General features: G+C 40.2%; 7 protein-coding genes and 2 long non-coding RNA genes across 12 annotated transcripts; 6 read left to right on the forward strand and 3 right to left on the reverse strand.

The window, feature by feature from the left end:
- The first annotated feature begins 13,916 nt into the window (after window positions 1–13,916).
- On the forward strand, window positions 13,917–21,514 carry hepacam2 (HEPACAM family member 2). The gene is made up of 9 exons (XM_020090534.2): window positions 13,917–14,182; window positions 16,245–16,604; window positions 16,691–16,978; window positions 18,311–18,610; window positions 19,385–19,510; window positions 20,090–20,111; window positions 20,213–20,247; window positions 20,446–20,519; window positions 20,627–21,514. Exons 1-9 carry the CDS (start codon window positions 14,125–14,127, stop codon window positions 20,726–20,728), a joined length of 1,365 nt encoding a protein of 454 aa, XP_019946093.1. The 5' UTR covers window positions 13,917–14,124; the 3' UTR covers window positions 20,729–21,514.
- A 2,196-nt stretch (window positions 21,515–23,710) lies between these two features.
- On the forward strand, window positions 23,711–115,688 carry vps50 (VPS50 EARP/GARPII complex subunit). Of its 2 annotated transcripts, XM_069516229.1 has the most exons (29): window positions 23,711–23,891; window positions 24,265–24,333; window positions 32,973–33,095; window positions 33,931–34,002; window positions 41,392–41,445; window positions 47,542–47,612; window positions 48,661–48,778; window positions 49,538–49,573; window positions 49,921–50,003; window positions 56,539–56,581; window positions 57,786–57,884; window positions 60,031–60,171; window positions 66,637–66,769; window positions 75,178–75,275; window positions 75,400–75,494; window positions 75,825–75,923; window positions 78,036–78,126; window positions 79,430–79,615; window positions 82,043–82,161; window positions 83,724–83,830; window positions 84,944–85,065; window positions 87,565–87,642; window positions 88,131–88,211; window positions 102,516–102,664; window positions 104,575–104,671; window positions 105,295–105,453; window positions 108,048–108,169; window positions 113,652–113,841; window positions 113,961–115,688. In XM_069516229.1, exons 1-29 carry the CDS (start codon window positions 23,859–23,861, stop codon window positions 114,078–114,080), a joined length of 2,988 nt encoding a protein of 995 aa, XP_069372330.1. In that variant the 5' UTR covers window positions 23,711–23,858; the 3' UTR covers window positions 114,081–115,688. The 2 variants fall into 2 exon arrangements, with proteins under 2 accessions (XP_069372330.1, XP_019946419.1); XM_020090860.2 differs by lacking the exon at window positions 87,565–87,642.
- Window positions 115,689–123,484: 7,796 nt separating this feature from the next.
- Window positions 123,485–185,057, forward strand: LOC138405827 (uncharacterized). The gene is made up of 2 exons (XR_011239496.1): window positions 123,485–124,038; window positions 182,758–185,057. It is a non-coding gene; the product is annotated as an uncharacterized lncRNA (long non-coding RNA).
- On the reverse strand, window positions 132,637–179,345 carry calcr (calcitonin receptor). 3 transcript variants are annotated; one of them, XM_069515776.1, is made up of 23 exons: window positions 178,812–179,345; window positions 178,598–178,711; window positions 155,357–155,422; window positions 152,658–152,805; window positions 152,251–152,358; window positions 150,299–150,387; window positions 150,028–150,187; window positions 149,797–149,916; window positions 149,580–149,692; window positions 149,083–149,155; window positions 148,835–148,945; window positions 148,606–148,718; window positions 148,078–148,243; window positions 147,873–147,983; window positions 147,532–147,644; window positions 146,027–146,118; window positions 143,598–143,724; window positions 139,173–139,326; window positions 138,275–138,335; window positions 138,052–138,118; window positions 137,747–137,965; window positions 137,227–137,268; window positions 132,637–133,802 (listed from the first exon to the last, which is right to left on the reverse strand). In XM_069515776.1, exons 3-23 carry the CDS (start codon window positions 155,399–155,401, stop codon window positions 133,581–133,583), a joined length of 2,454 nt encoding a protein of 817 aa, XP_069371877.1. In that variant the 5' UTR covers window positions 155,402–155,422; window positions 178,598–178,711; window positions 178,812–179,345; the 3' UTR covers window positions 132,637–133,580. The 3 variants fall into 3 exon arrangements, with proteins under 3 accessions (XP_069371877.1, XP_069371879.1, XP_069371878.1); XM_069515778.1 differs by having other exon boundaries at window positions 152,658–152,800; window positions 178,598–179,344; XM_069515777.1 differs by having other exon boundaries at window positions 149,806–149,916; window positions 178,598–179,342.
- Window positions 185,058–185,725: 668 nt separating the features above from the next.
- Window positions 185,726–188,047, reverse strand: tfpi2 (tissue factor pathway inhibitor 2). The gene is made up of 5 exons (XM_020090927.2): window positions 187,889–188,047; window positions 187,504–187,674; window positions 187,134–187,313; window positions 186,656–186,829; window positions 185,726–186,257 (listed from the first exon to the last, which is right to left on the reverse strand). The coding sequence occupies exons 1-5, from the start codon at window positions 187,959–187,961 to the stop codon at window positions 186,178–186,180; spliced, it is 678 nt and encodes a 225-aa protein (XP_019946486.2). The 5' UTR covers window positions 187,962–188,047; the 3' UTR covers window positions 185,726–186,177.
- A 1,308-nt stretch (window positions 188,048–189,355) lies between these two features.
- Window positions 189,356–190,221, forward strand: gngt1 (guanine nucleotide binding protein (G protein), gamma transducing activity polypeptide 1). The gene is made up of 3 exons (XM_020090928.2): window positions 189,356–189,418; window positions 189,534–189,632; window positions 189,838–190,221. Exons 2-3 carry the CDS (start codon window positions 189,537–189,539, stop codon window positions 189,961–189,963), a joined length of 222 nt encoding a protein of 73 aa, XP_019946487.1. The 5' UTR covers window positions 189,356–189,418; window positions 189,534–189,536; the 3' UTR covers window positions 189,964–190,221.
- An 863-nt stretch (window positions 190,222–191,084) lies between these two features.
- On the forward strand, window positions 191,085–210,172 carry LOC109631880 (probable acyl-CoA dehydrogenase 6). Its single transcript, XM_020090914.2, has 9 exons — window positions 191,085–191,313; window positions 197,406–197,526; window positions 203,697–203,826; window positions 204,891–204,997; window positions 205,365–205,532; window positions 206,189–206,362; window positions 207,464–207,625; window positions 208,669–208,819; window positions 209,702–210,172. Exons 1-9 carry the CDS (start codon window positions 191,122–191,124, stop codon window positions 209,790–209,792), a joined length of 1,296 nt encoding a protein of 431 aa, XP_019946473.1. The 5' UTR covers window positions 191,085–191,121; the 3' UTR covers window positions 209,793–210,172.
- bet1 (Bet1 golgi vesicular membrane trafficking protein) lies at window positions 210,124–212,282 on the reverse strand. Its single transcript, XM_020090915.2, has 4 exons — window positions 212,089–212,282; window positions 211,812–211,918; window positions 211,675–211,731; window positions 210,124–210,903 (listed from the first exon to the last, which is right to left on the reverse strand). Exons 1-4 carry the CDS (start codon window positions 212,105–212,107, stop codon window positions 210,748–210,750), a joined length of 339 nt encoding a protein of 112 aa, XP_019946474.1. The 5' UTR covers window positions 212,108–212,282; the 3' UTR covers window positions 210,124–210,747.
- Window positions 212,283–235,291: 23,009 nt separating this feature from the next.
- On the forward strand, window positions 235,292–236,056 carry LOC138405857 (uncharacterized). The gene is made up of 3 exons (XR_011239529.1): window positions 235,292–235,428; window positions 235,693–235,791; window positions 235,923–236,056. It is a non-coding gene; the product is annotated as an uncharacterized lncRNA (long non-coding RNA).
- The last annotated feature ends 15,361 nt before the right edge of the window (window positions 236,057–251,417 follow it).

Raw genomic sequence — 251,417 nt, forward strand, 5'->3', positions numbered from 1 at the left:
CAAGGCCCCGGTGGCTTGATCTGTGGCCGGAGCGAGGACTCCTCTGCTCGGGTGGTCGTTTGCCAAAGCTCCCCCTGCCCCACAACCAGGCCCGATGGCCATGTGGTCCATACTGGATAGCACTCTTTTTCAAATTCAGCATATATGTTTCTATAAGTCTGCAAAGCATCATCATCTACAGAGTATAAAACAATTTATTACACATATAGGCTTAAACTACAATAAATACAATTGTGATAATAATAATCTATGAACAACTATAATAATGAGAAAATGTATTAGAAACATAATCATTCTAAAAAATAATTGCCAAATCTCCATTTTCAATTATTTCTATAGAACCTATGAACAAATTAAACTATCCTACAGGTTGTCATGAAAAGGAATTTATAATCAATAACTAAACACATAATTTAAAATGTTTAAAACCTCAAATCATTTCATTAACAAATCATAACACTCACTTTAGTAATTTATATATGTTTTATTTTGTTGTATTTATGTGTCTAAACTCTAACTTATTAGATATTATAAATGTAAAGGTGAAAATATTTCAAGCAATATCTTCTGTCTGAGAAGTTCTTTAAACTCCATCATAAAGTTTCACTTTCTTTTTCCTTCCATGCCGGACACGGTTTTGGACATGACAAGACTTGATGTTAGATTATCCCAATGAATAGCCAATTACAGGCGTGTAACCGAGGCCCATTCTCCTAACCTCATTGAAGGGAGCGTATTAGAAATGCACAGAAGATCAGAGGAAGGACCTTCCCCCGGTGCCATCATTTACATGCAAACCTGTCTCGCATGCCATTCGAGAATCCACTGATTTCCATTGAAAAGGTAAAACTAAGGGGGGATAATAACATGGAAGTATGTCTGCCCAACTTTATAGGCAACCTCACATTTAAAAATCTATTTGCATGACAAAACACACAATGCAGACAATGTGCCCAAGACCAATTACAGTAAATGTGGGCATTTACATCTTTTCGTCATCATTGTTCATGTGAAATCAGTTCTGAGAGCCATTGCCCAGATTGAATGCATTAGCATGCATACTTGTGATTTAGCCGGAGAACAAACCAATTAGATCCTGTGTGTGCAGTATAGAAATTAAAGAGAGAGAGACACACACACATCTCAAAACTTCAGAAAAACACACATTCTGAAAGTTTGTGGCTGTTCAGTATAACCCCCAGCAATAGTCACTGATCAGTTAATACCTGACATGCAGGCTTTCTTCAGGTTTCAGCAGCATGTGTTGGTCTTGTGTTTACCTTGAAGGGGCTCATGCAGGGGAATCATTTTCAGAAAAGATGCAGGAACAGGATGGTCCAATTATGAACATCCTGTTCTGGGACTACTATGGTCAGAACACAATTTAATGTTTAATCTTGTGTTTAACTTTAGTTCTTGAAGTTTTCTATATGAGAATTATGGGAGCAAAAGTACCCTGTACTGACAACACCCAGGCAAAGGTGGACAATAAACTATCCTCACTTATTTTAAAGGACTTATCTTTTATATGGTAAAACACAGAATGTTTGTTTTCATTATTGTTATAATGATAATTATAATTGTCTATCTCTTTAATTATACATTAGTTTGCATCTTTATCGAGAAGCCGTCACTGCGAACAATAACTTGTTTGTCTTGATTTTCATACTTCTTGTTTCGAAATATGACTTTTGTTACAACATTATCAGGATATTTCTATTTTGCTGTAGAATTTTCATATTTCTGCTACTTAGTATCTGACACTCATTGTGGTTGTTTTTACAAGTTAATGCTAAATTATATTTGTGATATTAAAATGTCAAAATGCTACATTACAATGCTCTATTAAGTCCTGCTTTCAAAATCCCACTTAAGTGAAACTACAAACAATTTACTTTAATAGTTAGGAATATTTTGAACACTGATGATGCATGGATATGTTGGTAGCATTTTACTGTTATTGTTGCTTAGAGTTCGCTTTTATTTTGTGGATTAATCTAGTGGTTTTCCAAACTGTGTGTGTGGCAGACATGCGCCAAAGTCCGCACATTTTCTTAAAATAATCCAGAAGGTCTTTGTGTGAGAACGCAAATGTCCAAGTCAGTTGCTATGGACATTTTCCAGTATGTAAGACCCCATGTGAGAGTACAGGAGGAAAATGTTCAAAAAATTCCCAGCAAGCCAGTGGGCATGTCGATGGAGTTTCTAAAATGGTATGGACGCAAAACCGAAAGAATACGACTATCTCATGACGAAAAAGAGGAGCTGTACATGTAGGAGATGTAGACAAAGACGTCCACTTGGAAACACAATGTTCCGTAAATGTTCCTGTTGTTATTAATGTGTGTGGCCCGAACAATCTCCTGCTGCGGTCTTCATGTATCAAAGACTAACTGCGGAAAATGCCCGGAGCCAACAAGTGTCTGGAAACTGCTTTAAAACCAAATCAGCAAGCTGAAAGATGCTAAAACGCTCCACAGACCTTAGAGAAATCTTTGGTTGGCTGAATAGTCTCTGTGGGCTGTTCACTATGAACGAACCCTTCCATGTTACACAGTTATTTGACCCATTGTTAATATAAAAATAGAGATAAGTGCAACTTCAATTCTTTTGAATCGAGTGACATTTATATAAAAGAAGGTTTTATTAGTTCCTCGTCAATCATATACCAGACAGGGAAGTGAGTCACAATCAAACAAAATCAAGGTGTTTGATCAACCATGTTCAAAATGTCCCTATGAACTCAGCATTACTCACAATGCTCTTAAATTTGTGGGCAATGTTAGTGTGGCATTTACAACATGTGAGTCAAGACGCACTGCTGCTTTTTAATCGTCCCCAAAAAGGCCAGTTCAGTCTTTAACTCCGAGCTGTGAAAGAAATGATGTTTGCGTTTCTTTGTGTGTTTGCCTCTATGCTTGTGTGTGTTTTTGTGTGTGTGTGTTTGTGTGAGTGTTTGCGCGTGGCAGCTGCTGATCAGCTCGGCCAAAAGAGAACTGCAGCCCTCCCAAGAGGGAAGAGAGAGGCCAACAAGGGACAGGTGACTCCCAGAGTTACCCAGATCTCGTTACACCCACCCACACCCACACCCATACAACCAAACACACACACACACACACACACACACACACAGACATTTACAGAGAGAGAGGGAAAGATTGATTGTGGGCCTGTCATGTCCCACCTTAATAGAGGGGGATGTCCGCACCACAAAGCCCAGGGTACAGTTGTAATAAGCAGAAGTCTGTAGGCACACAGCTGTCACACCTGGGGAGGGAATCTGATAGGATGTGTGATATTGGATTCCTTTATAACCTCTCACACCCATTGTCAGAAATTACAAGCATCACTTAGACCGCCGTTTTTGTGAGTCAGACCTTATCCACCCCATCAGCAGCTTAATATTTAAGCAGTATTTTGTGAAAAAATCCCAGCAATGCCAGCAGACAAACCGAGCCTGTTCTGTCTCCCTTACTTGATTTCCCCCCGTCCTTTTTCTTGTCAAGCCAGACTGAAGTCCGTAGTGTGTGGTGTGAGCAAAGCCCCTTCTCTCCTCTTCCCTTGTCCTCCTCTCCTCCCCGGCACCGGCCCCCAGACACAAGCCTCTTTCTGTTAGGGCATCGCCATGACAACCAAGCCACTAACTTGAGGAGGCGACATAAAAACCTGCTCTTTTTTAAGGGGACACAGGAACACCTGCCACCTCCGCCTGATGGGGAGGGCCGGCACTGGACGCATAGCCACGTGCGGACACACACTTACATACAAATTCATGTGGTCAGGAATACACACACACACACACACACACACACACACACACACACACACACACACACACACACACACACACACACACACACACACACACACACACAGTCTCTTTTCCTCCATCCACACAAACATAAACAGAGGATCAGTGTAACATTCAAATGAGACCGCTAGCCAACATCTGCTCCCCTCTACAAGCTCATTTATCTTCCAGTAACATCTCAGGTTTTATGGTAACTCTCTTAAGACATGATCCGAAAAAAAAAACAATATGAGAAGTTTGTGGAAAAAAAGAATCCATGATTGATGAGGTTCATGTTTACAGTCTAAGAAAAATATGTCCTGGTTTTAACATGTCAGACTTTGTGAGATTGTCTTCTTTTACACCAGTGGCTATACTAGGAAGTAAGGAGATTAACGGACCAGAATGCACCTGCTCTTCTGACTCACCGGCTTATCCTTATTTTGACCATTTGTGATCGGAGCTCACTTCCTCGCTCTAGTTGCAAATGAACACGACTGTCATTTGTGTTTGTGAACACAAACTTATGTTGTTTTTATCAAGTCTAAGTTAACACATGTGTCCAATGACAATGTTTGTGTCGTTGTGTCAGCAAGAAAGAACAAGAAAGCTAGAAGAGGAAGGACTGAATGAATGAATGTGGTCAGCTATGAGGAAAGATGTTACCAATTTAAGAGAAGTGTCAGTCATTATGTGGTGATCAGTGTTCATATTGTGGCGGTGAAGACAAACAAATTGATGTATGGACTCTGAGAAGCATAAATATGTGTTTAAAGGGATAGTTCACCCAAAAATGTAAATTCACTCATTATCTACTCACCACTATGCTGATGGAGAGGTGGGTGAAGCTTTTGAGTCAACAAAACACTTTTGGAGTTTCTGGGGTAAACAATGTTGCAGCCAAATCCAATACATTTGAAATAACTGGTGACTCCTTCAAATGTACAACAAACTACAGAAAAATCCCTCCATACTGCTCCTGTGGTGTCAACTAAATGTCCCTGAGCCCCGACATTCAAATTCGATTTAAAACTGTCATTTACGGCATGTTTTTATCCAAAATGTCCTCTGATACCCTCCTCTGGAGCAGCATACGCATGTGGATCACAGCAGACCTTTAGGCTAAAACACAGTGTAAATGCACTCTTTTGATTCAAATGTCAGGGCTTATGGACACATGGGTGACACCACAGGAGGAATTAGCATCACGCCTGATGATAATTGAGATGTTGCTTGAAACAGCATAGGCAACATGTCAGTGTGACTCTGTGGCTTCTGTCCGGATCAAAAAGGTGTTGTCAACATGACCTAATTAACCTCAAGGGCAATAGCTTCATGTCAGTTAGTTAGTTAAGAACAACCGCAACATGCAGTTCGACAAAAGGAAACAATGTTGAAACAGATCAAGCTAATGTCATCTAACTGAAGGCAGATGGATGAAACTGAATCAATAGCAATTTAAAGCTCCTGCAGCCCCTTAAAAGGCCCCAATCAACAAGTGTCAGTTTGGGGTCACCCGGCAGGCCAAAGCCGCCAGCGTCCTCCTGCTGCAAGCGGAATATTCTGGAGAGACTGCCGAGTGAACCTCTGGTGCCTGGCTGCTGTTCATTAAGAGTATTAATGATTAACTGAGAGTGCTATTGTCCCCTCAGGCCCAGCTGTCCCTCCTCCTCCGTTGATCCACTCTGATGCCTCTGGGCCACTAAACTGGCTCCATTCATGTGCTAAAGTGACAGCTGCTCCTCACATTCCTCAGAAAATTAACTGCAGACGCCGGAAAAACAAGCTGGGAGCAAGTAAATAATATTTGACAGATTTCTTTTTGTCTTGTCCTTTAAAGGGGATGGCTCGGCGATTATAAGAGTGGATCGGAAGGATTATTGCGAGCCTAGTGAAAGAAGCGGAAGATAGTGTGTGCTGCATTGGCACTTGTGGTCATTCAAGGGATTTGAAGAATAAAGCAACTTTATTTAAGAAATTAAGATTAAACATGCAGTCAGTTTTATGGCCGGATATAACTGAATTAAAACGCTGTGACCTATTCATCTTTTTCCAAGGATCTAATTATCATTATTAAAAGGGGTGTTATTATTTTATTGTTCCTGACTGTAATTAAGAAATGAAGCTTGGTGTATTTGACCTAGAAAGGACTTTGGCCCTTCAAACGGGCCGCTGGTTAGGTTTAGGTTTGACTTCCTGTGAGGACTATTTATAGTTGTATTGGAGAAACATGTAGTACCTTAGAATTTCATTGCCAGGTTAATAAAGTGCAGTCTGAGCGTCTGTGCAGACAAAAGGCATTTGTTATTGTCTGTGATGCAACACTGGTGCTTACATGCAACCTGTTGCATTGAAAACCAGATCATGTATTGCAACACTGCGCTGCATCAGCTATTTAAATCTATGTGATCCTGAAAGTGAACAGTTTTATTGTGCTGTAACACAGTAATAGTGGCTGTTTTATCTTTTTCCAGAGTCACATGGACTTTTAATTGGACCTTGAAAGGCACCGCTGGTGTTTGTCTGGCATGTGCGCCTCTCGTATTGTGAAGAATTGTTATTGTTTCACCTGGCAACAATTTTACCATCTTGCCTGTAATCAGCTGAGTGGTCACAGATACAGAAAGTATCTGCGGTGGGAGTGCGGGGCTGTGTTACTGAGGGCATGTGGTCTTACCATCCCGTTTCTTGTATTTGAGTCTGTGGAGACAGGTGGGATCTAATTACTGGTAACATGATGGTTGTTTTTTTGTTTTTTTTCCATGTTGCTTTCAATTACAGACCTTGTATGTCTTTGTTTATGCTTTTTATAAAGGTAAACATATACTTTACATTCCAGCTTGTGCTTCCTTGCATGTGTGCTGCACACGGGTGGGCAAACCCACTTTACCACACAAAACAACAGCACTGGAGTTACTAATAGGGTAAGACATGTAATAATTAGGTTTTTGTTATTATCATGTTGTGGTTAGCACTGTCGCCTCATAGCTAGAAGGTACTCGGTTTGTATCTTGGTTCAGTTGTGTTCTTTTTGTGTGGAATATGCATGTGCTCAGGCTTCCAGTCCAAAGGCATGCAGACTGTGGTTGGGATAAATGGAGACGCTAAATTGACTGTAGGTGTAAATGTGAGTGTGTTTTGGCCCGTGATGGACTGGTGACCTGTTCACGTTGTACCCCGCCTGTGGGCAAATGTCAGCTGGGATTGGCTCCAGCTCCCTTATAAGCCTCATACATCGAAACAAATTTTCCTCTCGTCACATCACACACCTCTGAAGTGTTTTATGACTGATGTACCATGGGAAACTTCAGGCAGCAGTTTTTATGAGGTTTCAAAAACTGCCAGACCACTGACACACACTGCTAACGGGTTCAGTATATACCTTTTTCAGTTTGACTTACAGTAGTCTGTGCATGAACTGCCAGCACCTCAGCATCAAACGCAGTTACGTTAGGAAATGTGGTCAACCCACTGTGACAGTAGATCATGATATTTGCATAGAAACAAGACAAATTTAGGATAAACTGCTGCTTCGAAAACCCCTGACAGTTAAAACAAAAGCTGAACATTATGGTCTTCACAAAGTTAGTGATTCATTTATCACAAGAAGTCGTTGGACATAAGGGGAAATACATTATATTTCTAATTCTGTGTGATGCTATTAAAAGCCAGTTAACTTAGATGACTGGAAACAGGGGGAAACCCAGTTAACAGATAAACATGTCATAATTTGTTTCTTGAAATCAGTGTAGATGTGACAATTTTTAATTCAGTGGGTGACTGTGATTTCATGACCCAGATCAGGAACTATTGACAGTTCATTTTTAGCATACAGGTATCAATTTTCTCGTCTAACCTCAGAGCGAGGGGAAAAGTCAAACTATTCCTTTAACACAATGTAAATGAGTCAATGAAAGGGTGACATAAAAAGGACCAGTAATCATAACGAAAGTGAAATATTGGTTTTCTAATTTTGAAAGTTCTAGTTACTGATAAAGGATGTCCTTGTTAATTGTTCCCCTAACTGACCCTTTGTTGGGGATGTTTTTGTCACATATTTGAGAAGAAAAAATGACTGTTAAAAAAAATAACAGAAAAATGATGTAACATTTTTTTTCTATCTAAAGTAAGAGTAAATGCAAAACAGTAAATTACTTTTATTGAAATGTATATTTATATATATGTCAATAAATAATAAATAAAAATGTAAATTGAATTAACATTCAAGACCATTAAGCAATTACATTGAATTCTGTGTAAAAATACAAAAAATACAATCGTATTGCTGAATGTATGTATTTGTTTTTGTATCTGTATTTAAAAAACGTCATTTTTATATGTTTATTCATTTATTTACAGTACATCTCTCTGATCATTGTTGTGAGCTGACCCAAGCTTTGTTGGTTGGTCTCAGAATAACCAGAATTCTGCTGTTAGTAGGTTTCTGTTAAAAATGTGCAAGCAAAATGACTTTTTCGTTGATGTTTTAAAGTATTCAAATATCTGTGGTGTTGATGTGGTTGTTTGGTGTAACCAGTGACATGTTTGGGCATGAAAAAGGGCTTTTCTGCATCTGTGTACACTCCACAGGAGTTTGAAAACACCCAACACAGTGTAAGCTCCTTACACCCTCTCACGTTGTGGACACAGGAGCACAACTTTCTCTTTATGGATTCAAAACAACACAGGCCTGCATGGCTTGTTTTACTTCACACCTTTCGCTGATTACATCACCACTGTGGGTGGTTATGGGGAGAACTTTTTAAAACACCTTCAAACAAAGGAGTGCCTCTGTTTAAAATACTGGGAGTGTGATAGGCCCCATCCAGCTGTTCAACTGCCCCTATCAATACATCTCTCTCTTATGGCAGGGTCTATGTAATCTCATACTCAACAATGTGCCGGTAGGAAACATTTCACTGTGATACCTCTGGGGAGAGAGCGAGGGAGAGACCAGATGCTGGCCATCGCAGCAGGGGTGCTAGTCATGCGTTACCTTAAATATTTTTGATAAATGGCAGGGGGAGTCACTGAGTTGGTACACACTGGCAAACGCTGGTTTGTGTCGAGTGACGATAAACATCACAACCATCTATGTACAATCCAACAGGAAGGAGGGGGAATGATGTGGTGTGCCAGAGGTGCGTGTGTGCGTGCATGTGTGTGTGTGTGTACATATATGTGTTTAGGACTTAAAGACACAACTGTGTTTTCATGAAATGAGAGGCATGTTGGATGCTCGTGTCTGACATCAAGTCGTAAAATGTCACCTTTCTCTTTCTGATAACTGGAGGCTGTTCTCGAGGACAGTGAAGCTGGTCATCCAAGGTCAGTATCCACCCTTTTACCTCAGATTGGTGAAGGCAATGCGTTGTTTCCCTCGCTGTCCTGTGCTTTTATGACCATGTGAAGCAGAGAGGACAAGCACAACCTGAGCAAAGGGAGTACTGACTTTCAGCCTGGAACCATGGTCTGTCTTTACAGCCAACAGTTTACTGCTGGGGAGAACATAGAGGTGGCTGTGTCCATTCAACGCTGTTTGCATGCACGTGCACCCAACCACACAAACACACACACACACCAGTTTGGTTTGTGGCATGTGCGATGCAAACACATATTTTTCATAGGTGTGTGCGGGGTAAAATGCCACCTCAGAATTAATTAAGGAGTCATTGCCGCAAAGGAAAAACTATGCACTTTCTTTTTTTCTGGTTTGCTCGTGAGACTTTCTGGAGCAGACATTTCTCATTTGTTAAGTCTAGTTTTGAATATGAGAAATGTCTCAAACATAAAATGCATCTGTGGTGAGTGAGAATATCTGATTTTTAATCTCTCTCAGGAACTTTAGACTGCTGAACAGGAAACAAGATAATATATCTCTGTGTGTGTATGGGTGTCAACTATGTAAACTGGAGGAAAGTTTTTATCAGTGCTACACCTGCCATTGACAGACGCCATGTCACATGTGCTGCAGTGAATGTACACTCTCTGTGTGTGTTAAGTAAGTATGTGCTCAATCACATCCACAGCGTTTCTTTTGAATTAAGAAAGCAATTACTCAAATGAGGTAACGCTATGACATTAAGGGGAAAAAAGTTGCAAACAAGACAGCATTTGAAAAAACGCAGGAGCTCTGTTCCTTCAGATTTGCATTAAGCTCTGTGCTGCGGGTGTGTTGGGGTTTTTGGAGCACACAGAGCTGAGTCTTTGACTGGAAGCAGAAGACGACCGGCAGCAGGATTTGACATCGGCCTATTTCCTGTCTTTGACTGTGGGTCACATGGTGAGTGCGTGGGCGCAAGATAGTGGAATGCGTTAAAGGGGTGAGGCTCTTGCCACCAGACACATGTACACACACACACACATGTACACACACACACACACACACACACACACACACACACACACACACACAAAAACACAAACACACAACTGTTCTTGCAACTGGTTACATGCTGCACCATAGGAAGAAGTACAAATGTGCAGAGCATGTAGAAGCATGTTTACATGTTTACTTTGGGAAACACATAGACAGAGGTCAGGCGTGTTTAATGCAGCACACACACACACACACACACACACTTTCCCACACTGTTATGACTGCTGGGTGGAGAGAGCTGAGGCACTGACTCAACCTCCACACTCTGGGTCAGACACTCACATTTATGAAGTCAAGGTGCTACTTAGGCAACTAAAGTCAGATCCATACAGAGATACACGGGTTCAACAGTGCAGCCGTAAAAGAAAAACTGACGCTCACATGCAAGCATGAGAGGAAAACATGCATCTGCATACACCCACACACATGTGCGAGCACACACACTGTGCAACAGCATGTGTGTCCAACATTCTATGTTTCCCACTGTTATAAATCTTTGTGTGTGAATGAAACTTTTTCGCCCAATCAAATCAGTCACAGGCCAGGCAGAGGTCCCCACCCCTTTGCTTCCTCTCTGCTCTGCTTAACCTCACTTAATCTCTCTCTCTCTCTCTCTCTCCCTTTCTCTTGTTCTCTCTCTCAGCTACAGGATAACATTTCTATGTATGAGGCCGAAAATTTCAAGTCATCATTCAAGGTTTGACATCCTCTTATCAACAATTTCAAAGGATCAGCGTTATACACGCCCTCTTCTCCTTTTGGTTGCACAGTCGTTGATTGTGTGTGTGAGAGTGTGAGCGCTGGTTAAGCCTGTGAATTATACTTTACCATGACCTGAACTGCTTTTCTCTATTGGTGAGATTCTCTGATGCCATTCATGAGCTCATCCTGTCCTCCTTGAGCATCCTCCAAGAGGCCCTTCAACAAAGCTACATGTCTTTTTTTAACCACAGCAACTATGTGCTGAAAAAGGAATATATATGGGAGCCTACAGTATATCACAGTAGGCCACTCACACCCTATGTGGCCCCACTGTAACGACTGTGCCAGACGTACACACACGCACATGCACACACGTGTGCCAATAGTGTGGCCTTGATGTGGGCTGGTGTGCTGTGTCTGCTTTGAGTGTCTGCAGCTGGAGGCCAAGGCTGCTGGAAGAGACGAAGAATGAAAGAGGCGAAAAGGAAAGGTCAAAAAAAGAAAAGAAGAGGACACAAAGACAAGGGAAAGACAGATATACGTTTTGGGGAGGAAGGGAAAGTGATCCTAAATGAGAGAAAGCAGTGAGGAGGAGTTCATCAAACTGAACTTCATGGAAAAGCAAAGAGAATGAGATAATATGTGATGACAATGAGGCGGAGGAGCAGGAGGCAGCAGGAGGTATAAAGACTCCAGAGGGGCTGAGTTGTGGCGAAATATGGCAACAGTCGTAGACTCGGCTGGGAGGCTGAATATGGAAAATGTGACATGTTTAAGCACAGCAAGAGGGCCCCCATTTGAGGTTGTGTGTGTGTGAGGGTGTGTGGGTGTGTCACTCAGCTGCTGTGTCCTGGTTTTGGAACGTCAGTCCAACAAAGAAAGGCCATACCATGCCGTACCGTGCTGCACCAAAACTAATTGGACCAGACAAGCTCAATAATATCCGCTCGATTTCAGGAAGTTCCCATTGGTTGTGAGGGGAGGATTCACAGACCCCAAACCTCTGTCTGAGCAGAATTGTGAAGGAATGAGATGTATGACCTCTGTCTAGGTGTGTAGCAAAGTAAACAGGTAAACATGCTTCTACATGCGCTGCACATTTGTACGTCTTCAACTCAAAAGGTCGGGAGGTAATTCAAAACTTCCACACCCGGTAATTAGGTAACATTGTTGTGTCTCAATAAATTCTTGCTTTGAATGGAAATACATAACACTGCACAACCTCACTGTAAACTGCATTGTAACACGACATGAAAGAATGATAGAGAATCACTAAATAATTTATAGAATGATTAAATGTAACCACAATGTACAACAGGGAAATTGTTCAACACTTTTAACAGGTCATGTCTAGTAGAGTGAAACAAAGTCAACTTATTACATTTACCATGGGATGCATGAATGGGTGGTTCAATGGTTAGCACTGGGTTTTCTCAGTTCTGGCTTCCATGACCCACAGGTTTAGTGTGTGTGCTGATGTTTGTATTTTGGCCGGCAGCTGGGATTGGCTCCAACCCCCCCGTGATTGATTCTGATGGAGGATTACAAGGTAAATAAAATACATAAATAAAGAAAAGTCCAAAATATGTTGTTTTTACATCTACCTATTTTTTGTCTCTTGTTTTGAAATACTCCATAGTTATACCACCTCAGGCCTCTTAAAGCTGTTTAAATGAGATACACACAACCTTTTTGTGTGTATCTCATTTTTCAGTTTAAATGGTTTTGAGCAAAGCAGTCTGGGAACTAGAGCCACAGAGGTGCAGCGGCCGACTTTGTCTAATAGATGATACACTCGCCCCATCTAATGGTGAAATAAGAAACCTGCAGGTTCAATGGAGAAAGCTGGACTTCATAAAGTTAAGAAGGAGCAAATACAAATAGCAGTTCAGTACAAGTACATGAAACAATATATGTACATCACAGCTTTTTGAGATTCATTTGTCACAAGAGGATCATGTTTTTGTTTCCCACAACACGACCAAATGACTCTGTATCAAATGCTCTCTGTCATGTGTTCTGACCAACAAACACTGTGTTGATGCGATACAAAACCCATTAAACATTGTTCTCGGGTTCTCTCAGTAAATAGCCACCCCCCCTCCCATGATGGAGGGAATGCTTGACAGCAGAGAAAATAATCACTTTATTTAATGGTGCCATCACCAAACTAGGCACTCATTTACACAGCCTACAATGGCCTAATTCATTCCCTCTGCAGTCCAGAGCTTCACCACATCCTTTTCAGAGGATGACCACGCAAGGACAAAAAACTCTTTTGCACTGAGGGTCATTGGTTGGTGTTTGAGTGTTTGACATGTGACTATTTTGCGAGTGTTGTCTTCTATAAAATGATCAGGACGGATGCTGCCCATCATCTTGTGCACTCAGAAACAAAAAAGCTCAGTCTCTTCTCGGAAAAGGAATTGAAAAATCTTCTCCACAGATTTATGTCTAAGAATAAACCCCACGCTGCCTGTGGCACAGACAAGTGTTCGTCAGGGTGTATTAAATACTTATTTTTCCATCCTTTTTTCAGATCCACAATGTCTCCTCGAGGGTGGAAAAACAATATAAAAATGACCTGATTGTCTCCTACTGAAAGGTCAATGTGTGTCAGTGTCACAACAGCATTCCTCACCCCGGTATCAGTCCCTTTGTCCTTGCTCATCAAACCATCACAGACAGAATAACTAATTACAAACCATCTTGCCCCCTGAAAACTCTGTAACTTAACCAAACTGCATGCCGTTAGCTGTTAAAGCTTTTTGTGCGTCTGCTCAGCCTTTGTTTCGCTGCCTGAGGGACCGAAGCAGCAGACAGCTGGTGAGGGATGATGTAAAGAGACTGTTTCCATTCTGCTCTCCGCTATCCTTTTACAGTTTTATATTTATGTCTCAGTTTCTCTTTGACAGGGCGAACCCTCAGCCTCAGGGTGGCTCTCAGTGTGTGTGTGGGTGAGTGTGTGTGAGAGAGAGAGAGGACCACACAGTGCTCTCTCTCTTTGCCAGGTGGACCTCTTCTTCCTCCTGGTGTCACATGGGAGGGGCCTCTGTGCATGCAGGCTATAAGCTAAGTCCTCTTATTTCCCTGGCAAATGTCACCACAACCAGTCATATTTCTCTCCTCCTCCTCCTCCTCCTCCTCCTCCTCCTCCTCGTTCTCTTCCACTCCTCTCCACCTTCCTCCATCCCTCCCTCACTCCCTGGCTGCCTGTCACAAGTCCCACATATCCCCCAGAGGATAAGATGCCATGGAGGCCCCAGGAGGAACGGCACTCTATGTCTTCTCTGTGCTGCTCATCCTAACAGGTGAGGCGTCGTGCTGCTGGGACGTTGCTGCTTGAGTTGTCAGTGTTGTGTTGATGCAGTTACTGTGGTTGCTGTGTTTGCAGGGTTGACAGGGGCTCTGCTTCAACTTACAGGGGCCGTTTGAGAAAGTTTTTTTGTTGGTTTGCAGTGAGAAAATGTTCAGTGATACCGTGTGAAATTATTTGTCTTTAAAACTTTCAGGTCAGGTTGCAAAATGTGTAAAACACACACATAGATTAAATGGCATTGACATTTATTTAAAAAAGTTAAACTTGCCTTTTTGGATTTTGAAATAATTTAGGCAAAAATCTACGATGAAGGACCTTTCAATGTGAAGTCTTCATTAGAGTCTGTCTTGGTAAATACCGTCATCATCACCATGTGACTTTATAGAATTAGCATTTCTGTTATTGTTGTGTGGAGACATATATAGGGAAGAGGTCATTGGAAAAGAGAAGTGACCTGGGCCGCCGCTCTGTGACTCAGTGATAACAGATACACCAGCTTCTCTCACATGATCAAACAGGAAAGTCCCTCAAACACGGACCCCCCACTCCCCCCTCACCCCCCGCTGCCTTGATGTTTGTATGATCAAACCTTCCTTGAGGAGCGTTACTTGTCTTATCTGAAGGAGGTCAGATGATGGTGGTGCTCGGACACACACCAGGTGACTTTATTTAGTATCCAAACAGCTTGGATGTGTATGAGGGTGATATGAGGCAGGTGCTTGTGGGTCTCAGCATTGTGTGTGTATCCTCTCATCTCAAAGACCATTGTCACAGTAGTCTTAATTGTTTGGGGAAAACAGTGGAGGAGCGGGCTCGGCACACTCCCTCCCATTCTTCTTTTTCACCGGATCTCAGCTGTTGTAAACACAGGCACACTCCTGCTAGGGACACACACACACACACACACACACACACACACACACACACACACGCACACACACACACACACACACACACACACACACACACACACACACACACACACACACACACACACAAGCAAACACACACAGAAACTGGCCCACAGGCCTGTGAGAGCGGAACGTGCCGTGGGGGCGTCTGCACTCCAATGACTCCATGCATTGGAGAGAGAAAACTAAATCCAGTTTTCTGAGTTTGCCCCCAGTTATTTACAATCATAAAAGCAAATGAACACTGTTTCATCACTAATTTCCATTCACTTCTTCAACGCTGAAACACAGAAGGAGAGGACACATAGTCAGGAAGAAGGCAAAGAGAAAGGGGAAGTTACAAGAGAACAAAAAGTGAGAGGCTTTAGTGAGTTGGTTTCACAGTATCACTGCCTACACACAGGCTGCTGCTTCACTCAGCTTGGCGTCCAAAAGCACAGTCAGCTAATTCACCTCACACTTAAACTTGAAAATGAAATTATTGTCAGATACATGACATAACTAAGTGGAATATTAACAATATTTGCATTCAAGGGCATGGGAAAGATGACTGTGGAAAAGAAAACACAAAAAATGTCAAACATATTGGCAAAACAGTATTTAATTTGTTCCCTGTTTTGTTTTCAGTCTGTTACCAGTGAACAAACTACCCCGGCAACCACCAGACACAACTTAAAACAAACAGCGAGGTGCAATAGATCAGCAGATATGTGGTATCTTCAAAGACAAGGTTTTGTTTTGTGACTATTTGGAAAGAGAGAGACAGGCCTCATCTTGCCTGACAACAATAACACCCTGCAGTGAACTGAGTCAATATTAACTCATCACAGTTTCAGGATATACAGAAGTTCATAGGATTATACAGTCAAAGCAGACCTGGGCTCACTCTCACTCCATCCCATCAGTAGCACTATGCTTTTCCAATATATATTATGTTATGAATGACATTGTAAACATATGCAAGAGAAGTTTAAGTTTATAGCAAAGTCTCTAACAAAATGTCATAAGTCATACATTCATACATTTCTCAAACAACTTTAATTTCTTTGTTAAGTTGCACCTGATATTGTCTTTATAAATGTATTCCTAAATCAAGCCTATCGCCTGTTACAATTGCATCCCACATCTTCTCCATCATGACAGAGGTCAGCTCTGACTTCATCTACGTTCCGTCACTCGTCCATCATGGCATCGAAGGGAGGTCCCTGCTTCTGTCTGTGGAGACTCGTTTTCCGTTGGAAAATGCTGAGGTCCAGGGAACATGGTTCCACACCAGGCCCAGTGGCTCCAGGACCATGCTAGTGACGTTTACCAAAGAGGCCGCGATCCCTAACATGATGTACCGCAACCACCTCCTCTTCAAAGTGCCCAATGCCTCTTTGCTGATCCAGAAATTAAACCAGGACGACGAAGGGGATTATCATCTGAGTCTCAACATAGAATTTCACAACAAGACAGGACTGGTCATCAAGGAGGAGAGAACTGTGCATGTGACTGTGGATGGTGAGTGTTTAAACGACCCTCAGATCTGATCTGTCCTGTCATGATGACATTTCTAAATTGACCAACATTTTTTGTTTATATCTCAGTCCCTGTGTCCAGTCCAGTCATTGAGAAGAATCCAAACTATGCAGTCATTGAGGACAAGGCCAACGTAACCTGGACCTGCTCTGTTGAGAGAGGAACAAGAGTTGTGTTCCAGTGGCTGAGGGACAACATCCCGCTGGTCCACAGTGACAGATACCATTTCTCCCAGAACAACTCTACATTGTTAATAAGTCCTGTGAGGAAGGAGGACAGGGGAACTTACCGCTGTGTGGCCAGCAACCCAGTCAGCCATGGTCGACGCAGCAGGGGCCTGGAACTCATTGTTTACTGTGAGTAGATATTTTCATCTATATTCTCCTTCCTTCTCTGCTTCTCCTTCTTTTTCTGTGCAATGTGTTTCATGATATAGAGTAAAGAGACAGATATCTGTGGACATCTCACAGCCATCAATGTGAAGAAACAATAAAGAAAAGATATGCATTTCTTTTTGGATTTTACCTCATTTATTTTTAAATTCTGTAAAATATCAAGCCTCAATTATCTTTCTTTGTCATAATGGTTTGATAACATATTGGGAATGAGTCGCTTTTCTAGGTTGTATGTAAATTTCAGACTGGCAACTGAAAACACATGGCCGTCAGAGGATCATATTTGCATAGGAGCAGACTTATCTCACAGAGATCCTCTGTTCTCCTGTGGAGTGAAATTAGAAATACACTGGTCAACTCTAGTTTTGTGAGTTTGAGCTTGAACCTAACCTAATGATTCTTTCCCAGGCTTTTTAGCAAGTGTATTCAAACAGTGGGTGTGTCAACATTGTTACTTGGCACTGATAACTCCACTTCTACATTCAGGACTGTCATAATTTCTATTTGCACACTGGTATTCAGTAGCATCCTGCAGCAAGTAAGGATGCACCACTAACAGTTCAAATACCTTCTTTGTATTTAATTCTGGTCAGTTTCTGTCCCAGTCAGTCTTAATTAATGTTGATGTACGTATGACATTGTCTTATTAATTTTCTAAATGTCTACTTCCAGTCTATAACATTTCATGTACAAAGTGACTAATGCCAAAAAAAAATGTACTTAGTGCTTATGAAAACGTCTTGTATAGAAGAGAAACAAGAAGCCCTATATGATTACAATTTACTCTAAGTATGATATTTGGAATTGAGCGTTTTATAGAGTGCCATAGGAAGTATTTTTCAGTCTGGTTCCCCAAAACAAAAAGCCAATGTGATTTAGGACACAAAAGATATAGCACCACTCTGCTGTTGTTGAGCATGACCAGCAGAAGGTCATATGTCAAATTTAACAGGGGATGCACAGAGGACAAAAATCTTACAGACATCTGAAATGTAGCATCTTTACCCATCGATCATCTGAACAAACACTTCAAGACCTCTCTACCAGAGCTATTTTGTGGGTTCAGTACCTTGTTCAAGGACAACCCAACTCTAATTCAGGGGAGTATGTGCAGCTCTAAAACCTGAGAATTTTAAAAGTTCTTTTCTCTGACCCTTAGCCCAAGTATCCCATCATGAATTAGAATGAGACAATTTGTATTAAAGTCCTTTGTATAATAAAGCACCATCTCAGCAGCCAACTGTCATGTTTCTCTGAACCTACTGTCTACCCCCTATCCCCCAACCCCTGCAGATGGCCCCTACAATCTGGAGGTGAACTCGGGCCAAGGCCTGCGGACAGGGGAGGTGTTCACCATCAACCCAGGAGAGCTGGCCTTCTTCGAATGCCAGGCAGATTCCAACCCACCCAACAGCTATGTCTGGATCTCCAAGAGCCGCAACTCAACCAAGGTCATCACAGAGGGCCCGCGGCTGGAGGTGCTCTCCCACAGATTGGCCCAGGCTGAAGAGTACATGTGCCGTGCATTCAACAATGTGACACAGAAGCAGGACGAGGCCCAGTTCACCCTGTTGGTGGCCAGCTTAGGAACAGGTGGGTTGAGGGTGGAACATTGCATGAAGGAGCAGAGCGTGGGCAGGTAATGGGAATCCTCTGAGATAAACACTCTGTAAACAGAGTGTCGTGGCAACAGCAGGAGAGGTTAATGAGCAATGAGAGAGATATCTTGACGATGACAAACTGCCCAGCTTCAAACAACGAGATGAAATATTGTATTTGAGGCTGTCTCTGCGTAACAGGTGACAAGTGACAGCAGGTTAGGGATATATCATATTATTCCTGTTGCCAGGTTCTAGTGCCTGCAGCCTGTATTAAAGTTCAGTGGCTGGGAAAGTAAACAGAGGCTGACAGCTGTTGTATTTGTTGACAAAGTTTTATAGCAAGTGGACTTTCTGTGTGCCGAACACGACATCGATATGTTGTCGTGGTGATACTGAGAAAGGCTCAATGATGGCTGCTGCTGATACGGGCCATGATTGAAAATACTGTTTATTGAGTAAACACAAGTCATGACAGCCTTCATTTTTATTGACATCAGAATTGCTAATTCATTTAACCAAGGCATCCTCTAGCATGCTGACAGTGACAATGGTAATCTTTATCTAGGTGATATTTTGGTTCTTCCAAAATTTAATAAGCCCTATACACCTACACAGTTGGATTTGATGGGAATGTATTTAGTTTTGGACAAGTTGACATTTTGACCTAATAATGAAAAGTCAGGGAATCACCTAGCATATTGGAATTTATCCTTTATTTAGCTTGGCTCAAATGAATGTTAATATCGGTGTTTTGTGTTTATTACAGGAAAAGAGAAACACACCCAGGACGGCAGTCATGTATCTCCTCTGGCCGTCATTACTGTCTGCTCTTTGTTCACGATTGGCTGTTTGCTGCTGTTCTTCCTCAGGAGAACCTGCAATCCTAAGAGAGGCAAGATAATGTGTTTGTGTTTTTCTAGCAGTGCCAGGCTTGATAAGCAACTAATAAACAGGCATAAAGTTTGACTCACTCATTTCTGTGGAAATGTTTGAAGCAGAAAGTTCATGTCAGGTCCCCTCTGGAATCAACCCTCAGTCTTCTGCGAAATGCAGTCTTGCCATTTGGATTTAGCCATACTTCATCGTATCTTAAGCTGATTTTATTTGCGGAGAATTTGCCATTTTAATGATAGTGATCACCCCACAGGCAAATGTTCCACCAAGTTCTCCCACTGACACAATTTGAAAGGACGCTGTCACTGCACTATGGCTTTAGAGCCGCCTAAGATGATTGTGATTGGTTTAAAGAAATTCAAACAAGCCAGAGCATTTTTTTTGCTATGTGTCAAAATAATAACCAGACATTTCTCCGGTGCCGACATGACACTGTTGCGATAACCCATAGCAAACTGAAGGTAGCCTGGACAAAGTAACTGCTACATTTGAATTTGAATTGAGTTATAGTAAAATTTGAAACGTTTTTTTCTATATTTGTGAATAATTTCTTTCTTCTCTCTCTTCTTTACAACAGTGCTAATGAGCATCTACAACAGGTAAGAGCCTGAAATATGAAATGAATACACAGTGTGTCATTTATCCACATACATACACATAAGTTTTACTTAACTGTGTTTTTTCCCTTCTTTTTTGGCAGACCGATGTCGGAGCAGAAAAAACCTCATCGTTCAGGTAAGCTGCTGCTTGTTAACAGATGTTTCCACCTGCTTTCAAGGATATCCACACTATACTTATATCATCTTTACATACACATCCTCTGTACATGTGAAGCATTATCACAGGGAATGATGGATGAATAGAGCTGTGAAAATGGAAATAATTCCCAAATGACCCAACTGTTGTCTTATATTAAAACCTGGGTATCAACAGGTCACGAGGATGCAACAGAAGACTTTGGCATCTATGAGTTTGTCTCCATACCTGGGAAAATTGAGTCTACACAGGTATTAAACATGTTTCACATCAATATGGATTCACAGGTGACACAGCAAACCTCTTTTTGTTTAAATACGTTTGTGTTACAAAATGTTCCTATGCAACTGTCCTCCAGGTGTCATGCAGATCTCTGGCCCGCCTCGAGTCAGTCCAGGACATGCACACCACCATCTACGATGTGATCAGACACGTCCCCGAAACCCCGACAGTCTGTTGAAGTAACCTCTGGCAAGAGAGTTGAGATGTAACTTACAGTAATTTCCCTAAAAAGACTCTTAGCTTTATTTCATTAAGTGTCTGTTATCAAAGACTGATTCGCTGGTTATGTAGCCCACTTGTTTGCACAAGGGATGAAGAAAACAAGGGTGAGTAACCTGATCGTGCACTGTTATTGTCCAGAGTTTGGAACAGATGTAAAATAAAATGTGATCATTGTTGTGAGTTCAAAATGTACGAATGACTTATTTTTAATGTGAAACGTTAACTGGTGTTGAATGTGTTCTTTTTCCATTCTATAATGTAGATCACATCATACCATGCAAATGTGATAGCACTTCACATTATTTTGAAAATTCAAGGTAAATAACTCCCACACTATTTAAAACCAATGTTTAATTTTAGATACTGATGTTAACTTTATATGTTTCTAATTCAACATTTCCCCCAAAGAGAATCTATTGTATGAGAAGTGTTATAATTAATGGATTTTCTTGTATCAAATATATCTTGGTTAAATGTGCTGTATATATTGTACATGGTCTACACTGCAGATTCTTTATACATATTATTCTATCTCTATGTTTTTGCTGAAATCTATTTATTCCTATAGAAACTCTTTAACTTAATTTCATCAAATGTAGCATTTTTCTGCTCGACATGGAAACACTGTAATGAAATGCTGAAACAAAGAAAATTCTTAAATTAATTCTTAAATTATTGTACAGTTTGTATTCTGCATTCACGCATCTGTTTTGTACTTTATTAAAGACATAACTGTTTACTATTCTGGTTCACTTTGTTGCCTACAGTCAGTTGAAGACAATTTCTGCAATTATACTTCCTTTTTTCCTTCTTCATTGGATGGCAGCGGCACTCGTGGACTTAAAATGAACAGTCGCTCTATCACAGATCTTGGCTGAAGCTGGAAAAGATTCTCAGTTTCTCTGTCTCTTCACAGTCAGTCTTTGATGGACGTCCTGGCTGTGATGTCTCAAAATTTTCACAAGTGTACGAGTTGTACTTGTTGTCTTGAAATTGATGCAGAGAGCTCGTTTATCTCAGCCTGGCTGGGCCGTACTGGTTGCTGTGTGTACCTGGCGAGATCTGGAGACAGGCAGCAACAGACGGATGGTTCACCATGTGGCAGAGGACCTCCACCTGCTCCCGCTGACACCTTGTCACGAGCAGATACAATCGTGTGTGTGGGTGTGTGTGTGGGTGTGTGTGCGTGTGAGGAAGGAGGAGGGAAGCTAGAGATGCAGACGAGCACAGAAAGAACCAGACACAAAGAAGATAGAGGTCAATATATCTTTATCTGCAGTTTATAAAAGGTATTTGAGAAAGCAGCAGTTAGGTCTCTGTTATTCTGTCTCACCTTGAACAGTGGATCACTCAGAAGCACTTGCCTGCTTTCTGATAAAATTCAGCTTATTACCAAAACATTGAGTTGCCCTCATTATGTCACCCCAATGCTATGGGCTTCTAAAAAAATTAACAAATGCAGCAACTCAAATGTATCAAAATTCAAAGTCTTCTTGATTTATGTATATTGGTCATTGGTGAGTTTTGAAGATTTTTCACTATTAAATTAAATTCTCTACACGGAGACATGAGTTATTTGATATATTGTCACATATGTCACATTTTTACTTCTTCACTGATTTACGAAAATCAATTCTGCTTATCATGATTCTCCCCAGCTTAACAACACAGTTGATTGAATCTAATTATAGCTCACGAACTGACCAACCAAGTGCTCTGTGTCTCTGTGGAGGCATCTCCGGGTAGTGGCTGCCATCTGTTCCGTCTCAGTGTATGCTTTAAGGGAGAGGCTCAGCACTGTGGATGATATGCCTGACAAACAACAGTGGAGTAAACTCACCTGAGGAGACTGACCTCACCTTCATTTGACTTGGAAATAGCCTGAGGCTTCATTAACTAGGAAATAGCTCAACACAGCTCCTGCCGTCTGTCTGTCTGCTGGCTGCCTGTTTTTAACCAGGCGCTGCTCAGTGTAACACCTCAGGGAGCAATTATAGAGCAGGCTGAAAGGCTCTGCATGTGTTTTTTTTAACCACATCGATTTGTACCTGTTAGGGACAGTTTACAATTAAGAGCAAGTTCTATTTGCTTGGCAGACATGTGGCATCAAGTGCTGGATGGCGTGACACAATTACTCCTGGTAACAAGACATATTCTGGTTTGTTTAACAATGCAGCAAAACAAAATATAATAATACAAAGTTATTTAGTGCTGATGGCATACTGCTTGTATACAGACAGCTATTAGCGATAGAAGACATATTCAAAGAAGCAGCAATACTGCAATCTAAAAGTACTCCATCAAAGGCTTAAAAGGCTAGAAAAGTATAGCCAACAGTAGTATAATAAGCAAAATGTACTTTAAGTATCAAAATTAAAACTATGCTGAAAAATGGCTACCATCATTGTTATATTATTTCATATAATAAAATATAGTAATGGATTATTAATATTATTTCATTATCAAGTACTCAGGGCTTTAGGGTTTGTCTGGAAGAGATAAAGCTCATTTGAATTAATTAATGTAGGAAATTTAACCTATATTCCTGTATCATGTTGTATAAGAAGATTATATGTTTTTAAAATGCTTAAGTGCATTAATTAAAAAAATCTTATGCATTACATTCCACCACTGGTGAAGCTTTGTAATTTCTCATAGGCAAAATAACCATTGCTGCCTAGTATTCTATTCTATTCTATTTCCTTTTATGATGTTAAATTACCACCATCCAGTGGTGTATTATAGAAATACATGTACAGTGTATTTTACTCTACCTTTAAATATATATTCTTTATTGTTTACAACACACAAACACACATTTTATTTATCTTATTTCATGTCAACAAGTTCCAGTATTTTCAACTGCGATATTCTGTCAGTCGATCATGCCACAGGCCAATAAACATTACAAACTACATTTCCCAAGATGCTCTGGCTTTCTTTTTCCTGGTCCCTGCCGTGCCGGTCACATGACAGTTCAACTATGGCTTCCCCCCTCGCAGTGATGGAGGCTCGTCGGTAACAACAACACAAACCTCAGGCTCTTCTCCCCGTGTATCGGTCCGCTGAGCCTGGCTGGAGTCACGATGCAGAAGATCAAGTCCCTCATGGCCCGGCAGGTGAGCAGAGGAGCCGGACACAGGCGGAGCCGCCGGGCCTCTGACAGCTGCGGCTAAGCTAAGCTAATTTGACAGCTCGTTCTTGTGGCAGCCAAACTACTAGAAACACAGACAGCACCAGTCGAGCTCACTTGAAGAACACACGTGTTCACCAGCACACACACACACACACACACACACGCACACACAGTTACACACACTCACAGTTGTACGAGTTTAGCATTACACAAACCCCACAACAGTGGAGACAGAGGACGGGGAGGGAGGTTCAGTAATGGTGGAGAGAGCTTATCACCTGCCTGTCTGTTCCACTGTGTGCTGTGTGACAGGTAATAACAAGTGAATACGTTAACAGTGAGTTTTATTTTGACAGGGCCTGAAGAGCCCCCAGGAGAGCATGGCTGACCTCAGTCCTGTGGAGAACCTGAGGATCCCCAGCAAGGTAAACTCCATGACATCTGTCCCTGTCATTCTGATGCCCTTTACATTTATGCTGCACACTCTATAAAACTAACCCCTGATGTGTGATTGCTACCTGCCCTATATTCATCTGGATCATTGTGTGGCTAGGTCCGAGTAACTTCAATGCTTCCTGTTTACAGTTCTGTCACGTTGTTGTTCTTTTATTCTTCTCAGTGTCAAGTGAAATTTGGACCGTTTGTAAATGTGCTTTTCAGCTGCCATGTTATACGCAGCACATTTGTTGGGTTTAGTAACTGTTTTAAATAGAATAGAACACAAGAGAAAAACAGTGCAAAATTATTCAAAAGATATATTTGCAATTTCACAGAATTGATATTGCACTTAAAATTATGTGAATAAATGTCAGTGCATCGTATAAATTGGTAGTTTAGCGTCTGATTTTTGATGCTCCTGTTCTGTCAACCAGGGGGCAGTGAACATTTTGGACCAAGAAGGGTCTTTTGTTATTTTCCTGGCCCTGCAGAGGCACTGTGAGCTGGAGATGTCTTCGCACACCACACTGTAATGCAGTATGCTAGAACATGAGTGGTAGAAGCCCCCCCCCCCCCCCCCAGTTCTACAGAACTTCACAGTGCAAATCATTCGGTTGAATGTGTCGTCATGGCCTCACAGCTGAAGCAGACTCATTGTGTATGTTTTCATCCATCATGCATCGTGTTACATTTGCTTCTTGCAGATTTGCTACATCACAGCCACAGGTTTTCCTACACAGTCAGTGTGAAGGCTCCTCTTTATATTACTTAAGAACTCCCTCCACATCAATCCCAGCACCAACCGTGTGAAACGTGGTCTGCAGTAACAGTATTCAGACATTTTTGCATGGTGGCATTTGGAAAGCGTGATCAGTCATGTTTAGTCACAGGAAGCATTTGTCATTACACACTTGTGCAAATTCAATTTGTCGAGAGCGAACAGAGTGAAGCAGCAGGGTGGGTCTATATAACGTATATACTCACTTACTTACACCTCAATGCACAGCTGACTGCTCCCCTTGCCTTGACTTTGCTTCATAGTGATGACCTTCTGTTAATGCGGCTGCGTAGAATTTGAATGGTGACCAGCTCTGTTTATTCACAGTGCAGGCGGATTCAACCAGACATTTAACTTCTTTGTGTCCAAAGATCTCTCTCTTTTATTAAACACTTACACTGTCTTTCCTTAAAATTCAATTTTAAGAATTTTCTTCATGACATTTTCTGCTTGGCATTATGTTTTCCCCCCTTGTTATAGATAGGGTGTTTTTCTTTAATTTTCACTAATTTCCTAGAGAATAATTCATGGAGCTTGATGGGAAAAAAATCTGGATTCATTTAATTTAAGGGAGTTGAATTCTTCTATTGGTGTTGCAAAAGATAGATTTTTGAATTTTCTAATTGTTTATTTCAAAAGAGCAGAAGCAGTGTGTGTTTACCACAAAAAACTCATATATTACAATGATTTTTTTCTGTCAGAACTGGACCTCGGTATTATGAGGTCATTTAACAGCAAGTCAGACCTTTTGGGTGTTAATATATAATAACTTGATCATTTGCGGTCATTGGATCGTATTGGTGTCATAAGTTCTAGAAAGCTTTGCTGCTGCTGTACTTGTTGTTGCAGAAAAACCACACAGTGACACAGATCAAGCTCAGTTAAGATAAGCAGCCATTTACCCTAGAAGTGTAATTAGAGCCTGAGTGGGAGCAGATGGGAGCGCCTCAGGAAAGATTTGTTTCTTTTCACATGATGCATGTCTCCCCCCCCTGGCTCTGGGATTGATATCAGTCAATGTGGCCAAACTTGAAATGCAGTAATCAAACACCCTTTTGTGTTTTAGGCCGTTGTTCATTCTGAGCGTATGGCCCTCAAGAAGGACTGTGCATCTAAACATGTATATGCTCTGTTTAGTTTCTGTGATATGAGGCAGCGTGGTACAGCGAGACAGAAAAACTGGGCAAGAGTTTGTATAAATGTGATGGTTACATTCACTTTCCTCTTCTTTCTCTCTCCTGTGTGCACTGCAAACATGTGCTTATTATGTGTTCAATCCAAACACACGCTTTATTATTTGATGATATTATGCTTTGACTTTATTTACATTGCCGCTGGACGTTTCAGCTTTCAGGAAATGAGATAGGACCCTCTCAGACTGGGCTTTATATATAATACTGTACCTCAATTTTGTATTTATACAATATTTCGAACAAAATAAGAAGTAACCCTTAGACATGAGCAAATTTATGTATACATTTGTTTTACCTATATTTTCATATACTTTATATAGAGATATATAATCAGCTACATTTATGACCTACAGTTTCACAAAACACTTGTGATCGTAATCTCTCAGGACGGATTTAATACCAGATCTAAACACGGACTAAAGGCTTAAAGGTATCACTGGAGCTGGCTCACATCTTAGTTCTTGAGTCTAGCATGAGTTAATCATACTGGATGGTTGCATAGAGCTCGGTGTCCATGGTAGCACACAGCAGAGGAAGCTGCTGCTCTACAAAAACAGGGGGGGGATTAATGATGCAGTAGGACACTCTACTAGTTTAACTCTACCACAGAATATCAGACAAAGAAAAGCGGGCAGCCCATTCGTTAACCCAATGAAGTTGCTGTGGAATGACATCAAGAATGTGTGTTGCTCACACCAGACATCCTGAGAGAATGTCTGTTGGAAGAATAGCTCCTCCTGAACATCATGCATGTTGGACATGCAGCTCCTGCATTAGTTTGTTTCAGGTTACAGCAGAGGGGTACTCCTGGTACTTACTTTTTCCATCAGCACTGTCTGTGTTTAATAGGTGTGTTCATGAAAGATTACAATATGTGTGTTATTAGCTTAAATAGATCATGATTATGTTCACATGCACACTAATATTCTGATATTAACCCAATTAAGACAATCGTCTGAATAAGATGCTGCCATGTAAACAATTCTGAGTAACGTTACCTGAATAAGGTCAGACTCTAAATAAGTGATAATCAAATTAAAACGTGGAGTTTTATGTTGACATGTCTGTATCGCATTATAACAACCTGTTGGAGTTGTACAGCAGACATTGACCTCATAATCAGACTATGCCTCGTGATTATGAATGAAATGTTCTATTAGCAGTTCATGCAAAGAGAAATAATGTCTTATTCAGTATAAGGTGAATAGTCATATTATTGGTATCTCTGGAAATATAGTCTGTGTCTGTCTTTCCTTGTGACTTGGAGCAGATCACATTAATTTAATCATATTCATCCAAAGGAATCACATACTTCATCTTGCCACTGTTTTACCAAACCGCACAAAGTCCTCTCAGTGAGAAGTCATGTTGACCACTGTCTGCAATCCTGCACGACTGAACACAATGCCCTCTGATGGAGAATGAGATCAAGATTCTTGACTGCATCCATGTATTATTATGATACTTGATATAATCAGTATCGGCTGGAGCCATTTATGTGTTTCCAAGCAGTTTAGCATTGATCACATCGTTTTTCATCCCCCAGGAGCAACATGACGGCAACATCTGGCTCACTGCAGGGGGGGCACTGATGCGGAGGATGATTGATAAATGATGCCGTCAAGTCATTGTTACCCAAGTGTATGAGAGAGTGGGAGTATTTGGTAAATGAAGAGTTTTGCTTTCATAGCTTTCTATTAGAGGCCACATGACCATCACAGCTTTCCATAATTATGGAGATGTAGCCAGCTAGAGGAGCTGGGGGCATGCTAGGAACATGTTGTCTCACAGTGTAACAGTCGCTGATGATGCATGTGAGAATGCAATTGTCTGAGTCAGTCGCTCCGGACACTCCCTGTAACTTTTCCTGCCATCCCCCGAGTGAGGGTCGTAGAGGCAACTTTTCCCACAGATCTGACTCTTTGTTGTGTAATTACAGAGGATAATGAAATTCTGATGACTGGTGCAAAATGCTTCAAGCTGTTTTTTTGATGCATTGCTGCTGCTGAAGTAGAACATTAGATTTCGTTGCTTCCAACGATTTCAGGTTTTGTGTACGTCTGCATAAAGAAGTCAGATTCTTGGCTTTAGCCACACTTTACGCTCTGGGGAAATAATCGCCTCCTAGAACATCCGATCCCCCTGTTCACCTGCTGCTGTGTCCTCGATGTCCTCTACATATTTACATGTTAAACAGGACAATGAGCTGGGGACTTTCATTTAAATAAAACATTGACTTTATTCAAGATTTTAATGTGATAATGTTCCCAGGATTGTGGTTAAAAAGGGAGATAAAATAAATTATTTATGTTTGTATTTAGCTCCAAAAGACTAAAGCTATTTTTGACCACTTTGATATTTTTATGCCTTAAGGTAATCTCTCTGCCTTCTTGAGAAGGTATAAGCTGCTTTGTGGGTTCACACTAAAAACAAACAAACCAGCAAACCTTTTTTCTGCTGTTCCAATCCTGTCTGTTCAAGGAGTCTGTTTTGAGGATTTTCTTTTGTCGGTGTTATGGTGCATTATCTCCCTGAACCTCCTCAACACTCTGCAGCCTGGATTTCCATCATTTACTGTCTCACATTTTGTGGTGAAGCAACTTTTAACAGTTGAGTTTATGAAATATTTTAAACTGACTCTCAGGGAGGTTCTGAAGATGTATCAGCTGTTTTAGCCACAAGTAGAGCTGAAATGATGAGTTGACTAACGAATGAGGTGATTGACAGTAAAATAATCTCAACGTCCAAAATGAATGAATTGTTTCAGGTCAGTTCGAATCCCGGGTTTGAATCCCAGGTTTGAATCCTTTCTGTATGGAGTTTCTCCTTGTGTTTGCATGGATATTCTTCGGGAATTCTGATTTCCTCCAACTGTCCACACATGGGGATTGATGTTAGGTTAATTAGAGACTGGTGGTATTGATTAACTGGTATTGATGATGAAAGGACGGATGGATGGATTAGTTTGTTAATGTCATACTTAAAGCTAAATTAAAACATGGTTTGGTTCTGACTTCTTAAAAATTTGAATTCACAATTTATCTGTAACATGTCGCTGTCTTAACAACCTGCTACATAATGTTGTATCTGTTACATCTGGAACATTTTCAGTTCTTCAAATCTTGCTGCAGGTTCATGCAGTTACCATTTCTCACCAGCGGGGGTCACCATCAGCTTACTCATTACACTCTATTTTTTTATCTCAGAGTTAAAGTCCTCTCTTCACTAACCACATTCATTTACTCGTGCAGATTGCATTGCCTCATCGAAGTTGTACTATTCTCTAGTTCCTCCAGTGGGCAGATAGATGCTGAGGCTAAAGCTAGGAGAGGGGGGCATGTTTGATAACCTGACAGGAGCTTTCATGGTGGGGGTGTCTTGAAGGGGAACATGGCTCAGTTTGACGCTTCACATGTGTTACGGCCTGAGGGTTTGTTTCTGAGAGAGGCTGTTGTATAAATGTGCTTCCAATGACGTGATTATACGCTCATTACAAAATAACGGGAATACTATTAGAGCCGAATAAAAAGTATAAGAGTCGTTAATGTTATCCGTTAACCTGTGAGGTGACAGCACTGTTGCGGCCTCTTGGCTGTCATTTTTACTTAATGTCCCAGAGGACAGCTGTGTAAAAACCCTGTTCGGGAGCATATGAGGGTAAACACTTGGTTAGCATACATATTCAGCTCTGATTGCAATGAGGAGCGTTTTTGATTTGCTCATCTAATGAATGATTCCTTAGTGGGAATAATTGGCCCTCGTCTCGCCCTCCACATCCCATCATCTTTTTTTCTCCCAGGATTTTCCATGAACCTCCTCCTGCTGTGTACTCAGGTTTTTGTTTTATCAGCGTCCCACCTTTTTATTCAACCCCGTGCTTGATTTTCCACATTCATTGACCACTCCAGACGAATATATCTGCTTTGATTTTCAGATAAAGGTTTTTAAACACCCGGCAGTGGAAATAGATGCAAATAGATTTCTAACTTCTGCAACCAGATGAGAATATCATTAATTTGTGGAAGAGGGGTAGAGTTGGGGAGGGGGGTGAAGGGTTTGTTTTTCCCTCATCCTTCAAAGTAAAATTGGATCAAAGCCTTACAGCAGCTGATGTTGGGTTTCACGTGTGGGGCACAGGGGCGTCTGTTGCTTTCCGTTTTTGCTTTTGGCTTCGTCTCCTTTCCAGTGGCTGGCAGGGAAGGGAATCATTTTCCCAAGGTGGCCTCTCAATGAGTCACTCACTTAAAGATGTTTAGACTTCTTCACGTCACTGCAGGTAGGCGAGGGAGGTAGAGGAAAGAGAGAGAGAGAAAGAGACGGTAGCACAGGAGAGGTGAGCTGCTTAAACCGCACTGGAGTGGCTTCATGGGAGAGACTCTTCATTGTCTTTTCTTTCCCTCGCTCCTCTGTCTTTTTCTTCCTGCGTTAACTTTTGCTACCAATGACTCATCCGCCTCCCCCTCCCTCCCCCTTCTCCTCCCTTTTCGCTTTGCCTCTCATTTGAGCTGATTTCCCACCCACCCTTTTGATGCCAGAGCGTGATCTCCTTCCTCCTACCTCTACCCCCTCCTTTTCGATCTCACACGCTCACCCACACATTTCCCCCCCCCCCCCACGGCTCCTGCTCCCTCCTTTACCTGATTTAACATGGCAAAAAAAATCACACACGCACTCACCTGAAGGGTTGTGCACTGCAGATTCACGCACCTGCAAACTCACATTTTTTTTAACACATTTAACGCTTTATTTTCATCATCTCAATCGCAGGGTGTACATTTTAAATGTGGCATAAAAGGGGGATTCTGTTTGTGTAATTGAATTAAATGAGGCTCGATGCTACAGCAAACATTAGTATTACTCACAGCGGCGTTGCCTCGTATAAATGTCACTCAATAAGACGCTCAGCCACAAGATTTGGTTGCATGGATCGCTCACTCGGTCGCCTCGCTGCACGCCTCATGCTGATAATAGCTGGGAGGATATTTGTGCCTAGGCAGGTGTGTAAGGTTTTTTTGATCAGCGCCTGCTATCGTATGATGTCTGTAAGATGATGTGTGGAGATGCTCTTGAAAGATTTCTATGTGGATGCATATAGGGATGTATAGATTGCATTTATCCACATTTATCCTCGTTCCTAAGCTTATGGTCTATTTTTAGCGCCATGATGATTCATTATGGTGAAACCTCAATGTATTAATCCCACAAAAGTTAGACTCAGCAGTAACTTGAATAAAGCATTTTCAGTGAGAGCATGAAGTGGGACCACTGAGCATAAAATAGTTTTTTATGTCATATAAATATAGTATTTAACTATGATTTTTTTAGGGTGTTTTAGCCATACTGGCAATGTGGTTCTCATGAAGTCATATTTTATATTTGTCCAAATCTTTGCATGCTAATATGCTAAGCTAAGATAGTTAACGTGGTAGACTTCACTTGATCAGCTTCAGCATGTAGTTGTGAGCATCTTAGAAGGCTGATTTTGGTGTTTAGTTCAAGTACAACCTCAGATAGCTCACCAAGCGGCTACCACCGTAGCCATTTGTTTGTAAACTCAATTAAAGCCTTGAGTTTGGCACTTTGGTCTGCTCCACCTTGGTTTTTTTCAAACCAGAAGCAACCATTTTTGGGGGCTGAATCCTGAGGGATCGAGGACAGTGCACATAGTCCTGCGACCTGCACCCTCTCGACGGCTGCAGCTGTATCAGTGTCCCTATGCACACTGTGCTTCATCTTCTACTCTACAAATGGGACCATCATCTATGAAATGAATATCATATAAGAATTGTTTTGAAACAGACATTTTTTGCAACCAGTGGAGACGCCCTCTACTGTTTATTTTAGAGAACACAGGGTTCAGACACTTCTGCATTGGTTTCATTTTCCAGATCAGCAGTCTACATCCAATTTTTATTACAGTCTATGCTCATTTGCATTTTCTAATATTTTGCAGCAGCTAGAATATAAATTTCACACCAATATGATGTGGGAGGGTAGATTTAGTGCACCATATGCAGCTTTAACCTTGAACTTGCTCCTTGCTTGTTGTATGCTGCTAACACAATCACCACTTTCTTATTCACCTGTGACTGTATCTGCGCTCATTAACGCAGCATGGGGGGGATGTGGAATTAAAACCTTTTATCTAAGAGACTCACTCCAGCACTAAACCTTGATGGATGCACAGCATGTTAATCAATGAGGCATTAATGTTTCTCAGAGAAGCTTTGAAGGGGGAATCCCAGGTTGAATTCTTTTGGTCATTCCTATTTTCTCCCTCTGAAGGCTGCGTGTTATCCCCCATGAAACAGGCTGCAATCTTCTCCCCAAACCCCACGATTAATGCTTTCTCCTCCACTTCTTTCCCACGACACTTCTCTTCTTGCACTTTGTTCTCCAACTCATTTATTCTGTTCTATCCTCACCTTCCCTCTCTCCTTTGCTTTTAAACTCCTCTATACCCCTTTTTTCTCTATTTCTTAATGTTCTTTCCCCTCACATCCCTTCTTCTTTTCTGTTTTCTTTTTCTTTCTCCTGTTTCTCTCTTTCTCTGTTTTTATGTATTTTTCCTTGATGTTTCATTTGAAGTTTGTTGTTTTCATTAGCTGGAATGGAAAGTGATTTAATTCTCTCTTTTTTCCCCACCCTCTTTCAGGAGGAGTTGCGGGAGTTGAGGGAACAGTCCATCGACCCCCAGGCGGAGCAGGAGATCATCAACAGCATTGAGGAGGTCTACTTCTCCAACGACTCCTTTGACATGGTGCAGCATGAACTGGAGGTCAGATACTTGAATGAGCAAGCATTATTATTGCGTTATTGACTGAACTAGCACCACTTGCTTGTCAAATGATGACTCAATACCAATGTTAACACGCCCCTCGGAGAAATAATAATAATTCCCGCAAACACCACATTTCAGTAATTCGGATAACGACAATATTGCATTTATAATGTGAATAAATGTGGATTCCTGTGCTCTGAAGCCCATCTGACTGGCAGAGTTAAAGCTCTTTCTCACCTGAACTGCTGCCTCTTACGCTTCTGCTGAGCCGCATGCACACTGTTGACGTCCTGATTGATGGATTGTATCCGCTCCACAGAAGAAGGGTGTGAAATCTCATTAGATTTATCTTGGTTTTGCTACACCATCTGAAATGAGACTCTCAGTCAAGGGGAAAGTAATTACCTATCATCCTTTGGGCCGTGGATTTGTAATATCTTCTTTTTTCGAGCACAGTTTGTTGGCTGTTTACTAAATAATAACCTCCACCTTCTCGGCTAATATGACTTAAGATGTAGCTTTGTATTTACTGAGCAAACAGAAAGAGAAAAATTAAGATACTGACGAAGAATTGCTCTCTTAAGATAAAGGAAATCCCTGCTGTGGCCCTGAGCACTTTAACTGGGATGCTGGTGTAGTTCTACTTTACTGTCTGACACACACCCAGTCGGGGCATTTACTATGCTCAGCGGTAGGCATGCAAGTACGAGTGTCTTGCAGACTGTATCTGAATGTGTCTGCCGAGGTCTCTGTGTTTTCACCTGTGTAGGTGGATGCATCGTAAACAAAAAAATAAGTTTGTGTGTTTTTATCTGTGTGTGTGTGATTATAGAAACTCCCACCTGAGCTGAACCTGCAGGATCTGGAGGAGTATCGAGACAAGCTGAAGAGACAACAGGCAGCAGTACGTACCTCTCTCTATCCCACACACACACCAATACACACTGTGGTGTGAGACACGGTCAGGGTACTTTGACTTTGACTTAGATGTGAAAGGATTAGATAATGTGTTGTGGAGATTTACCTGCTGACATGTAAGCTGTTATAATTTCATCTACAACATTTTTCATTCAATTAATTCATGTTCTTGTGGGCCAAAACACCTTCTGCTGTTGACACAGAGTATGAGAATGTGCAGTATTTTATTGCTCATCGAATGTGATTGAAATTCAAGTAAAATTTCAAAATACCCATGTTAGTTTGAAAGTTGGACACAAAACTAAAATAACTAATTGATAATTCTATCAGGATGAGCGAGTCATATCTGGATAGAAATAACTTAAGATCCAAAGTTTGTTCCTTGACCTTGGTAACCGCAGTTGATGAAACAATTTATCCTTAAGTAGATTTTTAGCGGAAAATGAAAGAACTGCCTCAAACTTACTCAAACTGGCTTAAAGTATGGACATAAATCCAAAAAATAATACAGAAAAAGCCCTCTTTCATTTGGATAAAAGCTTTGTTTCATTATCTTATAGCAAAATATCACAGACCCTCCAATTTTCTAGGCAGCCCAAATATCCTGTATGTTGACAACTATGATGATCGTACATGCCATTGAAAGCCCTATACAGGAGTTAAGTTTTAAAAGCAGTTTTAAAGCAGACTCTTGTGACGTCAGTGAATCACAATCACACAATAACTAAACTGATCCACACAGAGAAATTACGTTGTTATAATTGCTCAACACTCAACTAGGAAAGATGAAGCAATAAAGTAAGAGTAAAAACCAACCCCGCCAAAGCTAGTGCCCTATCTCTCATGTCAAAGCATGCTTGATATTCTAGAGTGTGGTGGCCCTCCATATTCTAATTTCTCCTGACACAGTCTTTCATAATGAACCAAAAAATATTTTCCACTTCTCATCCTAACGAAGGCGATCTCTCTGGTGCTTTAGTCCATTTCTGCATTATATATTTGTATGCAGGGCTATTTGCAGAGTCCATGAATTTGTTACTGTTCGCACAGACGGTTATACCTCTACTATTAGGTGCAGTTGTGTGTGTACCTGCAACTGGTATGCAATGCACTTCTCTCTCTTTAACCCAAGAACTTGTGGTCTGTGTACCTCTCACTCAGAATCTGTTGAGAAATGGATACATTTGCAAAAAGTAAGGTGGAATCATAGTACGGACAAAAATGGAAATGTGCAAAGAACTTTGACAGTAACTTAGCAGTACTCTGCAATGTGCCAAAATAAAGTGAATGAAAGTGTAATGTGGGTCAACAGTGACTTATCAGCAGCTCAGCAGTAGAAAACAGATGGAGATGTGCGTGAAGGGGAGGAATTTTATAGCCGAATGGCCACAGGAAGGAAGGACCTCCCGTGGCGTTTGGCGGAGCACTTAGTCTTTCTGATTCTCGCCCTGAACATGCTCCTCTGGACAAACAGAACACCAGGGTTGGGAGTTGTTCTTCATGATGAAGAGGAGTTGTGACAACATCCTCCTCTCTGTGATTCTTTTCCTGTGGCCACAGCAGGACCATTTCCACAGTGGCCATCATTCCGTGGTCAGTCAGATACTCGCTGTTTCAAACTGGAGAGCCAGCCTGCCAACAATTTCTATTTTTAGAAACCATCTCATTCCCCCCTCTGCTCCCTCAATCCCCAAAGTCCAGTGAAGATTTTGCCCCACTTACCCTTCCTGACAGGCCTCTGTACTTTCACATACCTGCTTGTCTCCATCACTCCCTCCCCTCGAGTTTTATGTATTTTTGTATTTTGCCACATCTCCGTCCTCCACACCTCCTCTTATCCCTCTTCTCTTTCTATAAATGCTCCTCGTCCTACACATCCCTTCATTTAAATGTTTGGCAGTTTCCCAAAGAGCCGTCTGCTGGGTTGAAAAGGAGACCTGCAATTTGTGTGAAGCCTAAGAGCACACAAATGTAGTCTCGCACATCCCCTCTCTCCGTCTCTCTCTTCTGCTTCTTCTCTCTCTGGCTGTGAGCCTGCAGGCACATCCTGGGAATAGCCATTTTAATGTTTTTTCTCATCATGTTTATCAAAGCAAACCTTCAATCTTAAATCTACACGAGCAAACCGTCTACCTGTCTACCTCATTGCCCTGAGGCTTTTGTTTAAAAGCCTTATACTCTGGTGATGTGTTTGTATTTATTTATTTATTTTTTTGGTTTCTTGTTTCTTGTTCTGTGCTGGCAGCAGTGGTGACCATAGGAATTATGTTTTCAAGTTGTCTGTTGGGCCGTCCATCTGTTCCATTCTTGTGAACGCCATATCTCTTTGTACAAACGTTGGAGTAAAGGATGAGCTGCTTGGCTTGTGCAGGTTAAAGGTCAAGGTCACTATGACCTCATAAAAAAAAATGTGTTGGCTTCTTGACTGTGATATTTTAATACCACCTTGAGAGATTTTCTTCATATTTGTCAGAAACGTTCATATTATTATTATTATTCATCAGTAAATATACTAATAAACAGCACAGCTTAAAGATATACTGTACTCATTTGATAATGTACCAAAAAAAAAATCCTTCGCTAATCTTTCCATCTTTTTATCAGATTGTAATGTTGTACATGATGAATGTGTACATGTTGTGGGTCACCGAACTGGTGCCGATTTCCTGCTGCTACTGATGTAAGGTCCGTCTCTCCAGGTGGGCAATAAAACAAACCCAACTCACACACACACACACACACACACACACACACACACACACACTACAAAGACACATAGTCCCCCTTCTGTGAAACAGAGCGTAGCCCTTTGAAGAGGCGATAATAGTGCTCTCACTTCCTCACCATGATGCTTTCTCCTGGCAAATGTCGTGACACTATTAAATAAGGTATAAAGCAACTCAGTGCAGGAGTGTGTGTGGCTGTGTGTCCTCGCTGAGGCTTGCTGATGTTTGATGAATGCATAAACGATGCTGTACTGCATGTACTTATTCCCTTGTTTACCTCTTTATTTCACTGCTGTGTGGAGGTTTATTTGCGTTTGTGAGCTGTTGCATTCATTAAAGTGATATTGAATATCCTGCTTTGTTTTTCCTTCCCCTCCTCTGTTCCTGAGTCATCTGCTGCCCAGAGTAGCCCAGGCTTTCTGCGGTAGAGGGGAAAGAGAACAACTATCCTGTTTCTCCGCCACAGTGTCCGAGCTTAATTGGCGTCTCAGACACACGCCTGGCAGAGGCTCGTCTCAGGACTAATTGCCTTTTTCGGCCCGTATGAGAAGAAAAAAGTCCGAATTCAGAGACACTTTGGTTGTGTGTGGTTTCCATAACACACAAATGCTAGGATGCCTTAATTAATATGAACACACATGCTTGTATATTAAACCTCTGGTTGCATTTATCTGTTGTCATTAACATTAACATTCAACCCATGAATCCTAATTATAATTTTAACTTAAAAACATGACGAACAATGTACCGACACATGAACATATACATATGTATTTTTTATCGAGAGCGCTTCTTCAATTGACTTTCTATGTATGAACGTAGGATGCAGAGATTCCTGGGGGAGTGATATTAATAACCTGGATGAACATATTCAATTTTTAATGGAACTTGAAAGCTTTGACTATCCCTCCTGCAGCAGTAATGAAGTTTTTTTAAAGTTAACTGTGCTTATGCAACCTTTGCCTAAGCCTGGCTCGGCTGCCAAATTCCTCTCAGGCTGGAGCGACGTCCCACTGTGCAGGGAGAAGTTTAACGTTGTGTATGTGAGCGAAATTCAAACATGAGAGGTTGCATCGCTTTATGACGCAATGACAGATGCAAACAGCTTCAAAGCCAGTGCATAGAGGTGTTCTGAGAAGCAGAGGACTGCCCCAAAACCCCATGTGGTGCTCAATATGACAGAATGTGACACCACAACACCAAACATTTGAAATCTTTTTTTGTTTTTGTTTCCTTTTGTCAATTTGAATTTTCCTCTCCTCCAGTGCAGACAAATTGTCCTTACAAGTGCATTACACTACTGCTTTGGGTTATGTGTAACTTGGGGAAACCCAGGAAACTCACTGTTGACTTTACTCTGTCTCAGTCCCAACTAACCTTCTCGTTCATTTTTTTGAGCTGCTTGATACATTTTACTGCTTCAACCCCAATTAACTAATTGAGCTAATTTAGCTCTAATGGCCTCGTACATCTCGGTGAACACTTGCATAAAATAGTGAACATGTTCTCGTTCAGACACATTGATTAAAAACCTAATGTAAGCAGTGTATCTTTAGTGTTCTGTCTTTTTGCTAATGAGTGAATGCGACGTAGACTGTACAAACATGTTCCGTCTGTCAGCATTCATTATCCACTCTGATGGATAATATTTGTGAGCCTCAGTGTGTAGTCGGCATCTGTCTTCTCCTGTGACTCCCCTCATGTTTGCTCATCTTTTTCACTCTTTGATGGCACATTTTTGTGTCCCCATACAGAAAAAAAATCACTTTTTGTCTTTCCGTCACTAGTTTTATTCCATCTGCTATAGTCGCTAGACTGACCATCGAGATTCCTCCCAATGGACTCTTTGCTCTGTGGCTTGCTTGTGCATCCTTTTTTTGTTTTGTCTTGAGTAGCCCACAGATGTATCTTTGGGCCACTTTGATTATTCACCGGCCTGGGTGGTCTGGGTGAGAAAGTCCAGGGCCATTTTTTTTGTCCCAGTTCGTCCTTGCCATCTGCTAAATAATACATGCACTGTGCTTGGTTTGCAACCCAGTTACTGCCAAATTTGCCTCTATTTGTGTTTGTGAGGGTGATCTTAGAACAAAGCTGCTTTCAGATATGCACTGAACTCAGGACATTTTCCCGAAGTTTTCCAGAGGGGCTGTATGGGATAATGCAAATGTCTGAGTCAGATGCTCTGGAACTTTATTCCCCTTGTAAAAATGGTTTTCATGACATACTAAGACTCTTACACTCCTTGAAAAGTTTATTGTTTTGTGCTAAGATCAGTGGATTTCCATTATGTGGCTCAGTGGGTCAGTCTCTGTATTTCTTTAACGTGACTTCTTATTGTTTTTCTGTTTCTCCACCATTCACTTGTCAAATTTCTTTCACTTCTTCCATGTACTGAATATTTTTTCACCGTGACCATCTAACTCACGTTTGGATTTTAAAAAAACACTCAGGTACTAACACCCTGTGGAATGAGCAGCTTCAACTGAGCTGCATTTGCCATCTGTTCAGGTCTCCAGTTGGCTGCCATGCATACGCAACACATTTTCGAAATGTCATCCCCCTGCTCTTAGTCTCATCTGCTGCATAGTAGCAAATATAAACGCCTCCTCACTGCTTGGAATAAACTTGTTCTTAACATAAAACTGTACTTGGTGAATGTATGTGTTGGTGTAAATAGTTGCACTGTAAACATGAAAGAAAAGCGGTTGCTCATTGAGTCAGAGAAAGATAGTAACTGGAGTATTTGTCCTTTGTCATGATAATGAGCATCTCATTCATAACAAGCTCTTTTGTTTGTCGTGAGATGCAAATGTTTTCCTCTTGAACTTTCATTCTTGACTTTGACATTGAAATCAATATGTTTTTTTGTAAGTGATGGAATACAGGAGTTATAGATTTTAGCTTTGAGCATAAATAAGGATTTCATTTATTGTTATTAAACATATCTATGTGTAACACTGGGGACCCTCGAAAACTTGAAAGTTTTTCAATAGCAGTTTTGTGATGAGCTTTGACAACTTTGAGAAAACATGACTGCTGTATTATCTGTCTGAACCTGACCGAGTTTGCCGAGCTCGCACCAAACTAAACAGGCATTCTATTTTCCCTGATTACGGGCACGTGCAGCATAACAAATCAAGTAGCTAGCCCAGCCAACATGACAGAATCTGACCCAAACCTGAATATCATGTCAACATTTTTGGCAGAACCCAGCCCGACTCATCAGGTCTGGTATCCTGTGTGTTTAGTGGTCATTGCTGCCCTAATGAAAAATGCCATCATTAACTTAACCATGGGAAGTGTAGTAGGATCCAGTCATAGACTGTAAATAAAAATGACATGGCTGCTCCCTAAAAGTGAAGCCAAAGTGTCTTAATGCCCCCCTGGTGGCTGGCTGCAGAATAAATCATAAACCCCCGCATCCGATTGGTCGAATGCATGCATCAGTGGGACCACGCTACCATGGCTCTATTCCCTGATCATTAAACTTTGGCTGCCATCTGTGCAAAATGGCAGCCTAGGTATTTTGACTTAAAATCTGTAGTGGGAGTCTGTCTTTATTTACAGTCTGATGATCCCATCCTTTTGGAGCTTTATACACCCTACACTACTTCTTAAATTAGTTTTACTGTGATATCTAGATTTGAAAGTGAACTGTTGAGGTTGTTACTGAAAAAGCACTCACAAAAAATAGTCAGACAGATCGCTCACAATCCCTTTACTTTTCGAAACGTGTTGACCTTGTTTATAAATGGCCCTTCAGTGAGGCTCAGGCTATGGTTCATTCAATCTCAACAATAACAACCAACAGAACAGAGAACTTTCAGACAGAAGCAGAGTGAAGCTGTTGAGAATGAAATGAAATGAAATGAAACTGAGTGAGACATTGTCTGAAAAGGCTTTGGTTATATCTTGCCTTAGATACAGACATCAGCGATTGCTATTCTTGCTCCATCCTCAATAGCAAGATTAAACTGCCCAAACAGTTTTTGTTGGCTGACATTTGGGAAGATCATCAAAATGTCTTTTCACTCTTTTTGTGTCTCTGTGCTGGCGACAGCTGTGGCCAGAGCCATTATGAGTTGTCTGCCTGCCTGTCTTTCGAATGTGATATCTCAGGACTGCCTTCTGGGGATTTCTTCACATTTGGAGCAAATGTTCATTTGGACTAACAAATTTGATTTTGGCGGTCAAAGGTCAAGGTCACAATGACCTCACGTTCATCCCATTCTTGTGAGCGTGACGTATCAAGGACCTCTACGGGGGAATTTTATTACATCTGGCACAAACATTAACTAGGACTCCAGAATGAACTCGCTGTGACTTCACTAAACACGTTTGTGCACAATTTCACACATCTAAAAGAGTGGAATGGAAGTCATGACTTTTTCAATGCAAAAGGTCAAAGGTCAACTTCCCTGTGACATCACAATGTTCAACAAATAGCCATTACTCAGGAACAGAAAGAATGATTGTGACCATATTTCACATTTGCTACTGAATTGATGACATTAGGTGACAACCTTGTCTGGATGGGCATGGATGTAAACTGCAACTTGACTTTCTAGTGTAGGCATGCAACTGCACCCAGTAATTTTAGTTTTGGCTTTTGTACTCAAGTGTCACTCTTCATCTCTTTCTCTCTGCAGGTTTCTAAAAAGGTTGCAGATCTCATTCTGGAGAAACAGCCTTCTTATGTCAAGGTAAGCTTTCCCAGTCAATTCACGATCAGATGATTTTGCGTATATACACATTTCATTGTATTATTGGACATCAGGCTTTCTTGATTGATATCAATGTTTCAGTGGATGTGATGAGTCAGTCGCCAGCTGTCAACCAGATTAGGTAGAATTTTCGTAACCATGGCAATATGAAATTTGACTCCCCCCGTGGATAAGAAACTGGGACAGTATTCTAGTTTTTTATTCAGAACATGATCAGGTTGTGAATTCAAACTAATTCCATAAAATCCTTTGATCAGCAAGTGCTGTTGCAATGAACTGAAATGAACCACCGTTTTATTAAGTTAATAACTTTATATTAAATAAGCCATTATTCAGCAACTTTCTTGTCAGTTCAAGCTTTATTAAAGTAGTTTGATGAACACTGCCACACAGAAAGGGAAGGAATCTACTCAAGCCGTTTTCAGACATGAGGGGTAAAATCCAGAGAATTGTCAACAGAGTTTACCCGTAGTCTGCCTTTCACACATGAACAACGAAACTGGTGGTTTTCTGCACAGAAGCATTCACGTAGGCAACAAATCCTCTGCATTATTCAGACAAGAGGTGGAGCAGCCAGGTGCAGCAGACAGAGGCAAGAAGTGATGTATTAACTCCACTGCGTGGATCACGTGATCATGTTTACAGCACCCGGAAGTGTTAAAGCTAGATATCAAAGATGTGTGTGTACCAAAGTGTATGTATTGGTTGTGTGTATAGGAATTGAGTGAAGGACCAAGTCTTTTGATTTATTTAAATTTGCATTCAGACCTCACTCGTCCTATCAGATACATGACTGTTGGAGTTTAGCAGAGTGCATTCAATTTTGAATTTAGTCATTAAAGCTTTGATCCTGGCAGACGACCGGCAGCTTTTAACACATTTACCATGTTGTGAAATTGCAGTGATATTACTGCAAATGTTGAATCATCCGAAGGTCAGTCTATGAATAGTGAATTGATCATTATTTCTATGACCCTCCCCTGTGACTCTGCACTTACAAATGACAGCAGGAGCTAATTGGATTCCAAGGGCAATTCCACTGACACATCTCAGCCCACATTCAGGCCAGTGTTTCCCATACATGTGCCCAATGGCGGTGGGAGGAGAGGAGAGCTCTGTTAAATCTATTTAGTTCTATTGTTATATTTAATGTTAAAGACGTTTCATATCCATGTCAATTCACACGCCTTCGAGAAAAGTGTATGAATGATTAAAAGTACAACAATTATAGCAACAAGCAGTGAGAACATGTCAAAAATGAAAGAAACAATGTTAATCATAACTTTCACACACTAGTGTTACAGCATTTACACTCATTTGATTGGAATATGCAAGGAAACTAAAAATATGAAAAAATATGGAAGATCCATCTTGATAAAAAGATGGTTGGTATTCCACATGCACCGTTCTTCTTTTTCCTGGAGACTGGCCCCACCATGCACAGAGGCCACCATGCGCTGTCAATCTCAAAGACATCCGATTGCCTCCAGAGACATTAACAATATATATATTCTTTGGATTTGATTCCCTTAAAGGAACATTGTAAATGTTAAGTTTATTTTTCATTGAATATGTGATACAATACAAGTGTTATCTGGAAAAAGGACTGTAAGTGATTGATAATCTCTAGAATGAATGACTGCTATCTAGCTGCTATTTGATATATTATATAATTACATTAATATAGTTTTATTCAACATTTGTCAATAATTTTAGGCACATATATGAAAGCAGCTTTTATTACAATCAATACAAATCTTCAAACACATCATATCCAAGCTTGGCAGACATTCCCCTGCTCCTCATCGTGCACAAATGTACTCATGCCTCAAGAGCCCTTCTGGTGCCATCAGATTCATAAACACCTCCTGGCAGTATCGCTTTGTGAGAGAACAAAAGGCGTTTGCTCTCACGTGAATAAAAACGCATTTTTGATTCCACATTTGATGCTACCACTGTCCTGGGGAAACTCTGCAATCATCCCCTGCGGAGTTCAGAGGGCACATTTATGTCACAATGAGAAGGAAGAGTTTTATTACTTAATTTGCCATCATTCAGAAAAGATTCACGGACTAAAAGAAGCCAACAATGCACTTAGTGCTTGCCCCTTGATTTGCAGATTTATTATATACACATATACAACCTAGTTAGTTTCTGTCCTTTAAACATGAAAGCCACTGAATACCGTACATGTTTCAACTCTTTACCTGCCTCTTTATAAGGTGTTTCATTCATTTGTTTTCCGCCTGCTACACCTCTCTGTATCTCCTCTTTGTGAAACATATTTTCACAGACAAACCTGCCACAGAGACTAGGAGCCACAGGGCACAATGCCACTCCCCCCCCCAGTGCTCAGTACTGTGTACAACACGTCAGGGGACACAAATTGTGCAGACACATAGACTCTGCGTTAGCACTTGGAAGTGAGGGTCCGCTAAGTGTCTGATGTGATTCGTAGCTCCGCTGTGACAAACCTTTCCTCTGTTGGCACCTGCGTCTACCCACTAGTGACACATGGCCACTGCTTGTGTCTTGTCTATGATCTGGTTTCCTCATGTGGGGGTTACATAGAGGTTATTAAGATTTATTCATTTAAAACTGCTGATTCCTAATGAACAGTTTGTATTCTTTAGCTTTCTTTTTATCTGCTTCTAAATTGTGTTTTTTAACACATGCACAGTTGTTTTCTGTGAGTTCAAGGTGTTAACCTACCCTAAGACACAGGTAATAGGTTATTTAAAATAAATGCCCTCTGTTATTTCCACAGTTAAAAATAGACAGTTTGGAACAAAGTGACCCTTAGACTTGTCAGGAGAGAGGGAGATTGCCTTGCGGGAGAGACCAACTTGTAATGCATTAGCACCAGCTAGCCCTGACCAGGTCACTCAGAAGAATGGATTTGGACTGGTATTCAATTATACCAACTGGAAACACTTATTCGTCACTGTAACACCCGGCAATTTTGTTTTCTTTCCTCAGTTAGCTACTTTAAGAGAAATTAGTAATTTGTCCAACATTGGTGGTAATTCCTGCCAATTACATGGCGGTCTGAAGGCTCTTTCATCGCTACACGACAACACAGACATCAATAACTGATCAGGCATACCCATTTTTTTGTTGTGTTTCCTTATGCAGGTCAATTATTGATGTAAACTGAGAAAATTGTGAGAGAGAATCTTAATTACGTCCAAAGTTCCATTGAACTCTGTCTTCATTCACCTCACTCCGTAAAAGCAACTAGGGCAAAACCCCAACCGAAGCATCCTTAGGATGTGTAGGCAGGAGGGTGAACAAGGAGCCAGTGCATAATCAATGTGCTGGAGGGTCACAAGAAGGACCTCTTATAAAAATTTAAATAGAAAAGCTTGGAAAAGGATTTTCCTTTGGGACTGAACCTCTCCTCCTCCTTGACCTTCACTTCCCACACCACAGCTGTATATGTGGACATAGTAGGAGTGGGGTTGTATAATTTAATTGTGTGTGAGTAAGTTCCCCTTTTTTGGATGTGTACAGTACATAAATACCTACTGTGCGTGAATATCTGTTTGCTCAGCATTTCTTAACTTCGTCCCACATCCCTCTCATTCCTGCTGTTTAACCTCTTTTTTTTCCACTAAACTCTGACTGACCAACTGCACCACTGTGCACAGTTACTGTATCTGCTCTTTCGTCCGTCAGGTTAAGTGTAGCCTGTAGACAGAGCTGTGGTTTAACAACAAATTGGAGCCTCAGGCTACAAACTGAGCTCTCAGCATGTTGAGCATGTGTGAGTCTCTGTTTTAATACCTGTGACCAAGTGTGTGTGTGTTCAGGTCGTCTTTGTCTTGATTTGCTGAGTGGATTTGTGCTCAAAATAGAATGCACAAAGTATTTTCATATGAATCATGGGCTAAGTGCACAACTGCTGTGCACAGTATTACTAGTGCATTGATAATGAGTGGCATACATGTATTTAGAGTGCAATGCAAGCTGTGTGTTTGTCTCGTAAAGTGAAAGATTAATTTCTGTTTCACTACCCTCACCGCTGGGTAACTATTGGAACAACCACATGCTGGGTTAATCTAACACAGCAAGATGAGTTGCTTGTTTAATCAAGTCCAATGTGTTAAATATTTTACACACATGTTGGTTCATATCAACTTGAATGTCATTTTACTTAAAGGTCCAGTGTGTAAGATTTAGGTGAAAGGGAACTATTGGCAGACATTTAATAATTCTCATGATGTTTTCACTAGTTCATTTCATCTAAATTGTATGAATTGTAGTTATCTTTACCCCAGAAAAGGCCCTTTATATTCAAATACTTTATATTTACATCGAGGGGACCCTCTCCACAGTGGCCGCCATGTTTTTTACATTAGTCCAGACTGAACAAACTAAACACCTTTTAAATTTTTATGACAGTTAAAGGCTACCACAGTGCACTTCTTGACTCTTTCATTTTTTATTAACTTATTAAACCGGCCTGTACCACGACTGTTAAGTTCATTCAACTTTGACTTTTCATCACTATCTTGATACTGATGGAGTCAGGAGGAGACGCCATAGAGGTTTACAGTTGTAAATGGTGCAGAAGTTAAAGACATGGCTGCACTGTTCCCAGCATGTGAATCAGTATCCTGGGCGTAGTCTCTAAATTATTCCTCAGCTGGACTTGGTGAGTCATCTCAGATCCAGATCGTTCCTGCTCCTTAGTGAGCAGGAGCATTTTCTGATGACACATTTAAATGCATGTCTGAGTGCACAAAGGCCAACGTGATACCCTCATGTATTAAGAAACTGTTCTGGCCACGATATATCATTTATTATTCAAGAAACCCTCTGGCTTTCACAAATGTAGTGACTTTGCAGATGATTGCTTATTGATGTTTGCATCGTGTTTGATTAGTAAAGGCAACAGTTTGTTATACCAAGTCCATGTTTTCCTTGAGAATTTCAAAAGTTAAACTAGACTAGCCTTCAGTAGAGTGCATACTTTCACAAGGGCCCAACAGCCCAGCCAACATGAACAATCCCAAATGGAACCTCAATATCATTCTAATATTTATGCTCCGTCGAGTATTCACACTTTATTTGCAATTAGTGTCATGGTAATGTTTGTTCGCCCCCCTCACAGAAAAGTATGACTCTCGTGGTACATGTCCCCTCAGAGAAAATCCTGTCTCTCGAAAAGACCTTGTCAAGTTCTTCTTCAACTCTCAGGATCATGAGGACACATAAGTTTGAATGGGACCATTACATTCGTACCAACAGCAGAAGTGCCACTTTGAAGCTGTGAACACTTTAGCACTGTTGAAAATTCCTCAGACTATAATTTGTTGGTAAAAGCTTGTTTTGTCTGACAGTAAACAGTTTTTTATTTCTACACAGGAGTGGTACAACATAAAAAAAAAAAAAAGATCGAACAACAACAACATCTCTCACCTCAGGCATGACATCTGGCAGATCAAGAAAATAAAAATGCAAAAGCGGATGAGGAAAATCGAAAGTATAACGGCGATCTAGTTTGCCCTTGATCCTACTTTGGCCGCGCTTGTTCTCTGCAGAGGTCATTGACGTGGCTTTTATAACCGAATCTGGAGAGCAGAGCGCTCATTGATCCTTTTCTAAACGTCAGCACTCTGAAGAAAGGAAGGCTCCGTCTGATTTTCTGTTTGTAAAGTCATTCACTTGAACTGAATTAAGTTTTGTCGCTGACAATACATGCCCCACCGTAACAGCATCATCTATAATATCTATCTTCATATTGCTCACAGCAGGATGCATCTGAAAGAAGAGTGCAGTGCTATGTGTGTAAGCAAGCATTGCTCTTCATGTCTGTGCATGTGTGGTGATGATTTGCTCGGCAGATGGCTTTATTTGAAACATATCTCACTGACGGGCCTGTAAATGAATCAGAGCAACAATATCAAAGTGTTCTACGATTATAAGAACAGCGTTTATTGTAAATACAGTTTTTCTGAAGTTTTTGCATTTAATAAGTACAATCTCAAACAATGATTTTGAAATGTTTACGTGTTTTTAAACAGTATGTTGTGTTTTCATTTTTAAAACTGTCCTGGTCCTTGTTAACAGGAGCTGGAGAGAGTAACCTCATTACAGACCAACCTGCAGCTGGCAGCAGTCATTTGCACTAACGCAAGGAGGTAATGGCGCTCTATTACACTCACTAAAAGAAATGGCTCTTCAAATAGCCCATTCAAAAAACATCTGCATACTCATACAACTTAGGTAACTGTCCCTTTTCCCTCATATATTCTCATTCTTTTGTCACACATGACAAGTGATTCGCTCTTGTCTTCCCTTGAAATGTATGTTACTTCTGTGTTTTTTAGTCTTGTTATTTACTTGTGGGTTATGAGAGAATTTCTCTTTGTGTTACTCAAAATTTTATGTGTTATCATTGCACTGTGTATTGTTCGGGTAGTGACCTTAGACTGTATACAAAGTTGGACGACATGACAGCTCCCCTAAAGTGAAGCCAAAGTGTCTTGATCGCCCCCTTGCCTCCTCCATGTTAGTGAATAGGACATGGGCCAAACAAACAAATCAAAGTACAAAAGATGGTTTCTGTCATTTCAAGTAAATCCTGTCACTCTGATGTTTCTTTAAGTGTTCCTTATTTGATAGGTTAGTCATTTGATGCTATTCAAAGATGGTAAAACCATATGATTTACATCTGAGAATGACTCGCAATTCACAGAGCATATGTATCTGCGGGACCTCAATACTGCAGTTCCATTCCCTGATACCTACTACATAGACTGTGGCTTCAAGTCACATCATATGTGGAAGATGGCAGCGTTCATATCTGCCTTACTTTGGGTTGATTTCTGGATAAAAAGAGGAAGTGGAGACATATTGTCCATCTTTATATACATCTGTGGTCATGGCAGAATCCTCTATATTGTAGTATTGTTTATCTCTATTACTTTTGTACATTTGTGACCAGTTTAAAGCTCCATGTGTTTTCCTCTGGTGTTACCACTACATTAATAACGAAGAGGATTGCTGTAAAAACACAAAGGTCTCGTAATTGTTTGAATACATTTATAGATATACAGCACCATTCCCTACATAGTACAAAGCACTGCTGGTTCACTATTTTCCCTATACTGCACTTTTACATATCAGCAAACTTAGCACTGTCAATTGATGCTTTATTGTTTCTGTACTATACCATTTTGTGTGTAGACAACTGAGCGTCTCGAAGGAAGGATTCACAGAGGCCAGCCTGGGTCTACTGGCCAATCAGAGAAGACGACAACTGCTGACAGGCTTGCTCAAGTCTCTGAGGACCATCAAGACCCTGGTAAAATTTGCACATCTCACAGTGTTCACATGCAATGCAACATATGTTGTAATGTACTGAATAGTGCTGCAAATGTTTTTTGGTCCTAGGACCCATCCGTCTGCTTACATATCCTATCAGTAATAACATGCTTTTTTAGTGGGCACAGCCCTGCATTGATTATGTCCACATTTGAATTAGTACCTGGCAACAAAGCTGCCACACTCTGCACAGATAGTTCCAGCATCCAGTGTTGTGTATGTTTAATGAAACTCAAATCTGCTTTAGCGGGATAAAACTCTACATCCTACTTTGAATTAATTGTGTAAAACTCAGCTTCTTAAGCTCATTAACATACCTTTCTGTAGTAAATGTCAGTCATTTTTTGTTACAGTTGATGAATGCTCATGTGTCCTTTCTGACCTGCAACATAAATCATGTCCACTGTCGTCGAGGAAGGTTTTTAATTTCCCTTGTTTGGGAACCTAAATCAGCTATTGTGAGACTCAACCCTGAGCTGTAGCTGATGAACTGTCATTAACACTGTGTAACATGTTAGTAAATCAATGTAATTCCTAATCATCATCATCACAACTCTTCCTCAGGACTATTTAGGTTTAAATCAAACATGCTGTTGAAAAAAAAACATGTACACTAAAACTGCACTAGTTGGCAGAGACATAGAACGGCAGGGAAGTAATTCTAGTTTTAAAATATTTAGGCCTGTTAGGGATTTTATGCTGCACTCATGTCTTCTTCTTGTCATTCTTCTCCTCACAGCAAAGAACAGATGTAAGACTCAGCGAGATGCTAGAGGTATTGTAATCCCTTCTATACACACCCGCAGGCACGCAAGCACTTACAGATGTTTATCATTGACTTGAAAGGTTAAAACTCAGTATGCAATCCACATGGAAAGCCAAACCCACACAAACACTAGGTGCTCCGACAAATACAGATGTATGGTGAAGGTCAGCTTTAGCAGACTGAATGGATCTGACCACCACTGTGTGATCTTTGATGATCTGCTGTAAAAACCCTTTTAAAGAAGATTATTTTATTGATTATTGTATGGTATGTGTATATATTGTACTGGACATTAAAGCTTGTGGGTTTTTTTTCACATATAAACAATAAATGACCTCACGTCTCTGTTTCTATAGGAGGAAGACTACCCAGGTGCAATCCAGCTCTGTCTGGAATGTCAGAAAGCTGCCAGCACCTTTAAACACTACAGCTGCATCAGGTACAGAAATAATATATATATAGAGAGAGATATTTAGTTGTATCCAAATGAAAATAGCATGGACTTAATTTATTTATGGCTGGATGAAACATTTTCTGATCTACCTGATCGTTATGAATCTAAATATGACTTAAATATCTTTCTGAATTTAATGTCAACTCTTGAAAACTAGGAAATCACTCCCCTTCAAATCATGACCCAATGTTTTCTTTAAAATGCAGATCGGTCTTTTTTTCTCACAATGTTGAAAGTTAATAAACTCTAATTAAAGGGGCTTTTTACTTCCTTTTACTTGGCTCATTGTCATTGCCCTCTGGTAATTCGATTGCATTGACTGTGACGCCAGAGCAGTTTTCTTAAGTTTTTACTATCTGGCTTTCAGCCCAATGAAAAGTCTCTAAGCAGGACATTCTCAGTGAATATACACACACTGCTACCTCTGTATCTTGAGGAGTTTGAGGCAGACATGTTTTTATATTTTGAATGCAGCGGGTTTTAAGCATATTGCTTATTTCTTCTGTTGAGGTCTTTCAGTTCTTGAGTAGTTGTTGCATTGAATGGTATCAGCTGATAAGATAGAGAGAGACAGGCAGAAAGCTGGAACCATTAGGAAAATAAGAAGATCTTTTTAGTCTCCCCACATGACTGTCATAACAAACCTCTTCCCCTCTCTCCTCCACTTTTTTACGGCTCTGATCTGACAGAAATAATGAGGTTGTGTTGGACATTTACTGTGTTTAAGCGTGTTTGTAAAATGTCTCTCCTGAACTCGCTAGAAAATATGGTGAATGCCAGATGGAGAATTGTCTCAATCCTTTTGATTTCTTGTGTAATTGTGCTCAATTTGTGGCAGTAGGTGGGCGCCTCACTGCTGCTTTCTCGTGTATTGATTACAGATAGATCAGTGCTACACGTCATCATTGGATTCTTCCCTCCTACTGTTACACCTTTTCACACACCCAGAAAAAGAATGGAACAAAAAATGTGTGGGGACTAACTTTGCTAAAGCAACACTATATAAATTTTACTAAACAATCGCACCCTCTGGAGCCACATGAGGTGATTCATTCTGTTGGGCTCAGTGGTTTTTCCTGTACAGAAAAAGCCAATGTGTTGATCAGAGCTCTGCCTAGAGCTGAACTTAAACACAACTGAACAGTGGATATTCTTGATATTCCGTTCGTTTTTCTCACTGAATATTGGAGATAAATACTAGTATTTAAGTCTTTTTAATTGCTCTACAGTTAAGTATTACTCTTGAGTTTGCTGGGCCTGATTCTGGCAATTTAACCCACTCAGCAAAGTTACGTAGATCAAGGGCAGACGTTCAGAGTGAGGAGTGGAAAAGAAAGCGGCTCCATTTCTCCTTATTCCAAGTCAGTGAACCATCAAACTAATTTTGAAGCTGCTAATATAAGGTAAAAATGTGCATAGTGTTGCTTTAACACACCCATGTCACAGAAACACATCATACACACTCAAAGTTATTACAAGCTCCAACATTTCTTTTTCCTTTTTGTTTCAAATCAGTTTCTTTCTTTAAAACCACTAAAAACCCATCTCACTTTATGGTATCCAGCCATGCAGACATGTCAACACTTCCTGGGGTGCTAGTGTCAACAGTAACAACAACATTCACTTACCACATTGTATTGACAGTGGAGCAGAAGACACTGGGTTTTTGCTTCGATGATGCCATTTAAGACACAGAGTGACTGGTGTGAAATTGTAACCAATAAGACAATGTTATGCACAGAGGATTGTTGTGGTGCGGAAAATTGCTCCAACTGTTCCCTCCAATCTGCAGCTGCTGTGTATTTGTGTGAACACCACTTTGTTCTCACAGTGTCATTAATTCACCATTAATTCATTGAAATGAATCATGTTCTATATCCATGATGATGAGACTCTGTGGAATGTGTTTGGGTGGAGGTGTGTAGAATAAACCTGTATTTGCCAACAATGGTAACACCCTCTGCAGGTAGCATATCCGTGTGGGAATGTCATAAAAACATGTTTTTCAAATCAGCATTGTCACTGTATTCAATGCAGTTTGGATGTGTGATCAAATGTGTGTGTGATTGTCATCCACGCCCTTTCTTTCTTTTGTAATATGCATGTAGTATAGTTTTAAACATTGGTGCCCTGATCACACCTTGCACACTGTGCTCTCTGTAGTGTTTGCAGCGCTGCCCTCTATAAGGAGCTACTTTTCAGTCTGCTGCACTTTGATTTAACCTTGTAGTTGTGCTTTTGCATGTAGCTGAATGCACTTATTGGAAGCTTTGTTTCATATCCACCTTTTCTTTGTCACTGGCCCCAACCTTTAAAAGTCAGTGTTTCCTCAACAAGGCGCTTATACAGCCTCACGCCTGTCGTAGGCCAGTTTCATCGGGCGGTCCACAGGGTCTGCTTTTAGGCAGGTTAGGACCCCTGCATGTGAGCGCAGTGTTAGAAACTGTTAGCTCTGCTGTGGCCTTAAAACAATGAAGTGTAATCTACCTTAGAGCACCTCTGTCCTAATGTGACCCACGCAATAATTATCATGACAAGTGGGATTTCTTGCTCATGCACATTTGTCTTAAAACTTCATTCCTACATGTATGGCAGCCATGTCATTCCATTGTTTGTTGAATTTGGAATATGAAAGAAATGTCTTCTGTCTTAAGGTGGAACTGTTAAACAGAGGAAAGGATCTTTAAGTCTCTTACTACCAGAATACAGCCAGTATCATACACAGCACTTGGGACAACATGTTTGTTTACATTCATGTCACCTGTGATTGGTCGAGGAGCAACGTGTTGTATGTCATGGTACTTAGCCACAGCCCAGCAAAAATATGAGTCTGTAGTCGCCTCATCTAACAAAGAGTTCATCTTGACAGGCACAAATGTCTCGTAGTTCTAGCCCATCATTGTAATATTCAGACTTGCCGATAGTGAAATTAGCTGAGTTTTTTTGAGCTGATTGTTTTCACATCTGGTGTAAATCTCAATGGAGTTGGCATCAAGCAGGCAACAGATGTGCATTGTCATTTGAAACTGACTCAAGGTCTTTGGGCTGTATCCAAGTTCTACATGGAGACTCATCCAGAAAACAAACAAATAAAATTATGTTTATTTATAATATTTTATTCATTTTGTCAATACTGATTTTAGAGTCACTGCCCAGGCCAACATGGCATCCTCAGGTCTAAACTTGCACCCACCCAACTTTTCTAGAGATGCCAGAGATCTATGTCACATTCTGCACTTGAGGAAAACAACAAAAAGAATGAATTTCCATCCACTGTTGAGAACATTTTTTCACAGTCTAATTCCTGCTCACTTCCCCCCGCTTACTCACTTGCATAATTTGCTGTTGACCCTCCTAACTACATTTCATTCTTTGAAGCCCTTCCCCTGCAACTTTGTTGCCTCTCTGCCTTGTAACATGGCTACAGCAAAAATTGTCTTCTTACAAAATCTTTGCATCCGGCTGACCCTTGAAGCGAACCCCACATTGATTCTTTAGCGAGTCAGCAAGTCACTGCTGGGAGACTCGCCTCCGGGTGGACACCTATTGCCTGTGATAATTGAAAATGCGATGCAAAATAACCTCCGCAATTTCCACCTAACTCTATTTCAATCCTCTTGTTCCCTGCGGAGAACAGATTGTTAATTAGGTTTTCCTCCTCATCTGTTATTTATGCATTCTATCTGATCATGGAAGAGTGTCTGTGCGGGGAGCTGCTGCAGCTGTACTCACACTGGAGTTCGGACAGTGTCTTTAGGTAATATATACAGCACGTGGACACAATAGCAGCAGGTCACCTGGGGTATTGGCTTTGACTTGACCTCTTCACATTCAAGGATATTAGATATGCTTGTGCTTGTAGTTTTCAACTTTGGAAAGGCTTTTGTTTTTCCCTGCTTCTAGTCTAAGCAGAATTAACCCGACTGCTGCCCGTTCACATGTAACCTACAGACGTTAGAGTTGTGTCAGTCATCTCATCGACTGTACTTCTTGGCAAGAAAACAGATAAACATATTTCACTATTACCCAAAGTGTTCCAGGTTCGGCCCTGTGCTGTTGGGAGTCTGCCATGTGGTGATAGTGATAGGTTTCTGTTCTGGGAAACTGTGGTTGGTCCACTTTGCTCTCAGGTGTGTTCGTCTCTGAGCACCGGGTTTGTGGGATGATATTTTCCCTCTAATGTGCTTTTCCAAAACTGTTCAGTTTGTGGTTTTGCCTCCTTTTACTTCACCACTCTGCTGTGTGGGAGTTCACTAGAACATTCTGTGATGAACAGGGCATTTATCCTGTTGGCCTCTGCTCCTCGGCAGTATCTCCACGGTCTGGCTGCAAGAACTATGAGCCTTTGTTCGGCCCTCTCCTGGGCCTTGCATATGGACATAGAGATGTGTTTCTGAGGAAGCCAGGATCTGACATTGATCATTTCACATCTCTGTAGTCGAGCCAGCCCTCTCACTTCGATGTGTTTTCTTTGTCTTGGCTAGTGGTCATAGTTTCCATTCAGGATACTGGCAGTGACGTGCTGTACTGATCCTGTAGCAGGGAGTTTCGGGTGTTATCATTGCTACGGCAAATACCAGCTTATTCAAATTCAATTCAACTAAGGAACATGGAACATGTGTGTTTTGTATCACCTTGATTCCAGTGTTCTGGTTTTGTCTCTAGAGACATTACATGACAGCAACAACAAAAAAAAAATCTCAAATAAGGTTTCTGCTTTTATCATTTTTCATCAAATTGAAAGCCGAGGCTGATTAGCGATTGGTCAGGTGCGTGTATCGGCAGGACTCCACCATCACTGTGGAGTCAGCATCACTATTTTAATCGTCATTATTGTTTTAATGACAGTGTTTGGATATTTTGCCTTTATTGACTGGACAGAACAAGCGTGGAATGGGGAGGAAGAATGGGGGACGACACGCAGCAAAGTGGCGGGTCGCGAACCCACGGCCACTGCAGGAGGACTCGAGCTTCTGTATGTGGGGCGCCCACGTGCTTCATTGGAGGAAGAGGATTTGCGTCTGCTGTGTTAATAGACTTTATAGTCTATGGCGGAAACTAGCAACTGTTCACTGGTGCCTGTGTTGATTCCTTTGCTTTACTTCGTGTCACACTCATAAACACTCAGGCACGTGCAGGCAGATACAAGAAGGGTGAGAGCGCATCGAGTTTGGAGATGGCGTGCTCATTTTGTTACCTGCTTTCCAAATGACCTGTGGGACTCAATCTTCAGTCTCCTCTTCTTTTCCTCCCTCCTCCTCCTCCTCCGCACACTCTGTCCCCAACTGCAGCAAAAAAGATGCTTAATTAGCAATTCGTTAAGGACACTCTCTCCCTTGGGCGACATGCAGTCTCACAAGGCACAACATAAGAGCAGGCTGACCTGAAAAAGACCCCCAGAAACTGTGGGACAGGGGATGATTATGAATGGGTGCAGTGCAGGGGGAGTAACAGGGGAATAGAATCGGAGTCTTGGGATGAGCCGAGCAGTCGTGATTTCTGCTGCTGCTTCTCAGCTCCGGAGTTGAAAGCATTTTCCCAGGATGAGGCAGAATCTGAGGACGCCTTGAGGATGCGTAGGCGTTTTGTGTCTTGACTATCGTTGTACAGACACGCATACGCACGTTCACACTAACACCATTTATACACTGGATTCCACGGCAAATAGAACAAAAGCTCGAGACAAAAAATGCTTGTCTTCTCAGAGACATTGTCAGGAAACATGCATCTTATTTTTCATCTAATGTTGCCTTGTTTGTATGATGAAGCAGAATGGTGTGTGTTATCGTCTGGTTAATATTAAACCCCCTTAATAGCTGGGGGTATCCCGGTATTGACTGGTATTGACGATGATATAGAAATAATTTAATACTTATATGATATAAATCATTTTCTGCACATATGAGAACATTGTTTAAACAATTTAGCAATTTTGTATAAATTATGTTTCTGCTGTGATATATCAAATGTCTGGTTCACACTCGCAACATAAAAGTGTTTAAGTATTGTTGAGTTTTATGTATAATTCATTTTCCAACAAAGAGACAAAACACAAAACTATAAAAGTTTAAGATGAATTCGACTGACAGCAATATTGTTTTTTTCCCAAATGTCTTTTTGTGATGATCTTTTTGGCCACAAGTTGATGAAAATCTCACCTTCTGACAGGCCCTCATTCATATTAAACTACTTTCTTCCATTTTATTCTTTTCTTTAAATTATTATGTCATGTATTTTTTCCGGTAAAGTCTTGGATGCAGATTTTTAAATTGGAATATTGTCAATATTTAATATAATTACATATTTTGATAGCTGTTATTTAAACAAAAGAAACTTTATGTATCTGCTTGAACTTCTGTAACATGTGGGAGATTTTTTGAGATGTTATTGACATGTAATAAAAGATCATAGGACACATGATCAAAACTTGAATTGGTAATGAAAATAATTAAAGTTGATCACACATTCTGGTCCTGAGCTGAGTAACTAATCCTTAATTATGAACTTTTTCTCCCCACAGTGAATTGAATTCCAAACTACAAGACACCCTGGAGCAAATAGAGGTCTGTGCTACTCTCTAATTTCATTATCTGTGAGGGATATCATTTAAGAGACTTTTAGCAGTGAGTAATATTTTGCTCTAACATTGTTATTTTCCAGAAGCCCTCATCTCAAAGAAGCAATTTATGCTTCATTCTGACATTTTGATAGTTTGGCTTTCTCATTGTGGGTCTGCCAAATATTGACACATTCAGAAAGTCATTATTGCGAGCACAGTAAATTATATCTGTTTCATCTCTAGCTGTGCTCCAATACTTGCGTGTGATAAATGGTATGCAAAGCAATTTTCTCTGCACGGCTGCTGCGGTGCTTGAGTAGATTAATTACTTACAGTTTTGTAGGCGTGCACGTCCGTACACATTCGTAGCCTTGCACCAAGGTGGTTGTTTGTTTACCTGCCGGCTTATGTCAAACTGCTGTCTATTGGCAACACTGTTTACTTTTAACACACACAAACAGATAAATATAAACTGCCAAAGATCAACTGCAATATTCTGATATTAGCCTGATTGGGACAGTAGTCTGAATAAGACACTTACAGCATTATCTGTCTACTTTAACCCTAAAAGGTCATACTTGGAATAATCAATAATCAAATTAAAACGTGGAATATTCTGACCTTAGTTGCATGTATTTGTCTTGATTGCATTATAAGGTCTTGATTGAATTTTCACAGCATTGTGCGACATCGGCATACATAATAGTTACCAACTGCCTGACGACACATACCACTGATCCGCACCAAAATTGAATGGGTTCTACCCTGAGCTATACCCATAGACTGTATATAAAGAGGACTATAACACATCCTTCTGCATTACATCACTGACTAGTTGCTATGTAGTTTGTCACGTTCACTTTCATCATTGTCGTCATCATGCTTATGTGCAGGCGTGAGAAAACACTTACGGACTCAAGGTGTTTGATCACTTGGCCTTTGTCAGCTCTTTGCTCTCTGAGCTCAGATTAATGTGTCAGGGTTTTTACTCATCCTTCTACTTCCTAACTCCTACTAACCTGTCTTTCTTACTGCTCTCTGACCTTTTTCAAACGCACACACACACACACACACACACACACACACATTCAATTACCTTCCCTTGGCCTTGTGTGGTAGCTATACATATGTGTATAAATCCCTGGTCTTAAGGTTAATAATCCCTCTCTCTTTTTTCTCCTGTATCATCTTTCTGTTTCTGGCTCCAGGAGCAGCTTGATGTCGCCCTGTCGAAGACTTGTAAGCACTTTGATGTTCTGCACTACACCAAGGTCCAGCTGGCCTACACGCTCCTGGGCAAGACACAGGTCAGTGGTTTGACTCGTCTACAGCGAACGACTTAATGACTTTAAGGTGGTTTCTCTCCTCCAGTATAACTTCTGTGGTTGTAGAAGAAACTGGAAATCAAGATGTAGTAACATGTAAAATCAACGTGTAGCTCCCCCTCAAATCCTGGCAACAGCCAACATTGTACGTCATTGTCATTCAAAACTTGAGAGCCAGTGTTGACGCTGATAAATGTGCCGTGTGCCTCTCGACATTAACCTTGTGAAGAGAGAAGGCATAATGTTTTTGTTATTGCTGTGATAACGAGCATTTTCAGACTCAAAAGCAAACAAGGGAGCCGTTGCTGCCTGGCTGTTGCCATTGCCTCTAACTGCTTTGTTTTTCTTTCCATCTTTTTTCGCTCCCTGACTGAATCTGTTCTGTTCTCTGTGCATCTGTGTTTCCCTCATTTAGCCAAGTTCTGTCTCTTAATCTTAGCTTTCGCTGCAGCGTGTCTCTGGTGCCACACACACACACACACACACACACACACACACACACACACACACACAAATGGATACTTGAATGGATACTTGAATGGATAGTTGAATGGATACTTGAATGAACTATGTCGTCCAAGTCGTAATAAGCATCCCCAGAATCATTCCAGCTCAGACCATTTGTTTTTTATTTTTCTTCTCAATGGTCTCTAGTCTCTCACACCCTGCCCTCATTAATTCGTACATTCAGTAAAAGAAACTTTTTCCTTGCGTCTGAGCCTTTCATCCACACACTAACTGCGTTTTAAGTCACGCAAATGGTGATTTTTTTTTTACGAACGCCTCGGGGTTAGGATTAGGGAAGTGCAGAATTTAGCTTACTGAGGTACTAGACGGAACTTTAAAGTATCTCTTAAAACTATCAGTAGTAGTGTAGACCAGGCTTCGCTCTTATTACCTGCTTATATCCTAATCAGCTGGACACATATGATGAGAGTTGCCATTATGCCTCTTATTCTTGTCTACTTTGTGATTTCCACGGTGTCTTTTCGGACAGATTACGTGAAACTTTCTCAGAAAGGAAACTGTTTTTTTTTAAATTTGCTTTTGTCACAGTATAGATGGGGGGGGGGCAAGAGTTTGAGCTTTTAGTGAGAAAATCTAATTGCTCTACAACATACATTACCTGCAGGGCTTTGCTCAATATTGTCCTCAATTCACCAAGGTCCCCAAAGCAAGACTGTGGGTGGGAGCTGCAAAACAGAAATGATGAAAAAATCAACTTGGCTTTAAAAGAGAATAAGTGATAACAGACTCACGTTGGGAACACAGAGCAAAGTGAGTGGCGCAAGATTGTACTTTGGATGTTTTTTGTGAAATGGTGGTTAAGAGCAATTCTTGGGGTTACTGAAATCCCAGATTTTTAATGATTAATGACAAAGTTAGAATCATTTATATTCATATTCTAGAAATGGAAGAAAGTCAGTCATGCTATTAATAAGTTGGAATATTTTAGGCTGCTCTAATCAGAATTGCTATGGGTAAAACGACAATGTGTTTTGTGATAAGGGTCATTTTTGGTAATGAGTTCAGTTTCTGTCAGTTGTAGAAAGAATTTTAGCCTCTTTCAGCTCATTGTTTTGGTTTTGGTCCTCAATAAAGAGACAAAGGTGAACACAATGTTTAGCGGATGCAAATTAGTGTAATTGGTGCATTTGGCGGCTTGACACATTCTCATTCGTCCCACCACACCAAAAAAATAAAATAAAAAGTTAGCTGTGCTGCCATAACATGCACATCACTAATATGTCTCTCACATTTCTGCCTTGTCATCATTACCTCATTAGTGACAGTTTCCACATCAAACTGAGCTGTGACGTGAATCATGGAAACTGAAGACACATTTTTTTTCTCTTGGATGTGAACCCTGCAGTTCCCAGGGCAGACAGCTATCCTCGTTTTCAATCACCCCATCTTGTGTAGCTAACAAAATATGTCTGCAAGTGATTCAAAAATACCAAGCACACAGTATGTGTCTCGGAGACGTCTGATTTGCAATTCCCCCTCTGTTTCCCTTTTCCACAGATCCTCGTTGGCTGATGGCAGTGACATCTTGATGTAATGGTTTTCACAACTGTGTGTTTGGCTCTCTCTTCTCTCTCTCTCTTGCTCTCTCCTCTCTCTGCAGACCGCTATGGACCAGCTGCACATGCACTTCACCCAGGCCATCCACAACACTGTGTTCCAAGTGGTGCTGGGATACGTGGAGCTGTGTGCTGGAAACGCTGACACCAAGTTCCAGAAGATGCAATATAAGGACCTGTGCACGGTGAGGAGATGAGTGTGTGTGTATGTGTGTATGTGTGTGTGTGTGTCTGTTTATGTCTTGGGGAGATGAAATTTTTCTGATGAAACAATATATATATTGATTTATAACAAGGATGAAGGTATTGCACATTACATGTCGTGCACTCACTCCAGTGATGACTATGACATCAGTGCACACCCCCTCCCCCCACCCACCAGACAGTATATTTTCTGAAAAAGGCACAAACAGCTCCACACATTACATTTCTCTCTCACTCTTGAAGTTGTCACGTTTTTTTTTCCTTTGGAAAGTGATGTGATGTTTGGTGAATACATGAGGGGTGGAGAGAGTGATTAAGACAAAGGACAGTGAAACTGTATTGTAGCTCATGACTAAGGCATTTTATAAAACACATTTGCATGCCCAGTGAGCCATAACTTGGTCTATTCATTACGGTCTTGCTGGGAGTGGATTGTCCTCCCTCAGTGACTGTGTTACAATCTGACCTACAGTGTATATAGAAGTACAGGTAAAGGTTATTTTACCTTCTCTCCTTGTATGTCAACTATCGTATAGTTTTTTTCCCTCCCTGATTCTTCACTTATATATTTATCCTGACTGTTGTGACTTCACTGTGCCTGCTGTGTTCATGTCCACGATGCCCTGCTCTTTACCTCTTACCTTTATGCTACAGTGCATCTCCTCACTTCACTCCTCATCTCATCTTCCCCCCTGTGTCTTCTTCTTTTTATGCATGTTGTTCTTCCTCAGTAGAAAGTTGGAAAATTTGTCAGTGCATAAAGGCCAAGCCTTTTTAAGTTGGACCCAGGTTGGAAATCCAGAGGCGTCAGTGAAAACTGGATGACAGGATGGTTTTTTTTTGTAGCAGATGGAATAGTCAGTTAATAATCAGTTTACCTGTCACTTCAGACTTGGTTTGAGACGTACTATGACAAAGTGATGCTGGGTAAATTTGAATTCTTTCCAACTTGTTAGTTTAAAGATCTGTCCATACAGTTGTGAGGTGGAAACCCGCTTGCATGGACGTTTAGATTTTTAGTTTTAGATAAGCAGCTGGCTGTTAATAAATAAATAATGCACTTTACTGCAGAGCAGAGTGGCTATGAATGAGTCAAAACAGTCACACCTATAGAACATATTGTGCTGCAGGAGTCTTGACAGTAATACCAGTTTGCTCTTGAATGCTTATGACCAAAGCTTTAGGTGTCAATCTATTCATGCCAGTATTGTGTAATTCTTTATTTATATTTCTGTGGTATATATAAATCATATTTGAGTAATAATAATATAGGTCTCTGTCTCTATGTATCATACAATTATTACTGTGAGATTATCTGAGTAATTCACTTAAATTAAAACCCACAAAAAATCACAGAAACAATAAATCTTTCTTTCACATAGAAATGTGTGTGTTTACGACTGTGACTGTGCAACAAAAATTCAAAGACCAACAATAAGATTCTTTATCAAACAACCTGCTCAAAAAAGATTTTTAAAAACAGCGTTTTCAACGTTTTGTCCAAAGAGTCCCAGCAGCTGGTGGAGCCTATAGAAGCAAATTGTGATGGAGAAGCTTAAACGAAAGCCGTCTCTTTGTAGTCTGAGTGATTATCTTAGTTAACTTAGTGGAAATCTGTCCCATAGATCCTCTGAATTACTCTGTGCATGAGTCTGTACATTAGTTACAGACGCATCCTAATGTTTGCATGTGGTTGATAGATATGCTCGCATACTTAAGATAGATGGATGAGGCGTCAAACTCTTTGCTGATGATAGAGATTGATGGGACAAAACGCATGCACGCACGCACACACACACACACACACACACACACACACACACACACACACACACAAACACATATAAAAGATGTACGTTAACACCCACATGCAGTTGATCTGTGACGCTGACAACGTTAACAGCCTGTCTGCATTAACTTTTATGGGAAGATTAAGTCTTGTGGTTATTTTTTATTCATGTGCCTGCCTTTAAATGGCCACTATGAGAACTCACTGAAGTACTCATGTGATGCTAATGTCTTTGTAGCTTATGTGGTACATATGCTGGAGTGGAGTGGATTTGAGGAGCTGCTAAAAATATGGAGATGAGCTTAGAAGTACTTCCTGTGATTCTCGAGTGTTTGAAACATCCTCCACTTCCCCTCTTTGTGTTCGGTTGTGATTTTGCAGCATACTGTAGATAGATGCACTCCTGGATTTGTTTCCAAGGTTTCGCCGTATTATGTTTAAAAAAAAAATGTACCTGTGACAAATTCAGTTGTGCATCAGTAGGCCAGCTGGGGAAATCAGCTCGGCAATGCTCTCTGCTCTCTCCACAAATCTTGTTGATGTGAGCTCTCTCCCTCTTTTTCTCTGGCGGCGGCAGACGATGTGTTAACGCTGTGGTGCTGTAAAGTCTGCATGCGTAGAAGAGCAAACTTTTTTCGTTGTTTTTTCCCCCGATAAATAAAGGTTATGCTAATTTTAGAGGCACTTTTAAACCCCTCTGAACTCGCCTCTTAGTTACGCGACTTAAAATTCAAGAGTGCAGGGAACACTTGGAAAGGTCAGTGCGAATTGTGAAAGGGTCTTATTAATTTTACATCAACACCTCATCATTATTGGCAAGCCGCTCTTCTTATCAATCCCCTGGCCTGTCTGATTTCTCTCCTCGTGGAAAAGAGGAGAGTTTGCTCCCAGAATCACGGGAGAGGAGGTGACTGGGACCGAACACTGTACTGCCAACCAACGTTTCACAAATTAATTTAATTGGGTTGCAGTAAACTTTGGTGTCTGTAGAAAACTGTCAGTGGGACTTAACCTTTTTAGTTTGGTCTTTTTTTACCAATGTTATAAAAAACCACTAGCTATGGTGATAGAAGCGAGATCACCCTGATAATGATATCAAACAGCTGCTCATCAGTAACCCACACTGATCCATCCCACTCTCCATTGTGCACAGTTCCATTATTTTGATATAGGCTGACCTTTAGTGCTGCTGTGTATCTGAAGGATGGAGCATTTACTGAGGCTGTGGAGAGGATGCAGAGATTGTTGCTTTTTTATGTAAAGCAGTATGACGGCCTCATCTGCAGTTTCCTTTACTCTAATCTTTACTCCAGAGGAATAATTTGATTACTGATCTTCTTTAGGCCAGGATGTCTGCACCATTTATAACATATTTTTTGGTCTTGAATTACTGATCGTTGTTAATGTGGAATCTGTGGTGTAAAAAGTGTTAAAATGTCTTTGATTCACGTTTTCACACTTGTTCACCAAATTGTTCGTGTGTCAGACTGAGAGAGAAAGTCCTGATTAGCAGAGTGCACTGTACTTTGCTGGCACAGCTAGATTATAGTTTGGTGACTGAGTTTTTGGTCCCTTGCAGGTTAATCTATTTATTTATGCTTTTGTTAAAGGAGGTGGGGGTGTGACTGTCTGTTCTGAAAGAATGTGAATCAGCTAAATGAAGAGTACCTGCAGTGTCTTACTCATCTCTTTTATGTGACATTCATGCACACTCCTCCACACACCCACACACAACTGAAAGCACTTTGTCGACTCAGACCCCCCTGACACAGCTTGGTTTATGTTATGTGTATAATGATCTGTAACTTTTATCAGAAAACCTCGCTGTTGTACAATAGAGCTTGCCACCCTCAAGCTGTCATCACTGTACTGGTGGAGAAAGACTTGTCCAGGTGGATGGGTCGTGTCAGTAAAGAACCCAGAACATTTTTTGTACTTAAGGCAGGTTTGACCTTGCACCCAGTTGTGGCAGTTATTGCATTTAACGTACGCACCCACACCTACACACACATCAGACAGTTCTGTGTAGGCGTACCTGAGGTTACGTCTCGTCAAACCTACTTAAAGTCTTTACACACACACACACACACACACACACACACACACACACACACACAAGCTCCCTCAATTCTTACCCCCCGCATTATCTCCCCTCACCCCAGTTGCCTGGCAACATGCTGCTGTGATATGGTTGGCTGGTGGAGAACAGGGAATGTCGAATGTAAGCCTGGTGTTGTCAGAACGGTTCATTAACTTACCTCTCTGACCTATGTGGTGCTGGAGCCTGTGTTTAACTCAGCCATGTTTAGCTCTTTTCAGTCTGGAGCTTGTGTAAGCTCTGCTGCTTACTTATTATCTTTGACTGGACTACACAGTTCTGTGTCATGCTAAACATTGGACCTTTAGCACTCGTAGGTTTACTAGACTAATGCCATTCATACCTGATTAGGTCTCTGTACTTTGGCTGAAAGATAATGACCATGATTCATCATGATCATTGTCTCTGGTGTCTTGAGTACATTATTTTACGTATTTGATGTCTTTTATTAATTTTGTTATAAAAATATATTTTTATTATCCATGTAGAAAGGATGTCATTTATGTTCTCACTGTAAACAGTAACTTCTAAGTTGTCTGCTTAGGCCCGAACACAGTAAGTTGTGTAGAAACATATTGAACCAACAGAGAGTAAAATAAAGGGGATTTTTCTAAATGTGTTCCAGTGGCTCCCTGTCTCGGCTGCGGTGTTCTTTTCTGAGGTTTGTGGGCTTGATGGCTTTAATGGTGCTTATACTCGCTGCCATTCTTAGGTAATGCAATCTTCCCTCAGTCAACACACACGTCTGTAACACTCTGCGTACCAGACTGCACATCCTGCAGTTGCCGTCCATGCCACAGTCCTGCCTCTACCCGTAACTAAAGAGAATCCACCAGCTGTATAATCAGCTTAACGTTGTCTTCACCACAGTTTGTTGTTTTGTTGTTGAATTCTTGTGATTACAGAAACATTCTCAGAGGGAAAGAAAACAGTGATTAATGTCCATTGCAGCAGCAAGTTTGATTGTAACTAGGTAACTAGAAAGTTGCTTGGAGAGCGCATACTTTGCTATGTTGTTATGAATAGGTTGGTGACTGATGGAAATAATATCATTTCACTTTTAATGTACCAAATCATCTCTAACAATAGTGGATCCAAACTTATTGTGCAATTTAGAAGCCTCAGGCAGCAGCTCTGTCATCGACAGCACCTCCTGCAGTCTCTTAAAGTGCCAGTTTGTCACTCAGGCTCAGTTGGATGTGCCAGAGGAAGAAGCCAGAAGGATGAGTGGGACTTAACTCATGTTAGTTTTTTGGAATCTCAGAGCCCATTGGCTATCATCTGACGACAAATTAGCCTCTGAGGGACACAATATTTTAGGTCTTCTCCAGTAGACAGTGGATATCCAAGCTGAGAACTACAATCTGACCAGTTACTTCAATCACACCAGTTGAACATTCCTCCACCCAAAGGGTTCGGCAAACACTCATTTGCTGTCTCACGTGGCAGTGATTAATTTGTCTGTGAACTTGCTGAGAAGACAGGTTGTTCTGTGGAGCCTTGAACTGCGGCAGTGGCCAGTATTGTGCCAGCTGCACTTCTCTTAGGTGGGCCAGATTTTAACCTAACACACACAAACATTTTTACAGGCTCAGCTCAGAATCAGATGTTATGTGGTAGATGCAGGTGTGTACCGCAGCGTGTGTTATCCTTTAGAGTTGTTTGTGCTCAAAGGGTTGTGGGTATTCTATAGATAAAGTGACTTAGTCTTGTATTTAGGTAGACAAATATTTATAATATATATGACTTGTGAATTCTCCTGTATCACATTATTACATAAGATAATTTCACTGTCACAACTATATCTATATATATAAATGTCTTTCATAGATTATTCTAATACTCCATTAGTTAATTGATACTTAAAAGTCCCTCTACTACACGGCTCAGTGTCTCATTATGTGCAGCTATAATAAAAGTTGTCACTTAAAGCAGTGACTCACCTCGGTCTGATCATCATATCACAGCTGATGTAAAAGTTTCTGATGCACCGATGGTGATTGATTAAACCACCTCCATCTGCACTGCGATAAAAGAAGTCGTACTAGTTACGCAATCATGCATTGTATTAATGTCCTTTTGAATATCTCCGTGAGACCCAGTTGTTAAAATGACTGCGAAAAGAATGTTTTTTGTCACAGATGATATTAAGAGTTGTGCTATAATACAGGAAAATAACCCACTTAATGTGCACATCTGAGCTATTTTTAAATCTGTGGTGTGTATTAGACAGGCAGCCGCTTAATAACGTCCTCATCTTAATCTGTTCTTACATTAATTAGCTTAGGTAAGATGAAAGACTTTCTTATGACAGAGAATTTATGTTTTCAGTGTCCTTGGATGATGAGCTTTAATAAGATAACATTTGGAGGACAGCTGATCAATTAATTTTTCAGTCCAGAGCTGTGTTCATCACTTTGAAAATGATCCTTTTTTACTTTGGGTGAATAAAAAGACATGTAAGAGACATATGATACTGAAATACTGTCATACGGATGATATCAGGCTTTTTAAGGAGATCAGCAGTGACCCTTGTTTTCATCACTTCTTTGTCGGCAGCACATCACCACGGACAGCTACATCCCCTGCCTGACCGACCTGTGCAAGGCATTGTGGGAGGTGATGCTGAGCTACCATCGCACTATGCAGTGGCACGAGGAGCACGACAAACAGGAGGCCGCACCAGCTCCAGGTATGAGACTTAAATCATATCGTATTGTCTCTGTAATTTTTCTGGGTTCATTTATGTTCAGTAGCATCTGATGTAGGTGCAACTGCAGATTCAGGACAAAGACTTAAAGTTAGACGACATTACGGCTCCTAAAAGTGAAGCCAAATTTGTCTTGATCGCCCCTTAGTGGCTGGCTAGAGTATGTCAATTCCATTTCCTTTAAGATGGCTTCTGTCATTTTAGGTAGTTAGTATCACACTGATGTTTGTCCAAATGTACATTTTTTTCAGGTAAGTTTGGTTTTAATTAGTAATTTGATGCAAAAAAATTCAGTGTGAAACATCATGGTTGACAGCTGAGACTGACATCTGATTGGTCGTGCATTTCAAACATTATCTCTTTATTGGGGGTAAAGATGTGTGTAACAGATCCAATAGGGGGAGCACATCAGGGACCTCGAACTTTCTTTCCCTTTTTCATTTTCACTCTCCAAATCTCTCTCTCACCTATTTTCTCTCACTCTAGTTTTTTCATTTAGACTTACTCATAAAATCGCCAAATCTGCTCCTTATACCCTGAGCTGAAAAAAAAGAAGTAATTCACAGTTTCGGTCGACAATGACTCGGTGAAAATGGGGTCAGCTGTTTCTCCACACACTCAAGTGCCACTTTCACCCGGCTGTTTGATTGCGATATACAGTGAGATAATCAGCTTAAAAACTCACCTCGCTGTGTGGATAGAGATGAGGGAATGGAATCTGTGCAGGTGCTTCAGCGCAGTGTTCGGTGTAGAGGCGCAGATCCTGAAGTGGCACGTATTTCAGCGCGCTCGCTATAAGTTCTGTTTCAGCGTGCGGGTCGTGGAGCAAGTCAGTAGCACAATAATCCCTGACAACAGCTGCAACTGCACTTAGAGACTTGCATTGTCTGTTTACTGTTGCAGCTCAAAGATACAACGCACTGTTAACACAGTGTTGTGTATGTATTGAATTTGTGCAGCGTTGTCATATTTAAATTGGGATAAACAGTCTGTCCTAATTACATGAATATAAATGTACACATTATTGAATTTACATTGAGGGATTAGTATGACCCCCGATAAATATATGCACATTTGATGAACCATGAATGATGTTCTATTTTTCTTACGGAAATGTGTCCATGTGACTTTGACTTTCTTATGTTTCCATGGTAACAAATGGGGCTACAGCTGTTCATTATGAATAACTTGACACAAACAGACCACACTTAGATTAAAGTAATAATAGGTCCTTTCTCATTTATAAAAAACTATTTATAATGACTTCAGTGACCTTTTTCGCTTTCCAATGTCATCTCGGCCTGTTTTTATCATTTCAGAAAATAAATGCTTTTATTTGCTACATTTTTTGACAATAACTCCTCCACTGGAGAATTCATTAAAATTACAGTCCGTAAAGAACAGTACAACACATCTGTTCGAACCGGAAGCTTATGCCTGGATCTGCTGCCAGATGTGAAAACATCAGTCACAAGAAGCTTTGTTGTCAAGGCAGTACATACTTTGTGGTTTAGCAGTAAGCTCCGCTCAAAGTTATATTTCTTACCAGCTGTAAGAAAAGAGGCCATCCTGGATTTTTCACCTCACCATTTGTCTCATCATAGTAGCCTGTGTCTTCCTGCAGCCTATTGAAAGATGGTGATCTGAATTCATTAGATGAGTGTAGGAGGTTTCAAGGAGATCCTGCATGTTTCGTGACAGTATCCTCCTCGCAGGGGAAAGGACACACACCACATTGCCTTTCACGAGGCCCATCTATTATCTCACCATTTGATTGGCTGTCACCTCTGTGTAAAGGTGTCCCCGACCCTGGCTTTCACCTTTCTGTCTTTATTCTGTGTGTGGGGTCCATCAGAGTAGTGATTTACTGTACAAGCTTTGTCGAAGGGTATTTTGCAGCAAAAGTAACCTCCATCTCACACAGGAGGCCATCAGGGTCTTAGATATCAACCCTCCTGAAGATCACTCACTTTCCTCTGCTGTCACACACACACACAAACGAACACACACCTCTCCTCATTAACAAAGAAAAAAAAGGGCATAACGTTAAATTTAGGGCAGTGGCCTCTTGACATATTAAGCCGGTCAGTGTAACGTCTCAGTAATGAATCCGGCCACTTGATGAAAGCAAAGGTTGTTTCAGGAAGTGGGGGCCAGGGTTATATCCTGAGCTGACAAAATGGATTTGCTCCTGAAGCACACACCCCGTCACGATTGATCAGCTCTGATGGCCGTCAGGTGTAGGGGTCATTGTGTGTGTGCGCGTGCATGTGAGCATTTGAGGGTAAATGACCATGACCAGTTTGTGTATCTGTTACAAGTTCATACGCCCCCGTATGAACATGTAACATGAACCATGCAGACCAGCACTGGAATGTGTGGAGGCTGTCTGCTCTGACATGATAAAGAAAACCATCAGTTTTCAATGCTCAGGGTGAGAATTGGCCTTCACACCTCATTAATGTTCACTAGTAACATTCTATACAAACTAAACCAGGGGACCTGCTGTGTGAAGTAACCTATGGTTTACTAACCTCTCACTGAACATACTGGAATAGGTTTTATTTTTGATTGATTCATTTCATTCTATTTTTTATTCATGCATAACTGAGTCAACATGACATTCAGATCTAATCTAATTGAATTCTCAGTTTATCCAACCTGCTTATAGATCATGTAGCTGAAATAACAATACCTTCAAATACATCTCTGTTAAAGGACTTTCAGGTGGGAACTAAGATATACAGGAAAAAATGCCTCTTGCACTGTTACAGAAAGTGAAAAAAAAATCTTCGATCCGCCTCAGGATCGGCACCGAAATGTAAAAAGTTCTACCATGACCCATACCACATCCTTCCACCAAGTTATGTGGAAATCCATTCTGTTATCTTTTTTTAATTTTGCTATAAACAAAACAAAGACCATCCGACAGGGATGAAAACATAGCATAAAAATGTAGATTTGGTCAAGTGGGATGGCATTTAATCCTCTGTGAATAGAATCTGTGTTACCCTAACTTTGTAGAGCAGGTTTCCAAAGAAAGTTTTTTAGTTTATAAACTGTAAATGTCATCATTGCTACTTTATTACTGACTTGCTCTTTTACTTTCTTTTTTAATTCTTAAGCTTTCACTGCTTCATCTGCTTTCATTTAGATCATGTTGTTATAGATTTCAGAAACCACAAGTTGGGATCTGACTTCTCTAGATAAACTTTGACAGATTTATGCTAAATCATGCACAGGCTGCTGTTGTATGAGTCATGAGTTTGATACCAGCGGGGAGCTAGGGCCCCTGTAGGCGTTTGGCGTGAGTCATTAAGGACTCCGTTACCCACAATGCCACCAAAGGTTGAATACCGGCTACCACCTACGGGTTGGCAAAGGTTGCTGCTCCCAATCAGTTATCTTTCCCTCCCTCTCTGCAGTAGCACTTTTTAATAACCATTATAAAGGCTTTTCAAGTAGTTAACCTGGGGAGGCTGTTGACGCCCTCACTGGGTCAACGGTGGGAGTCAGCACTGACACAAACTGCCGTGACAACAGCAGGGAGTCAATGAGGATGGAAATGTTGATGGAAATTGTTAAAAAAAACAAAAAACTTTTTAAAATGAAAGGTATCTGGCCTTATGTAAACCATCATCATACACTGTACCATTAATATGTTTTGAGAAAATCGATTTTAGTTATAAATCAGTTTCATTCAGCCTGTACTAAGACTAATCATCAAATGATTCAGAAATGTGTTTATTTTATATATTTACAATTCACAAGTCATAATTTATTCAAATTCGACCATGTAGACATTATGCACATATTTTTAGATTCAGTGGTAGTTCAACTTTACAACATTATCATTATGTCCAATATACATTCAAAATAAATGTCCATATATAGATTTAGAAATAATACAAAAAGCCACTTTTTTATAAGTCCAGAACTTAGCTGAGAATTAAGATGTTTTACATGTTTCTATATAATTTCTTCTATTTTACTTCATCTTGTCTTCTCTAACTGTCCCACTCACCCGGTGCTCTTGCTGATTCTGCCACCATCATCATAATGAAAACAACCAATCACAGTTTCCTGCTCGGGAAACACAACATAGCTGTATTTTCTCGCTCACGTCATGCTAGCTGCCCATGCATTTCTAAAGGGAAGTACACAGAAAAAAAATCCACAACGAGGACCTGTATTTTCATTAACACGATTTGATTGGCTAGTGACTGCCCCGCCGCTTGAAAAGTTGCATGCGAGGCAAGCAAAGCGAAGCAACGGAACCACAATGCATTCCGGCAACGCATGACATCACCACATTGAAAATGAATGAGCAGCGTTTCCATTGAAGCCTGCAGCTCATACACGTGATTGCTGTGTCACTCTCACCACTGTCCTTGTACTCGGGAAATGAAACCCACTTATGTAAACTGCCACGTCACCATCTCCCAACCTGTCTGTCCTTTTGTCTTTTAGTGAATGACAACGGTTTTCAGCACTGTCCCTATTAATGACTCAAATAACAAACATATTAGTCCTGAGGACAGGGTGTTTGAAATCTACCTGCGTATTCATTAAAATTCCCATACACATTTTATTAAACAGCGCCCCAATGTCATCATTAGAAACCATGACTAGTCATGTCTGTGCATTTAAAATGCATAAAGCAAAAAGAGAATGTGAGGTGAATGAGAAAAAATATTTCATATCACGTATCACTGTCGCATCCATTTCTGAGTGGGATGATCACAATCAGTTGGTGGCAGGAGAAGATAAACATCCCTAATAGCTCGCTGCAGATGTATTCTTGCTCGCCAGAATGTTGTGAACTTGGTATCTTCTGGTCTAGTGCTCAAAATGGAAGTTATTTTTTTTCCGTTACCGCAGGAATAAGACACATGACCATCTCAAGTCAATATGTGGTGTTAAAATAGCTTGTGATATTTTTCATGACAGGGTTCATGACTTGATGAAGTTATAATGGAAGTGTCTAACTGCTGGAGATGGCAACATAGCTTGTATATAGAAAATAGTGCCAGATTAATAATTTGATTTGCAAGAGATGCATATGAGAAAGATTGACGTAGAAAATGAAACAGATGGTGTAATCTGTCTCTCTTTTACTAAGGGAAACCCAGCACTTCCATCTGCTGCAGCTGGACATGAATTCCCTCCTGAGGATTTTTCTCTCCTTTGGGGCTTCTGTCAGAATCCATAGTGAGGCTGAGCATATCCTTTGTGCTGCTAATTGTATGCTTCAGCGTATGATTCACACACGTCCAGCGGGTAAAGAGCTGGTGTGGATGCAGACTGATAAAAAAGGTGGGAGAGGAAAAGCTTGTATGGTCAGCACAGGACAGAGTTCGGCTGTTTCTCAGGAGCTGCTTTCTGACAGGAACTGAAATCCAGGAAAGTTTCCAGAGGTGTTGTGTGTGAGAACTAACATTTTGTGGAACATGTGGAACTGGCAGCCCTCCAGAACAATGTCCCGATATCCCGACACGTGCAGAAAATTCACCGCGAGTAGGCGGGTTGATGTTTCTAAAAAGCGACAGAGGCTTATACCAACAGAAGACAGATCAAATTAAATTTGTTCCACTTATTTATCCGTCATCATTTTGATATGATTAGATATATCTTTGTGTGTGGGCGTAATAATATTCATTCTTGTACTTTTTAAAAGTTTTTATGATATGCTTGTTGTTCCGGCGTGTCATTATAAAAACACCCCCAGCGCCACAACACAGCAAGAGTTCCTCCCGCTCGGCTGAAACACTGTTTCGTTCTCCCAGCAGGTCCGGAGGTCGCTGGCTCTGTTATGACTGCAGCTCAGAGACGCTTGAGTCAAGCTCAGCTAAATTATGTGTTTGCATTGTCAAAGCTTTAGGTCTTTTCAACCAACTCACATCTACAGAATAAGAAAAACACCACCAGTGATTCATGCCTGTCTCCCTTGATTTCTCTGTCCAACACCATCTGGTTTAATAGTTAATGAAGGGTAGTGTGATCACAAACACTAGACCCACACGAGATTCTCAAAGTGACATATTTACGTTTTTTCCCTCGGTGCTATTACACCAAAGCCTGAACTCTTGGAAATTCTTGTCCCCTGAATGTCTTTCTCATCAATAATCTGTACCTCTTCCAGTGATTGGAGCACATGAAAATGGATTTACAATGTTTTTCAGTTTGCCTTTTCCAATCATCATTTTCCAGAAGTAAAGGAAGAATTCTAATAAAAGAAGCTGTAGTGTTCCCCTGATTCTATTATTATGTACTTGTGTTAGGTATTACAGTATAAACTGTAGTGCCTTGAATGTGAAAAGATTTATTCTGCAGCATCCTTTTAGTTAAAAATAAAATATATTATGTCTAACAAAATAGGGTAATTATTGCAATGTGCAACAGTCCTTTTTTTTGGGGGGGGGCTATTCTGAATATTTGAGTGTGATGGTGTTTTAGTGCCACTTAAGGGGGGAAGTCTGAGATTTCTATGATAAAGTCATAGTAATGTCAAAAGAGAATGAGGTAGTTATATCACAATAATATAGAGTCAGTTTTATGAGAGTTAAATCTTAATATTATGAGAATAAAGTCCTAATATTACAAGAATTAAATCATTATATTGCAAGGTCATCATTTTAGGCTGTATCATTTTAGAGGTGGAATATCGATAGATCATCTCAGTTAAAATGTGGATCTTATTAAGTTGTTTATCACAGTACTCAATCTTTTCATTCATCAGCACCACATTATAGTAAGCATCAGGATTATGACAATATTGTGCAAGAAGCTGTGTCTAATCCCAAGAAAGTACGAAACAGACTCAGGGTAAATGACCTCTTTTGTTTTGGAGGAAATATTTGGCATCGGTCGACTTCATAGTTATGATTGGTCACATCTGCTTGTTATTCAAAAGAGTTTCATAGTTTCTCAAGTAACAATGAGATTGATTCAACATTTTGGATCCAGAGGGAGTGGTATGTGTTCTCCTTGCTGCTTATTTCCTTAACATTTTTTCTTTTCTTCTCATTAAATTATGACTTAAGTCTCATAATTTGATACATTGTAATTAAATTGCAGCTTATTTCTTGTTATGTAATATTATTTTTCTCTCACAATATTAGAACATAATTTTCAAAATCTCTTGGGAATACTTCAATATGGCCTCAGTATTCAGTCGTCTTTTTCATGGTTTTATGGTTTTTTCTTTTAATGAATTACAAAAGAGAGACAAACCTTAAAAAAACAGGCATAAACATTAACCAGTGGGGTAATCCATCAGCAGTTTTATCTGAATTCTCAGCACATTAATGGGATTTAATGTGGGACTCACAGCCACCTGCTCGTTGACTCACTGGCTCTGTGTTTCTGGCTTTCCCCAGAAATCCATTTCAAACAGGGCGAGCAGCTTGAGATTGATTGAAGCAATTTTCTGCTAAAGGAAAGTATAGCAGCTCCGATGACACGTTAGCCTCTGCAATATCTGCACCACATGCTACTCTATCTGAGTGATCGGTGAAAAAGAGAAGAACATAAATAAAGGCATAGTGAGGGGATGATGGAGGAGGAACCGTGTTCCCTGAAAATGTTGGTTTCATTGTCTGACTGTCTGACAGGAATCCAACAGCTCATTCAACGGCCATTTGTCTTTACCAGCTCAACTGGTTTCTAGGTCACTGTCAGTCGTTCTCTCTATGGTCCCTCCTGCAAACATTCAGGCATGGTCAAACTGACACTAAAGGACTATTGACAATACTTAACCAGGTCAGATCTGATGATCAGCTACACCACATCTCCCTGTTCATATTAGAGTGCACCTACAGTAGTCTTACTTTAAATCTTTGCTCAGGATGTTTCTACCTCTGTCTGTATTTTTGTTGGTTGTTTTTTTTTTGTAGGATTACACAAAAACTACAAAACAGATTTCCACAAAACTTGGAGGAATGTTGGGACGTTGGTCATGAAACTACCCATTACATTGTTGGCACAGATCTGGATAAAGCTGTTGCTCCAGAACCTCTTTTTAATCCAATAAAGGCCTTTTTTACATTTTCACTGACCTCCAGGGACTAATTCTTGGATCTTGATTTTTTTTTTTTTTTTTTTTTTTCATCTGACATTTTATGGTACATATATTTATGAGTTTGTGCAATTTGGTGGGGGTCATTTGAATTTAAGGAGGCGTTTGGGCCTTGGCGGAGGTATGCGCTCTATTGAGTCCCATTCCAGTTTGACTTTTATTTGGGTCCGGTCTGTATTTGCATCCATTCTTTCGCTCACTGAAGTCAGTTTATGACTTAATTGTTCTTGAGAGAGCAGAGCAAAACAATATATATATTAAATAAATATAAGAAGAATAAGTCTCCTAATCAGTCTTGTTTGAATATTTCTAGATGATGCAGCAGCAGCAGCAGCAAAGTCTGATGAGTTAGTTGTGGACCGCAGCTACGTGAAGAAGAAACTGGAGCACGGTCTAACACGGATCTGGCAGGTTTGTAGAGAAGAGTCTGCCTCCCTCTTTCTCCCTCTGTCTCTCCTTTCAAAGTCTTCTCATTTCTTCTTGTCTTTATCAACCATCCCCAAATCAACCATGTCCCTCTCATCTCTCTCCTCAGGACGTCCAGTTGAAAGTGAAGGCCTACATCCTGGGAACGGACATGTCTAACTTCAAATATGATGATTTCATAGTGGTACTGGACGTCATCAGCAAGTACATACAGTCTCTCTCTTTTTTACTTGTTTCTCGCAGTGCTCATGTGCTCAGTCCTCATTTACCCACTCGTATGATACCAACGTCCACACACATTCCCTGGCCCAGTAAAACCTTTTCATTCTTTTGTTTTGCTTACGTGTTAAAACAAACTGAGGTTATTATGTTGGTAGCCATTAGCAAACCCAGTTGCTAATGTTGCCTGCCCTGCTACCCACAATGTGTTGTTTCCTAGTACATGCCCGACAGATCACTGCCCTCGTGATAGTGATCTAGTTTGTTCTTGTTCTCTCTCCATCACCATTTATTCTCTTCCACTCTCTCTTTCAGGTTGATGCAGGTGGGTGAGGAGTTCTGCGGCAGCAAGTCCGAGGTCCTGCAGGAGTCAATCAAACGCCAGAGCGTCAACTACTTTAAAAACTATCACAGGTACGAGGAGTTTCCATCGCATCTACTTGATCATGTGACAATAAGAAGTCGTCTCTGTTCATCCTCTGAGCTGATGGGATTGATTATGTGTGTACAGTTAGACACAGAGTGGATGTGACATGCGCAGCCGCCCTGGTAATACCGAAAGAAACTAGTGAGATTGTAAGTGGAGCAGCTTTTTGAACAGCAGGTTGTCATTGCTTGACAGAAACTTTTAGACACAATCGCAACCATTGGCTACCACCAACGGGCTCCGCGCCGAGCGTAACCCTCCTCGGAATAGATGTGTAATTACATGATAACACTCACCGAGCTGAAATCACATTTACATCTTGATTACATACCCCCCACTCGCCAGCCACATGAATATGTATGATGTCACACGAGACAGCGCCACATCATCAGAGGTGATTTGCATTGATCAGTGATTGTGATTACCTGTCAAGAATCATTGATAGGCTGACTAAATATCAGAGAGATTATATTCTTCATCCTTTGTATAGAAAATGGCAAAGGAGCGCAACACGGGGGCAAAGGCTGGAGGTGATCTCAGTAGGAAACTGAAAAAATAGAGTAAGGGCACTTTCACGCCTACTTTGTTTGGTCTGGAGCTTCTAACCCAGCATGATGAATTAACAAAGAGAGAAAAAAAAAGTTTTTCCCCCAAGAAACACTTTTCAGTTTTGTCCGAGCCAAAATAAAAGGTGTGTGAGGTGCCTCGGACCATGATCCGGACCGACTAAAAGAGGCGGTCTAGGTCTGGATCAAAGTAAACCATGGCCACGGCTTGCGGTTTGCGAAGTTGAGACTTCACTAAACAATAGAAGAAAAAAAGAAAGTGGAAGCCTCATTGGTCTACCCAGAAACAGAGTTGCCCAGATCTTTGCTTCAGACAATTTAAGTTAGTGATGCTGGTATTAACACCATAATGATATTACAGTGGCAACAAAATAGATGAAATGATCCCCTTCATTAATTTTCTCCATTCAAGTAAACAAGACTGCCACCTGCCAAATTCAGACACGCCAATGTCAGATAGATGCCTGTCTACAAACCAATCTATGTCTAGTATAGGTAGACGCAGACCATGCAGGTGATGACTACAGGACGTCTGAATGTCATACAAACCAGTGTGTCCAGTTGTTTGCAATAGCTGTGATTCATTTTCCAGCAGGTAGTCATCCTCAGAGAAACACATCACTGACCTTTGACTGAGTTACGCCTGCAGAAACACACTCAGTCATCAGGGTGGTTGTGCTGTTGGACTGCGGGTGCAAAGGACAGGATGTCAGCGCTTGTCAGGGCTCAGCATTGATTAATATCAAACAGCTTTCCAACTTGTGATTTTCATTTTCTCTTTTAGTTAGTGATGTTTTGATTTGTTGTCCTGGAACTATCAAAGCATTATATTGGAGGAATATAGATGTGGGGAAATGCAGCCACACAGGATTAGTGAAATAAACATTTTGTATGCTAAATGTATGTTAAAATCAACCACAGGTTTTCAGTCTCTCGCCTCTTCCATATTTTTTTACATCACGTACTTCAAACTGCTATAAGAAGAGGGACAGTGGGAGCTGTGGTGTTTGAAGTCAACACTGCTCTGACATTTCACACACAAAGACCTGATACTGACCCGAGCAGGAGGACACCAGGGACTCTGTCTCAAGCTGTGATCACAGTTAACATGGAAACATGTGACGCATGCACATACACGCACAAACAAACGCACAAATACACTCGCCACAAAAACAAATATAGACACACACAAACATACACAAACAAACAAATACATACCCACGTGCATGCACACACATATAAACAAATCCAGAAACACATATGTACACACACAAATGCACTAACACACACCACACAAACAAATGTAAACATGCACACACACACAACCACATTCGTCATTCTTTTCCGTGTGTATCAGTGACCTTTGCAGGTTGTGTTTATGTCAGCAAATTCAATCTGAACTCTCAGAATAGGAGCTGGATAAATGTACAAAATGGCATGAGGTCATCAATGGCCAGATGTTGACGTTTTCTCCTCCTCTTTCCATTTCTTCCTTTTCCTCTTCCTCCTCTCGACCTTCTTCTGCCTCCTCAGGGCACGACTGGAAGAACTGAGGATGTTTCTGGAGAATGAGACGTGGGAACTTTGTCCTGTCAAGTCTAACTTCAACATCGCTCAGCTCCATGTGAGTAAGAATCACATCAGTGAGGCAGCAAGAAAGAAAGAAGAGGGTTTTTTTTACTGCACGTTATTCCTATTCGGTTTGTGTTAGAGGGGTTTTCCCTCCACAGTCATGAGCTATAGTTTAAAGATAATAACTTGAACAGCAGAGTAGATCAGATGCAAATATCAACCAAAATGTTTCATGTACACAACGTTTATAACAGATAACTTCTGTAAGCAATTTAAAGGAAGGATCAACATGTTTGGCTCGCTTCACATAGAAGAAGGTAAAGAAATGTCAGAAAGACAAATGGAGTTAGAGTCAAGAGTCTGTTTTCTCATTTTCATGCATCTCGCTCAGGTACACTGTGCAACAAACGCACACACGCAAAAGAATCTTCAGAATAAGTGGCGTAAAATGTTGTTTGTCTGCTTCACTTTATGGTAAACAGGCAATGTAATGCTTCGTTGTTCCAAGATTATTTAAATTTGCTGTTACAGACGATCCCTCAGGACACTGGCTTTGGTTGTGAGTGTAATACTTATATGTAATATTCGTACGTCTCCATGCAAACAACAGGCATAGCTGGAGGCATTACGTTTTCGGGTTGTACATCCATCATCCATCCCATTCTTATGGGGAAGGAAAAGGAAGATGTTGAGGGAGTTTTCTGAGATTCAAACTTTAATTTAAACTCGGATGTTGAACTGACTAAAATGTGTTATTCAGAAGTCAAAGGTTACCATGACCGCAAATATGTGTTTGAGTTTTGACCACAACATCTCCCCGACATTGTTAGGGAATGTTGTCAAATTTGGCAGAAACGTTTCACTTTTCGCAGATGAACTGATTCGATTTTGTTGTTCATACATTGTTTTTGACTTTATTAAACATTGTGAGATTGGACGTTTTTCAACATATTCCTTGACTTCACGGATCTTGAAAAAAGAATCAGGCAAATTTAGGGGACTGATTAATGATTGTATGAAATTTGGTGCAGATCCAAATAATATGAATCCAGTGAAGTTAAATGTGGTTTCATTAGGGGCCTGTTGGGCCTGTTAGGCTGTTGATTTATACGCTCTACTTAGTGCCGTTCTATTTTACTTATATTATAATATTACAAAGTTTTTGTGAGATAGTATGTTTAATAAAACAGGCATTTTTTAAAATAAAGCATAAGCGTAAACATTATACATTATTTTCAATTAAATACAAAACCTCTTTTCTCTATTTCCTGTCATGTCTGTCTCATCTTCACCAAATGCACGCCTACATTTGTTGTCCTTCAAAGTGTCTCTCTGTCCCATCTTCTCCGCTCCAGGAGTTTAAGTTCATGGGCCAGTGTCGCTCTCCGTCCGTCTCCCCGAGCAGACAGGCCGTGTCCTCGACCACACCGGCCCAGGATGAGCTGTCACTCTTCCAGCAGTACCTCCAGGAGGGGAACCCGTTTGAGATGCACATGGAGCAAAAAGAGGAGGAGACGGAGGATGTGCTGGCATCGAACGGAGTAAGTTGGTGCTTGCCTAATAGACTTTCTTGTGGTAGTTTTCTTGGTTCACACCCATCATACACTGTAAATTATTTTGACTGACTCCACATCATATTTGCTGATCAGATACTGTCAACCCTCACAACCACGTCTAACATACAAGGCAACATGTTGAGGTAAAACACCAAACAAGTTAACAAAGACAAGTTCATAAAACACTTTGAGACACTTAGATTATCTGGGGGCGTAATGACTGTGGGTCATTAAGTGGTTTACCACAGACCTGGAGCTGTCATCAGCCAGGCCACGACAGCCTCTTATTAACAGTGTAGGGCAAGCAGTGCAGAACCCGCCATGATTATTATGGCACTTTGATGCATCGCCTGACAGATTATATAAGCAGTTAAATACAAAATCAATCTGTGAGCATCTGCACTGCAGGACCAATGATAGCCCAGAGAGAAGAGCTGAATGTAATAATATAGAAGTCATATTTCTATGATTTCATTTTTTTTTTTCGGCATTCAGCATTCAATAATTTTCTCCCGGTAAAGCAATATTCCCTGGTCCCTCTATTTTAGTGTAGCAGTTATCACCCAGCCGTCAATACTGGAAACCTTTTATTTATTAGAAACACATTTTCTCGCAGTGCTTTGTGTTAAATTTAAAATAGGCAGCACTTCATCTTCCGAGAGAGACAGAAGTGCTTCGCTGCTTAGTGCGGGGCCTTTCAGTTTTGCATGCAATCTATGTTGTCCGGTAAAGCGCCGAGCCGAGCCACTTTGGCACCATACATAATTGAGAGAGAAGAGAAATTGTTTTGCCGTACATCTATCAGTACGCTTCGTGCATCTTCAAACCAGAAGAGCAGGCCAGCTCCACTTGGAGAGGGAGCGCTGGCTTCTTACTTGTTCACCCATTTAATGGAGACATAGGGACAGCTGTGGCTCAGGAGGTAGAGTGGGTCATCCACTAATCAGAGGATCAGGGGTTCAATCCCAGTCTCCCCTTTCGCTGTGTCACGGGTGAATGGCAAAACTGTACTGAAAAGTGTTTTGAGTGGTCATCGAGACTAGAAACGAGCTAAGTATATACAGAACATTTCCATGTTATGCTCATGTTCAGGTCACATGCTCTCATTTTTACAGAATACACTTTCCTCTCAGTCCATTGTTGAGCTCCTCTTTTCATCCTCTGTCAAACACTTGGCTTTAACACCTGTCTCTTAAAGACCCGCCTCCTGACCCCACAGTGTGCTCTGATTGGCCAGGTGGAAGGTCTTCAAAATGAGTTAGATGATACGTTATCGTCCAACAGCAGATGTCAGGCATCACAGGCTAAAGTTGTCGAGAGATGTGGCAGCTGGTGCTTGGTGTTCGCATCAACTGAAGATGTTGGAAGCAGCTTTTCCAGATGGCAAAATCACAGATGCAACATTAAGTGTGCAAGGTGTCTGAATCAATATCTGGATCCACAGCAAATTTCACATGTTCATGGATATTATCACTCTACATCTGTCTGATTCTTTTCATAAAGATCCCTGCATTGTCTCTTGAGAAATTCACAAGATACAAAATACATCCTATCTCACAATGTTCCCAAAACCGACCCTACCAAAATGTAATGGGTTCTTCCTTGACACATACGGCAGAGATCCACCAGGTTTGGTGGAAATCTGTCCTGTAGTTTTTGCTTCCAAACAAAGAGACACGGGGTGAAAAAACGTAAACAAGTAAATGGAAAAACAAGAGAAAGCACATTTCTATGAGCCAGACGAATGTGAAAACACATCATGTGTAAAAAAAAAAAACAGTGGCTCCCAATGTGTTGTTAAACAGAAGAATCAATAAATATCATATTGTATTAGGATTACAGAAGTAAGTCAGTGGCCCTGTTCTTCACACAGGTACACACCACCCTGACTCTTTTTTTTACATGGATATATTTTCTTCTTAGGCTCAACATCAAAAGCAATATTGCTGTGTCTAACATATGAGGCTTACTGCAGCCTTTGCTGAGCTTTACTCTTAAGCTTGTAATCCTTTCTATATGACTGTTGTGTTGCCTGAACCTGCAGTTAAGGACAAAGAAAAATCTTATTCCAGGGCTTTACCTGAACTCTCCTGAGAGGTGAATGAATTTTCTGCTTTCCCCCCCCGAAAGCCAAATAGTTTTATGGTTGTGCAGCCATCAGGACTAAAAGATTAATGTGTTACACCCTTTTGCTGTCTGAGTAGCCATCTTTTATTTTGTTTGATTTTATAATCTTCATGGATCTTTCATTCAAGTATGTTATCTGAGACAATTTCCCCAGGGCATCGGATTCTCTTCTTTTTTTTCTTTTTTTTCACACTTCATCTGAACTGCATTTCTTCTTCAGCTATGGCAATTTGACCATTTTTCCATGACCCGGGTCTGATCTCTCTATTTCCCCCATTTCACAAGTATGAGTCAGACGAGCTGGAGAAGAGCGTTTATCAGGATTACGACAGCGACAGCGATGTCGCAGAGGAGCTCAAGCAGGACTACGTGGACGAGCAGACGGGAGACGCCCCTCTTAAGAGGTCAGGTCCAAGTCATGGTATTTTACACCACACCACTCTGAAGACTCACAGACGTTGACAAGTGAAGTTACACGGTACATTCAGATGTCCATCAACTCTGCTCCCCTTCAGATTCATGAAAGAAAGTCGACGTTTCACTTTATTCACGGGCACAATATAAAACGATTGACCCTTGAATCTTTTTAAGGAGCTTTTAAAAGGATGTTGAGTCATGCATCAGCCGGTTTTCTGTGCCTTTAGCAGTGATAAATTTAGCCTACCTCTGCATAACCCTGCTAAATAAGCTGAGAGCTTGTATGAAGCTTTTTGTCTACCCATGATAAATTCTCTTTCTTGCCCCCTCAGCCGATGTGATTGGTGGCCATCGAATGATTAGTCCCTTTTTAATAACTGCAGAGGCAGCCGTGTGCTCCTATGTACCTCATTTAAAAGAATTCATTTTCATTTGAAAGAGAAAATTGAATGCAATCGAGGACATTTATATATTTTGTCTAATTTGTTATCAACATAACATTTTCACAGTCCATTAATTAAGACAATAACACATTATAGCTGTAATTATTAGGTCTGCCTCTAAATCAAATGTGGTGTGCATCCTGAATAACCATACACATGAAGTTTTGTGTGTAAAATTTAAAATATTTAAACGTGTGTGTCAGGCTGTTGGCAGCCTTTTGCTACAGCTCTCACTTTCTTCTTACTTGTTGTGTGCTAACAGCAATGTTTAAAGCATTTGGTCAAAAAGAAAATGTCTGACAGAGATAAAGGGAGAGAAGGGGGAGCATTGAGGGCAGAGCAGTGATTGCAATTGTAATGACAGAGGTAATAATAGTAATATATGGAGGTAGAAACATTGTACATCAACACAATTGTAAACACAATCCACGATCATGTGGACACACATCATTTTTGTATGTGCATGTAAATGTATGTGGTGGATATTTATGAATCGGTATGAACCCATGAGTGTGCACGTAGTAATGAATATCTGAGAGCTGAGATCCAGTTTTACACCAGGAAACAAGAAACACATTACTATTACTTATTCAGTAGCTCCTCATTACAGAGGCGTTGTTCTAATGAGCTTTTCATTTTATTTCACAGCTCGGACCTGCATCATATTTTAACTCTCCTCACATTTCCTTTCCCCCTGTGTATTAACCTGACATTAGCCTTAAGTCACCAAAATGCCAATTTTCCTATTTTTATCATCATGAATCACGAATGGTTAATTATTGAATGGGTGGAACGAGCACATCCAGACATTACTCGGCCCTGTGTAATGATTGCAGGCTAATAGGGCTCGATGGTCAGTGTCAGGGGTCCGGTGCTCCAGGATCACCAGTTCACAGACTTTGACTGGCGGGGGTCCTTCTGTTCCCTCTGCTTTGTGTAATGGGTTCTGATTGATCAATTAAAAGGGTTTGACCCCACTAAGGGTTTTGAACCCGTCTGATGATGTCAGAGGATTAGTGATGTTAACATGTATTATTGAGTCTTTTCTATTCTCATGGTTCTGCTCTACTTTCTCTTTCAACCCAACAACATCCTGAACACATCAGCGTGTCCCGGGAGACCATAAGAAGCAAGAAGAAGTCGGACTACAACCTTAATAAGACCAATGCACCAATCCTCACCAACACCACCCTCAACGTCATCCGGCTCGTTGGTGAGTCTCACACACACACACACACACACACACACACACACACACACACACACACACACACACACACACACACACACACACACACACACACACACACACACACACACACACACACACACGCTTACGTCTCCTTGAGCTCAGACCAGTCCCAGCTGCAGCTGGTGTCATCGCTGGCCTGTCCATTATCCACCAATTAAGCGAAGAGCTTGCCATGCTCAGGTGTGACCGAGCCACAGTGATAACTGTTAGCCTTCGCCCTGAGCTCTGACCTTTCCAGGTGCTTGCACGTCTTTGTGACGCGGCCGTTAAGACATCAGGTCTCACCCTTGGAAAAGCCTGCTCTTCGGCGTATGACCCTCTTGATGAGATTTTCTTTTCCATGTGTGAAACAGAATAAGAGTCGGCAGTTATCTATCCTGTGTGGTCCTGTGGTTGAATAAAACTTTTAATACAGAAATTGATTTGATGAGGCTGAGGCAGATTTGTAACATTACAAATGATATTCATATATTTGGCCTAGATATTCAATATTGGGGTTATGTATACTTTATGTAGATTTTTGTGAAAAACATAAAGTTGGAAAAAAAACAAAGTTTGATTTCAAGCAAACATTTCTAATTCGACCTGTGCCGCTTTTTGATGGAGATTTCTTCGATTGCCTCCTTAGTTCTCGGTGCAGAATTTCAAGAGAAATGGCATGAAAAATGAGGCTGTTAGAGAAATAATGCTGTCTCAGTGGCAAAGCCAGCTAGACTGAGTTTATTTCTTCTCTTTTCTCCTCCATTCATCAGTTCTGAGTCAATGGTAACCTTGTAACACCCCTTTCCTCCGTACTTCTTGCTTTTATTACCTTCACGTTGAATTAAATCCTTGCTCTCAAGTGTATGCAAATGTACTATACTCCCACTAAAGTTCCTCCCACTGGACGTTGTGCCGCTGTGATTAACGACAGTAGTTTTAATTTAACTCTTTTAATCTCCCACAAGATTTACTTTAGAACAGAACCACTTCTTTCATGGTCAACTGATACTGATAAAAAACCCACAGTATGTGTCACACTCTGGTGATCCAATCAGGAACCGTTAGATATGTGTTTTCATCCTCTCTGTGCAGGGAAGTACATGCAGATGATGAACATTCTGAAGCCGATCGCCTTCGACGTCATCCACTGTGTGTCACAGCTCTTCGACTACTACCTGTACGCCGTGTACACCTTCTTTGGACGCAATGACATGGTACAGTAATTCATATATTTTACACACAAAACAGGATATTAAGATTATTGCTCCACTTGCACTGCTTCACGTCGCTCATGTGACCTCATGGGGAAGCAGATGAACACAAAATGGAACTTTAGCGACAACTTGCTCTAATGTTAAAAAAAAAGTTAAATAAGTCTTAAACCATCATAATATCTGTCAACAGTAGCACACTAGATGGCATAGGCCTCAGAATGTTTACAGCAGCACCATCAGCTGCTCTGGTCTTTCTGTCTCTCATTGGTTGTTGTGGTTCAATAATGACGTATTTCCAATCCTAAATATCAAACTGTCTTCAGGAGGTTTTAGGAATAACTCTTAGCCCTCACACCATCAGATAATCTGGATTGAATGTCCATACTGACCAATGTTCCACACCCGATGTTTTTTCTGATTTTCAGGGTTAAATCAGCCCTTACATCCTGTCGTCTAAGACCAGCTTTTGCTAATATATATTATGTATATTTTTAATGTCTATTAGAGCATCTACAGTGTGACAAGGGAAAACCACCACTGTGTGTCTCAGTAAACACTCCAGATGAACAATAGGTTACTGCCTGTGAGCCCAGTCCCTCTTTACTCCATCTAAGGGTTCTCATGTCATTTACACTGTGCCTCGCGAAGAAAGAAAATAGCATTTGTGTCAATATCGCCCTCTGGGAAGTGGTAATGATAGCAACAAAATGACTCTTGCCCCACGGAGGGAAAAGAGATAAAGAGGATGAACGCTCTGCGGGGCCGCTCATGTACAGATTATTGGTGTGCGTGTGTGTGTGTGTCATAGGAAGGTTAGGAAAGAGACATGTGAGTTGATGGCTTGTCAGGAGGTCTCTTTTCTCTCCCACAGACCATACATAAAGATAAACAACATGACAGCTTCCCAGAAGTGAAGCCAAAGCGTCTCAATTGCCACCTGGTTGCATTAGCGGTTTTAAACCCTGCCTCTTCCATGTTGATGAATGGGACACATAAATGTAAAATGAAGGGTCTATTCGGCACCTCTCTGAAACTCTCCCTCTCCCTCTGTACCTCCTCATTAAGTGTCATTCCGTGAGTCCACCCATTTCATTAATGGTCTCCCTCAAAGAGGCCCCTACAGTAAAATGCTAATGTCTCCCATGAATCTTTAAAATGCTGCTACAGATTGCTGTGCACATATGCTGGTATTTTGACCTAGGCTCCACTCTCTTTGCACCGCTGGAATCAAGATGGACTGCTCGACCACTCGACACGCACAGTAATGGGTGACATTAATATTCAAAAGGGTAAATACCCCCATTATCTCTGTATATTGGCCCCTTCAATTCAAGCAGCACTACTGACCCAGCCAGACATACATGTATGCTGAAGATACATTATGTGCCGTACTCACAGATTCTCCATCTCAATTGGTAGCCAGGCTCTGAACTGCTGCGACTGGAAGAGGCAGATTTATCGACTCTTTTTCTTGAAAAACGGATTAAAGGTGTTACATTTATTGAAAAGTGGTTCCCTGTAGTAAAATATTGGATATTTCATTTTGGTGTCTGTTTTTGAAGCACCAGAAGGAGGATCACGGGGAAAAAAGAGGGCAAGACAAGTAGAGAGATGTGAATTGTCACTCTGCTCTTGAAAAACGATGTCAGAAGGAAGGGAGGAGAGAGACTGGCTACCATTCCAAAACAATGGAGAAGGAAACAGGTGCTGAGACAGAAAAAAAACAGAGATCAGGAGAGTGTCTGGCACTTGATTAAACTTCCCTGAAAAATGAGAAATAATGCAATAGATAGTTCTTTTTTCATTTTGGACTCCTGATTCCCAAGTCTTCACTTTCATCTTGCATGCACATGTGCAAGTCACTGTTAATTATAAACATCCCACGCAGATATGTTCCATCTTCCTTCAGATAATTGAACAAGGCTGAATTAAGACTATGATCTAACACACTGATTCTTTAATGATCTTATAAGTGTGGAGTTTTAAATGTTTCCATGAACACGGAGCTGTTTAACTCATTCAGGACGGTCTCAGTAAAAACAGTAGAAGACAAGATATCCTGTTTTTTAATCTTTTGATCGTGGGTCAAAATTGCCGTATAATGCATCTCTCCTGCATAACTCAAAGACTGTAGCTGTGTCTCAATTCAGCGGCAGCATCCTTTGGAGCCATCGTCAGCTGCATCCCCAAAACGGTCACGTAAACCGCATCGGGGGAACCAAAATGAGATGGTCTGGTCTTCCTATGGTGTCACTAGCTTAGGTTGGACAACATTTGGGTATTTTCTTACCACACATGGCCGATCACCAGATCCTGATAAGTTAAAACAGAATTCAGCTGTGACTCTTAAATTAAAAGTGAGGCAATAACAGCGTAGGTGTGTAGTTGAGTAATTCCACCCATTGCTTCCATTAATCTAATTCTGTTTTATTATTTGCTTCTTTCTTCATGTATTTACTTTATGTTTTTTTCTTCCTGCTGTCCACTCGTCATCCATAGCCCGTCCCAAGCCCTTCTTTGCCAACTCAAAGTGGCAGAGAGTCGGGTGCTGCCAGGGTGGTGGGCCCTGCTTGCTTGGTAAGAGGAGATGTTTGGACTATCGCACAGGGGTCATACTAGCCCCGCGAGTTCAAACTACCCATCAACACTTGTGGTTGGGGTTGATTTGAAGCTCTCGAGCTGTGTGCGATTTGCTCCCGCAAGTGACATCAAGTACGTCTGAAAGTGATTTCAGAGGCATTTAGATGTTGAGTTTGCCGTGCTGTCACCCTCTCCACTCCCGTCCCTCTAGATTCCTCTAGAAGCAGAAAGCAAAACTCTCTTGTTACCTGCTATGGGGGATGAGAGCTAGGTGTGTGTGTGTGTGTGTGTGTGTGTGTGTGTGTGTGTGTGTGTGTGTGTGTGTGTGTGTGTGTGTGTGTGTGTGTGTGTGTGTGTGTGTGTGTGTGTGTGTGTGTGTGTGTGTGTGTGTGTGTTGATGATGCTCTCACACTGAAGTGTTCTCATGGAGGTGTTTGTGCGTGGTGCAGACAGTAAATGTGTGTATATGTGTGTGTGTTCTACAGTATGAGTCATCGGGTTTGGGCCTTATCAGCAGCAGACTGAGAACCACATTGAACCGGATCCAGGAGAGCCTCATTGATATGGTAAGACTGCATTTCTCTCTCTTTTCCTGTCTCACTTTCTCCGCCTCTTTCCCTCTGTTTCTCTCCTTCTCTTTTACTGTAGCTCGTTATCTCATTGCCTCATTTTCTGACAAAAACCTGCTCACTCTAATCTGCCCCCTCCGTCCTTATGTACCTTTCTCCTCTTTTTGCCTTTCCCCATGTTTTTTTTCCCCCGTCCATCCACTCTATCCATCGTGACCGCATGCGTGTCGTCCTAGTGTTGAGAGAGACAACAGCGCACATGTCACCGCAAAATGCATTATGGGTCATCATTATCTGGCCAGTGGTCACTGTACATTCACCAACCTCCCTCTGTTTAAGTGGCCCCACCAGAGGTGCATGTTATTCCATTAGGGCTCTCAATCACTGCTCCCTTCTCTAACCTCGGGACAATTAGTCTGGTCCAGTCCACACTCTCCTAGTCTTTTTTATATCTGATAGTGTATCTTTGTAATATCTGTCTCTCTCTGCTATATGAGGACAATGATGTAAGTGTCATCTCTCACTTCATCTCCATATCAGACAGCCTTCTAGGCCCAAAGAAACCACAAAACCAAAGTTTAATCTGAACTTAATCTGCAATGCCACTCAAGCGTTTCCCCCCTGGAGGCAGTAACTGAATCAGTTGATATCTTGGCTTATTTACTTTGGCTTGGCTTTAGTTTACATTGAGAAAATACTCAAAATTGTGTCCCATGAGTCTAATTATAATAGAAATGTGATTGAAATGCTCACTGAACTCATTTTGCCTTGAATTCAAATGTAAATATAAGATATCAAGTCTGTTTGTTTGTTGGTTAATTAGCAAGATTTCTCAAAAACTAGATCAACAGATCACCACAAAATGTGGTGGAATGATTCAGTGTGGATCAAGAACTCATTCATTTTTGAAGGTCCAGATCAGAGTGAGATCCAGATCAGAGTGAGATCCAGATCAGGCATATTAAGGAGACTGATATTGTAAAATCTGGTGCAGCTTGATTGAATTTAAGGGGACTGCACTTCAGTTTAAAAATGCGATCAGTTATTGTGCTGAATTGCTGTGGAAACTTATAATGAAGTGTCGAATTCTGTTGTAGAAAGCAGCTGAGCTTTTATTTTACAAATATAAAGAAGAGGCACATAACTGCTGTGATGAAAGAAAAGAGACCAATTTTGCTTTTGTGTTGTTGAATTAGATTTTTATCATCCATCCTCAATTGTGACTCATAATTCTCCATCAGCTCTGAAAATGAAAATTTTTAATTTTGTTCATTCATGTCACATAATTGAAGTTTGTATTTTGTGTTTTGGATCAATTACTTAAACTTTAACAAACGTTTGGGCAATTATTGGCAGTTTTCTGGGCTCTGAATTTGCAGTATTGTGAGTTGTCAACTGTTTATGCTCAAGACAATCTTGACAAACCGGAGCCTTCTCATTGTTAATGTAAATCACATTACAATATAAAGCAATTATCTGTGGTTTTCCACAGTTGGAGCACACACACCATCCAAAGTGCAGTGACAGTGCAGAAGCCAGGATGGCTAATATTCATAGCTTAGCAGTTGGACGCCTGTGGTATCTGACACAATATGTATGATTTTATCTGTCGTGGAGTCCAGAACATCTCCCTACAGGGGCTTTAAAGTAAATCTCATCTTATCAGATCAGGGGTGGCCTGGGGACATGGAAAAAACATGAGGAAAAATAAAGCAGAGGGAAAAAAACACATAAAAGTCAGAAAACCCATAAAAGAAGAATTAATGATCAAAACTTAATATTGTGTTAAGCAAAGCGATGCAGCAACATGTTTCCTCCCCTCAGGAGGCATCAAAGCAGCTATTTACACCTCAGATATTTTCTGGCTAAAATGTGAGACATTTTCAAATGTCAGACAGACGACGGGTGATGAGCTCGATGCTCAGCTTCCTTCTTAGAAGAAGGAGGAGGAGGAACATTGTTCGAGACACAGAGTAGCGAGTAGGATTAGGGAGAGATGGCCGCATCAATTTAATTTATGTATTTGGTCAGCAATTCAACGATAAAAAAACAACACAATACAATTACAATATTCTGAAAAATAGTAGACCCTAAATATGATCACATAGACATGGACAGACACAAGGACAGATAAGTAGGAGTGAAAGAGTGTGCGGAGTGTTATGCTCTTTTCTATCCGTGAGAAAATGTGAATTTTCTGAGGAGATAAAATGGTGCTAAACTGAAACCACATGCACACACACACAGTCACGCATGCATTTCAGATGAGCATAATAGTATCACTTTGTGTCTCAACTCAGGCTGCCCGATTAAAAGCTATTTAAGACCACCTCGGAGGACGAACACAGCATCGGGCTCTGTACCTACACCCCTCCTCTGTAAAGTACTGGCAAATGCTTTGAGTCTGTCTTTTCTCCAATGCAAAACTATTTCAGCTCATCTTAATAAATCATTCTTTGTTGGAAAAAGTCCCCATTTTCCAAACTAACACAGCACTCCCTAGATATTTTTTTCTTTTTTTATCTCTGTCTCCTGCTCTTCTGTGTTTCACATCATGACCTACACACATAAATCTCCCATCCACACTCTCTTCTATTCAAAACTTGCAACTTTAACTTATATGTGTGGTGATTGTGTCAGGAGACCTTCATCTGTATTCAAATACTGAATCTGTGAGCACAGAGAGTTGTAGAGAACCAAACAGATAAAGGGCTGAAACTGGCTGACACACGCCTCAATGCAAACACAATGCTATGACATTGTTCATATGCTAATTAGAGTCAGAGTACATAATCCACAGGTGGCAACTAATTTCCATTGAAAGTATTTGTTTTTCTCACATTGGCCGTCCACTGTCCAGCCATATTAGTATTTATACCAGTGTCCATGGTTAATTACACATATGGATTGTTAATCCCTCTTTTTTATATTAAGTGACTTCCTCCATAGTGAAAATGTGAATATATTCACATCGAGTACCCACATACACTCCACCTGCATACTAATACACACACCCACACACTCCAGAGATAGCAGTAGGGTAGACCTCATTTGTAAACAGATTATAAAGTTAATTGCACGCTGCATTTCAATTGAACAACCGAATCCTTGAGGCTTTGTTCCCCTGATTTGCCGCCGCAACTTGTTGATTCTAAAAACCAATGTGCCGGTAATGACTCTGGGTCCCATATGAATGCCAGCGAGAATCCTTCTCACCTCAACTTAGGTATAGAGCGGCTTTGGTTTAAATCAGGAGCTCTGTGGGGAAAAAGTAAAAGATCATCCCAGAGTTTATGTTCCATCTCTCTGCCTCGCGTATCCTTGATTACCTCTCTGAAACCATGTGGCCTGTGTGGGTTTGACAGTTTTCCTTCAGAGTTCGCTCACTCTTGACTCAGTCTGTTTTGTTAGGAGTGTTTGGAGGCTGTGAGGTTAGAGAGAAACTTGTGAGATTGGCAGAGATGTAGTTCTTTTTTCAGAAACTCAACGTTTTGCCACCAAAGACATTACATTATGTTTAATCACATGCGTTTGGGTCTCATCTACTCCAGCTCCGAGTTCAAATATGTCATCCTCACCTGATCGCAACTCTCTGAATTGTTTTGCTAAAGAAGAGGCAGCTGTCAGGGGGAGTGATGATTTGCTTGCGATCCTTTTGGTGATACAACTTGGCACAGGTTGGGTGTCAGTGCCACATCAGGTTCATGCCATGAACCCCATCTGTGACCATATTGTCGCTGCCAGAAAGTTCAGCCGTGACAGCTGTTGAGTCCTCGCTGCAGGCAACGCTGTGACGGCAGCTAACACGGGCGAGCATTTCCACCGAAGGCCACCTCTGGTTGATTGTCCTTTTACTCCTCTCGTGACACACAGCACCCGTATTTACTCTTTCTTTCTTCAGTCGCTCAATTTTCTCACTTTCCTCACCTTCCTCACTTTCCTCTCTCATTCCTTTTCCTCCCTCCATCTTATCTGTTTGTCCTGTTTGTCCTATCGCTTCCTTCACTTCCGCAGCTGTGTGCCAGAGATTACATGCCTCTTCACTGTTTGTATCATTCCGCATAGTTGATTAGTGCTTCTGACTAAATATACAGTGCGTGAGGCGTGCGTGAGGCGTGTGTGAGGCGTGCGTGAGGCGTGCGTGCATATGCCTGTTTATGGCCACTCAGCTTTAGTGTAGAGTGGGACTCAGGCGTTTTCAGGCTTGGCGCTGAAGCAGCAATGAGGGTTCGGGTAATTTCTGTGTTGGCTCGTGTGATCTGGCAGCGAGGGTGCTCACAAAAACACACTGATAGACGAGAAAACACACATGCACCAACACTCTCATTGATAAACATACACACACACACACACACACAGGGTTGTATCAGTGCTGTACATAATGTCTACATTCAACAGTCTGTCCAACACACTTTTCTTGCTCGCTCCAGTAACAGGGTGATCATTCCCGAGCTGGTTGCGGTTTGCTACACTCAGCTTGGCACAGCCGACACACACTGGCGCCCTGCCCCACATGAGTGACGCTGGCTAATGTTGCACACACACAAACACAGGCTACATCCTCTCTCACTCACACACACACCGCTCACTGAAGGCAGTCATTAGTCCCTCGTCTCTCATGAGGGCACATCACTGTCCAGGGCTGGAGTCTTTGTTCTTGCCGGTCTGCCTCCCTCTGTGAACGGTGCAACATGCCAGGGGGAATGCCGTTTGACAGGGATTATAGATCATAATTAAGATCCGTGGTGTGACTCTTTAAACCGCACTTGTCTGGATATCACATGTATTGACGTTTTGTCAGGGTAGTTCAGTGGAACACGTGCACACGCTTCATTGATAGGCCTCGCTGCAGGTCATGTTCCTCAGCTCTGATGTGGAGACAGTTGATCCCCCTGGACACAGACTCTGCTTACTGTCTGCTGCTGCTGGTGACTCATCACATCTCCCAGATTCACAGACACGGCGATGAGCAGACTTTTTGCGCTTAAAATTAAACCCTTTCATTTCTCTTTTTCCCAGCACAGTGCAAAGTTTGGTTCATTCACATGCAGCTGTTTTAATTCAAGCACTTCAACAAGGATATTTTCTTCTTCTATCCCGGCTTTTTATTTTTTATCATCCTGAAAACAGGTGAGCGGAGCAGCAGCATCAGGGAGAGGAAGGTGTCAGAGATACGGCCTAGAGGGGCTGCACGGTGTCGCACAAAATAAATGAACATCCTAATTCCATTTGACATTCATCTAATGAGAACCAAAATTCTAGTATTAGAGTGACAAAGAGATGCAATAGCATCCACTTGACTGTAATTGCCTGGCAGCCAATCCACTCCACTTGTCCACAAATCTCTATGGAATGGATTGGAGAGGAGTAAGCAGTCAATCACTGCAGATTGAGACACTTCAGTGGTGAGATCACCTCTCAGCTCCCAGATGGAAGCTTCCTTTTATAAAGAGTGATTCCAGAACTATCAGGTTGTTCATTATTTCTTCGTTTATTCAAAAGTTATTCTGCTTTTTATATTTTGCAGGCAAACTTTTTTTTTTCGATAGACAATTATTTTTCCTCTTTTTTTAAAGGACCGGCAGACAGATTTTCCTTGTGAGGCGAGTGGGCTTCACTTTTTAACTTTTTTACCTGATTCCAAAATACAAAGGCACTCAGATCCCTATGTATTAAGTCTAAGGGCATTTTCACACCTTTAAAGGCCGAACTAAGGTTCATGTCTGTTTACATTTGAGCTGGTCATGGTGTCACATTTCAATTTTGGGAGTGGACTAAATACTTTTTTAAGACATAAGTGCATCCACATCATCTATGTGGGCAGAGCCTATACATGTGAGTGATTGGTTTGTAGATAGGTGTGTGTTTGATGTATATTTGTTCTGAATTGGAATAAAATGCTTAGACTTCGGAGGCAAAGACTACGAGCAATCCTTCGAGCTGCTTCCTCTTGTTTTGTTCTTATATTGTTAAATGCTCTCTCAACTGTCTGAATGTCCAAACTCATCCAAGACTACCTCTTTTGGTTGGACTACATTTTGGTCTGTTGGTCTCGACCAGTCTGAGGCACCTTTATTTTAAATTCAGGAAAAAAGGGAAGAAAGCCTGAAGGTCCAGACCAAACAAGGCAGACGTGAAAGGCCTCTAAGGAAATGAGGATTCATTTGAGGAGATGCATCCATTGTTTTGTTTAGCCTTAAAATGTTTGCTGTTGATTAATGTGCTGTTGATTGGCTAATTAGTTAATCATTATTTCCGCTCTAGAGGAATGCTACAAACAAAGTTGCACAAGTTTCAAGTTTCAAGTTTCAGAATCAAACAAAATGTTAATTGAGAGTTTTACATTTTTAAACTAAACTAATTTGTCTCATTTGGACTGTGTGAGTGTGGTTTGATCCAGTTTGACCAACAGTGCTTGCAATGTTAATAACTACTGGCCCATTCCAGATCTTGATTGGTGCATTTGTCGATTAAAAAAAACAAAACATAAAACCACTAGTACAGTAATTGCCAAATAAAAGTTTCATTATATAATTTTGTTTTCAGATAAGAATGTGATTGATTTTCTTATAACATCTATTTAAGTGGAGGACTATGTCTTGCAGGTGTATACAACTTGACTTCACATAGATCAAATAACAGATCCAATAGATTTGATAGTGAGCTCCGGTCTCTCCTCAGGTGTCTGATGCTGCTGATAGATTGGACCTTCCGCACTCACCTTAAAGCTACCTCCAGCTGTTCCTCAAAATTGAGCCGTTCACAACGTATCACACCAAAGAAATCCCAAATATAGACGCTCCCGCAGAGGGGAGCCCTCACTCAGCACTTCAGAAAAAACGAGAATTGATCAGAGCCAAGTGTAACCCGTGGTCCGCAGTGCAGACTGTGGTTATTTTAGTCATAATGAGGGAGCCAATAGCTGTTGTTTGTTTCCCAAGTGATAGGGCAAACACTGCATTTGAAGTAGGAAACAGCTAGAACCGAGCTCATGGGTGTTTGTGTTCGACAAAATAACAAGGAAGTTATGTGGGAGTTGGATGAGTGTCTCATACACACGATGTGAAATGTGCTCCAGAGAGATGACACCGGGAGTGGAAGCTGTTATTTTTTTCACTGTGGACTTGTAGTCCTGTTGTTGGAACTGTTCATCTTGATGTATACAAAGCTTAAGTGTCATTCTCCCCAAGGCATTATGGGAAGGAGATTATGTGTGAATACCATAAGGTTTAGAATAAACTCATTTTATTTAAATCCTAACGCACACTCATGTATCTGCTGTTTTAACCATCTTTTCCCACGAAGAATCATTTTCAGCTGAGTAAATAACTCACCCCCCCCCCTTTTTTTTCTTTTTGGTGTGTTTGATGAAATCCAGCAGGGATTAATAATAGTCAACAACCTTCAGTTTTTTGTTGATATTTATCATTCTGATTCAAAGCTTTGCTCTGTTCTGTTCTCAAATCCATCCCTGGAAATTCATTTTTTTAAATGCGTTTCATTGGGAATCCAATATTTAATTTCTAATCATTACACATGGGCAGATAAGCTGCCTGGCTTTAATACTTGATGTCTTCATATCTAACAGTGTTGTTGGTTCACATGGGGAAACATCTTGTCGTTTCTACCTTGCACACAGAAATGAAATGTGTTTGCCCTTTCACCTGTCCAGAGAATACAAATGTCCATAAAGATCTTGAAGTTGATGTTTTGGCAACATGTACCTCCTTGAGTGCTGGATGTTAGTAAGACTGACAGAATCAAGTAAAGAAAAAAGGCTTTGGTAGTGATACTACTCTCCAAAATTCCTCATCAAATGATCATCTGTCTTCATATAAATGCAGTGAAAAGCCTCTTGAAGCAGTACCCTTGTTTTTTTTTTTTGGCATATACTGTATGATGTGTTTACGTTCTATAAACGCCAAAAATATCTTTATACACTGGTATAAACTATTGCTAAAAAGTATGATTACTTCCACAGGCTGATAGACTGCAACATCAACACTAGAAGCTTTAATAAATGACAAAGGAACAAAGCAAGGGAATAGTTCAACCTTAATTGGACTGTAACTTCTGTGGACGTAAACAGAGAAGAAAACGTTTTTTTCATCATAAATCAAACAGAGACCATAAGTAGGAGTAAACTTGTCAAATAGGATTAGGTATTAAGAAGCATTTTTGAGTTTAAAATGAAGTCCACATAATGGATGTTGTGATATACAGTTGCCTAAAATATGTGACAGACATGAAACAGGAACAGTGCAAATAACTCAGGATGAAAAAAAGGGTTCCATACTTGTACAAAACACAGACGCAGATGTCAACTTGCAAAGACAATGAGAAAGGCTAGAATCACTTCCCCCTGCCCAGGGTATTCCTAAGTGTTATCATGGGACGGAGCGGTCTCTATTTAAAAAGGACAAACCATCTGTACGTCACAGAGAAGTCAAAATGTGGATGTGTTAATGTAGGAACGACATGGCTGCAAGTTAGTGTCATATATGGTTGATAATATCTGTTTACTTAACACATTATCACTTGTGTTTTTACAACATTTAATTTTCAAAGTCTCTTAATGTTCCTGCACCTTTGTTTCTGTGTAGCTAAATGTTTTCAGACGTCACTGAGGCACCACTTCAGACTCTGTGTTCGCTTATCCTCCTTATCGCCATCAGCTCATTAATATTTCTGTCTTTCTGTGATGCAAACAATTTAAATGAGTGCATATCTGCTGCAGGTGTAGGTGCAAGGGAAATCTTAATTTTTGTGTTATCAGCGACGACCTCTGCCCGGATAAAATCATTTACATAATTGAGTAGGTTACCAACAATGTGTTAGATCAGAGGGTTTCAAAGTGGGGGGGGGGGGGGGTCTCCCTAAGGGGGCTCCAAACTGCTTCAGGGGAAGCAGAGTGAATGGGAAAAAACTGATGACAGCAGTTATTGCATTAGTTATCGGAAGGTAAAACATGTAGAAAAGCTTTTATATTTAAAGAAAGCATGTTTTAAAGGTCTCTAAAAAGAAATTTACACAAATTTCCACTTCTTGTCTTGTTTTTTCACTGTAGCATGATTCAGAATATTTTATCACTTGACTTCTTTCTGCTCCTGTGTGTTGAACAAACTGCCCTGTAGTGCGTCCCCTCAGGGGGGATGCCATTTATTATCTGAAGGGCTTGAAATGTATTTGTGGCCTCCCTTGCTAAAGTGACTGCTGTTCTCGTAACCAGAATTTTAGAAATTTCCCTAAAAAATTCATGATTTTCATGAAATGGACTCGAGGAAAGAGTCTGTAAATAGATTTTTTTTAATTCTGCAAAAACGGATTCAATTTTACACCACTTACACTACAAGTAAATACATCATTGTCCTTGTAAACTCATCTTGCAAACACTAAAACAGGATTCATTTTAATTTTTAATTTAAAACAGTCAGAACTTTGATTTCTTTTCCCTCTTTTCTTTTTTCACTGTGAACAACTAACAATGAATTGACAGGACGGTAATTACTGTACCAAAATACTGAAACCTTAAATAGTCAATCTTAAAAATACAGTATGTAAAATTACGAAAACAAATTTGTAGGTGATGTCTTTTGATTAAATCAGAGAAAATTATGTTTTCTTGTTTGAGACAGTGAAATAAAACGTTTTCACTATTTTTGCCTGGAAAAAAGGATGAGAAGATAACATAGTCAAAATAGTTGCCTGTCATCTTTCTGTCTGTTAAATGACTAATCGATCTATTACTTTGCCTATAATGTTTTCAATCAATTTAAAGTGAGGATTGAAAATAAGAATATGTATATACACTCCCTCCCTGTACTCTATAGCTGCAGATAGATACTGTACAGACTCTTCAGCATACCGGACATTTTATCTGAATGCTTCAGTGGTAATTCTGACATTATTCATCATCTCAGAGCAAACATTTAAAATCACTGCTGGCCTATGATTTTCTAGTGTCTTTATAACTAATATGCTCCATTATGGAAAAGCAGTTTTTCTATTTATCACAGGGAAGCAGAGGAGAAACTTAAGCTCAGTTCTGAACTCCTCCTAAATATCTTCAGCAGCTGCAGGATGTAAATCAAGTGAAGTCTGACCTCCTCGCTGTAAGTCACGCTATATGGAAAGGTCTGCTCCATCCCCCGCATTTCATCCCCTCGTACGATTTTGAAAAATCTAGCTCGGAAGCTGAGTTTGTCCGGTATGGCATTCTTTCACACACACTTTGGCAAACGCATCTGACACATGGAGCTGGCTTTACTTTTATCTTGCTGCAGTTGTTTGTCAGTTTGATCGAGCGTCATTGCACAAGTGATTTCTAAGTGTGTCATACATTTTTTTCATATATATTATTTATATCTGAAAAGGGTAAAATAACAATATCCAATACAATTGATTGTCCCTGATGATGATTGACGAGTTGATACGTTGTTATGTACATACATCTTTAGAAACTTGAATCACAAAGTCACATTTTTACCTGTTTCAGTGCAGCTGCATTAAGTTGCATACAAAGATTTTACTGAGCGTGAGTCATAACTGCAGCAGGATTACAATCAAGCAAGAGAGTTTAATCTCTGATTTGGTTAAATTGAATCTATGTTAAAAAATAATCTGTCTAATCTCAGTCTCATTTGCAGATTAGAAGAGGCAGATGAATAAAAAATGTATGTGAGCATTTTATATGATTTATTTTAACATGCTAGACATCAGATATGATTTGCATGTTTATCTGCCGAAGTCGTTTAAATATTCAGGACCACCAAAGGGCAACAACAGCAGGAAATTATGTTAATTTCTTTGCATCAAATCCTGCTATTGTGAGCATATGATGACAGAAGATCAAGCAGCTAATAAACAAATAAACAAGAAGTTGGCTCTCAGGGTCAACACAGAATCACAAAGAGCGTGCACAGAACAGACGAAGAGCACTGAGGTGGCGTCAAGCTTCCAAAGCTCGCAGCACATTTAAAACTGTGTTGACACTCGCTTCAGAATTGTAAAACAGGCGCGTAAACTCCTAAATGTCACGGATGTTATTTGGTGTCTCCTTCTTTTGTTTAGCTTTTCACCTTTAGTTTTGCTTTCACCTGAAGATTCCTGCAGTGGCAAGTAGTCAAAAATGAAACAAGACTTTTCTGCCAGAAGCTCCTTTTCCCTTTTTTTGCACAATGTGTTTATGCTGCAGGGGCACAGTCAATGAAAGGTCAAGCCTCCTGTGGAGACTCTATAAATAGAGCCAACCAGACTTTGCTGTAACATCAAACTAATGCAGCTGTAGCTGAATTGATTTGGTTCATTTGGAGGAGAACTGCAGGGTGACTTTCATAGTGCAATCACAGAAGGTAGTGTAATGCAGCAGAGTATGAGTGAACACGCTGTAGTGTTGGGAAGAGGAGGGACTGACTAGAAATCAGCAGGGGCCACACAGAAGTGAGGGGAAAAAGTTTTCTTATATCTATCTTGAGCCCTTTTTTAGACATGAACTTTTCTGACTGCAGCAAGAGATAGTCGAGGTTAAAACGCGTTCACAACAAATTCTGCTGTGATGCAAACGGCCAAGTCGCTGCAACTTATTTGAGAATTTTCACATCGACCCCCTATCGCCAAAAGGTCTTGGATCTCATTGTCTGTCCGATTGTCATCAATATGCCCTGTGGATTTTCAGGACCTTATCATGGTGTGTTCACACGGGCTCACTCAGACATTTTACATTTAATAAAGCAGCTGGCAGGAAAAGTCCAAGAAAATGTCCAGAGCAACTGACTCGGACATTTGCTGCCTCACAAACAGCCCCTCTGGAAAAATGTTCATGAAAAAGCCAGACTTCACTTCATGTCTGAAAGCAGCCTTGTGTGTTTCCTATTCCTAGCATATGAACTGCTGTAAGAAGAAGAAAACAACTCTATTTTCCATTAACTTGTCCATTATCTGTTATTGTTCAACATCAAACATCACGTCATCCATACAAATGACCATCAGCTGCTGCTGTGCTGCAGTTTATTTTGTTCTGTTCCACATCTTAAATCATTTGTCAGAAGTGGGTACTAATGGCCTCTCTGGATTAACTCCATAACCACGGCACGTTTGTCATATTTATGTGCCGTTTGAAATGTTGAGGACTGTCCCTGTTTTAGCGGCTATAACCTTCAAACACTAAAATGGATTGTGTCTTTTTAAATAGTATGTAAGATGATTAATAGACATTATAAAACTAAGAGTTTTACCAGAATATGAAAGATCAAAATATGTAAATCTTAAAAAGCACCGAATCAAACACAGTTCTGTGCCTAAATGAACAAAGTGATAAAACAATAAAGTGCATTTTTAATGTGGAGCCAAACTTGTTCTGCCTCTGCCTTGACTTTAAAGTAAGTGCACTTTCAGAAGGTTCAGTCTAAGGTGCTTTGGTTCAAAGGAGAGAGATTTTCTCTAGCCTCATGTCAAGGGGGAGAAAATCTGCAGTGGACAAACGTTCAAGGTTGGATTTCTGTTCTCTCCTTTTACTTTGTGTTTGAGTCAGGAAAAAGAATTCAGAAATGAAAAGCTCCAGAGTGGTGATCCACGCCCTGCATGTGCTAAACATGCCCCCAAACAATGTTTTATATTGTAATACATTTTATAATTTATAATGATGTCCTTTATTCCATATGATTCAGTGTGAGTTCTTCATGACATCAAATAGATTTCGATTGTTTCTCTATTATTTGCAGAGATCTTGTTTTTTGGACCATCATTTCATCATTTTCTTGAACTTTACCTCAGACCTTTGACCTATTAGCTCTAAAAGTGAGTCATCTGGAGATGCCCTCCCAGTTAATATTCTTACCAAGATTAGTAAAAATCCATCCATGCATTGTTGAGTTATTTTACACACACACACACATTAATGTGGTGTTATGAGTAACATATTCATTATTAATATTATTTATGACTCTGGATATTTTATTTCACTGTGTGTTTAATGTCTTATTTTATTCATATTCCTGCTTTGTATAGTCACAGTGTTGATATTAGCACAGAGTTGCTCCTGGGAGAGAGATATTGCACCATCCATAGGGAAACCATTACCACTCTAAAAGTAATGTAATCTCACAGGTTTATTCCTGACTGATAATGGTTTCAACACTGAAGGTTTGATTGAATGTAGAAAGATAAGTTTGAGGCTTGAGAAAGATTGGAGCAGGAGACATTTTCATTCCTGCGGGTCTGAAGCATAAATTGTCCAAGCCACTGCATACTGTGCATTTTTGTTCTGCACGCTGGACTCTTAATATATCTTATTTGAGTGAATAGATGGCTGCTGGAGGAATGTAAGATGTCATCTTCTTAAAACTGCACACGTCACTTCATGATTTACAGCACTGGTTCGTCCTCGTCGTAGGGATTAACTCTCTCTCTGCTTTTGAGAAATGATGAACCGGTGACCCGCTGCCCTGTTATGACACCAGCTTTGATGATTTATGAATATTTACTGTCAGTGTATTTTGGATGAATTGGGGCTGATGGAGCCATTTATTTTAAAATACTTCCTTATTCTCAAATAGTTTGTTTCGTCTCCTCGGTGCATTAATAAGAAGATGTCCACTGGTTGTCTGGAGTTATGGTGCCCATACACAGATTGCACAGGAGTGGGGTATGTAAGTATATGAAACGGACCAGCATTAATAGCTCCCATTCATTTCCTGTGTGATTGCTATTGATCTGCCAGAGGCTGCGTCAGGAGGAGCTGAGTGCAAAGCTCTGTGATACATCATGTCATCCAAACATCCGTAGTAGGAAATACCAAGATTTGCCGACTGTATGGAATCTCAGGGGCTTTTTATGCAGATACAGATTATTGTGATTGATGGGAGGGGATTTATTTTGTCATTTTTCTTTTTCTGTTTCGATTGTTTTTCAAATGAAGGGATAAGCGCTTTCCTAGATGGAGAGGTAGAGTGGAATATATCAAAAGAAAAATAATAAAAGCTGGCAGTGGAGGAGCTTGGTCAGCAGAATTTTCTTGTGTGTGCTTTGGATGTGACGGAGCACCACCAGGCTGATTGAATTTCAGATTATGCTTACCTATCAGAGTGTATCTACATTCTGTCTTCATTCTGCCAGTGGAAGCTTTGTTTTGTCGGGTCGAGTATTTTATCCAATGCAGCCTCTGGCACCTGATCAACGCTCGTCTCTACTGCTTCTGATAATGACCATTAACGGCCCCCTCCTTTGCAGGAAAGGCAAATATACAGTATATTTACATGCATGACTCAGCGTGCTATCTGTCCCCGCCACATCTGTGTCCTCCAGGAGGCGCTAGGGGAGAATGCAGGCGTCCACGGCCCAGCAGAGGACAGGAAGGAGAAGGTACCCAGCCCCCATCTCAGTCAGCTGGTGGTCCTCACCAACAGTGGGACTCTCTATGGGCTCGCACAGAGGGTGGTGGCCACTGAGTCTCTGTAAGTACAAAATACAACACACAAATGATCCCTTTGCAGTAAAATGATTTAAAGGTACACTATACAACTGCAGCCACTAGAGGTCAATCATAACAATACCACAAAGACCTAGATTGATGATTTCATGAAGCAAGTGGGATCATGGGAATTGTTGTCTTCTCCACTTATGCTTATGGATGAGGTAATGTATTAAAGTATATCTGAATAATCGTGATACATTACAAGTGACCAATACAAACAGTGGAGGGAAAAGAAAATGGAAACGTTCCATTACCCTGAATTGTTTGAACATTGTTGGAATCATTTTGGATAATGTAAGTCAACAACACAAATAATATAGGTCTAGTTGTTTTGAGTCTCAAGTCGTCACTTTTGTGTACGTCCTGTGTGATGTGCAGCGAGTTGATAGTTCTGTTCATCAAAGTATTTTCTCTGATCGAGTTAAGAGAGTATTTCTCGCTCACTGCCTCGCCTCAAGATGGTCATAATTTCATTAGACGGTGTTATACAGCTCAGCCCTCAAAGATTTACTCTACCTGCAGCGTGAACTCGCTGTGTGTGACACTTTCATTATTCGCATCAATAAAGCTTGTTGAATTGTAAAGAAAAAAGGGGAAAATAGAACGAAGAGACTTATATTACCCTTAAATGTGATTCCTTGCTTCCTCCCTATAAATTACAATTTGTGTTAAACCCACACAATTTGTCTCCATGATTTATTTTCTTTTTCTTGCCTCTGTCGTTTTTCTCATCTCCTCCCTCATTCCATTCTACAGTCACACACTAAACAAAAGCGCCCTCATACATAATTAGGTCAAACTATCATCATTGCAGACAAAACTCTTGGATCCCGAGAGGTTGGCGGAGTACAACAGCTCTATAATAAAGTCTGTAAACCATTGGCCCAGACAATCCTGCTGCGAAAAGTGCTGAATAGGCTCAGAGTCTCTCACCCAACATTTCTCATGAGTGGGAGGAAGCAACAAGCTTGAGAATTATGAAAACAAAAGAGCTAAAGTGCAGAAGTGGAGATATTTCTCTTTGTGGAGGAGAACGAGTTCATTCTGAGCAGTATCTGTCAGAAAATGTATCATTGAAAGGTGCAGCTCGCCTCAGTATTCATTTTAAGAAGCTTTGACATCATCAGCAGGAAAAACACAGAGCTGCTCGAGTGTTTCGCCGTCCTGCCGCCCAGAGCAGAAATCTAAGATAAGAGCTGAGAGGAGTGGTCCTCTTGCTGATGTTTGCCCCCCTAGCTGTTGTTCAGGTGTTGTATTTATACAAGCGTGATCAGATAAGTGTGAACTACAGGGTGTGCTCTTTTTTCTCCAGACTGCACCATGTTGTCGAGGTAAACACAAGCTGTTCCAGCCAATCTTAATGTAATTTTCTCTGCTCCATGAAAAGAAAAACTGTGGACTGGGCTCATTTGTTGGTGTGTGTGTGTGTGTGTGTGTGTGTGTGTGTGTGTGAGTGTGAGTGTGTGATGTCGTGCTTTCAGATTCACGGCTCTGTTTTACCAACACCTATCGTTAAGCATCTGGAGTAAGGCATCTCTGAATTCACTTTTAATGAATTCACATTAATGTCCAGAAGGCCAAGTTTGCTGCGGCAGACGCATGATTCAGAAGAGTTTTAATTAATCTCTAAACTAATCTTAATCTCTGATTTATCATGACTGGGATTTTGGTCTAACACGTAATAAACCTTAATAATTGGCCTTAAAATGACTTAAAACTCTGAGCCACAGACTTCAGACCAGATAAACACTGTGCATCATTACAATTTATTTGAGGACCGACCAGCATGTTTGTGTTTGAACAACCCGGGTTCTGGACGATGATGATGTTCAGACCATATTATGATGCTACTGTGCTGAATTAAACGCCTGTCTTTTTTTTTTTTCACAGTGTGTTTCTGGCTGAACAGTTCGAGTCCCTCCAGTCCCACCTGGACACGATGATGCCTGCAGCCAAGAAGCCTTTCCTGCAGCAGTTTTACTCCCAGGTACCTTATCTCTGAAGTGTCTGAGTAATTACAGCCACCGTTCATCGCTGTCAGCCACAGTAAAGACTGTACCAAACATAATGTGATACAGACAGCTTTATTTATTGATTTATTTGATTTATTTATTTATAGATAACCGATACTGTTAAATGGAATGGATCATTTTATTCATATTTTAATACTTATACACCAATTAAAACATACTCTATACAGTATCTTTCCTGTTTTTTTTGTCACCTTATTTATGCTTTTTAGTTTTGTGTGACAACATATTTCTCCTCGGAGACAAATGAATTTGTAACTGCTACCCAGTCGTGCTCCCTGAACAAAGGAGAACATTTTCCGTCACTCATAACCCTGCGTGCAGCTCTATTCTAGTCTTCTCTGTTATTGTTTGTTGTTGTTTTTTGTCCTCTTGACATTTTGAAATGTTCAGGTACACAGACAAGTCTGTTTTCCCCCAAACATCAAGTAAATGTCACGTCCTGTGATTTTACTCTTGGAAATGTTATTGTAATTACAATTATGCAATTGATGACTTCATGTTACCTGCACAACATGTTCATGCCTGTGTAGACCTTCACTCTATGTCTGAACACATTTATTTTTTTTCTTTAACCCAGACGGTTTCTACAGCCAGTGAACTGCGGAAACCGATCTACTGGATCGTGGCGGCCAAGGCCATCGACTACGAACAAATGTTGCTCATGATGTCCGGAGTTAAATGGGACATCAGGGAGATAATGTCACAGCACAATGTATATGTGGACGTCCTTTTAAAGGTACGTTTTCATAAACATGCACACAACTGTAGTAGTGTTGAATAGGGAAACAAGCAGTGGGTTTTTGTAACTTAAATGATGCAGATTTAATGTTTAAAGCAGCAGTAAAATATAATTGATATTTATTTATGACATTCATCTAATATGGTGGTGAGAGTAAATCAAAACAATGAGCTGAAAGTTACTAAAACAACTGCTGGGTCAGAAAAATGTGTTGTCGTCACTTTGACTTAAAATATAAAAATATTGATTAGTGCAATAAAGAATACAAACTGATTTAAATTCCCAAGACCACTATCCATGTGCTGCTTATTTGATCCTTAATTTGACTGTATTAAGCATCAGTTCAGATATTTATGGAGACATCAGCGACTGATCCATTTGACCGATCTGGTCATCAAACAACACGGCACCTCGTGTGCCAAAACTTTCTGAGTTGTTCCACTTGAAGAGGCATTCTTAGGAATTTTGCTTGTTTGGAACAAATTTTTCAGATTATTTTGACACCACATAAACTGACAATTAGTTGCAGTGTATATTGACAATATATATATATATATATATAAACTTTAAGAAGTCTTACGTTCTTTCTTGTACCTCACAAGTTTAAATTTATTCAAGGACTTTTTTTATATCAATTATTTGGGACGGGGTGAATAATTTAGAACATGGATGAGCTGTTGAGGGCTGAATGCAGATCTCCCTCTGAAGTATCAGCAGTGTTAAAGATATTTGAGCTCCCTGCTCCCTCAAGTATTTTTGGATTTGGAAGTTTCCCACTAAATGTGTCTTTATGCAGGCTGGCTACTTATCCCTTTATAAATTTTGCATGGGGTGGAAAGACACACAGTGCTATAGTTTCCTCGCCTCTGACGTTCAGAGAGAGAAGGTCTGAAGAAGTCACTGTGGTGTGAAATCCTGAACAGACCAGCACCAAAACCGAGACAAATCCCGGTGTACTGCCATGCATCAACAAGTCTGAGAAATCTGTTGATTTAATCACACACGTTAAATGACAGATGTTGTTTAAATCCGTGGAAAATGAATATGAATGAATATTCAGGCTTGAGTTCACAGTCAAAAGTTGTCCGTGTCTGGTAAATGGCTTGTAGATCTTTGTCTGGCTGTGGCAGCATGGTTAAGCCGAACTAATTAAGCTTATGAGCTAAATGACCTGAGGGAGGATTTCTGTTTCACTGGCCTGGTTCTAAAAGCTGTACCATGTCAAAACGATCCAGCTGATGGACTGACGTGCTGCATATTACAACTGGCATGTACCTTTCCCCGTCAAGCTCAAATAGCCTTTCTCTGCCGAATTGTCAGACGCCCATAATACATATGGATTGTGTTGTGTGAGCTGATTGAAAAGGGTGTGCTACATTTGGTTTCACTGCACACAGGACAATATTTTATTCATGGGTTCAGGTTGATCACTGGTGTTCAACAATGGCATTGATTTGCATACAAAGTGGCAAACAAATGCAGCAGCCTCAGAATGACTTCATTGACAAAATGCTTAAGTCAGAAACTAATGCAGGACTGTTTGTGAATGAGTAACATTTCATTCCACGGTGTGAAATTAATTGGAAAGGTGGCCTTAAATATTCAGGGTTTCATCAAACATAATTATCAAACATAATTATAGTCATGTGGCATATATATACACACACACACACTGGAAAACTAGAAGCTTTACTCTGGACACATTTACGAGCACAGTCCTTGTGTTGCAATTTGTTCCTGTTATACAGCCACATGTCATATATTATAATTCCATCCATAATTAAACATTTCAGAGAAAGCAGTTAGATAAAGTTCAGGACTAGTTTATACTACATGTACCTAAATGCCAACTGTGGATGTACTGAAAGAGGTTGCCTGCACGTCAAAATGTTAACAAATGAGTTGAGTTGGGATGTTCCCAAACCAGAGTGAAGCGTCCCGCAGTTTTAACACCTGTGTCATGCCTCTGTGGATTCATACCTTCCGTTTCTTTTCAGCACTTTGGGATGTTTCGTTTCCATCAGTACCGACCACAAAATCATGAAAATCACTTAGTCAAATCAGACCCAGATCTGCTGCAGGCTTCTTACTCCAGAGGGACAAAAAGGCATTTTGGTTTCATGTGTTTGATTTCATTGATCTGATTTACCGCTATATTTGTTATTTATAAAGAAGAGATAGATTTAAACCCCTAATGCAGTTTATTCCTCACAGAGTTTAAATGATTGGGTTGTGCAATTCACAGCGTGAGGTAATTTAGAACCTTACGATTTAAGACTGGGAGAGCTGGCGTTGGGACTGACCAAGAACACGGAGCAGCTTCGAGTGAATTCAGGGAAACACACTGCTGCTGATGAACACTTTAATCTTGTTATCGTTTCCATCTGGGAACCAGAGATGTATTAGTCCTACTCGGGCATGTTTCCTGTTTTTTAAACATACTTTATATCATGGTTTTGTCTTTGTAATACAAGTTTATCCCTCTGTATCAGTAATGGTAACCCCACCTCTTGATCTCTGTTATTTCTCCTGCTTTGTTTACATATTGCTCATGTTATATCTCTCATGTTGTCACTCCTTCATCTCCTCAGGAGTTTGAGCAGTTTAACAAGCGGCTGGGTGATGTTTCCAGACACGTGCGCATCCCGCTGCCTGTGTCCAACGTCCTTTGGGAGCACTGCATCCGTCTGGCCAACAGGACTCTTGTTGAGGGGTAAGAGAACCATAAAACACCTCCTCAGCTTCAAGGTGATGTGTCATTCTGTGGAAGCTGTGGCCAGAGCTCTTTTTTTATACTTTGAATTATTATTAAACCTCCAGTAGAAAGATAGAAAGATTTCCTTGTGCACAATGTTTTTCCATTCAATTTCTTTAGTAAACATTGACTCTGAAGTTTAAACAAAAATATTGAATTGAATTTAGCTTTTGGAAAGTTTCATGCGTGCAAATAATAGACTGTTACATAAAGATCGACGACATGACAGCTCCTCAAAAGTGAAGCCAAAGTGATTTGATTGCCAGCTGGTGGCTGGCAGCAGTATAGGTCACAAACTCTGCCTTGATCATGTTCCTTGATGGGACATGGACCAGACTAAAAGGTCAGAGTACACGTCAAATACATTTTTTTAAAGGTTTGTGTATAAGGTTGTTGTTATCAAACCAGATTGACAGCTGAGATTGATTAGCTATGGTCAAGCATGCGTATAGGTGAGACCTCGCTTCTGGGCTCCATCCCTGATCGCTATACTGCAAAGACTCGCTGGTGCTTCATTTCTGGATAGTGGGAGGAAATGGAGACGTGTTATCCATCTTTAGATATCTATGCTGAAAACACATTATCCTTGATATACTTGAAAAGGTAATGGGCTATATAAGAACGTGTGTTGTATATTGACACAGTTATGAACACATTACAGCTTATAAGCAAAAGCCATGTGGACATTTCAAAGATTTTTGTGGGATTTTGATTCTTGTAACTTCGAGTGATGGCTTCTCTGCACACTTTGTGGATTTCTGTTTATTCCAGATAAGCGCACTCAAGGCCTAAGAGTCCGGGCTGCACTACGACCTTGGTTGATCTTGTCGCGCTAGTTTGTAAGCAATATGGAATCTGTTTATATCTGTGAAGGTGAAATTTACTAGAAGCATTCTCAGTATGAAAGAACATTTACTGTATTTCTGCCCACATTTCTTTTCACTGTGGTCTTTACATGGAAATGATGCCTGTTGGTTGCAGCTCCTATAAATGTATTTATTCATAAGTATAGGACTGTATAGAATAGTCAGCATCTCTTTACAGACATGAATACAACTATTATTGATACTTTTATCAGTGTAGTAACAGAGGAAAGGTTTTTGTGTATACAATATATTCATCAGCAGATTTTCAAGGTTAATTAAGTTGATATGTAATTATACTGCTTTTAAAGGGAGAAGGGCACAAAACAAAAAAATCATGAATAACTGTCCTGTTGCTGCAGCCAAATGCTGAGCAGACCTTTAGAGCAGTGGTGTTATTTATTAAAAACCATCAGGGGGCTGGAAATTTCACTTTCTTGTTCCTTTACTCTTTGGTTACAGTCATAAATCGTGTTTCTAAACTTGTGTACAGATACCAAACAACACATGTGATTCATCACATCTTAGTGATTTGAGACAACCCCCCACCATCACATCTTTACAAAAAAAAAACACCCAGATAGTGACCAAGGAGAAAAGTGTTATTTTTCTCTTCACATCTTCATTTTTTCTCTCTGTTTATCTCGCAGTTTGAACATCTGCACATCGTAAATTAGAAAAAGAAAATTCTTTCCAAGGCATGTTGTCAAGCACTGGGAGGAACAGAGGAAATCACCTAAACTACATCAGAAACCTGAAGACTCAGTTGCCAGGTTTTTTTAGATTTATGTCTCCAGAAAATCATGGAGCTAAATTTTCCTTAGATCACTTGTGATGCTTTTTACCACTTTCTTCCTTCAAAGCAAATGGGTGACAGACATAGGCTGGTTATAAAGATGAACGGCATCTCAGCTCGGCTAAAGTGAAGCCAAATCATCTTGATCAGCCTCTAGTGGCCAGTTGCCGTATAGGTCATAGTCCCTCCTCGTCTACATTAGTGGATGAGACATGGGTCAAATTAAAACACAGTAAATTCCCATCATATTGATGAATGTTGAAGGTTTAATTCTACCAGTAAGTTTGGTTTTACCAGTTATTTGATGCTATAAAAACTGGTTGAAATGTCATGATTGACAGCTGAGACTAACTTGCGATTGGTCAAGAGCGTGAAAACAGGCGGGACTTAAATTGGAATATTTTAGCTTAATTTTTCGTATATAAGAGTTCAGATGCGTCATCTGTGGTTATATACAGTCTATTTTTTGTCTTGGTACTTGCATCCCCACTGTCTTCTTGAAACGTTTTCTAGCTGCAGTCTCTTTATTCAGTCTGGATGCACGGCTACACTGAGTTGCTGGATTGTGACAATTATCATGAAGTCACAGACAATTGTGGTTGATATTCACGCCAAGTCATCCTGGGCTATTCATTTGTGAGGGTGAGGGTCAAAGTGTTGGCTGAGTCATAGGTAGGCCCAGAAAATGGTTTCAGTTAAAAAAAACAATGCTTGAAGGTGGTTTAGTTCTTGTTAAGTGGTTAAAGACGAGGGAACATTGCACATTGAGCAAAGGAAGAGGCTCACCCTCATCTACTGGGAAAAGGGGAAAGTGTTTACTGCCCCACACATTCAAGTTCTTTTCTTCCCACTGCGTAAGAGAACTTTCGACCCTTTCCAGTGAAATAATGGCTCATTACAGCTGCAGCCTTTGGCAAATTTAAGCTGCTGCTGTTTACCACCTCTCCAGCTCACCAAGAAGGGGTGATCGTATTTGTTTGTTTGTACTCTGTTATTCAGTTTCTCAGTCCAGCGCTCGTGTCCGTTCAGAGAGTCGCAAAAATGGCTCTGTTAGCATCGTGAGCCGCAGCTCACACACCAGACTCTTACAGGATGACAGAGAGAGGTGATGAAAACAGAAGAGAGAGAGAGAGCTGATGTGTGAGACAGGGAGAGTTTACAGAAAGCACAGCTGTCTGGATGCTGTGTAATGTTGTGGAGATGTTACAGTGATCACGCACGCACGCACGCACGCACGCACACACACACACACACACACACACACAAAAACACACACACACACACATACATCTAACTCAAGACACAGTGAGATAACGACTTAATTATAAATAAAGGACATTTACATACACATATAAAGAATCCTGCATATTCTTACAATAAGGATACATTCAATAGATATTTCAATAGCTGTGTGGTGAAATTATCGTCTTTATACTTTTTATTTTACTCTTACTGCATATGCATTGTGAGGATAAGAATATTAAGAAACCAGAGTCATGAATGTTCCTGTCAGATTTCTGGCATCCTCCCACGAAGGTCATTAAACTTTAACAAACACTGACGCATGATGAGCTCAAACACATCATGCAGACGTTAAGTAATTCACAATGAGCTAAATGATGGTAAATGAACTGCATTCATACAGCACTTTCTGCATTGGTCAACCACTCAAAGCTGTTTTGTCTCATTCACACACTCATTAATTCAAACATTCACACACTGATTATGCAGCGTCAGATTAATCCAGGAACCCTCTGATCATTAATTCAAACCACTGGAACATGACTTTCTCGCTCATATTCAGGATTATTAGGAAATTTAGGACACTTCCTGAGAGAAACTCTATTAATTCAAGATAACATTGTTGATGAAATATCATCGTTTAGTTCAATTATACTAAGTAAAAGTCTTCAGAGCTAAATGATAAATGTGGACATTTTAACATTGCACTTAGAATGGAATGAGGTAATGCGCTGCGGTCACAACTGGTCCAGGTTTGGATTTCGGCCAGGCAGAGGGAGGCTGTGAATAGAGGGCGTGGCCTCCAATTATCTAAATGACGGTGGTGCACTGGCAATCAGATACAGTGGCCATATATGGCTGTTGAGGAGGTAGAGAAGGTCGTTGTTCGATCTCCGTACCACATACCATTTTTGTATATTTTTCTTTATGTCGTACATTTTGCAAGTTGTTAAATCTACACAGGTTATTCTGAGTGTGTTGTTTGCTGCACAAGACCAGTTGCAAACATGCTGCATACTGGAAAGAGATGAAATGAAGAGAGGGGTCTTCCTACCCAGGAGTTGGACATATAAAAGGTTGAAAAGAAAAGCCAAAGACATTTGCCAGTCTCTGTACACTCTGACTTTCTGAAGAGTCACGATCCACACACCGGCCTGAGCAGGATGCTCTACGAGTGGAGATGTAATTTTCCCACAGAATAGATAGGTCAGTAGACGGTGTGTTCATATGCAACCTCCGTGGAGAACAGTTCATACGATATTTGGGTGTGATGCACGTCTTCATATATATTCTATTGAGCATTAATCATACAAGGTTTCCACAGAACAGGAAACAAGAGAAAGTCCAAGAAACAATGCTCACATGTTTTTGTTTTTCCCCTCCACATCTATGGGTAATAAAAAAACACACTAAGGGAAAAATAATATAAAATAAAATGATAAAAATGGGAAAAGAAAAAACAGAAAACCGTGCCTCAGGGCTCAGCCATCCAACTCCTCAGGTACGTTATCCAGAGAGTCTATGAGGGACAATAAAGGGTTTCAAACCTCTAAGAGAAAACCTTCACCTCTCCAGCTTTAGATTATGTAGAGCCTCTTTCATCCACTGATCACAAGATGGGGGCAAAACGTTCTTCCAGCAGGGTGCAGAAGGCCCTGAAAGTTCTTTGTTAGGTGGGATACCAAATAAGGCAGAAAGGGGATTTGGCTCTACCACAAGATTGTAAGTTATTTGGAATGTGTCAAATACTTTAGAACAAAAGTTAGTTTATATCGACTTTAAATCAAAGTTGAGTCACATTGTGAAGCAATGGATTTAAACTGAGTACTGATCAGATCTGTTGGAACACATTGGTACCTGTGATAATCAATCAGCAGTAACAAGCCTCATGTCTGTTGTGTTGATCGAACATTAGTAGATAGTTTATTACTATATATAACATGTAAGAGTAACATTTGTTTTCTTGTTGAAAACTAATTTCATCCCAGATTATAACAAACAATGAATCTACTCAGAGGTTATAGGTCATTGCAGGTGTGGAAACGGCCTGTGTGGTAATGGCAAACTGTTTACATGGCTCATGGGGGGATGGAGGGCCCCTTGGCAGAATTCTCTTCAGGGCCCCAGGAAGGTCAGGACCCACTCTTGGCCCGTGGGCGTCAAACAAAAAACCCATTAAGTTTTTACTGACCCTGTAGTTATCATGGAACCAACCACTGACCCATCCCGAGCCTCCCAGCCCCTTTAAGTCACACGATTATTGATTTGTTTTTTACTTAAATCCCTGTATGTGTTTCAGGGTGGCCAAGAATGGTTGGAAGGTATTAAGTCAGAGTTTTTAATAGAGGAGAATTTACAGTTTGAAAAATGCTCTGTACGCCGCACAAATGCCAAATGAAACACGTGTGAAGACTTCTGAATCAAAATGAAAAATTCTCTTCAAGGGACTCGCTTTCCAGTCATTACTTATCTACACCGGAACGCTCAGATCAATGCTAATCACCTCTGTCCCCCTTTTCTGTCTTGTCCTCCTCTGCAGCTACGCTAACGTGAAGAAATGTAGCAACGAGGGCCGCGCCCTGATGCAGCTGGACTTCCAACAGTTCCTCATGAAGCTGGAGAAGCTGACCGACCTGAGACCCATCCCTGACAAAGAGTTTGTCGAGACCTACATCAAGGCTTATTACCTGACTGAGAACGACATGGAGCAGTTTATCAAGAATCACAGGGTGAGCATAGGCTGCTTTCAAGAGGGTCTGTATGCAGGAACATAGTCAGTTGTCATAGTCAGTCCGAGTACGCTAATGCTTCTGCTTTTCTGACCATCTTTATCATGCTTTTTGCGCAGGAGTATTCCATGAAGCAGCTCGCCAACTTGGTGAACGTTTGCCTGGGCTCACATATAAACAAGAAAGCTCGTCAGAAACTCCTGGCAGCCATTGACGACATTGACAGACCCAAGAGATAGACTGACCCACAGAGCCGACCCGAAACATATCAACCAACGACCTGCAGAGATGGAACAACAGGAACTCCCACAGTGTCGAATGTCTTCTGTTTTTGTCTATAACATGATGTTGAGGTGCGTTCGACGAGTTCCACAGTGCTTTCGGTAGTGGAGCTAAAGTTTATAGCTCAAATGTTAGCCAGATGCTAAACGATCAGTCTTTATATTGTCGAAAACACAACCTGCCCCTTGTTAAACGCACCTCAAGACACAATGGACAGTTATACTAAAGGTGTTTAACACTCTCAAGCATGCTGCAGTTACTAACGTACTATAACACATGCTCTCACCAGTTCATTTAACAAACATGCTGCTTTTGAACGGTTCCTGCAAATATAGTCTAACGAACATCTACAAATAACGCTGTAAGTGTGAAGTGTGCCGTAAACATGTGGCCGTTAATTTATGGCGTTCCAACTGTTTCTCGCTGAATGTGCTCAGTTTGCTGACACAGCTCCGACATCGAGATTAAAAAAAACAACGAGTGATTATTTATGAGTCACTAAATTTTAGCGTCACGTTCATTAATCATTCTTTTTAAGTTATTCCAGCTTATGTGTTTCTTTGTTTTACTTGTTTAAATCTAATATAATGATGATTCTGAAAATAATATAAATTGCTGTAGTAAGCGTTAACATAGTTTAGAGATTGTATCAGCTGCATTCGTTAGCAATCTGTCATAGAGGAAATTCTTTTATTGTCCTGGGGTGAGTTCTAGAAAATCTTTGCAGAGTTAATTATCTTGGACTTGAGCCTTCATGCTGAACAGTGAAAATCGTATTTTTCATTCATTTCGTTTGGTCTTTCAGTCAAACTCTTGAGTATGAGTTAGAGGTTGAATTGCGTCAACTACCAGAGCTTCCCTCCAGGCTTTTTAATGTCGCCTCCAGTCATCTCCATTAGTCTGACCTGACCAGACCTCGCCAAGGGGGGGCAGGTGATTCATGTCAAAAAGGAAAAAAAAAAAAAAGAATAAGAATGAAGTTCCAGCTTTTGATACAGGCTCATATATATATTTTGTGTGCACCTATTCCAAGATGAGTATTGTAAATGTGAATGTTTTCAAACGATGTCTGTATTTATTTCTTGCTCTGTCTTGTTTATGTTTTTATATGATCACTTCTGGAAGTGCGCCGTCATTCATCACCTCTCAGTATCTTATAACTTATCAACTGAAGCAAATACAAATATCCAAACATTATCAGAATTACAGTAAAGGGTCAAAGTGCGCTATAGTGGAAATCTGTAATCAGTGTTAGGATTATAGTTTGAAGATGATTCTAACATAATAAACATGCTAACAATGGCTGTTCTGCTCTTTCTCTTGTGTCTGAAATAAACTGGGTAACCTATAAACTATATCCTTTACAACCTTTTAACCTGAACCTTCTCTGTGGGAATATATGGTTGTTACCTTTCAGCGGCACCACTGTCCATCCTTATGATGCCTTGCTCAGCAGGACGCTGTCAGAGTAATTAATGTGACCTCCTGTGTGATCACAGGCTCTCAGCCTTCTCATTTAACAAGAGAAAGAAATGTGACAGACTCATTAAAAACTTTGAAGACTTGCTGGTTCTTTTGTTATTATTAAACATTCGTTTTCCTTGTTATGTCATTCCAGTGGGTTGGAGATAAAAAAACACCACTGGTCTGATTTAAATGAAGCTCCATCGGAGATGAAGTCAAATATTTAAGACCTAAACCATCAGTGAAACATACAAAAAAATTGAATCAGATATCATTTTCAATGTTTGTTTAGTTCCTTTCAACAGGTGCAGTCTTATTGTACAATCATTTCAAACAAACAACACAGACATACATGTCTCCAGAGACATAACTATAACTTCATGGTAACAGATTACTTTTTTGGTCCCGAATTCCAAATGTCCCCAATGTCCCCTTAATGTTAAACATAGTTCCAACAGGTAGGGATGAATTGTCAGTTGCATATATGGGCCAAGAGAACAATTAAAGAGTAACTTGTATTATTCATATTTATGTAGAATATTTTATATTTGGAGAGAAGAAAAGTAATTCAAAAATGAATTGAAGAAATAGGTAGTTATTGGGCACCAGTTGATAAAGAATACTTCTGTTTCTGAATGTAAAGATTTTATTGCAGCTGTGTCAAAGGAAAAATATGTTGTTTTCTTATTTCAAAGTTAGTCCTAATGTTATTTCCAACAGCTAGGAAACGTAGTATTTAAGTGAAATCTCCTCAAGCAATAATACTGTATCTTGTAGCAAGGATAGGAGCTTGTTGAGCCAGACGCTCAGGTTTCATTGTAGCTGCTGTTGTGGCAGCAGCTATCAGCACCATGCAGCCCCCCCCCCCCCCAATCATCCAGCTGTGGGCTCTGTTCCTTCATGGTTCACCATCGACGGGTGTACGTGACTTACTCCTCCTTGGGTTTTGCTGGCTTTAAATGATGCCTCTGGTGAGCAGCAACAGGCAATAACATAAAAATCCAATTACTCTGTATTCATTTTATTGATATTGCTTAGTCCTGGATCAGTTTTACAGTTTGTGCCTTCAGACCCAGTGTTCAGCCTTTCCCTCGCAGGGATTTCCTCACCTTCCCACCATCAAACACTCTGATTCACAACACTCCCAGCACCACGGTCAATATTTGTGTGCCCAGCTGGATCTCGCCCCTCCTGTCTCCTGTGATGCCGTGGCCCAGTGACCCTTTCGGACAAAAGAGCAGACGCTCTTTGCTCCTGGTCGTCTGAACCTCTGCCAAATTTCATCAGCCAACTCCATAGAAATCACTATCACTGACCTACATGGTGCTAATTCACATTCATGCAGCCTTCATTCATGTCTGTTCATACATATTTAACTGAGAACAATCGCTGGCAGAGACTATTAATACTTAGCATGATGATTCATAAGACAGGATTTGACAGTGGGGCGGGGGGTGGCAATCAGTGCTGATTCTGTTAGTTGAGTAAAATGTGAAAAGACGACATTTTGACAGAAATACATCGAAAAAAATATCTTTAGCTCAGTGAAAGTGTTTTCTCAGGCATGAATGGGACAGTCTTTAACAATCACTGCTCTTTAAAAAGTGAACTTTGATACTGATTAGAAATCTCCCCCACTACTGCTACAACTTTTAAATATGCAAAGTTTTTTACTTATTAAATCTTATTAATCATTGTTCTGCCTGTCCCTCTGAGAGCTCAGATACTGTCCATCCCTGATCCCTCACCACACTGGATTTTTACATACTTGGGCTGATTAGAGCAGTCATCAGGTTGAATGTAGAAGGTGTGCTGAGTATTTGCAGAGGTCGTCAATGTCTCAACATCAACACAACTGATAAGGAAGGTCATTCACAGTGCATATACAGTCGTCCAAAGCAACCCCGTCTCCAATAAAACACGTCCATATACCACTGAAGCGAAACTGTAGCTTTAACTGCTGTTGATACACAGGCGTTCCAGTTGCAACTTCCGACTCAGGGGTCGGTAATTCCGAGCTCCGAGGTATAATGGAATGCGGCATAATTTTACATCAGAGCTAAAACCCTCTAATAGCTATAATAAAAATGTGCTATCCATTCTGTTTTTTTCTTCTATAGTTCTGTTAGCATGAGCTATTCTGTCGTGAAAAAGTTCCCATCCCCTCATGTTTTCGCTTTTCCTGTCTGTGTGTTGTCTGTTCTCATTTGGTCTTCGTCTGTGTGTCCTCCATTTCAACCACACACCTGCGCCACATCATCGAGTCCACTCTTCAAACCTGAAGCCATAAAAAAGGGCATGACTCCTCCACATCTTCCTACGAGCACAGTGTTAGAAACACTTCAAGCAACCTCTCGGTCTCTGTACTTCCAATCTCTCTCGCCTCGACTGTAAGTGCAACCCATTTGAACCAAACGATTGGCACAGGGACCATTATTTCTGCCATTAAACTCACAAAAGTGGATTTGGACCAAATATGCTTCCGTATCCTTAATATGATGTAGACCATGTGCTCGGACTGTTAAACTAGAGGCTGAAATCCTTGGAGGAAAAGGCTGAAGAGCTTGTCCTCCACCATCTGGTCGTCTGTCACTAATCTGACAGACAGGAGAGCAAATACAACTCAGGAGATTTAGAAAGGGAGGAAACCCTTGGGGTGTCCGGGCAACTGGAAACACACACACACACACACACACACACACACACACACACACACACACACACACACACACACACACACACACACACACACACACACAGACCTTTAAATACCAGTGTCTCACTCTGTAACAGCAGACAATTGAAAAACTGTAACCAAGAAGCCGTGCAGAGTTTAGTCGAAACCATTCCCGCTCTCATAATGACAGCCAGGTGTATTCACAGAGATTTTCATTCAAGTGGTTGTATTGATTTTTCCCCATCACCAAACAAACCTGCGGGGTGGGGGATGGGGGCGTGTATCCCTAAAGAGGGCAGACATGTCTATCACTGCACTGAGAGAGGAGGGGTTCAGAAATGTTCATGTGGCTCAAAGAGACATTGCTGCCGTTTGTAGCAAAGATTGGAAAGAAGGTTTTTAAAGAAGTGAAAGATGAGAAATTAAATAATGTGGGAAGCTACCAAAATAAAATTACATCTTGCCGTTTACAAATATGGTCTGTGTGATTGAAAACAGGTTTAGATCCTTTGGCAGAATTCAAGAGGGATAAATGACACCTCTGAAAGACGTGGCTCGAATCCAACAAACAGTAATTGTGCAGCATTTAATGAACGTAATGCCTTTACTTTATCAGTGGGCATTACGGATTGAAGCAGCTAATTGGATGTCAAACTCCACTGCATAAACTTTCACAACGGTCCTCCGAGAATCCTGTTCCACCAGCCACCGCCAATTTTTTGCTTGACTTGCTATGGGCGGTAACAAATGTCGTGCGTGCGGTCGTAAACATGAGCAGGGCAGGGAAACCTCTCAAGAAACATCAGGTGTCTGTTCACAGCAGACAGAACAAGGGGTGGGGGGGCTGAACTGAGAACAGAGCAGGTGAGCGTCCTCCGGATTCAGTGCAAGCGAGTGGGTGTGGTTGATGTGTGTTTTACCTGAGATACGATTAGAATACACCAACAAAGATCTCAAGATACTGTCCGATGTCATGATAAAGTAATGTGAATGTGATGAATCCAGTTTTTAATCCCAGGTCACATCATATAATATAATATATATATATAATATAATCCAGTACATCTCATCAGCAACACTTTCCTGCTCTTCTTGAAAATACATTCAAACAAAAGCTAAAAGTCGATTTTCTCATCATTGTGGAGTGAGCATTGATTTTTTTTCTCTCCTTTGGATTTATATTCTGGTGTAAATTACTGGGTTTTGCACAGATAAAGATAAAGTAGACGGCGCAGCTTAGACAAAGGTTTATTTTACCATAGGGACGCTCATTGCTCCAAAAGACAAACAAAGAAGGATAATAAAGAATGTGCAGCCCCAGACAGCACAGATAGGTCAGACTGGAACTTCAGACCCAGAGCTGCACATAGGAAACTGACGCAGCTCTTAGCAGCTTTATAATGGTGTCAGTTGCTTTGCATCAGTGACATTGTGTGTCCTTGTTGTTTCCTCGTTTTTTCCTCGTTGTCATGTATTTCATATATTTGTTCAAAATAACTTCAGTGCCCTAAGGCCACTTTGTGAAAAAAACATTGGAGTTTAATTTTTTTTGTGCATAATTTCACAATCCTGATAACAAATGACTCATATCCACTGATCCATATCAGTATACAGTAGAGGAGTGTGAATTACACGAATAGGCAGATTGTTTAAACTACTAAACAAACAAAGAGAATTGAAACAAATTAAAGATTATTCCACATGACTTCATGGGTCTTTAGCCTCTCAACAAGCAGAGATGACTTTCAAGCAGTGCCACAGATAACAGATGAGCGACTCTCTGTATTTCATCAGTTACAGTATCTCCCAAATCTAATTGTGTTTGCTGTTTATTCATGACCTCGCAACATGCAAATATCTCTAATGAGTGTGTGCTTACTCAGATGTGTGATTGACTTGGAGAACAATGAAGGCACCGAGCTATTTTTGCACATGTATTTATTCAAACATTGTCCTCTCAAAGTCATTTTATGAGGAGAATTAAACACACACTATGGGTCAATATTTAACAATATTAACATTCTGCAGGCTAAAGTGTGTTTATCATAATGCAGACAAACGATCTGCCCTGTGCGATTAAAAAAACATGTTTGACCTTAAGGACGAAACGGTCGGACTCACCATTGTTGGATGTTTAAATTAGACTCAAGCGAGCACTGTACCCATTGATCTGGAGCTCGACAAAGTCACAAGAATAATATTGATCAACAGACTGGGAAGTTTTAATATTTTGCTGTCATATGAAGCTGGAGTACTCAGAAACGGGGAGAATATGCAAACTGCACTCAAAAAGACCCGGGGCGGATCAACATTCGAACCAGGATCCTTCGGGCTGTGAGGCGGCTGCACCACCAGTGCCGCCCGACATCCAAACAGACATAATTACTGCATTCATTTTTATTAAATGGCAAAATTGTAAAAGCAAGACGTCATGTAGGGGGTAAACAGACCTGCTCATGTCCTCTGTCTTCAGTAGAAAGCATGTCACTACCACTATTACCATATAGATCAATACTACACACACCAATTTGTCAAAGGCTGCTGCACACTGCTTATTTAAGAAAGATAATCTGTGTGCTGTACCTTCCATTTCAATCACTGGGTTATCACAAGGCCCAACATGCTCCTCCCGGCTCTCAGAGGAGAGCTGTGGCCTTCAGATCAGGGAGTTTGAGGGAGTCGCAGTCGAGGCAATAGCTAACCTCAAAGCATGACAGCTTTTTTTCAGTGGCAATTACACACCGTCTTTCCCTTGCTCGCACACAGCATGTACGTGTGTGTGTTAAGGCGATTCAGAAAGAGACAGAAATACATCAACCATATTATATACTAGCAGTTGATTCTATAAGAGCAATATATTACATGTGTAATGTATGCTGTATGGTGCACACACCACTGTGAATGATAATGTGTTCAACCTCTAGTCTTTCCCCTCACAGCTGCATGAGGGGTTTAAGAAAGCACATTGAAGGATAAATACAATTAACCTCAACTTAAATCCTATTTTCATGGTGTGGGCCGTCATCTCTATGAGTCAGAAATATGGGACAAGGCCAAAATCACGACAATGAAGTCAGATGGGCCAAAAACATCACAACGACTAAACCACTGCTGAAGGGGAAAATGAAAGTGAACAAAACCAAACTGTGCAAACCAATACTGGGCTCAATCATTGACTATAAAGTTGGACGCCAAGATTGCTCCTCAAAAATTATGCCAAATAATCTTGATCACTGACCTGGTGGATGGCTGCAGTATAGTTTATAAACCTGGCCTCCTTTATGTTTGTGTTTCATGGGACCTTGTTCAATTCCCTGATCTCGACTGTGCAGACTCTGGCTCTAGTTGTGCAAGATGGCAGCACTCGTATCCGAGATATTTTGGCTTCATTTTCAAGAGGAGGAAGTGGAGATGCTTCATCCATCTTTATTTACAGTCTATATGTTCAACCTAAAGTGAATTTAAGTTTAAATCTATTCAAGGTCTTTTTAATCTTTAAGCAGGTATAGATGCTATATAAATAGTGAAAGTATCAAAGTGTTAAATCCATGAAAGAATGCACACTTAATGACAAACTCTATGATGTCACATCATAGTGAGTTATCTTTTTCTTTTTTGAACACACTCACAGATCCTTCATGTCAGTCCATTAACACTGCTAGATTTGTATCGATGTAGCTTAGTGGTTTGTACCTTCCAGTCATTTCCATGTCTAACACTTACACCTGCCTTTAACACCGGCCTCTTTTATGATTTGGGGATTTTGATGTTGGTAATTTTGAGGCTTTAGGTGTGATCTCAGGGAGTGAAGCTTACATGCAGGCTGAGCTAACTGAGCACTGACAGGTTTTTAAGTCTCTCCTCCTGGATGAAGCGTGGAAGACAGAAAGTGCAGACAGACCTGCTTCACATGAATCATCCCATCCAATCCCACCTGGGCCTCAGCCGGGACATTTGCATATTCAGATGAACCAATGAATTAACGTGAGGTTTGTGATGTGAAGTCACCAAAGTGGATGCATTATGCATCTATCCTGTGCATGTGCTAGAATTCATCATTACAATATTTGGCAAATAATATAATTTATTGTTAAAATATTTGCACTGGTTGCCTTTGTTACCTGGCAAAGAAGAAATCCTTTGGTTTAGCGGCTTGGTCTCTGTTTCTCTCTCCACCATCCTCTGTTCGTTCGTCATCACAACAGTCAGTGTCTCTGTGAGCACTCGGCTTGCATACACACAACCAATCCCACTATTTAGGCAATTTCATTAATGCAAAAAATATTGAATCCTGCTTAATTCTAACTCTGCCCCCTTTGCTTCATCTGAATGGAATCCTGCCTCTAGTGTGTGTTCTGATGCTTCAGGATGCTCTGGTCTATCGTACCCCCCTCTCATTTCTAAAGGCTGTGTGTTGTTGCTTACATGCATGACTCTTCCTGATGTTAATCTTACACTCCAGCAGACATTTTTAGACCCATGAAGTGAGACAGATTGCTTCTATATGAGTTTGATTTAAGCTTGATAGGTGATATGGGGTGTGTGTGTGTGTTAACTGTGGGTGGAAAGTGGCTGGCTATCCCCTCCTAACCTGCTGTAGTATATTACCCAGTAAGGAAAACACACTCTTCCTTTTTAGTGCATGAGCACATGAGGCACCTTCTAGTGTGTGGGATCTGTTTAATGCTAAATCAATTAAATGACCTGTCTTGATATAAATGCACATGTATTTATTAGCAGTGGCGTATATGCATCTAAAGCCATTTTCAGACATGACCTGTGAGTAAAATCCTGAGTATTAAGTTTACCCAGATTTGCCTTTCACACATGTACAATGCAGATGGAGGTTTTCTGCAAATTTTTGCAAATCTAATAACCTTTCTGTTTAATCTGCACAACTACCAAAAATATAAAACGAACAAATTGTGTTGTTTAATGAGTTGATTTGCGTTTTATATGTGCTGGTTTTGTTACATGTGGACAGCATAACTAGCTAGCTTTTCCCCTCTGTTTCCAGTTATTATGCTAAGCTAAGCTAATCGACCATTACGTCTAACATTTAGATCCTCCATCATGCCTGTTTTCCTAGAGGCCCAAGTTCCGATATTTTAGTGTGACCAGAGTAGAAAAATTAATACGATACAATAAATAAATAAATGCAGTGCACAGGAAACAAATTAAAAAACAAAAAAAACCCAAACCAAGGTTTTGACAGGCCTCTGGCCTGTAGGGGGCGTCCAAACCCCCAGCAGCTATATGGCCACATCTTTGCTTCTCTTATTTCTTATTAAATTACTGTAAATAATGTCAAACACATGTGTCATCTCTTACTTAAATACTTTGTTGGCCAATAAGGATTATAACTAAAAACTGTTATTGCTTAAACGTCTTCAGGTGTGTGTCGCGGTGATGACGTCAGCTCAGGTGTTGAACCGTGATAAGTTTGCGTCAATGCCGCAAACCGGGAAAAAGCCGCTTCTTGAAAACAGCGCGACAAACAAACTCCGGCACGGTGGAGCGACAGAGAGAAAGACGAGGATAAACAATGGTGGCAGAGAAACTGGAATCTGGTGCTAGCGTTAGCACCGCCTAGCACGGGCAGGAGGATGCTAACAGGCCGGTGGAGGAGGACGCCGCTGCAGCAGCAGCTGCTAGCTGCTAACGTTAGCCGCGCATCAGCGAGAAGCGGAGACAGACGGACACACACCTGCTCCACTGAGCCGCCATCACTGCAGCCTCACACCGACCTCCAGAGCGCAGGGACCCGCTGACAGGTGGGTCATCAGTTTAGTTAAAACACAAGTTATCTGTAAATACTATAAATACTAATTGGTGCGAGGCTGAAGTGGGTGACAGAGGCTGTTTACACGGGACCATAGAAGTAAATTTGAAATCAAGGAGCTGGGGGAAGTGTTTGTGTGGGTCTCTCATCATCCATGGATCGTGTCCTGTACAGTTTACATTCATGTTTCTGTCTGTCTGTCTGTCTGTCTGTTGTGCTTATGGACAGACAGACATAGTCTTTATTATGCTTCCTAGTTTTATGAACAACGTGGTATGTTGTGTGTCCTTCTGCAATGTGTTGCATGGCTGGTGTGTTGAGTAAATATCACCACACTTGTCATCTGCATCTTCTAACAATTTACAAGTTGTATTTTATCCATAACTGTGCATCTTTATCTCATACTCATGCTCTTCATGTCTGCATTTATCAGAGGAAGGTCGTGGTCACTATTGAATGGTGTGTTTGCTTGCTTTGTGCTGCTTGCATGGTTTATACACATAAATGCTCAATTATTGATATAGTATAGTATAGTATAGTATGAATTGATCACCGTGTGTGTGTGTGTGTGTGTGTGTTACACGTACAAATAGAAGCCTCCATGTGAGAACCTATGATTCTCTGCAATAATAATCTGGTTCTGCAAAAGTGTGTGTAAAGTGTTGAAAGCGTTGGGAAGAGAGGAGATTCGTAACAAGAGGAAGAGAGAGATGAGAGAGGAAGAGCAGGCACTGCCCAGAGTGACCATGCCCACAAAGTATTTGTGAACCCTGTGCACAGTCCTGACGCCCAATTTTCATCTTGGCTTCCTCCAATGTAGAATTTGTAATTTGTAAAATACATTATTTTTATTGCTTAGTAACGACAGGAACAGCACATTCCTGTGAATTAGCAAATCGTAAGATGTCAGAGGCCAAAAATATTGGAAACAACATCTTATTTTTATTATTTTTAATAATTTATTCACTGTGTAAAATTCTCATCTTAGAAGAAACTACCCTCAAGGGAAGAAATCTCACTTTGAATTGAACTCAAAAGTTGGCAAGACTTTTTTTTTTTTTTTGTGCTCCTTTCAAAGTTCATATAACAGCTTTCACAGCAGCATGAAGGGGGTCAGCACACCAAAGTGTGTTTGAACCACACCAAACACGTTGGGTGGTGTAAAAACACCAAGGCTTTGATTTATATATATTCAATTCCTTTTATTTTTTGTTTTATATTTATGTCATTTGTCCCTGCAAGGAATATGTAACCTAGGTTTTCAAAAGTGCCACACAAATGCGTTTCGTCTTTTACTTTGTTTCACTTATATAAATAAGAAATATGGGATATATAGGATATCAATCTCCCCTCTCTTATCTAGATGCCCCAGAAAACTGTACGCCTTCAATCCTCACTTACATTCACACTGCAGGGATAGTAAAACTGAAATAAGTTAGTGCTTCGCCTGCTGTGCTGGGACCCATCGTAAAATGCTTTGAATACTGTGGAAAATCTGTACTGCAGTTGGAGGGAAGGGTTGGCTGTTAACCTGGTGTTTAACAAGGCTCTGAGGGCCTTTTGCACTTTAGCACAAATTTTTTTTGGCCATGTCACTGTAAGCTCTGTATGTCAGAGAATGACAACATCCGTATATTTGCACAGCGCATGTTAAGATTTGTAGCTCAGGGGTAACAGATGCAGAATTTTAGCCGCGTATGCTCGAAGGTTTTGGAGTCTGGTGAATTTTTTTCTCCTTCACAGATATTCATTTTTTTGCTAACTGTTATAACCCTGTTGTATAATGTAGCTTCAATCAGTCGTATTGTAATAGAATTCAGTTGACAGCCTGGGCTGAGAGGTAGATGACCTTTTGGGATAAACTCAACAGGAGGTGTGATTAATTTTAACAATCTCCTTCAGTTTGATTTTACATCAAATCTTTCTCAAGCCTTGAAAAACAGACTCCTAACACTTAAACCAAAAAAAGGTGCACTTCTGCATGGTTTGTGCGATATTAGAGCATTTCCGATCATCATCACCATGCTAATTCGTCAAACATTGCCTGTACGCAAGCAGAAAAACAAGTATACCTACACTAAAGTGTTTTGCTTTCCTGGGATCTAGAAAATTACATTGTTTGTGTGTGTGTGTGTGTGTAATTACTCACTCACAGTGAGACGATAATTGTGAATTTTTTTGATGTCATGAGTGAAAATCTGGCAGAAATGAACTTGCATGGAAACAAAGAACAAAGCAAAGCTTTTATTCGAGACTTGAGTTAAAGCTCCGAATGAAAGGATAGAAATAAACTGTTTCATAGAAAAGCCTCTTCACTGCCATAGCATGTCTATCAAGGGCCCTGATAATTAATTTTTTGCCTCACAAATCTCATTAGTGCATAATGAGGGAACAAGTCCTATTACAAAGACATGAGTGAGACGGTTATCATCTAAGATGTATTATAGGCCCTGGGCAGAGTGACAGGTTCACCTCTGCTTTCAGGACAAACAGGACATAAAGGGAATCCTCCCTGTTGTCTGAGCTGGTGATAGAAACCTCTCACTATCACATTTTGTTGGACCTCAGCTGTAATTCAACAGATATCTACTGGTTCTTATCAGACCTTTTATGAAGAGATCAAGAGATGCTGCGTACCGATCCGATACCAGTGCGTTTTACAAAATACTAAATACTGTAACGGCTGTATGCTGCTAATCCTGTAGGAAATGATGATTGCCTTCATTGTTGAATGACCTGGCTGAGGTTAAACCCTTTGTCAAACAAATACATACAGAGAAAGAATGACATAGACCATTGACAGCTGTAACTGTCAATGGTCTATGTCCCCCCCCCCCCCCCCCCCCCCCCCCTCTCATCGGCTTTCTCGTTTCTGCGACTCAACAAATTACGGCTCCAGCAATGCCTCGGGTCTCTCATTCCCCCGCTCCTCTACAAAATAAGATACTATGATGAATGTGGCAGTAAATATCAGTACACAAGTAGATCAGTGATCTGCTTTAGGGCATCGCTTTGGCACTAACGCTCCTAATATCAAAGAGTTCATATCAGGAGGGTTTAGATAATTATCATGCAGCCGGCATTGTCTTCCAATAATACATCAAAGCATATGAAAAAGCAAAACCCCTCTTAGATCTTAATTTATGAGTGTCGCATTGTAATTCTGAAGAAGGAGTTATTTCATTAGATAATTTCTACTCCACTCTCTCTATATACACTTGTGGCCGATGCTAATTTCCTGAAGGGGCAAACACCATTGTGTACGATTTAGATATCCAATAAAAATCTTGATTGTTCTGGGCTTTGTGAATAAATTGACCAGGCCTTCAAAATGTGGAGCGCATCATGTAGAAAACAGCACGCAGATGACATGATAGTCTCTGAAATTAGTTAATACTTCTGGGGATGATATTTCAATCATGAACTAATTAGACTAAATCTGTTCTTTCCTGCTGAAGAATTATCATAAATTTAGCCTTTAAATTTTTTCTTTCTTCCCATGTACTTCCCCACATTTACAGTTCCTGAGTTTAGCCACCACTGTTAAATCCCATCCCAACTCTAAAGTCCTATCTCTCACGAGCAGATAGGAACGATGGAGCAGATTAGTCCCAGAGTGAGGAGAGATTTCAGTGGTTTGATTTATTGTCTTTGAGGCGGTGGCACTGAACACAGTAGGGGTTCCTCTCTCTCACAGTATGCTCAGAATACGATAGCTGGCTCACATACTGTGTATAGGCATACACAGGCACATGCACCCCCACCACACACGCACACATGCCATGCACTATTGTAGCTCAGATGTCCTCCTTCTCATTAGCATCTTTGTAAATACAGTTTTTTTTTTAAATCAAAAAGTGGTGTTTTTTTCAAGTCTCTCTCCAAAGTCATCTGCAATGTTGAATATTGAACGTCACGCCTTGTGAGAAGATGAAGATTTCATTGCCACTTGTTCGTTTGTTTGTCTGTCTGTGAGCAGGATTACTCAAAAACTACCCCTCCAGTAAATTTGGATGTGTTTGCATTGGCTCTCTGTGTTTGTCTTACTCTGGAAGTGATCCTAGAGATGTTGTTTGCCACTATCTTTGTTGTTGTAGTTGTGGTATATGAACTCTGCTATGCACTTGAGTTAGAATGAATTTTAAAATGATGTACTTATAGATATTATTCCCATGTGAATTGCCCTAAACACATGTGTTGCTAGTGTTTCTTTTAGAATGGAAATGTAGGGCAGCTTGATGTGTAATCCAACACTTTGCTTCTAATACTATCTCTGCATTACCTTGAAATCAATAAATCAAAAAAGACTGTATACAACAGACTGACTGGATCTTAACCTGGAAACACACTAAGCTGTTGACCATTGTAAATGTCTGCTTGCCGACATAAGGTCAAAACACGCCTGTGCTAGCTGAACAGAGCTGCCAGCATATTTTGTTTTCTTAGCAAAGCTGCTATTATTTACTGTGCATAAAGTAAGTGTCTAGTTAAAGTAGCAATAGAAACTGAAGATATACTGAAGACTCTCTGTTGGAGCAACCAACTGCATCAAGTTAGGAAGATACTTTTTTGTATTCAAGTGTACTACAAATGCTTATTTCACTCCTTCATATTATAATGTTGAAATTCTATTTATTACATTTGTTAATTGTCCTACCGGCAATTTTTTTGTGAAGTTGTGATATTGGATCATTTTTTTTAGCAATACTGATCTTTGGCTTCCATTCTTCAGATGCTCAAATATCATTGTGTTGATTAATAATGCAGCAAAAGGGAAAGTTGTCAGGCTGCGAACAATCTAAAAAAGAGGCATGTGGGCTTTATACACTTGTGTTTTCAGTTGGATTGATTTACTGTTATTTTTGACTTCCTTTAAACATTTTTTACTTTATTTTGATCTTAAAGCAAAAAGAATGGATTGAGTAATTGGTGAGCCCTTATTTATTCATAATATATTTATTGATAATGTAGTTTCCTCTCTGTGAAACTACCAGGGTTTCTAAATATAAACCAGAGAATCTAAGGCCACATCGTGACAATCTTTGGTCTCTCTGTGCTCCAGGCAGGTTTGCTCATGAACCGTGACTGTGAGCTGGGTTGATGTGTGCTGCAGGGGTGAGAGAAGCTGTATCCAAGTAAAAAAGATGAACCGATGAGCTGCTATAACACCTGGGTGGATGAAAACAGTGTGTTGTTTTGTGTCACCGGACCAAGTAACAAAAACATGCATAGAGATAAACACGTTTGTCCTCTATTGTTCTGGTGCCTACTGCAGCGAGGCTCAGTTGTAATGAATTTCTGGCCACAGCAGCTGAAAATGCTCCAAGCCTTGGGTGAATGGTTCAGTGAACAGTCAGTACACTTGAGCTGGAATATGTGGACATGAACATGGCCCAGCGTGGGAGTCGAGAGGAAACTGACCGTCCACGACAACAGCGATCCGAGTCGTCACGGTGACAAGTGACCTCGAAACATCTTTGATGCACAGATGAAGATGCTGAGCAAAGAAACACTTTCACTGCTGATTCCTCTGCTCACTCGACATGTTTCGGATTGGCCCAGTGTGCTAAGAGATTGTCGAATGATCACAAGATGGAGGCTGCCCAAAGAAATGTGTGGGTTCCTCCAACTTTCTTTTTCCATTTTGCCCTTTAATCTATTGAAGTAAAGACCATAACAAAAAGATCTTTGACAATTATAGAGATTTCACCTCATATCTGGATAAATATCTCCTCCATCTCTACCTCGGTATGCAATACAGTTTTCATGCAATATTCGTATTGAATATTTTCATTGAAAGAAACTTTTTGACGAATTAGATGTAATGCTGTTGGCAGGGGACAACAAAAGAATAACAGCTCCATACACATCTAACTTCATCATCATATTATTAATGCCGTATAGACTCAGAAAGGCTGTGAATATGCAGTAGTGCAGTGCCTCTCCTTTTTTTCCGCTTTGCCAATACGATGCAGCCGAGCCTGAAATTACATATTATATAGTGTCTGCCTATAGAAAGGCTGAAAATATTTATATAAATGAGAAGTCAGCCTCGTTAGTGTGATAACAACCTTAGGGCGTGAGGGTGTGAGCAGACGTCCACATCGGAGATGAATTGTGTCAGTTGATTCTGTCCTGTTGTGCACATGGAGGGTGGGGCAGGGGCTGGTATTTGATTCGAGCTGAACCTTTAGAATATAAAGGGACTGTATGGCAAGACCTCCTTTGTTTTCACTGCACAGTCATTATACAAAACCTCTCAACCCTGAAACACTGACAGGAACAGTGTTGGCGAGGAAAATGCTGCTGAATCATCAGAGAATAGTGCAGAAATACTCCATAACAACGTTTTCACAGGTGTGGTCAGAACTGAGCCTTCCATCTCATTAAAGTATCTAAAAGCTACAGACAGAAAAAGCACCTTTTTATATCAAATCAAGTGCTGAAAGTGGTTTTCTCTCATCTTTTCGCCTCTTCTCAACTGCATGTTCCGTGCAGCTTGTTCCTCTGATTGCTTATTTACTCAGAAAAGAAAGAGCAACACCAAATAATGTCTCATGTGCGTATCCTTGAGCTAAAAGTGTTTTGCAAAAAAAAAAAACAACCACCAATCACTTTGGCTTTTACAAAATGCATTTTTTTTTTTTATCAGTTCTGAGATGATGCCAGTCTGAGTTGAGAGGGAGGAAGAGACAAACACAAGCCAAAATGAACGACAGAGATGTAACAAAAATAGCTGTCAAAGAGTTTCACAGTGCAAAAAATCTATTATATACACAGTATCTGCTCGTATTTACATGGACATACAAAATATACAGAATCTGCCCTCCCCCGAACCCAAAAGGATTGCTAATGTGTCTTACAGTGTGCAACACATCCAAGGCAAATCACCATTTGAAAGATGAAGAGAAAGATGAATTCGATAGCAAAATAAATAATATATTTTAAAATTTCACATGAGAATTTGTGTAAAGCACTAAAATCTGCCATCATAGAATGTTTAATTCTCTCATATTGATTGTCACTCTACATTTCTAACTTTCACGTGGCAAGCAACAGCAAAGTAACTGAAATATAGTATTGCAATAGATCCAGATGTCTCTTGTATTCAAGAGGCTACACAGGAACTGCAAAGTGAAGCCATTTATCAATGTTTATTAATAAACCAATGCATTAAAATGTGAACTTGTGTTTCCTACGTTCTGTATTAATCTAAATCAGAGCCAAAATGAATGCTCCTCTAGGGGCCATTGTAGAGATCCATTAATACAAATTCTCAACTGTACTTCATTATTATTATTATCCAAAATATTTCCTAATACAAATCTCTGTCAAATGTTGACAATGACATTAAAACTTAGGAATGTTCAGATGAACAGTGGCCAGGCATTCAATAAATTCAGAGAGTCAAATTAGGGCTTTGCAAATAATTTGAAAAAGGAAAAGTGCAGTCAATTTCTATATTTGTGTTATTTTCTAATGCAATGATAAAAAGACTAACGTTCAAAATGAAAAATCCTCATAATGGCTCATATCCCCGTCCTCCTCGCTTCCGGTCATCTTCCCAACTATTGGCTACACTGTCCCCCATGATTTCTTGTAGTAGTTCTCTGTTTTGCCTGAATTTGTAAGCTCTCACAAGACGTGTGCACAAATACAGACAAAATGAATTCAGAGCAAGGACATCATGTCCCCGTTTACGTTTCGAACCTAAATGAGTTAGTTTTTGTCAAGAAACTGTTCAAAAAAACATCCTGTTTGAGTCATGATAGTTGAATCAAACAGATTAATAATTAAACCTCAACATTTAGGTTGTCCGTATCATTAGGTTTGATGGTTTGATGCTGTGTCAGAAACAGTACAGGGAGGTTAGAGCGTCTAAACTTTTTTCCAGCTAGTAAAAAAGAGCGCGCACATTTTCAGTTGAAGAGTTGAAAACAAACCAGAGTAGCGAGCCAGCTGGAGGCTTTGTTTGCTTTTGGCTCTATGCTGTAGAATAATTCATATTCTTCTCTGGATGATTTAAATGTCTATTATTGAATATGTGTTTAGAATCTTACTGGGCTTTGAAGTAACTTTCATAGATAAATGCATGATCCATCTTTATTACAGTTTCAACAAAACTGACGATTTTGAAGATGTCGGCTTCTGACACAGTCAGTTTATATTCACATTTAAATGCAGGATTCTTAACTTTCATCCTCCAAAATGACGACAAATTAACAATGACATGACATAAAAGTTGTATGTGTATAGGACACATTCATGTTTTTGAAAATTGAAATGTGCCTTTATAACAAGAGTGTTCACCGTTTCATCTTTACTCTTCTGTTCTTTTGCCCTGGATGCTCATTCATACAAAATGCTACAAATTTCATGAATAAATATGCACAGAGGAAAGAATTTCACGTTTTCAACAAACAGAAGACAGATTAAAGGCATCGTGAACGCGACAAAAACATGATCGAGAATAAATTCAAACAGAGCAGCCTCCATGCTTGAGAGAAACTGTGTCTTTGTCAGAGTCATTGGCACAACCAATAGCATCATAGGCTTATAACAGTGAAACAACTCTTGTGGCTGTTAAACATAAAGATAAACTTTTTTTATTCCTGTATTTTTGTGTGCATTTAGCGTCTTTTTGCGACTCAGCCCTGTGATGTTCGGCATCAACAAGTACAGCAACTGCAAAACAACAAAGCAGTCGGGAGTGCAGCATCACAGGACAAACACGAAGCACGTACTGAGGAAAACAGCAAGAATAAAATGTTCATAAAAAAACACAAATAAGATCTTTTCAAAACATTGAAACACTTTTCCAAATAAAACATGGTGAACATACATTATGTACACAATTCCAGAGCACAGAGGGTATTTTGAAAAGATCAGGTTTGTAATACTGGTGGGTTTGTAAGTGTGTGTGTGTGTTTCCTTTCCGTCAGGGTACCACATCTGTGCTCATCTGGACAATACACCTTTTCATAGCTGACCAACATACAGTACCCTTTGGTATAGGTGAGGTTTGGAAGGATTCTCCTTCACCTTCATCATCCCATCATAATTCATTCACCGCTTAGTCAGGTCACTCTCAACCCGTGTGATCGCCACCGTTACATTCAGCTCCATCATCTCAAACAGATCACAAACGATGCCCTCCCTGTTGTCGTCCCAGTAATTTCCGTCTCCACACCAGCACAAGCCTTCGTTACTTGAGCACGCTCAGACAGCTATAGCAGCTTTAGGAAGTGACACGTGTCAAAAAGGGCTCTTGTCTCGTGCCACAAGTTCTCAACATCAAAGTTCCCAAAAAAGTCAGTTTCATAGCTTGTCCATCTCATATTGTCTCAATGAGTTCTTTATGTCCAGACCCGTATTTTCACCCTGGGCTTAATAACCAGAATTAGCCTCTGAGATTTAATCACTGAGATATGGTGGGAAAACTGGATTCATTTTCCATCCTTACTGTACATCTCTGTTGCTCTGTTGCTCTTCCTGGACTTTTCCCACTGCTACACTCTTTATCCTCAGTGTGGCTCATGCGTACATATCCCCTGATTTTAGCGCCACCAGCTCAGAGTCTTCCGTGTGGCGCCCGTTCAAGTGTTCGCTGTTGCAGTCGTGGTGGTACATGAAGGCAGGTACCTCGGTGATGGAGGTGGCGGTGTAGGACGTGGAGCGCATCGAGCAGTGGTCCTTTCTTCTCTGACCCCACTGGGTCTTATACTGCATCCACTGTCTCTTTAGAGCTGCTTGCACCTGGACCACAACATGCACACAAGAAGGAAAGTTTAGTTTTGCGGTGAGAATAAATCATTTTTGGAAGAAAGTGGCCCCAATGTGGGAGCCAATTGCAGTAATGTGTCATCGAAAAAGCCAATTTTTTGTTGGCTGCATCTGAATAAAAATGCTCTGGCAGTTTCATCAGCCTCATTGAACTGTGAAACTGTTTACCTTTAGGCTTTGCATACTTCTTAAACTCACTTTGTGTTTTAAGTTGTCAAAGTTACACAAATATTCTTCCTGTTTTCATAAGATTTATTTACTGTGAGCACAAAATGATGCCACTAGAGGTCCACGTGCAGTTAGGTTGCAGTGGGAGTAAGACAGGGCCCACGTAAACACCATCTTGTGACAATATTAATGCGAGCTCAATCACATTAACAGATGCCAGTAGGGAAATGTAAACGCCAAAGTCACATTTCCTGCAGTGTGGCCAAGCTGTTCATGTGGCCAGAACATCACCTGTTTAATGGGAGCACACATGTTATCATTATGAAGCTGTAAATCATGTATTTATATGTGACACATAATCTCCTACATCTGTCACTCATAGCCACGGATCTCAGGCGGTTTTAAAATTATCGTTGAAATGTTTACAGTTTATCCTCAGTCTGTAAGTTCAGGATTGTGGAAATCATGTACCGCCATTCCCTTTGGTTAAATTTGCAAAAGTTTGTGCAAGAGAGAAAACATTGTCTAATCGCTTTATCTCTTTTATTAATGGAGGTTAGGGCTCAACTGACTTGAGAGTTGGTTGATAAGAATCATTTGATATGAGCATTTCCCAGTATTGGTATCAGCGTTTATGTTTGCCAACATGAAAGTTATTAGTTAAACTCCCAGATAGAAAATTCAACTGGCATGAATATCAAGTATACCAACAAAAATGATAAATACTCGAGTATGTGTCTGTACTTGAAAAATATATGTTAAAGAATATTTTTATTGGCTTTCAAATCCCTCCCTAAAGAGTATTCTCCTTTCTAGAGTCAAGTAAACCTCAGCCTCTAACTCAGTAAATTCAAATACTTGGGCGATCTCCAGAGAATTCCCAATTTCCCACACCTCACAGGATTTCTGTAATGTTGGATGGAGCTAGGTTTTGTCTCCAGCCTGTATGTTTTCCAGGATCCAGATTCATTTGTAATGGACATATGTTTGAGCCCAGAATGTCTTTCTCTTTATTCTTTTAAGAGTATTGTATCAACTTTTGGTGGTTTTTATAAAGGTCAACATACATGGTACTCTGGGTGCAGTTAACTCATGGAGCAATAAACCTGCTCATTGCTTATGACATTAAGGTTGTGACGTCAAACTCTATCAGGCAAAAATATTTTTACATTTAGTTTTTCAGGTCAGATCTTCTGACATCTCACCTGAATGTCAAACACAGACACAAAGTTGTTTTTTAACAGTAAATAAAAAGTTGTAACTTCTACATCTGTTGTTACTGCGGTTGTCGCAGGTTATAAAGCATCATGCTGCTCGTTACTTTGAAACAGTGCCGCGGCAGTAAAAGCTGAAGGGTCACGTCAGGTGAGGAGTAAGACAGTTTATAAACGGCTGTGTGCTTTCCAAGTCCAGCTGGAAATTGACTCTTCTTTCAAGTCCTCCCATCAGCCTCTCTGAGTCTGTCTGCCGCCGTCTGACTGCAAGCATCGTTCACTTGGTTCAGACACATCTCAAAGCAAATAAAAAAGATTTTCATTAAAACCCATGTCTGGGGTTAATGGCGTTGTCGAGACCCTGGGGCTCCCTGGACTCATTGTGTGACAGATGCTTTCAAACTTGAGGTCTCCACAATGCAGAGCACCGACAATACACGCTGTTCGGCTGAATTAAGGATTTTTAGCAGGTCGTTAGACTCCATGTCAGGGTGAGTAGCAGAGATCAAGCAATTACACACTGCCATTTCTCTGCGTTAAAACTAATATGCTTTTGTAATTCTCCAAGAGTTACAACAAGTGATAATTAAGCAGCGAAATTGTTCATACAGATAATGATGAATTATTTCCATGGGAAGAAAACAGGGCAGAGATGCATAAACAGAGCGAGAGGAGCAGATTTAAATACTCAGCATGAGGTGTCTGGCAGGGAGGAACTAGCAGCCGACTGTGGGGTTGTGTTTGTCACATTCTGCCTGGAAAATAGGTCAGGCATTAGCTCATGCACTGGCAGCAGGAACACACCAGCATCTTCTTAAACGATGTAAACAATTTGTGAATAAACAATGCTTAGTGCGCACTGTATGCTTTAAGGGCGAGCCCAATTTTCATGGGACACGCAGGGTCAACAAACACACAAACTGTCATGAGGGGATGAGCGGGTCTCTTTGCTTCAGCCGCATAATGACCAATTCTGCTCCCTTAATCAGGACACGGGTTTCTGGGGCTGGGTTCAATTCTGGTTTTTGATTTCAAGGCCAAACTGCACAGACCTGCCTTGTTTCTTCAATGGCCCCATTGTGGTGTTAGGTCAGTGAGACAAACAGCTCTCATGCTGTATTTGTGATATCAAGCAAGACGTTTCTACATGGAAGCTGCGCTTTTGTCTCATTATAACAATTAGTGTCATCATTTATATCATTAGATCAGTTTGCTATGTCACAGAATAAAATTGTTATCATAACCCTGCAAGAAAATAGCAGCTCTACTCGCTGATTTTTAGGAATATCAACTCTTGTTTAGCTAATCAGTCAATAGTGCGGAATTGATCAGTCGATCAACAGAAAATGAGCATTTAGCTGCCATTTTTGATAATTAATTACTCATTGATCAAGGATAAAAAAGGTCCAAAGTTTACAGCATCTCAAATGTGAATATTTTTTAGTATGTGGTTGTTCTCTTTTCACCTCCACTGAAGGTGTTGTTTTCGCCCATGTGTCTTTGTTTGTTGGTTTATGCAAAAACTACTTAACTGATTTCCACCAAACTTGTTAGAGGGATGTGTCCTGGTCCACGTGTGAATAAATGGATGGCTTCAGGTTTTTTATTTTATTTGTTATTTTCTTTTATATTTCTGCTGTAAGAAGAAGACAAGCATGTGTTGGGTTGTTTGGCTGTTGTGGAGGTATGTGCTCTACTGAATCCCATTTTAGTTTGTGACTATATTTAGACAATTACTACCACACTCTCATCTCTAAGCAGCCAGCTGAGCTCTGTCCAAAGCAACTCTAAATGTAAATAATTCATTCATATTTTGTAGGCGTCCTTGTAAATGGATTTTATATCTTTGAGACAAAGCCAGTTAAATTATTACTTTGGGAATATTGTATCATGGAAAAGTAAAATTATTGGTAACATGTGACATTATTTATTACCTCATAAACAACTGTTTTTTTAAATGCAAATTGTGTTATTGTGTGGCAGCAGCCACATTGGTGAACATGAACAGTGCTTACCTCTCCATTGAAGAAGCAGAATATTGTTGCCACCAGTAAACCCTTGAAAAAAAAAAAAAAGCAAAATTACACAAACTCTAAAATATCCAAATAATTATAAATAAATAAGTAAAAACAGGAAGAGTATCATGCAAAGTAATGTCTTTCTAATGAATGAATAAACTGAGTGGACTGCAAATTTCATGGGCTGCTTGCCTTGTTGTTTAATAAAGTTAAGTTAATTCAGTTGTGAGTTCCAGTCAATCACAACCATCAGAAGGCAGAGAAGAAGGTTTCGTGGTTTGAAAGCTTCAACCGTGCCAAATGACTGCATGTATTTTTTTCTCCTGCATACTGTGGGTTCTGGTCCTCTAATATTTATTTGGTGTGGCAAAACATGTAAAGTGCTTCAAACCCACAGTGGCAGCAGCGGAGCAGCACTCTTTATTTGTTGCTGAGTTACCTTTGAACTGAGCCCCATACCAGACACTTTCATGGAAACTCTGATTAGTTTTGTGCCTGCCTGGAGCTTAGCACCCACCTGGTAATGCATGAGTATGTGCATGATGTACTCGTAGACCTCCCCTGCCAGCCGATTCTCTGGCCTCCAGGGAAAAATGACAAACTGTATTCCCAGCAGGGGCACCAGGATCAGGGTGGCTCTCACCGCTTTCATGTACATGTTGGATTCTGCCCGGTGCGTGTCTCTCAACTTTGTCACCAACACTCTTATGATATTAAGTAAGAAGAAGAGGTTCACCTGAAAGTAAAAAAATCAAAAAATCAAAATTGTCTTTCACCAAAATTATATTAAGTTGTGCTGAGACAGAGGATGAACAGACTTACAAGAAGCGCTGCCACTATAGGACCATGGACCGCGTAGAGCAGATGGGTCTCCACACTCATCCAACAGCTACAGACGGAAAAACATGTCTGTCAGTACTGTCGGCTTCCCAAAATACACATGCATATGTACGGCTCTGCACGCTCTCAGTCACTGCCACATCCAGCTGAGCACATGTGTAAACGTCTCCTGTTTATTTGCAGAAGTTTCTGGAACATTACTCACTTGTCGTCAAAATACTTTTTCCTTGCCACGGCGTGGATGGATGCAGGGACTAGTGGAAAGCCTTGGGCAGGAAAAAAAAGAGGGCAACCATATGAGGTCTTGAGTGAACTTCATTTGTCATTTATGTAACAGTAAACGTGTGGTTAGCTTGGTCAGGATTGTTGGTCTTAAACTTCACCGTCTGATAAATGATGAATATTGTTGCAATTATTCTCAGAAGTGTATTAACTTTCTTATCCTCATTTCTACAAACTGAATAATTGTACTAATTTCATTGTTCCAACCTTAACAATAAAACCACATGAATAATTTCCTTAGGCGAGCCTGCCGATTTTAAAATCCACACCATAAAATGAAAAACAAACCGAACACTATTTACTACAACGCCTCTATCGGCCTGGAAATAAAGACATGAATCTATGTACAGTTCATTGCAGACACTGGGGCCCTTCAGCATATCGGCCACAGATGGACCTGACAAACTGGCTGCACTCCACCCACACACACACACACGGACACACATACACACACACAATCTCACACACACAGATGTGGCAAGCACAGTCCTGAAGGTTATCCACCCATTTTTAATGATGACCATCCATTTAGTTCCATCGTCTACTTGTTTGACAGCCTGCACTCATTATTTCTGTTCTGAACAAGGTGAAAAACAGGACACGAGCGGCACTAAGCGACAGGAGGGCCAATAAAGCCGTCAGCGTGTCTGGGTTGACGAACTGTATGAGCGCTGCGTGGTTAGGATTAAAAGGTGGCAGCTGGATTGTGTTCCATCTTGTTGAATTGCATGCTCGGTTTTCAAGCTGTGATTGAGTGCAACGTGGACGTGGAAATGAAATCACAAGAAATCAGCATTTTTCATGAAATACAAACGACTCACCCCAGCCCAGGAGGTAGTACCAGTGCAGATGCTGCTCCTCTGCAAACACAGCCACCACAATGAGTGTGTGCAGGTAGATGCCTTCACACAGCATCCAGAAATAATTGCAGCCCAGCATGTACATGTGGAAGAAGTGTAACACCTTACAGCCAACCTGCAGTGAAAGACAAAACACAAATTTATCTTTGTATTTGAAATGCTTTTTGATTCTGTTGGTCTTGCTTTGCACAAAGAACTCAAAAAAGGTAACTTTCTGCAAGTGCATATTAGTAGAGTGCCATTTTCTATTTGAAAATGAATCCACCAGAGTGCGGGAACATGTCAGCACATCTAATTATGTTTTCTGTTGCTTTGATTGACTCGTTATGATTTCTTAAAAGAGATTACTCTGATGACTACTACTGTCAATCTTATCTAACCACAGCCTGTAAATGCTGTAATTACCAAGAAACGTATGCATGTTCCATAAGCTGTAATTCCTCAGACAGTGGCGCCAATGAACCTGACAATCCTGGAGTCTTGTCCAAAAAGTCTGAAAAACCTTTCCACCAAACGTAGCAGTTTGTCAGTGCCATATTTTTATGTCAGCCCTGTTGCTTATTTAGGGACCATTGTTGTATTTCTTTGGATATTAGTTATGGAGACATGTTTTTGAAATATTTTTGACAGGCGTCTCTGCAGGTTCTGTCAGCTCTGGTAAGCGCAGTTTGCTTGTCCCAGTTCAGAGAGCTTCCTCCTCCCTTGTGCCCCAGTTATAGTCAAGGTGGCAGCAATTCATCGAGAAATTCATTTAATTTTTCACCAAATTGTGAAAACTGCTGCTAAACAATGATTATTTTCAGTCTAACTTTTCAGACAACTCAATTTCAAACTGCAAAGCACATTTTGATGTGCTATATTGTCTCATTAAAAAAACAATATGGTCCCTTCTTGGATTTCAATGCTTCCACTGGTTTTGATGATTTGGCACACAGCCGGTTGAAATCATAAATTCCTGGCAGAATTCAGGCTGTTTTTCCTGATGGTTTCAAAATATACCCGTTGATAAGGATGTCCCACAAGGATCAATGTTAGAACTCCCTGCACTGCATTCTACACATAGATATTTAATTTATGCTTGAAAATCTGATTGAGCTAGTCCTTCCTTTATAGAAGCATTATAGAATCCAGCATTCTATCAACACATGATCACCCTGCTATTTACAAAAGTAACTCTTAATTGAATGCTTGTGATAGCGAGAGGTGCAATAGTCATCAATAACATTTGCTATCTATATTTGAGGTGTACGTAAAATCTTTAGTGGATTGATTGGCTAACATTTAAATATCTTCTGGACTGGAGAAAAGACACTGGTTCTTAGAGTCATTCTATTTCTGTTTGCTGATATTTTTTATGCAGTAATACTTTAGATTTTTGCAGTGATTATACCTTCATCTGGTTGTTTTGTGTGACTGAATTGTCTTGTAATCTTTCATCTCAATGAGACCTCCTGAATAACACCGTTAATTAAAAATTCAACGGTTCCATACGACCCATTTTGGAGACTGTAAACACTAGAAACATTTTGTATGAATATATATATATTTTTAATATTCACACTGGGGTTTCAGGTTCATGTCCTGTGTTAAAAGAGCATACATGTGGCGACAGAATAATTCAGATATGCTGGCATTACTATTAACTGCTGCTCTCAGGGGTCTTCTTAGCTCAAGTCATTCACGTCTAAACCTTTAGCCATATGTCTCCCGCACTTTCTTACCTTTCTCTTTCCAGCTGAGGAATCTCTACTATAACAGACAAGGACAGGAGTCGGCTTCAATTACTTTTCAACAATTCTGACCAGTTTTGCTTCGCAGCAAGTTGAGGTTTGTCTAAAGTTACTGACAATGTTCTGGTTTATAAATCAAACTGCTATAGATCATGTAGATGTTTCTCATGTTTTAGCCTCCTCCCTGGTTTGACATAAGCTTTGGGGATTCACTCCTCCACTGTGCTGGCTGGCTTACCCAGAGTTAGTATTACCAAACCAGAGAGAATGAAAAAAGCTTGTTTTCACTGGGAGAGTAAATCTTCACAACAATCCGCTATTCCTAAATCACCAGCGCAGAAAACAGGCTTATAAGTCTCACTTTGGCAATGAAATTTCAACATGCTTCCCCAACAGACGCGCCCGAATCCTAAACAGTGGTGCTTGAGATTTTTTCCGTAGGCTTCCTCTTTCAAACCAGGGCCTTTTTGAACAATATGATTTTGACATGTGTAGTGAGCTGGCACAACAACAGTCCTTTGCCTGAGAGTAACAGATTCAACATAAACCTTTTTGACATATGGCAACGAGGAGAGGGTAGAAATATCTCTCTCTCCGTCTCTCTCTCTCTCTCTCTCTATATATATATATATATATAAATATATATATATATATATATATATCCCCCATCCATCCATTCCATACATTATATACACTGCTTTGAGGGTCGAAGGGAGCTGGAGTCAATCCCAGCTGACATTGGATGAATGGCATACATGGACAACACCCTAGAAAGGTCAGAGATCTCATTCATACCTATACAGGTAATTAAGAGTCTTTGGACTGTGGGAGGAAGCTGGATATCCTGGAGAAAAAACCCACGCAGACACAGGAAAGACAAACTCCACACAGAGAGGCCTGAACCTGCATTTGAACCCAGGACTCCCTTGCTGTGAGGTGACAGCGCTAACAACTGCACCACTGCCCTGCTGAAATATATATTTCCTCACTTTGATGATGAAGGCTGTCATTCCTGTCTGCTTCTTGGACAAGTTAAGAGTTGGGATGTGACTAAAGACGACCATCAGGATTTGCCAGACGCAGCAGGACACAGAGGCAAACCCAAACCACAGCTGTCTCTTGGATGTTTCTGGTGACGCTCCGGTTCAGAGCAGACTGAGGCTAAAAGGATTGTGTGAAATGTGAGCCAACGTCTACTATCCTATCTGCTGTATTTGTTTTGTTTTTGTATCACACTTTGATTATCTGCTTTTTCATTTATCTCTAATTTTCACACAATAAAAAAAAGAAAGGAAGTTTTTTTGATTTGAATGTTTTCAGTTATTTATTTTCAACAGGAAATATTCTGACAGTTTGTATTAACTTGGACTTCAAGAACCTGAGTGTGTTCAATTTTATTCAGTTGTACATAAAAGCAGAAAAGATACAATCCTTTTATGGAGTTGGAAAAACTCTGCAATAACAACTTTTAAGAAGCAAAAGCACTGAGTTAACAGGCTTTCATTATTTTGATTTCCAAAAAGGAGTGGTTCTTGAAGAGCAGCACATGAATTTATTCTCAGTCCTGATAGCCGGGCATTCCTTCGAGACAGATTTATCATGTCTACCTAAGCAGACCTCACGGTTTCAAAGAATTCACATAAGGCTTTCAATGTGGCTTAAAAACAGAAGACTGGAAGAGAGCAAAAAAAGGTCTGACTCTGCAACGCTGCCACGATGTAGCGAGGTGAGATGAAATACTAATTAGCATAAACTTAAAAGTCTACAGACATATAAATATTTAAAATATAGGGCTACTATATTAAAGTTTAGTTTCCTTGAATTGCTTGGCTTCACAAATCAAATGGATTTTAAAAAGTTCACCAAACTTTTTGTATCTTTGTTAGGTTTTGCATAAATTGTGAATGCATTTGTATCTCATTTCAAGAAGGTGGAACTAATCCTGTTCCACGCTCTCTATTCCGCTAAATGGCTTTTTTGCTAACACAAGGTTCTAGGGATTTCAATGCTGGTCAGTGGTCGGTCCATCACTTTGGTCCAGACTGAAATATCATAACAGATATTGGACTATAACTAGAAGCTGGCTGATAATGATATTTGGAGTCTGAACCCGATATTAGGGTAGTAAAATGCCTGACATTTATTTTTTATATACATATAAATATAACAATTAAAATCCACAATTTGTCTTTGACACCATTTCCATCAGCCAAAGCATTTTTTCTTGTATTGGTTATCATGTAATATAAAGATCTTCATATCGACACAGTTACCGATGTGTTTGAGAAAGGCTTATATCGCACTGGAAATCAGTCGCAAGGCCTTTAGTGGAACACTAACATATTTGGGTCTAAATTTGAATTTGTTTATTTCTTTGGGTCATGGCCAAAGGATTGAGCTCAGCAGCAGCTTTGTTTTTTTTAAGTGCAAATTAGAATATTTAGCATGCAAACACATAATAAGATAGGCAGTGTCTAAACTCGCTTTATACTGCTTACTAATTTGAGAACAATCTTGTGAGAAGTGAATTATTTATTTATTTATTTATTATTGGATAGTAAAGAAATTTTAGACACAGACTATATTGTCAGCATTGTCATTGTAAACTCGATGTTGGCATCCAGCTCAAAGCACTCTGCGGTGCCCACAGACTCACCGGGTTTCTGCCCACCACTTCAGGATTGTTGACCACCGCTACAAGGTAGATGATGGTGAGGGCAGAATTGAGCACATAGGAGCAGAAGAGGTTCTTGTGGAGGGTGATCCTCTGGCAGCTCAGACTCCTGCGTGGAGAGCGATGCCATGATTAATCTTGCAACACGGCCATTATTATTAGAAAACAACATCAACACTTAAGGAATAAAATCATCTGACAAATAAACACCAGACATCAGAGAAGATAATCTCAAACTGATCTTTGTGGTTGGTGGGGGGGAAAAATCCCGGGGATCAATGAGATAGACTGCTGCTAAATACTCTACTGTACATGAAAGAAGTGCTGTTAAATAATGCATAATGTATCCCAAGGGTGCTTCCTCATTACCTTGGCTGGCCAGTCAGAATTAATAGCACAATGAAAAGCTTGACAGGCAAAGTGAAAACAACTATTAGAAGTCATTCATTTCCTGTAGCTTTGCTGTTGGCAGTGTTTAATCATGTTTTAATTTCATAGCAGAAATCAAACAGACTGTGGAGTTTCATTTTAAACTTCGTTTAAAATTTGTTTCGTTTTAAACTGAGTGTTTGAGTCTTAATGAAACTTGAAGCAAATATATTTCCCAGAATGTAGCCTCTCATAAATATGACCTGTACAAGAAATTTAAGAAATTATATCCCATACTGCTCATGGCCAAATTTATCGTTGTTGAGTCATAAACCCTTCGAGACACATGTAAAAGAGGAGGAGAGCTCTATTTCCTAAAGCGAAGACAAAACAGCACTGCACATTTTCACTGTCTCGTTCACACTCAACCAAAGACCAGTGTCAGACAAAACAGGAGGTGTAAAGCTGCTGAACACTTATGAAGAGTATAACTAAAAGGAGATGTCGAAACACAGGTCAATCAACGTCTTTGCAGCGTTGGTCACACCGTCACCACTCTGAACGGCTTCGTATCGGCCGTTCAACCAGCTCCTGTTTTTCCACGGCATCCTGGAGTATATTTATCTTGACAGTTTTGATGTAGAGTTCGGCTGTACACCACCACATACCATTGTAAGATTCACATCTGGATCTTGTAAGAAACATTAAGCCTCCAATATCTTAAGTGTTCTGGCTATAAATATGCAAACTTAAAAAGAAAAAAAGGGAGATTGCCAATAACTTTTTCACTTTATTTATTGAGAACTTAATTTTTCTTGATGAATTGGGAATGTCCCACTGAATTTGTTGTGTAGCTTTGTTAAGCATTTGTCTCTCAGTGGGGGATGGGGTTTTTGTGATAATACACCTGCCCGGAACATGGCCTCTGGATTTATGAGTGTGTTTAAAAGCACGCCGCACAGTGAGGGTCTCGTACAAGATCTGTTCTCGATAACGGCTGCGTTTAAGAGGTCAGCACCTGTCACAACATCAATTTTTACAACTGCATTGTTCTAGAAACGCAAGGCCAACAAAGTAACTCATCCAAATCTTGTTTCAGAACATAGTTATTTATTCCCTTCAGGCTTTATTTCAGTTTTTTTTAAACTTAGTGTATCATTAAGAAAGATAAACAGGTATAATGAAATGAAGTCTTATCTTTTTCATTCCCAGATTCCAGAGAGATTAGCTCAATATTATATCTGTCTTTCCTTTATCCACTTTATGTTGATCTCTTATCTAATTGAATTTCAACAGCAGAGTCTGCAATTAATTAATTCTGGAATTGTGCACTTTTCCCTTCTGGGTTTAAGAAGTGCATTGGTATGAACAGCCTTAATGAGCAATGCACTCAGGTTCACACTTTTCTAATAAGAGTAAAGCAGCAACACATTCAACAGACATCACAGCTTACCAGTTGTGAATCCTAAATATCCATGAAATAAATGGTGCTATACGACAAAACCAAGTAGGCATTAAATTAGTGAAAGTTAGATTGTGTATCAGTTACACTCAGTGAAGCCAAGGAGCTATTTTCAGGTGTAGATTGCGTACATTTGTCAAAGTGAATATGGGAGTGATTTGCAATAGCAGTTTTTAGTGATAATTTTATAAATCAGGCTGTTCAGACCAGCAGACCTCTTCTCAAACTTGTAGACATTTGACTCCAGAGAGTCTGTGAGTGAACAATCCATCAATACATTTCTGTCTAAACTGTCTAGACTGGTAATGCAGACTGAACGCTGGGCTGACTCTGAGACCAGAGTTGGTCATTATGAGTAATGAAATGAGGAGACAGCAGTGAAAGCTCAACACCATCATGTGTGTCTGCTGTCCATATTGAATTTGATTGAACCTATTCAAATACAAAACTGCCCTCTGTGAATCATTCACTGATCATTTTCTCATCTAAACTATCCTGAATAGTCACTTTAACCACCACATGCATCATCAGTTGTATTGTCACTATGTTATACACGGAGGACAGATACTTTGTCCATTACCTGAAGTAGAAGAAGATGGCCAGAGAGATGAGCAGCGAGGCTATGGATAAAGCATGACCCACGATTGCCATGTAAAATAGAATGTACGCTGACTGCAAAAAAAAAATCACAACAAAGACAAAAAATAATTAGGACGTTTTTCAGTTTAACAAACAGGGTATAAGAAATCTTGGTTGTGTTTTGCAGCCTCTGCTTTTTCATTTGTAGATTTGGCATCACTTCTATTTCTATGTTCCATGATAAATTATGACACTGCTAGACCCAACTTCACTTCAGAAAAACAATTCAGCACCCACACAAGTAAACTTAAAGTTTGGATTCCCCAAATCCCGATTTCAGATTTAAACCAATTATTTGTACATGAAAATGGAGTAAATACATGGAGGGAAAGTATTTAAGTATAAGCATCACTTTATTCTGAACAAGAGAAACCTTCTGAATAATGTGTTAGTCCTGTTTTCTTTTCCAACATTGTAGATAAAATGTTGTTTGAATAAATAAATGAAAAGTTTAATCTTCAAGAATGAAACCAACTACTTCAATAAATTCAGATATTTATTTAATACATATAATCAATATAAACTGATGCCACCATAAAATAGATACAATGATGGACAAAGAAATCATATAAAAGATATTAATACGAGCAGAAGTTGGCATCACATCAACATTATTTTGCTTTATTTCTCTATTAAATCTTACTGCTGAGACACTTTGTTCTCTGAAGTATTGTGAGGTCTGGAGGCTGCGTCAGCAAAGATCAGGTTTCTGTGGCAACAGATGCAGCAGCTGATCGCTGGTTTGGTTCTGATAGTCTGACTGACTTTTTGTCCTTCTCACAGTTTTGCCAGGACAGCTGTTCCAACTGTCTGATTCAACTACTGGATATAGCTAGGGGAAATTTCTCGTAATGCTTTTGCAGAAGTTTTGTTCACAAGTCTCAGGTATTTACAATTGGCCAGTGTCCTTGTTCCAGATGGAGGAGTGGAGTAGCATTATTACTATGTATGTGGATATTTGCTAAGCAGCTTGGTACAGCAGCCTGGTGCGTTCAGTGATAAGAAGGCGTTAATATGTGTTGATGTTGAGACGCTCCTCTGTCTGGACCTGTTTGTTTATAATGACTGTATAACCCAAGAGGAAGGAGGCTTGTTTTTGTGGCACCATAGAATATGCAAAGCTTGTTGAACTGAAGAACAAATCCTGCTTTACCCACCTTTGCTACTTGTCAGATTAAAACTGAGTTGGTTCATTAAAAATCCAAATCATAGCTGCAGTCACCAGCTACTTTCTATGTGTAATTATTTATATGGAAGTCTGATAATAATGGTGTGTGGTAGAATATTTATGTGCAACTACGTCAGAGCTATATTTCCACTTTCCACATTTTCCCATACTGCAAATACAAGGGGATTCTAGGTAACAAAAAAGATGCTGACCCAACACACTGTGGCATGCATGCATCACAACTATGATACCAAAGTACTTTATCTTAAATAGATTACCTTCAATTTTGCCTTGGTGTTCTCGACGCAGAGAGTGTAGTTGGACCAGGTCCTGTTGGTGTCCGGGTGGCGAAACCACTGACCCTCCTCCCCACAGTACTTAGTGGCCTTTTCTGCAAGTAACAATTAAGTGATAAATATCTGTAATGTATTCTCCAACAATTTCCTCAAATCCATACAGATCCTCGTCCATATAATTTGGTTCCATTAGACTTGGTGAATAATTCATCCTGAAAGTAATTAATATTTTATATTCCAACTGCTTTAAAAACAGAGGATCAGAGGTGAATTTATCACGAGAGATTTCCTGAGTACAGTCACTCTGGAGTCTCCCTGCTCACCTGTGGGGTCAAAATCCACAAAATAATTCGGGCAGTTTTGAGACGTGTACGTTCCTGCCGGAGTGTCGCCCCAGCAAAGCCAGCCATCCCAGTTACGACTGCAGTGCAACCCTAAAACACCAACAAGGTCACAGGGAGAGTTAAACATCCAAAGAGCACAATGACAGATATTTAAGGTTTTGGTTCATTAAGATCTGACAACTACCTGATTTGTTATAAGGTGCGTCTCGATTCATTTTCTCAAAGCATTTGTACTGGCTGTCAAGGATCTTCTTGCGCACGATTTCCTGTTCTTCGGGGTTAACTGTGGGGCTGACCGTGGCCTCATCAGCAGGCTGATCCTCAGCGCCTCCTGAGAGCTGGGCAGCTACCTTCATTTTAGTGACACACACATACATACATACATAGTCATTATCAGCCAGGATAACTCAGTGATCAGTGAAGCAATAGAATAAAATGTTTGACACACAATTATGGCTCATAATTCAACAAATGTCCTCAGAAAATCATATTAAGCTTTACATGTACAACTCTGTGATATCAACTGTATTCTTATTGCCATATATGGTCTGAGGTTTAGTAGAGGAAGCTGCATACATACTATTCATTTTCTTACAGTGGTGGGGGCCACATGCCTTCAGCTTGCAGGAAAAGCCATCAGTACTGCTTAGTTACCGAGAACCTCCCTCCATGATCTTTCTGATTATTAGATATTTTGTAAACAATATATAACCTTCAACTTCTCCTTGGTGTTGACAGCACACAGAGTATAGTTAGTCCATGTCTTGTTGCTCTCTGGACTGCGAAACCATTGTCCGTCTTCTCCACAGTACTTAGTTGCCTTCGCTATAAAAAGTGATAAATATACATTCAGTTACAATTTGTGTAAATATATATTCTATCAATTTTAGATTTAGTTCATGATTCTTGTATCGCAAGAGCTTAACAAGTCTCACTATCACCTGTGGGGCCCAAGGCGGAAAAATAATCAGGGCAGCTCTGGGAGGTGTAGCTTCCCGCTGGAGTATCATCCCAGCACAGCCAGCCATCCCAGTTACATCTGCAGTACAGACCTGCAGCAGCAGCAAATGTGATTACAAATGGTGACAGGACTCCTACTTGTGCAAAAGTGAACTTCTCGTAATGTAGAAATCACATCAGGACTATGAAGAGTTGCAGAGAAAAGGCTCAGTGGAGACAGTATCAGTACCTGAAGTGTTCAAAGGTGGATCTCGATTTATTTTTAGGAGGCATTTGTATTCATTCTCAAGCATTTTCACCTCCTGTGGAAAAGCAAACCAAGTATAACTTAACCCCAACTCTTGTGTCACAGAAACAGATCAAAATCATGTTTCTGATCTACCGAATGCCTGTTACATCTCTATAAAATGGACCATTTTAACACTTTTTAATTTGAAATGGTTTTCATTTAAAATATCTGAATAGAAATTGGTGGCAGTTTATATTTGCTGATTTTCTGAAGAAGTGAAAACTCTACCACACCTGTCCATATTACTACCCGTATTATTTTTAACTTTGCATGTGCTGCTTATGGTTTGAGGTCTGAGTTGTGAGAGCAAAATACACATTACATACTTTATTTCAGCTGTTTTGTCTTTTAAAGTTGTTTTTTCCCAAAAAATAAGAAAGATTTGTTAATTACAACAAGTACAAAAATGGTAGTTCATTACATGAACAAAGTATTACCCTTTGTCTCTTGTCATGGGTGGTAACACAGAGTGTATAGTTGGTCCAAATCCTTTTGGTCTCTGGATGGTGAAACCATTGCCCGTCCTCTCTGCAGTACTTAATCACCATTTCTGAAGAGAATAATTATGAGATTAAATCCCACCTCTTTAAATACTCTCAGCACAGGATTAAAGAGGAATTCATCACGAGAGGCTAAAATGATCTCCCCGCTCACCCTGCTCACCTGCAGGATCTAAGTCGATAAAATAATTTGGGCAGCTCTGGGTGGCGTAGGTTCCCGCTGGAGTATCGTTCCAGCACAGCCAGCCATCCCAGTTACGCCTGCAGTACAGACCTGCAGCAATACAAACACATAAATGTTTACAGGTCTCCAACATAAAAACACATTTTGATATAAAACAATAATATGTTTGTTGGTGGATCTTTGGACGTAGTGGGTTAGTACCTGATTTGTCATAGGGAGGATCTTGCTCCATTTTTTCGAAGCATTTCTTTTCATTCTCGAGGATTATTTTCTGAACATCGCTGCCTTTTTCTTTGTAATCCTCAATGGCCTCAATGGTAGTCAACTCTCCTGCAGAGCCCCTCAAAAAATGGGGAATTTCCTTCACAGAAGAAAAGCTCAATGTAAAAATAGCGTACATAGAAACGAAGGCTAGATTTTTCTTGTTCAAAGGGAAACCAGTATCCCAATATCAACGTCTCTGTCAAAGTACCTGTAATTTGTCCTTCGAATCAGGCTGACATGTGGAAGCAGTCTCGATTACCCAGTTACCCAATTTATCACAATATTTAGTCACTTTTTCTGTAAAAGAATAAAACATGTGTTGACTTAAAAGCAAATTGACAACAGCAAAATCCATTAACGATTATCCTGAAAGCTGCATTTACTCTACTAGATTACTATTGGTTTTGATTGGGGTTTGTGTCCCTTAGAGAATCTCTGTATTGTTTGGCTCTGTCTTTGTTTATCTGCAGTAGTACTCTTTGTTGAGTCTGACCCTGAATCGTTACAGAACATTACAGAACAACTGTGATTGATTTAACTTGGCACAAGTCTTCTAACGTTATGTCAAACAGGACATTTATGGGGTAATCTTCTGCCAAATTCTAAAAATGTTGGTCTTAAAACCACATGTATTGTAGATCCACAAATGGGCAAAGAATGAGATCATATTGTTCCTGACAACACCGACCATTGCGCGACTGCCTAGTCTTCTCTGACAGCTCATCTAGTTTTCAACAATTATTTCCAAATGTACGTCTCCCCCAAAGCCTCAAATCAGTAGCATCAGTTTTCAGAAGAGGAGCCATAAGGGGACTCTTAATGTCAGAGGCATTTTGGGAAGATCCTTTATAAGCTTCCTCTTAAAAAACACCTTCACTGTTCTCTCATTCATATTCTGTCTCCTCATGCATCTCTCTGAGTTTGACATTCCCATCTTTTGTATAATCCCTCTTTTCTTTCCTTCTCTATTTCTCTACATACTCTGTCCTCTCCCTCACCTCCCTTCTCTCTATCATGCTGCATAGCCTAAATCATTTCTTGTCTCTGGATCTCTTCAACTAGACATTATTGAGCCACACATTCCTCACCATGTAAACTGCACATATGTTTGGAAGAACTTATTTCAATTTAAGTCAATTTCACAGTCTATTTGACTAATTAAAACATGTCAACATTGGTCAATTAATAATAAACACAATGTACGGCTGGGGGCGATTAAAATGTCATTAATTGTGCAGGTATTTTGTTTTACCAAAGTATAGGACATAAAAATCCTGATGTAATCATGGTGCAAAGTCAAGGGACTGCTTGAAGGTATGATAGTTATTTCTGGAACAAATCCAACTGGTGGATATTGAGATATTTAGTTAAAGCAAGATATTAGAATTCATCCTCTGTCCATCATGGACATCTTCACCAAATTTTATGACAGTCAGCCAATAGTTGTTGAAATATTTTATTCAGGACTAAACTGATGGACTTGCACATGGACTACACTAAAAAGTCAAATTACAAGTTCACTGAATTTTTGCCAAAGATGGTTTCGGTCATTTTAGGTAGTTTTTATCAAACTGTGTTTCTTCAAGTGCTCATTTCTTTGGTAAGTTTGGTTTCAATTAATTCAGTTCAGTTCAATTCAATTCAGTTATTTGACGCTAAAACATCATGATTTACTCGTGATTAGTGGAGCATGTGTATCGGCGGGACCTTGCTTCTTTTGCTTTCATTTCTTGATAGTGGGAGGAAGGAGAGAGGTGCATCTTTATATACAGTTGATGGGTTGAACATCCACAAAGGCCAACAAGCATGCACAAATAAAAATGTTGCGGTACTGCCTCCACTGATCGATTGATGTACTCTATAGGAGGGGCTAAATTACTACGGTGGAGAATTTTGCCATGATTGTAATATATATGTGTTAAAAAGCACAGATAAAGCCTCTTTAAAATATATGCTTAGATTAAATAGAATTTCCTGTAATATGAATTTACATATCATACAATCAGCTTCATGCCCTTTGCCTTCACTATCATTTTATTGTGTTGCCTGCTGACAAATTAAAAAGTTGTGCAGAAAACTGAAAACCTGAATTCCCACCAATCTCGTTTCAGCCAGCTGTTTTTTTGTGGATGCAGTGTGTGACTTGCAAAACTTTCTTACCAGTGGGATCCAGGTCAGGATGATCTGGACAGTTTTGTGTTACAGATGTCCCAGCTGGTGTCTCACCCCAGCAAAATAAACCATCCCATATACGTCCACAGAATGTACCTCCAGAGAGAAAAAAGCCAAAACGAAAAAAATGACTAATCTGATAGCTTCCAACACACATTTGTATGTCTTCAGTTGTTTGTAATGAAAGTCAGAGTAACATAATTTCACTACAGCCTTGAAAATGATGTAGTTTCTACTCTAAAAGCCCATGAAGCACTGCAGCAACACCACCACCATTATTTCTAACAACAACACCAGCATTTTGATCCCAATCTCCCACCTTACAACACTGTGATTGTGATGCTCTCCCAGATGCAACTGATTTGGCCTCAAGATGCCTTGAAATTACTTCTCACCAGTTCTGTTGTCTTGGTAGTCCTTGTTGGACAGCTGAAGACATTGGTATTGACCCTGGCTCACCGCCGGACTCTGTCCCTCTGTCATGCTCTGTCCACGCCTAAGTGATGGGTCTGAGAGTGGCTCAGTCCCTGCTGCAGCCCTGTGCTATAGAGACGACATAAGCAGTGAGCAAAGCAGCATAGGGCAGAAGAAAACATGCATGATACTTATTTGCACTGGAGTATAGTGTAGATCGGAAGGTGAGAATGTGTGTGGTGGTGGTTGCCGCTCTGATCTAAATACCCTTGACTTTAAATGGTAAGATAAAGCATAAATATCAAGAGACGATTTTAGTCAAATTTGTAACATTTCAAAGTTTTTATGATGCTTCGATTAAAATAAGCGACCTAACAAAGAATGAGCATCTAAATAGAAGAGAGCGTGCAAAGTTTCTGAAGCATCTTCAAAGCTTATCTGATGAGGATTGCACTCCACTCCAATCCTTGTCACTTTCCATTCATGTAAGTCATTAAAGTGTGTTCGAGAGCTCACAAAGGAACCAAGCATCTGATTTTCTCGAACTGAATGTTATCTATTGTTTGTAATTGGAGGTGGCTTTAGAATTGAAGAAGCCTGCTGTGAGAAATGCTGATTTTGATAATGCTCACTGAAGTGATAAAGAGCCCATTTTGCTTTGACTTATCTCAAAACATTTTTGGCTGAAAATTAAGCCTCTCAGAGTGCCAGGCTCATCCACTCACATTTTCTGAATCATTTGAGGAATTTTTCGCGCTTTGCCTGGGAGATTGTCTTAATGTGCTTCATCACAATTCAGATGAAAACCTACCTTTGGCCCTTTGTAGAAATAAATGCTCATGATACCCAAATATCATTCTTACCTGTCTGATAAAAACATGCAAAAGGCAAAACCTTTAAAAAAGAAAAACTGAGAATGCTGTCCCATGTAGCAGTTTAGCAGCCGTACATATGATGTCACTCCAAACATTGAAGTAAATGACGTCATACATACGACCACCAGGCCACCACCAGTATCATCAGATGTGCTGGGGGAGAAAAAAGGGAAAAAAACTCTCTCACGCTTCTCCTCCGTTATTACAGTTCATTAATCCTCTGAATCGACGGGACATTAGCACTCCAGAAAGAAAAGTACAAAAACATGAAGCAGAACAGCAAAGAGACATCAGACACACAGCATTTAGCACAGGAAACTATCCAGGACCTCACTGTCGAGGCTGATGCTGAACAGAGAAGGAAACTGAAATGGCAAATTTCCATTTCTCTCTAACATCGAAGAATAGTGGGCCAATTTTTTTTTTCACGAGGGACAATAACTCAAAAAGGACATCTATTTTTCTGAAGTTCAGGCTATAAAAAAACTTGTAACCAGTTGGTAACAATGATTGTGAATGAAGTCTGTCTCTGAGCAATTTAGAGCCGCTGTGTTTAAAATACCATTTATCAAAAGAGCATCATAAAGTTGATTTGTGTAGTTTTTAAAAGCAGCAAATCCATGAAAGAACATTTCAGAATAGGATTTGATAAATTAGAACACCTTCATCCGGCAAGGCATATTTTAAAGACATGATTTTTCCTAGATATTTATCGTAAAACATTTGACCAATTATTTATGAAGTCATGTAATAATTCAAACATCAGAGCACACTGTGAACATGGCTCAATCCTCAGAGCTGAACTGAAATCACATCATGGGTTCTGCATTAAGATTTTGCATTTTAGGTGGGCACAAGCCACCAAGGCCCACTCGAACCCCCAACACCTTTTTAATAAATTCAGCAGATACAGACACATATATGCTCATACTTCAATATGTGTGTGGGACCTTGTCTCAGGAATGTGTTGACAAAGTATGTCATTGTGCTCATATATGAAAACGACACACTTGTAAATTCTTACTTGCATTAGGCGGAGACTTTTATTCTGTGGTGTAGAGATGGATACTCTTGGTGTTGAATTTCTAATGTTTTCCATGGAAATAAATATGAACATATATTTATGAGAATAATTATTATGTTCTAATGCAGAATTTTCAAGGGAATAGAGGGTTTTGTCTGGAAGTTAAGCTCTTGATTCAAGTTTGAAATGGGAATTTCATGAGTTGCATGTGATGCACTTCTGCTAGCTTGCCTAATCTTTTCATCTAAAAGGACATTTTGATGCAATAACAAACTTTCTACAAATAATAAAATGTGTAATTGTAGTGGTTAAAGTATTTATATGTACAAAATGCAATATAGGTTCACCGACTAGAAAAAAACCCAAATGGCAATTTTATTACATTTTTAATTTGTGCATTTATCCACCCAAAGTTTAAAATTGAAAGAGGTAAAATTTAAGATCACCTGCATATTATGTCATCTGCGTAAAAGTAGTAAACATCAGTTCGCCCATGAACACACATCATCTCATTGATCATACCGCCTCTATTCGGCCATCCAAGTTTGTAATGAACAAGCTGAACTAATTACAAACTATAATTACTTTGAAAGTGTGAGTGAATATTAATCATGATATTTTTAGCTGATAAAAGAAAACCACTAGACCACAACACATTACATGCCTACAGCAGTTAATGAAAATTAAACAGCTACAGCATACATAATAGACAAAATGTGAAACAGGGCCTTTTGAAAGGTTTACCTGACAGCATTCTGTGAATTAAAAAATGAGAGCTTACCACCAGGAGAACCCATAGGGTCCACAGGGAGCTTGCTAACTTCATACCTTCCTCTCACAGGCAAATCTGTAGGGAGGAAGAGGAGAATGACAAGTTAAAACTATCAGAAAACAAGTTGTCTGCTGAGAAAGTGACTGAACAAACGCAGTGTGGCTGTATCAACTCAGGATTACTGTCTCTCGGGAGAAGACAGCAGCGACAATCATTAATCTGAAATGCAAAACACAGAAGTGGTGCAGTTTGTGACATTTCACTCTGTGTGTGGGCATGTGTCAGAGAGTGTGTTTGCATACTGATATGTGAAACAACAGCATAAAAGAGTAACGTAATGTTGTTTGAGGAAAATGAAGGTGGAAAAAAACGGTTATCAATCGGACGGCAGCTGCAGATCTGCCAGTTTAGTACCCGAGTGCATGTGAGATTAGAATTCACTCCAGGTCTCTTTGCTTTGGCGCGCTGAGTCCCTGCTGGAATCCCATCACTCCGCAGTTTGAGTAGTTAAGACGACTTACTGGTTGCTTTCCACACCCCACAGCAGCCCAGGGGGGCGGTTGTTCAGCAGACACACATACATAAGCAAGTCATTGAAGTCACTGGGAAAGGTTAGCAGGATTGATGGTATTGGTTTTGGCTTTAAGGAGCGCACCAGTGGTAGGCTACTTAGCATTGTTTTGACAAATAACTATATTTGCCAAGAACTGATTTAGAACTCTGAAAAGAGATCTCCCGATTTTATCTCGTATTTCTCCTCTCTTTTCCAAGGTTTTTGAAATACAAAACTAACTGTAAATGAAGTAATTGGAAGTACAAATGAGGATGGTTAGTTTCATTAATATTAGTCCCAGATGAATTCTGTTCTGGATCTAGACTCAGAAAATGAGGCCCAAACACTTACCTACATACCATGTACCTAAGGATTGTCATTTGTAATCAGCTGCTCAAATCAGTTTTTCTATTACCTTGTTCCAGCTAGTTCCTAGCTCCCTAAAAACTTATTTTTACATTTTGTTAATCCCATCATCAACCTCAGTGCCTCCACTAAGTAGTTTTGGGCTACCTCCTGAGCTCCAGTATAACAAAGTACTATAAGGTGTACCCATGTGGATCCATATCAGTGACATAGCAACACACTGCTCCATACATTTGCTTTAAAACAAAGTAGAGACAGAGTTTAAAGAAGCACAAAACTTTCACTCAGGGAGAAAAACATAACCAAACATAACAGAGAATGGAAAAGTATGGATCCTAAAATTGTCCAGAGGAGGAGAAGATCTATAAAAACCATCATCGTGCTGAAGCAGAAGATTCACACCAGTCAATTATCAGCTAATGGCCTCTGGGTGTGCATGAGCATGTGAATTTGTCTGAAAAGTGAGATATTGTCTGGAAGAGACGTGTTACTACAAGTCAAGTAACAGTGGAGACACATTAGGAAAACAGTTATAACTCAGTTCATATTGGTTAGAGATAATCCTTGACTTTTTAGGAAGAACTAAGGCACATATGCTGCTTTCAGACACGCAGTTTCTTTTTTTGAGGGGGGGATATGAAATTGCAGATGCCTGAGTAAGTCCTTATGAGATGGATGTGATGGATGCAAAAACTGGAAAAATACAAATATGTCAAGAAGATGTCAACTTTGAAAGTTTTTACTAGTAATGTGCAACAATGGTTTCCGCTGCAGATTTTAAGTGGTGCCTCCAGCATGCTCTGCCCAGAGACAACCACTCACCTGAATGTTCCACAAAACTAGTTGTTGTTGTTCACATTTCTGACTCAGACGATCTTCTTTTGTATTCTTCAAAAGTAAACGGTAATTCTGGAACACTTTGTGTACAGAAAACTGTGTCTGAAAACAGCTCTCCTTACAAAGTAATTCTGGAAAGCACTGACAAACAATTTTGTCATTTAAGGATTCACTGAACAGGTCGTTATATAAAAATCATTATGTAAGTGTGTTCGGAGGTAGGTAGCAGCTGAGATGATCTACTAAAACTCCAGTAATCCCTAAAACATTTTAACATTATAAAACACTCTCCGTACATGAATAAAATATTTTCCAACAGTCCATTTCATATCTTAATATCTCTGCTGCACATCTGACCGTTTACTCAACCTCAAGCCTCCTGGCTATATTTATTCAGCAGGCCGAGTTGGGGGGGCTCTTTCTACAACTATGTCTTTCTGTCTTACCCATTAGCTCTGGGTATGTCTCTAAACATAGGCACCAGAGCGTTCTTGGCCCATTAGGTCCACTGTGATATGAACACTGAGGCCATGAAGCATGTGTAGTTCATTAAAGAGACCAGACCCCCTAAAGAGAAGACAAAGACAAGCTCTCAACAGGATGGATGAGTACAAACTATATGACTTGTATATCTGGAAAGCTGTTCAACATTAAAGCTGCTGTAGATCACGTGGCAGGGCAGTTACTCAGGGGGTTATGATCTTTCATTTTAATTACGACTTGAGTTCTAAACGTAAAAACATTAGCAACATTATTTCCTGTGTGGTGACTGTCAGTATAAACTGTATATAAAGATAGACAACTTGTCTGCACACAAAAATGAAAGTATAAACTTCATCTTGAGCTGCTGATGTTATTTGGAGCCAGACTCTGCACAGTAGTGATCGTGGTGAAGGAACGATATTGAGGTCTTGCCCATACACACGTTTGACCAATCACAAGTCACTGTCAGCAGGAGGAAGGGTTTATTACTTATATTGCTGCCAGCCACTAGGGGCCGATAAAGATGATTTGGCTCTACTTTTGGGGAGCTGTCGTCCAACTTTGCAGTCTCTGTTGAAAAGCAGAGACTGCATGTGGCTGTAAAAGCAAAGTTTAGAAACAATTTGTCTAAAGGTTTTACAAAAGTTCAGACCTTGATCTAGTTTGAAAAGCAATTTTTCTTGGTGTTCTGTGACATTCTAATTTATCATCCCTCTTATATAAATGTAATCCATCATCTATCTTCATTATCTATACCCTCCTGAATTTCTAATCCCAGTATTGAATTTATTCTGACATAAAATACGTTTGTTCTCGCAGACGACTAATAGTTTGGAGCATGTGATCTTTATTTAGAATTTTACTTTTGGTAGTGGCAGTTTTTTAGCATCAGACTTTACTTTGTCTATATAGAATTGATTTAAAGTGTCCCGACTCCCCCTTTTCCTCAATTTACCCCTCATCTCTCTTTCGTCTCCCTTCTTTGTTCGCAATCATTGCGTCACTCTGACAGCAGAAGACACAGCCACAGTTTCCTTTTGCAGGGCGCAGTCACATGCACGATGACAACACAGATTTTTGCTGACATCACATTAGTTGACAAAGGATGCAGAAGCTCGATCTGCCTCCCACCCCCCGACCGCCATTTCATACCCCATCAGTCAGTCTGAAGAGAGCGGCCATACGGACGTGATTTGGCGTCCCATTCCCGGGGCTGCAACAAATGAGCTGGATTACAATAAAAGCGCAAGTGAATTATTTTGACAGATGGAAAGATAGTGGACGTTATCCACGAGGCTGTCATACAAGTCCTGTATAAAGAGCAAAAATATGTGCTGGTCTACAAGCGTAAAGGAATTGCAGTAGTTAAACAGCTCTGCAAGAACACATCCATCATAACATGTCCCATTAAATCATATTTTATACCCAACTATCAAAGCCTCTTGGCTTAGGTATCAGAAAATACAAGCATTGGTGAGAGCATCAGGTGCACAAGATGTTTGTGGCCCTGGGGTTTTCTGTGAATACATAAGTGAGTATGTAGAAACATGGTGGATGTGCACTGAAGTTTTCTTAAGATTATTGAAATAACTATATATATATATATATTAATATAAATATTAAAGACTAATATTGATATGAGTGATACTTCATCCATTTATTTATGACTATATCTATTTCTAGTAAATCAATGAACACAATAATAACTGAATCTTTTGCACCTGACAAATAAAGGATCATCCTGATGCAAAAATCATACAAAGATCCAATTATGCCTTAAATCAGCTCTATTCATTGATATGCAACGTTGCCCACAATGGCCTTCATCAACAACCACATTTATCAGGAGAGCTATAAACAGTGGAGTCTTTCATCTTATGTTACATGATGACATGTTGCCCATAAAATCCCATTATATTCCCATAGAGATTTGTAATGTGCATATGTGAACTGTAACATTAATGTGACTGTGACAAAAAAATATTTTCCCTGTGATGTATAATCGCATATTGCATAACAAAAAAGACAGAAAAAAAGAAGTTGACTTTGAAGGCAAATTTAATTAAATGTGAATATATAGCCATTTGGATATGCTGCAACAATATAGACATGGCTTTTTAAATAGTTAACACCAAAATATAATGACTCATAATAGTACCAGTGAAAGAAGTGATGAACCATAGGGCATAACTGAGCCAAGCTCATGTAGACTGATCAGTCAGTCTCTTCAGCACTTCTCAAACTGAACATATTTCTGTGTCTGAGTCACCATCGTGTTAAGGTGAAACAGGTAAGTGGTGAAAGTTCTGCAATTTATGATATTATGGCTTCATCATCTGCCTAAAAATACACCAAATGCCAGTCTCTCCTATTAAAGTAAAAATGTTCTCACAACGTGTAACTGCTCCTCCTTGCCCAAATCACACTTTTTCCCTGCATCCTCATTTCCTGTCTGGCCTCTTTTCTCATTTGACTTCCGTATGTTTTGATGCTTTAATCTATTTCCTCTCTCCTCTTGTTTTTCTCATTCTCACCCCCCCTCTCATCTTCACTTTGACTCCTCCTCCTCGCTCTTCGTCTCCTCCTTCAGAAGTTCTGCTCTCCTTCCGACATGGGTTGCCTCTTTACACCCATTTCCAGGTGCATTTTCCCTCTAACTTTCGCAGCAGATCCAACAGATACATCAGCTTCAGCATCCTTTAAACACTGAACAGGTTCCCGATGTGGTGACACATCATATTTTCAACTCATCTGTCTGCGCTCCACAGAATACACTCACATAGACGTCCCCTCCCCAGCCCTGCTCTTCGTGACAGAACAATCAGACAAGACACAGAGCTTGTAAAGCTGCAAGATTACTTAACAGAAAAGCAGCATAGTATAAAACCAAGGAAATAATGCACTATTCTTCTGTAATGTTTCTAGCTTATATTCAATTATGGAATGGTTAAAGAAAATGCAGCAACATCATACTGCCCCTGATTCTACACAGTGACTGTCAACTGTTAGCAGCAATGTATTTTAAGCACTATGAAAATAATGAATTAGTTTTTCTCCTTTTTCAAATAATTGGGTATTTCTGTAATATTAGTTTTTTTATTTGCAAAACAAAATTAAGGCAGCTCAGCGCCGATGCTTGATCTTCAAGAAACGTCCTGAAAACTCATCTCTTCCCAGAACACTTCCTCTCCGAACTCATGCCCAACCAACACCAAGCACTTTCAGTGCACTACTTGATCTAATCTCCCACACTTTTTTATTGCACAGATTTAGTACTTGGTGTTTATTTTAAGGTCTCTTACTGTACTGAAACTCTACTCTTGTCTCATAGTTGTAAATAATTTGGTCAAAATGCTTATTTTTAATATAATGTGCTCCTAATGTAATGTATTGAGGCTGAGGTAGTGGTTTATTAGTCAAAAGTCCCCTGGCTGTTTGTTTTCTATTAATAATGATTCTTTAGCAAGTATTAAAATCAAGTCCCTGTGGCAGTGAGAGACAATAGAGGCCTGGTTTTTTGCCCTTCATCCCAACCAGTGTAAGAACTGTGAGATTGGTTTTCCAGACAAAGACCAAACTGAATATGACAGGCAAACCCATCTTCATGTTGAGTTAACAAATTAAGATGCAGCTGAATACACAATGGCTTCACAGTCTGAATTGATTGGACAGTTATCTCTTCCAGTAAAATGTGATTCATCCATGGGAGGTCAGTGTATTTAATTGCAGTGTCCTCTCAGCTACATGTTGTGCATATTTAAGCCTTTTTATTCTCAAATTTTTTACGCCTATTGATTATCATCCAGTGGGTGCACAAAACATTTTTATTCAACGTTGCACCAAAGGTCACCCTTTTATAAGGGCTTCATTGTTAGGCCTCTAAGATACATTAAGTCCTGTAATTTACCCTGAAGGAGTTATATTGCCTTTCAACATCTGAACTCAAGCACCTTTTCAAAATCTTGTCTGTTTTGCGCCGGTGGCGTTGCAGGAATTATGGTTAGGGGCAATGAAGCAAGAGAGCATTGTGTGCTCGAGTGTTCCAGCTGTTGGATAGAAGCCTGCAGAATTAAGAGGGCTCTCCCCGACTCTGTGTAAACAGCTGATTTATATCTGATTTCTAACTCAATGACATACCACACACTTCCGCCCCACGACGGGAAAGAAATTGAAGGGGGATTGTGAGGGATTACGAAGAGCAACATGGACAATGGCACAAAAAGGCTCATGGTGAAGGTCTTCACATCATAGTCTAGACATTATCTAGATACTGTATGTTGCTTAATCCAGTTCCTCTGTTGCTGCTCAGTACACCATCTGTCTCCTTTTCATTTTTCTTCTAACTCCTTTCAACTACAAGAAACTACATCATATGTAAATTGAAGTAATTTGCTGTTTGCCAGGCAGACTGATGGGAGCCTTCTTGCCCTTTCTGTTTCTCTATGTATGACTACATGGAACAGGTTGGAGCCCAGAGAGCCTGTCTTCAACTCCAGCAGCTAATAACTCATCTGTGGTCAGGTGTGCCCATGCATCTTGAGGATGTTTGAAAAAAAAAAATCACAGTAAGGTAACATCACAACATGAATACGTTTTTTTTTTCCATTCCTTTTACACCCCTCAAGTTTGAGCAGTCTGTCCGGGACACGTACTGTGTTTTACCTGCCATAATTATGCATGTCTTTTGAAGTACAACAACACATTTACATCTAGAACCCGTCAAAGTGTTGGATAAAAGAAAATAAACATCAGAAGGCAGAAGCAGAGGAGCAACCCTGAGGCTAGGAGGGATTTACGGCTTGTTGTGATCAGCTCTCATGACTGGAAAATGCTATGAGCCATTTAAAAAGAAAAGTACGTGTTATAACTGGAAAGAAGTTTTGGTCACTTAGAGTCAAGCTACAAAGACTGCATTGACGTACAGTATTATCTCCTTTTAGTGCAAAGACCGTTGAAAGACTATTTTGATTGATAATAAATATTGATTAGAGCCACGGTAAATTGAGTTATAATAATAAGCGAAGTCAGGAGAAAGAACCTAAAGCAAACTTCATTCAATTTCATGCTCCATGTACATCCTGGCATGGACCTGCACCCATAATGCTCTGCTTTTTGCAAACGTCTTCCGTTCCTTATTTCCACTTCTCCTCCTCTGTCTGTCTCTTTCTCTCCCTCCGTCTGGGTGTCAAGGTTACAGTCATGGTGGTCTTTGCATTGATGAATATTGGGACCACCGGGACTCAAAAGATCCAGAGTATTCCGCATCGCACTCAGACCAGTTAACAGCTGAACCAACCGACTGTCCAGTCCAGCTCACTGTCTGACCAGCTTCAGCTCATTAACATAAATCTTTCCTGTTGTTTTTTCATGAGTGGTGGCTCCCATCATGAAAAAAACATGAGTATAAATGCATATATATATATATATAACAGTAAGACATTGCTGCAGAGCCCCACACCTGTTCACATCTAACAGGACTTTTGTATGATAAATGGCATTTGGAATAGCAGATACAGCCCCTTTCCATCGGCTAAGGAGAATGAAACCTGAAGAGGCACTGCACAGATTTACCCGGATGATGTCATCAGAGTTTTCTTGTTTCAAGTTTGAGGCTTCATTTTTTTCAGGGTTACAAAGTAAAGGCGTATGATTTAAAGTTGAAGAAGACAGAGAGGGTCTAATGACCAAAACTATCAAGTTGCATTTTGGGAAGTGTAAAATACAGCTATCCTGGGACCATTCTAGAAACTAAAACTTAAGATATCTTGGCATCTATAGTTTAAATTCTCCTGGCTTTATTTACCTTCAAACTCTTTCAATGTGGTTCCATCCAACAGAATTCCACTACAAAATAAAGACTTAATAATGCATTAGTAAGTATAATCTCACGTTTCACAAATTATGTCTAACAGGCTAATTATTGTGGGCTTTATTATATTGCACAGAAATTGGTGTTCCCACCAATAAAATTAGTGTCCTAATTATTTCATATGATATATGTAATAACGTATAGTAATATATTACACAATATATAAATACTGAATTCTCACAAAAAGCCTTTAAGAGCTTGTTTTGCTCCAGCAAACTTCAATGTAATCACAAGCTACTTTAACCAGCAAATCTGGCCCTCCATAGAACACCAGCACAGCATATTGTAATCAGGTGTTAAACAGTGTCAGCCATGCAGCCAGCCCCGGTGAACAAAAGAAGAACACTGGTTTGATTGCTGCATTCGAAGCTTCAGCTGATTTACATACAAGTGATTAATTCAGACTAATATCACAGCATCCCGAGGGTCACCGCTGAGATGCTGTTTGGTTAGACACCCAGTTTCATGTCAGTGTTGCAAAGTACTTTGGGGAACTGGAAGAAACGCAGGTCACAAAAGGCTATAATCATAGAGCTCCTGGTTTTGTCTGTGCGTCACCATTAGACAATGAGTAATCTTGAGGACAGCTGCTCCTTTCATTAGTATGTAAATCTGCATTTACAAGATCTCATTTTCTTGATACTCGCCATATGGGAATCTGAGATGGTCAGAATGCACAACCAATAATAACCACTATAAATCTGCATATTTAAATCACATGAGTAAACATTTCACGCAACATCATTTATGATGCTCACTGAAGACAGAATGTACTTGCACTCCAGACTGTCACTAAACATGATGGGATTTCCAATAAGTCAAGAGACTACTGAGCTGTGTTGTCAGGTTAATTGAATATATACTACCTGTTATATAATCCCCTGAATAACACCTTCTCCTCCTAATACAGATAAACAAAGGGAGGCTTTGTTCTGCTCCCACCCACTGACACTGACTCCTTTCCACTAACTTTTTTGTTTACTTCCTGAACTGATTAAGTGTCACTTTAAACTTTCAGCCACTCAGAAGCAGTGTATGAAGATTTCATTTGCTTATAGACATCTGCCACAGAACAGGGGAGGTATTTTCAGGGCATCAAAGTCCTTTTCATCTGGCAACCTGTCTTATCCCCAGTCTCTCCATTTCCTCTAGACTTTCCACTGAGCGTATTTCTCATCTGTCAACCAACCAATGACATTTGTTTGTCTCATTTCCCAAAAGCAAAGAGCGCAGGACAGATGGCGAATACACTATGACCTCTGCCAGATTTGACTTCCGTGTAACAGAGAGGAGAAAACTTATTTCCGCTCAAACATAGCATACCATAAAATGAATCGAATAAAATTCCCCAAAAACTGTACCAGAAAATGATGATATTGTAGGAAGTATACGGAGAGTAAGTTCAAGTGTCAACTATGACATGTTAAATATGAAGCTCCTGCCAGAGGCTACTTAGCATATTTTATTCTCAAGTGACCTGGTGGTCATAGTAAATATGACAGGGGGAAGTGCGGTGTTTATAGCCTACTGTGCAGCAGCATTAGGAGGAGGTTGAGAATAGGTTTATTTCCCCAAATGTCAATTACTTAAATTCAATTGGTGGTGTTTCGATATCATGTTTCCTTCCCAAATTCTCTGATACCTTGACTTTGTGATATGTAATTTAGGTGTTGCATGCTACTAACCCTGTATGGTTGTGGTCCTTATTGCCGATTGCTATAGTGTTGAAATTTAATGCATCACATATGCAACCGCCTTGAAACCTTTCCATAAGGTAAACATCACTGTTTTACTTGTGGGACTTTCCAACGTAAAACATATCCAAATTGCTGACATTTTAGCTGTGGCAGTAAAGCACAGCTTCTGTTGTGGAGTGGAGAAGAAGAAGTGAATTCTGGGAATATAATTGCAGTTTTATCTGGGTGAAATGAATACACTTTGTATAGGAACATCTATAAATTGTATAAATGTAAACGTTTTTTTTAGAGAACTAACGTTTTGAATCTCTGAAGTCATCCATCTGGCATTTCATGGGATTTATATTTTTCTTCCCCCCCAGCTGATTCATTTTCTTATTGCAGACATTACAAACCCAAGCTTGGCTTTGCAAGCTGAGCCCTCCAGAAGTCCTTCACTTGAACATGATCAAAGGTTTTATCTTGACTTTAAAGCATCAAATCGAAGGCATAACTAAATAATAAGAGGGTTAAAAATGTGACCGCAAGTGCAAAGAACGACGAGTGGACAAGAGATACAATATGGCTGCACAGGTCAGCTTGTGGAAGCATTAGCAGAGAAGAGGGTCTACAAATCAAAGATAAAAGATAAGCCCCTCTGGATCAAGGATCGCAGTCAGACTGAAAATGGATCCCAGAGGATGAGATCAGAGGCCCAGAGGGCAGAGATCCAACTTAATCCTGCTGCTCAATCTCAAACTCAAACAAGACAGTTCAAAAAGCACCAGAGAGTAATGGCTTATGGGGATTCTAAATGATTGGCACCGATTGAAACAACTAAAAGCTCTGGGATGTGAATGGAACAGGTTGAATGGAACAAATATCCACAATGATAAATCAGGCTAGGTGGGAGGAAATGATATAAGAGACTGACGAAAATAGCTCATTTACAGCAGTACAGCAAAAGTACACCATGAGACAAATCACGGTCATCTCAGCAGAGGCTTGTGAGCGTATCGGTCAAGACTGCAAAATAAAAACTGCAAAACACAAACCCACAGACAAGCTGAAAACAGAATGAATACAGAAGGCAATAGTCTGCCTGTAACCTTTGCTAATGTGTTTTCATCACAGGAATACTAAAGCAGTTATGGAGACACATTTCCAAGTAGGCTGAAAGCATTTCCCTAAACCAACACACATTTCACCTGCATGTGTTGTACTGTAAATATTACCATTATTGACATCCTGGTACATGCGTCTGCTGGGCTGAGAGCAGAGCAGCTGCACAGAGACATACACACAATTTAAAGTCAATCAACCCAAAATACTTCATGCTCAGATGACAATGAAGCAGCTGAAAAAGGGGTGAGGGGGTGAGGTGTTATTAAGCCATTCTTCTTCTTCTTCTTCTTCTTCTGTGAGTGAGTGAGTGAGTGAGTGTGAATGAGAGGTATTAAAGCCTGTCTCGCTCCCTCTCTATCTATTTTTAGTTATGCACTGCTAAATTTGTTACTGGCTGCATTTGTGTGTGATTACATGCTGAGGTGCTTCAACCATAAACACTTGGTGGTGCCAGGGGGGGGGGGTGTGTGTGTGTGTGTGTGTGTGTGTGTTTTCGCTCTGTTTTTTTAAGTTACTGTTAGAAAAGTGTTGAAATTGGAAAATGGCTGTATCAGGTAAAGAACAAAAATCCTCAGTTAAACTTCCTTCACATCTGTCAAACTAATAATTACCATTCCACTACAAAGACCTTGTGGAAAAGCCTGTTTGTGAAACGGCCAAGTGTCTTTGTAGGAGTCAATAAGAAACAGCATAATGAGATGCTCACTGAGTTGCAGTACTCAAAATATGTCCAAAAATGTCAACCTTTTTTACTTAATTCATGTTTTGCTGTTTGCATAAGAACAAACGTAATAAATTCAAACTTAGCATGTCATTTTTAATTGCATTTTATAAGAATGAAGTGAATCCTATCTCATGAAATTAGTAGTTGTCTACATCTCTTATTATATTGTACCATGCGTCACATGCCGTTACACACGTGTTGCGTTGATGTTACCTTCACAGGCCATCAGGTGAAACACAGCTTTCAGTTCAGCTCTGACCTAAATCTCTGGTTGCTGTTTTATTCTATGCTGAATGAATGTACATCACTCTGCTCATATTGATGCAGTAAGAGTCATTCTGAAATGAAAATTTTTTAATTTTCAAGCACTAAGGGGAGAGAAAATACCCTTTCCGTGATGATATATCAAAAGTAGAAAAAGTGTCATTGTGATGGAAATTCTTTTTTCCATTTATATTGTGTAATGACAAGTGAGTCCTTCATTAGTTATCATATTATTACTGTTTGTTGTGATCATTCCAAAGACAACCATTCACTCATCCCTATCGTTTTTACACACACACACACACACACAGACTATCTTCTCTTGAAATAGACTGTTATTTTTAGCCAAAGAATAATAATCTGTTAAAGACCAAAGCAGATGTCTAAAGTATTTTTCTTCCTGCGTATTGTTAAGCACAGACAGAGCAACTTAATCCACACACACACACACACACACACACACACACACACACACACACACTTTAGAGTGACTACGCTGCTTATTGCCAAGCGCTAAACTCAAAATAAATTCCTCCAAAAATTACAACTCACAATCATATACATTTTTAACTTTATAGATATCTTCATTTGACAGAAAAACTCAGAAAAATCCCAGAACAGTGAAGGTTACAGAGAAGGTAAAAAAAAGGAAAATCCACTTTGATTGGAGGCAACAGATAGTGACAGACCTGAGTGCTGCTGCTGCTGCTGCCTGAGCAGAATTACCTGGAAAGAAACCAAGACCACGATGATAAGGCTCCCATATCATTAACAGACATGGGCAAGCCAATTTCAGTGTCCCTGAATAACGGATGTAATTACATCATTGAGATTGGGAAGGATGCTGCTCTCACACAATGACATAAACATGTCCTTGCTGAAAAAATACCTCTCCCAGTCATTGCTTTGTTTTAAACTTCAATTCCACAATAAACTGACAAACTAAGTTAACTCATGATAATCATCTGCATAATGGTGAATTAAAGTTCATCATTCTGTCACCTATGCCTTCCATCTACAGCGGTGCAATATTTACAGCATTTGTAATTGTAATTTATGAGAGGCTGCTGCTAAATCCAATGTAATACAGGGCAGTAATTCTTTCACTCCCTGTAATTGGTCATACCCTGGCACCTACAGTCAGGCCACATTAAACTGGCTTTGGCAGAGTGTGGATTATTGACTGCAGCTTAAGTGATAACAAAACTCCCTCTATTTCATGTGCAAATAGCCACATCCTTATCTTTCCCACACTCATCATTCCAACCACTGCCGAGTGCTTCATTTAATCTGTACAAAAACTGAAGTGCAGAAACGTATGATACACAACCCCTGCGAAACCACAACTTCTAGTTTTCAACATTTTCTTGCTCCTATACATATGAAACTGTGCTAACCTACGCAAACACATAGGAGACTAGCGACAAACCTCTCATTTAACTCTGAGCATTTAACAAAAATTTCCTCCAAAGTAATGGGAAAACATATTTGTGGACTAACTGTTGGAGCCATTTTCTTGAGGGCTAATTGTATGCTGGACCAAATCGGTCCATAGGTGTCATCATTTGCGTCATTTGTCATATACTTTAACTCTAGGAACAGATGTTGCTAGATAGGGGAGCATGTACAGTTTTTGCCCACCGCACCACACCATGGGAATGCACAACGTTGTTTTGGAAAATATCTGTTCTGCGCAAAGTTATGTGTGTGTGTGCATGTGTATGGGTGCGTGCAAGCATGCCGTGTACACTCCAAATGTCAGTCATGTTTCCTCAAAGACATTATATCTAGTACACGCTGCGTCAGCCAGAGACTTAAAGATGCTCTGAGATCGGGGTATTATTTCGTCAAAGTGATGGATGTAGGACCGTTTTGAAAAACAGCAGTATAGATAGGCTACTTCATCAAAACTCATGAAGTAATAGAAAGTGCATAAGCAGTATCATGCAAAGGCAATTAACTAAAACGTTTCAGGCTAAAATGACATCGCTTCTCTAAAAATAGGTCCAAATGAGATAATAACTCTTTATTTCAGGCTCAATTTCAAAATGCTGCCTTTGACTTTCTCTTTTTGAAACCGTCTGAATAAAATAAAAAAGAAGGGGATGTGTTTTAATAGTCCTCCCTCTTTTGTTGGATTCTTGATCTGCAGTCGTTTCATTTGGTCGATGAGTTCAAAGTGGTTTATCACAATGCAAGGTCTTATCTGCGGCAGCTGAAGTTCTTTTAGCACGTGGGCTAGCTAGAGACGAAACGTGTATTCACACACAATCTCCCACAAATATTCACAGAGGTGAAGAGAGTCTTTCTCTCTCCCATTTCCTCTCTGTCTGATACCATTACCATTATCTGGGCCATGCTCATGGCAACCATTTAGAGCCTAGGCACAGTCTGGTCAGCAAAGTACACCGCAAATTGCCCCACTATTAACTAATCAGTGGATGGATGTACACTGATTCGTCTGATGTGCTGCACTGTTACTATCACAGTAGGCTCATAATAATCCATTAGCACCATCAGAATTAAGTTTCAACACGAAGACCTGTTCTTTCAAAGTGTTTTCACCACACGGCTTAAATGTACAGAGATTTAACAGTTGAAATATGACTGAATAAATTCAATCATTTATTAACTAACCACTTGACTCTTATTTGACAGATACTTCTACTAAACTCATACTTTCTTTGAGTTACAACTTAATATTTTACACTGTTGTTTTGCACGCTCTATTTTTTACATTTATATAATGGGCAAATTAATATGCTGATAACTTCAATCAATTAAGAATTTTTTTTAATTGTGTGCATTCATGGAAGAATCAGAATGCTGCACAAATTTAATCTTGATAGAATTTAGTCGGATTTAAGTGTGTTTTGTTATTTTAACTGTTATTTATAAGTGACTTTCAATTGTCACATGTATTATTAGCAACACATACAATTAAATTTGTTATGATTTTGTATTATTATTGGAATTATTATTAGAATTATTCCATAAATTACAGCATTGGCTGAAATGACCAAATTAGATTATATATTAGATTTGATTACTTGTAATTGGTTAATTATTCACTTTGTTATAATTAGCCAATTAATATAATTACTTTTCAATTCATGTTACTGATTTTAAAATGCTATTCTCACTTAGATTGAAATTTACATGTAAAAGTACACTTAATTCACTGATATAATTAATTATAGTAACTTAAACAGTTATTGCAGTGACATTGGAAAGCACTGCAGTCCTGTGACTGAAACTGATCTCACTGGGATGTTTTTGACATTAAAAACAAATTCATAGTTTTGGAAAAAAGATTTTGCTTTCATGGGAGATTTATAATGGTTCAAATGACTTAAAATAGACATTCATAAATTTAACAGAATACTCTAATAGTCTGGAAAATAATCATAACAAAGTGAATATCTGAATACTCAATACGCTTTTTCTGAATTCAATTGTTCCCACTAATAAAAGATAATTTTCAAAAGTATAAGATCTGATCCCTAAACTCTTTCTTCTTCAAAGTTTCTTTCTCTTTTCCCTTTGAAATGAAAATAAAAGACGGAGATCAGCTTTGCATAATGCAAACACCCCACATCAAGATGTTAGGAGCCAGTACAGAGTGAAAAAAGTCAGTGACAGATGGACTGAGCTCAGGCCTGCGCTGTCATCTAGGTGACTTACTGTACAGTGCTCTCGATTCCCCTTTCTCCATCTGCAGATCATAATTCACATCTTTAAGATAACCTTGCTTTTTCAGTTCCTAAGGCATAAAAAAGAAATCATGCATGCGCACATTCTTCCACAGTATGCTCTCAATTATCACTGTGAGGGAGGACCCTGTCTCAGGAGGCCTCCCCCTCTCAACCTTTGCTTTTCTTTCCACATTAAATATGTTTTTCCCGGGCATTTTAATCTTCTGAAAAAAAAGGAAACAACTATGAAGGCGACCAGAAACATATCCACTCTTTAGGAGAAGCATGAATGCATTGATAATTTTACCCCAAATATGTTGTTTTTGCAACACAAATTTGATTTAAAATGAAAAAAATGACTGAGCTTAAATTGATTAAACCTACAATTACCAAAAATCACAACCAACTTTTTTGTAAAGCTTGGTATCGGCATGCAACATAGATCCCACTGGGATACGCCTTTTGTCCTACATCTCTAACTCCCACTCGCATCCATGTGCAATTGGAGAGGATGCACACTGCAGCTGAGGGCTATGGGAAAGCAATTAAAGAGGTATTTTGACCTCCGCCATTGACTACAATTCCCTTGTGGGCACAGTGTTCTTAGCACTCTGCTGGGTCAGGGAGTGGACTGTGTCTGGGTGCTTCATGCTGTAAACAGACAGACAGGGGGATAGAGACAGGCAGAGGGAGAGGAGTATAGGTGCTGTCATCACATGAACGAACAGAGGGCCTCAGGATATCTGTCTTGTAATATTGTGACCTGAGGGTCACAATGAAAAGAAAGTAAAAGTGGAGGAAATAACCAAAGGATGCAAGAGAGTGAGCAAAAAGTTCTGTTCTTCACAATAATAGTAGGGAAACTTAGAACATGGACAATAGGAAACAAAGCCAATGTCAAAGGAGGAAAAGAGAACTGTAAGTGAGTGTGGAGAGGTTTTGAAGAAGAGTATGCTGCAAATCACTCTCTCTCTCTGCTCAACAAGCCCCTCAAGCCTCATTCTGAAGCCCCTGAAGGCCTCTCAGACCCGCACAAAGAGCCAGCACAGACCTTTTTACTGCTCTGACTCGCTGTTACTGTTAGCAGAGGACACGTCTGCCATGCAACGTTTTTTTTTATGGAAACGACAAGAGTTTAATTTTAGTATATCGCTCTGAAGTTTGGGAACATCAGGTTTGTCTTGTAATATTTAGGCGAATTTCAGGATAGTAGACCAAGGAGAAGGAGAGTGTAATAATAAACAAGATCATACAAATTCATGGCAGAGGCTGAAAGACGGCAGCTTTTGATGTTTCACAGGCTTTAAATGCAGAGTGTGTGTGCAACGTGTGTGATGACAAAATAAACAGTCATTCAACATAATCAAGGTCACGTTCAGCTTAAAAAATGCCCCTCTGAGTTTCCACAAAAAAGCCCAAACACAGATGCACACTGGCCAAAATAAACCCAATGTGTTAGAGACAGAAGAAAATCATTGTCCACAACCTCCAACATCAGCGCTTTTACCTCAGCACCACAAATCAATCACACAGACCTTAATTGGGGTTCGGGGTTACACCTGATATAACATGCCACCCTGTGAGTCATGGGGGGACTTGAAGTGCAAGCCAAGATTAGGATGAAAATGAGTCAAACAGCAAAAGAAATCAATGAGCATTCTGGGAGTTCAGGGATATTGAAATAAGTCAGAATTACCCGTGTCTCTTAGAACAAACAGAGCTGCCCTTAGATGGAACAACTAAAAGCTACATTAGGCCCCTGAGAGCAAAACCTTAATTTAAAACAGCAGGGGTTTTTAGAGTGGCACGACGTGTCACTAATGCTCTTGCTACATAGATTTTTACTTGGATGTTAAATCTTTTCAGATTTCCTGTTCACAGAATGACTGGAGGTTATTTCATCGTCAAAACCTTTTTTTCTCCAGGTTCGGGTCTTTACAGTTTTGGAGAAAATATTGCCTCATAACACTCTCAACACTAGAATAAGCTATTTCTCTTTATGTATGCATTACTAAATATATTGTTTTAAAGCAGATGGGAAATTTGGGAATTTGGGAAATTTCCATTATTGTCTAACGGTAAATGCTAATATTGATAACACTTTTGTGTCAGCATAGATCATAAACCCTGCCTCCTCCACTGGCATGAAAACAAATTAGCTTACCAACTGTCAACTTATCCCTCTTATGACCTTTTCACGTTCTCGTTGATGTGGGACGTCTATTCAGTGCAAAACACGGGTTCTGATTATTAAAAGAGATCACTCTCTATGCCACTGACTTGACAGACTGCAGGCACGTTTACAGACAGAGGCATCAGCGCTGTGTGTGAGTGCCAGATCCGGTGAACTGGAGCCAATAATATTCCAGTGCGTCACTCTAAATATCGGTGTCTGTGAAAAAAGGAAAAGGAACGAGCATATCCAGAGTGATAGTCTGGACACCTGGCAGGTAAACAGCAAGAAAGATCTAAAGTGAACTACAAAAGAAAGGTAGAAAAGAAATTGTTCATTTTTGTTGGCATTGTGAGAAGTTGAGTCCACTTTTTTCACATTTAAATTTAGGAACTGCAATCTTCAAACTCTGAAATTTTAAATAGCAAATGTAGAAAGGATCATTTCAAGACAATTCATCAGTTACCTCCATCTGTCCCTGTTACCCTGAATCATGTGCACTCTGTGACAGTGTCTCTATCCAAGCAACAGAGAGCTTTCAGGAGTTGACATTTTGTCGTGGACAAACCCTCAGGAAGCGTGTTTGAACCAAACACTGGAGGGAGAAGGTTAAAAGAGAAGGAGGACAGGGTGGAAAGGGAGATGAGCAAAAGACAGGAGAGACTGAGAATGCAATTAACTGTGAAGGACAAAAAGTGAAAGGACAGAGGCAGCAGAGGACAAGAGATGAGGAGAGACAGACAGAGAAAATGAAATCACATGGAGGGAGACAGGTTGGTGGGAAAAAATACAAAGAAAAGAGATAGGAGAAGCATGTGGTGAGGAAACTTTGAAATGAGTACAACAAAAAATGACTATCTCATAATTAGATGAGAGAAAAGATGATATTGCAAAGTATCTTGAAAGTAAAGAACTGACAAGAGAATCTGAGGGAATGAACCCTGAATGACCAGCGACATAATTAGAAAAAAAAACGAGATAAGGGCCGTTTCTTGAATGCAGAAAATATTACAGTGATAATTGGATCCTTTTTGCAGACGAGTTTGATCCATTTACTGTCATGCTCATCCAGAAGTGTAGAGAAGAAGCAAGTTGGCTTTGAAAGGGTTTATTAGAACATTTTAAGGTACTGCATATTGATCAAACGGGGGATTCAAATCTCGTTTAAACAGACTTGCTCTGGCACGTGGCTGCTGTCATGTCACACCCATGCTTCCACACCTCATTTCTATCGCAGTGTTCTGAGCAAATTAGTTTGCTGTCATTGTAACAAGTTTTACTGAATTATTGTTGATCTCATCTGTTAAAGATGGCACATATTGAACCAGTCTGGTAGAAATGTAGAAACCCTTCTGCAGACCCACAGACTAACAGCTCTGCAATGATGAACCATGTTTTTAAAAGCCGCTGCAAAGAATCCCCTGTCTCTTCCATGAATTGCTTTTTTCATGTTTCCAAACCTATATTGTGAATTGTATGACCTTTAGGTAAATAACAGTGAACAGTAGAAATGATATAACAATAATGTGGAACCACACGTTCCTGGGCTTTCCTAACAAATCTCAGTGATTTCAAATAGGGTGCGCTCGATCGATCAAGGTGGGGAGGGGGCACGTTTTGCCATTTAAAGTAGGATCTGGAGCAGCAGTGCTGCAAATTGAATTTGGGTACTAGAGGAGGGGGGGAAATCAGAGGCCAGAGGAGACACGAATACATTTTGAGCAAAAAGTTCAAATGCACCTGTCAGTACCTCGTTCTCATCAACACACACTTACTGTCTCTGTTTTATAAACCTGTGTTTACTAAGCTCTCAGCCATTCACTCTATTGTAGCACCACCTATTGATACCACAGCAGCTGTTCAGTGCCGTCGAGGCTGCATTATTTACAGAAGATATATCATCGCAGAAAGTACAGAGTATTAATAACGGAGCTGAAATAAAGACGTTCTTGTTACATTCCTACCCGGTGCATCTCTTTCCTCCAGTCTTGAGTTCAGTCATAAATCATGCAAATGTTCATCCAACCAACTGAGCAGCTTAACGGAGCAGAGATAACAGCAGCACGACTGTGAAATTAATTATTACAACAGCGGATCTGTTTTCACGAGGAAAATCGTGAACGAGAGAATTTACCTGAATAAGGTTCAAATCTGACTCAGGAGTCAAAGCAGTGTAACGTATAAGATGGACAGAACTGTACAGAACAGCTGGGGCCGTGCTGCACATGCTGCAGCACTTAACTTTAATCACATCCTCCGACCCGTCCAGCCTGCTCAATGGTCTACGCTGAGTAAACTTCAGCATCTCTTGCTACTCTATAAATGCCTTAATCATTTTACACAGACGCAGCTGTGCAGTGCTGAATGAAGCTCCGGGATCGTGAAATGAAGAAGTAAAAGCACGACCTCTGGCTCTGACAAGCACGGTTCTTTTCATCGCGTAACGGAAAAGGTGAAACCACACCTTAGGAGTCTTTCATCGGCTGATGTGTGGACTGCTAGCCTGCAGAACTCCAACCTTCACGTCTGACATCACAGCTTCAGTCCAAATTATGCAGCTCCTCTGAGCGTTTAGCCTGCCTCCTCTTTCAGGGTTTGCAAACGAGCAAATGTAAGAAGTTGATGCGTATTTTTGCACATGACAGCAAAATTGTCCACATCATCCATCTGGCTTTAGACAGCTTGGGGTCAAGGATAGAGAATTATCCATGGTGACAACTTTGGACCAGAATCATGTTAGCTCACGTGATTCCTGATTCCTCCAACTTGTTTTCCCAAAGAAGTGTTAAGTAGAGGGCTAAGTACGACAATGTAAACTGAGCATTGCCTTGTTCATGAACACATCGATTACGATGTTCAGACGGAGAGAACAAGTGACATTTAGGGTCAAAGCATGTTGGTATGAATAAAACATGGAGCATTTGCTTGATTAGTATTGAGGAATAACAACAAGCAGAGGAGCTGGGGATATTCTGCTGACCTTGGCCGAGTGATGGATCTCAATTACATGACTGTGTGTGACTCTGAGATGTGTGCGTCTGTGTGGCCTGTCAATCACTAAATTAAACAGAAAAAACAGTTTTCATAACGTAAATCATTGAATTTAACGTAAAGACATGTTTCAAGGTTTGTCTGTGTGTGTGTGTGTGTGTGTGTGTGTGTAAACAGTGATTTCCTATGCGACACACCCCAAGTATTGTTGTCCAACACAAACTAAAGCACATCACCATCTTTCATTGGGACATGAAGCTTTTCAGAAGCTCTCTCTGACAAAACCACTGAAATCAAACACACCATGGACACACATACACTCACTCACTCACACACACACACACACCCACCCCTCTAAAGGCCCTTCTTTGCTTTTTAATCTCCTCATGCAGACCATTCTCTCCCTCTCTCAGACCTCCAGCTCCTGTCCCTTGAAATGAGGAGCAAATTTGCCGCTTGCTTGCTCAACCGTTCACCTGTCTGAGACCAGAGAGACCGACCAACAGACAGCGTGTGGGATGATGAAGGACGAACTTATCTCTGAGACTCAGAAAGCAGCCAGACATGTTACCAACCAATCCCAATTCACTACGGGTCGCTGTTTATATCTCAGCCCGCCCGTCTGCACGTATCCTCTCGTTGCCGTCTTTCTAACTGCGTGCTGTTTCTGCCTCTCTTTCTTTGACAGCCTGACTGAGTGTCTGTTGCTATTCTCGTCTTCCTCTGAACTGCACAGGGTATCAGCATTCTGCATGTGCCGAGAAGCTCTCATTCCTCAGTCCTATCAGCTCGCCCAAGCCTCTTCACTCACCGTTGGCTCTAATAAAACCCCAGATGACACGAGCCATTACTCTAAACACGGTTATGTAAATACAAAGGAATCCCCCCAAGAAGAATCCCAATTTAGCCGCAGACATCTTCAAGGCGGGCCCTTCTGTTTCTGCTCCGTTTCTGCCACAAATGGACAGTGAAGTGATGCAGGCGGCATTCAGCAATTTTGGCTTGTTTTGTTTCCGGCTTGTGGTCTAGTCGGTCTGTGCAGGAATGCTTATTTTCCCCTCCTCTGTGAATTTTCTAATATAATCAATATGAGGGCGAATGCATGAATGCAGCAGCGGCAACAATTCTCACGGAGAGGAGAAGAAGCTCTGGAGTGGATTTGGCTCATGAAAATGTAACTCATACAAAAGTCAGCAGTCCTTTCTGAGAGCAGAGCAGCATCAGCTCCAGTCTCCACGCAGACGCTGTGTCTTGTAAGTGTGGCATGGTGATTAATACAGCAAGTGCAGAGAGGTGGCACATGTTGACCTTTCATCTGCGTATACGTGACTACTTTTGTGCATTGTGTGCTGCATGGATGTGTGTGTGTGTGTCCTCCTGTGTGTTTAGCGGCTTGTAAAATTGTATTTGTCACTGGGAACAGAACAGATGCCTCTCCATTTTTGTCCTGTGAATTGCTCTGAGGAGAAGCAGGAGCCTATGTAGGTGCAACACACCCTGTGTGTGTGCGCACTCGTTTTTGCGTCCTCTTCAGGACTTTTTCCAGCATAAACACTGACCGTGTCAGGACTAATAGACCTCATGGGGACCGAAGCCTGGTCCTAATGACGCAAATTATCATTTCTGAGCTCCTGGTTAAGGTTAGGGGTAAGATGTAAATTAATTGTGGTTAGGTTATGGTTAGGGTTAGTCATGAATTGGTCATGATTAAGGTTAGGGGCACGTTTGTTTAGGCTATCCACATGGAATGGAAGTCAAAGTCCTATTAAGGATAAGTACGCAAACCTGTTTGTGTGTGTCTGTGTGTCACAAAGTATTCATTTGGAACACCTCTTCAGAAGTCTGGCTGCTATTAGCACAGATCTGCCTTAAGTTTGCAGTTTGTTCTCCACTACTAAAAATCCCTCCGTAAATTTGCATTATTCATTTTAGGAGTATCCCCTGACTGTAACATCCCTGAGCATTAACCTGTATTAAATATTTATTTAGGATGTCTTCAGAAGAAATTCAACAATATAACACAGAATAAGATTTTCTCCAGTGGTAGAAAACATATGCTTATTACAACACAGTGAAGACTCTCCTCATCCTTTCCTTCAGTTTTTTTAACCCCCAAAATAGCGCAACACAACATGAGTGTGAGTCACATTCTGCATTTTCTCTATTTCCCCCTTGCTTCAAATAATCTGCAGCTAAACTGATGTTTAGATCCCCTTGACGCGCCATAATGGGCTATTAATCAATTTGGAGCATGAACGAAAGAAAAGAGAAAATCCGATTTACATTGCGTCAACACTCACGACCATGCAAGCAAATCCCAGCGAGCTGTTCTTTTCTTCATCGGTGGAAAAAAAAAAGGCAAATTGAGATTGAAACTGACAGACAAACTGAAAATATAATCTCCATGCAGCTCCCTAATCTGTGCGCTTTTTTCCAAGCAGCAATTTAAAGAAGTGAATGCCCATAAGAAAAAGAAAAATAAGCTGAGTCTTACCTGACTTGAAGAGATGAGAGAAACTGCAGACAACAGAAACAGATGCTTGTGCAGGAGAAGCCTGATGTTTTCTTCCCTCGGAGGAGACCGACTCCCTGGTGCTGCGCTCCGACCCTATTTAACGCAGTGGCAGTAAATAAAAAAATAAAAAAAAGAAACTTTTTTTTCATCCACGGAGATAAAACCCACAATTAAAAAAACAATCAAATGCTACTTGGTGCTGTGACGCATGTGTCCGGGTGTCTAGCTTCTGTTTTATGAGATGGATTAATGACCGGCGGGGCGCACGGTGTAGGGAGCGCGGGGCAGGGCGCCGGTCCGCGGCCGTTCTGAGCGGTGACAGTCGACTGCCCGGTAATCCAAGTGCGTCTAACAGCCTCCCCGTGCGCGAGCGTGTGTTGCTGGGGCTCCTCCTCGCCTTATCTCTGTGTCTGTGCGTTAAAGAAACACACCGCGAGGAGAGGCTGCTTCTCTCTCCACTGCGCGTCCGTGCGCTCTGGTGTGGACACTCCTCTGGACACCGGGCGTAAAGTGAAGTTACAGAAATGTGACAGAACGCATGTTTGTGTGGGGTACTCAACGGTGCCTTTAAAATGACCTTGTTGACATTACAGGTGAGCAGTTTCTTATCTTTTAAAGCGACACATTGTGTAGCTATATGCGGATGAGGATTAGCCCCTACATTAAACTGTCTAATACTATGTAGGTCCACTTTATGCGGTGCCAAAGCAGTTCTGTCCCCTCTACACATGGTCTCAAGACCTCTGAAGGTGTCCTTTAAGTTGTCTGCGATCCTAAGGTAGGAGATATCAGTATAGAAGGATGGACAACGTGTCTCCACCTCCTCCCATTGTACCAAAATAGAGCCTGCGTGGATATGGGTGCTGCCATATTGTGTTTTTGATGTTTTGGAGGTCCCACCAATGGAACCCAGTCAACCAACCACAAGCTGCCAATCATTACATTTCACACCAACATCAAATAACTATTTGAAACCAAACTTACTGATAAACGAGCACTTGAACAGTATGATAAGAACTGCAGGCAGGGTTTCTGACCTTTACTGCAGCCAGCAACCAGAGGGTGATTAAGATGATTCGGCTTCACTTTTGGGGAACAGGCATGCCATCCATCTTTATATACATTGGGTGGTACATGTTTAGGTATCATTATCATGAATTCCACACAAAGTTTCTCAGCAGAACTTTGCTCTGAGCTTCTCCTCATAGTGCTTCATGCTACCATCACTATCCCTGCTGAAAAACAATAATGCAGAAGCACTCGGCCATCTTTATAATGTAAAAGAAAATCAGATTCATTGGATCAGGCCACTGTTCCCTAACAGCTTTCCATCATATACAGCAGCTTTTCAGAAATTTGTTCTACAGTAGCTGTCCTGTGGGATTCAACCACATCCAGCCAACCTTTGCTCTCTATGTGCGTCAATGAGCCTTGGGCCATGACCCTTTCCCCCGTTCACTGGTTGTCCTTCGGGGAACACTTTTAGATGTAGCTCACTAACCACTGCATTCAGGGAACACTCCACAAGGCCTGTCGTATTGGAGATGATCTGACCTAGTTGTTCACAATCAATTTCACCCTCATAAAAGTTGAGTATGAGTATGTAAATGATTTACCTTTCTTATTGATCCAGTAGAATTAAAGTGAAGACCCTCCAAATGAATGTGACCATAGTTCAGGCATGATGGAGGAAAAGTAGAAACTGATACTCCCTCACTTCTACAACACAACCCATGGTAATGCAGATCTGTATGAGAATCAAATACAGCAGCCTCTTTATTCATTCAACTTGTTTGTCTGATGTTCAGTTATTACTCTCACAAAATGTCCTGTGGATGTTAGACAGCCTAATCTGTTTTGATTTTAAGATGTGATATAACTGTATTAGTGTATTTTATTATGAATCAAGAAAAAATCTAAATCAACAAGAGCATAAAGCACTTCCTGGATGTAGCGGATGTTTTCTTGGACACATGGTAATTTAATTTCTTATTTTCAGATTTTGCGTTTAGATAGTTGGTGGTGTATAAAAGCGAAAGCATCTGCAGAACTGCATTTGGGAGTCCTTCAAAAGTCAGGAAGTGTCCTCTCAGTATTGTCTTTTGGTTCCACAACTTTCTTTTTTTACACTTAATTACAGCACAGCCAGCTCCCGTCATTACCAACCGAACACTCGTTTCTCTTCACGTCTCACACACAGAGACAGGCGAGTCAGTAGTGGACATGTAGCTGCATATTCATGACACGTTGTAATGGTGACAGACATGATGAGCCTGTCATCTTTAAAGCCAGGAGATCTGCAAAAAAGCAGTGCTGCCTTCAAACCGGTGAAAAAGATGGAGCTTCTCCCCCAGGAGAGGGACGGGAGTGGGCAAACACGATCAGCCTGGGATTGTGATTCATATTCCTATGATGAAAACAACATTGCTCTTGTCAGCTACATTTGACGTGCCTGTGTGCTCACATAAGTTGTGTAGATTAACCCCGAAATATTTGACAAACCAAATCAATGTTTTTTGGCGAGAGATTTGTGGCTATTTTATTATTTTATCCCCGACCACACCTTGACCAAAATCATTCCGAACATGCAAATGAAACATGTCACAAGCTACATTTGAAGCTGTATAGCAGATGGCGTTGTGGGTAGGAGGAACTTGTTTTTGCAGAGTCTCCTCATTATGGTCAGTTGTGGTGAAGATGGTAGGTGGAGGGCGACTGAGGAAAATCGAGCTGGAAGGATGCCTGTTTTTGTGGGACATGCTGTGTGGTTAATCTGGAGCATAATGATGCTGGAGAAGATGCCATGGGAGTTTGGTGCCAGCGCTGGCGGTGTCTGTGTTTAATAGGACGTCACGGCATCATATCCTGCCATGAAGGAATGCAATTATTTTTTGTCCTGCAGATGCAGAACAGCGGATCAGCAAGACTTGCTTATAGTGACCACAGGATATTATCACTCAGCTCTGCATTCTTTTTTTTAATTTTTGCATCAACCTCAAAGGAGCATCTTTTAATTCCACCTTTAAAACATTTAATTACCTTAATGCATATGTAACTTTGAGATCTAGTCTTACAGACCAACTTGTCATCAGGCTACTGTCACAGTTTAAACTTTTGTTGTCATAATCCAAAATGCTGCGATAAATGAGCAGTTGTGAGATTTCAGTGACGTCATAGTATACGATTAGTGACAAAACACTATGACCATATACATAACTGTCGTAAACCTAAACTCCAGTAAGTGCAGAGAGTGTCTGCTCATGTCCTTGATCAGTTACCGAAAATATATCCAATTTCATTTAGCAGCAGTTATCATAAAAAGATATATTGTTACTCTCCTCCAGTTTGGAAGCAAATATGATTATTCAGGATTACCCCCCCCCCCCCCCCACCATGGGTTTGCATATCGGGGCTCAGCTTTCCTAAATGTAATATATATTAAAAAGCCATTATCAAGCAGCAAATTCAAATGTGCCAACACGTTTGGATGCCGGGTTCTTTGAGAACTGCTGAACAGAAGCTCGATATAAAGTCTCTGACCTCTGGGGAAATGCTAATTTAAGCGTACGGTCAGAGAAGAGGAGAAAGAAGAGGCCCCAGTTCAGACTGACATTTTTGTTTATATTTATTTCATTTTCTGTCTGCACTCCGGAAGAGAAAACAGTTATCACCTGGCTTTGGGGAAAACAGGCATCTGTATTTGTTTGCTCTGCTCAAATCATTTTTGATCTTCCCTACCATGATGAAAAGAGATTCTGGCACATTTGCAGGAGGGTGAAAGCTGTAGATTTATTCACAGCCATGAGTCATCTGCTACATTAGAGATGCTCTGAACCAACAAAAGCACACCACTATTGTTACTGTAAAGGCCATGGTCTGTGGACAGCAGTTACAATATCTGTTTGTATTCCAAAAAACCATTCTCTGCCATAGAAACTGTGGAAATTAGTATTCACCTCAAAAATCAATTACTGCACCACTACTGCAGCCAAGGCAGGGTGAAATTACATTTGGACTTTAGGAGCAGAGTGTGTGGGTGAGGCCGAATAATGACAATTAGTACGCTTCGACATGCATGTCCACATTAAAACTCATACAGTATATTGATGGATTAATCTCGTCTTGTTGGCATTTTCCAGAGAATCAAACCTCAGAAGGCTTCCAGAACATCTCAGAAGTATGGAGTTGTCCGACTTGTTTGATTATACAGCAGCTACGTGTGTTTGGCAGCCAGATGGACAGCGAGGAACAGCCCAGATTCTCATCACCAGACACATCAATCTTAGGTGTGTGAACGGAGGGGAGACGAGGACAGGCTGAGACACTCCTCTCTATACCCAACAAAGGGGGATGATGGATGTTGGAGAAACTCTGATGCCATGTCAGGGCAGGGCCTTCTGACATGTTTGGTCTACAGCTTAAACAGACTAAACGCTGACATCCCAGAAATAGTGCATCTTAAAATAACGATTCTGATCAAGTTCTGTGCTGTATGTTTCTCCTGGGTTCAGTTTCCGTCGGCAGGTTTGGTCCATGAAAGCAAACACACCAGGTAAAGAAAACAATTACTGAGTTGTAAAACAGATTCAAACAGGCAGACACTTCTTCATCTTCTACTCTTCATTTATAAACCATAGTGCCTCATCCTGTTATATTAACCAGAGTTTTCTTAAGCAATAACAAAGTGTCCCACCAATCTATAGAAAATATTGTTTTATCTATTCTATTTATTTCCTGTTTGTGTCTTTGGGGAAGCTGAAGCATTGAACAAGATTGATTTGAAATACATGATGTAGTTTTCCTCTGGGGAAATGTGTCATTTGCATATTCTGTTACTTCTTAACCAATGTCAGAAACCAAACAGGATTTGTTTCTGTGCCAAAACAAGATATACATTTGTAAAGCATTTAGTTGGATCTCCACCCGGTGGAGAGCCAACGCCTGAACTGCACAGTTTGGGCTGCTCTAGTGTTCAGCAGCAAAATCTGTTGTTTCTATTCTAATAGTCAGAAAAACAGTTTATTGCCCTCTAGGTTTACAATAACTTTTTTTTATTAGAAATGAATAGGGAATACTAATATGCTTATTTGTACCCTGATATAGGAGTGTTGATACGTGAATCTGCCACCAGGGGGCATCTAATATACTGCCTCCTTACCCACAACTACAGTGAGTAGTATATTATCATCATTTACATGTCATGTTGAATGTTAGATTTGCATAACTCAGTATTTTGCTTTAAATGGTGAATAAATTACCATCTAATTAAACACAAAGTCATTGTGCATGCTTACATTTTAAGATCAGTGCAGCAATAATGTTACTGTTTGAGAAATGATCAAAGCCTCCGTTACAGAATTAATCTTGTTCTAAATGAAAGCCACGTTTCAATGTAAACTCCAATCCATCACCATTGAGAATGAGGCAGAATTACCAGGCGTAATATGGTGCAGCTAATGAAACAACCAGAGCAGGATCGGTTCATCTCAGAGCCCCCTGAACTGCACCAGAATCTCCCACAATCCGTGTTTTATTGCCACTCATTAATGGAGCGAGACAGAGCTTTGCTATAATTGAAAGTTAACCACTGGGTGTGTTTGCGCCGTCTCAAACATTTGTCATGTCGTTTGATGATTAAAATGGACCAAAGGGTTGTGATTCTGCAAAGTGTAATTAGACTTTGAACAAATGAATTGTTTACACAATCATAATATATTGGTAAAAACTGTAAAACAGCTTTAAAGGAAGAGGAGCAGGAGCTTATACCACATAAAATATGCGGCTTTGAGGTAATGCATGATGTTTGCTTTGATTAAAAAATGTTGATATGTGTCAATCAGCCATTATGTAAACTGTAAACGTCATGCATCAGATTCAACACACCTTTTGCTCTGCTTTTTTCCTGCACTTTTTCAATATGCTCTTACTTTTATCTTTATTGATTAAAAAGTGAAGGGAGGAGAGAACATTTTACCTCAAAGGGCAGGAAGTCGAAATAAGCTTAAATGAATAAGCCTAAATTTCCATCATAAGCAGTGGTGATGGTTTTAAAGATTAGGTAGAGTACGTACTGTGAGGACGACATCCTCTCTCATATTGCTTCCTAACAGATGATTTAGCTTTGGTTCTTAATGGCAAAAGGGCCTGTGCAGATGTATTACCTTTTACTGCTATTTATAGCTGAGCCAGATTGGTGAGCAGCTTCCTTTAATATCGTCTATAAATATTTATTGCCCGAAAAAAACGTCATGCAGTGCCTCAACTGAACAAAGCAGTTTTGGGGCAGTCAGGATTTTCTAGAAACACAGGGTACTTTGGAATTAACAGCCATCGGAGGGGTTACAGACAATTTATCTTGTGGTACATAAAGTTTATTATCTGTGAATACTAAACTGCTTGTATTGACCCAAAGGAAAATAAAATCCTCCTCAATAACCGAGCTGAGGGAGAAGATGTGTTTCTGCACAATGTCAATGTATCCAATCAGGTTCCCTCATTTATAGTGTGTAGTTCACTAGGATTACATAATTGCTGACACCGTTGCTGATTCACGACTTGTAAACCCACAGCTCGCTCTGCTGCAGCGATGCTTTCATTAACCTGCCACAGTAACATTTTGCTGCTCCGAGATTGCTTCCTTCCTGATTTGAGGCTATACCAAAGCGACCGACATAGGCTGAGGGCCCTGCGAAGTATTTGCAGATAAGAACGGAAGAACGGCAGCAGTAGTGCTTAAAGGAAGGAAGGCCGAGAGATAGAGAAAGAAAGTGCACTGAGAGAAAGTGAAGAGAAAGTGTCTATTTTTTTTGGCCGCAGCATTGTTGTGCTTCTGTCACAGTAATCGTAGGGGCAATAATGTGCACTTAAGTCTATTGTGTTATTTTTTGTCAAGGCTACTCGTGTTTTTATGGTCACCATCACTTCTGGGATTAGCCTCACATGGGTGTGGTTTCTCATTATTTACCTGTTCACTTGTATGATGGGACCCAGACAAAGAGGGGGAGTATGGCTTCGATATATTCCAGTACAGCAGTTTATAGTCTGTTTTTTTTAATCAAAATATAAAATGTATTTGGCCCCCAGTATGAATTTGTGTAAATACAAATGTATTTGTCACAAGACTCTGTTTAATGATGATACAGTTTGCAGACATGCAGTTAAAGAAGTTGCAATCAACACATTTTGAGCTGGTTAAGTGTTGAAATAACACACAGCACATTTATTCACTGAAAAGAGCAGCAAGAAATGGCTTAATACTTTATAAAATTCTGTATATTTTATCACAAATGTGTTTGTCACATCAGAAAATGTCACTGTCATAATGTATTACTTATACAAAACATATTAAATACATACCGTATCAAAACACCAGTGCAGTAGTAATAAATGTCATCAACAATATACAGTAAAAACACATTTTAAAAAAATCCTACAAATACGAGATGTATTTAAGATTCTTCCAATCACAACAAATGTGATCTGTCGTTTGTTTGGCACAGGCAGTTCAATACTTTGTAGTTTCCGTTACAGGCTCGTCCCTGTGAGCATCTGTGAGACGCCTACGCCTGCATGAATGATGGATATTTTCTTTTCCGTCTCATGCGTCGAATTTTTCTTTGGCTTCTGTACTTTTTCTCTCCTGGAACATAAAAAAGTGTTTGACAGCTGATTAGTATGATGTCCTCTGATTCTGTTGCTTGTTTACTTTCTTTACAGTCAGATTTTCTTTGGTTTCCTCTCAGTCAGAATTTAATGATTGGATGTAGTGCATAAATGGCTTGGACGAGTGTCTGCTAATGGTTTCTTCACAAGCCAACCAGTTTTGAAATCCTCTAATGAAATCAGAGTGTTATTTGGGCGCTACCTGAATTCCCCCCTGACTTTCTGAATTCTCTCTAATTTTAAACCAACAAGTAGTTGATAAGAACCATATTGTAATTACAGAATTAAGAAGTCTGCTAATTATCCTCAAACTCTCATCTTCAGGTACAGGCTTTGTATTACCACACATGCGTTCCCATGTTCATGCTCACACACCTTTAACACACACGTCCATGCAGCTCTGCCTGGAGACAAAGTTGTTGCTGGTGCCTCCACAGCCTGAGTAGGTGAACTCCTCGCACATCTTCTTGGCGGTGTTGTAGTAATACCGGGTTATAGAGGCCGAGCATTTCCCTCCGTCCAGTGGGTCCAGGCAGAGCACGGGAACGGCTGGAGAATAAACCACAAAGCACACAATGAGACCGACAATAATTGTGTTTGAGGAGAAACAACAACAAAAAAGTTTTTGATTCTTAGCTGATTTTATCAGGTTACTCATTCATTTCCATTTGACTGAAATATCTTTATCTATTGTGCATTAACACAAATGCCTGATGAAGTATTCTTTTCATAGGATTATGTAGTTCTTTCTTAGTAGTACTACTAAATGACACCTGTAATGGTTGTTTTTAGAGAGAGCCCCTGTATATTATGTCAGTGGCAGCACAATTGTTGTTGTTAGGTCTGTACTAACTTTTTTGTGGGCTGCAGTACTCCATGCAATCGGTATGGTCCTGGAAGCGATTTGAGTTCCCCCGACAGCCCCCATAATAAAAGGTCTCGCACCGCATGGTGGTCATGTTGAAGAAGTAGCGGGGCAAGAGGGCACGGCAGGGTCCTTCCTCTTTAGGAAACCTGCAGATCTGTGGAATCTCTGAGAAGGAAAAATGACTTGATTTATAAAGATGATTGGATGCACTACAAATATTCAGATTTTCTTATTTAATATCAGATCTAAGACATAAAAACACAAAAACACCCAGTGCACACATCCAATAGCTTTGCAGGGGAGTTCAAGATCACCATCAGCCAAATAATTTGTGCCCCTCACTTAGAGAACATACTTGGGATTCTGAAACAAGTCTTCTGGCACTCCTGATAGCTCCTGAAGTTGTTGGCATTCCCCTGGCACCCTCCATAGGAGAAAATCTCGCACTTCTGGGTGATAGTGTTGTAGTAGTAGCGCTCAATTTCTCCCTTGCAGGGTCCCTCGTCCACTTGAAGGAGACACACGCCTGAAAGCACACAACGTTATAACGTTAAGGAAACACGAAATCCGCCATAGAAACACGAGGTGGTTAAGTGCGTTGCTGCGCGTAAAGCTGCGCGTAAAGCAGCCGTCAAACTCTTAATACTGTGCGTAAAATTGTGCACACAAGTATTTTACGCGAGATTAGGTGAAGAGCAACCGTTCAAAAGCTTTTTAAAACAAAGAAAGTTCTCTCTTACCTTGAGGCGACAGCGCCAGCACGTTGTAAAAGGAGGAGAAAAGTGTAAACAGCGCTAACATGCCAAACTCCATAGTGCTACTTCTGCTCCAGCTCTGACTCTTTTCTTTTCTGCCGACGGCTTCCACTTTTATGAGTTTGCTGTCTCCCAGCGGAATTTAAGGGGCGGGGATGTAATGAGTCATTTCCATATCGACAGAGAAACCAGAGCCAAGAGGTGATGAATCCATGTGACGTCCACCCGGGACACTCTCTGTAAGGCTTACCTGAAATTCTGTAGAGAGTGGAGTGTGACTAAGTTTATTCAATGATGATGATGATTTAGGCTTTGGTGACCCAATAATCTACCGAATCCCTGTTAGTTTAGCTGTATGACAGACACTCTTGTGAAATCAGATCTTACTTGTTCAATGCATCCTGCCAACTTCCCACCACATACTAGTCTTACTGGATCCTCACACCCACACCCACACACACACACACACACACACACACACACACACACACACACACAAAACCTTTTACTTGGATCTTATTGAGGGCACTTATTGGGATAATTCGTTCTCTAAACCACCTACCTGAACCTTAGCCATCACAACCAAGTGCCTAAACCTAATACCCTACCTCAACACTAACCTAGATCTAATTCTATCATCAACCCTAAAAGCAAGTCGAAGCCATAACAACTCATTGAACGTGACCCAGAAATTGCGGAACGGCCCAAAGAAATGTCACCTTGTCAGTTCAATGCTGAAAAAGTCCTCACATAGGTAACTGTACAAGGCTCTCTCTCTCTCTCTCTCTCTCTCTCTCTCTCTCTCTCTCTCTCTCTCTCTCTCTCACACTCTCTCTCTCACACTCTCACACTTTTATTCTAAGCACTGTCACTTCCAGCCTTCTACTCTGTGATTGCTTAATGACTGCAACCGTCTCAAGCATTTCTTCAAGGAAACAGTGATGTGTTGCACAAGTTTGCCCTTCTTCACCGCTGAAAGCAACAAATGAAATTAAATATAAGATATAGCTCCTCCCTTGGTTTTTACATATAATTCTCCTGATATGTTCCATCTATTCCTCAGGATCTAAGAATCAAACCCATCCCAGTGCATTTAAGCTTGTCTTTGTGTGGTTGGAAAACTGGCGGGCAGTCACCTTTAGGACAATGTGTCTCCACCTTGACAGGTGGAGGCTAAATACAGATTAGCTGTTTTATCACATGGTATCTTCCTCTAACCCATATCTGTATTTACATAGAAAACAAAGTCGCAATAGCAAAACATTTTTTATTTAATCTTCAAAATAGGGAATTCAGTTTTTTGTTTTTACTTTTAATTCAAGTACCTCAAACAGACACCAGTGTGATTCTCCCCCTCCTCACTTGAGAAACTGTCTTGATTATACAGTGGGGCATTGTTTTAATCAGATTAAATGGATTAGTTTATGCGGATTACTTTATAACCCAGATTGAGTGAGAGGGGAAGGAGTCTTCAACAGGATTGTGGGGGTGAAGGACTGCTCCCTGTAAGCATCCGTAAGTACCTTTTTATTCGATTTTTGTTTTTAATCATGGGGTCAAATCTGTCATAAGAGTGAATATTTCCCACTTCAAAATGTTGAATGCTTCCTTGTATTTCCTTTTTTGACAGAAAATGCCGATCATTAACGTTGATGAACTGACAGACAAGGACAAGGCTGTAATGGAAGTCACCCAACTTAAACTTGAAGTGAAACTTGAGAGGTGGTTGGTAAGTTGTGGGTTTTTTTTTTAATCATTGAGGGTATTTTTAAAGATAGAAGCAAATACATTTGTTTTCCAGATATTTATCCTTGACAAGCAATATTTACACAACTGTCAACCTGGATGAATGTAATTATACAGATTTGTTCTATCAGGGGCAGCATTTAAAACTGAAATTGCTGGATAACAAAATGTTTGTCTTCTTCCCTCAGACGTCAAAATGCTGTGAAGAGATGAAGGACTACATTCAGGCTGGAGAGGAGGAGGACACTCTTGTCAAAGGCATTTCAGAGGAGAAGAACCCCTTCAAGGAGAAAGGTGGCTGTGTCGTCTGCTAGACTGGACCTGAGGAGCTTTTCATAGCTCAGATTAGCACCCAAGGACATTCTCCCTCCCGTCAACAAAAAAGATTTGCAGACTGACAAGACTAGGAGAACACAATGAAGACACTATTCCAGATTTGTAGCTTCATCATTTTATCCTTTGAAAAGATGCAGTGTAAAAGAAGTATCATTTATATGTAATGCTTCTCTCTCATGTGGTGTAAATAGTCTGAGCAAACTGTGTTTCATTAAACGTACTGGTGTATAACTCAACATGTCTCCATCACTCACTGCACAAGGTTTTTCATGAAGGGATATTCACATAACTCCGTTTGCATACATTTGGAGTATGTAGATTGTTGTCTCATAAATCTTTATAAGAGCGGTATCATTATTTGCCAAAGACCTTTATGTAATTTCAACAGTTTGTGAATTATCAGTACAGTTTCTGATTTTTTGATATGTTCCTCCTGTAGGTCCAGACAGCTATTGCTTCCTATTCATTTCTGTATAAAGAAAAGACAATCCCCTTTGAAAGTAATTAGTGAACATTATGTTGTATTTGATGTCTCTTGTTTCTACTATATTTACCTTGCCTTATTTTTTTCCGATACATTTACTTTATGGGCTAATACACTTGCTTTACTTTTTAATTTAAATTGTTTTTAGTGCACTTGATGTAGGGCTGGGCAAAAAAACTAACAATATCAATACAATATCATGATATATTTTCATCCATTGCAATATTTTGTTTATGTGTTGTGTAGGCACAGTGACGAGGCGTAACACAAAATGTATGTAGGTTAAAAACGTGCTGCAAATGACACAGTTTCAAGTGGAATTTGAATGTGTGGACACTCTGATGACACCACAGTAGCAGTATGGAGGCATTTAAAGTTTTTTTCTGTTGTTTTATTACGTTTGGAGAAGTGGTCACCAGTAACTTCAATTGTTTGGGATTTGGCTCCAACACTGTTTACCCCTGGAACTCCAAAAGTGTTAGGTGGACTCAAACTCTTCACCCACCCCTCAATCTGCATAGTGGTGAGTAGATAATGATCACTGGTGGGTGAACTATCCCTGCATGGTTTTATCCCGGGACAAACTCAGCACCTGTCCCCTCTAACCCAGTGAGAGCCGCGGTCTGCGCATGCGCGCACACTGTAAACAGACATGGCGCTGTGTAGAAGATCCCTCAGTTTAAATCTGTGGAGCTATTTCTACAAATTCAGCTCCCCTGTTGGGGTCAGGAGGATTTCTGACAAGGCTTCGTCCAAACCCGACGGCAGCAGCGGAGCAGAGACCTCGGGGGACCATGTTATCTACACACAGGAGCACTTTGCACTGAAGGAGTCCCTCAGAAAGGTACGGGATGCTAACCATGTAGCATGCTGTGACGTGACCATGAAAAGAAAGCTTGGTTAGCTCATGTGGTAGCCGCTAATGATTGTCATGTGTCAGTGTTAGTCAGTGTTGTCTGTGAATATGTGTTTATAACTCTGGATGTGACAGTGAAAGCCTCATGAGAGCAGGGAGAGGAAAGTGGGTGAGAGGTCATGATAACAAACAGTGGATCACCTCTAACCAACCATCTCTACCTTCACTCCAGTGTGTAAGATTTAGATCAGAGGGAACTATTGGCAGAAATATAATGTAGAATAATCCTCATGATGTTTTCACTAGTTCATTTCATCTCAATTGTATGAATTGCAGTTTTCTTTACAGTTTTTTCTGACTTTGTAGCTTCAGCGCTGTTAAACAAGTAGATATATCAAACATAAACCAACCTGACATCGATCATCCTGATAACCTGCGCTCTGAAGCTAGTGATCCACTGGATCTGTGAACTGTAGCTACTCCTACGTGACCACATTAATAAAAGATGCAGATTTGCTAATAAAGATAATCATCGCTGCGGTCCTGGAGAGGTGACATTTCACTCAAATAAAATGTGCATGATATGATCACACAACGGGAATAGAGAAAAGACACACTTGACACAATAAAAACATTTAAAAGTCAGGCTAATGTAAATAAACTCAAATCATCACCGACTGGCTATTTTTTTGTTTGATGATCAAACTAATAAAAATGTGATGCAGATTTTCTAGGAAGTTAAAGTGATCTCAGACTTTTGCCAAAGCAGAGAGAGGAGGAGGAGAAAAGTAGGTCTGGTGTGATTAGGTCTATCAGACTGAATTGTTCAAGGAGGTTATGTTTTTGTCTCTGTTTGTTTGTTATGTTGTTGTTAGTCAGGATTATGCTAAACCTAATGGACAGTCCAGGATTTTTCTTGAACATTGTTTGAGGATGTTTTTCAAAATGTCCGTTGTTTTGTAGGAGCATAACTCATTGATCATGATGGAAGAAGTCAAGGATATGTAGAGGTCTGATATTTATGAGTGCGTGCAATTTGGTGCAGATGCAAATAATCTGGATCTAGTGAATTTATAATAGTTTCATATGGGGACTGTCTGGCCTTGGTGGAGGTATGCGTTGTCTGAGTGTCATTCTAGTTTATAATCATAAGAAATAATAAACAGTGTTTGGATCATTTTTCTAATAAAAGGGGTTAAGTTTTTATTTCCATTTACTTTCACTGAGTCTTCTCGTGCTATTCTGGGCTGTAATAATCAAAATCAGAGTGAAATTCTGTTGGGAATCAGAGTCTTGTTGAATTAAGATGAAGCGACAATATTTATGAGCCTATTAGAGGTTAGAGGTGCATCGTACTCACCATGGTGATTCACCTCAGAAAGAAGTGAAACTGCTTCAGAGGAATACAAACCTGAAGCTACTACCTCGCTAACCACAATCCCTGCTTTGTTGTTCAAGCTTTTAATGTGTTTATTATCCATCCTACACTCCAACATCCCTCCTTTAATGTCGGCCCACCATCTCTGCTCTTTCGCTGGGAAAGCTACAGTTTCATCAGTCAGTTCAGATTGTTAACATCTGGTGGTACATGGCGGGAATCACTGAGTGGCTGACACAGGCTTGTGTTTGAATATCAACGCACTCTGGACTCACAAGCCTAAAATAATCTAAACATAATTAGAGAAATGAAGCGACGGGTCCGCAGACTTTAGAAAATTTAGGTCGGTCCCGCAAACAGAGCAATTTCATGAGCGATTTTCATTTATTGGAATTTGACGCTATAAAAAGTATATGCTTTGTTGCTTTCCTGGTAGCATGTATCTCTGAGGTGGATGTTTACTTAACAGTATTATGTTGCTTCAGAGAGCATTTGTTGACTGTGTGAAGATGCTGTTGGACCTATTTACACTCAGCGTCATAGTAAAGCATGCTTTTGTTCCCTGCTGTAAGACAGCAAAAGCCCTCTGCCCTCTCATTCTCCTCCAAATGCTGAATCCAACATTGCAAGTGTTACATCTTTTACAAAATTATGTTTACTTTGCCTCAACAAAAATGCAATGAAAATAATGGGGCAAGAAATATCAAAGGTAGTATTAGTAATCAGCCTGACTCATAGGATATATTTATATTACCAGACAGTGATTAGAGGCTCCAACTAATATAACTCATAAGTAGTAATGTTGCGGTAAAAGGAGGGAACCTTGTTGAGTGACTAAACCTTCAAAGGATATGAGAAGGCTGGAAAAAAAGCAGCAGTGGGAATATTGGGAAGGACAAAAACGTTAAAAGGAAATGCAGAACAATATATTGGCAGTGCAGGAAAGGGAGGCAGCGAGGTTTATTAAAAGAATTCACTCGAGGGTAGTGTGTTTTTAGATGTATACAGAGGGGGTTACGGGAAATCCTGTAGTCTCCTGTCAGTCTAGTTGTGTGTCTCACATAGAGGTGTATATTCATGAGCTCATTTACAGAGCATCCCCATCAAACTGGCCACTGTGTGCATGCGCAAGGTCATCTGCTGTTGTTAATGAAGAAAATGAGCCAAAAGTGATATCCGCAGCGTTTCTAGGAAGAGGCTATTCATGTGCAGCCTTCCTTGGTTCTAAACTGGGATTTCCCTTCATACAGCAGAACCATTGTCGCCAGGCACATCTAGGATGTTAGGAATGGGCATTTCAATCAAAAATACAATTTGGCACTTCCTGGGAACTAATCAACCATTATTTGTAGAGTTTTAAAATAAAATAAGACACATGTATTTGATTTTTTTAAATATATAATTTGTTTGTTTTAAAAGTCAAAAAAATCATCCTTACATACATGAGATACTGATATATGCCTTTATCATTCCATCCTGTGGAATTTGTTGTTGTTTGATTATTACACCAGAACAGCTTCTTATTCCAGCAGGTAACATTTACAGCCCTCAGAAATTGGATTTTGGACGAAAATCTTAAATGATATTAAAGTTTGGGTCGGATTGTGTCATGTTACTATACTTACTTTTTTATACTGCACATGTCTGTAATTGAGGAAAACAAGCAGTAACCATGCATGTGGGGGACAGAGTAACACAAACTCAGCACAGCTTACCTGCATTGAACACTGAATGCCTGTTGGGTTCGGGTCAGTTTTCTCTCGGCCTCGAACGGGTTCAGACTAAAAATCACACTCTTGGTGTTGCTACTACTACTAAGATTCAGTCATATCCAAAGTATAAGTCTGAGAAATAACCAACATCACTATGTCATGAGAAAGTGACACGACATTTACCACTTGCACTGAAGACATTTTTATCTCTTTACTGTTGACCTGCTCTTTGCCAGTCATTTTGCATTTCTTATGCAGCCCAGTGTCTTTCTTCATGTGGGCTACTTAGCGATTAGGTCAGACTCTCCTGACTTTACATCATGCAAGACCTGATAACACAATGTTCTTGACCCTGTCTTACTACATGGCAGACTGGTGATGTGAAATTTTCTGGTATGCATCACAGATCCAAATAACCTTTGTAAAGAGATGTAGGATTACTCCCTGATGACCTTTTATGTTTCTATTCCAACAGCTCATCTTCCCTCCCTTCCGGTCTTCAGCATTTGAACTTTGAACACAGTTGACTTTATTTCAGGGACAAAGGGAAACAGGATCTGTATGTGCTGGTTGTTGTGTTTAAATGTTTATTTTCACAGATTCAGGCCCAGACATGTAGGCTACATTTCTATTGAAAGTATCCATGTCTTCTGTCTGCCTTGTATTCAGATGGTTCCTCAGCCACCATGTTTTCCTTGGCTGGCCAAATGGCTAGCAGGTTTGGCTTTGTGTGTTTTGGAAGAAGTAGATGTGTGCATTGTGTGTTGCAACACTGGAAAAAGGGTGCACTTTCACTCTAGCTGTGATATAAAGTGAAACTAGGTGAAGATGATAATCACATGTGGTTCATTTGTCATGATGCACTTTATTGCACATGGCTCATTTAACTCCTTTTATATGATTGAATTTTATGTTCCCTATTTCAACTAAATGCCTCTTTTGTTTTAATCGTTTCTTCGGCTTTACCCAACATTGAGAGCACATTGCACTGAGCGTTTGTGGAGCATGGGTTTGTTGAAGCCATGGCCCATTAATATCACCTATTGCACAAGTTATTGTTGTTTTAATATTTTAGCAGACGAGTGCAGAGCCATTTGTTTGAGGACATTTTAATTTGAAAAGCACTCAGCAAGAAACAGATAAGGGAAGTCATAGCACACACGTTTTTATTTTGAATCTTTTAAATGTCAGGGACAGGACTTAAAACAGTTTTGTGGGAACAACTAAATGTCACACTAACTGTAACAGTCACCACAACTATCACAGCTCTGCTCTTTGTAAAGCAGCTTGAGTTCCTGCAAACAGTAGCTCAGTGTGAGCATCTGAATAGAATGGTCAGTCATAAGTGCTTCTCCAGCTGTGGACCACTTCATTGTGCTCAGATTGAGTCACTGCAGTAAAGGTTCACTCATCTCAAAGTCAGGTGGTAATCCACTCTTCTCTTCCTGTCGACCTCTTCTTCATGGCTTGTAAAACCAGCCACTAGTTGTATACACCAATGAAGCTGACAAAATAAAAGTTACTATACCCTTTGTAGAAGATTATGTCAAATTCAGTTCCATGATCGATTGAATCCTTCCTTATAAATTCAATGTTTTATTTTATTCTGATAAATGAATGTGATGCATTTGTTGATATTTCATATTAGCCTATTATTAATCAATCAGATATCTGCCAGTTAAATGTTATGCAATGTTAGGTTGCTAAATTGTTTCTGAAACAACCTTTTTGTTGAAATCCTCTTCATGTCCTGATAGCTATAAATAAAGTCGTCTGGGAATTTCTTTTTTAAAAAGTGTAATAAATTCAGTCCAGGTAAGATGATTGGTTGCTGGCGTACCTGACTTCTCGACCTGCCTTGCCGGTGCTGTCGCTGCATATGCCCAGGGTCTTCTGTAGTAGAGACATACACTGCAGAGGCAGAGACCGTAGCCGGGCAGTGCAAGTTCGTGTGTTTTGGGGGCAAAGCTTGGACAAAAGGGCCGATGGGATGTATCGGTTGCATATTATTTTAAACTGTAGCCTTCTCTTGTGAGCTTTCACAACCTGTGCTTTAACGTCACTCAGCTGTCACATAATGTAAGTTGTACAAAAGCAAATGTGTTGCTTTCTTATTGTTCTGCTCATAAAAGCTTATATTTTAGTCATCCCTCATTTTTCAGGCAGTTGTGGCTCTCAGGGTTTGTGGCTGAATAGATGCAATGGCTGTTAGAAGGAATATCATCAGTTTGGGTTTTAGCACCAAGCTTTACCTTTGCTTGTTGGTCTCCTACCCTGCCAAGGGGAAAATGGTGAGGATCAACTCTTAGTCATTAAAAAACTGGCGTACGAATGGTTGAATGCAAAGATGCCAACGATCAGCACAGTATTGGCTGCTAGCTGTTCCAGGACAAAAGCATCAGTATCAGCTCTAAAACAACGAAACAAATCCCAGATATGAGTTTTGTTTCCTGTTGAAGCATTTAGTTTTTTCTCGACAACATTTTCACTGGAATCTATTATTGTTTCGTTTTTTGTGCATTTTCATTCAGCACCAAAACAACTTGGAGTGTGATCAAGGCTGTTTTTCATTGTTTTGAGCCTGCCGTTGTCGTATTATGTAACACCAGCCAAGCCGTGGTTATCAGGAGGAGACTCATAACATGTACATACAGGAGAAAGCATTCCATGCATTGCATCACTGTATCAATGCATCATTGTCATTGCCACACATTCACCATGTAATACATTTTCCCAGCCTGCTTTCTATTCATTGATGTGTAATACCTTATCTTGCTGTCTGCTACAGATAGATTACATAGACTTAAGTTAAGATGAACGCACACAGCAGGAAAACCCATTCCTATGCATCTGGGGTTTGTTTTTACTCATAATTGACATCGTTTTAATGGAATAACAGGGCTGTTATTTGTTGTAAGAATCATGTTGAGGTTAAAAAAAAGAAATGCATGCAAAATTATTTATGTTCCCCTTTTGTGTTTGTGCTTCAGATTATCGACCAGGAGATCAACCCCCATGTAGATCAGTGGGAAGCAGAGGGCACGTTTCCAGCCCACAAAATCTTCAAAATCTTAGGAAGCGCCGGCTTCCTAGGAGTCAACAAGCCAGTCGGTAAGAGTTTATATAGAGTTATATTTACAAATGTACCACATTAACTTACATAAGCAAACATTAGAGGGATGCAGCACCTCAACAATGACAACCTCCGAGGTAAAGTTTAATATCCCTGGGAAACCGCGTTTGGCATCAAATTGCCCATAGCAGTTAAAGTCTGTTTGTTTTGCCACCTGTATCTTTGTTAGATCTGTAATTGACTGGCATTGCATGCTGGGATAGACTCTTACCCCTGTGACTCTGAGGTGAAATTTAAGATGAAATGTGAACAATTTTTTTTTTATATTCAAGACAACTCATAAAATGAATCTTGTGAGCTTTGTTGCATTATCGGAAGCACAGAGATACATGTGTTTGATTTAAAGACCCAGAAGCATTTGAAATGATAAGAGCCAGTGCAAGGAGCCAAACTCCAAATAAACAAATGAAACCCTTTAACCTGGTTGTGTCTCACATAAGGCTTTAGATTTCACAAATTGATACTGAAAATGTTAGTGATTTATTTATTACATTTTTTCATCATTGTAATCGAGGGTTATGGACAGATGATATTGCATCCTGTACACATTGTTGAGACCTATGTGGCAAATTGTGATTTGTGAATAAGGGCTATTCAAATAAGATTTGATTGATTGATTGATTAATTAAAGAGCATTAATAATAGCTACACGCCCATGCTTGGCCTGTGCTTGTTGAATATGTGTCCATCACATGTGAGTGTCTCAATGGTGTATGAGTTGTATCTATATCGAAAGAGTATTTTCTTTTACCAAATAAAAAAAAAACATTAATTTGGCAACATGGAAATTAAGTTTTTTTAATACAGTTACAAATTGTGTAAATATAGCTTGTTAACTTTAACTTAATTCATTTGTGTGTTCAAAGGAAAGAAATGTAAGTTGATAAACAGTTTTCTTTTTTCAGTGTACATGTAAAAGGGTATTTTCTGGCTCTGACTTCAGTCTATTTATATTCCTGGGGAATTCCAGTTGATAGTTAATACAAAAATGAAGATAAGTTCAAGTCTAGCCATATGTCTGCAAAATGAAAAAGTCCTTTTAATGCTTTTAATGATACCATTTTTTAACCGGTGAATACACAAGAATAGAAATCGCTCAGAGTCACAGTTTAAATTTCTCTGAAACAGACTGGGTGAATCCAAACACACTTGAATAGATGAGAAACTGAGGGATCCTTCAGCGTGTGCACAGTTTGACCACCTTCGCTTCACTGAGCACTTGGCAGGTCTTTTTTCACAGCTGAATTCATGTTCTGCTCATTTTCGGTGCGTTTGACAGCCATACATTACAGTTGTCTGGTTTTCGAAATGTTCCCACTGCGATGATGGGTGCCGGTGTCACAGCATCTCCCCACAACAGCTGTCTGCTGCAGTATAACCCATTTCCAGATGTTTACCCAGCTGGTTCACTCTTGGGCCGGAGGAGGGAGTGTGATAAGTACAGTGCAGGACCTCACAATATTTGTGTTCGTGAAGTTTAATTTATTTTGAATATGTAGCGAGATGTATGGGGGAGTGTTTGGCATGAGGAGATCTAAAGTTTCATATTTTATTTCAGAGTAATCGCTTTAATTATCGAATTCCTCTTGTACTATTATCTTTGTCTCACGTTGATAGTATCTCTGTAGTAAAAACATATGTCGTGGATTATCAGATAATTGATACTGAAATGAACAAATCTGTTCACAGTAACATTGCACAGTGAGTCCTGTGAAGAAGATTCCACCACAGGTCTGTAGGTCAAAGAAGAGGGAGGGTGAGGGAATTAAAATGTGCTGAGTTCAACAAGCCTTCAGCATTAGTCGACAGGATTAGAGAGGAGGAGCAGCCCAGCGGAAGACTGTGTGAAAACACATCGTATCATCATGTGGTAGATTAACAGCACCAGAAACATGCGTTAGATGTACATTTATAAAATAATATATAGAAAATGACAACAGAAGGACATTTATACTCAATGGAATTAAACACAATTATCAGTTGTATTACTAGTAGTTTAAATTGACCTGATTCTAGTCACTGGATCAAGTCTTTTAAAGTACAATATTTAACTGTGATTGCTAGAGGTCTCTCAGTCCAAAAAATAATATAAGATCTAGTTTTATGGCAATGTTATGCAGTGTGGGATCATGGGAGTTGATGTCTTCAGGTACATTTTCATCTACCTGATGCTATACTCAGGCACAAGTCATGTTCTCAGATGAGGCAATTTATTAAACTTTCATTCACATTCGTATTAAGATAAAAAGCAGTGCCTCAGTTATCATATTCTGGATTTGGGCTGTTTCTGGTAATTTTTGCTACATCTGACTTAATATGCTCTACTGTATTATGAATGACCAAAGCTGGTACATTAAGTCTTCAGATAAGTGTGTAGCTACTACAGTTAGACTTGTCCCTACCGCAGTGCTGCCTAATGAGGTATACTCTCAGAAGACCTCAGCATGGGTTACTAATTGATTAAGAGGCCTGGGTGAATAGGGAATAGAGATTAAAGAGCCTGTTCAATGGAGAGATGACGGATCAGGTGGGGGTAAAAGATAAAAAAAATTATAATAAAGGCTTTTTGCAAATGACTAAGCCCTTAAAACACTTAATTATGTAATAAAAGCAAAACATCTGCAAATGCAGTGAGATGTTGTAATTTATCTCTAGATCAATAAAGTATTTATCTACTTATCTAGCTAATTAAGTGACATATTGATATTTTGTTTGTAGAATGTCGAATGCCTTTTTCTGCCTTTAGACACTCAATTCTACACAAATGTAAACTGCAAGGGAAACAAGGGAAAGTTTACTCTACTCACTCTACTGTTTGAATTATAAACATAAATATATTTTATATTTTTAATTAAAAAGTGAATCTCAAATGCTCGATACAAGACCAAATGTTTTCTAATGGAAGCTGTGTCCTGTGAACATGGCAATAAGTTAACGTTTAAAAATGAAAATTTGAAGAGTTAATCAGGCCATATCACATAATTACTAATTAGAGCTCCTCTATAGGCAATGATAACATTGAATGTGGGAGGGAAAAAACCACTCTGGCAGTAGATGTTGAAATAAAAAGTGCTCTCACTTGAAATCAATACATATTTGAAAAAGGAAACATTTTTCTGTCGACAACTCGAGGAGCGTGACAGTGTGTCTATTTTGTCCAGAGAGCGAAAACTCAACACTTACTTTCTTCCCTTTCCCATGAACAAGGAAAGACAATATAACCTTTCAAAACATGAGAACAGGAAGTTTTCCCCAGGCAGCCATGTTGAGGGAGAAGACAGGGATGACCCCTGGCTCCCTGCCTGTTTTCCTCTGTGCTGACATCCGCAGGTATCTGCTGTTCACACCATGGCAATGACCTCGTCTCCTGCCAGACAGATAAAAACCTGACAGCCAACAAAGTTTTCTCTTCTTCTTTGGTAACACCGTGAACAGTCTTTTACTGCTCAAAAGCATCATGTGCAAGTGTGAATTGAATACATCTCCATTTTACGCTGTAAAAAAGCTTATAAAAAAAGTGTATAAAAGTCTGGCAGTAAAGGTGGGCAAAGACCTACCTTTAAACTTCAGTAAAAAAAGCGATAGTTCTTGTACAGCTTTTTTAAAATACTGATGCAAATACAAATACGCACCTTGAGCCTGAGGATGTGTAATATTTGTATTTTTACATATAATTCAATTTAACATTCAAGACCATAAGTATTTGACAATTTCCTGTTGCATTATTTTGAATTAAAATCATCCTTTATTTTATGGTTAAAACAAAAAAGTTAAATGATACAACAGATTTCTGTGAAATATATCGTTCTACAGTGTAGTAGTTGTTGCAGAAGTTTCTTTGAAATGAACTCACGACAGTTTTTCATGGGCGCTCTTTCATGCATTGTTATCATCAGGAGCCTCTTTTTGTGATGCATATTCAATGCAGAGAGAGAAAAGCACATAATAGAAAAATGCAGTGCCTCTATATCCTCCACCTGACAACATACAGTATGTCGAGGAGCATCTGCTGCTCACCACAAACTCACCATATGTGTATGGGATCAACATTTGTGACAGAGTTTTGTTTGCTTTTCTTCATGCTTGCTTGTTCAACCGGGCGGCCTGCTGTTTTGTTTAAAGTGGGATAAACCTCACCGCTTCCCTTCGTCCACATTATCCTCCGTGGGGTTTCCTACGCTCAGAGATTTATCACTGCTAAGCTACACCTGTTTCCTCTTATTTTTTGTCTCTCCACTCCCTTGTTTGCTTGTTCAACTATATCGCCCTTTTTTCTCTGTCCCCATTTCTTACACTTGCTTTTTTTTAACCTGTTCTGTTGACAGTCTGCCACACTGTGCGTTTCTTTATGCAATAACTAGCCTGACAGGTGATACTAAACCACTTTCTTAGCGTCCTCCATGTTTTATTAATTGTCAATCAGCACTTGTATCCATCACCCAATGGCTATCATGCTGTATTTTGTCTTGGGAAAACTGAGCACAGAGCATTTCACAGATGCTCAGACTTAATACTTTTGGCTGACAGGACGTTACCATCAAAAGATTTTGTCCTAAATGAATAGCTGTCACGTTAAATCTGCAAGACCAGCGTGAGATGATGTGGTCCGATTTTTTTGTGCTGCGCAGAGATCCTTCATTTTCATAATGATTTATTTTGACAGGTTTTGGATGCGTGGATGTTTACCAGTAAAATGCAGTATGAAGGTGGGAACATTGGCTCACTAACTCCATGAGTAGTGGGCTGAAAAGATAAGAATATATTAGTATAAACCCAGGCCATTTAATTCACAATGGATGCTGCATTTGATGATGAAAGGCAAAGGAAAGGTAAAGAGATGGCTCTTTATGAAAATAAGTGACACAAAGTGGGGTTTTAGACAAGGTTTATAATGCACTGTTCCACTCCATTAACGACCCGGGGTCTTAGTAAATGTTTCCACTACCAGAATGAAAGACATAAACATCCATTTTTGACTTATTCAGTAAATGGGCTGGTTAAAAAGATAAATATCAGGTTTCATACACAAAGTAGAAGATGTGAGATGACACTGAGATGACAGTGAATCTCATCCGCAGTGTGCTGCTCATCTGCCAGCAGCTTTTTACACATAATTACAGCTACAGCAATTAATGATAACATCCTGAAATTAATTAGAGTGCATGATACGGTGCCAACAGATCACTTCAGAAAATCATGTATGAATAACTGTGTGCACTGTGTGTGTGTATGTGTGCAGAAACATAGTAGGCACTGATTGTAGAGTAGTTCTAACGTTACAGATGGAGGGGAGATGTGCAGGGAAGGTGGGTGTGAGGTTTAAGATGAGGGGGTGTATTTATCCAAAGTGACCTGCAGCATGTCTTCTTCTGTTAGCTGAGTTGTATAGCTCCTAATCTATGTGAATACATAAAAAAAAAAAAAATAGAGCACAACCAACTAGTTTTGAGGAGCAGATACCGTTAATTATTAGGAAGTAAAAAATGTCCATTACCAACGATGTCAGCCATGTATGTATTAACAAATAATGGCAATGATTGTTGTTATCAAACCCTTATGACAAAGAAATGTAATTGAGGCTTGATATTTTATAGTTTAACCATAAACTATAAATATCAATACAATGAATGGCTATAAATAAAAAAGAAAACAAATACAACCGTCCATGTATGGAGGCTTGAGTTCTCCTTCAGCGGCTGCAGGTTCAGTTCAGGCCTTGATGCTTTACTTCTCGTCTTCCCTGCTCCCTCTCCTCCTTTCACACACTTAATTCTGTTTTATCAAATGAAGGCTTAATGCGCAGAAAATAAATAGGAAAAGGAACATAATTAATTAAATAAAACATCTGTTCTGCATTGTTCCTTTTTTTATTGAATTATTTGCTTTGTTAATCAATGTCTTGTGAAAGAGGGGCAGATTATTTTGAGATTCTTCTTTCTCCTCCTTTTCATTCAAGCTTTGAGATTTTGTGTTTACAAGTAAATTTTTTTGTTTGGTCGATGAATGAAATTTACTTTATATATATATATATATATTTTTTTTTTTTTTTTCTTCTTCTTCTTTCAACTGAATTCAAAATGGCAAATAATCTCTGCCTGCAAATTTACAGTGAACTGTCAGCAGTACAAGCTATTTTTGTCCTGTGCAGAATATGGAGGCTTGGGTCTGGACTTCAGCTACAGCGTTGCAGTGGCAGAGGAGTTGGGCAGCATCCACTGTGGAGGCATCCCCATGGCCATCGGTGTTCAAACTGACATGACTACTCCTGCGTTGGCCAGGTTTTTATTCCTCCTATTCAAGTCAACTCTTTATTAGTTTTGCTCTCTGTTCGGCTACTTCACCTTATCGTCAGTTTTGTGGAAGTAATTGTAGGAGTATGATATTTGTTCATATATATCATACTGGACATATACGTCTTAAATTCCATTGATCATGGTCTCACACCAATATTTTCTTAGCTTCTATTTGTTGGTATGTGACAAATGTACACTTACCTCAAATGTGCAAAAATATGATAATGAACTAGTAATGACAAAAAATGATGTGAATCAGTGAATCAATCTCAATTTTACTGGACCATCTGCTTGGCTGTGATGTGAATCAGTGGTTTCAGAGAATCCTGAACAGCTGACGTGCACTGGTGCACAAACAAAGTATGATCTCACACATTCAATCACAGTTTATCACCATATATACATATACATTATAGATAAAACTGTGACGAGAGCATTTTCCCTCTGATAGAACAGTATGATGTATCATTAATGTAAAAATCTTTATCGTTCACACCTCTGTAACTGTGTCACATATGTAAACAGTTATATAAATGTAATGTAAAAAATACAGCCTGTTGCACAGCCCTTTATCAAAGTTACTCCCCAGAGGGTAAGTGTGTTAATATATTTGGTAATTGTTTGTCTGACCCGTGTAGGGCCTTGGCATGTTGTGCGATGTCCCCCTACTGTGAAACAGCTGCTAGTGGCACATGGCACAATTCAGTGAAACAGACAGGATGGGTCTCAGGAGCTTAATTAGGGGATCTACACTTGCCTACAACAAGGTTTGAACACAGAGAGCAGCAAAAACAAAACGGGGGATACCATGGGGGCTTTGGGATCCTCCTGCACTCCAACACTGCCTAAACGCGGCAGTGTTGTTTTCAAGCAGACGTCCTGCTCTTCTGTCTGCCACAGTTACAATGAACATTTAAAGAGTTTCACACAACGTTACGTCACAAGATTAGCCTGACAATAATGTTTAGATTAGAACGTACGAGAGATGAGATGCTCTTGGGTTCTGCTTAGTGTTTTTTTCATGTCTTGTTACATGTGTGTTTCTGCAGGTTTGGTTCAGAAGAGCTAAAGCAAGAGTTCCTCCTACCCTCCATCACGGGGGACAAAGTGGCCTGCCTTGGAGTTAGCGAAGTTGGAGCTGGCTCTGATGTCTCAAGTACGTCTCGCCTTCATCATCTTCCTTTCTTTTATTAATATCATTTCCTTTTTTACCCCCTGAGGGACCTTTTTAAATTCAGTAATGTTGCAAAACCATTGAAGAGCCAGAAATAGAATAGTTTGACAATGAGATTGGCACTGATGATCTCTGAGTAGAGGACAACATGTAAAAAGGCTAAAGTTCACTATCGCTAGATTTCACATCTTTTTTTCTGAAATAGCATGAATTATATTTGATACTTTTCTGCTGTGAAGTGTGTAGATTTATCCATTCATCCATTGAAACTTTTCATTTAACCTTCTGTCCTCACACTCATTCTTCTTCCCACTCACCTCTTTCTCTCTCTGTACACTCACGGATTCAGGTATTAAGACCAATGCGGTGAGGAAAGGGGATGAATATGTGATCAATGGCGGGAAGATGTGGACCACCAATGGCACCCAGGCGGACTGGATGTGCCTCCTTGCCAACACTAGTGACGGGCCCCCACACAAGAACAAGTCTCTGATCTGTTTGCCCATGAACCTGCCAGGTAGGAGCCTGGAGGAGCTGTATGTGAGAGCGCAAATGTCCCAGTCAGTTGCTCTGGATACTTTTCCTTCCTGTCCCCGAGTAAAATGTTGAGAAAGTGTCAGAGTGAGCCCACGTGAGAAGAAATATGTCCAGAGACAAGACAAATACAAATATCTTAGGATGAAAATGAGGTGCCATACACAGAGAAGCTGACGACGAAGATATCAACATGAAAAGACTACGAAACTCGAGAGCTGTTGGTGATGAAGGCTGACGCTGGTGTTGATATCCTGCTTACAAAAACAAGTAATTTCTGCAGCTTAATGTATACATCATGTTCTGCCTCCTGCAGCTCTACCCAGACGTCACCCCTCACCTCAATGTTCCAGACATGTTCCTGTTGTTGTGAGCGTGTCGGCACCTGGCAATCTCCTGCTGTGTTGTTCATAGGTGGAACTCTGGAAAATGTCTCGACCCAATTTTCTGGAGTTCATGACTGATAACAGCTTTAGTCAGTTCCTACAAAAGCAGGCAGCCTGCCATGGACAAAACCTTTCAAAATGAAATGTGCCCTCTCAACAAAGTTTGTTATTTCATATACATTCTTTTTATAGCATTTGTTTGAATTAGTGCAAATGATTATGTTTATTTTCTCTCCTGTTTTTCCCACTGTAGGAGTGCACGTCGCCCGCAAGATTGATAAACTGGGTATGTGGTCATCGGACACAGCTGAAGTTTTCTTCGATGATGTCCGTGTGCCCTGCAAGAACATCATCGGTGAGGAAGGCATGGGCTTCACCTACCAGATGCTTCAGTTCCAGGAGGAGCGGCTGTGGGCAGTTGCCAATAGTGAGTGAGCTTTACTTTGTGATCCTAATCCCCCCAGGCACATCCTGTCATCTGACATCATCATTTCCAGTTTACTTTAATTTTTCCCTTTTATCTTCCACTCTTTTCACTCATCGGTCTTCCCACAGCTTAATATGGAAATGTTCAGTTCGTGCTCTGACTTCTGTTTTGATGTTTGTTTCCAGTAAGTTCAGGTCACATATTTTAAACCATTAATCTCTTTTAAAATAGTTGTCTGCTTTAATTATCAGTTTCAGGGATGAGCCAATTTTTTCTTTGGCAGTCATACTGAATCTGAGAAATAAAGTAGAAGTGAAAGTATGTGCTATCACTGACAACGATGAGTGTTAGTGTGTGTGGTTTTATTCACCATAATAAAACTAGAATTACCGCTCTGCAGTTGTATGCCAGTGCAGTTTCCACGTACATATTTCTACATACTTCTCCAGATTCATATAGGACACTGTGACCTTTGGCCTTCATCCAGTCAAACACAATCACTTTATCTCTGGGTCCAAGTGACATTGATCAAAAGTTGAAGAAATTCCATCAAGCAGTCCTGAGATATCACACACATTTCTTTGAAGCCACCTTGACCTTTGACCCTTGGTTACCAAAATTAAGTCCAAGTTTAATTGAATGTTGAAAGAATTCCCTCAAGCTGATCTGAAAATAACATGTTCAAGAATAACAAACATACTTTGTGACCTTTGACCTTCCAAAAGGTACTCAGTGATTAAATCCTTGACTCCAAGTGAATGTTTGTATCAAACGTGAAAGGATTCGTTAATGGTGTTCCAGAGATATCACCTTCACAAGGTAAAAACTGAGGTCACTGTGACCTTTGACCACCAAAATCGAATCAGTTGATCCTTGAGTGCAAGAAATTCCCTCAAGACGTCCATGACATATCGTGCTCGCGAGAATTGGACGGACGGATGGACAACTCGAAAACATAATTCCTCCGGTCGCTGGCGCGGAGGCGTAAAAATAAGAGACATAAATAACAACCCTTCACAGACATGCAGCTGTTGGCATTCAGTGAGGAGGTAAAACCCGACATCACCTCTCGCTCTGTCTCTCTTATCTCAACACCTCTAGTCCTTACAATGATGGACAACATCATTCAGGACACCATCAAGTACACAAGGCAGAGGAAGATCTTCAAGATGCCCGTCCTCCACCACCAGTCGGTTCACTTCAGGCTGGCTGAGCTGCAGACAGAGGTGGAGCTCCTCCGCTCCCTCCTCCACTGCGCTACAGGTAGGGTCACCTGATGAGAGGGATGGCACAAGAATAAAAGAACGATTAACGTATGTTTGCTGCATTTAACGGTTCTGTTCACTAATGGATAATACATTAAAAAATACTCACAAAAGTCTGAATAGGGAACAAACAAGCTTGATTTGCATGTGAAGTATTTTAGGAAAATCCCAGCCAGTGATCTGTCCTTGTGGAACTTTACACCACAGATAAGACTGAGGCCGCTGTAGCAAAGGCTGACATTGACTGAACTCTACAACAATGATGTGACTGCCAAACTAACCTTGAGTGGCTGATTAGTCCAGCAGCTCTGTTTTGAAAGACAAGAGGGCACCGAGCAGGATGTTGGCTCAGTGTTGGGTAGTGATGTGTGATTAACTGGCTGTAGAAAGCACAAAAACTGGTGGTGTTAGCATGACAACTGGTTGCTACTTGACTGACACAGTAACACAAGGAAGAATTTCTTAGGTGAATCGCCTGAAACCAATGACTTAACTTTCAATGATTCAAATTATTTTCTATTCGACTATTTCTTACTATTCAAATTATGTAAAATTTCAAGCCATACTTGAAGATCTATCCTGACATTGCTCTTCTGTCTTTCCATGACATTTTATTATTTAATCGTTACTTCTGTTAACTGTATATTTCAACAAACTTGATGAACTTGATCACATTCTCTCAGTTAAAAAGTAATATGTAAAAGTCAATAGTTTTCCATTACTTAAGCACCTTATCGAATTTAGAATAAAGGTCAACAGTTATTCTTGTATTAGACTTGTTTCTAATCACTTCAGTGTCAAGCAGCTTCATTTAAATTCATGCATCTTGTACCAGTTCAAGTTAGATTTACTTTTCCAGGAAGAAATCAAAGCTTTTGCTTGTGTTTGGAACAGAACGGTTTAACTGCACAAATAAAATTTCCCACACATCGAAACAAGGGAAGTTCACACAAGTTCCTGTTTTTAATAATAACAGCATTGATCGGTTCTATTGAATTTGTCACTACTTCACTTTTTCCTTTTGTATGTATTTTGTCGCAGCATTGTACATTAAAGGTAATGATGTCACCAAGTTGGCATCCATGGCCAAATTGAAGGGGGGTCGTCTGGCCAGAGAAGTGGGTGACAGCTGTCTCCAGTTCTGGGGAGGGATGGGTTTCACCAGTGACGTGATGGTCAGCAGATTTTACAGGTAAGACTGATACAACTGGAATAAAATGTCTTTACTTGATCTGTTTTACATTTTTGTTGTCACCCTTTCATTGTATGAACTACATAGTTATAGAAATCTGTGTTGGTTTGTCTACAAAGGTTTATAACATATTGTACTGTAATGTTTGGTTCCATTATTTTTCACTTTGTTCACATCATCCCAAACATATAAATTATTTCCCGCTAATGAAGGTTCTGATCCAACCGGTTTTCTGTTTGGCTGCCAACTGTGAGTTTTTGTGTGATCATTGTGATGTTTCTATGGCGACAGAAACCTCACCAGTTGGGAAAATGTCAATCAAGTTTTCCATCAATGTATTTTACAACAAGGTCAAAGACTAATTCAGGGGTGGCTGTGGCTGAGGGGGCAGTCGTCCTTTAACCAGAAGGTCGGCGGTGCGATCCTAATCTTCCCCACCTGCATGCCGAAATGTCCTTGGGCAAGATACTGAACTCTGAATTGCCCCTCGTGCAGAAAGTGATGCCCATAGACTATACATGTGTGTGAATTGCAATAACCTGTACTGTAAAGCGCTTCGAGTGGTCATCAAGACTTGAGAATCGCAATGTAAATACAGACCTTTTAATTCCTTCACCACAGAGCTGAAATCAGACTAATTGATGGTTGTTATAGAAACGCAGCATGTGATCAAATACTCAATTAAATTCTCGAAGACGTGCAGTTAAATGTACATGATTATACACTGAATTAACAAGCTCTTCACAACATGAAGCATCTGACCTTGTTTATACAATGTTTAATCAAGTAAGTGTCTGATGTAGATTCTCTAAGCCAGTACTTTACACTGTTGCGACACCTGGTGGCAGGGCAAATAATGTATTAACTTCGTCCTTTCCGCAGGGATTCCCGGTTAATGTCGATCGGTGGAGGGGCTGATGAGGTCATGCTGGGAATCATATGCAAGTACATGGACATGCTACCCAAGAAGTGATGTCATCAACAGCTGACTCAGAGACCGACTCTGCTGATAATAAGCTAATTGTTGACACTGACTTACTGATCACCTAAGTGCAGTTCCGATTCTTTTCAACTCTTTGCCTTTTGTTTGAACAAAATGGATCTGAATGAAGGCTGTGTGCTCCCTAATAATGAAGCTTATTAGGTGTGTCATTTTAAAGATTGATTATGATTTAATTTAAAGACTAAACCTATTTTTAAATAGACTAAGTGTATAAGGTGTATAAAGTGGCTGTGTAAAATAAATGGATTCTGGCTGTCTATGACAAATCTATATGTTGAAGTAGTGTACAATAGTCAATACATTGCATAAAACGTCTTTATTTACATTAAAAAAACATTTTTACAACAGAATCTGAACAGTAATGAAGTACATTGTTGTTAATTGTTTTACAAATCTTGTGGCATTTCCATTCATTCTTAAATCAAAACTACCTCCTTATAATACTTACCTCCTTAAGCATTCTATAACTTTAATACTTTTATGAACAATAATTATTATTATTGACACAGCAAAGGTTGTGGTTGACAAAATAATCCACAGATCTGTTGCTTTTTATTATTCAATGTTCCCACTACAGCTGTAAGGTTTTTTAACACAGTATCTTCTCCAGTTACATTAGGTTTAATCTTTTTTCATCTACTCACTTTAGGTCAATTGGGCTGTTGATCATTAATCACCTCAGACCTTAACCTGTCTAAACCAGTTTTACTGTTCAAGACATCAAAAAGCATCAGTCCTTGCTTGACTCTATTTTGGGGTCTTTGTATGAAGACACTGGCCCCCTGTAAAGCTTAAGACTTTATTTTTAAACCCCTGCCTGTCCTCATCCTCATGATTAAATTGGCCTAGTTTTGAGATGCAACAGCAACTGTGGGAGGAGGGAGATGTGAAATTACAAAGGGCCAACTCTAGGAGGTTCCTCCAATCACCTCAGCTTAATGAACCAGTACAGGATGAAGAAAACGAAAAAGCAGAACAGCAGCATGTAGCACAGCAGTTTGGTCTGACTGCCTCTGGACAGCTGCTTCACTCTGCCGATGGTTGCACCGAGCAGGCCGCCGGTCGAGTCAAAGTCTGTGTCCTGTTGTGGGAAAGAGAGATATGAAAAAGTCCCAAGTCCAGAAAAACATAATGATCCAGGTGTTATTATGTAACAGGCAGCTCAGGAGATGGAGCGGATTGTCCACTAACCAGTAGGTCGGTGGGTCAATCCCTGGCTCCTCCAGTCTCTAAGACACTGAAGGCTGAATTGCTCCTGATGTCACTTCTGTTAGTGTGACTGTGTAACAGTGACTCATATGTAAGTGCAGCATGAATGTGTGTGTGAATGGGTAAATGTGACTGTGACTGGAAAAGTTCTAGATAAATACAGTCCACTTATGATTCATATATTACAATAGTGGAATGTAACCAAATGAATTCACTTCCATCTTGTCCTGTGTTCTAAAACGAGGATTGTAATAAAATACAAACCATGAAAAGTATGAAGGTACAAGTAGTGTTTTACTAGAGTATTTTCAATTCATGGGACCTAATACTTACTCTACTACATCCAAGATAGAAGAAATGTACTTTCTGAACTCTACTACATTTAATAACAGCGTTGGTAAGGAGTTATTTTGCATTTTGGGAATTTTGACACTAAATAGATTATAAATCACATTAAGTAATTAGGCATCAGTATTATATATATCTGTACTTTTGATTTCAAACACTAGATTTGAAGTTTTAAGTTTAGATTTTATTTTTTAATTCTGTATTTTCACACTGTGTATGACTGGTTTTAATTCAAGTATCTGAAGGTGTCTTATTTACTGTTGACATTAAGTTGGATTACTGAAGTGAAACTCACCATGTCATCCAGCATTTTATTCTGGTATTTGACTTCAGTTCCGATGTCGATAGACAGCTGTGAACAACAAGTATCAACACATAAGTATATTAGAAACCCACAGACAGTCTGTCACCGTGTGACCACGACTAACTTACACTTTTCAGCGCGTTGACTTTAGCTCTCAGTCCCTCCTGCAGATGTTCGTTCTCCTCCTCGTGCACACTGTAACCACTGGCCACATATCCTCCGGAGCCTCCCTCACCTTCACCGAGCACAACACAGTTAATTCACCGTCACTGTTCACGCTTCAGGCCACTGACATGACGCCAACACATCGGACCACAACAACGGCTAACGTTAGCTGCGCAGCTAACAAGCTAAGTGTTAGCTTAAAAAAAATAAAAAACTTGGAACTTGGACGTTTTTTCTCACCCAGATTGGCGCGTCTCATCCTGACCCGCTACAGGAAACACAGTCCGGTGTGTGTGTGTGTGATGAACCAGGTTCGATACCGTGGAACCGACAGGAAACAGGTCACAGGTTCACTGATGTGACACTTCACTCAGCTGCAAAACGCCACGATAGCATACGGTGGCCGAGGAGGACAATCCGTTTCTAAGGGGGAACAAATCGCGATTGCAAATAAAAAGCGAAAACGTGAATAGTGAATCAGTGTTTGGACGTTTGGTTTTATTTCCACTTCACATCGTGGATGAGATGTTTGATCTGTTTAATTTTATTAGTTGGTAAATAGTAAAGAACATGATTTCAAGTGTGTGTCTTTGAGAGGCATGTTGCAGAGAGAGAGGGAGTGTGTGTGTGTGTGTGTGTGTGTGTGTGTGTGTGTGTGTGTGTGTGTGTGTGTGTGTGAGTGAGTGAGTGAGTGAGTGAGTGAGTGTGTGTGTGTGTGTTTATGTGAGAGAGAGTGAGTGAGAAGGAGTGTGTGTATGTGTGAGTGAAAGAGAGAGAGTGTGTGTGGTGTTGAATTGTGGTTATAGACATTAAGTGGTCATAGTTCAGGTGAGGGGTAAGGTTATGTAGTGATCAGTGTTGATATTGTGGGGGTGGTTACAAACAAGTGAACGAGAAGAGAAAAAATAAATTTGATTCGTAGTGAAACTCAGAGGACGTCAGCTGAATAAGTTCTTCATATGTGGGGTTCACACAGCGAAAAGAAAGTGGACACGTAATCGGATCACTATCCCAAAAAACACATGTTAATAGCAGGTGTGTATGGGGTGGGGGGGTGTAACTGTAACTCTTTGAGATTACAGCAGAAATTAACTCAGTGAAGTGACAAAGCCTCTAACAAAGATAAATTATTCTCATCAGAGAACCCATCAGCATCCGTCTCTATTGATTGCGACTCATATTCTCCACTGTCAACATTTATCTCAGGCTTAAAGAGGCTGTGTCAGTTCATCATTATCAGTAAATTCTGCACGGTCCATTACAAATAATGGATCACAGAAGTCTTTTTAGTGAAAAGCTTCTCTCTTCTTACAGTTATGTTTTTATTCAACGATTTTAGAAACCTTTATGTGCTATGGAGAGCTTTTATAAAATAGAGCATATACAAATTAGAGCCAGAACTATAATTTTGAACTTCTGATGAAAATGATAGTTTTTTTCTCAACAAAAACAATATTATATATAGTTCTCTCATTTAAGAATGAAAATAAAAAATCTTAATCTAAGTATGTTTGAATGTCTCTCAATAATATCATACATTCTTCTCGGTTCCTCGATCGTTACAGTTTCTTGCATCAACTAAAAAAAACAAACAAAGAAGATTTTTTATTTATTTCAAATGGTCACTGGTTCAGTGCATCATTTACATCTAAGAAATATAACTACAAAGACAAAAATAGTGTAATTAAGAAGTAAACAACTGATTCTTCTCCGTATCTTAAACACATCTTTAAAACTCAGCAGGTCCCAGAGCGGCAAACATCGATGGGCTAATCTCCCTTCAGTATAATATGTTTGTTGTATACAAGAAACATATTATGAGGAGAAAATTGTTATGATGTCCCTCTCAGGCAGAGACAGATTGTTTCCTTTGAACATTCTGAAATCTGAGCGCCATAAACTGGAAACAAATGGGCCCCTCCTGTGGGTTTAATAACAGGGCTCACTGACACATCCATCTGTGACGTATAGGACGGAGAGGAGGTTCTCAATATCCCCAAAATCACTGGAGGTGCTATTTAGCAGCGATTAGCTTCCCTTATCTCATCATACATCATCTTTCCCTCAGACTTGCACCGATATTGCAGGCGACATCTAATATGATATAAGAGATTAAAATGACTTTCATGACGTTAATTTATTCCGATCCAATATCTTATAAATAAATACAACTTTGAGCTCCTGGCTACCATAATGCATTTCAATGCCCCAGTGCTCATCTTTTTATCTGCTCATGTTTCCCAAAGGCTTGGCTGTGTGCGTGACCTTGACACGAGTGTCAAAGAAACAGAGGGTATTGATTGAACTGTGTGCGCATCTCAGCCGCCTTTGTGGATCTGAGAGGATTGGATTTATCAAATGAGCCCTGAGAGTGGAGCGTTTGGAAACTGGTCTTAATCCTTCAGTGAAACTCTGTGGGTCCAGAACATCCCTGATGCATTGATCAGTGCACACACACACACTTGAATGTAAGCACATATACCTAAGAAGTCACGGATATCGCCTACACAATGCTGTGCGTTACAGTCTTGCGAGACCCCATTCATTTAAAGTATAGTTTTTCCCAGATTTAAATATCAGATGATACAGTTATTTTCTGAAAGGACGATGGGTTTTGTAAGGTCTCCACCGTACTATGTAAAGTGCCTTGAGATGATGTATGATGTGATTTGGCGCTCTGCAAATAAACTGAATTAGAATGAATTGAAAGGTGCTTATCTGCAGTTTGCATTGCCGCCATAGCAATGCTAAGCTAACCAGCAGCCTCTCATTGTAGCGAAATGAGAGTGTTATCAAACTTATGAATAGAAAATCTTATCTTACGCATGGAAATTAGTCTTTGGCTGCAAAGCACAGAATTGGTAAGATAGATTCACCAGTGTCGGTTTGTAGCTCTGGGTTCCCCCAGGAGCCATAACCCCTGATGTAAGTCATCTAACTTTACGTAAGAAAATTAACAGGCATATCTTTGCAAAATGCGATTCCTCTTCATCGTCATTGATTTTATCATCATGAAAGGAAAAGAAGATAAAAGCATATGTGTTGTCCACCATGCACATCGAGTAACTGAAATAAATCAGCCAACAACTCATCTTAGAAGGATCAGGATGAAACAGATACTCCCCAGTCAGTCAAGTGTTCGTACCATAGCCATAACTAAGCTGAAAATAGGATTTTATACCTATAGCCCTGCACTGCACCTCTCGCTGTATACTGCTGATGCTGAACAATACCCTGCTCACTCTGATTAGCATAATTTCTCAAGAGAATGGAGAGATGAATGAGTCATATGACGGAAGCGTAGAGGAAAACCTGCTGGAGGAGAGATCAAAAGGATGTTATAGTGCTCCTCACTATTGGTCTCTGGAGAAAGGATTCTGATTCTCACACTTAACTCTGCTTTGAACCGCACTTAAGAGAACTCTGCAGCCCTTAAGCCACGCTCGCACATTCTCCCCATGTAAATTATTATGTCAGGATTTGGCATCTGAGTAGATGTTGCTGATGTTCAGAATGGATCTGAATCCTTTATTTGTCAGCAAATGAGTTGTAATGAGACGTGGAGGAGAATTGAACTCTGAAGTTTGGACGGAGAACAGACGAGATGAGAGAGGATGGATTAAACAACTGTACCTGAAAAATATGGAACACAAAGGTGCTCAGCCTTTAGCCAATCACATATGCCCTATAGCCTCCCTCAGCATGCTCACCACATGCTAGCTAGTTAGCTAAATCGATTTGACAGCGATTATTGAGAAAATTAGCTGGCTTTTGAAAAAGCTATTCCAAAAAAACTAAGCTAAATACATAACATTTCATTGTGAGTTTTATAAATAATATATCATATTACTTCACAGTGTATTAGTGTATAAATATACATTTTAATCTATTTAAAATACATCAGATTGAAATGTCTTATGTATTTAATCAATGATTATCTATTTACTTATTCAATATTGACCACTTTGGGTTCCCATACAGACCAACCACAAAATATGGAAACAAATGAGCATGTGGGTGGATGGGGGTGACACCACATGGCTCGAAGCTGAGAGAAGCTTCCCTAACTCTTGATCAATATGTCGATGAGACTGGGATTTCCTGACTTTTCCTGAAATCTGGAAGGCTCGTGACCACCAGGACCCCAATAATTATGTAGGAATCTGTGTAAGAAGCAAAGCATCTGGAACACAGGATTACATAAACTTTCCAAATGAAAACAGAGTCTTAAGGAGAAGCTGTCTCAGAAGACAGAACGACGTCTGCCAACCCGTCAGAGAGGGGAGAGCACTCCTCAACCGCTATGTAACTAGCTGTAGCCTGTTTATATATGTAAATATATATGTATATATATGCACATTTAGTATGATTTTTCAGTTCCCTCATTTATTTCAAAGACATTTTGATTCAAAATCATGGCATCTAATAGCATCTTGCATTATTCTGTTTTGTGCTATCTTATTGCTTTTGGAGTAATGGCTATACTCATTCATACAAATGAAACATAACTGAAATTGAAAACTGACATTGAGACAGTGTGTGTGTGTGTGTGTGTGCGTGTGCTTGTGTGTAGAAGGTAGATATGTACCTTTCTCAAACTCATCTGTATAAGAGCTCACATTTCAGCTTCACAGCTTTTCCATTTTGTTGAATTCCTTCAGGGGATCCCCACCGTCACTCCTAATGAACAAGACTATTACTCACACTAAAATAAGTTGTCACCCCGCTGTATCCCTGTTATTATTCACTCGTCTCATCTGTGTGTCAGTCTGCAGTTGAGTCTGGGTCTGCAGTCTGATGAGCCCCCCACCCCCGGCTCAAATCCCATTGAAATGCAGCTAAAGTCCACATTAAAACATGAACATATGAGTTTCTTCTTTCTCTTTCCCTTCCTGAAATCGAACTTTGATTTACAGGTCGACACTCACATCAATTCCCTTGACAACTTCCCTGTGGAAACGCTGCACTATTTACAATTGAATTGAAATATTGATTCACTATAGCAGTGTTAACCCCGCAGGGAGCCCGGGCTTGAGTGGCTTTGTTTCCAGTCTGATTATGATGTATACAAGACTGTTTTTGTCCTCTCTCACAGAAGACATTTTAATCATTGGATGTCATTCAAAGTGCTCCTGCCAAATTGCATTACTGCTTACTTATCTGACCCCTGAATGGAAGGTAACCTGACTCCTGGGCTTTGCTTTTTATCCTTTTCTGTCTCCCTCTTATACAGGCACACACACACACACACACACACACACAGCTCTTATATTACACTCTCTCTTTTGTACACTTGATGCACAGCAAATATGTTATCAGTGAGCTAAATGAGCTGCGGCTGGGAGAAACAGTAAAGCTACGTGAGCTGTGTGTTTACGCCGCTGCTGTTTCTCACTGTACAGAAAGAAACCATAAGGGACAATAGCCATAAAGATGCGGCATGTATTATCTTCATTCTCTTTAATGGAGTGGAAACAATTCATCAGTTAATCAGTTTGCATGACAGAAAATGTATCTTAAACTCTAGAATATTTATTTAAGCTTCACAAATGGGACATTTTTGGTCTAAAATGATAATGAAGTGGAATCTTTGAGTTTTAACTTTTGGATGAACAGAATAAAACATTTAGAACAACTTGGGCTCAAGGAACTTATGATGGACGTTTTTTGCAGTTTTTAGTAAAGGCTGCTTTTTAATTCCCCCCTGAACCTTTCTCTTCATGGAAGCTTTTGGACATGGTTGACATCGGCTTTTATTTATACTGTCTAATCGTATCTATATTTTATTGTTTTTATTTTCTCTGCTCCTAATATTATTTTCATTGTATCTGCCTCATCTGCTTTTATTCATTTATTACACACGTAATAGTCTATGAAAGGTTTAATTGAAAAAAAGTTTCAAAGACCAAGCAATTAATCAAGAAATAAATAAATTGAAATGGAGGAGGAGGAAATAATCGAATTAGCTCTAAATCAATCCACAATCTTTGTGAAAAAGATATTGACACAGAGTCGAGTATTAACTTGCAGAACGGACCAATGTGGTTTCAGAAGCCATTCCACCTCAGTAGCGTCTCTTCTACTGCACGTCTTCGCTTCAGAGACATCTGGCAAAGTGTGTGTGGTCAGCAGTTGCCTTACAGAGAGACGCTCTGCTGAATACATTCTTTTTTCCATTGGCTGCACTGATGCATTGAGATTCGATCAAGCTCACTGCAGCTGTTTACCTCAAGGCATGATGTAACACTTTGTCAGCGAGTCCACACCTGCTGGTTATTGTCTCGCATTATGGAAATGGTACTGAAATCCTCTGTGACTTTGCGTCAGTCAGCCTGAAGCTGACTGTGAAGAGGTGAAAAGGAACTTAGAAAAAGAAAAACATTTTAAATAGTTTCAGTTTTACACCAGCAAGAATATCATTAGATTTATGACTAGAAACTATGAACGTAAGGTATTTTTCACATTTGATTAGATTTGACCATTCGTCAATTCATCCATTATCTATACCGCTATACTGTTTGTGGGTGTCGGATCAAACTGAAGTCAATCTGAGCTGACATTGGGCAAAACGCGAGACGGATAGTCTGGACAGGTCACCAGCCAATCACAGGGCCAAGATATATAGAAAAACTATTTACACTCAAATTTACACTTACTGGTAAATCCGACTCTTTATACAGTGGGAGGACCATGTCAGTATTTTCTACTTCTTTACAAATTCACTTTACCTCTGAAAAGTCACTGCATAGTATATCTCCTTGGAATAAATACAGGTTGCCTGTGGCCATTGGACCCAAGTAACAAAATACCTTAATACCAATCTACTGTATGAAATGAACACAGGCATCTAAAATATACTAATTCCATATGATCATGTTGGATCTATTTTAAAATGTCTATTATATTATATATAATTGTAACTTCTGTTACATCATGTTACATTATGGCATTAGATTTTGGTTGGTTAGTTTGTTAGAATAGTCGGGTGAATGTGCCATGAACTTAATCTTTGTTTATCAGCCAGTGGAGTGGTCTAATGTGGAACATGGTCCTCATCAGTCATTTCCTTGGCCAGAGCAAAAATTTGTCTCAGGATGTTTTGGGAAACACCTTCAGTCTCCTGTGAACGTTCAGACATAACAAGAGTCATGACCAGGAGCTATTTTGGTGCTGTGAGAGGAACTGACAGAATTAGTAGCTACAACAAAAGATGGTTGCTTTAAACCAAAAATCACAGGAATGAATGATGCGTTAACCAGAAAAGCACTCAGTATACCACAATACAAGTGAAAGTGGAAATAATCTGCCCCCTGATCTGGAGCCACACCAAGAGAATAAAAAACCTTAGTGGTGGAGATAACAAAGTATTCATCTGCTCGCAGACTCTCTATATATTTGCTGTTCATCTCTCTTCCTTATTTTTGATTTGAGAACTTAGTTATTAAGCTGATTTATTATTTAGGAAGAAAACAGTTGTTGTATTATTACCTGAATAAAGTGAATGGAGCGTTTTAGTATCTATTTTAACTGGATGTGTCCTATTTAGGTTCTGCCTGTTTTGTGTTCTTGCCTTATCCTGTGTTGACGTCTGTTTCTCTTATAGCTTCCAATTATTTCAGTTGGAGCCATAACACACAGCACAGTATGAAACTCTAAACTGTGATTCACAGCCACAGTCTGGGTGACCTCAGTATGAGCATCAAGTATGTCTGAGTTTATGTCTCAGAAAATGAAAGAACACAGCCTAAAGATGCTGCATTTAAAACTAACCAATCTGGGTGGTTTTCAACACTGCTGGTATTGGACCAACCTCACGTTCTGGTTGGTCTAACACAGCGAGATGAGTTGCTCATTTATCCCAGTAAGATGTGTTTTTCTACACATAAATGTTGAGTTCGTTCTACCTCATAAATACATTTTTATAATCTTCATGTTTTGTTATATTGAAATCTCATACAAATTGACACATTCGACATAAAGTTGTGAAAGTTCATCCATTCATCCTCTGAAAAGCAAGGTCATGGAGAGGTGGAGCCACACATAGATAACCACGATAAAGAAATAATATGAATAATAACACTGGTGTGCTCTAATTAGCTTTTCCTCTGTATCCACTTGAAGGAGGAAAGTTTGCAGAGACACAGTTTAGCGGAGTGAGTCATGAAGCCAGCCGGGAGCAGATTGAGCTTGTTCACTTTGATCATATTGAGAAAACATTTCCGTCATCTGTTTTTATTCCTGCAGCCAAGTTGGCCTATTTCATTCTGATGCAGTTAGACAAGAGCATTAATGTGCAAGCTGGTTATGCTCTGGAATCATTTTCACACTGGAGGCCTTGCACTTTTAATTGCAAAGTGGCGGTGGCAGTTGGAGAAGTGACCACACAGACGTGCAGATACACCACTTAACCATCTTCGCAGCAGCCACAGCTTCTATTAACCGTCATATATAGGATGTTTTTTCTCTTCTTTTTTTTTTTGTCTCCACAAAAGAGAAATCCAGACAGAGCTCGCCCTGATGTGAATTCCATTTGGAAGGCTTACCAACGCACCAAAAGCAGAATTACAATTTTATGCACTGCTGTGTCTCTTGTGTCACCAAAGCTCCTCCTCTCCTCAATATGTCACCGCACTGCACGCCTTTGTCCTGCTGTAATTGAGTATCACCGGGGCTCAATTCCAGCCCTCCCTCTTATGACCCTGGTACTCTGCATGACGAGCTTTGACAAGTAATTCATAGTTTGCTGAGTACGGCTATGAATTGCTTTACGGTAATCCCCCCACAGGGATTTGTTGTAATGGCAAAGAGCCTGTCATGTTGTGCCAGCAGAATACTTATTGTGACTGAAGATGGCCTTGCTCGGTGTAGTTATGTCCAGGCAGGGGAGGATGTGGACAATGTTTGAACAGTGAATTCCTGTTGAATTACAGCAGTGGCAGATGTGCATGACATTGAAGGAACCATATGGTGTAACATAATGAGGCTTGTTATCAAATTTGACACAGAGAAAAGCACAGTGATCTGCTGAATGTGGCAGTGTTTTCTGTTTGAATGGGCTGAACTACAGCCTGTTTACTGTGTTGTTCCACCAGTTCACTGTGGCCTGCAGCAACATTCTGCTTATTGACACATAACCCCAGATCACTGTGGGGTTCTACACTAGTTCATGTCCATTCTAGTGAAAGAGAAAACCACACACAGGCGAAATAAGACAGTAATATATAGATATATTCATTACATGGTATATTACAAAGTAATGTATCGTATCACATCATATTGTATCATTAAGTATTGTAACTTATCGTTTCTTATCTTATAGTATGGTGTCATATCGTATCATATCTAATCTTCTTGCATCATTTAGTATCATAGTGTATATTATCTCTCATCTTGGTTAGTTTGTGAGGTGCAGCCAGTGCAGAGGTCTAACGTAAAGCACGGTCGTCAGGTTAATAATTTAACATAACATGATCCTTTTATGAGGCAAACATTTGTCTCAGGATGTTTGTACCTTCAGCAAACATTTATAGACATAACAAATGCCAAGTCAGGGAAAGATTTTGGACCATTGAGTCTAACTTGGCCCAAAAAGTGTTTAACTGGGTTGCGATCTGGTGACTGTGAAGGACGAAGCACCTCATTTTCATTCTAATCAAATAATTCAGTGACCCCCTCTCCCTGTGGGTGTCATGCTAGAAGAGTCTAAACCCATCAGGAGGTTAATGTTTCAGCGTAGGACAAATGTGATCACTCAGAATATGTTTGTATTGATTTTCAATGACACTACGTACTTCTAGAGGGATAAGTGGACCCAAACAGTGCCAGCGAAATGCCCACCTCAGCATAATGGAACAACGTGATCCCTTCACTGTAGGACTCAAGTACTCAGGCCTGTCTCATCTGTGGGTTTTGCACTGAACTCTTAAATGTGCATTCATCTTGGTAATGAGAAGTTTGTCCACTGTAATCCTCAAGGTGATTTTCCCCCAAAATATCATAAGCAATAAATATCATATATAATGAACTCCTCACACTGTCGTCTACCATTACAGTGAAATACAAAGCATTAAAGCTGCTGCTGTGTGGATTCTTTCACAACAGCACACAAGGAATTGTTTCAAGCAAGGATGACAGCTGGTTTTGTATGCAAGGAACAGAATTACTGACATATTCACTGGTGTATAGATACATTAATCAGTACACATGCAGGCCTCACTTAGTCTAGACACTGAAAAACCCCTGAACACTGGAGCTCTGCTGTTAACTATAGCCCTCAATCAGACCTTGATTTTGTATTCTATCTGCCAGCTTCACACAGCATATCATATCTGAGCTGTACCATATTATCCAAGGAGCAGCGGAAATTGAGAGGAAAGCCATTTGTTTTCTGAAAATGTTACGCAATGAATTTGAGTTCACAACATCAGCCTCGGAAGACATGCGGTATCTTAAAAAAAACAACGGAATGTGGTAGGTAAGTGTGGGAGGAGCTCTCTGATCCTCTGCTGCTTTTATCGTTCTATAACATCCCGACCCACTTTCTGGCTTAATGCTGCAGTATCTAAAAAAAGACCAACCATGAATTTTTGAAATTTGTCATAGCTCAACTTAGTGGAAATTTAAGCAGAGTAGGATATGTGTCTCTAATGTGTCATTATCACAATACAACTGTTTGTACAATCACAGAGTTTAATTACTCTTTAAATTAGTCTTTGAAACGTTCATCAATCATGTCAATATCTTCACCATCCCAGCATTATTGATGAATTCTGTGCATGTCACGGAACAAAAAGAGATAATTCAATCTATGTAACCATCACTGCCCCAATTCTTCCATGCGTCCTTTACATTTGCATGGTTGTTAGGCAATACATCCACTAGAGGGAAGTGCAGAGGCGATAATTTCTCTCAACAGCAAATCAGTTGAAGGTGGAGGAGGTTGTGATGGTTGACCTCCTGACAAAGAGCCACAAGATGCTGTTTTTTAACAACTCGCAAAGTCTTTCCTTAAAAAGTTTGGTACTGTGCCATTTCGTCCTTATACATATCCGTAAGCTTTCAGAAGACGTGCACAAATTCGGATACAATTAATGCAGAGTAAGAGTAAAGCCCCTTTTCCACCTGTCAAAACTCCGCTCACACTAACACCTGGCTTCTGTCTTCAGTTGGAAAGAATTCAATCGTCATTCAGCTCAAATGGCGTTTTAATCGTCTCAGATCAGCAGTGATGTGCCACATAGTTGAATGCTCTAATTTGGCAGGACAGGGAGGTAAGGGATTGTTGTCAGTTGTTGTTGCATTTGTCACGTAGAACATTTTTTCTGTGAAAAAACACAAAAATCCAAACTCCTCTGCTGGTGATGGGAAAAGAGACACCTTTTTTTTAAATCTGTGTGTGCCCACAAATTTTGGTGTATAATGTGGAGTATAAATAAGTCTTTATTTGACGTTATTTTAGATGGAGGGTGTGTCTCTACTTCCTCCCATTATCCAGAAATTTTGCCAAAATATTCTGGTTACTATTTCCATTTGCCGTCTTGTGCATCTGGAGCCAGAGTCTGTACGATCGGAGCATGGAGTTGCAGAAGCAAGATACAAACTCTCAACCAACTGTGAGTCAGTCTCAGCTGTCAATCATAATTTGTACATTGACTTTTTAGTTTGCTCCATTTCCACCCATGGAGAAAGTGGGATTCATGATCTATATTGCAGCCAGCCAGCAGGTGGCGATCAAGACATCATGCTGTCCATCTTTATGTGCAGTCTATGATCTCTAGTGCTGTAGTTCAAAGCACAACATGAACATCTGTATCTGCGTGAGAGAACATCCACATCCAAGCACAGACACAAGTTTGATTCTTAATGTCAATGCAAATAACTGGGATTAATATAATGAGTGATTGTCACGTATTGTTGTGTCACTGTAAAAATCACATCACCACACTGCTGTCAGGAATACATTAGACATGACCTTCCTGAACACGTCTCTGCTGATGAATACATTTGTGGAAAGAGTCTCACACACACACACATAAAAAGACTTTATTTCGACAGACACATCCTAATTAGTGTTAGGGTCAGCTCTTCACAGCGTTGTTAATTCCTCAGATGACAACATGCAAATGATGTCTACCCAGCATCGCTCGCATGGCCCTAAACATTGAATCATCGTAGCTGTCAGGGGAGGAAACGAAACAAACTGACACTGCTGCTGCAAAAAAGTCTGACTTCACTTTGTCTGTCCTTGTGAATACAGACAATCACAGTCAACCTGGTTAAATTTCATATTTTTCTGTCTGGAATGGTTGAATTTCAGATGGCGGCTCACAGATGGCATTTTTCAGGCTTTCTTTAGTTAAAATAAATGTCTCCTGACTCGGGACGGTTGGCATGTTGACGTTTCCTGTGAGGATACCAGGGATTATAATGTGCAAACCTTGAAATTCTGATACTGCACACTCGGCATCAAGTGAGCACATCGAGTGAAGCGTAGCCATTTGAGATTGTCAGAAAAAGACGTCCCTCTGACTAAAACCTTCTTGATCTGAATGGATGATTTTCAGATTTTCTCCAGCAGTGAAAATTTTACAAAGAAAATGTCTCTGAAGTAGATGCACGACATTACTGCTCCCTAAAAATGAAGCCAAAGAGTCTCGACTGGCACCTGATGGCTGGCTGCAGTATAGGCCAAGAATCCTGTTTCCTCAAGATGAGTGGATGAGTGGATGGGACATGAACCATAGTTAAAGGGAGAGTTCATCCAAAAATGAAAATTCCCTCATTATCTACTCACCACTATGCCGATGGAGGGGTAGTGTTCTGTTTTTTATCGTTTAGAGAAAGGGTCCCCAGTTACTGGAATTGGATTGGATTTGGCTTTAACACTGTTTACTTCCTTTCTAGAGTATCAATTGCAGAATGTTGACAAGGACAGAAAGGTTCATATGGAGCTTAGCATCAGCAGTCCTCACGACACCAATGCAGGTCCATTCGTCTCCTTCAGCTCTTCCCCCACAGTCAGTCCAGGCTTCCTGACTCACTGCAGATGTAGGGGAACCTTTCTTTTTTTCTTCCTTCTCTCTTTACATGCTGAACTGTGAACACAGACTCTGAATTCAGTCTGTTCACTGCCTCTGCTGCAGCTGAGATGTGCCATGACTTCAATACAACCCCAACGTTTGCCATGAAACGTTGCCAGCGTAAGATCCGCAGGCTCAGGGACACAACACACAGCCCAGGAGAGCTTTGTGTGTAAATATAGAAGGGATGGATGGCAAAGTCGAGGTGAGGCTCTGGTCAGATGAGTCATAGCGAGGTTGATTGTGACATTAGAAAAACAAGATAGTGAGAGATGCTGTGTGATAGAAAGTTGAACAGTTCAGTCAGAGGCCTCGTCTGTATGTTGATGCCAAAATCACTGTATCTAATCTCATGGCCTCGTATCTGGGATTCACTTATGGGATTGTCATTCAAATGTGCCCCAATATTCTTTGATGTTAAATCTTGGACACGAGGCGGCCAAAAAACACAATGCACGTGAGCCTCTGCAGATCTGTCAGTGTTTTCCAGTGAATCAATGTGAAAATGCCCACGAAATGAATATAAATCCAATGTATAAATGACCTTGCTAGTGGTAATTGCTTGACAATAAAGTTTAATTTCCGTTTAAAGGTGTTTTCAATAGAGCACAGCTGCTTAATTTTCCTCCTGGTAATTTATGTGTGACTGTGTATCCTCCAGCCTTTTGTGCTGTTCTACACTTGGAAGGTAATTTACCAGCTCCTTATCTTCACTTACCAGGTTGTATCCAGGTCAGCACCCGACGTCGGACATCACTGTTTGTTGCTGTAACCGAGCTGCCTGATGTAACAGCAAATTCATGGCAAGTGATAACTTCTGTGTGGTGAAAACACATTGTGAAGCCCTGTGGTTTTATTCAGGTGTTGTCAATGGTTCATTTCAAGGAAACAGCACAAATATATTTTATAAAGGCATCAGGATTTAAAAACACAGGGAGCTAAAACCCATATTTATCCATTATGTGAATGGAAAAGGCATGATGGCATGACAATTGTTAAACTTAATAATCATAATAATCTTAATTGAATAATTTGTGCATACAGATTGTACTTTCAAACTATTTATCTGTGCAGGTCTAATCATTTTCTGGTAAAGTGAAGAACCCAGGGATGTAAGTGTGCATTGTGCTAGTACATGTGTACAAAGAGCGCACAAAGACTCAGCAGCTGGTTAAAATGCATTTCTTTCCTTTGCCCAAATATTGAGCTTTCCGCTAAATTACATTTCTATTACTAAACTGTTCTCTCTGTTCAGGTTTGCAATATTGTTCCACACAGATGTCATGGCTGTGGTGGATGGAAAGCATAACATTTACACTATTGTTGCACACGCTATTTGGGTTTTGGGGCCACAAAAGAAACATTGGCACCTTTTAAGACTCTGCACATTGTTATTTTGGCCAATTAGACATCCTGTGCGGCTGAGGGTGGGTGGAGCTGTGCAGGGAATTAAATGATGTCACCTAATTCATTTGACTAACATCAATAGGCCTTTTTCACAGCAGACATTGTGAAACCCATGACAGTGAGTTAGCATAAACAACATGACGACCACGAAACTGAAGTAGATCATCTGAATTAGGCCATCTCTTTGAAGAATCAGCAACTAGAGGCCACTAGTGGACAGGTGAGGAATGACAGGATGTAGAAAGTCAATAAAAACATCACATTTTCATCTGTTTCTGTTTCGGTGAAGAAATGTCTTTAATACCCGCAACAATGAGCTGATTTAAAAGAAATATATATATATTTGCTGTTAGACACTCTTTCAACCTTTACTATGAAATTGAACTGACAAATTGACATCAGTCTTATCTTAGTCATTGAATAAATAGAACTTGAAATCATCAGTTAAACCTCCTCTGGAGAGTGTGATTACCTCCCTCAGCTCTGGTAAAGGTATGTTTCCTCTGAGCATCTCCTGATTGGGTCTTAATGGAGTTTTTAAGTGGGCTGTGTGTTTTTTAACCACATACTGTGTGGACAACGCAGCGTCTTCATGTCAGATAAACACTAATCACCTGAGCCCTGCGTTTGCCATGGACTCACAGTAAGCTAATCAAGTGTTTGCACACTTCCACTCAGGCAGCAGGACAGAAGGTGGAAATAGTCAACCTCCTGGTGGTTCAGACCCACCACTGATGATTAAGTGTTACAGGGCAGCAGACTCTCAGTTTGACGCTTTAGGACACACGATTGTTTACATCCTCCTCTATAATGTAACCATTTTTGGTGAGCTGTAAATTTACCACCCATAACAGATTAGAACAAAGTACATATGGTGGCTTGTGTCCTCCTGCAGCGGCCGAGGGTTCAGCTCTGATCTGTCCCTTTGCTGCGTGTCTACTTCCTGTCCAGTCAATAAAAGCAAAATGGCAAATATATCTTAATTTTAACAAACAGTTTAACAAACTGTTTAACTGTCATATTGTCAGTTAGACGTGGTGGAAAAATTATTTGGTTATGAAATCTGATGTAAAACTATTTTACTCACTGAAGCCTTTCACTACCAACTGAGATGGCTGCTGGCGGTTGTAGAGAGGTCCTTTAACTCACCTATTGCAACAGTACTGAACAAATTGTGTATTTTCTCTAAAAGACGAACAAAAACACTTCTTATATTCTTTTAGTCACTAGATCACACGTTTGACTGGTTGTAGGTCTGTCTTACTGAATCCAGAGGCTTTTTGGTCTGCGGCCGTTGATAATGCTCTTTGAAAATCAAATATGAAGCAAGTGGTGTCAGTGAATTGGTCCGGCGTTGCCCATCTAATCATATGCATGATTATCTATGTGTCCTGGTGGCCCATCTGTCTTTGGTCCACCGATCTGGGCCTCCCTGCTCCCTTAAGCTTGTCTAAGAACTTCTGACACTTTATAAAAACTAATCTTTATGTATGACTGCTGTCAGGAGCATCTGACTACATTTACAAGTCTAATATATGTAGATGGGGCTTTCATTCCCTCTCTGAGTCTCCTGGTGACTCCTGAACATTTACCTTTGGTAAATACCGGTGAGCAGGGACGGCACCAGCAAACATGGCAGGGTCTTCTTCATCGCAACATACGTCAGATTAGATTTAGAGACGAAGTGAATCACTGTAGGTTTGAATTGGACTCAGCTCATTGTGGTTTCAAAAGATATCAAACATCAAAGACCACACATGTGTCTTCTTGGCATGTATCACTATCAAAAGACTGGTGTGCCACTGTTTTCCCATATTGGTCGAGTTAGTGGACTCAACAGAAAGCTCCCAGATAAGAAAGAGATCTGAGCGGTTCTTGCTCGAATATTGCTCGTAATAAAAAAGCTCACAGATATGATTCATGAAAACCCACACAGCCATTGGTTTAGTGAAGATGTCATTAAACCAGTGTCAATCAATGTCATGCTGTATAATGGAAACCACAAATGAAAGAGAAAGAGGAATGCGCTGAACACAGAAACAGAGCTTTGTTAAATCACAGTTCTTTTCAAAAGGTGGAAGCGCCGGACGTATTTAAGGTGCTTATTGCAACATCCATTATTGTTTTCAACATCTATCCATTTGAAAAAACATTTAAAGTTTGAGCAGCAAGCTTCATAATGATAGCAGAATGTGTGTCAGGGGTAAATGCACAAGTGATAGTCAATATTTCCTGAGTGGAGCTTCATAGATCGAACCACTCAACAGTCAGGGTCTGATTAATTTGACCCCCCACCACCATAAATAAACTATAAATGAATCCAGAGCTTGTTTGTCTCCATGTGTCTGTGACACGCTGGTGACCTGTCCAGGATTTACACGGCCTCTTGCCCAGTGTCAGCAGGGCTCCAGGCTCCCCTGCGACGGTGCGACCCTCAAAGAATATCCTGTGGCTAATGGATAGTACTTCTACTTTCAATGCAGTAAATGATCTGATACATCTGCTGTGTATATACTAGTATTGAATGTCCATCAGTGGAGAAGAGACAAATTTTATATTTTGACACTTTTCTCGTCACAGGCTCCTTTAATTTATCCGTCGACCATCGTAACGTTTCAACCTGCTCCAACACGCTGAGTGTAAATCACCTCAGACTGGTTTATGCGTTAGTTCTTTTTCTTTGACCAGAAACAGAGAATGATTTATTATTGCCATATATTATTAGTAAACACAGACTTACACGTCACCCATTCATTGGACAGTATTTTTGACCCCGTCCATCATCCTGTGTCATCAAAGCGGTACGCTGCAGAAAATCAAAATTAAATTTATTCAGTTCACTGAGAGCCAGGTCACGCTGCATGCAAAGGGTTTATTTATTTGCTGTTGAGGACACAAAGACTTCACCACGCTCACAGAGAAATATTTGGATGTGAGTCTGAATTCCAGACTGCAAACCGACTCCGTCCACCGGCGAGACACAGGGAGGAAACGATGCATCTTGTACCGCAGCATGAAACCAGAGATGGAGGGACGGCTGCAGAGGCCATCAGACATGTCAGGCTCTCCTGGAACTAAACGCAGTATTCTTGGTGAAGCTGTTTGGTCCTAAGTGAATGAGGACAAATGGGGATAGAGTTTGTGTGAGGCCGGGTGTAAACAAAACCTTATCAATCTGCACTGCACAGGCTTTAATTGTCTTCTCCTGGGAAATCTGGACATGCCCGGTCATCTAAGATGAGAGTGAGAGACAGGATGAGTGGATCTCTCTCTGGGTTTTCATTGTTGTTGTTTGTGTTTTCATTGTAGAAAATAACCGCGAGTCTAGAGCCCAGAAGACGTGACATGTAGGAGGGTCTTGGAAAAATACAGGTTATTATCAGATCACTTGAGGTTTGAAGTGAAGTACAGAGTCATACATTGACAGATGATGAATGGGGATGCTGAAGTGCCATTTAGCAAGGCACTTAAGTTACAGCTGTTCGGCTGTAGACAGGCATTTTTGTTTGGAACAGGACATATGTCCAATTACAAAACAACAACAGTACGTCTGCAAAAGATACAACTTCTGACAATTATGTGTGTGTGTTTGTGTTTGTTTTAGTTTTTGTTTCCTCTTCATGAACCCATTCCAGCGCACACTGATGGTACAGTTGTGATGTTGTGACGCCCCCCAGTGGACAATGGGACATTGCTTTCCACAGCCACAAGGACTACGTCTGATACATAAATGAAATAAAGTAAAGTATTTGCACTTCAATTTCCCTCAAGAAAAATATATTTAAGCTCTCTTTGCTGGAGTTGCATACCGTAGCCAATGCAAAATATTATCTATCTAAGTTCTTTTCTCTGGCAAATCTCTTTGTGTCATTCACAGACATAAGAGGAAGAAGACGAGAGTCAAACAAAAGCAGTGTTTTCTTTATTGAGCATTTTCACCAGAAGAGGCTGCTGCTGTCTCACTCATGAAGAGACGGATAAAAAACTATAGCAGCAGAGGAGAAGCTCACAGTGTCTGTGGTCGGAAAATCTTAGTCTCACTATAAAAGAAAGAGACAGAAAGAGAAAGAAATCATGACAAACTGTCTGTTTATACACAGTTAATACAGAGAATATGTTTTTTATATATATTATATTATTGAGACGAGTACCCATAGTTGATTACATGTTTAAAGAAGATTTGAAGAATGTGTGGCAAATGCTCACAGATGGTTCCCTGCACTCCTGTTTTCACAGTTTCTTTTCACCATTCTCAAAACTTATTTTTGGAGAAGCAGTAAACTTTGTCTCTTCTCTTATTTTTTTCTCGTCTGGTTGGGGTGGTCTCTCAGGAGGAGTGTGGGTGGTGTTTAGAAGCTTCACGTTTCTCATATTGTTGCCAGGAGGCATTATGAGGTTAAATGTTACAGTTTGATTCACTAAAGTGGGTTTAAATGTTGTAATGAGCAGGTAGAGGGAACTACAAGCAGTCCAGACACTGTTCACTGAACTGACGTGGTAAATCAACAGTGTGTGTATTTGAAGTATATGCATTTGGTATAACACTGGAGAGGGAAATAAAAGCTCTGAGCTTCACACCTCTGAAGGTTGAGTTGTGTTTGTAGTCACTCTGTATTCTTGTGTTGCATACAACTAATTCTTTATTCTCTGGAAGAACCTTCATTTTAACAGTTTACAAACTCAGGGCTTGATCCTACAAAGGCCAATAAGGCCAGTATCCCCTATTCATGGTGCACTTATTATTTGTTGAAGTATATTTTGGAGGCATTTCACCTTTATTGATAGGAAAGTGTAAGTGTGGAACAGGGAGAGGGAGCAGGGAAGACATGCAGCTAAGGGTTAGGGTCAGAGCCGAACCTGCAGCAGCTGCAGGAGAACTCACGCCTCTGTCTGCCCACACTACTAAATGAACTTGTTTAATGGAACATATAACTAATGTGAGGAAATATTTGTCAACTTATTAGGTTTGAAAATATCACATGATCATATCATTTTAACAGGTTTCTGCCTTCAGGCACTGCTCACTGGTTAATAGTGATGAAAACAAACACTGTTATATGTAGGTAATGGAAACAGATATAAACATATGACTTCAATTCAATTGTAAAGACATGTATCTTATATTTCTGCTAGCAGACTATCACATACCACTAACATCAGCCATCATTCTTTTCTTTTTTGTCCATTCTAAGATCAATATTTGACCTCATGGAGAATGAAACGTCCACTACAGTACGTATCTTTATAGGACACATGCAGCTCCTGCTCTGCTAATTAACCAAACCCCCAATTAACCAGGGAGATCATGCAAACTCAGAGAGACTCTGGCAGAACCTGGAACCATCTTTGTGCTAACCACAATAAATTAATATACAGAAAAAAGTCTACTCCTGTAGTCCAAGGATCTATGTTCACTCATGTTGTGACAACTCGTTCCTAAAATTGCCAAGTTTTCAGTCTGTAACCTTTAATGGAATTGCAGTCATTTTATATATATGTCTGTAATCTACAGCAGAGGCAAAGGAATTAAACAAACTGAAAATTATTGAGCACAACACTGTGTTTTTTATATTTATCATCTGGAAGAGCTCAGTCTTGTCTTTTAACAGTCTATCAGTATGGGATCCTTGTTTGCAATCTCGTAGGACCCAACAGTTTATCTGTCTGAGACAAAATGAGAGAGAGCAGCTCGGTGAAAACGGCCTGTGACCGAGCTGCAGCGGCTGAAGCATCCCTGTGCCCTCTGTGCTCGGCTGTGTGGTCACCAGGCTGCATTTAGACTGCTCCGAGCACAGGAAGCAGATCCACTGCACTGACCCTCCCTGCATCCCTGCAACAACCACATCACACAGAGAGTCAGGACTGTGCCAACGACTAAACTACCAGAGAAAAGAATGACACAGAAAATGGTGAAGGAGCAGAGAGAGAAGGAAAGAAAATCATCAGAGAGAGGGAAACAGACAGATGGTGAAAAAAAAGATCAGAAAAAAGGGTTGAGACAAGGCCCGAGAAAATAAAGGAAAAAAAATCAGAGTGAGAAATGTGGGGCCAGGGAATGAGGAAGAGAGAGAGACAGAGACAGGGAGGGGAGAGAGAGAAGAGGAGAGACAACGTGGCAGGAGGTTTCGTCCGATGTAGACCTTGGATGGGATGATAGGACTCCGGGTTCATCTGAGGATGAGAGCTGAAGCTCTGCATTACCATTCACGAGTGAGCTGCAACTAAACAATCATTAACTTGCAAACCCGTTTAACTGCTGTTTGCACTGTCGCAATTGGGACTCTTTGCATCGTGCAATTCGGTTTTCACTATCTTTTTGGCACCACACCCCTCTGCATTACAAATTAAGGCAAAAATTAAGATAAAACTCAGGTAATAACAGTTATATGAACGTATAATAGGGTAACAGGACTAAATTCATTGTTTCTCCCAGGCTCAGTCCGCTCCTCTCTTTGTATTTCCTCGTTACACACAGACTTTATCACTATGATCAGGCCATCGTATTAAAATGGGACTTCCTGTTTGCCTCCAGGAAAGAAGGATCTCACTTTAGAATAAATCAAGAGCCTTGGTTCACTGGATACTGAAGAAGAAGAAGAAGAAGAAGAAGAAGAAGAAGAAGAAGAAGAAGAAGAAGAAGAAGAAGAAGAAGAAGAAGAAGAAAGATTTTTGAGCTCATTTCGTCCTTGTGGCTCAAGGTTTCCAATTGAATGTTTTCCTTTTAATCTAAGTTGGCAAAACACACACACACACACACACACACACACACACACATTGAGTACCTGCTTACACCAAGAAGACCTGGGTTCTGATCTAACAAAGATGCACTTGCTTGTAAAATGTGTAAAAAGATATTTGTTGCAGACAGTATTTTCCTTTGAATTGAGCAGATCTCCCCAGAAAGTGACTCTTGTGTTTCGGTGTGACCGCACATGAAGTTTTTTTTTTTAACATGAAACCTTTGAAAATGAAAATATTATACGACAGGTAATTGAAGGGTTTCACCTGTCCTCGGCCCTCCTTTCAATTTTACACTTTACTGCTGTTGAAATTGGGGGATTCTCTCAACATGCAATCACAGGCCACGTGCCTGTAAAGACAAGGTATGGCTGACACACTCACACACTTCACAGAGCCAGACGTGACATTTACAGGTGTTCCAGTGTAGAAAGGCAGTCCGATTTCTAGGTCGTTATTTTATCCACAAAATCTGCAGGAATATAGTTAATTCCTGATTTCTAACCAGTGTGGTTCTCCACAACACAATCTTCAAATCCTCTATTTCTCAATATTGGTTTCGTGTATTTGTTTGCCTGAATGTCTTAACCTGTAAATAGTTCAGTTCTTGTTCACAGCACAGTCTTTTCATTCATTCCAAGAAGTTTTATTTACATGTTTCTTCTGCTTTATTATTTGCTATCCCAACAGTTGCAGTATATTTCATAAGCCTGGCCTGCCTGTGTCATGTAAGCAGACAGGAAATGGACCAAACTGAATCGTCAAAGTCATTTTAGGTGGTTATTATCACACTGATTCATGTTCAAGTGCTCTTTTTTCTGGTAAGATTGGTTTGGATTACTTGATGTAATACAAATGGGATGGAACGTCATGATTGACAGCTGCGATTGTCTCACGATTGGCCAAGCTTGTGTATCGGTGAGACCTCAATACCGTGGCTCCAGCTCCAGATCACTCCTGCACATACTGCAAACACACAAGATGGAAGCATTAATATCCTGCATATTTTAGCTTCATTGCTGGATAGAGAGAGGAAATGGACTCGCATCGTCCATCTTTATATAAAGTCTAAACGCCCAGTGGTTTTATTATTTCTCTGTTGTTTGACACTTACAAGAAATTATGCCTAGATTTTGGTTAAAAACATCAGTTTTACTTATTATTAATTTCAGCCAATGCACAGTTCAAGACTGTGTCATCAACCAGACCATGAAATAAACTGTCAAACCTATAATTCCAGCCATGAAATCCCATGTGAATCAGAATAAAGCTACATCCTCCTCAGAAAGTCTTAGAAAAGACACAGAAACGAGGGAGTGGGCGAGGAAGAGAGGAGTGTGTCTATAATGTTAGGAGTGGGGAAGGGTGGGAATGTGGCAGGGAGGCAGAAGGAGGAGGGGGTGCGATCACCTCCCCTCATATGGGAGGTGTGTTTATCACCCTCAGGGTGTCATCTAGTGGATCCACCCATGAAATCACCTGGGCAGGCTGGTCCCACCCCCTCTCCCCCTCTGACCACCAGGGGAGGAGAGAGAGACGGAGAGAAGATCCTCCACCAACCAACCCTTTGGCTATATGAAGATTCCACATGAGTTTCATTCCTTCCCTCCGTTGGCTCCTCGTTTCCACTGTGGCTGACAGGCACTGCAGGCTGAGACAATCCAGCAGCAGGAGCCTTAACACAGAGAAAGAGAGAAAGCTGGGAGGGAGAGAGGCGTGGGGGAGGGGAGAGGCTTGGACCTTTTAAGATGTCTGTGGAAAATGAATCATGGGGGCCTGCACAGGGGGAGATCCAGAGGAGAAACACATCTGGTTGGGAGGAAAATAGAAAAGAATAAGACTGAGGAAAGAACAGAAAATGGGTTTTCTTCAGGACGAATTAAAAAGACTGTAGGGATTGTTTAAAACGTGTGTCAATGCAGAGATACAGCACCCAAAGGGAGATGTCATGTTCTTTTAGCAGAATAAAGTGTGATGGAATAAAGAAAATGAGAGAAGAGACTGTAAGAAAACTTTACACTGTGGTAAATGAAGGGAAAAGAGACTGTGAGTCGTCATATTTGACTTTAATGCCATGTTATGGTAAAGCTGGAGACATCCTTTACTAAACACTGACTGTTCTCCATAATACACTAGCAGACTGAAGGAAACGCTACCCCAGTGCTACCAGCTCTCCACTCAATCTGGCCTCTGGGGCTTGTCATTAAGTTTTTTTTTTCAGTTCTCTTTTAGAAATCGGTTTGAGCCACGAGCAGCAGAGACAGTCTCATGAGCCGAGCCACGTCATCCACCAGTCTGTGTGAAGGGAAATGATCACTGTGCATCACATCATTAAGAAAAATACAGCATATTAAAGGTGCAGAGAAGATAATATACAATCCATTGGAGTGTTGCACTGTCTTAACCCATTGTTTCCCCTATAAAGTAACCTTAATGTTGTTAAAATCACGTTATTCCACAAAGTCTGATATTGACACATACTGACTTTCCTTTTTCCAGCACTTTTGACACGTTTGACTTTTGAACTTTCATTTCTAAGGCTGCATGATTCCTTTAAATATGACAGATTTCTAGTGCATCATTTTATTAACTTTCCCCCAAAACTCTGAAATGTCTGCAGATTTTGAAACATCGGGATCACCACTGAATTTGCGAGAGTGGAACAATGCTTGTCTGCACAGCATGGATTTGTACAGTTCAACCTGTTGCTTCTTAAGAGGTAAAACTTTTCTGATTTTATTTTTAAAAAGTTGGAAAAATCCTTCTTCAGAAATGCAGCGTGCAGCAAACACCTTGGTTCATAACGGGAATTGGTGCTGTTTTGTTTGACGTGTGATTTTTGCCACAAAGGGAGTGGTCAACAGACGTGGAAGAGGAAAGACAGAAGGAAAAGAAGAAGAAGAAGAAAGGGGGGGAGAAATCCAGACGTGTTGGCAGAAGAACAGCAGCTCTGTGAGGCTGGAGGCTGCAGATCTACAGATCAGACTACATGCTTGAAAAAATGATCTCTCTCATGTCTCAATAGAAATACAAACTCGCAGCTTCCATGTGTCTGTAAAGTTCTGTCAAATCAGGAAAAAATGTCTTCCCTCCCTCCCGTCAGTTTGTTGAGTCACTTTCCATCAAAAAAGTTGAAATGACCAAAACATGTCAATTGGTTCAAACAATAAGTCAAATCGTTAAGATTATATAAACATATGGATATGCTATGGAATAACTTCAAATAAAGTTTTGAGCTAATTTTAGAATTGAGGGAGACATGTTTCTGATGGCATGTGTGTGTGTGTGTGTGTGTGTGTGTGTGTGTGTGTGTGTGTGTGTGTGTGTGTGTGTGTGTGCATGTGTGTTGACATTAACAGACCCCGGGGAGCAGGCACAGGAAACACCCCTGATTCCTGCTCAGTGTGGTCGTCCTGTCTGACACAGGCTAAGAAAACATGGTCCCAGCACCAGCAGACATGCTCACCTGAGTGTGTGTATGGAAGTGTGTGTTTTTACACACTTAGGTGTGAGAACGCAATTTACTTTAGAGCTGCGGATGTTTTTTTAAGACCCAGAATCCTAATTTCACTATTTATTAATTAAAATAAAAACAGTTAATGGAAGATTGACCTGTTGGCTGATAGATTATAAATACACATATTGTACTTGTTTAGTCTAAATTCCTTCAATCGAACGATGAATCTCTTGGAAGCTTTTGCCATCTGACTTCATTTCAGACAGTGTGATGTGTCCCTGCTGCGAAATCTGCCTCTGCTGTTCAGCTCTGCACACTGGTGCCTCACAGGAAGTAGGTATCTGTGTAGAGTTTGCATGTTCTCCCTTTGCCTGTGCTACGGCAACACACTCAGAAAAAAATCTAAAACTTGGAACATATATGGTAATAGCAGGGAGTACAATGCATGTATAGGTTCTTTGCCAGTGCCTTGTATTGCACAGCTGGATGTTGCATGAATGTATAAAACAAATGCACGTCTGGAGGTCATGATGCAAGAGGTTTCTGACATGGATGGTAATGTTGTTATATTTATCTTCTATATAGCCTTAAAAATGTAAATGCACATGTTATGAGTTCTTTCATATTTGTGACACTCATTTGGAACCTTCATTATTAACATGTAAGAATTTTTTGTTTGAGCATAAAAATCTATATTCATATGGAGAATCAGAATTTAGCTTGTCTGTTCACTGCACTGTGAGTAGTTTCAGTCCTTACGATCCAGGACCATGTTGCAGTTTGTAAAAAGAGAAGGAGGTCATACTGGAGGAGCCTGAATGCATTCTTGACTTTTACCTCTGAACAACAATATTTTTTTTCAATTAAAAATCAAATCTAAGAGTCAGATATGTGCACATTTTGGGAGAGTTCAAAGTTGGAGCTTCTTTGGTGCTTTTGTCCCTGAGGGAGGGAGCCGAGTCACATTTCACATCGCTAGTAGCAAGTCCCAGCACATCTCTGATCTGTTCAGGACCGACACCACCGGCCAGTTTCACATCAACCATCAACAAACAGAAGAAGAACGTATTATACTGCACAGATGCTGGTCAGAGCTTATTGTGAAATTTAATTGATTTACAAAGATAAAATGAAGGTCCCTAGGTTGCTCTGCATTCCAAAACCAGAAATGATTCATCCATCAGACTCAACTATATAAACTAAAATGAGAGTGTATTGTTTGATGATCAAAGCCCAGCATGAGTTACATGATTATCATTTGATATACATTATATTGCTGTTGTGTTTCCTTTCAGTCATTTAACACAATGAATAAAAAGGCTTAAAAGCTGTCTGTGACATACAGTACGTGTTACATTTTACATATGTCATCTTGTTCCAGTAATTTACCTTAAATTATTTTAAATACATTTACATATATACATACATAATTGATAGTGTAAAGTGCTTTGGTCCATACAGGGTTAGTGGACGTGTGTCAATGATCCTGAAGGTTCTAACTTTTCCTTTTGCCATTTTCACATTTGCTAATGTTACAGCATTAAAGACCCACTTCATAATGAGATCAAGTTTAATGTAATTAAACTAAAATTTAAATCATGATATCATTTTTGAAATAAAGCATTCAAATGATGTCATCAGTCATCAGTGCAGTACAGCAGCATAGGGTCAACCATGAATAACAAGGATGGTAGTTCCTGTACTTGACCTACACATCCTAATTGCGTCTCAATGTCAGACTGTTCTATCTATCTATCTATCTATCTATCTATCTATCTATCTATCTATCTATCTATCTATCTATCTATCTATCTATCTATCTATCTATCTATCTATCTATCTTCCTCTCTCTCTGTTTTTCAAGTTTGGATGTCTGTGCTTTTGTATACTATGTATGTATTACTACAGTTTTGGATCCTCAATCCAGTTTTTGTTTTGCAAATATTGTACACGTGTTTCCTATTTTCTCCTTTGTCCCTGAGAATTCTCCTTCTGCCGTTTCCTCTCCTCTATACACTCTTTCATTTGCCATTTCTTTAGCCTATAATTAAATCTTTCTCTGACCTTCACCCTTTCCTACAGTTTTGTAGTTGGTTGTAGTAAACTGAACTTTATCCCTTTTCATTTCATACATTTCATATAACATGAGGTTTAAACCCATTTATACTTCAGAACCTGGATTTAAGGAGACGAGAAATAAAAAAAAGTTAAGGAAAACTAGACATGTTCTCTCCCTCCTCCCCCTCCTCCATCCACATCCAGCAGTGGACACGTGGAATTTTTCGGTCATCATGAAGTCTTGAATTTGGTTGAGGGGGAGAAAAAAAAGAAAGACACAAAGCAAGACTGGAGAAAAGGAAAAGAAAGGTTTAGGGTTTTTTTTCTTCTAATTTCAGACTCCTCCCCGGCATTATGACTGGCTGCAGGAGATCTTCTGGTCAACAAACCGAGCTGAACTCCATGATGGAGGACACGCCCTGAAGCTGTGGAGTGTGTGTCCTGTTTATATTACGTTCAAAAAAGAAAGAAGGGGATGATGAAAGAAAAAGTGAGGTGGCAAAAACTGTGGAATTTTAAAATAAGAAGCTTGAGACATTAAGACATACTTTGTTTCCTACCAGGTAAAGTTTTAACACGTGAAACCCAACAAAAAGGAAAGACAGTGGCCTCACATGATATGATAATGAATCTGTCTTGAGCATCAAATATATATTAAGAAAAAACATATTTGATCAATAAGTACGTGTTCATGCCTTATTTACTTTATCAGCAGAGGGAGTTTTTGTTAATTTGCAGTTTGCATTCATAGAGGAAAACTGCAAATTAGAGAGACAGGAGGTAAAAGAAGAAGAGAAGAAAGAGTGTGTGTGTGTGTGCGTGCGTGTGTGTGTGTGTGTGAGAGAGAGAGAGAGTGAGACGAGTTCATACATGTCCCACTGTCGCATGTAAACTTGTGAAAATGACTGGGAATCAGTTTAAGAGCTGGGACCACCAGTGTTTCAACACGTGCTCTCATCCATTAGTCTTTACTGTCACTAAAACCAGCTCTTAGCTGTTTTTGGGGAGTTGTCATGTCGTCCACCTTTATATAAAATAAAAAACTAAGAGACTATTAACACATTATATCCTGTATTGATAACCATCAACCTTCAACTGTTATAGAAGCTTTTTTTCAATGTTTTTGCTGCAGATTAATCTTAATTCCCAAGTTTTTTGGACAAAGCTGAGCTCGACACTTCCCCATGTTTCCAGTCTCCTTTCTAAGCCAACACACAGCAGAGGATAGATTCAAACTTAGTGTACAGATATGAAAGCAACTTTTTCACCTTTATTTTGCATCCGCTCGCCTGAAAAACCCGGTTTCTCGTAAAGGAGATTGAAATGCGAGCAATGAAGGAGCGAAACTACAGAGTAAGAGCAACTAGACAAGACACTGTGGAAAAATATTGAACTCTTCCCCCCAACAATCCTGAAACACAAAGAGTCGGGGGAAACAGGTTCAGAGGCGTCCTCCTGTGTCTTGTCTCATCCGTCTGTTTGTCTTTGTGAACAGAGACAAAAAGAAGAAGCAGAAAAAGGAAATAGAATAATCAGGTTACAGAAAGGAAATATGGAATAGAACGTGGGTAAATGATAAAAGATGAGAAATAACGGAGAGGTGAGTTTAAGAGGAAAAGTGAAGAAGTCGAGGAAGGAAAGCAGAGGCCGTAGATTTCAACCAGATGCAGAAGTTTTCACAGTGGACGTCAGCCAGCAGGCATGTACTCATGCTTTAGCTATGTCATGAGCTGCCTGCTCTACCCTTAAACCTCCTCCCCCCTCTTCACTCCCTTTCTCTCTGTTTCTTTTAACCTCTCTCTCTCTCTCTCTGGGTCGCTCTTAACACTGTTACCCCAACCTCTTTATCTCCCCTCCTTTCCCTCACGCTCGCAGCCTGCGACTCATTCCCATAGTATATAAACACAAACGGAAAGATGTGGACGTGGTATGTTTGTTGTCATGATAAATACAGGTCATGAATTTCATAGTTAAATTAAGCTGACACACACACACACACACACACACACACACACACACAAACGTGGCTTTAAGTTAAAACAACTGGTTCCGTGTTAAAGACGCGACAGTCCATCTTTGGCTGAACGAGTTTGAACGGACACACAGGCTGGAGTTTGCTATGATGGTGATTTTCCACTGGACTCTGAAATGAGAGCTAGACACCAGAGAGAGAGAGACATCGGGAGAGTGTGTGTGTGTGTGTGAGAGAGAGAGAGAGAGAAAGAGAGAGAGAGAGGAGGAGGGAGGGACCAGACAAAAGAAACTGAAGAAAAAACATCTGTAATTCTCAAATGGAATTTCTTCCATCATCAGCCAAACCTCCTCCAAATGTAACCAGCAGGGGAGGTCAACACACACACACACACACACATACAAACACACACACACACACACACACACACACAGAGTCTGGTGGATCTAACCGACACTGTAGATCAACACAAACCCCTCCTATAGTTAAATTACTTCCCAAACCAAAACTACATGAGCTAAATCTGTAGTATGTCGTATTTGCATTGGAGGCTCCACTCCTTTATAATTAAAGTCCTAATTCAGAAAGCCACTGAACGTTATGTTTCTTATCTGAAACTCAGACCCAAACTCAGACGACACCTTGAGCACTTATTCGGAGCAGAGATGTGTCCTAGGATGTAATTTAGCCCTGAAAGGACAACAAGGGGTCCACATCACCTCGCTCGGGATGATGTCATCAGGCAAATCCAAACAGCCAGGCTGGCGGGGGGCGACGACTTTTCTAATGACTGTAATGTGGGAAAGGCAGCTCCCTGCCACTTTAAGACTCATGTGCCCGCCACATGGCTTTAAACAGGATGTAATGTGTTCCAGGTGCAGTTGGAGGTGGTTCTCACTGGGAACGCACACACACAGACGTGAATACAATGTCTCACAAACACACACAAGTATACAAACAGGATACACAAACCAACTGAAGCCTACATGAGCGATCACAAGTTCTGCACACACTAAAATCAGTTTTTTAGAAAACGGCACTAGTGTTGGCGTGTCGGAGGCCTGATGACCCCCAGTGATCCACCATGACCAACAGCAGCTTCACACACCTCTGATGACATGAACACATGAACACAAACACAGCACCAGGGACAAACACAGCAACATATGAGGCGCTCCCATCCTGCTGCAAAGAACTCTTTCTTCATTCGATGCACTAATGGTGTTTTATTTCAGTTTTTTTCACAATTATGCAAAGTAACACATCCAGGAATTACACAGGAAATGTAAAGATATTCACGCTGAGCTACAAACAGCAGTATACTCCCTATCATTTTCTCTCAGACATGATCTCTCTCTGTGGGCATTCTGCTGTTCCTGGTACTTTAATATTATAAACATAGAAAACTGTAACAGATCTATTATTAACATGATGGAAATTATATATCGACTAATTATCATCTTCCGTGTTCTTTACAGCTCCATGTACGAGCCTGCACATCTGGTAAGGAATGATTAAAGGCCTAATATTGTACTGTGGTATTTGATGGGTCACATTATCAGTGCATTGCACCCTGTGCAGCACTTTGCTGTAACAGTCTTCACCTGCACAAACCACAAGCCGCTATGAGGATGGTAATAAACTGGTCGGCCACTAACTCCCAAACTAACTATCTGCGCTAACAGTCGCTCAGTGGGAACTCACCTGGGGTTTTCCTGCAGCACGCCCCACTTTAATGAACCACTGTACCACACTTTCATTAATGAATTAAGTCTCACTAATGCTCCACATTTGCTATAATAAAGAGATTAGAAGGGTCTGAGTCCTCCTGCAGAGGCCCTGGGTTCTGACCTGGCCCATCCATCTATCCATTTATCTATCTATCCATCTATCCATCTATCCATCCATTCATCCATATCTATCTATCCAGCCAGCCATCCAGCCATCCATTTATCTATCTATCATCCATCCATCCATTTATCTATCCATCTATTCATCCATCCATTTATCTATCCATCCATTTATCCATTTATCTATCTATCTATTCATCCATTTATCCATGTATCTATCCACCCATCCATCCATCCATCAATTCATTCATTCAGTCATCCAAGGATTACACTTATGTTTTTAATAAATGGATGATCACTGATTTAGATTACTTCTTTTATTTTCAAAAGCACAATTAATTATACGTATACATTTAATGTAAATACATGTATGTGTTATTTGTATTTTATTGTAAACTGCTGCCCAGGGACAATGGATGCAAATCAGCTAAAGCAGAATGGTATTGTCTTCCAGCAGTGTGCTCTCAGGTTTATGAGCCTCAGTGTGAGCATATTGTCAGTTGTATTACTTTTTAATACACCACACTTAGTTATCAGTGTTACACAGAACAAGAGCAGTAGAAACAGCAGTGCTTGAAATCTCTGTCTCTGTATCAGAACAGAAAACAGTTCCCTGCGCCAGTTCAACCCTCACACACACAGACACACACAGACACAGACACAGACACAGACACACACACAGACACACACACACACACACACACACACACACACACACACACACACACTTATTTTCTGCTGTCAGGCTCTGTACAGTGTTTTCTCTGGACAGCAAACCCTAACATTTGGACTGTGATCCAAAACCATGGATCCAGAAGGGCTGCGCTACAAGCAGAGAAGTAAAGAGAGAGAGTGAACGACAGAGAGAGGAGGGGAGGAGGAGAAGTGATGATGTGGAAGTTAGAGTGAGGTGGATTTTTAGAGGAGAAAAATGGGTTGAGAATGACATTGTGTGTGTGGGTATGTGTGTATTTATATCACTATGGAATAGAATGGTATCTTTCTAGATACCAGAGGGTTGAAGGAACAACTCATTTATTCATTAGGTCTGTGAATTGAAAACCGTTGGCTCAGTTCAATTAAACCTTATTAGAGATGATTAACATTCTTCATCATTTAACCATGAGGCATAATGCTTTGCCAGCACTGATTAAATTTGTGTAATTGAGAGTACTATTATAAATTAAATCAAACAGCAATGAAGCTAATTAGAAGGTGTCTTCATGAATTGTCTCAATGGCACCTTTAATCGTTTTCATTATCTTCTTCCTTTTTGCTGGGTCCTGACTTTCACATACACACTTCCTCATCATAAGCATCCCCTCCATCCCAACTCCTCCTCGAAGGACATGCATGAGGGTGAAGCAGTGGCTCCTCCCCTTGTGATCAAGTGTAGTTCACATCGAAGGTCTGTCACTCTTATAACTAGAATGGCACTCAGGGCATAAACCTCCACCAAGGCCCAACAGTCCCCTTGGATCCAATTAAGAAGGAAAATGGTGAAAATTCAGAAAAATCATCATTTTGTAAATTTGTTCCCTGACCCATATCACATCCTCCCACTGTTTTGAGTAAATCCTCTCAGTTGTTTTTGTGTAATCTTGCTATCAACCAAACAAACAATCAAACCAACAACAAGGCTGAATACATAACCTCCTAGGCCGAGCCAATTAGAACATGTAAGAGAAATCACTACCAAACCATGGCTACCAAACTCTAGCCTGTTGATACAATTCTTGTTGGCCGTTATTTGATTTTTTGGATATTGAGGTTCCTGAAATAAATTTGTAAGAAATCATTAAAAATGTCCATTTTGAACTTCTCTTTACTGAGTTGGTGCAGCTGCAGCATTGTGTAGTTAGTTGTAGAGTGTTTCAAAGAAGCTGTCCCATCAGAAAGTAAGGCTCCCCTGAAAGCTGCACTGTTATTCGAACACTGCTTCAAATCTGCTTTTAAGATAAGAGTAGTTTCAGAGTTTTTTGTTGTTGTAGTCTTGTAAAGCAGCATTTGGTTCTGAACAATGTCACGGGTTGGTTTTCCTGCTGCCGATAGGAGATGTCGTGGCTCCAGCTTTCCTCTGCTGCAGCTCTCCTCCCACTGGCCTAGCGGGTGGAAAAAATGACAGAGCAGCAGACTAAACTGCAAGAGGTAGCTCTGCTCCCAGACAGAATGATCGAATGGAGACAAAAAAGAAAAAACTCAGAAGTTCACTTACTTTTCCAGGATTTATTCAGAAAACACAAGCAACTGTTCATTTACAGAGCACAATTTAAAGACGTGAGAGAAAGTAACTCGGTTCAATGTGGAATACAAAGGTTATAAAAAACGTTTAACTAAAGTGTGTCTTCATAAACAGCAACATATGGGACATGTTTGGCTTTGGATATAGATTGCCATCCCACTTCCGCAACTCACACACACACACACACACACACAAACACACACACTTCGCACTACACACACACACACACTTCGCATTACCTAACACTGTTGCTTAGAGACTTGTTCATCATGGTACTATTTTATTGTAGGAAATGGTTGGTGGATTCTTTTTACCGAACGACTGACAAATGATTCAGCATCCGTCAAGTAAATGGATTAAAATGCTTCTGATACAGAAAAATATGCAAAGTTGCAATAATTGATTTATTTACAATATCGTAAAGAAGAAACTGCTGATGTGCCACTCTAATCAAAGACAAGAGATATGCGAGAAAATAAAAAGATGTGCTTAACATATCTTTTCTTTCTCCTCCAGGAGTTAAAAGTCTAAAGTCAGACTTCAGGGTCTCAGCTGTGTCTATGCTTCTTTCTTTGTCCCCAGGCCGCATCATTTTACCACAAGCCCAGCAAGGTTTTAAGGCCTGGTAGCCCTCGGCAGGCATCCACCAGGTGTTTTATGTGGCAGGTGGAGGTTCGAAATGTGGCAGGTGGCAGACGGTTCAAGCAGTCACTTAAGCCCGTAACACAGCAAGACACAGCACATGGTCTAGAAGTGGTTCACTACAGCAACACATCCCTGCTGAGATTAGTAAATAACCTTCTTCGTAGAGGACAGTAATGGGCTGTGACCAGGTTTCAGTTCAGTCATATTAACGTATTATATTTATATAATATAACATATTTTATTAATATAACATATTAACTTTTTGCGCAGCCCAATCACCAATGTTCTCATTTTTAACCTACAAAATCAATGACATTCCAATCAACCTCACGTATCCTTTCTGTTTTGTGCTAATAATCAAATGTTAGCATGCTTACACACCAAACTATGAGAAGTTAGCTCAAAGCATCACTGTGCCTAAATAGAGCCTCACAAAGCTGCTGGCATGGCTGTATATGCTTAGCCTTGTTATTTCAGGGTCAATCATCCCTGACTTATTTACCAACACAAACCAGAAAACCTTAAAGTTATATGGATGAAGTCAACAGATGAGCTATCATGTCAATAGGCTCATCTCTGAGAGCAAACTCCATCCACTAACTACAAACCTAGAGATAGAAAACTGGGAAAAGCCAGTAGTCGGCCCTCGACAAATGCCAACCCCCGTCTGCCTTAGGTTGATGTTAAGGTTCATCTTTCCTATGTCAAACCAATGTCTATAGCCCCTTCCCACGTTTTCAAGTGTTTAACATTGGTCTTGTGTGTTATAGTAACAGACATTAAGAACAGCAAAACTTTTTCTCCGTCATCATAAGCCTTGTGTTGCTTTACAAGATCCAACTGTTTTGTATAACGTTTTTCTTCCTCCCCATCTGTGAAATCATTCAAGTGAGGGGGAGGTCTGAGGGAGTCGTTTTACTTCCTTGTTGTCACACCGACTGCAGCAGACGTTAAGCCAGAGAGAGGCGGGGGTGGGGGTGGGGGGGAAACTCACATGCGGGGTGAGCAAAGCTGAACACAAAGGGGTTAACTGCAACTTTAATGTACGCAAAGGTACCAAGGTAACACAGGGGTGGGGAAAAGAGCAGATTTTCAATTTGGCACCTTCCAATCTGTTCCCAACAATTCATGCAGAAAGTATTAAAGTGCTGAAAGGTTCTTCTTCCGTTCGACATCTGGCTGTGAGCGTTTGCAGATTGAAAAAAGAGTTTACATGGCAGTACTGCTCTGACTAGAGAGAATGAAGGGAGATAGAAAGAGGACGTTGCATGTTGGAGTTCCCTCAAATGGCTCCTCTGCTTTTTTTACAGGACAAGGATGGTTTGAAGTCAGGCATGAGGGGGCTGTGAATGTGTGGAGGGGGTAGTATTCTCCTCAACTTTGACCTCGTCTCTATAACTCTTGTTTGCCACCCATCATTCTCACTGCAGGGACCCCTACCACCTTTGTGGGTTAGTGTCCTGGGGAAGACAGAGACAGGGATGGAGAGAGAAGAGGTTACAGCAGCGTCGTCTTAAACATTATTCTCCCCCTTATTCTACTGCTCAGAGAGAAACGTTCAAGCAGCTGAAGTCATGGAAGCATTATTATCGTGGTATGTGGACCTGGGACTGAAGGGAAACAACACTTTCCATGCTGGAAAAAAAACTGTAGAGAGATTCCTCCCTCCTGAAAGCTCCGCCAGTCCACATTCATCATACCAAAATAAAAGTGCAGGGACCAGAGCGATTTCAAAGAGGTGGAGTTACTGCAGGGAAGTGATGGGAGGAGCTAAAAACGTCAACGTCTCATATTTCTACCAGTGTTAATATTAATGCTTGTATTTGTCATATTCACATCTTTTTCAGGAACACCATTTTCCCCCCTTTGAGAGTGTAAATACGTCATTGGCTGCATAGCACCTGTTACATTCTAGCTTTGAGACTTTAAATGGACGAACACTGGTAGTTTTATGCAGTATTCTGCAGTATTAGAAGTTTTTTGTTTATTTAAGTTGGTTAAAACTCTTCATCTCCTCCTAACTTTTTCATTTTCAAGCTCCTCTACCACAAAGGTTGGTTACAGATGGAGTGCGTTGTCTCCTTTTGTCTCTGGTGTGTCATCCGGGCCCCTGAGTGCATTTTCCCAGATGTGTAATGATATACGGCTGTGTTGAACTTGCCCCTTACCAGCTAGAGAGAGAGAGAGAGAGAGAGAGAGAGAGAGAGAGAGAGAGAGAGAGAGAGAGAGAGAGTCTGCAGACAGCTGAACTCACTTAAATGTGTTCCTCATGTGTGCGGTAATATGGAAAAGATTTCAGCGCTCTCCCCTCCACTCACCATGACTGTGTTCAGTTTAACCCCTCAACTACCAGCACACTCCTACTTTACTAAACAGGATTACTGCTGCTCCACGCAGCCTGCACGTCATGTGTTGTTCTTCCTATCAGTGCTCTTCAGCTTATTTCCCTTCATAGACTCATGTTCAATGCTCGGTAAACTTTCAATCAAATATTCGCTTAAACAGATTCCACCAAAGCACAAGCTGCCAATTTGCCATGATACCAGATACATTGACTGCTCACCTCAGTTAAAAAGTTTATTATAAAAGGAAAAGAATGAGCTATAAGTTATTTATTTTTTTCAGTGTTTTGTCCTTTAGAAACAGATGTCTGCAAAACATATAAAGTATAAATGTTTTTTCAAGATTATTTGTTTGATAAGAAGCATATAGACAAATAAGGAAACTAGCAATGCGTCATTACAACAAAGATGTATGCGATATATAAACACAGGAAATGTTGGTAGGGGATGAATATAATAATACTTTATTATAAAGAATATTCATTGTACACAAAATATAGAACCTTATGTCATATGTACACAATCATTTCATGAGACCTGCTCAAAACTGCACCTTTCATAATCAAAACATCTGGATGATGCTAATGCTGCTAAAGGTTGATGCTAATGCTGCTAAAGCACTTCAATAAATAATATCAGTGTTGAGGGTTAAAACATGTGAATATTAATATATATATGTTCCAAATAGGATTTTTTTACTTGGATGAATAAAGTAATGGCACACTCATTATAACGGAGCACTTTTAATCTATATTAACATGTGTAATTAATACAGTGATGACTATTTATTGCTTATGTGTTACTTAACAGCTATGTTGCAATTCACCTTGAATAATGTATTAAAAAGGAAAAGTTTGACATTTTTGGGAAATTCATTTATTTACTTCTTTGCAGAGATTTGTGATGAAAAAGCTTGTGTGGCTTCGTTCAAATGTAAAAACTAGGATATTATACACTTTTGTTTCCTTGGTGCTATTATGTGGATTTGTGTAATCTTTGAACAGGTGAGTAACTCATATTAGTGATACTCATAAATTAATTTGAAACCAGTGAAGTCAACACGAAATATGTTTATACACAAACTTTTTTACAATAAACTGATTATTGTCATGGTGGATGAAGGTATTCACCTCACGGAGGTAAGTTGTTAGACTGTGGACAAATTATTGCATGCAGGATCTGCAATTCTGTCTTAGCTGCAGTTAATATTTTGGAAGACGTTCAGATTACTTTGCATATCTTTTTTCATTTATTTAGCACTTTATTTTGCATTGTAGAATTTAAAAACTGACTTTATAACTTATAAATTCCCCTGACTTCTATACACTTCGCCTCCATAGTGTATCTCCACCATAACCTGGACTGAACTCATCAGATGATCTTAACTCAACCCTCCTTTGCATATTTATGCAGCCTTTCAAAAAGAAAAGAAAAAATACATATACGGACGGTCTCTTGCTCTGCTCTCATGCGTTGGACTTTTTTGCCTCCTTAAACCACGGCCCAGCTCCATCTAGCAATTAACTGCCTGCCATGGACTCTGGTGACATTGTGTGGGGATATTTCTGTCACGTTTATTATGCGTTTGCTGACCAGACTGTGAGTCATGTGGACACACAGGCAAATCTAACCATGTGTTAGTCCCAGCCAAGGGAGGTTCCCTACTTTGATTTTCATCCTCTTGCCTTCTTCTTCTCCGTCCTCTCTCTGATTCTCACGTTCTTCCTCATCACTTTAGCTCTTTCATTGACAGAAAAGCTTTTGGGGAGAATTGTTTAGTTAATTTTTTTTTGTTGCTTTGCCTCGGTTTCAGGATAAAAAGAAACTTTCTTCTACATTTTTTGTTTGGAAGAACTATTTCTTCTCTGAGTCAACATCTCCGCCATGCTCACTTGTATTTTTACAGTATTTATACTCTCTCTTGCCCTTATCCCGCACTAGCTCCCTGCACAATAACCCCGCCCCCCGAATACTAAATGCTGGAGAAATTTGTTCCACTGGAAACTGCCTGCAGATGTAAAACCTGAGGGAGAGAAGATAGACGAGGAGGAAGAGACACAGAGACGGACATGGTGATGGAGGCAGGCAGGGCGAGACACTGAAATGATACAAGAGACGTGGGGTAGGAGGGAAAACAGGAAAAGCAAAACAGGGATAGGAATGAGGGGGAAAAAGGCGTTCCATACACACACATCACAAACTTGGCCCGGGTCTTGTATAATTTGAAGCACTTAAAGTAAATGAGTGCTCCTTAAAAAGCCCAGCCTCTCTTTTACTAGTTCTTCCTTCCGGGGTGCTACGCAGCCAGTCAGCTGGGTGAATAACGCCAGTAGCCTCAGCATGCTGATATACGCTCAGGCCTGTTGGGCCAACAGGGGAGCAGGATTCTTTCACTCAGCCTGGCTTTCTTATCGCTTTTGAACACTTGTCTTTTGTGGCAGCAGCAAACGCTCAGCAGAGAAGAACAGTGCTTTTGAGGATTCATCTGTGTTAAATAAATAAGTCTGTGTGGTTAAATCTAGAACTTCTCTAAACTGCTGCTATCACCTCCGTAAATTAAAGTCTTGCAATGTTGCTGCCTAATTTGTGTTCAACCTCACTAATTCAACAAGTCAACTCATGTCAAACTTTGTTTAAATTTGAGTTTTGGATTCTTGGCTTTAAAGCAGCACTTTGCCACTGTCGATAAAAGAACTGATAAACCTCTTTGTCCTAAGTTGAAAAGCTAAATTTACTGCTACGACCTTGCAAAGGCTGAAGTAACCAATAGCTAATGTCAGCAAACTAAAGATGACTCATTCATGATGAGTGGGACTTTATAACTGTTCAAGCGATTCTTTTGTATGAAGCAAATTATTTGAAATCTTGGACCTTCAATGTGTCTTTGTCAACTTGTAGCAACAGTGGCCATTGTTCAATGAACGTTAGTTTCCCTTTAAGAGTCACTCAAGCTGTGTTGTAATCTTTATATACAGTCTATGGTTGTAATATATACAGTCTATGGTTGTAATTCAACATAGTGCGGAATCTGCTTTTGAACACTGACTGGCAAAATTAGTGCTGTGTCTCTGCTGGATGCGGCCCTTGCTTGAGACTCACGGCTTGGTTGTCCCATTACGAAGGCTCCATCAAACACATCCAACAAACGTGTCCTTCAATTCTCAAACAGCAAAGGGTCTGACTGGTACATTTCTCCTGGGCCAACCTATCCCAGGATTCACTGCCAGGGATGAAGCCCATTAGGGCTGGCTATTCAGGCAGCTGTTCCATAGCTAACAGTCATGAACAATGTGGAGGTAAGAGTGGACAATCTGACACAAATAGTCTTTGGTCCAGCTTTCTACTCGGTCTACCCAGTTCACCACAAAGGCCTAGAAAGGTCTAAGAAAGCTCCATATCACCAGCACCTAGTTACAAAGAATAGAAACAGGGAAACAGCAACTGTGGTTCAGTACAACAGTGAAAATTATTATTTGAAGGTACCACCAACAGGCTGATCGAAATAAGTATCTGGTTATACAAGATGTTAGCTGCTATAACTATTCTCTCATTTGCAGCCCGACACTAAACGGCTCAAAAATGTCATTAATTCACATTATCATTTTATCTTCAGCAAGCTTAGGGTCATAGTTTCTAGTTTTTCCAACAGTTTTCAAAGTGTGGAAAGTTCAATGCAAACGTTCAGAGCAGAGAAAGAAAAAAAAAACTGCCAGGAATATAGGCTGTAATTTGAAAACCTCAACCGCCCCTGCATGTCTGAGTGTGTGTGTGTGTGTGTG

The sequence above is a fragment of the Paralichthys olivaceus genome, chromosome 20, assembly GCF_024713975.1.
Source record: "Paralichthys olivaceus isolate ysfri-2021 chromosome 20, ASM2471397v2, whole genome shotgun sequence".
Taxonomy (NCBI): domain Eukaryota; kingdom Metazoa; phylum Chordata; class Actinopteri; order Pleuronectiformes; family Paralichthyidae; genus Paralichthys; species Paralichthys olivaceus.

Excerpts from the sequence above, each read along its gene's own strand:
- vps50 (XM_069516229.1), top strand. The coding sequence starts at position 23,859 with ATGCAGAAGATCAAGTCCCTCATGGCCCGGCAG. Across the intron at positions 60,172-66,636 it reads AATATAAGGACCTGTGCACG|CACATCACCACGGACAGCTA; the intron begins GTGAGGAGATGA and ends CTTTGTCGGCAG. Across the intron at positions 75,924-78,035 it reads TACTTTAAAAACTATCACAG|GGCACGACTGGAAGAACTGA; the intron begins GTACGAGGAGTT and ends CTGCCTCCTCAG.
- calcr (XM_069515776.1), bottom strand. The coding sequence starts at position 155,401 with ATGAAGTTAGCAAGCTCCCTGTGGACCCTATGGGTTCTCCTGGTG. Across the intron at positions 152,806-155,356 it reads CCCTATGGGTTCTCCTGGTG|CACAGGGCTGCAGCAGGGAC; the intron begins GTAAGCTCTCAT and ends TCGTCTCTATAG. Across the intron at positions 147,984-148,077 it reads CGCACCTTATAACAAATCAG|GGTTGCACTGCAGTCGTAAC; the intron begins GTAGTTGTCAGA and ends TTGGTGTTTTAG.
- LOC109631880 (XM_020090914.2), top strand. The coding sequence starts at position 191,122 with ATGGCGCTGTGTAGAAGATCCCTCAGTTTAAATCTGTGGAGCTATTTC. Across the intron at positions 197,527-203,696 it reads AGGAGTCAACAAGCCAGTCG|AATATGGAGGCTTGGGTCTG; the intron begins GTAAGAGTTTAT and ends TGTCCTGTGCAG. Across the intron at positions 208,820-209,701 it reads ATGGTCAGCAGATTTTACAG|GGATTCCCGGTTAATGTCGA; the intron begins GTAAGACTGATA and ends TCCTTTCCGCAG.
- bet1 (XM_020090915.2), bottom strand. Across the intron at positions 211,732-211,811 it reads AAGTCAACGCGCTGAAAAGT|CTGTCTATCGACATCGGAAC; the intron begins GTAAGTTAGTCG and ends TGTTGTTCACAG. Across the intron at positions 210,904-211,674 it reads ATAAAATGCTGGATGACATG|GACACAGACTTTGACTCGAC; the intron begins GTGAGTTTCACT and ends TTCCCACAACAG.
- tfpi2 (XM_020090927.2), bottom strand. The coding sequence starts at position 187,961 with ATGGAGTTTGGCATGTTAGCGCTGTTTACACTTTTCTCCTCCTTTTAC. Across the intron at positions 186,830-187,133 it reads GTACTGCAGCCCACAAAAAA|CCGTTCCCGTGCTCTGCCTG; the intron begins GTTAGTACAGAC and ends TTTATTCTCCAG. Across the intron at positions 186,258-186,655 it reads CATGGACGTGTGTGTTAAAG|GAGAGAAAAAGTACAGAAGC; the intron begins GTGTGTGAGCAT and ends TTTATGTTCCAG.
- hepacam2 (XM_020090534.2), top strand. The coding sequence starts at position 14,125 with ATGGAGGCCCCAGGAGGAACGGCACTCTATGTCTTCTCTGTGCTGCTC. Across the intron at positions 19,511-20,089 it reads AACCTGCAATCCTAAGAGAG|TGCTAATGAGCATCTACAAC; the intron begins GCAAGATAATGT and ends TCTTTACAACAG. Across the intron at positions 20,520-20,626 it reads GGAAAATTGAGTCTACACAG|GTGTCATGCAGATCTCTGGC; the intron begins GTATTAAACATG and ends ACTGTCCTCCAG.
- gngt1 (XM_020090928.2), top strand. The coding sequence starts at position 189,537 with ATGCCGATCATTAACGTTGATGAACTGACAGACAAGGACAAGGCTGTA. Across the intron at positions 189,633-189,837 it reads TGAAACTTGAGAGGTGGTTG|ACGTCAAAATGCTGTGAAGA; the intron begins GTAAGTTGTGGG and ends TTCTTCCCTCAG.